Source organism: Mus musculus, chromosome 11 (assembly GCF_000001635.26).
Source record: "Mus musculus strain C57BL/6J chromosome 11, GRCm38.p6 C57BL/6J".
Classification (NCBI taxonomy): Eukaryota; Metazoa; Chordata; class Mammalia; order Rodentia; family Muridae; genus Mus; species Mus musculus.
This window is the reverse complement of record NC_000077.6, coordinates 70,813,393-71,088,984: the sequence shown is the minus strand read 5'-3', so window position 1 is coordinate 71,088,984 and position 275,592 is coordinate 70,813,393. Positions and strand designations below refer to the sequence as shown.

General features: G+C 42.6%; 8 protein-coding genes, 1 non-coding gene and 4 pseudogenes across 31 annotated transcripts; 8 read left to right on the top strand and 5 right to left on the bottom strand.

Moving 5' to 3' along the window:
- Positions 1 to 18,835: 18,835 nt before the first annotated feature.
- Positions 18,836 to 19,499, bottom strand: Gm15377 (annotated as a pseudogene).
- Gm12321 (predicted gene 12321) lies at positions 30,996 to 32,105 on the top strand (annotated as a pseudogene).
- 6330403K07Rik (RIKEN cDNA 6330403K07 gene) lies at positions 55,368 to 57,044 on the top strand. Its single transcript, NM_134022.2, has 2 exons — positions 55,368 to 56,496; positions 56,576 to 57,044. The coding sequence occupies exon 1, from the start codon at positions 55,583 to 55,585 to the stop codon at positions 55,946 to 55,948; it is 366 nt and encodes a 121-aa protein (NP_598783.1). The 5' UTR covers positions 55,368 to 55,582; the 3' UTR covers positions 55,949 to 56,496; positions 56,576 to 57,044.
- A 4,569-nt stretch (positions 57,045 to 61,613) lies between these two features.
- Mis12 (MIS12 kinetochore complex component) lies at positions 61,614 to 69,417 on the bottom strand. 3 transcript variants are annotated; one of them, XM_006533968.3, is made up of 3 exons: positions 69,262 to 69,417; positions 64,274 to 64,435; positions 61,614 to 63,875 (listed from the first exon to the last, which is right to left on the bottom strand). In XM_006533968.3, exon 3 carries the CDS (start codon positions 63,840 to 63,842, stop codon positions 63,222 to 63,224), a length of 621 nt encoding a protein of 206 aa, XP_006534031.1. In that variant the 5' UTR covers positions 63,843 to 63,875; positions 64,274 to 64,435; positions 69,262 to 69,417; the 3' UTR covers positions 61,614 to 63,221. The 3 variants fall into 3 exon arrangements, with proteins under 3 accessions (XP_006534031.1, XP_006534032.1, NP_080269.1); XM_006533969.2 differs by lacking the exon at positions 69,262 to 69,417 and adding an exon at positions 68,440 to 68,789; NM_025993.3 differs by having other exon boundaries at positions 61,624 to 63,875; positions 68,796 to 69,374.
- Positions 69,144 to 81,545, top strand: Derl2 (Der1-like domain family, member 2). 5 transcript variants are annotated; one of them, NM_001291146.1, is made up of 7 exons: positions 69,144 to 69,594; positions 70,608 to 70,673; positions 73,185 to 73,258; positions 74,342 to 74,435; positions 75,347 to 75,542; positions 75,785 to 75,875; positions 78,559 to 81,545. In NM_001291146.1, exons 3-7 carry the CDS (start codon positions 73,248 to 73,250, stop codon positions 78,662 to 78,664), a joined length of 498 nt encoding a protein of 165 aa, NP_001278075.1. In that variant the 5' UTR covers positions 69,144 to 69,594; positions 70,608 to 70,673; positions 73,185 to 73,247; the 3' UTR covers positions 78,665 to 81,545. The 5 variants fall into 5 exon arrangements, with proteins under 5 accessions (NP_001278075.1, XP_017169716.1, NP_001278077.1 ...); NM_001291148.1 differs by lacking the exon at positions 69,144 to 69,594 and adding an exon at positions 69,682 to 69,841 and having other exon boundaries at positions 70,611 to 70,673; NM_033562.4 differs by lacking the exon at positions 69,144 to 69,594 and adding an exon at positions 69,682 to 69,841.
- A 2,906-nt stretch (positions 81,546 to 84,451) lies between these two features.
- Dhx33 (DEAH (Asp-Glu-Ala-His) box polypeptide 33) lies at positions 84,452 to 104,894 on the top strand. 5 transcript variants are annotated; one of them, XR_003949386.1, is made up of 12 exons: positions 84,452 to 84,868; positions 87,306 to 87,466; positions 89,037 to 89,264; positions 89,445 to 89,615; positions 92,912 to 93,097; positions 93,735 to 93,846; positions 94,969 to 95,128; positions 95,287 to 95,375; positions 96,199 to 96,369; positions 96,674 to 96,877; positions 99,832 to 99,918; positions 101,558 to 104,891. XR_003949386.1 is itself a non-coding variant. In XM_011248927.3 (12 exons), the coding sequence occupies exons 3-12, from the start codon at positions 89,267 to 89,269 to the stop codon at positions 101,864 to 101,866; spliced, it is 1,512 nt and encodes a 503-aa protein (XP_011247229.1). In that variant the 5' UTR covers positions 84,532 to 84,868; positions 87,306 to 87,466; positions 89,037 to 89,266; the 3' UTR covers positions 101,867 to 104,794. The 5 variants fall into 5 exon arrangements, 2 of the variants coding, with proteins under 2 accessions (XP_011247229.1, NP_848144.3); XM_011248927.3 differs by having other exon boundaries at positions 84,532 to 84,868; positions 89,037 to 89,332; positions 96,199 to 96,326; positions 101,558 to 104,794; NM_178367.4 differs by having other exon boundaries at positions 84,553 to 84,868; positions 96,199 to 96,326; positions 101,558 to 104,894.
- Gm22297 lies at positions 92,341 to 92,446 on the top strand. The gene has a single exon (XR_003949878.1). It is a non-coding gene; the product is annotated as a U6 spliceosomal RNA (small nuclear RNA).
- Positions 104,895 to 105,958: 1,064 nt separating the features above from the next.
- On the top strand, positions 105,959 to 111,139 carry C1qbp (complement component 1, q subcomponent binding protein). Its single transcript, NM_007573.2, has 6 exons — positions 105,959 to 106,260; positions 106,665 to 106,815; positions 108,882 to 108,975; positions 110,201 to 110,296; positions 110,435 to 110,557; positions 110,741 to 111,139. Exons 1-6 carry the CDS (start codon positions 106,035 to 106,037, stop codon positions 110,888 to 110,890), a joined length of 840 nt encoding a protein of 279 aa, NP_031599.2. The 5' UTR covers positions 105,959 to 106,034; the 3' UTR covers positions 110,891 to 111,139.
- Positions 111,052 to 118,855, bottom strand: Rpain (RPA interacting protein). Of its 6 annotated transcripts, none has more exons than NM_027186.3 (7): positions 118,398 to 118,786; positions 117,051 to 117,221; positions 115,910 to 115,970; positions 115,072 to 115,183; positions 114,853 to 114,916; positions 113,945 to 114,085; positions 111,052 to 111,327 (listed from the first exon to the last, which is right to left on the bottom strand). In NM_027186.3, exons 1-7 carry the CDS (start codon positions 118,476 to 118,478, stop codon positions 111,298 to 111,300), a joined length of 660 nt encoding a protein of 219 aa, NP_081462.1. In that variant the 5' UTR covers positions 118,479 to 118,786; the 3' UTR covers positions 111,052 to 111,297. The 6 variants fall into 6 exon arrangements, 4 of the variants coding, with proteins under 4 accessions (NP_081462.1, NP_001239344.1, NP_001239342.1 ...); NM_001252415.2 differs by having other exon boundaries at positions 113,945 to 113,991; NR_156443.1 differs by lacking the exon at positions 115,072 to 115,183.
- Positions 118,856 to 119,011: 156 nt separating this feature from the next.
- On the top strand, positions 119,012 to 145,927 carry Nup88 (nucleoporin 88). Of its 4 annotated transcripts, none has more exons than NM_172394.3 (17): positions 119,012 to 119,336; positions 120,968 to 121,137; positions 123,153 to 123,278; positions 127,317 to 127,403; positions 130,546 to 130,719; positions 132,663 to 132,849; positions 134,337 to 134,484; positions 137,627 to 137,725; positions 138,749 to 138,839; positions 141,182 to 141,283; positions 143,624 to 143,782; positions 144,015 to 144,140; positions 144,247 to 144,312; positions 144,423 to 144,503; positions 144,747 to 144,873; positions 144,988 to 145,106; positions 145,663 to 145,927. In NM_172394.3, exons 1-17 carry the CDS (start codon positions 119,034 to 119,036, stop codon positions 145,724 to 145,726), a joined length of 2,229 nt encoding a protein of 742 aa, NP_765982.2. In that variant the 5' UTR covers positions 119,012 to 119,033; the 3' UTR covers positions 145,727 to 145,927. The 4 variants fall into 4 exon arrangements, 3 of the variants coding, with proteins under 3 accessions (NP_765982.2, NP_001263335.1, NP_001076800.1); NM_001276406.1 differs by having other exon boundaries at positions 144,000 to 144,140; NM_001083331.2 differs by having other exon boundaries at positions 144,000 to 144,140; positions 144,405 to 144,503.
- Positions 145,880 to 244,261, bottom strand: Rabep1 (rabaptin, RAB GTPase binding effector protein 1). 5 transcript variants are annotated; one of them, NM_001291143.1, is made up of 19 exons: positions 243,977 to 244,224; positions 242,476 to 242,546; positions 214,111 to 214,239; positions 204,017 to 204,220; positions 201,814 to 201,974; positions 195,297 to 195,416; positions 188,378 to 188,513; positions 184,202 to 184,380; positions 180,468 to 180,599; positions 171,203 to 171,670; positions 169,704 to 169,808; positions 168,017 to 168,133; positions 165,744 to 165,842; positions 163,073 to 163,213; positions 154,391 to 154,580; positions 153,803 to 153,858; positions 151,363 to 151,461; positions 148,989 to 149,105; positions 145,880 to 148,603 (listed from the first exon to the last, which is right to left on the bottom strand). In NM_001291143.1, the coding sequence occupies exons 4-19, from the start codon at positions 204,129 to 204,131 to the stop codon at positions 148,502 to 148,504; spliced, it is 2,337 nt and encodes a 778-aa protein (NP_001278072.1). In that variant the 5' UTR covers positions 204,132 to 204,220; positions 214,111 to 214,239; positions 242,476 to 242,546; positions 243,977 to 244,224; the 3' UTR covers positions 145,880 to 148,501. The 5 variants fall into 5 exon arrangements, with proteins under 5 accessions (NP_001278072.1, NP_062273.2, NP_001278071.1 ...); NM_019400.3 differs by lacking the exon at positions 242,476 to 242,546; NM_001291142.1 differs by lacking the exons at positions 195,297 to 195,416; positions 242,476 to 242,546.
- On the top strand, positions 178,394 to 179,761 carry Gm12322 (annotated as a pseudogene).
- On the bottom strand, positions 209,051 to 209,589 carry Rpl23a-ps2 (ribosomal protein L23A, pseudogene 2; annotated as a pseudogene).
- Positions 244,262 to 275,592: the final 31,331 nt, after the last annotated feature.

Genomic DNA, 275,592 nt, shown 5'->3' with positions numbered 1-275,592 from the left:
ATTATTGTAAAGTCATTTTTCTCGAGGAAATTAGTCTGAACAGGTTAGAGGGTGCGCCAGAGAACCGGACAGCTTCTGGGACGGGCGGAAGCACAGAGCCGCTGAGGCAGCACCCTTGGCGGGCCGCAGACAGCTGGCCACCGTCCGGACCAGAGGACAGGTGTCCGCCTGGCTTGGGAGGCGGCCTCAGCCTCAGCAGCAGCGGTCGCCATCTTGGTTCCAGGACTCCCTGGAACTTAGGAATTTAGTCTGCACAGGTGAGAGTCTGCACCACAGAAGCTGACAGCTTCTGGGAACTGCCAAAGCAACACAGCTTCTGAGAGAGGCCCTGTTTTGGGCCTTCTTCTTCGACCAGGAGGAGGTCCAAAAACAAGATATCTGCGCACCTTCCCTGTAAGAGAGCTTGCCAGCAGAGAGTGCTCTGAGCACTGAAACTCAGAGGAGAGAATCTGCCTCCCAGGTCTGCTGAGAGACGGTAACAGAATCACCAGAAGAACAATCTCTAAACAGAGTCAACTATAACTACTAACTCCAGAGATTACCAGATGGCGAAAGGTAAACGTAGGAATCTTACTAACAGGAACCAAGACCACTCACCATCATCAGAACCCAGCACTCCCACTTCGCCCAGTCCAGGGCACCCCAACACACCCGAAAACCTAGACCTAGATTTAAAAGCATATCTCATGATGATGGTAGAGGACATCAAGAAGGACTTTAATAAATCACTTAAAGAAATACAGGAGAACACTGCTAAAGAGTTACAAGTCCTTAAAGAAAAACAGGAAAACACAATCAAACAGGTAGAAGTCCTTACAGAAGAAGAGGAAAAAACATACAAACAGTTGATGGAAATGAACAAAACCATACTAGACCTAAAAAGGGAAGTAGAAACAATAAAGAAAACTCAAAGTGAGGCAACACTGGAGATAGAAACCCTAGGAAAGAAATCTGGAACCATAGATTTGAGCATCAGCAACAGAATACAAGAGATGGAAGAGAGAATCTCAGGTGCAGAAGATTCCATAGAGAACATCGGCACAACAATCAAAGAAAATGGAAAATGCAAAAAGATCCTAACTCAAAATATCCAGGAAATCCAGGACACAATGAGAAGACCAAACCTACGGATAATAGGAGTGGATGAGAATGAAGATTTTCAACTCAAAGGACCAGCAAACATCTTCAACAAAATTGTTGAAGAAAACTTCCCAAATATAAAGAAAGAGATACCTATGAACATACAAGAAGCCTACAGAACTCCAAATAGACTGGACCAGAAAAGAAATTCCTCCCGACACATAATAATCAGAACAACAAATGCACTAAATAAAGAGAGAATACTAAAAGCAGTAAGGGAAAAAGGTCAAGTAACATACAAAGGCAAGCCTATCAGAATTACACCAGATTTTTCACCAGAGACTATGAAAGCCAGAAGAGCCTGGACAGATGTTATACAGACACTAAGAGAACACAAATTCCAGCCCAGGCTACTATACCCGTCCAAACTCTCAATTACCATAGATGGAGAAACCAAAGTATTCCACGACAAAACCAAATTCACACATTATCTCTCCACGAATCCAGCCCTTCAAAGGTTAATAACAGAAAAAAACCAATACAAGAACGGGAACAATGCCCTAGAAAAAACAAGAAGGTAATCCCTCAACAAACCTAAATGAAGACAGCCACAAGAACAGAATGCCAACTTTAACAACAAAAATAACAGGAAGCAACAATTACTTTTCCTTAATATCTCTTAACATCAATGGTCTCAACTCCCCAATAAAAAGACATAGACTAACAAACTGGATACACAAACAAGACCCAACATTTTGCTGTTTACAGGAGACACATCTCAGAGAAAAAGATAGACACTACCTCAGAATAAAAGGCTGGAAAACAATTTTCCAAGCAAATGGTATGAAGAAACAAGCTGGAGTAGCCATCCTAATATCTGATAAAATTGACTTCCAACCCAAAGTCATCAAAAAAAGACAAGGAGGGGCACTTCGTTCTCATCAAAGGTAAAATCCCCCAAGAGGAATTCTCAATTCTGAATATCTATGCTCCAAATACAAGGGCAGCCACATTCATTAAAGAAACTTTAGTAAAGCTCAAAGCACACATTGCACCTCACACAATAATAGTGGGAGACTTCAACACACCACTTTCACCAATGGACAGATCATGGAAACAGAAACTAAACAGGGACACACTGAAACTAACAGAAGTGATGAAACAAATGGATCTGACAGATATCTACAGAACATTTTATCCTAAAACAAAAGGATATACCTTCTTCTCAGCACCTCATGGTACCTTCTCCAAAATTGACCACATAATAGGTCACAAAACAGGCCTCAACAGATTCAAAAATATTGAAATTGTCCCATGTATCCTATCAGATCACCATGCACTAAGGCTGATCTTCAATAACAAAAAAAAAAAAAAAACAGAAAGCCAACACTCACGTGGAAACTGAACAACACTCTTCTCAATGATACCTTGGTCAAGGAAGGAATAAAGAAAGAAATTAAAGACTTTTTAGAGTTTAATGAAAATGAAGCCACAACGTACCCAAACCTTTGGGACACAATGAAAGCATTTCTAAGAGGGAAACTCATAGCTCTGAGTGCCTCCATGAAGAAACGGGAGAGAGCACATACTAGCAGCTTGACAACACATCTAAAAGCTCTAGAAAAAAAGGAAGCAAATTCACCCAAGAGGAGTAGACGGCAGGAAATAATCAAACTCAGGGGTGAAATCAACCAAGTGGAAACAAGAAGAACTATTCAAAGAATTAACCAAACGAGGAGTTGGTTCTTTGAGAAAATCAACAAGATAGATAAACCCTTAGTTAGACTCACTAGAGGGCACAGAGACAAAATCCTAATTAACAAAATCAGAACTGAAAAGGGAGACATAACAACAGATCCTGAAAAAATCCAAAACACCATCAGATCCTTCTACAAAAGGCTGTACTCAACAAAACTGGAAAACCTGGACAAAATGGACAAATTTCTGGACAGATACCAGGTACCAAAGTTGAATCAGGATCAAGTTGACCTTCTAAACAGTCCCATATCCCCTAAAGAAATAGAAGCACTTATAAATAGTCTCCCAGCCAAAAAAAGCCCAGGACCAGACGGGTTTAGTGCAGAGTTCTATCAGACCTTCAAAGAAGATCTAATTCCAGTTCTGCACAAACTTTTTCACAAGATAGAAGTAGAAAGTACTCTACCCAACTCATTTTATGAAGCCACTATTACTCTGATACCTAAACCACAGAAAGATCCAACAAAGATAGAGAACTTCAGACCAATTTCTCTTATGAATATCGATGCAAAAATCCTCAATAAAATTCTCGCTAACCGAATCCAAGAACACATTAAAGCAATCATCCATCCTGACCAAGTAGGTTTTATTCCAGGGATGCAGGGATGATTTAATATACGAAAATCCATCAATGTAATCCACTATATAAACAAACTCAAAGACAAAAACCACATGATCATCTCGTTAGATGCAGAAAAAGCATTTGACAAGATCCAACACCCATTCATGATAAAAGTTCTGGAAAGATCAGGAATTCAAGGCCCATACCTAAACATGATAAAAGCAATCTACAGCAAACTAGGAGCCAACATCAAAGTAAATGGAGAGAAGCTGGAAGCAATCCCACTAAAATCAGGGACTAGACAAGGCTGCCCACTTTCTCCCTACCTTTTCAACATAGTACTTGAAGTATTAGCCAGAGCAATTCGACAACAAAAGGAGATCAAGGGGATACAAATTGGAAAGGAGGAAGTCAAAATATCACTTTTTGCAGATGATATGATAGTATATATAAGTGACCCTAAAAATTCCACCAGAGAACTCCTAAACCTGATAAACAGCTTCGGTGAAGTAGCTGGATATAAAATTAACTCAAACAAGTCAATGGCCTTTCTCTATACAAAGAATAAACAGGCTGAGAAAGAAATTAGGGAAACAACACCCTTCTCAATAGTCACAAATAATATAAAATATCTCGGCGTGACTCTAACTAAGGAAGTGAAAGATCTGTATGATAAAAACTTCAAGTCTCTGAAGAAAGAAATTAAAGAAGATCTCAGAAGATGGAAAGATCTCCCATGCTCATGGATTGGCAGGATCAACATTGTAAAAATGGCTATCTTGCCAAAAGCAATCTACAGATTCAATGCAATCCCCATCAAAATTCCAACTCAATTCTTCAACGAATTAGAAGGAGCAATTTGCAAATTCATCTGGAATAAAAAAAACCTAGGATAGCAAAAACTCTTCTCAAGGATAAAAGAACCTCTGGTGGAATCGCCATGCCTGACCTAAAGCTTTACTACAGAGCAATTGTGGTAAAAACTGCATGGTACTGGTATAGAGACAGACAAGTAGACCAATGGAATAGAATTGAATACCCAGAAATGAACCCACACACCTATGGTCACTTGATCTTCGACAAGGGAGCTAAAACCATCCAGTGGAAGAAAGACAGCATTTTCAACAATTGGTGCTGGCACAACTGGTTGTTATCATGTAGAAGAATTCGAATCGATCCATACTTATCTCCTTGTACTAAGGTCAAATCTAAATGGATCAAAGAACTTCACATAAAACCAGAGACACTGAAACTTATAGAGGAGAAAGTGGGGAAAAGCCTTGAAGATATGGGCACAGGGGAAAAATTCCTGAACAGAACAGCAATGGCTTGTGCTGTAAGATCGAGAATAGACAAATGGGACCTAATGAAACTCCAAAGTTTCTGCAAGGCAAAAGACACCGTCAATAAGACAAAGAGACCACCAACAGATTGGGAAAGGATCTTTACCTATCCTAAATCAGATAGGGGACTAATATCCAACATATATAAAGAACTCAAGAAGGTGGACTTCAGAAAATCAAATAACCCCATTAAAAAATGGGGCTCAGAACTGAACAAAGAATTCTCACCTGAGGAATACCGAATGGCAGAGAAGCACCTGAAAAAATGTTCAACATCCTTAATCATCAGGGAAATGCAAATCAAAACAACCCTGAGATTCCACCTCACACCAGTCAGAATGTCTAAGATCAAAAATTCAGGTGACAGCAGATGCTGGCGAGGAAGTGGAGAAAGAGGAACACTCCTCCATTGTTGGTGGGATTGCAGGCTTGTACAACCACTCTGGAAATTTGTCTGGCGGTTCCTCAGAAAATTGGACATAGTACTACCGGAGTATCCAGCAATACCTCTCCTGGGCATATATCCAGAAGATGCCCCAACTGGTAAGAAGGACACATGCTCCACTATGTTCATAGCAGCCTTATTTATAATAGCCAGAAGCTGGAAAGAACCCAGATGCCCCTCAACAGAGGAATGGATACAGAAAATGTGGTACATCTACACAGTGGAGTACTACTCAGATATTAAAAAGAATGAATTTATGAAATTCCTAGCCAAATGGATGGACCTGGAGGGCATCATCCTGAGTGAGGTAACACATTCACAAAGGAACTCACACAATATGTACTCACTGATAAGTGGATATTAGCCCAAAACCTAGGATACCCAAGATATAAGATACAATTTCCTAAACACATGAAACTCAAGAAAAATGAATACTGAAGTGTGGACACTATACCCCTCCTTAGAAGTGGGAACAAAACACCCTTGGAAGGAGTTACAGAGACAAAGTTTGGAGCTGAGATGAAAGGATGGACCATGTAGAGACTGCCTTATCCAGGGATCCACCCCATAATCAGCATCCAAACGCTGACACCATTGCATACACTAGCAAGATTTTATCGAAAGGACCCAGATGTAGCTGTCTCTTGTGAGACTATGCCGGGGCCTAGCAAACACAGAAGTGGATGCCCACAGTCAGCTAATGGATGGATCACAGGGCTCCCAATGGAGGAGCTAGAGAAAGTACCCAAGGAGCTAAAGGGATCTGCAACCCTATAGGTGGATCAACATTATGAACTAACCAGTACCCCGGAGCTCTTGACTCTAGCTGCATATGTATCAAAGGATGGCCTAGTCGGCCATCACTGGAAAGAGAGGCCCATTGGACACACAAACTTTATATGCCCCAGAACAGGGGAATGCCAGGGCCAAAAAGGGGGAGTGGGCGGGTAGGGGAGTGGGGGTGGGTGGGTATGGGGGACTTTTGGTATAGCATTGGAAATGTAAGTGAGCTAAATACCTAATAAAAAATGGAAAGAAAAAAAAAAGTCATTTTTCTCATCCTCCCAGCCGATCGTTGGCCCATGTGGGCCCAACTAGCTTCTGTGGGGCAGAGTCTTAAGACACAGTTGCCCCTGCTCCAGCACAGATGATCTAGTTGTGTGCTGTAGATGGTGTTTTAAAATGCTGAACAATCAAACCTTAATTTGTCTATTAATAGTCAATGCCATATCTCTGAGCTTGCAATTGCTTAAATTGTTCATCCCTCAGATACTATTAATTCTCAAATTTACAATTGCTTATGCATATTTCTAGTTAATAAATAAATAAATTATGTACATGTGACTCTTAATAACTTTACAAGCCTTCTAGTTACAACTGCTCCTTAAAAAAATTGATTGAAAGTGCAATTAGTCACTGCCCCTTTACAGCCAAGTATTTAAAATATTTTGTCAACTAGTCATTAATTCAAAAGTTTAGGTATTGTAAAATTTTAAAACTTTAACTTCTTAAAAGACAAAAAGAGAGAAATTGTATCCCCGTGCATACTATTTAGTGCATTCCCATGCACACTATTTAAGTCTTACCTTTATTTTCAAAATTTAGTATTTTAATGTCAAAGAGTTTAATAAATGCTTTATAGTATCTTAAAGGGATCTACTTATTGGCTTATAGATTAATCCTAAAACAACTACCTTATTAGAAAAGAAAAAACCAGGTTTTCTCCACAAAACGCTGCAGAAACATATTAATTCGTGTGACGAGCTGGTAGGTAAGTTGACTCATGTCCTGATTAAATTGACTAAAAAATTAAATTCATGTTTTAGATCCATCCTTACTTGCCATTTTTCCAGTTTAGACTAGCTTCTAGCCTTTTAACTTTATGGCAATAGTACATCAGAGACTGTATATTCAGACTTAGTAAAATTAGTCATTTAATAGAGTCATAATAATTTTTCTCTTTTCTTCAGTGTGACCAGTCATTTTTAACTCAATCTTAGACTGGTCTAATATTCAGTCCAATGTTAGAAATTCCTATATTCTAAATTACCTAACAAAGTTAATTCAGAGCACATCCCCCACTCCCCCTAGATCCCTAACCTCAAAAGGATTGCTGGCCTTACAACTAGTGAAAAAAGCTATTAAAGAGCAATTGGTCACTTAATACATTGGTAAAATGGAAGGACCCCCTGACTAATAAATGAAAGGGTCCAGATCCAGTTCTAATTTGGGGTAGGGGCTCAGTTTGTGTTTTTTCACGAGATGAAGATGGAGCGCAGTGGCTGCCAGAGAGATTAATTCGTCAGATGAACACAGATTCTGACTCTTCTGGTAAGTATCATTCTAAAAACTAAAATTCCTTTTGTGCTTAAAATTCAGCTGAGAGCGAAAGCTCCCAAAGCTGTTCTCCAGCTACTCTCTGAGCCGGCTCCCTGACAGGAGGCCGGAGACTAGCCTCAGCTTTACAATTTGCATTTGAATAAAGTACCTGGACTTCCCCCAAAAGAAGTTCTGCTTTCCTACTTTCTCACTGTCGAGATTTTGTCTTTCAAACAGGTAAATCAACATTCTCGAGCCGGACCAGCGGATGTACATCCCTGACCCCCCTTGAGAGCACAGGTGACAGCTGTTATCTCCATTCTCAGGACATTCCAGCACGTGGCCTTCAGTCTGATTTAAAATTTAGGTTTACCAAGAGAGCTAGAAAAGTAGATATTTCTATATTAATAAAGATTGGTTTTTATTTTGATAGACAGGCTTAGTCCCTTAGCTGACCTCTGGCTTTTCACCCTTGCTGTTACTGCAAGGTGTCCTTAGGCTGTAGAAAAAACAGGGATGAGGAAAAACGACTTCCAGCTCCTATTTTAGCCACAAATCGTGGTGTTACTAATAACATAATTATTGCTTAGGCCTTGCTAAATCTGAGGTTGATAATTCTCCTTTAGGAGCTGCACAGCACTCAGAACTGTGCATACTGGTTTGTGATTGTACAAATTCAGTATGGGCATCGCTTGGTGCAGAGAGCACTGCAGGGAAAAGTCCAGCTTGACCATTTCTGAGTTTCCTGTGAGATAAACCCGGTTTGAAAGAGGTTGGTATCAAATTTTGGCTAAAAATAAAAAATATTTTTCGGCTCTGCCTCCCCTCCCCAAAAGATACCGAGAGCCACAGGTGTGGGTCTTAACAGTACCCACGGGAGGAATCGGGTCAATGTCCACCCAAGCCAAGGTTAAAAGCCCACTCATCTACGGATGAAAAAATCATTTGATCACCTCAGTTAAGTGTTGCCTTAGTTGCCTTATTTAACTTAATTAATAGGGGGGAGAGAGATTGGAGACCGTACTGTCTTCACTGCCTCCCACCCCAAAATAAAAAAGCCAATTGGCCTTGTACTACAGAGCCGGTCGAACGCCTTCTCCCTGTTTTCCACCTATTATCCAAAAATGCGGAGGAATATCAACTTAGTGTTATTCTTATTATAGTGTATTTCACATTTGTTCAGTCAAACTTAGCCAGAGTTCCAACGCCCTACTTAAAATTCAACTAGAAAGTTACCTACCAAGTACTAATTAGCATCATAAAGTCAGCCTACAGCTCCAGGCTTTTCAGTTAGTTGTTTACTAAGATAAGAAAGGACAGTCTTAGCCAGATACAGTTTACCATAAGAAAAGTTAAGGAATCCCACAAAAGCAAGTTTTTTCTTTAGCCCTAGATTCCAGGCAGAACTATTGAGCATAGATAATTTTTCCCCCTCAGGCCAGCTTTTTCTTTTTTTTAATTTTGTTAATAAAAGGGAGGAGATGTAGTCTCCCCTCCCCCAGCCTGAAACCTGCTTGCTCAGGGGTGGAGCTTCCTGCTCATTTGTTCTGCCATGCCCACTGCTGGAACCTGAGGAGCCACACACGTGCACCTTTCTACTGGACCAGAGATTATTCGGCGGGAATCAGGTCCCCTCCCCCTTCCTTCATAACTAGTGTCGCAACAATAAAATTTGAGCTTTGATCAGAGTAACTGTCTTGGCTACATCTCTTTCTCTCGCCACCTAGCCCCTCTTCTCTTCCAGGTTTCCAAAATGCCTTTCCAGGCTAGAACCCAGGTTGTGGTCTGCTGGCCGGACACAACACCCATCTACCAGAAGAATTATCTCACCAAAACTCACAGTGAGACTTGAGGCTTGTGAGCTTGTATACTTGTCTCCAGGACAGCACTGCCAGTCTCTTTCCCCAGTTTCCCCAGCTTCCCCTCTGTATCATGCTTCTGTGTCCCTGCCTGCCAGGCCCATGGACAGAGCAGTTAGCCAGCTTCTCAGTGTCCCCCATCTTTCCTCTTGAGTCTGCAGGTGTGCTAGCTCTGTTGTGTGGATCTCTGCACACTGTTTCTCTTTCCCTTTTGGAACATAGTATTCTCCTACTTCTAAATCCTTCCCTTACACTGGGTCACAGGCAAGTAGTTTGGTCCAGACCTATTATCCAAAATCATCAAGGATTTTTAGTGAATAAGAGATAATTCCAAGTTTTGAATTCCCTTTTTGCTATATTGATTTCATCAAGAGTTTAGAAGTAACATAAAACTAAAAAAATAAGATAATTACAGGTCAAGTCAAGGTTCTTAAACATATGTGACAGATATGACACACTGGGCTGTCAATCAATGTTCTTAAATGTGTGTGGTAGATATGACACACTGGGCTGTCAATCAAGTTTCTTAAATGTGTGTGACAGATATGACACAATGGGCTGTCAATCAAGTTTCTTAAATGTGTGTGGCAGAGAATGGAGAGATGGCTCAGTGGTCAAGAGCACTGACTGCTCTTCTGAAGGACCTGAGTTCAAATCCCAGCAACCACATGGTGGCTCACAACCATCTGTAATGAGATCTGATGCCCTCTTCTGGTATGTCTGAAGACAGCTACAGTGTACTAACATATAATGATAAATAAATTTTTTTTAATGTGTGTGGAAGATATGACACACTGAGCTGTCAATCAAGGTTCTTTGTTTTCTTATCTAATTTTAACATATTATTTATATAAATAGAAAAAAGAAAATATACAAAAACATTAAAATCTTTCCTTTTGTTTTTTCTTCTGAGAGTATATTTTGTATTTTAGTCTTTTATGTATTTATGTATTTATCTATTTACACTCCAGATTTTATTCTCCCCACCCACCTTACAACTGTTCCACATCCCATACCTCCTCCTCACCCTCTGTCTCCACAAGTATGTCCCTACCACCCACCACCCACCACCTACCCAACCAGACTTCTAAATTCCCTGGGGCCTCCAGTCTCTTAAGGGTTAGGTGCATCTTCTCTGACTGAACCCAGACCTGGCAGTCTTCTGCTGTATATGTATTGGAGGCATCATATCAGCTGGCACATGCTGCCTGGTTGGTGGTCCAGTATTTGAGAGATCTCAGGGGTCTAGGTTAATTGAGACAGCTGGCCCTCCTACAAGGTCACCCTCTTCCTCAGCTTCTTCAGCCTTTCCCAAATTCAACCACAGGGGTCAGCAGCTTCTGTCCATTAGTTGGGTGCAAATATCTGCATCTGACTCTTTCAGCTGCTTGTTGGGTCTTTCAGAGGGCAATCATGATAAGTCCTTTTTTGTGAGTGCTCCATAGCCTCAGTAATAGTGAATGTCCCCTTGAGCTGGATCCCACTTTGAACCTATTGCTGGACCTTCTTTTCCTCAGGCTCCTTTCCATTTCCATCCCTACAGTTCTTTCAGACAGGAACAATTATAGGTCAGTTTTGACTGTGGTATGGCAACCCCTTCCCTCACTTGATGTCCTGTCTTCCTGCTGGATGTGGGTTCTATAAGTTTCCTCTCCCCACTGTTGTGCATTTCATCTAAGGTCCCTCCCTTTGACTCCTGAGAGTCTCTCACATCCCAGGTCTCTGACACTTTCTCGAGGGTTCCCCCACTTCCTACCTCCCGAGGTTGCTTGTTTCCATTCTTTCTGCTGGCCCTCAGGGCTTCAGATCAATCAAGGTTCTTAAACATATTTGACAGATATGGCACACTTGGCTGTCAATCAAGGTTCTTAAATGTGTGTGACAAATAGGACACACTGAGCTGTCAGTCAAGGTTCTTAAATGTGTGTGACATATAAGACACACTGGGCCAAATATTGAGCTTATTTGTAAATAAGTAAAAGTGCTAAAATATTAAATACAAATTTTATACTCTGAGATTCTTTAAGTCTTTAAAATTTAAGATTCTTTAAGTCTATAAATTTAAAATTTAAAAGTCTATAAATTTAAATTTAAAAGTCTATAAATTTAAAATTTAAAATTTAAGATTCTTTAAGTCTATAAAAAGATAAAAGATTCTTTAAGTCTATAAAAAGGGAATATATTCATGTCTCTTAAATGTGATTTCATGAATTATTGATTTAAAAAACACAGTCACCTCACTTTCTCTTGTCTCCTGCAAGGTGACCGAGTGCTCTGTCTGACCCATGTCTCCATTCAGATTTGGTTAGGATGGGCTGAGACACAAGTCCTGACAGAACAGACTTTCTGTGGCCAACAGCAAAATTGCACTGAAACAGCCTCCATAACCGAGGTTCTCAACGTGGCTTGTCCAGAGGACAAGCAGCATGGACAGCAGTCATGACCGGTGCTTCATTCAGATAGCACATTTGCAGGGAAAGGAGTACTAGTGAAAAGAATATCTCAATATTAGGTTTTCATCCAAGAAATGTTACTATTCCTTCTCTGGGCTCTGTGTCTAAAGATGTGATCTGCAGCCTGCACAGCTGGTGTCCTGGTAATACAAACACATGGTGTGGTGCCAGCAAGAGACACCTGCAACTGCAGGAAGAGTCAGATCCTTTAACAAGTCCAAAGGGACAATAAGCATTTAGAAATGGAGACTTTAAAGTATACATTCATCTAACATAAGCCAGTGATTTGGGAGAAATATACTTTATAAAATAAAAGAGTTTATTGATATGTTTACATTTTTGTGTTAATGATAATTAAACCAAATTATAACAGTAATTTTCTTAAAATTTATCTTTAGGATGATTAAGGGTTCATCATTTTTAAATGTCTTACATAAGGAAAACTTATTAAGGAATATAAAATGGAACTATCTGCTTAAGTAGTACTCTGCTGGGGAAAAGCTTTTTTTTTTTTTTAACTGTAAATGCCCATTTATGGAGACTATTTTGTGCCAAGTTACCAATTGTGGCTTAGGTGTCAATATGTTTATCTGTGTGACCTGATACCACTAGTCACAACAGAGAGCAGAATGATCCAGTTTCTTTGCTGAAGCAGAGGCAGGGGGTGGGGAGTCTCGAGTGAGGGCATATCTGTGTTTTCAAGGCTTGTCCTTCCTTATGGCATTAGAATTTTTTATATAACATTTTTTTGTCTTCCAGGAGAAACATTACAAAATCAAAACCAAAAGCTTTTGACTTCTGACACCTCAAAGGTTTTACTTTTTTAACCAAAATTATCTTTTTGTAGTATACTAAAGAAATTCTTGCTGGGCTTGGTGGCACATGCCTTTAATCCCAGCACTTGGGAGGCAGAGGCAAGTAAATCTCTGAGTTCGAGGCCAGCCTGGTCTACAGAGTGAGTCCCAGGATAACCAAGGCTACACAGAGTGTCGCTACCATCTCCAGCAGAAAAGAAGCGACAAACCCAACGTACTTCTCAAGGCAGTTTATGCTGGAACTTCACAAATGTGTAGGAAAAAGAATGCCCTGACCTCTCCCGGCCATCCCCCTTTATCCCCTCTAGTCCACTCCCCCTCACCCCAGTCCACGTAGGCACAGTTCATTGGCTCAGGACTACATTTGTTACATCATCTGATCTTACATCGTGGTGCATCTGTGCAATGCAGCTCAAGGTACGTGGCTATCTTGAGGGATATAAGGAAGTCAGGTGCCAGTCATAAGACTTTGCCCCTTCTTAGAAATGGGAACAAAACACCCATGGAAGGAGTTACAGAGACAAAATTTGGAGCTGTGACGAAAGGATGGACCATCTAGTGATTGCCATATCCAGGGATCCACCCCATAATAAGCTTCCAAACGCTGACACCATTGCATACACTAGCAAGATTTTACTAAAAGGACCCAGATATAGCTGTCTCTTGTGAGACTATGCCGGGGCCTAGCAAGCACAGAGGTGGATGCTCACAGTCAGCTATTGGATGGATTGTGGGAAGCCGTGAACAATCACCATTACAAGATGACACTGGCTTCCTCAGTGCCTAACTAGTAAACAAGCAATGTGCGAAGGTGCTGGAGCAAATTCGTGCCAAGTCACTGCCCATCCCGGGGTGTAGGAGTGGGGTGATGAGTGAGCAGCTAATCAGGAGCTGACACATCACACGGGGGGGGGGGTATTTAAGCAGCTCCTTTTTCCGGGTTCGGGGTCTTCCTGAGAAGTAAGCAATAAAGCTTTGCCGTAGAAGGATCTGATTGTCCGAGTGTGTTTTGCTGGGCGAAACGTTACAAGGACAATGGATCACAGGGCCCCCAATGGAGGAGCTAGAGAAAGTACCCAAGGAGCTAAAGGGAACTGCAACCCTATAGGTAGAACAACAATATGAACTAACGAGTACCCCGGAGCTCGTGTCTCTAGCTGCATATGTATCAAAAGATGGCCTAGTCAGCCATCACTGGAAAGAGAGGCCCATTGGACTTGCAAACTTTATATGCCCCAGTACAGTGGAACGCCAGGGCCAGGAAGGGGGAGTGGGTGGGTAGGGGAGTGGGGGGGTGGGTATGGGGGACTTTTGGGATAGCATTGGAAATGTAAAAGAGGAAAATACCTAATAAAAAATAAATAAAAAAGACTTGGCAGTAGTCCCGGGCGCCATCTTGGGGCCGCGGCCACACCCGCTCCTCACATCTCCCCCTTATTCTTTAAATTGGCAGAGAGAATGCCTGTCTTAGGTTGCCCCCTGCAACAATGCTCCTTACCTGTCATCAGAAGACAGACAGCAGTGGTCTGATCCCTGTCTTAGGTTGGTAACATGTCCAGGGAGTCTTACCTGTCATTGACTATTTCCCTAGCATGCCAAGCCACACTTGAGGAGACTGTCCCATCTCCACAGCTGCAAAGGCTTGTATCAACAGAGCTTGAGCCCTGCGATGGCAATGTTGCATGCGGCAGATGCACCAAAAGGCCAGGACATTGATGAGCATGCAGCACAGTGCCAATCCACCAATACCGGCCCATTCCTTTAGGTGTGACATAGCGATGGCAATCCAATTTGCAAGTCCTTCAGCCATGGATACCTCCACCCAAGTGGAATTGATATGGACTATCCCAAAATCTCTTCTGGGTCTAAACAAGGTCATAACCGAAGGGGTCTGCATGGGCATTCTGGTCACAATAGCTAAAGAAAACATAGAAGCATTCCAACCAACACCTACTATAAAAACAACTATCCTCCTTACATTCTACAACATCATCAAAATAACTACCATTATAAACTAAAAATACAAAAAGGAGGCCAAACGCATACAGGCGTGGCTTTAAAGCCATAAGCAAATTGAATAACAGAAGACTCAAATAATACAGATCCATTCCAATAAAATCTGGTATTTCCCCACGCCCCACCCATTAACATACTCAAAGGAGAAAGATCTGTATAACTTTCAATTTATCCCACACAACAGCCAAACATTAAAGGGATTGCTTGCCCCTCTCTGGGCTGGATTTTGATACGTCCAATTAAACCCTGAAATTGTTTGATTATGACTGGTACTAATATAAGGGGAAAAGGTAAAATATTTTTTCACGGCCCACGCAGCTTTCCTGGACTGGCAGCCGGCCCATGGGGTAGCGAATCTCGAATACCCCCTACAAAAGGGGGCCCATTGTAGATCTTCAGTCATCACTGCAGGCAGCAGCATCACCCCCAGGAGCAGCTTCATCAGGGCACCTCCGTCCATCTTGAACTACCCTCGTCAATTGCTCTGGAACCCAAGGCAGCTGGCGATGATCCTGTGGAAACACACAAACAGACCCTCTAGCCCAGACCAACACAGGATCGGGCCCATGCCATCGTCCACTCAGAACATCCTTCCACTTGACTGTGCCTTTGTAGGATGCCTCGGGATTGGCAAACTGTTCAGCAGCAGTCAAATTATTTTTATCTTTATTCGAAAAATTCAAGGTAAAGAGAGCAATGGCTAATCTCTCCCTAGCACCAGAGGCTACTCCCCCTTTCTGTTTTATTAGACACTCTGTCAGAGTGCGATGGGCTCTTTCAATGATGCCCTGGCCCTGAGGATTGTAGGGTATACCATGCACCAAGCAGACACCCATCATTTTACAAAAGGAAACAAAAGAAGCTGAAGTATAAGCAGGTCCATTATCAGTCTTAAGCTCTCTGGGCTGACCCCATGCACCCCATGCCTCAAAGCAATGGGCAATGACATGGCGTGCCTTTTCACCAGTATGCAGGGAGGCAAACAACACCCCAAAGGCTGTACTTACAGAAACATGAACAAATCGCAGTTTACCAAATTCTGAAAAATGAGTCACATCCATTTGCCAAATGTGGAGGAGAAGCAGGCCACAAGGGTTTACTCCCACACTCGCCTGAGGCAATAGGGGGACACAGGCTTTGCAAGCCATAACAATATCCCTTGCCTCTGCTCTAGTAATATGAAATCGAGAAGAAAGTGTTTTGGAATTCACATGAAACTGTGAATGAAATTCACGAGCCAGTTCTACAGGTGTTTGAATCAAAAAGGCAGAAGCAGCTCTAGCAGCTTTATCAACCAAATCATTGCCCTCTGCTAAAGGGCCAGGCAAACCTGTATGAGCCCGAATGTGTTGGACAAAAAATGGAGAACCTCTATTTAAAATTAAGGATTGCAATTTATTTAACAAATCCCCTATAGTGGATCGAAAATTCACCTTCCCCACCACTTCCAGCACTACTAACGAATTAACCACATACTGACTATCTGAAATTAAATTAAAAGATTCATAATACAAGTCAAAAACTTTTATAACAATCTGCAACTCAATAACTTGGGGAGAAGGAGGGGGAAACTGTAAAGTTACTGGCGTGGAGCCATGGACCAAATATGCTCTGCAGCCTGTCTTAGACCCATCTGTAAAAATTAAAGGGGCATCAGGCAATGGCACTCAAGAAGTAATTCATGGAAAAACAACTGGATGAGCTTAATCAGCTGCAAAATGGGATCCTTAGGGAAATGATTATCCATCTTTCCCATAAAGCTACATCTCAAAATTGCCCAATCATCAACAGTAGCTGATAATACTTCTATTTGCTTCATATTATATGGAACAATCAATTCCTGAGGGGGATTGCCAAAATATTGAATACATTGTTGTAGGCCAATCAAGCCCAATTGTGCTACCGAGGCAGGGTAATAAGACAAGATTTTTGCGGGTGAAATCTTGGGATGTATCCATAGCAAAGGGGCACCCTGCCAGAGGACACCAGTAGGCTGGGTCTCCGAGGGCAGGATGCACAAAATAATAGGACTGAACAGATCTCTTCTCTTTAATGCTGCTGTTTGAATACCCTTTTCAACCAAACTTAACGCTACTCAGGCAGAATCAGTAAGCGGCCGAGGAGATTTTAATTCTATATCTCCCGGTAAAATATCATATAATGGTTGTAATTGTTTGTTGGTTAGGCCCAAATAGGGACATACCCACTGTATATCCCCGAATAGCTTTTGAAAAATCATTCAATGTCCTAAAATTATCTGTCTGAATCTGAATTTTCTGGGGAGATACTCGACTATCAAAAATTTTTGTTCCTAAATAATTCACCACTTTTTCTTTCTGAACCTTTTCTGGGGCTACAATCAATTGCTTTTCTTTTAATTTTTGGATCGATACACTATATGCGTGTTACAACACCTCCTCTGTGGGTGCAGCAAGAAGTATATCATCCATATCGTGATAACACTTCAACCTATGAAATTGATCTCTTACCCCTTTAAGAGCAGAATCTACATAAAGTTGACACATGGTGGGGCTATTAGCCATGCCTTGAGGCAAAACAACCCATTCAAATATCTCATCAGGCTCAACATGATTAATAGAGGGCACTGTAAAAGCAAATCTGACTGCATCCTGGGGATGCAATGGAATGTAAAAAAAAAAAAAAAAAAAAACAATCCTTAATATCTAAAATAATTAAAGCCCAATTTCTAGGTATGGCAGAAGGAAGGGGTAATCCCCTCTGTACAGGTCCCATAATTACCATTTGTTTATTAATTTCTCTCAAATCATGTAATAACCTCCATTTTCCCGACTTTTTCTTGATAATAAAAATCGGGGTATTCTAGGGGGGGAGTAGAGGGTCTGATATGGCCTGGGTTCAACTGTTCCCTAACCAGCTCTTATGCTGCTATTAATTTCTCTGAGGGTTTTGGCCACTGAGGAACACACACTGGTTCCTCAGTCTTCCAAGTAATGGGTAGAGCTCCCTCAGTGGCCCCTAGGAAAAACCCAAGCCAGCTCGGTCATTCTTCCTTTCAACCGGTATCAGGGATAGTCTACCTTGTAAATAGCGACCCAAACCTTTACCAGGCTTATATCCCGAATGCAACATCATTCGCTGGGCTTGGGTGCTATATGGTCCTTCACTGGTCAGTTTAAAACCCATCTTTGTCATCAAATCAGGCCCCCATAATAAAATAGAAATGGGCAGCACATGCCCTGAATGCCCTATCTCATCACGCCATCTTAGATGGCGGGAACTCATTTCTGGTATCTAAGCATATCCAAGTCCTCTCAGGGTTTGCTCTGATCGCTGACGTGGCCAACCAGAGGGCCAATTCTTGACGCTGATGATACTGCGATCTGCGCCAGTGTCCAACAGCCCAGAAATAGATTTTCCCTCTATGATAAGCTGCAATAAAGGTCTTTCATCTAAATCTAGGGGGAAAAAATGGCAGAAGTGCCAGTAGAGCCAAATCCCTTGTCCCCTCTTTCTTCCTCCTTAGCTGGGAACTGAGAATGACAACTAGGTAATAAAAGCAACTGAGCTATGCGATCTCCAGGGGAGATGGCTACTATGCCCCTTGGTGAAGAGACCATGATCTTGACTTGTCCTGTATAATCTGAATCTATGACTCCAGGATGGACTATCAGGCCCTGCATTGTTACAGAGCTCCTTCCTAAGATCAACCCTACTGTATCTGCTGGTAGAGGGCCTTTGAAATCTGAATCCACCAGCTGGAGCCCCCCCATAGGCGGGGAGGGGTTAGGGTTAGGGTTAGGTCCTTGTTCGTCACATCATCCAATCTTACTTCATGGTGCATCTGCGCAATGCAGCTCAAGGTACGTGGTTATCTTGAAGGATATGAGGAAGTCAGGTGCCAGTCATAAGACTTGGCAGCAGTTCCAGGAGCCATTTTGGGGCCGCAGCCACAACCGTTCCTCACAACAGAGAAACCCTGTCTCGAAAAAAAAAAACAAAACAAAACAAAAAAAAAAAAAACAAAAAAAAACAAAAAAAAACCAAAAACAAAAAACAAAAAACTTATTCCAAATAATCATGATTAGCACAAAATGGGTGTGTGTCTTTGAAGTATTTCATTGTAATGAAAACTTTTGTTTTATATAATCTAAACATTAAAGATTTGAAAAAAGCCAGAATCTAGCAAAAGTCAAGGAAATACAATCATACTCCAAGCCTTTCTCCTCCAGAAACAAGTATTGTTATATTCTTTCCATTTAGCAAATTCAGATCTAATTTTCTATCTTTTTTGTTTCTGGTGTAATTTCAATCTGTGGCATCTTCCAACATCATAGTGACAAAATCAGCAAACCCTAGTGTAAGACCCCAGAAGCTGGGCCTCCGCTCAAGTCCTGGGATGAGCTGGCCGGCCCCCCAATAACTCGAGAGAAAACCACACCTGACGCAAACTGCAAGAGGCTTTATTATCAGCTAGCTGAGGCCGAACTCTTTCTGCCACGCAAGGCAGGGGAGTTTGACCCCCAGCAGCAACAGCAGGGGGCTTTTAAAGGAAAAGTGAGGAATTGGGAGAAGTTGGGAGGAGTCTGGCTACTGCTCTTCTCCAGCGGGGGGTGGGGGGGCGGTAATCCTTGGCACAGCGACTGGCTAGCTCTTTTTACAATTATCGCATCTCTGGTTGTAAGGTTTGGAAAGAAAACGGCTTTTTGCTGGCTATAGAGAACAAAGAGCTTCTTTCTAGCTGTATTTTTAGAGAACAGGGAAAACAAGCTTGGGGGAATGTTTTAGGGGCTTTAACTCCCAGGGAGAAACGATCTAAGTCGGGGTCTCATACTAGCAGTACACCAACAAATTCCTTATCACTCCCCATTACAATGTGAATCCTTAATCTTCTATGCTTGTCCATAAGGTCTAGTGTCAGGAGCTCAACAGGTTTGTGGTTGTGTTTGCCACTATGGCCACTCTGGAAGTCTGGTTTAATTTAGCCGGTGAGCAGTGCTTCCCACAAGGTGTGGCAGCCGTATTTGATCTGGGCTGGTAATCTGCTGGTAAATTAGACCAGACCTCTGAATTCTTCTCACCTCCATTTGTAATTTGGGCTATGGTTGGGGTTCTTGACCTAAAGATGTAAGCAATAGAGCTCTTGCTCTCTTGCTCTCTGGCTCCTGAAGATGTAAGCAATAAAGCTTTGCCGCAGAAGATTCCGGTTTGTTGCGTTCTTCCTGGCCGGTCGCGAGAACGCGGGTAAGAGTTGGTGCTGAGACCCGGGACGAGAAAACCCGGGACGGAAACTACCATCACCGGCGCAAGGAAGATCCCTCATTCCGGAACCAGAACTGCGGGTCATGGTAATGAAGTGTTCCCGTAAAACAGACTGTTGAGAAGGATCCAGCCTGGATTCAGAACTCTTCAGCTGGGGAATGGTGGTAATGAAGTGTTCCCGCAACACAGACTGTTGAGAAGGATTCAACTGCGTGAATTCAGAACTCTTCAGCTGGGGAACAGGGTACCCGTAAGTATAGCTTTACAAGGTAAGTCTGGTCTTGAACTTTCTAACGAAATTCAAGACAGTCTATCAGAAGTAAAGTGGGAAATAGCTTTACAAGGTAAGTCTGGTCTTGAACTTTCTAACGAAATTCAAGACAGTCTATCAGAAGTAAAGTGGGAAATAGCTTTACAAGGTATGTTTGGCCTTGAACTTTCTCTAGTGTTAGGAGCCTTTTTGTTCCTTTTCACATGTTATCAAGCGGTTAAGGCAGGGCTGAAAATTCTGGATGAAATTCAGGGCAATCTATCAGAAGTAAAGCGGGGAGAGAGAGTAGGAGCAAAGAGGAAATATGGTACACAAAATAAGTATACAGGTCTTTCCAAGGGTCTTGAACCCGAGGAAAAGTTTAGGTCAGGTAAGAATACCTGGGGAGAGATTGGAAGGAAGGAGAAGGAAAAAGAAAAGAAAAAAGATCAATCAGCGGAGGTTTCTAGGAGAAGGAGCCTATACTCATCACTAGATGAGCTCAAGGAGCCAGTTCTTAGTAGTTCTGAATCAGATGAAAAGGCTATTAGGGCCTGGAAGGTGCTCTCCCGAGCAGGTGAAGCCACTGGACAACTAACAAAGATTGTCCAGGGACCTCAGGAGTCCTTCTCAGATTTTGTGGCCAGAATGACAGAGGCAGGCTCTTGCAGCCTACAAGGTCTTATTGTCCACCCTGGAGTTGTAGATCAGGATTATAAAGGGGAACTTCAGGTTCTCTGTTCTTGTCCTCAAGTTGTCTTTTCTATATCACAAGGGGACAGAATAGCTCAACTAATAATTTTGCCAAGCCTACATGGCTGTTTTCCTTCCTCTGGTATTCCTTGAGCTGCCAGAGAGATTGGTTCTACTGGAAATGATTCTGATTACTTAATACCTTTAGATTGTTGTCAAATTTAACTACTCCTCATGTAGGGGTAAACCCCCGTGGCATCAGGCCATTACAGGACTGACAAATGGATGTCACGCATATTTCCTCCTTTGGGAGAAATCAATATTTACATGTCTCTATTGACACCTGCTCTGGCATCATGTTTGCCTCTCTGTTAACCGGATAAAAAGCCTCACATGTGATTCAACATTGCCTTGAGGCATGGAGTGCTTGGGGGAAACCCAAACTCCTTAAGACTGATAATGGACCAGCTTATACATCTCAAAAATTCCAGCAGTTCTGCCGTCAGATGGACGTGACCCACCTGACTGGACTTCCATACAACCCTCAAGGACAGGGTATTGTTGAGCGTGCGCATCGCACCCTCAAATCCTATCTAATAAAACAGAAAAGAGGAGTCGAGGAGGCTCTACCCCGAGTACCAATAGTGTCTGTGTCTATGGCACTCTTTACACTCAATTTTTTAAATCTTGATGCTCATGGCCATACTGCGGCTGAACGTCATTGTTCAGAGCCAGATAGGCCCAATGAGATGGTTAAATGGAAAAATGTCCTTGATAATAAATGGTATGGCCCGGATCCTATTTTGATAAGATCCAGGGGAGCGGTTTGTGTTTTTCCACAGAATGAAGACAACCCATTTTGGATACCAGAAAGACTCACCCGAAAAATCCAGACTGACCAAGGGAATACTGATGTCCCTCGTCTTGGTGATGTCCAGGGCGACAATAACAAAGAGAGAGCAGCATTGGGAGATAATGTCGACATTTCCACTCCCAATGCCGGTGATGTATAATGCTCAAGTATTCCCCTGCTTTTTTACCACTAACAAGGAACTGGGTTTGGCCTTGATTCAGACAGTCTTGGCTCTGTCTGGACAGGTCCAGACGACTGACACCATTAACACATTGTCAGCCTCGGTGACCACAGTCATAGATAAACAGGCCTCAGCTAATGTCAAGATACAGGGAGGTCTCATGCTGGTTAATCAACGCATAGATCTTGTCCAGGAACAACTAGATGTATTATGGCAAATAGCTCAGCTGGGATGTGAACAAAGGTTTCCGGGATTATACGTTATTTCCATTCAGTATGAGAAATTTACTAGGGCAGCTAATTTGTCAAAAAGTCTTTCTCAGTATATGTTACAGAATTGGACGGCTGAATTTGAACAGACCCTTTGGGAATTAAGAATTGCCATTATTCAGGTCAACTCCACGCGCTTGGACCTGTCCCTGACCAAAGGATTACCCAATTGGATCTCCTCAGCATTTTCCTTCTTTAAAGAATGGGTGGGATTGATATTATTTGGAGATATACTTTGCTGTGGATTAGTGTTTCTTCTCTGGTTGGTCTGTAAGCTTAAGGCCCAAACTAGGAGAGACAAGGTGGTTATTGCCCAGGCACTTGCAGCTCTAGAACATGGTGCTTCCCCTGATATATGGTTATCTATGCTTAAGCAATAGGTCGCTGGCCATTCAGCTCTTGCACCCCACGAGGCTAGTCTCATTGCACGGGATAGAGTGAGTGTGCTTCAGCAGCCTGAGAGAGTTGCACGGCTAAGCACTGCAGTAGAAGGGCTCTGCGGCATATATGAGCCTATTCTAGGGAGACATGTCATCTTTCAAGAAGGTTGAGTGTCCAAGTGTCCTTCTCCCCAGGAAAAACGACACGGGACCAGACCAGGACCCCTCTGGGTGATGAGCCTGGGAGGAGGTTATGTGTACGGCTCCTTTACCTGCACACTGGGGATTTGACCTCTATCTCCACTCTCATTAATATGGGTGGCCTATTGCTCTTATTAAAAGGAAAGGGGGAGATGTTGGGAGCCGCCCTCACATTCGCCGTTGCAAGATGGCGCTGACATCCTGTGTTCTAAGTGGTAAACAAATAATCTGCGCATGTGCCAAGGGTAGTTCTCCACTCCATGTGCTCTGCCTTCCCTGTGACGACAACTCGGCCGATGGGCTGCAGCCAATCAGGGAGTGACATGTCCTAGGCGGAGGATAATTCTCCTTAAAAAGGGACGGGGTTTCGCCATTCTCTCTCTTGCACTCTTGCTCTCTTTTGCTCTCTTGCGCTCTGGCTCCTAAAGATGTAAGCAATAGAGCTCTTGCTCTCTTGCTCTCTGGCTCCTGAAGATGTAAGCAATAAAGCTTTGCTGCAGAAGATTCTGGTTTGTTGCGTTCTTCCTGGCCGGTCGTGAGAACGCGTGTAAGACATAACTAGCTGTGTGAACCTGGAGTTACCTCTGCTACTTTCACACTGAGTGACACTATGAACTGAAGTTTACATTGATTCTGGGGCATACAGAGCCAAAGAATGGAACTTTGGTTGAAGAGTTCAAACTCTCTTCTGAGCTTCATGTAATCTCTTTACTGTAATTCCCTATAAAATCAAAATAAAATCAAAAAGTAGGTCACATACTTCCAACATCACAAGATTGTACCAGACAGAGTTGAACAGTCTCTGAGGGGGGAGCAAGGAATAAAGATAGGGAAAGCAGAAAGAAGATACAAAAGATATTGGAGGGCTGGAGGTCAATACCATGCCAGCCAGCCTTGAGTTTGTTTTTCTCAGCCTTTTTATACTACAAAGTACCATGGGGAGCAAAGCCACATGCTAACAGAAACAATTGCTGAAGTAGACACATAAGATATTTGTTCTCATCCAGAAGCCTCCCTGTTCCTTCTACCAAGGTCAATAGAATGTTCAGTCCCTCACCTTGAGCCTCAAATGCACCTTCTCTTATTCTTCCATGCCTCAGCAGGCCAGGAAATCTATCAACAGACCCTAACCTGCCTTGACTCTGACTAGCAGGAGACCTCTCTCTCTCTCTCTCTCTCTCTCTCTCTCTCTCTCTCTCTCTCTCTCTCCCCTTCAGAGAAGCAGCAAACTGCTCCTGACCACAGGATAACAGGATATAATTGCCATTCCAAAATGTCATAGTGAGGGAATACTGGACAAAAAGCAAGATAGAAAACCATCTGGGCAAACTCCAATCTCTGCATCTACATGTCTAATGTCAACTCCTTTCTGCTTTGTTAGCTACAATACTCTTCTTTCCCTTGGGCTGTCATCCACTCCATTAGCAGATTTCCTCTGCCCATGTTCTATGGCTCTGGCATTTCTAACATCTTGAGGTCTCCAAGGCAACTACACTTCACAGCTTCTGTTCCATTATCTGAGATCCACACATGATCTTCTGAAATCCTCCAAAGGGCTTTGGTCACTTCTCCAGCTCTGCCCTCTGAAGCACTGTAGACTCTGGCTGATTCTGCTCCACTGCTGCTACTGTTCTTGATAGTCATCCCATGGTACTGGCATCTACAATATGCTAGGGTCTTCCTCTGAAACTGGGCTGCACTTTCACCAATAACCTCTCATAGGCTCTCTTCACGGTGTCAAGCCTCAACTTCTTTGCAAAACTCTTTCAGTCCTGAGCCTTCAACCACCACTAAGTCTGCACCCTCACCAATGGTCTTTCCTAGCCTCTCAGAGTTCCAAGCCTCAGCTACCCTCCATGAACCCTTAAAGCCTTCAAAACCAGTACTACCTGGGTGATTCTTACGCTTTACCAAGTCTGGCTGACAGCATGAGGTCTATCTCTGGAACACAGCTTCTTTATGCTCTAAGAAAACACTTCTAGAAGATTTCACCTCAGTGATGCTGGTCTTTTCTTAATCACCCCTAATTTATTATCTCCAGATAAACAGCATCAACTGTCTCAACAACTCCTTCTATTCTTGACTCTTGAGTCAGAGTCACATGGTCAAAGCTGCCAAGTTCTATGGCTTGCTGGGGCTGGAACATGCCCCCCTTGATCTATTACATCTTCACTGGCTTTCTATTTTCAATGCTTTCCTTCACCATCTAAATTCAGCTGTTCTGGAACTTTCTCTGTAGACTAGGCTGACATTGAACTCAGAGATCTGCATACCTCTTTTTTTTTTTTTAAACCTGGAACTTGCTCTGTACCAGGTTGGCCTTGAACTTGGAGATCTGCCTACCTGTTTCCTGCGATTAAAGGTGTATACCACCATTCCTGGACCTAAGCTTTTCTTTAATACCTCCTCAGAAGATCTTTAGAAGTTCTAGATTGTAGTTCATTCCAGACATAGTCAAGTTGACAACCAAGAATAACCATTACAATCCATCCCTTGTCAATTTGACACACAAGCATATCTCCTTTTTTAAAAAATATTTTTATTACGGATTTTCCTCAATTACATTTCCAATGCTATCCCAAAAGTCCCCAATACCCTCCCCCCATTTCCCTACCCACCCATTCCCACTTTTTGGCCCTGGCGTTTCCCTGTACTGGGGGCATATAAAGTTTGCATGTCCAATGGGCCTCTCTTTCTACTGATAGCCACCTAGGCCATGTTTTGATACATATGCAGCTAGAGTCAAGAGCTCCGGGGTACTGGTTAGTGCATAATGTTGTTCCACCTACAGGGTTGCAGATCTCTTTAGCTCTTTGGATACTTTCTCTAGCTCCTCCATTGGGGGCCCTGTGATCCATCCAATAGCTGACTGTGAGCATCCACTTCTGTGTTTGCTAGGCCCTGGCCTAGTCTCACAAGAGACAGCTATATCAGGGTCCTTTCAGCAAAATCTTGCTAGTGTATGCAATGGTGTCATTGTTTGGAGGCTAATTATGGGATGGATCCCTGGATATGGCAGTCTCTAGATGGTCCATCCTTTTGTCTCAGCTCTAAACATTGTCTCTGTAACTCCTTCCATGGGTGATTGTTTCCAGTTCTAAGAAGGGGCAAAGTGTCCACACTTTGGTCTTCGTTCTTCGGTTTCATGTGTTTTGCAAATTGTATCTTATATCTCTGGTATACTAAATTTCTGGGCTAATATCCACTTATCAGTAAGTACATATCATTTGAATTCTTTTGTGATTGTGTTACCTCACTCAGGATGATGCCCTCCAGGTCCATCCATTTGCCTAGGAATTTCATAAATTCATTCTTTTTAATAGCTGAGTAGTACTCCATTGTGTAAATGTACCACATTTTTTGTATCCATTCCTCTGCTGAGGGGCATCTGGGTTCTTTCCAGCTTCTGGCTATTATAAATAAGGCTGCTATGAACATAGTGGAGCATGTGTCCTTCTTACCGGTTGGGACATCTTCTGGATATATGCCCAGGAGAGACAAGCATATTTCCTTATGTCTAGATGAAAACAACAACCAGGTCATATTAACACCTAACATAACTATACTTTTTTCAACTTTTAACATATAAATAATAAGCTTAGCTGGGTGGGATATTTCCCCACTCCCTTAATTTCATTCAGTTGTCCTGGAAAACTGAATTTAGTTCCTCTCTATTTCCTACTTCCCCTTTAATCTTTGAACCATACATTTTGTATTTTTCGTTTCTCAGTTTGCTACACTTGATCAAAATGTTCTTCATAAGAGTGAAACACAGAACAGGGTCTATGCTAGGCTTTTTTTGAGATTTCCTTGGTCAGTGTGATTAATCTGAATCTCTTCACCTTAACCTTGGGCAGAATATTCAGACAAGGTCAAAAACCAGTCACACACTTCACCAAAATATCACATAACTGATCTCTAGGCAACATACTAAGATTCTTCTTCTTTGAAATGTCTTGATCCAGGCCTCAAAAGTTCAAATCACTCTAAGCACCATTAAGCCCCACTTAAAGCATTCCACTGCTTTATTAATCTGAAATCCCAAAATACATTTCTCCAAACAAAACCATGGTCAGACCTATCCCAGAAATACCCCAGTGCCTGGTACCAATTTCTATCTTGGTTAGGATCTTATTGATGTGCAGAAACACCATTACCAAGACAAAGAATTTCATTGATGCTGGCTTACCATTTCAGAGGGTCAATCCACTATTATCATGGCAAGATGCATAGCAGTGTCCGTGTAGATATAGTGCTGGAGAAGAAACTGAAAGTTCTACATCTTGATCTAAGGATAGCCAAGAGGAGGCTGTCTCCCACAGGCAGCCAGGAGGAATCTCTAATTCCACACTGGAAAGACCGTATGCACAGGAGACCTCAAAGCCCACCTACACAGTGATGCGTTTCCTCTAACAAAGCCACACTTACTCCAGTAAGGCTACACCCCTGATAGTACTACTCCCTATGGATAAGCATTCACCACATGAATCTATGTGTGCCAAACCTATTCAAACCACCTCAATACCCCCCCCCATTACAATGACCTTAGCCCTGAGGTCTTCCCCGATCACCTCAGAATGCCTATAGATATATTTATGTTAGAGTTCTTATTTTTCTCTACAAAGATGATTTCCTTGAACAATGATGCCACAATGGCCTTAGTACTCAGCCTAAAATAGATCCTGTCAACCCCCTAGCTCTAGCAGCATGGTGGATGTTCCTTCCCAGGGTACATGACTCTATGCTGCAGAGGTTACTCAATGCCAGTACTCAGTATCAGTCTCAATCTCAGTCTCCCCTTGTGTTGTTCCATAAACATTCACTAAGCACTGACTTTATGACAAGCCCTACTGATCACAAAACAGAAAATACAGTTGCTGCCCTATGGACCTCACGACTTGGGAGAAAAGATGGTCTTCTACTCTATTTACCACATGGCATAGCACTTGCAATGGTCAACCACATACAAGGTACCATAGAAGAGACTGTTGACACAAGTGGACCAGAAAGGGAAAAATTCTCAGGGAAGAAATGTTTTGTATTTTTTTGTTTAGAGTCTTCTATTTCCCCATTTCCAAGCATTTTTCATGATAGAGCTTACATTTTAACTGAACTTGTTGACAGAGGCTTATCAGACCATTACTCAAAAGGACAAAGCAGGTAAATCAATGGAGTTCAAACTACTTTAAGAATAATCTGAGCGCTTAGCTCCTTGCTGCCTATGTGGCAAGTGGTCCCTGTGATACTGTCCTAGAAACATCTTTTACAAGTCCCTTCCGGTCCATGCCAGCACCGGGGTTCCTTGCTCGCATAGTCTCCGGACACCAGCAAGGTCCCCACAGGACCCTCCACAGGATCTTAAGACCTCTGGTGAGTGGAACACAGCATCTGCTCCAATCCAATAGCACGGGACCTGAGACTGCATTAATTAGGGAAGCAGAAAACCCAGCCTGATCAGGGTCACAAGTCCCTTCCAGGCCACACCAGCACCGGGGTTCCTTGCACGCAGAGTCTGCGGACACCCACAAGGTCCCCCACAGGACCCTCCATGGGATCTTAGGACCTCTGGTGAGTGGATCACAACTTCTTCCAGGAGGCAGGTTCGAACACCAGATATCTGGGCACTTTCCCTGCAAGAGGAGATCCTGCCTGCAGAGAGTACTCTGAACACTGAAACTCAGGAGAGAGCTAGTCTCCCAGGTCGCTGATAGAGGCTAACATAAACACCTGAGGAACAAGATCTAACCAGAGACAACTACAACAACTAACACCAGAGATTACCAGATGACGAAAGGCAAACATAAGAATCTTCCTAACACAAACCAAGACCACTCACCATCATCAGAACTCAGCACTCCCACCCCACCCAATCCTGGGCACCCCCACACACCCGAAAAGATAGCCCCTTATTTAAAAGTGTATCTCATGATGATGGTAGAGGACATCAAGAAGGACTTTAATAACTCACTTAAAGAAATACAGGAGAACACTGCTAAACAGGTAGAAGACCTTAAAGAGGAAGAACAAAAATACCTTTAAGTATGGCAAGAAAAAACGACCAAACAGGTAATGGAATTGAATAAAACCATCCAAGACCTAAAAATGGAAGTAGACACAATTAAGAAAACCCAAAGTGAGGCAATGCTGGAGATAGAAAACCTAGGAAAGAAATCTGGAACCATAGATGCAAGCATCAGCAATAAAATACAAGAGACGGAAGGTGCAGAAGATTCCATAGAGAACATCAGCACAACAATCAAAGAAAATACAAAATGCAAAAAGATCCTAACTCAAAACATCCAGGAAATCCAGGACACAATGAGAAGACCAAACCTAGGGATAATAGGAGTAGATGAGAATGAAGATTTTCAACTTAAAGGACCAGCAAATATCTTCAACAAACTTTTAGAAGAAAACTTCCCAAACCTAAAGAATGACATGCCCATGAACATACAAGAAGCCTACGAAACTCCAAATAGACTGGACCAGAAAAGAAATTCCTCCCGACACAGAATAATCAGAACAACAAATGCACTAAATAAAGATAGAATAATAAAAGCAGTAAGGGAAAAAGGTCAAGTAACATATAAAGGCAGGCCTATCAGAATTACACCAGACTTTTCACCAGAGACTATGAAAGCCAGAAGAGCCTGGACAGATGTTATAAGACCCTAAGAGAACACAAATGCCAGCCCAGGCTACTATACCCAGCCAAACTCTCAATTACTAGATGGAGAAACCAAAGTTTTCCACGACAAAACCAAATTCACACATTATCTTTCCACGAATCCAGCCCTTCAAAGGATAATAACCAAAAAAAAAAAAAATACAAGGACGGAAATCACACCCTAGAAAAAGCAAGAAAGTAATCCTTCAACAAATAAAATTTTCGCTAACCGAATCCAAGAACACATTAAAGCAATCATCCATCCTGACCAAGTAGGTGTTATTCCAGGGATGCAGGGATGGTTTAATATACGGAAATCCATCAACGTAATCCATTATATAAACAAACTCAAAGACAAAAAACCACATGATCATCTCCTTAGACACAAAAAAAAGCATTCGACAAGATCCAACACCCATTCATGATAAAAGTCTTGGAAAGATCATGTATTCAAGGCCCATACATAAACATGATAAAAAGCAATCTACAGCAAACCAATAGCCAACATCAAAGTAAATGGTGAGAAGCTGGAAGCAATCCCACTAAAATCAGGGACTAGACAAGGTTGCCCACTTTCTCCCTACCTATTCAACACTGTACTTGAAGTCCTAGCTAGAGCAATTTGACAACAAAAGGAGAACAAGGGGATACAAACTGAAAAAGATGAAGTCAAAATATCACTTTTTGCAGATGATATGATAGTATATATAAGTGACACTAAAAATTCCACCAGAGAACTCCTAAGCCTGATAAACAGCTTCGGTGAAGTAGCTGGATATAAAATTAACTCAAACAATTCAATGGCCTTTCTCTGCACAAAGAATTAACAGCTGAGAAAGAAATTAGGGAAACAACAACCTTCTCAATAATCACAAATAATATAAAATATCTTGGAGTGACTCTAAGGAAGTGAAAGATCTGTATGATAAGAATTTCAAAGAACGAAGACCAAAGTGTGGACACTTTGCCCCTTCTTAGAATTGGAAACAATCACCCATGAAAGGAGTTACAGAGACAATGTTTAGAGCTGAGATAAAAGGGTTGACCATCTAGAGACTGCCATATCCAGGGATCCATCCCATAATTAGCCTCCAAACAATGACACCATTGCATACACTAGCAAGATTTTGCTGAAAGGACCTTGATATAGCTGTCTCTTGTGAGACTAGGCCGGGGCCTAGCAAACACAGAAGTGGATGCTCACAGTCAGCTATTGGATGGATCACAGGGCCCCCAATGGAGGAGCTAGAGAAAGTAACCAAGGAGCTAAAGAGATCTGCAACCCTGTAGGTGGAACAACAATATGCACTAACCAGTACCCCGGAGCTCTTGACTCTAGCTGCTTATGTATCAAAAGATGGCCTAGTCTGCCATCACTGGAAAGAGAGGCCCATTGGACTTGCAAACTTTATATGCCCCAGTACAGGAAAACGCCAGGGCCAAAAAGTGGGAATGGGTGGGTAGGGGAATGGGGGGAGGGTATGGGGGACTTTTGGGATAGCATTGGAAATGTAATTGAGGAAAATACCTAATAAAAAAATATTTAAAAAAAGAATAATCTGAGCAACAGACAGGAAAAAAAAACCACACCTTTAAAAAATTTAACAGTAGGGACTGGAACTACGCGGAGATGGGGGCACCGTCCGCAGATGCCGACCGCACTCTGTTCGTGGGTAACCTGGAGACGAACGTGACAGAGGAGCTCCTCTTCGAGCTGTTCCACCAGGCTGGGCCAATAATATAAAGGTAAAAATCCCAAAAGATAAAGATGGCAAACTGAAGCAGTTTGCATTCATGAACTTCAAACACGAAGTGTCTGTTCCCTACGCCATGAATCTGCTCAATGGAATCAAACTTTTCAGAAGGCCTATCAAAATTCAGTTTAGATCAGGATGTAGTCACGCCTCTCAGGATGCCAGTATGTCATATCCCCAGCATCGTGTTGGAAATTTAAGCCCAACCTCCACATCTCCTAAAAGCTATGAAAGGACAGTGGGTAACGTGACTCTGACAGCTCAGATGGTCCAGAGGTCCTTTTCTTCTCCAGAAGCTTATCAGCGGCAAGCAATGGTAGATAAACAATGCTTTCAGACAGATGTCATACACTGGGAAATTTGGTACTCCACATGCAGATCAGTTGCGATTTTCACCATCAGCTCAACCACATGGTCATACCTTTAACCAGTCTTCCAGCTCCCAGTGGCGCCAAGATGCACTGCCATCACAGCGTAAAAGACAGAATTCTCACCCCTACCTAGCAGATAGACACTATAGCCGTGAGCAGCATTACTCTGACCATGGGTCTGACTATCATTACAGAGGAGGCCGAGAAGATTTCTACTATGACGACAGGAATCATGATGGCTGGAGCCATGACTATGATAACAAAAGGGACAGTAGTAGAGGTGGGAAGTGGCCCTCATCCTGACACTAACAAGCATTCCAAGGACACTGTTTAGAGGGTCATTTTAGGTCCTTTTAATTAAATTGTTGGAGAAATATTTCTAAAAACTGTATGGAGTAGTCCCACAATTTTCCACCTGTCTTAAAAAAAAATTTTTTTTAACCTAGTAACAGTTTGACAGAACTGAGAACTGTGGCTCCTTGTGCGCTTCTTTAGTTACCTAACCTCCGGGGTTCTGAAGAGGAAGGTTCATACAAAAGAGTGTGTCACCATCCTGGTCATTTCAGAGTCTCAGAAAGATGAATCAGATTGGTTGTTGTATTCTAAAGCAAATATTTAATTATCTCACCTTTTATGTTGCAAGAAATTTCGTGGTAATGAATCAATTTGGTGTATATAATAGGAAACATCTAAGTTGGTAGTCTGAAATTGCTGTCTGCCTTTTAATAAATGAGAAAATAGAAAAAAAATTTAAGTAATAGAGTGGCTGTCTTAGTTTTATTGTTATGTAGAAACATCATGACCATGGCAACTCTTATAAAGGAAAACATTTAATTCGGGCTGGCTTACAGTTTCAGAGGTTTAGTCTGTTATCATCATAGCAGGAATCATAGCAGCATGCAGGCAGACATGGTGCTGAAAAGGTAGCTGAGAGTTCTACATCTTGATCCACAGACAGTAGAAGGAGACTCTGTGTCACACTGGCCAGACTTGAGCATATAAGACCTCAAAGCCTACTCTCACAGTGACACACTTTCTCCAATAAGGCCACACCTCCTAATAGTGCCACTCCCTATGGACCAAGCATTCAAACACTGAATCTATGAGGGCCATTTTCATTCAAACTGCCACGGTGACTATTAGACAACAGAAAAGAGATAAGGAGGAAAAAAGGGGGAATGGGTTAAAGAGAATAAATGCAATCAACGTATGATATAAGGACAGTGAAACAGATAGATAGATAGATAGATAGATAGATAGATAGATAGATAGATAGATAGATGATAAGCATACATAAATACATATACATACGTGCATAAATATATGCATGCATGAAGATGGCTCAATGAAAAGACTCATTTTTATAAGATTATTATGTCTTAGTAAGGGTTTCTTTTGCTGTAATGAAGTAACAAGACCAAAGGCAACTTGGGAAGAAAAGGATTTACTTCAGCTTAAATTTCCACAACATAGTTCATCATGAAGGGAAATCAGTGTAAGAACTTAAGTCAGGAACCTGGAGGCAGGAACTTAGAGGCCATGGAGAAACAAGGTTTACTGGATTCTTCTTCATGACTTGCTCACCCTACTTTCTTGTACAGCACAGTACCAATAGTCCAGAAGTGATACTGCCCACAGTAAGCTGGGCTCTCCTACATCAATCATTAATTAATCAAAAAATGTCCTACAGACTTACCTACAATCTATATGATGGAGGCCTTTTCTTGAGGTTCCTCCTCCCAGATAATTCCAGTTTGTGCCAAAATAATGTTTGATGAGGTGTGTTTCTTGGATGCAGCAGAAAGGTGGATCCTGTTTTCTAATCCAATCTATTAGTCTGTGTCTTTTTATTGAAGAATTAAGACCATAGATACTGAGTGTTATCGCTGTGTAATTTTGTGGTGATTCCCTGAAGGCTCGACAACAGGCAGGAAAAAATGATTCACAAAGATATGTCTATATCTTGAGGTGTCCAAAGACCACTAGAGACATCAGTAGTCTAACTTGTACATAAAAGTAGAGTATTTAAGTTCGAGTTTGGACCTTCTAACCTCTCTAGAACGGTGAAAGGTATGGAAGGTCCTGACCTGGTACAAGCCTTGACTTTTTATCATGGAGTAGGATGAGGGACTTTTCAATTTGGCAGTTATATAATTGGTTGGCATTTGTTTGGTGCACTTTTGTTGGCTAATTATGATTTTAGCTTGGTATGAACAATGGTTGCTAGCTTAATTAATCTACTTTAAGACATTAGGTACTTTTTCCTTAAGTACTAATTGGTTGTTGCTAGGAATGGAGTGGTTATTTGCCTGGGGGTATTGTGATTGTTGTCAAGGTGACATCGTTTTTGGAACAAATTGGTGTTTTTCTATTAGCTGAGTTCATTTAGAGGGCTCATTATTTATAAAATGGAGTCTGAAAGCAAAATAGAATCTGTAAAATAAAGCTGGACTCTTCATTTCAGTTGGGCTCTCTATTCCCCCTTTCACACGCACCTAAAAAGGACATTAGTATCTATGGTCTTAAGTTTTAATGCTTGATATTGAGACTTAAGGACCAAGAGTTGTACAGTATCAACTTGGTCTTTGACAAAATTAACCAGGCTATTAAGGATGTAGGGCCCAAAAGTGAGTAACAGGAGTTACCATGTTTGCCTGGTCTTACCTTACTGAAGTCTATTTCTTAATGGTCTGATTCCTCTTTTTTGAGAACCCCTTTCTTTGTGTTGATGGTCTACATCTGTGAGTTTGTAGGTGAACATTTTAGAGGCAATTTGTTCCACTAAAAACTTTAGGTGAAAAACCTTCAAGTCCACGTGTTGAATAAGATCCTGTTTCCTCGTACCCAGGTGGGCAGTCTGGTGGATATGTTGGAGCAATTTCTTAGTGAGGTCATTAGGCAGGATTAAGTTACCACCTCTAGTGAGCCACCAGTCTTTACACTTGTGACACATAGGCCATTTCTTTTTCATGTAAGCAATGTCCTTAGAATATTTAGGTTTTTCTGGTACAGTGGGTGGCCCAGGATTTGGCAATCTAGGGCCAGGATAGGGTTAAGGGTGGCTGCATCTGCTTTTTGATTGCCTCTGGCCTCCTCATTAGTTGCCTTTTGGTGGCCAGGGAAATGAATTATTGCCAACTTTTTGGGTAATCAGATGGCTGTAATAAGTCTAAAATGTCTTGTTTATTTTTGATAGTCTTTCTCCCTGCCATAAGTAGTCCCCTCTCTTGATAGATGGCCCCCATGAACACGTGTAAAGGCAAAGGCCTATCTGCTATCTGTATAAATATTAACCTGCTTTTCTTTGTCCAAGTTGAGGGCCTTTGTCGGGGCAATCAACTCTGCTCATTGGGCTTAAGTGTAGGCAGGTAAGGCTGAGGCCCAGACAGTCCCAGAATCATACTGTCCCCATATACCTCTGCCCATCAAGCATGTAGCCATATGGAGATGTCTTCTCTAGTGGCCTCAATACTTCAGTGTAGTCTGTATTTATCTTCTAAAGATCAAATGAGGACCGGTATTGGCCGTCCATCTCTACCTGTGATGAAAATCCCCTCAGGGTCAAAAGTCATTTGAGCCCCAATTTTGGTTAGTAAGTCTCTTCCTACTAAGGGGTAGGGACATTTGGCATGGTTTTAAAAGGGTGAGATAATCAGCCTGCTCAGAGGTCTGCAATTTTTTGGGTAATCTATGTGTATTGGTTCATGCCTTTAGCCGCTTGTACCCATGACTTTCTGTTTGACAATTTTCCATGCACCGCTATGAGGACTGAATGTCAAGCTCTTGCACCTATTAGAAACTTGATAGGACCATTTGTTTCATAACTTCAAGAAGAATGAAGACTGAAGTGTGAACACTATGCCCCTCCTTAGAATTGGGAACAAAACACCCATGGAAGGAGTTACAGAGACAAAGTTTGGAGCTGAGATGAAAGGATGGACCATGTAGAGACTGCCATATCCAGGGATCCACCCCATAATCAGCATCCAAACGCTGACACCATTGCATACACTAGCAAGATTTTATTGAAAGGACCCAGATGTAGCTGTCTCTTGTGAGACTATGCCGGGGCCTAGCAAACACAGAAGTGGATGCTCACAGTCACCTAATGGATGGATCACAGGGCTCCCAATGGAGGAGCTAGAGAAAGTACCCAAGGAGCTAAAGGGATCTGCAACCCTATAGGTGGAACAACATTATGAACTAACCAGTACCCCGGAGCTCTTGACTCTAGCTGCATATGTATCAAAAGATGGCCTAGTCGGCCATCACTGGAAAGAGAGGCCCATTGGACACACAAACTTTATATGCCCCAGTACAGGGGAACGCCAGGGCCAAAAAGGGGGAGTGGGTGGGTAGGGGAGTGGGGGTGAGTGGGTATGGGGGACTTTTGGTATAGAATTGGAAATGTAAATGAGCTAAATACCTAATAAAAAGTGGGGAAAAAAAAGAAGCTTGATAGGTTTCCCTTCCCCTTTGATGGTCACCCTGGGTTCGGGAAGGAGGCTGAAAACCCATCTCCCCTAGTCACTTAGTTCTATGTTCAGCACTTTTGCAATCCTTCTATCTTTCTGGAGGGTTCTTAGGGCAATCTTTGACCTAATGTCCTATCTATTACAATATGTAGATTGGTTTTTGTTTGGAAGCTGGGGCATAGCTGTTCTTGATGATCTCTTACCTTTGTCATCCACTAGATGTCACAGTTGTCATTGTTTTTCCACATTCGTGTCAGCTGCAGTGGCCAGGAAGATTTTAGCCTAATCCTGTGTTTGTATGGCATTGGATCAGGCCTGTTTTGTCTTCAGGAGACTCTTGGTTATTATTTACTTTCCAACATTTTTTGTAGGGACTTTTCTTGTATCTTATCTACTCTTTGTGACTTACTCTTTATGTCTGTTACTGTTTGATTGGCAAAGGTTACCATCATTGCTGACTTGTTCTCTGGTGACTCCAGGTCTAGCAGGGTAGGGTTAAAAATCCAGAATGTTGTCACAATTTTCTCTAGAAAAGCTGCATTGGGCTCCCTATCTTCCTACATAACATCTCCTATCTTAGCCAGATTAGTGGGGTTGCAAGCAGCCACTCAAACGACCAATCTCTGAGCACAAAACCTCACCAATTTCTGAACAGGAATACCCACAAATTCCTGACATGTCCAAGCTCAGGACTTGAAATCCCATCAATCCTCAATCTGGAAATCTCTGCCCTGAAAATCGCCCCCTCAGAAACCCTATATAAGCCCTGTCCATTGTCCATTTCCCTGCTGTTCACTCCTGGCCACAGAGGGCAGCCATCCCTGAATTCATCCCTCCACACCCTGGATCCTCCAATAAATCTCTTTAAAATAAGTCTGTGATGTGATTCTCTCATTAGAAGAAGACAAGAAGAAGCAAAGAGGAACAGGGCTGAGGCTCCTGAGCTCCTGAGCTCAGCTGGGGAGACACACCCTGGGAGCTGCAATCCCTCTGCTGAGGATGCTTCCTCTCAGAGCTGTGTGGTTCCTGAGCTCCCATGTCTCAGGAAGCCCTGGGCAGACAGAGAGCCTTAAAGGAGCCTTGAGTGGACCTTGTGATGCTGAAATGAAATAAGCTCCATGCCCTTGATAGGCACGCAAACCAGGAAAGCTTCCCTCATGTGTGCCCTTCTCTACTTCCATGCTTCCAGCTTCTTCTCCCTTCTAGTTCCCCAGCATGAGCCTAGAGGAACAGAGCCCCCCTGCTATGTACTCAGGGAACAACGGAAGGCTCTAGACCCCTGTGTCCAGAGCCCTCCTGGTCTTCCATTTGGCAGAGAGGGTTCAGGAAACCTATGGCTCATGACTTTCCCCACCAGGAAAACCTAAACCTAAACTCTCAAGCCTAAAGGAATAGACAGAGTAGGACATAACAACGAAGAGCCTGAATTTGAACTCACCGATTGTAGAAACGGCCCAGCCCATGACTGTCTCCCACTTGCTGACAAGATTGTCCAGTGCTGGCCTCTGCCACAGGTCTGCTTTCAGGACATATCTCAGTTACTTTTCAAATCTTAGCTGCCTCCTTCCCTCCTAGAGATAGAAACAAGCTTCAGCCTCAAGGGCTCCTCTCCCTCCACAGGGTGGGTAGCCCAAAGGATTAGCAATGGTGACATTGCACAGCCTCACTCAAGTGTAGGATTCTTCTCCTCCCACCTTGTCCTTGCTTCATGGCAGCCTTAGAGGACGTGATAGTAACCCTTGTCATGGACATGGAGGCCCAGGGAAGATGGCCATTTCCTAAATCAATTCTGGGACTTGAAGCCTGTGGGAACGGAATCCAGGGCCTGGGTTGGGACTCAATAGAGAGCATGTGTGTGTGAGAACATAGCCTTCATCTCCAGCATCGAAAAGGGCTGGAAGACATAACCAAGATTCTGTTTTATAAACTCCTAGAACACAGACCTTCTGTGTTCTCTTTAAACAACTGTCCAGAGTCCCTTCAGTGACAAAGCTATGACACCCCACCCCATCACTGAGATGTTGATGGCTGCAAGAATGCTCTCTACTCATAAGAATCACCTCATCTGGACTGGAGAGATGGCTCAGAGGTTAAGAGCATGGCTGCTCTTCCAGAGGTCCTGAGTTCAATTCCCAGAAACCTATAATAAGATCTGGTGCCTTCTTCTGGAATCCAGGTGTACATACAGATAGAACACTCATACATTAAATAAATAAATAAATAAATAAATAAATAAATCATAAAAAAAAAATCCTACCTCATCCACGGTCTCCTTTTTAGGATGGTTCGTATCCAGTGTCTGGTCCATGTAAGGGTATAAAAGAACAACTCTAGATAGTTCCAAAGGCCTCGTCCAGTCTGAACCTGCCTACAACCTGGCCAAGACTTCACTGACACATCACAGCTACATTTCCTTCTCTCCTTGGCTACTGCCCTCCCTCCTCTGTCCTAGTGTTGGCCAAGAGACACATCCCAATAAGCTCCCTCACTGCTTTGTCTCAGAGCCCAATTCTGGGGAACCTAACTGTGACTGAGTCCTTGTTCCTCAGCGTATTCTAGGAAGTGTGGCTTCCCTTGTCTTGGGCCAGAGCCCTCTGAGTGACTAGGTGATGGGGAAGCTGAAGGCTCTAAAGAAAAAGAATCCCAAGATGCTCACAGAGAATGGTAATGGGTGTCCCAAACTGAGATCCTATGGCTGGTCCAGAGCTCAGGGATGGGGAAGATAGTCCTGGGATGGCAGGAGAGACAAATAAAGACATGAAGAAACTAGGAAACCATAGCAACAGGCATGAGATAGGTTGCTTTGGTTTCATTTGTTCTGTTGTTTGTTTGTTTGTTTGTTTGTTGTTTTGTTTTTGTTTTTTTCGAAACACGGTTCCTCTGTATAGCTCTGGCTGTCCTGGAACTCACTTTGCAGACCAGACTGACCTCGAACTCAGAAATCCGCCTGCCTCTGCCTCCCAAGTGCTGGGATTAAAGGCGTGCGCCACCACTGCCTGGCTTCGTTTGTTTTTTAATAGTGAAAATAGAATCAAACAATGTTCCTGCTTAAATCCCTTTGTAGGAAACAGAAGTTTTGTTTTGTTTTGTTTTGTTTTGTTTTGTTCTGTTCTGTTTTATAAATGGTTGTCAAGTCCTCTGGTCACAGCAGATGATAACACACAGCCACCAGTTCCACTGTGAAGCCAGAACACTGGAATAATAAAGAAGTTGCCACCAAAGGCAGAGAAAGATATAGAGGGATGTTTGGTGAAAGCCAGTGTGCTCCCTTACCCATCTTTCCCCACATATACACACAAACACCCTGTGTTAGAAGAGGGACTCCTGTCTGGAGCTAAGACGAAAGGATGGACCATCCAGAGACTACCTCACCCAGGGATCCATCCCATAATCAGGCACCAAACGCAGACACTATTGTAAATGCCAGCAAGATTTTGCTGAAAGGACCCTGATATAGCTGTCTCTTGTGAGACTAGGCCGGGGCCTAGCAAACACAGAAGTGGATGCTCACAGTCAGCTATTGGATGGATCACAGGGCCCCCAATGTAGGAGCTAGAGAAAGTACCCAAGGAGCTGAAGGGGTCTGCAACCCTATAGGTGGAACAACAATATGAACTAACCAGTACCCCCCAGAGCTCGTGTCTCTAGCTGCATATGTATCATAGGATGGCCTGGTCGGCTATCATTGGGAAGAGAGGCCCCTTGGTCTTGCAAACTTTATATGCCCCAGTACAGGGGAACGCCAGGGCCAAGAAGTGGGAGTGGGTGGGTAGGGGAGCAGGGCAGGGGGAGGGTATAGGGGATTTTCGGGATAGCATTTGAAATGTAAATGAAGAAAATATCTAATAAAAAAAAAAGAGGGACTCTTCAGACAGGAATATCAGCTTCTCCACCTAGGGAATGTGTTTAGCTCTATGTTCTCCCAGTTTGACACATTTCAGGTTATGAGTATGAAATCTATCTGTCCCCCAAGTTCCTGTCTGTTATGCCTTACCAGACATGCCTTCCTATAAACATAGGAAACTTATCCATCCATTCACTGAACAAGTATTCAGCAGACATTTGGGAGGGGCTGTCAGGGTGGGTCATTGTCCTAGTTCTTCTTATGCTACTTTACCAATGACTGGATACGTTGAAAAGAGTGAAATCATTTGCTAGATAGAGCTCTAAAGACTAGGAAGTGTAAAGCTGTGGGCTCTGCATCTAGAGTTCTTGTTTTTGACATCCCAGGGCAAAACAGGGAAGGACCAGAGAGTACGATGAGAGGATCAGCTGGCTTTTGTGACGATCCCAGGAATCTGCTCCTGTGGTAATGACACCAACCATTGACTAAGGCAGAGCCCTTAAGTCCTGAATACCTCCTATTTCTCTCCTCCCAGCATGGGTGCATTGGAGATTAACTTTAGAGTGAACCTTGATAGACACATTCAAAACACGTTGATTTTAAAAGGAGTCAAGATGATCTCAGTTGTAACGTGGGTGCCTAAGGAGATGTGGGGATGAGGGAGATCACAGAGACATGGCCAAGAGGAGAACCATGTGGCCTTAGTTCAAGTTCAGATGAGTTAGACTGGAGGCAAGGATATCTTATCAACAGCCCTAGTTTTCCCAGACATCTGAGGGAAAGAACAACTCTGTGTATAGGAAACCACATGTGAAAGTCTCTACTTAAGGTCTGGATAAAGGAGAAATGAATCAACCCATCCTCACTCAAGGAGCACAGACTACAGTCAGGTATGTGAAGGTGACCAACTTGAAGCATCATAATAGGACCATCATTTCTATCCCATCTCTAAGATGGGACAAAGCAGGTTCCCTACTAGAAAGAGCAATGTCCCTTGGGAAATCTTCATGCTTAGAATCTAGGGGAGGGGTACCCTGCTTTCTTCTTTCACAGGATTGGGTTCCAGTGCTATCCTAGAGCGTGCTTCAGACTCTATATCAGGAACTCATGCCCCATTATCAGCTGCTAAGACCTAGAAATCACCTCCCTTCCCCTGCCCATCCATCTTTTAAGCTAGACTCTTCTCTCAACTGGAGAGATGCTGGGAAGAGGAACACTTCTGGACCAGTAGGGGAGAAGAAGGCCGGGGCTTAGTCAGAAGTAGATGCCAGGGTTGTGGTGGTTGGCAGCACTCAGAAGACAAGCAGTAAAAACAAGGAAAAGGAGGAAGGTGAGTGAGGGAAGGAGGGAGGAATGGGGCAACAATCAAAAGAAACAAAGAAATCCCCAATGCAAGGACAGAGATGGCAGACATACTCCTTGTTGTAGCCAGACCTCAGAAAAAGCCTAGCCTCCAGTATAGCAGGAGAGGTCTGGGGAGACATGCCCAGACAATATAGAGTGACCACTGTCCTGCCTATTCCAGGAAGAAACTCTTCCATTCACCTTACTTTTCTCCGGGTTACAAGCCCATGGAGTCTCTGAGGACTAGAGATGTCTTCCAGGGCTGCACAGGACCTGTGGCTACTGAGGTGGTTGACAAAGAAACTTGTACCAGTGAGTGAGCTAGCCTTCTCCATTCTGCTCCCCATAAAGGATTCCAATGACAGCAGCATCCACCCCGATCTCCTGTGTGTCCTCCCTCCTTACAGAGCAGGGCTGGGGAGCAGGGGCAGGACTGAGATGCTGGGTGTGTGCCTTTGATAATGGAAAAGTAAGCTTAGTGATGAATGTTTTCAAACATAGACAAACGTAACGAGTACAAATGCTTCCTCATCCTGTTCCCTAGCTTGGCCAGATTCATTTCAACCACTCTCATTCATCCGTCCTCACTATTATAGCATTTTAAGTCTAGGATGTCTGCTGATTCCTCCAGAAACATTTCGCTAAGAACCCCTCTGAAACTAAAATGAGGCTTTGTCTTCCATAAACAGCATCTAACACTACCATATCTTGGAGGATAAGAAGGTTAATGAATGTAAGTTCTACTTTAGAAGTCTGAAGCTTGGGCTGGAGAGATGGCTCAGCGGTGAAGAGCACTGACTGCTCTTCCAGAGGTCCTGAGTTCAAATCCCAGAAACCACACGGTGGCTCACAACCATCCGTAATGAGATCTGATGCCCTCTTCTGGTGTGTCTGAACACAGCTACAGTGTACTTACATAATAAATAAATAAATCTTTGGGCTGGAATGAGTGGGGCCAGAGCAAGCAGAGGTCCAGAGTTCTATTCCCAGCAACCACATGATGCTCACAACCATCTGTATAGCAACAATGTACTCATATACATAAAATAATAAAAAAAAGAATTTTTAATAAAATAAAATAAAAAGAAGTCTGAAACTTGAACTTCTAGCTAGGTCGACTGATCTGCTTTACAGAACCAGGGGAAGGAGGGGAACCCAAAAGTGCATCCTCCCATTTGGGCATAAAAGAAGCCTCAGGGTCTGCTCAAAGTTTCTGTTAGGAGCAACTAGTTGGGCCTTCAGACCTTGCCCACTTCTGCCACCTGCAAAAGGAAGCCACCACTGCACCCTTAACTCTGAAGGAGGCTAAACGCAGGGTTGTCACTGAGGAGGAACTAGGGTCCAGGAGGGGAGCATGAGCCAAAACGGAGACTAAGAGTAAGGCTTTGTGTTGGGAAGAGTGAGGGTGTCACTGAGAATCAACATCCTCCTAATGACTAATGTCACTCGTAGACACACACACACACACAAACTTAAAGTACCTCCTCCATTTAGGGTACTGGCTGCCATTATGATAACATAAGGCATTTTATAACTTGGTGCCTGCCCAAGAGAAACAAGTGCACATTGTGGAGAGCCGTGAGCAATTGCCATCATGAGCCTCCGCTGTGCCTAACTGGTAAACAAGTAATGTGCGCAGGTGCAAGAGTAAATTCGTACCAAGTCACTGCCCATCCCAGGGAATAGTAGTGGGGTGATGAGTGAGCAGCTAATCAGGAGCTGACACGTCACATGGAGGGGTATATAAGCAGCATCATTTTCCTTGTTCGGGGTTCTTTTTTCGCCTATGCAATCAATGCTCTCCCAATAAACGTGTGCAGAAGGATCCTGTTGCAGCATCGTTCTTCCTGGCCAGTTGAGCGCGTGCAAGAGCACATGTCTATACAAAGACCTATAAACAAATGGCCTAGAAGCTAAAGCTTTAATGGTTAAAATCTAGAAACAAGACTGGAGAGATGATCCAGAGGACCTGAGTTCAATTCCCAGCACCCCACATGGCAGCTCAAAACTGTAAATCACATCTCCGCACAGACATACATGCTGGCAAAACACCAATACACATGAAATAAAAATAAGTGAATTATTTTTTAATTCCAGAAACAACCCAAAACCCACTAACAGATAAATATAAAACCACATTATGGTGATGTACATATGGCAGACTACTACATTAAAATTAAAATTAGCAATTAAAAAAATAAGCCCCTGAGGGTTCAAGGGTGGGAGTGTGGACTGGGAAGCAAGTGTAATTGGGGTGAAACTCCCAAATAATTAATTTTAAGAAGTGTTGGGAAGAAAAAAAAAACTAAACTACTGAAAAATGGCATAAATGGACTAGGGAGACGGCTCAGTGGCTAAGAGCCCTGGCTGCTCTGCCAGAGGACCCGGATTCAATTCCCAGCACCCAGATGGCAGTTCATAACTGTCTATATAATTCAAGTTCCAAGAGAGCTAACACCCTCCCACAGACAAACATGCAGACAAAACACCAAGGCACGTGAAATAAAAATAAATCATTTTTAAAAGCATAACAATTTTGAAAAGGTAATATTAATAATATTAATATTAGGTAAAATGCTAGAAAACATATGAGTGTTCACCCTGTGATTCCAGTTATACAAAATTCTATTCGTAGAATTCTCTGGAGAGGGGTAGCTCTCAGAGTACTGTGTGAGTTCCTGGGAGTGAATCGTTATAGCATCCGGCCTCCTCTGTCACTTCTATGTCTCTCACACTGCTGGCCTTTGGTACAGACTCTCTCCTTCTAATTGGCTTAGCAGAAGCCATTATCAGATAAAGCTACCTAGCTAGCCTCCAGAGCTATATAACAATGCTATATAAAAATATAATAAAGCTGTTTAAAAAAAAAAACACCACAGAAAGGTGGCTACCTTTCCTGGACATTTTAAAACAGGAAACTTGCCATCTCTGAGGCAGCCTATCACATTTCTGTCCAGCTTGGACTCCGAGTGTTCTGCAGTAGCGTCGTATACCCTCCTTCTGTGGGAGTGATTGGGACCACACGTACAATGATATCTCAGTGCCAGCTCATGTTACAGTCCGATTGCCCAGCATTGATGCTGTGTACAACGACTGTTGGGAGCCGCCCCCACATTCGCCGTCACAAGATGGCGCTGACATCCTGTGTTCTAAGTGGTAAACAAATAATCTGCGCATGTGCCAAGGGTATTTTACGACTACTTGTACTCTGCCTTTCCCGTGAACGTCAGCTCGGCCATGGGCTGCAGCCAATCAGGGAGTGATGCGTCCTAAGCGAAGGATAACTCCTCCTTAAAGGGGACGGGGTTTTCCGCCACTCTCTCTCGCTGGCATCTCTCTGGCTCTGCGCGCCCTGCGCTCTCTCGCTGCCTAAAGATGTAAACAATAGAGCGCGCTCTGCGCCTTGGCGCGCCGGAGCTCTGGCTCCTAAAGATATTATAGAAGGGGCTTTCGCTTTTGGGGCTGGGGGTTTGCGCTCCTAGCTCCTGAAGATGTAAGCAATAAAGTTTTGCCGCAGAAGATTCTGGTCTGTTGTGTTCTTCCTGGCCGGGCGTGAGAACGCTATTAAGAATTGGTGCTGAAATCCGGGACGAGAAAAAATCCGGGACGAAAAAATACAAGAAAACTCGGGACCGGCGCAAGGAAGATCCCTCATTCCAGAACCAGAACTGCGGGTCGCGGTAATAAAGGTTCCCGTAAAGCAGACTGTTAAGAAGGATTCAACTGCATGAATTCAGAACTTTTCAGCTGGGGAACGAGAGTACCAGTGAGTACAGCTTTACGAGGTAAGCCTGGCCTTGAACTTTCTAAGGAAATTCAAGACAGTCTATCAGAAGTAAAGTGGAAAATAGCTTTATAAGGTATGTTTGGCCTTGAACTTTTTCTAGTGTTAGAAGCCCTTTTGTTCCTTTTCACATGTTATCAAGTGGTTAAGGCAGGGAGGATTCTAGATGAAATTCAGGACAATCTATCAGAAGTAAAGCGGGGAGAGAGAGTAGGAGCAAAGAGAAAATATGGTACACAAAATAAGCATACAGGCCTTTCCACGGGTCTTGAACCTGAGGAAAAGTTTAGGTCAGGTAAGAATACCTGGGGAGAGATTAGAAGGAAGGAGAAGGAAAAAGAAAAGAAAAAAGATCAATCAGCGGAGGCTTCTAGGAGAAGGAGCCTCTACTCATCACTAGGTGAGCTCAAGGAGCCAGTTCTTAATAGTTCTGAATCAGATGAAAAGGCTATTAGGGCCTGGAAGGCGCTCTCCCGAGCAGGTGAAGCCACTGGACAATAATGACAGAGGCAGGCTCTTGCAGCCTACAAGGTCTTATTGTCTACCCTGGAGTTGTAGATCAAGATTATAAAGGGGAACTTCAGGTTCTCTGTTCTTGTCCTCAAGTTGTCTTTTCTATATCACATGGGGACAGAATAGCTCAACTAATAATTTTGCCAAGCCTACATGGCTGTTTTTTCTTCCTCTGGTATTCCTAGAGCTGCAAGAGGGATTGGTTCTACTAGAAATGATTCTGATTACTTAATAATGCCTTTAGATTGTTGTCAAATTTTATCTACTCACGTAGGGGTAAACCCTCGTGGCGTCAGGCCATTACAGGTCTGACAAATGGATGTCACGCATATTTCCTCCTTTGAGAGAAATCAATATTTATATGTTTAGATAAGAAGAGATCACCTCCATACCTTAAATGATTTTCAAAAGCTGTTGAGAAACAGTAAGAAACCCACTTAAAAATGGGATTGTGGTATATACTGATGGATCAAAAACTGGCATAGGTGCCTATGTGGCTAATGGTAAAGTGGTATCCAAACAATATAATAAAAATTCACCTCAAGTGGTAGAATGTTTAGTGGTTTTAGAAGTTTTAAAAACCTTTTTAGAACCCCTTAATATTGTGTCAGATTCCTGTTATGTGGTTAATGCAGTAAATCTTTTAGAAGTGGCTGGAGTGATTAAGCCTTCCAGTAGAGTTGCCAATATTTTTCAGCAGATACAATTAGTTTTGTTATCTAGAAGATTTCCTGTTTATATTACTCATGTTAGAGCCCATTCAGGCCTACCTGGCCCCATGGCTCTGGGAAATGATTTGGCAGATAAGGCCACTAAAGTGGTGGCTGCTGCCCTATCATCCCCGGTAGAGGCTGCAAAAAATTTTCATAACAATTTTCATGTGACGGCTGAAACATTACGCAGTCGTTTCTCCTTGACAAGAAAAGAAGCCCGTGACATTGTTACTCAATGTCAAAGCTGCTGTGAGTTCTTGCCAGTTCCTCATGTGGGAATTAACCCACGCGGTATTCGACCTCTACAGGTCTGGCAAATGGATGTTACACATGTTTCTTCCTTTGGAAAACTTCAATATCTCCATGTGTCCATTGACACATGTTCTGGCATCATGTTTGCTTCTCCGTTAACCGGAGAAAAAGCCTCACATGTGATTCAACATTGCCTTGAGGCATGGAGTGCTTGGGGGAAACCCAAACTCCTTAAGACTGATAATGGACCAGCTTATACGTCTCAAAAATTTCAGCAGTTCTGCCGTCAGATGGACGTAACCCACCTGACTGGACTTCCATACAACCCTCAAGGACAGGGTATTGTTGAGCGTGCGCATCGCACCCTCAAAGCCTATCTTATAAAACAGAAGAGGGGAACTTTTGAGGAGACTGTACCCCGAGCACCAAGAGTGTCTGTGTCTATGGCACTCTTTACACTCAATTTTTTAAATATTGATGCTCATGGCCATACTGCGGCTGAACGTCATTGTTCAGAGCCAGATAGGCCCAATGAGATGGTTAAATGGAAAAATGTCCTTGATAATAAATGGTATGGCCCGGATCCTATTTTGATAAGATCCAGGGGAGCGGTCTGTGTTTTCCCACAGAATGAAGACAACCCATTTTGGATACCAGAAAGACTCACCCGAAAAATCCAGACTGACCAAGGGAATACTGATGTCCCTCGTCTTGGTGATGTCCAGGGCGTCAATAATAAAGAGAGAGCAGCGTTGGGGGATAATGTCGACATTTCCACTCCCAATGACGGTGATGTATAATGCTCAAGTATTCTCCTGCTTTTTTACCACTAACTAGGAACTGGGTTTAGCCTTGATTCAGACAGCCTTGGCTCTGTCTGGACAGGTCCAGACGACTGACACCATTAACACTTTGTCAGCCTCAGTGACTACAGTCATAGATAAACAGGCCTCAGCTAATGTCAAGATACAGAGAGGTCTCATGCTGGTTAATCAACTCATAGATCTTGTCCAGATACAACTAGATGTATTATGACAAATAACTCAGCTGGGATGTAAACAAAAGTTTCCGGGATTGTGTGTTACTTCCATTCAGTATGTTAAATTTACTAGGGCAGCTAATTTGTCAAAAAGTCTTTTTCAGTATATGTTACAGAATTGGACGGCTGAATTTGAACAGATCCTTCGGGAATTGAGACTTCAGGTCAACTCCACGCGCTTGGACCTGTCCCTGACCAAAGGATTACCCAATTGGATCTCCTCAGCATTTTCCTTCTTTAAAGAATGGGTGGGATTGATATTATTTGGAGATACACTTTGCTGTGGATTAGTGTTGCTTCTTTGATTGGTCTGTAAGCTTAAGGCCCAAACTAGGAGAGACAAGGTAGTTATTGCCCAGGCGCTTGCAGGACTAGAACATGGAGCTTCCCCTGATATATCTATGCTTAGGCAATAGGTCGCTGGCCACTCAGCTCTTATATCCCATGAGGCTAGTCTCATTGCACGGGATAGAGTGAGTGTGCTTCAGCAGCCCGAGAGAGTTGCACGGCTAAGCACTGCAATAGAAGGGCTCTGCGGCATAAAATGAGCCTATTCTAGGGAGACATGTCATCTTTCAAGAAGGTTGAGTGTTCAAGTGTCCTTCCCCCAGGAAAAACAACACGGGACCAGACCAGGACCCCTCTGGGTGATGAGCCTGGGAGGAGGTTATGTGTACGGCTCCTTTACCTACACACTGGGGATTTGACCTCTATCTCCACTCTCATTAATATGGGTGGCCTATTTGCTCTTATTAAAAGAAAAGGGGGAGATGTTGGGAGCCGCCCCCACATTCGCCGTCACAAGATGGCGCTGACATCCTGTGTTCTAAGTGGTAAACAAATAATCTGCGCATGTGCCAAGGGTATTTTACGACTACTTGTACTCTGCCTTTCCCGTGAACGTCAGCTCGGCCATGGGCTGCAGCCAATCAGGGAGTGATGCGTCCTAAGCGAAGGATAACTCCTCCTTAAAGGGGACGGGGTTTTCCGCCACTCTCTCTCGCTGGCATCTCTCTGGCTCTGCGCGCCCTGCGCTCTCTCGCTGCCTAAAGATGTAAACAATAGAGCGCGCTCTGCGCCTTGGCGCGCCGGAGCTCTGGCTCCTAAAGATATTATAGAAGGGGCTTTCGCTTTTGGGGCTGGGGGTTTGCGCTCCTAGCTCCTGAAGATGTAAGCAATAAAGTTTTGCCGCAGAAGATTCTGGTCTGTTGTGTTCTTCCTGGCCGGGCGTGAGAACGCTATTAAGAAACGACGACTCACACATAAGACTCAGCACCACCAAGAAGAGCCTAATTATGCTAGAAGATTTTGTCCTCCCATCAGCTGACCATATTGTCCAGATGCCTGAGACTCACAGTGGCTTTCCCATGGTGACTCAGTCTGTTCTCTGTTGTTATAACAGAATCCCTGAGGCTGGGCACATTAGTTTGGCATGCAGTTCTGGAGGGTAGCTGGGTAGATTTATTTGTTGATGACTTCTGCTAGGCTGGTTACAACACTGCAGAGGGAGTCTGTATGAAAGGCCAGTAGTGTGAAGATAAAAGTGGCTTAAATGCTTTTAGCAGTTCATTCTTGGGAACAAATCTTCTTTTTAAAGATCTAGCCCTCTCTGAAGGAATGAGCATTAATCAATTAATTAATTAATATTAATGAATATGGTTGCCTTCTATAATTATCTGTTATCCCAACCAAAGGGGAAAAAATTAGCCCCAGTGATGAAGACACATTGCAGGAAGACCTTAGGGCAGGGAGCCAATGCATGTGCTCAGAGCACTGAATCACACCAAGGATCCCATTTACAGAGGAGGCTCACTGCTGTTCCCAGGAGGGCCTGTCTAGGGGATTCTATAGCTGCATTTCATGTTAATTTGTCTACTTCTGTTTTCTCTCTCTTTGTGTTATTGTTTTTGTTGTTTGAAACCAGGTCTAGTGTAGCCCAGGCTGATCATGAATGTACTGGGTAGCTGAAGATGATCCTGACCTTCTGGTCTTTCTGCCTCCATTTCCCAAGTGGTGTGATTACAGGCACGTCCTGAACTGAGCAGTCACTGGGGGAGTAAGTGGAGGTTCCAGATGAGCTTCTCTAGACAAAAGTAATGATGGAGTGACGAGGTAGGAGTGGTGGGAAGGAGGCATGCAGAGTACCAAGGGTCATTTCCCACAATCGTGAGAAGCCCATAGGGAAGAAGATTTATAGATCCTGTGACTGTGCTGTGGTGGGCTCTACAGTAGAGGGGATCCATTGGGAGCTATTGGTAGGTTAGCCCCAGGCAGGCAGGAGCCTGGAGGAGGATAATGGGAGAAAGGGACTGAGAAGACAAGAGCATGACACAGCTAGAGAGACGCTGATGGGAAGAGGCAGTCAGAAGCATTGATGCTAGGATGTTATTCAGAAGTCCAGCCTTGTCCCTAGTTGCCTAGAAACTGTTGTTGAGCAAGTGGTTGCTAGACAATATAGGGCCATCTAGACAGTAGGCTAAGGACCTTAAAGTGTGTGGGCTCTGATCAGAACATCAGAACAATGGTATTGTTACTCCTGACAACGGCCATTAGGTCTGTTACTTGTATTTTTCTCACCTCCTAATTGCCTTTGTCACACACAAAAATAGCATGACAATGACGTGCAAGACCTGGAAAATAGAGAATGAGAACACCACGTGATCTTTCCATCCAACAAGATGAAAATTACCATCTTCACCCTTTCCATCCCAGGCTTCCTCTATAGCAACGCATTTCACATTTTTCTTATCATTTTAATACATGTGATCATGTATTAAATCATTTTATTCTGATTTAGATAACCACAAAAACCTGTTAGACTTCACCAGGATATTCCTCTCCGGTAACCCCATCAGCCCACATCCAACACCCTGCAAACACCCTGCCACTGAACTACATGCCTCAAGTCTCAAATACAGCCTCATTTTATTAACTAGGCTCCTCTCATTCTGAAAATGAATTTGCTTCCAATTTCTTGCCCTGATCAAGAGTACTGAAATACATACCCTTCTGCAAAGAGCCTGCCTTGGGGTCAACCCCCAGAGATAAGACAATTGCATCAAAAGACACAAATAATCTATGACTGTCATTCTTCAGCAAATTGCAACCATGGTGTCAGTTTTCTCAGGACTAACAAAGTCGTTGATCTTCCCACACTGGCTATTGTACTGTTACCTCTTCATTTGTTGCCTAGGGAACAGATCATCTGAATAGCACCATAGCCAGCACCAACCCTGCGTTCTAGGATCTAGCCATGATTCTCTGATTTATTATATTATCAAAATAATTCTGCTAATGAGTTCAAAATCTACTGGCTCTTTTTTACCAGTTCACAGGCTATAACACATTTCTTCGTTCACCCATTTTGAAAGTGTGTTTGTGATAAAAGGTAGAACTGTACTTCCAGCCTGATATGGCGACTCACATCTGTAATGTGAGCATGCATTAGGCTGAAGCAAGAGGATCGCCCATGTATTAGATGGCACTCTGGGCTACATAGTGAGTTCCAGGACAGTTGACTCTGGCTGGAAAGATGGCTCAGTGGTTAAGAACATGTATCACTCTGCCAAAGAACTGAGCTTGGTTCCCAGCACCCACATTGAGCACCTCAAGCCTGTAACTCCAGATCCAGAGGACCCAGCTCCCTCATCTGGACTCCCTGGGCATCCCCACATGTGTAGCACTCCCACACTGACACCACACATACATTAAAATAATAAGACTAAAGATGCTGACTTCTGATATTCACAGACACCTGCATGCATGTGTGCATATATATGTACATATATATATGTGTGTGTGTGTGTATGTGCATAAGTAAAATAAAACCATTTTTATTTTAATTAGAAGAAGCTGGAGAGATGTCTCACCAGTTAAGAGCACTCTCTGCTCTTCCTTAGCAACCAGGTCCAAGTCTTAGCACCCAAATGCGTCTCATAACCATCCCTAACTCCAGCCAAGAGGAATCTGACACCCTCTTCTGGCCTCTCCAGGCTACACACACAGAGTACACAAACATAGGTGGAGGCAAAACACCCACACACATAAAATTTTAAAAAGGATTTTTAAGAAGGAAAACGTATAAGGTTATACCACAACTGAGCATTAAACACATTCCTGTTACTAGAAAGTTGCCTGGAGCCTGTTTACAGCTAACATTTTTATTTCTCCCAGAGCCACAGGCAACAAATCTCTTTTCTACCTCTATAAATTTGTCTTTTCTGAACATTTCACATCTATTCTCTCACCTGGCTTTTCGTTTTTGCTTAGCATGCTGTTTAGACCAACCCTAGTCCAACAGGTATCAGTAGCTCACTCTTTTCCATTGTTGGGTAGTATTCCAACTGTATAGCTGAACCACATCCATTCACCATTTGATGGCCATTTGAATTATTCTCAACTCTGGCTATTACCAATAGTGTTGGTGTAGATGTTTAAACATTAGTCTCCATGTAGAGCTGTCATTTTTCTTAGGTAGAATCTAGGAGTGGAATTACTGGGTCCTATCTTTTTTTACTCCTATTTTTCTCTTTGAAATAGATTTTTTTTTTTACAATATATTCTGCTATGGTTTCCCCTCTCCCAACTCTTCCAAAATCACCACCACCACCCCTCCCATCTGAATCCACACTTTCCCTGTTTTTAGTTAGCAAACAACAGGCATCTAAAGAATAACAATGCAATACAACAAAAATGAGCAACCCAGAATAGGACAGACATGCTCATACACACAGAAATCATAAAAACACAAACTGGAAGCCATGATATATACACAAAGAACCTGTAATGAGGGAGGGACACAGAGAAGTCTTGACAAAATATTATGAGGCAAAAAACTTCCAAAGATGCTTTGAGCACTTGTTTTTGGTTGACCATCTACTGCTGGGCATGGGGTCTGCCCTTAAGAGTGGTTTGTTTCAGAGCTGAAGAGATGGCTCAGTGGTTAAGAGCACTGGCTGTGTGCTTCCAGAGGACCTGAGTTCAATTCTCAGCACCTGCATGGCATATCACACCTGTCTGTAACTCCAATTCCAGGGTTTCTGACATGCTTCCACAGACATGCAGGCAAGCAAACGAACATAAAAATGGAAATAACTTTTTTTAAAAAAAAGAGTGGTTTGTTTACTCAGTGAGACTCACTAGGAGAAAACTAATTTTTCATTTGTGAGTAGTAATCAATGGTAGGTAGAGTCTGGGTTAGGAATGGGGGGGGGGTGTCCACTTCTCTCCTGTCCCAGTGCTGGGACTCCATCTGGCACAGACCCATGCCAGCCTGTGCATGCTGTCACAGTCTCTGTGAATGCATATGTGTGTGGGGTCCTGTTGTATTTAGAGGGCCGTGTTTCCTTGGTAACCTCCATCCTCTCTGACTCTTGCAATCTTTCCATCTACTCTTCTACCGGGTTCCCTGAGCCCTGAGGGGAGACTGCTGGAGATATCCCTATTAAGACAGAGTGTTAGAGGTCTCTCACTCTCTGCACATGGTGTAGCTCTGGGTCTCATCTACTGAAGGAGGAAGCATCTAATGATGGCTTTGCAAGGTACTGGTCTGATTCCTCGGCCATCGTGGCCAGCCTGTTTCCAGGGAGTGCCTCCTGGCTTTTGGCAGCTAGGACAAAAGGCTGAGTGGTGGAGGAAGGCTGTAGAAGATCTGTGGTCCTCTGGGAGTGGGAGAGACTATGGAAAGCTGCAGCAGGTGACCTGCCACACATCTGGGGCTAAGACTCGTGTCCTATCTCTTTTTTTTTAACTTTCAAAAAATTTTATGCATATGGATGTTTTCCCTGCATGTATGTCTCTGTGCTATGTGCATGCCTGGTGCCCATGTGGGTCAGAAGAGGGTGTTGGATTTCCTGGAACTGTGCAGTCCCATGCAGGCCACCATTTGGTGCTGGGAATAGAACGTGTATCATCCGAAAGAGCAGCCAGTGCTCTAACTGCTGTGCCGTCTCTCCAGCCCCCAGGGTTATATCTAAGGTATAAGCTTAACTTTTTTTTTTTAACTGTCAGACTATTTTCTAGAGACTCTCCACCCTTTTATACATCACAGCTGAGGTTCTTTGTCCTAAGGGATGCTCTTATCTGCAGCTGCTAAATTCCGAAAATGTAGCCTCTTGCTGACAACAGCCAGTCACTCATTCGACCTATCGCTTTCTCAACAAACATCAGTATGATACCACGACCTAGTGGGATTCACTCCTGCTGCAAGGAGTCCTGAATGCTTTGAGACGGAGACACAACAGTCTGATCACATCAACACCTCCATTCTGGGTTCTGTTGGATGAATTAGAATGACTTGGTGGGCAGGAGTCGATTCTATTGATACTGACAGGCTTGCCAATGGATTCCTCCAACTCCAGGGCCCAGTGAATCATGTGATTGCTCTCCCCAAATCCTACAAGGGACTGACAACCAGCCTTGGAATTTCAGACACAACAGAGGTGCCAGGAGATAGTGGTACTCAACAAGTACTGAAAGAACCAGTGGTACCCATCAAGTACTGAAGGTACCAAAGAGTCTGACTGGGAAGAAAAGTGAGAAATGGGCTCCTTTTTATTCCTATTTTTTTCTTTGGAGTAGTTTTTTTTTTTTCTTTTTTTTTTCCTTTCTGAAATTGATTCTTTTTCCTGTTTTATTCAACACTTTAAAAAATACTCAGTGTGTACACGTATGTTTAATGTATAATATGTGAGCACATGCACATCGCAGAGCATAGGAGAGAAGTTCAGGGGGTAATTTGTAGACATCAGTTCTCTCCTCCTATCATGTGACTCTCAGGCATCAAATTCAGGCTCTCGGGCTTGGAGGCAAGCGCCTTTAACCTACTGAGCCACCTTGCTGCTCCCTGAGATTGGTTTCCAATCACGTGTGAGATGCACTGAAGACTAGGAGCAGATGAGGAGTGTGGAAATGTGCGATATAGATAGCAGTGAGAGGAGAGAGGCAGAGGGAGGGAAAGGGAAGTCTGCCTCTGTTACTTCCGGACCCTGGGTTGGTGAGAGTTTTGTTGTGATGTTCTGAGGGGTTTTTTGTTTTGTTTTTTTGTTTGGTTTGTGTGGTTTGGTTTGGTTTTTCTTTGAGGCAGGGTTTCTCTGTGTATCCCTGGCTGTCCTGGAACTCACTGTAGACCAGGCTGGCCTCGAACTCAGAAATCCGCCTGCCTCTGCCTCCCAAGTGCTGGGATTAAAGACATGCGTCACCACGCCCAGAGTGATGTTGTTTTTGTTAGATTGTTTTGTTTGGTTTTGTCTTTTGAGTCAGAGCCTCATTAGACATCCAGGCTGGATGGAAACTACTGATCTTCTACCTCAGTCTCCTAAGCTCGTACATAGCTAAGTTTCCTGTGTCAGTTGTTGTTGTTGTTGTTGTTGTTGTTGTTGTTGTTTTCTACAAGACTGTTAGTTTTTTCATGCATTACACAAACATACATGCTGGAGCCAGAAAGGGATCAGGAGTTAGTGAGGGAAAGACAATAATTATCGAGTAAGTGGCTAACAGTTTGTCAGTTGGCCTTTCTTCGCTGATTTTCATGTACGAGGCTTTCAGACAGCAATGCAATGTCCTTCGGTTATAAAACTGCGCATTTGTGCGCCATCTCATTAAATGTGTTTGTATGCCCATCAAATTTTAAGCTCTTACATTATTCATGTCTTTAAAACTAGAAACAAAACCCTGGGGGAAGCTCTGCACACAGCTTGGAGCTTTGCCCCCTGCATTTCTGCTTCCAGACTGCCAAGTCCCCCTTACTAGCTGAGAGATCCCAATGTCTCTCGCCTCCTTCTCCCCTCCCCCCCCCCCCCCCCGCAAGACAGTCTCGTTGCTATGGAGATAGACTTTGCTGCGCCAAGACTTGCAAGGTGCTAGAAACTGGCTGGCCAACCTCTGCAACAGGCTGTGGGCGGAAAGGAGGAGCCAGAGAAAGAGTGTTCTGGGCAGAGAGGCCCCGGACCCGGTAGAGGCCCCCTGCTCTGCTGGCTCCGCCCCTATCACCCCCACCCACCCAGGGTATAGAAATACTGCTGCAGTCCGGGCCACCGCCCACTGCACTGCGACCCAGCAGGGACTTCGCCTCTTAGTCTCAGCAGCTTATCTGCCCGTGCTCTGCGCCCATGGCTAAAGGTCCCTTTTCGCGCAAGCCCTGGGGTCCAGAGCAGATGTATTTCGATTCTGACCCTGAGTACGAGGGCCTGTTCGATAAGCCTCCCCTGGAGGAGGGCCACACTGCGCGTGCACCTAAGTCTGCATCCTCGGCTGGCAGGAAATCTGGTCGGCGTTTGAGTGGGAGGGCTCCGGGGACCCGCGCTGGGCTGTCCCGAAAGGCCGCCGTGCGTCCAGAGCCCAAGGAAGAAGAGCCTCCAGTGGAAGAGGGCTGCTACCTTGACCACTTCCCGCACCTCTCCATCTTCATCTACGCGGCCATCGCCTTCTCCATCACCTCCTGCATCTTCACCTATATCCATTTGCAGCTTGCCTAAGTGGCCAGGGCCCCGACGGGGTGGGCGCAGAGTCGAGGGGAGGGGAGGGGAGAGGAATGAGAAGCGTAGCCTTTTGTTTCGGAAACGCGCTGCACCCCCTTCATCTAGCATTCGATGCTTCTTTTCTTTGTTGTCGCTTTGTCTAACTGTTCATCAGACGGTCCAGAGTCGCTGCAGGCAATGAAATAGCTGTGCTGCTTGCACCCGTACATTGAGTGCAATTAGTATAATCCTGGATTGAATTGAACCCAGTTTGTAATTAGGATGTCTCTGTATCCTACCACTTTGTGACGTGAGGGCCTAGCATTTTGGTGTTTGTAGAGCAGAGTCCAGCCTTCTGTTGTTTAAAGGATGAACCAGACCCGAGTCTGCGGCCTCCCTGAGAAGGTACCGCAAGGAGAATCAGCACCCTGGCTCGGAGTGCTGGAGCCTCATGATGCTGCGTCACACCGGGATGAGCCAGTTGTGCCTAGTTCTTTTGGTTAGGACTCTGAGCACCAAGCTGGCGGACCTGGGAGAGCAGCGGATATGGCTGGCTGCTGGAGGAGGTGAGTGGCGTTTTGTCAAGATGATTCTGACCCACCAGGAGTTGGGGCTGACGCGGGCTGTGTATTTTTGCCATTTCAGGTTTTGTGGTTACCAGAACTGACCACCAGAGAGTCAACGCTCAAGATGGGTTTTTGGACTGTGTGGAAAAGTAGACCACAAGTCTTCAGAGATGGAGGCCTAGATAGAATTCGTGTGTTCCATGAGATGAGACTGAGGGCTTTCCTTTGCTGCGGCCCATAGGAGGACTGTGCTAGAGAATTCTATGGTGACTTCATTTCAGCCTGGAGGCCTTCTAAAGCTGTGATACCAAGATGAAGAGGCTGGGACTAAGGACTGTCAGTAACAGAGTTCCTGCTGAAATCTGTCATCTCAGACTCAAAAAAGTGAATACCAGAACTCGCGTTTGCAGGTTATTCACCTACCCACTGTTTGTTTATTCATGTCAGCTGTTCAAATGCAAAACTTTTTGACACTGCTATACTCTGTGGAAATGTCTATAATTGCAGCATGTCTGATGGAATAAATCATATTCTCAGTGTCCTCTGTATTCGTTTGTCCACCAGCTTCCAGCTGTATGATGGCCCTTGACAGATTTCCTGTTCTGCTCTAGCTTTCACTCCCTTCTCTTTAAAACCTGCCCACTCTCCCTGGAAAGCTGACTTGGTTACACGGCATTTCTAGGTACAGAATCTCTCCACACCAAATAGCTATACGGGCCCCTCTGTGGCATCTGCCACTATGTCCAGATTCCTAGTTCCACAGTCCCCTAACAGCAGTCTGACTTCGCCACATGGTGCCATTCCCCATTGCTCAGTGTAAGAATCCCACTCAATCCCTATCAAGAGGCTTCTGGCTCAGCTAAGCTCTGGATTGACCCAGCTTGAGTTTTTTATCAATTGTTTTCCAATAGAAGGGCCTCCCTTCACTGTTCTGGTCTTCCCTGATTCCGTACCACCATGTCATTTGGTATTTTTGCTTCTTTGCACTTTAAGTGCCACAAGTCTGACACCCACTGGTCCCTGACGACAGCCTGTTTACAGTAATTCCCTCTAACCATCATCAACGGCACTGTTCCCCCAAATCACATCTCCAAGGTACCAAAAGAGTAATGTCAGTTTCCGGTTGTACCCGTGGATACTGGATCTAGTGCTGACGTTTAGCATTGCTCCCCACTGGATGGATCCCTGTTTATGGGCTAATGCTTTCCAAGCACACAGTCCCCATTGTCTCTCACTTACAGTCTGAGGTGTGACTGTATCATCTGATCCCGGCAGTAATTCCTTCCTCTAGTCCCCAAACCAAATTACCCACTTCTCAACATTTGTTATTTATTCTATGTTACTATAAGACTTTCCGGATATCTAAGTTCCATTTCCTACCCTAAATTCAAGCATCTAATTCCACCAACTACACCACGGTTAGCCCTATTACCTCTAAAATCTTAACATTGGCTTCAATGTCCTGAATGGAGATGGCTCAGCCAGTTAGAATGAATGCTTGTTGCATGGGAAGAGTCGATTAGGGAGCTCATCCCTGGGAACACTGGACACTCATATTCTCTCGGCATCCCTTAGTTCCCTGTGACTGTCTATGGGTGGGGCCAATGAGGTCACCCCACCCCCACCCCTCTGCAGCTTCAGGTTAGCATGTGCATTGTTGCTGTCCATGTTCAGATCTTGTTTAGGCAGCCATATTGTTGAGGTATCTCGGGTGAAGCTTATACATACAAACAACACTAAACAGACTCAACAGGCTGTCTTTGTGTGTGTGTGTGTGTGTGTGTGTGTGTGTGTGTGTGTGTAAAACAGTAACAATTTAACAAAAGGATCATGAATTTTAAAAGAGGGACATGGTAAAGAGAGGGAGGAAAGGGAAATTATGACTATATTTTAACTTTAAAAGCTGGATGTGCAAGTCAGAGAGAGAAAGTAGCACCTTTCAGTGGTCTCTGCTTCAGTTTCCGATTCCTGGCTTGAGACTGCCCTGACTTCCCTCAGTAATGGATGTTACCTTAAAATATAAGAGAAAATAACACCCACCCATCCGCCCCACCTCCCACCCCAAACCAAACCAACCAATCAGGTAACAAAAGAATGCTTACAGCTCTTCCAGAGGACCGGAGCAAGGTTCCTAGTACCTAGGCTGGTCACCCATTAACCCCAGCTCCAAGGGCTCTGATGCCCGCTCCTGGCCTTCACAAGCACTAGCAGACATATGGCATACACAAAGACAAAAAAAACTTAAATTCTCAAGTACCCAGCCCCAGTTGGGGCGTAGTTCAATATTATGAACCCTAGGTTCCAAACCCAGTACAGCAAAAACAAATAACCTATATTGTTCCTAATTTCAGAATGCATTGCTATCCCACAAATATTGTCTCCCCACTGTTGTACTCCAGCCTTTAGCATCCACCTACCATACATCAAGGCCACCCATACCCAAGATTCAATTACTTTTCTTCCCATACAGCTGCTTATTCCTCTGTGACCAGGCTGGCCTTGAACTCTGAGACCCTCCTGCCTCTGTCTCCCAAGTGCTGGGTGGCCTGTATCTTCTAACCTCTGTTCTCCCATCATCCACTTGTTGCCTCAGCATCATCATACGTCTGGCCCACCTTCCTGTTAGGTTTTCCCACGGTGACCATGCATCTCTCCACTATTTTGTAGGTGACTCCTTTCCTATACTGATTCTCAACAATATACTAATTTTGAGGTTGCCTTGTCCAAATTCTCAGGCCTTTTCCTGCCTAATAATAGCCTTATCAGGGTTTCACCATAAAAAAAATTACCTGTGAGCTGGGGAAAGGACACTCACAGTTCTTAGAGGACAGGGTTTGGGCTTCCCTGACTCCAGTTCTAAAGATCCAACGCCCTCTTCTGGCCTCTGCCAGGACACCATGCACATAGAAACAAAACATGCATACCCATAAAATAAAAATCAAACATACCCATCCTTTTGTTTTATGTTGCACAAATTCCAGGAATACAGGAGTATAGTTTAGTGGTATATCTTAGTGTGAACACTATAGCTAGGTTCAGCCCCTCATAACAAAAACATGCATTTTAAAAATTCTATATCCTTATTGACCTAGCTGGGATCACATATTTACTTTTGGCCAAAAGGGACAAAACAGACATGAAAATAACTTCTCAAATAAAAACTGAAGTGTTATGGATGTTGTGGGCAGGTAAAATATCAGGTATCTACTTCCAGTAGATCAAAATTGACCCAGTGCCAATTGTTTGGGGCAAGTGTCCTGTTCTAAGTTTCAGTGATGGGCAGAAGTCATCACACATGACGCCATTTCCGATTATGAAACATTATGCTTGAAAGAGAAAACAGAACTTTGCTATCTGGGACAAGAGGTCTCAGATTTTACTTTCCTAAGAGGTATCCTACAGCCTTATCAGTTATCTTACTCTGATCTCACTAGGCCCACAGCTGCTATTAAAAAAAAAAAAAAAAAAAAAAAAACCTCAGGGACCTAGAACACCAAAAATGTAGTCACAGCTGTGGAAAACCAGAAATCTACAATGTGTCCACAGAGCCACTACTGGGTGCTCTAAAAATCTGTGCCCTGCCTCTTCCACCTTGTGGCTGCATTACTCCAAACTGTCTAGGTCACAAAACAACATGTCTTTCATCTCAAACCTTTCATTTGCAGGTATATTTATCATCACTGGATTAGGGCCCACCAAGATAGTTCAAAATGATCTCTTCATACTTAATTATATTTACAAAGATGCTCTTTAAGACAACACTTAAGTCCCGGAAATTAGAATACAAATGTATCTTTGAGTGATCCTCATTCAACTACATTATTTTTCCAATGTGCTAAATTGAAATAAATGTGATAATTTTTATCTAAGTAAAAAGCCACAGTAAGCCAGGTGTAGTAAACCTAGCATTGTGGAGGGAGAGGCCAATACGATCACGTGAAACCTTGCCTCAACAAAACAAAACAGAAACCAACCAAACAACAACAAAAGCCAGAGGGCACTGGCTTCTTTCCAAGGTCTCTTGAACTCCAGGGCTGCTAACTGCTTACCACCACCAGGCTCTTGCTCTTGCAAAGGATCTGTTCTGGGAATAAAACAGTTCTTCTGTACCAAAGCAGAGATGTCTTTTTGCTACTTCCTTATCCCAATCAATTAGCAAGTTCCCCGTGCAAGCTGTTACTAATAAAAGTGCAGTACTGGCTGGGCCATGATGGATGACTGTGGTTGGGCATCTCCCTTCACTGCTGGGGTGTCAGAACTACACCAGTGTGAAACACAGGGCACTCGGCTACATTCCATTCTCCCTCTTGGGATACCAGAATCTTCCTGTTGTGCCCTTAAGGAGAGATGGGCCCCTGTCCACGTTTCTCTGATTACAAAATGGCAGGGGCTGGAACAGAAGCTGTGGTTCTCAAACTCCTGGGCACCCAGAAGATGCTGGGAATCACAAGGAGGAAGTGGGCCTGAAATGAGCCCAGGGCCTTAGCTCAGGGTGCCAGGAGGGAGGGAGGGGCCTTCTGCAGGAAATTTAGGCACTGCTCGGTATGAGGAAGGCTTCCCTCACAGTGGTCCTTAGGAAGGAAATAGTCCTTGCTTTTCCAAACTATTATTCATGGTGAAAAAGGATGCATGACTTACTCAGGATGGACCAGAGATTAAATACCTTTTGCAGGAAGGAATGGCCAGGAAGGGAAGCTTATTGGCTAAGCTCTCCGGGGCCCATTTAGACACCTCATTAGTTCTCATTAGAGAACTCCAGGTGTCTATGCTACACAACCAGTTGTCACAGTCCTATTAGTGGGGTGTCGTGGTCATGTACAGTACCAGGTCGGGAGCAGATTCGAATGCCTACCATTCTCAGTTACTGCTGGGGTTATTTAATATGCTTGACTTACCAGTGTTTCTTCTGGTGACACAGTTCCATTTGCCCCAGAGATGACTTGTCGAGTGTTTAATCCTCTCACATTGTCTTCAGTCAGTCAAAAGGACTGAGTTCACAAAGGGCTCATGACCAAAGTAGAAGTATCTTTAGCTATGGCATCATTCTTTAAGCATTCCCCCACAAAAGCTAGTGTTGAATTAAATCTCTTCCTATATATTAAGCAATAATACATAAATACTGAAGTATTTATTTATTACAGGTATAGAGATTATTTATTGTATGTATAGAATCCAAAGTTACATGCCTTCCTGCTGTCTCAGGTGTTACAGGGTGAGATCATGCCAGAGCAGAAGGACCTGAGTCCATCCTTTATTGGGAATCTATTCCCTAAGGAACACTCCTGTTCCCACAGTACTGACATTAATCAAAGTATAAACCTCTACAGTGTACCACTAAGAAGTCAAGAGTTTTAACATATGAATTTTATGGGATACATTCAAACCCCTTATACCGACCCTTTTAGTAATTTTCCATCCAATGATACTTGCTTTGTCCCAACAAGTCCCATTCTGTCCCTTAGTTGCACATTCCCAAACATCTTTTTACTTCTTATATTCAGAATCTAATCTCTCAATGCAAAATCCTTCTGCAATGGTCCCAGTATCTAACTTAAGGGTCCTGAATAAAGTCTGCTTTACCAATCTAACAAGTGCCATCAATCACATTTGGGTTTTTTGTTTTCTGAGATGGGGTCTCTTTAGTCCTGGCTGCCCTGAACTCTTTATGTAAACCAGGCTAAATTCACAAGAGGTCCACCTGCCTCTGCCTCCTGAGTACTGGGATCAACGGCATGAAATCCAGCTAGGAGTTAGTTTTTAATAGCACATACTCACACATACACAGAGGTTTTGCTTGTCTCTTAAGAGAGACTGTGTGTGTACACACAATGTGGGGGATGAGAGTGTACATGCCACAGTGTACCTTAAGACAACTTTGTGGAGTCAATTCTTTCCATCTTTAAGTAGGTTTTGGGGATCCTACTCAGGTCACCAGGCTTGTATTACAAGTATTTTACCTGCCGACCCATCTCATCAGACTTACAAAAAGTAGACTGGAATGTGACAGGCGTATCCCATTTCCTAAATTGGCCATATCTGTTCCAGCTGTGTGAATTCCATATGTTCTACCTTATGGGTTTTCTGCTATTTTCTTTGCCTAGAGTGATCTCTTAGGTGAGAGGCTAACACCTTCTAAGCTTGACTTGAATCTTACATTATCAATGGGACATGCCCCTTTAATATATTGCACTATATGTCATCCCATACCCTGATCCCCTCTACTGTGCCCTGCTGCCCTTTGATTTCCTTCTCCTCCTTCCCACTCCTCTTTCTGCTTCTCTCCATGTTAAATCCTAAGTATGTTGAGCATACTCTACCACTGAGCTATGTCCTCAGCCCGGCTCTATTAGTCCCTGATGTACCTCATGGTTATACTCAATGAATACAGACCTGCTTTATACAGCAAAAATGAGCAGAAACATCCAGTTCCATGAGGATTCTATTCCCTCCTGAAATCATACTAAACATACCTAACAGCAAAATGAGTGCAATCCCAAAAGAACTGGAGGCTTTACCAGATGTGAGCCAAGTTTGAGAGAGAAAAGCAAATGGACACAAGCTCTGCTTCTGAGGTCTCCACTGCAGCCTGCGATTTAGAAGGTCTGCTGATTTGCTTTGTGTAACCCAGGACAGGAGGGGAGCGTGGCCCCAAAAGACCTAAACATAAGAGTAAATAAACAAAGAAAAGCTATCTATTTCTATGCTCTCTTTTCATTACTGAGAAATCACTGTGTTTCCAGTCTCCTGCTTTCTTTTTCTACATTGTCTCTAATGCTCTGAAGTTTTCTGCAGCTCTGGACCAGGGATGCCAAACTCTCCCTAAAGTTACTAGTTCCTTGATATCTGCCGATGTTTTCAAGCTCATCAAAGAAAGTCAAGGTCTCTCTGAGTTTGGCCTTAACAGTTTTCTGCTCCTCTAATTCTGCAAGAAGGGCCTGCTCAGTGCACAACTCAACCTTGTATTTCTCCTGTAACTCTTTGATTTCCTGTTGGAGAAGCTCGAGTTTCTCTTCACTGAAAGGATTCGTCTCCTGACACTTGTCTTCAGGAAGCAGGATGTTTGGAGGAATACACAAAATCGACTGCAAAATCAGCTGCTCCATTTTGCCAAAAAGGTTATCGAAGCGTCCTTTCATGAAGCAAAGAAACTTCTCTGTGCATTTCCGAGTCTGGACAGGGGTGATCTCACAGTTTGGAATGTCCTCCAGCTTCTTTAGGATAACCTGTTCAACAGCCTGCATCACTTCAAACAGGTGGTCTTGAAATGCTACGTAGATCCTCAGCAGGCAAGTCTGTGGTGTGAAGCCAAAGAACTGGGCCTCATAGGCCATCGGATCCACAGACATCCTGCTTTATTTTGCACTCTCAGCTGTGAAAATCTGCAAGTAAAAAAAGAGAGAAAATGTTCATTTGGACATTTCCACAGCAGAAATTAACAAACCTCATTACTGATAAGCAAATAAACAAAGAAAGCAAATAAAATCTAAGGAGTGTTCCTTTGATACCTTAAGTCTCTTCCAGCCTTAACTGTCCACAGAAAGACAGAATCTGAGTCAAATATAGGAAAGCCATAGCCTCTTTATTATTCATCTCCTTTAATTATTATTACTCAAAACTTAGGCAAAAGCCCAACCTCAATTCTGTTATCTTGGGCAACTTCAAAAGTTTAAATACACAGCCTCAATGCCCTAGAGACCTGGTCTCCTGAGCTTCCATGATCTACATGTGGCTCTTCCCTACCCACCCTATCCCACCCTCCACCCCCCCATATACCAACCTCTGAAGACAATTTCTTGCTGTGTCGCCTATGGGTTGGCCTCAAACTCTTTCATTTGTGCCAGGGTCTCATGTAGCTGAAGATGGCCTCAAACTTGGAATGTAGCTTAGGATGGTCTTGAATTTTTGATCCTTCTGCTTCTACCACCAGAATGCTGGAATCCTAGGAGTATAACAAGCCCAACTTTTTATGTGGTACTGGGTTTAGAACCCATTGTCCAGATAAGCACTCTATTGACTTAGTTACATCCTCAACAGTTCCCGTGCTAGTCTAGTTGTCATTCACATTGCATCTCCTTCAATCTTCCTCTATCCCTTCCCCCAACTTTTGCTTTCTTGCTCCCAGTTCTTCCACTTAACTTACTCCCCTATTCCTTTTGGGCCCCATGATCTACCATTTTAATTACCTCATTATAAATGTCCTCAGTTCCGCTATCTTCTACCCCAGCCATCTGATAATAATTCAATGAAATGACCAAGCCTATACCCTCACTTGTTTCAAGGCCCTGAGTGGCATTCCTTTCCAGTGTAAGCATCTACAACCATGTCATCCATTTCCTATGGCCATGGGAGCATTCCTTAGCATTCCCAGGTAAGGGCACTTAATGTAATTTATAAGCTGCTACTTCAACTACCAGATGAATGTTTTAAAGAAGTAACTGAGGGGGAAAAAAAGTATAGCTAGTGATGTGGACAACTTATGAGAAGTCAGAATACAATCACCCTTGAAAATTTATATATATATTGGTTTTAAAACAGAGGTAATAACTATATGGCTACATAAATAAATTTGTTTCTGTAGTGTTGTTCATAGATCATCTCTGGACTGGAAAGAGTTTTACTTCCTGAACACCTCTCACAGATTATGTTCCTACTAAGATTTTGTTTTGTTGACACAGAGCATCACTATGTTACTTAGGCTAGCCTCAAATTTTCAATTTTTCTACCTGAGCCTCCCAAGGAGCAGGATGCTAGAACTATAGTCTTAAATTTTGTGTTGTTGTTTTTAGTCAAGCAGGTATGGCTGACCTAGAACTCACTTTTTATGTGTATGTGCATACATCCATCTGTGTATGGACACATACACATACACGAAGATGTCCACAACAAGCAGAAGGTGTTAGGTCCGCTGGAGTTACAGACAGATGTGAACTGCCAGGTGTAAGTCCTAGGAATCCCACTCAGGTCCTCTGTAAAGGCAGCAAGAGCCCTTAAAACTACAGAGCCACCTCTCCAGCCCCTGCAAACAGTCTAATATACACATGTTACATTTTTATGTCCTTGTCATTCCATATTATTGCGCTCATTTACTTGAATGACTCTGACCACAGTAGTAGAGCAGTTCTATCATATTCACAAATCCCACATAGAGTGCTCATGCTCTTTGTGACAAACACCTCATTGAGTTCTAATACTTTTTTTTTTTATGTTGGAATCTGGATCTGGGCATCATACATGTTAGGTAAAATCCTATCCACCAGCTACATAAATCCCTGACCCTGGTTCAAGCATCTTACTACCAGAAATGTTTAAAAAAAAAAAAATGCTTCTTCTAAGGGATTCAGCCACTCATCTCTCCTCCCTCTCAGCCCACAGCCCACATCTATGCCCTAGCCAACCTTTGGCCAATTTAGTAAGAAGATGCTGTTCCAAAAAGGACAAGAGAAAGGGTGGCACAAAGTCAACCATCCATGTAAAGAAACCCATTCCTCTTCATCAAGAAACCTGGTCAGACTTGTGAGCATACATCAAGGTAATGAGGAGCAGGGCTAAAGCATGGCTCAGCATGAAGTCTACTTGCTGCTCTTGCAGAGGGCCCAGATTTGGTTTCCAGAATCCATCCATAACTCCAGATCTAGGGGATCTAATGTCCTGTTCTAATCTCTTTAGGAGACCAGGCATACTACATGTACATGTAGTGCATATACATACATATAAACAAAACACTCATACACATAAACATATATTTCAAAAATTAAAATTATTAAACAACAAACAACAACATTAGTGGAGATGGAAAAATGACTCAGTAGTTAAGAACTCCAGCTGTTCTTGTATAAGGCCCAGGTTCAGTTCCCAGCACCCACATGGTGGCTCACAACTATCTATACTTCCAGTCCCAGGGAATCCAATCTCTTCTCTGGCCACCAAGGAAATCAGGCACACACATGGTGAGTATATTTACATGCATGCAAAGATAAAAGAAGAGGAAAAAATATATAATAAATAAATAAATAGTGAGGAACCAGATAAAAGCCAGACTATGACACTGAAATAGATTCATGATTTCTTTATGATTTTGTCCTTGATACTCCAATATAAGATTCTGCAGGCTCAGCTAAAGATATGTTTCACTGGCAAGCCACAAGGATAAAATTAATGACAGTTCATATCAAGGCACAATATTCTTTGGCAATCCACTCTCCTACCTTCAAACCACCTAGGGCTACATTTGCAGAAGCTCTCAAATAGTAACAATAATGGTAACGACTGATCTCCTACTCTTAACTATTTCTACATTACTTCATCCTCTTGTGGATCTGTTTTGTGATACAAGTTTGCATGATCCTTTAACGCCAAACATTGCACAGATCTATAAATCAGGGATACATTTAAGAGACTTTGTTGGGAACAAAGTCAGAAACATGTCATATGATATGACCTTAAAGTCAGAAGAGTCTGCATTATAATTGGAATAAACTTTTAAAATTCTTATTTGGCAGTTCCTTTATCAGACCTCATCCATTTAATTTTGTCTTTTGTTTACTCCTCTCTATTCAGTCAGTAGGTCATCTGAAAATATTCAAGTCTTTCAGTTTTATACAATAATTTTTTGGTTTGTTTGTTTTTCGAGACAGGGTTTCTCTGTATAGCCCGGGCTGTCCTGGAACTCACTTTGTAGACCAGGCTGGCCTCCAACTCAGAAATCTGCCTGCCTCTGCCTCCCAAGTGCTGGGATTAAAGGCGTGCACCACCACACCCGGCTATACAATAATTTTTGAAAGAGTTGATTTTATTGTTTATGTGTATATGCCTTTATATGCACATGCCACATGCATGTATGTGCCCCTGGAGGCCAGAAGTGGGTGTCAGACAGGCTGGAGCCAGGGTTATACTGAACATGCGCTGTAATGCAAACTCAGGTCTTCTGGAGAAGCAGTCTGGGCTTTTTACTGTTGAGCCATGACCACCTACACACAAGAACCACCTTTTAGACACTGTGTTATAAGAGAACAGCTACTCAAGACTACAAAATTTAAGTGGAACGTGTATTCTGTGTCCATGTCTTCACTCACCTTGGTTATGAGACTAATTCATTCCTCACTACTCTAACACAATGACAAAGTCATCTAAGTAGGGCGATGTGGTTATTTAGTTATCCCACCAAAGGACGCAACCTTAGCATCATCTGTTCTTGTATAATCAACGTTACAAGTTTGAGTTTATAAGGATATTTTTTTTGCTCCTAACTGATGGGTTAGAAAACTGGTTTTGCATATGTAGAACTATGCAAGAAAAACATCCTTTATATTTCAAACTAGGGTCTCAAAACAGGTCTTCATTTTCACTTTAACTGCTAGGAGCCTTGGAGGTATTAATTGATCTTCTAATCATAACAGATGGATGATGGAGATTTTTCTATACTAACTTCTGGGGGACTTGTTACTTTATTTGCATGTATAATGTCACTAAAGATTGCCAAAACATTCTCAGAATATCTAAGCTGTTTTACACTCACTTGGAGTAGACCAGAACTTCTTGTATCTACCAATACTCTAACTTTTGTGAATTTGGTAGTCATAAACTTGTTTTTCTTCCCTATAGAGCTAAGAGTATTCCCAGGGCCTTTGTACATACCAGTACGCACTCTAGCACGAGATTCCCAGACCCACACTGTATTTTGAAGACTAAGACCATATGGCTTCGCATACTGTTTGGACACTGAAACTACCTCCACCTTCCACCTTCACATATGTTGTTTCTATTGAGATGACTTTCCTAAAGACTGTATTTTCATTATCTGAATAGATTGGTCATCTGTTACAAATTACCCAATCAACTGACCACTTGCACCCTATAATTCTCTTAAGTTTGCACTCTAACTTTGCCTCCAAGTTTTCACCATTCCTGGATTGATGCGCCATGATTACATAACCAAATACCTACATCCAAACTTCCAGTTTTGAGAAAAGTTCCAATGTTGCCTTTTCTCTGTTGGACACTGCCAATGCTATAATGAGGCAGTAGCTATAAAGATGCAGTTTTACCAACAAGTTGCTAAGACCACTCCCCAGTGTTTGCTCCCATTCTACGTTGTCCACACTGGCCTAGAACTTCAGGATGGAACAAATCCTCTGGCTTCAGCCTTCAGAGTGGCTAGGAGCCACAGGTCGGTTCAACTACTTTCAGCTTTCTAGTCTTCCTTCTAAATGCCATTCTCTCCAACTTTTTACTTGGTTCCTACCAGTCTTGACGGTCGCATTTTTTTGTCCCACAATTTTTAAAGCTTCTTTATAACTTACTGAACACGTCTGCCACGGTCAGGATAGTCTTTGCTCCAGCCCAATCTAATTCTATTTTCTTTCCTTCAAGTAAGCATGCAGTAGGCGCAGATTCCAGAGCCAGTTCGAATACACATCCCTGAAGAACCGCCTCCGCTTTCCCTTCATCTACCGTCTCTTCTCTGCTAGATTAGAGTTCCTGCGGCTGAAGATAAACATGAGAGGTCCTCACACCGTCTCGACGAATGTAATGGACTTCAGAGCCTACGACCGCCACAGACAAGGCCCAGAAACCGCAGAACGGGAAGCGCTTCCTTCAGCTCCAGCTCCCGTACTACCCCGCGGCCGCGATGCATGCCGGGAACTCTAGGTCTCCGTACCCAGGCCGGCCAGACCGGAGGGATTCCCTACAGAACGCTCCGCCGCCCCGACGCCACTCCTCGGTCCCGCCCTTTCCGCTCCTCCTCGGAGAGCACACAGCCCCTACCGAAGCGATCCCGGGAGTGATGGATTCCGCCCCACACCGGCTTCCCGCCACTTCCTTCAAGCTACACTCAGCGGCTGGAAGAAGGCGGTAACACCGGCTCCTCCGAATCGACTGAGACCTGCCTCTGCGAACGAACGCCAAGGCGGGCTGGATCGCACTCCTGATTGGCTAGCCGTGGGTCAAAAGGAGCCACTGCGATTGGTAAAAGGAAGGCGACAAGGAGGGAAAGCTAGCTGTGGCCGGCAGGGATTGGCGGACGGAACTGGTCCTTCTCTCTGCGTTGGTAGGCGGAGAAGTAAGGATGGACCGACGCAGAGGCGCAACTCTTGATTGGTGGGTGAGCGGCCCCAAGGCGCCAGCGATTGGTGGCTGTCCGAGTACGCAGCGCTGATTGGACAGGAGTGGGTAGGCTGAAGGCCAGCTTTGAGTCCGCCCCGCCGCCTGGCATACTGGCGGAAGGGGAAGGGGGGCAGGCGCGGTGGGAAAGATGGCGTACCAGAGCCTCCGGCTGGAGTACCTGCAGATCCCGCCGGTCAGCCGCGCCTATACTACCGCCTGCGTCCTCACCACCGCGGCCGTGGTGAGCAGCTGTGGCGCCACATCCTCTTTTTCCAGGCTAGCTATGACTGCGTCTTCAGAAAACGGGTTTGGGCCGCGGAGAAGCCCAGTGGGTCTGGTCCCAGGGGTGGGTGGAGACATCCGGAGCTGACTCTAGGGTTTGGGATATTCCCAAGGGTGCCAAGCCAGTGACCTGAGAAGGGTGTGCCCCTTCGTGAAGGGCCAGGTCAGTTTCAGACAAATGAAATCCAGACCTGTAGTGAATCAGAAGTGCGGGAGCCGCCCACCCAAAAATGTGTCTGAGAGGTCCAGGTGACTAGTGGGAGTGAGGTCCGCTAGGTTCACAGACTATTATATTGAGTATAGAAATCTCGAGCTATCTGGAAACATCTTTCAAAAGACGGCCTATGGATATAAGTGTCTGGCCGCTTGTACCTATCCCTAATGGTAGCAGGGTCTTAGTTAAACCCCTTATTCCGAGTTGTCTCACCTAGCTGAGGTGGTGACCACGTGACGCACAGATTTGTAAAAGATGCTGTTGGCTTGTCTCTAAAATATGCTCACCCGCCTGCCTTATAGCATCCTCAAATATTGCAACATCAAACTGACATTGTGTGTTTATACAAAACGGTTGTGCAAATTCTAAAGAATCTCTTACCAGCTGTCACAAGCAAGACAGAAATGTATTCCAAGGGACAGAAATGATTAGATCTACTCATCCTTCGTGGTTCATGATGAAATTTTGTTTTGCGGTTGATCGGCTTCAAGAAGCTCTTTTTCCATTTCAGCAGTTGGAATTGATCACACCTTTTCAGTTATACTTCAATCCTGAATTAATTTTTAAACATTTTCAAGTAAGTGGTCTATATAGCAACTGTGATTAATGTTTTCATTATCTTTTTTTTTTTCGTATCGTTTAGTAAGTAGTAAATCCTGTGAAATAGAGTCTCAAAAAAAATAACCCAGTAGGGGAATCTCTGATTACAGGTCTTTTTGAGATGTAAAGAGGGCATTCCACAGCCTGGTTGGACTCTAGAATGGTTTGAGAGCTGCTAAGTATTTGGGAACTCCTTATATACCAAACTAGAGTTGCCAGGGGGGAGCCAGGTGCAGACAGAGCAAGCAGGAGGATGGCAGGTGCTGGATAAGCTTGAGCTAGAGAGAGAGAGAGACTGTCTTAAGAACATAATTTTTAGTGTGTCTTTGATGTGTTGAGATTTTATATTTGACTACAACTAGTTAAGAACTAATGTGGCCATAGTCCCAGCAGTCAGGAACCTGAGCCCACCTTGAACTACATACCAAGGAATTGTCTCAACACACAAACAACAGGAACAACAACCAACAACGACAACAACAGTAATAATAATGTGATCTGAGAATAGACTGATGAGCTGGCTGCCCAGGGAGTTTCACAGGATAGCCAGCCTTATTTTGTGTTTTTTCCACCCAGACACACCTACCTACCACTGTTGTTAGTCCTCTTGGGCCAGCTCATAAACTCAGTTCTGGTACAACTTTAACATTGATCTGTCTTCTAGAAGTCAGATTATCCTAACAAAAGTCTTATACCATTATCTAAAAGAGAATGTGACTTTCCAGATTATAGTTTGAAGAAGTCTTTTTTCCAGTAATTAAAATGCTAAAGAGATGTGTGTTTTCGTGCCAGGATGGTCATTTACACTCTAGGTGAAGTGGCTGTAATTCTGCTTTGTTGATGCTTTCCCCTGTCCCAGATGTGTTACACTCCCCTTGTACCGTTGAACTCTAGCTTGCCTTTCAAGATTCAGCTTTTGTGTAACCTCAGATACTTTATCTGTTAGAGCCTCTCTCACCTGTCAGTGTCCTCACTAGGATGAGAATTCTATAAACTCTGGATTGTTTGCATGTGAATAGAATGCTGGCTCCTTTTCACACTGCTGTGACAATATCTGACAAAGCAAACTTAAGAAAAAAAAAGGGTTTATTTTGGCTTAACAGTTTGTTGGTAAAGTCCACTGTGGTTGAGAAATTGTGGCATCCAGAGCTGCAGGCAGTTGGTCCCATTGCAGCCAAAGCTCTAAGTAGAGGTGCTCAATTCACTTCCTTCTGTTTAGTTGTCCTAGGACCCCAGCCCATGGAATGGTGCTCATCGGTGTTGTCCTTTCCACCTTGAGTGACTGAGTCTAGAAACTCCCCCACAGACATGCCCTGAGTTTGTCTTGAATGACTAGATCTGTCAGTATGAATTATCACAAGTAAATTACCAGTGATGAGGGTTTCAGGGTGTATAAAGCAGTCGGTCCTCTGATACCTTGACATTGTCACATCAGGATGCTTGTGGCCTTTGCTAGGACTGCTTCCTTCTGCTTTGTTTGGCTTAACTGCCTAGGGTCAGGTTCTTTGTTTTGTTTTTGTCTATTTTTCTAGATCGTTTATCTTGTAGCTATGGCTGGCATGACCCTCATGGTGTCCTCCTGCCTCAGCCTCTTGGTGTGCATCATTGTGCTTTTTTTTTTAAAAAACAGAGTCTCTTATGTAGCCTGGCAACTCTTGAGCTTAATGGCTCTCCTGTGTTCTTCCTGCCTGGACTCCTTAGTGCAAGGATTATAGACATAAGCAGCCATCCCTAGCTAAGGTCAAATTCTTGCATTAAGTTTGGAACTAGGAGTCTTCACCTATCTGCATGTCCTTGGGCAAGCTATAAGTTTTAAAATTCCTTCTATGTGAAGTGAGGATGGTCACCCCACCTTGCTTGCTTATCTCACATATGATAGTAAATTTTGTAAAGCTTTGTGAGTAGTTGTATGTTGAGTAGGTGAGATTGCCCCTGCATCTTTCCTTGTCTCTTAGAGCAGTAATTCTGTCTTGTACGGAAGTTGACTTGAAACCAGAACCTGGCTATTTATCCTAGAATCTTTCTACCAGTATGTTGTGGCTAATACAAAAACATTTCTTGGCAGCTTTACATACTGAATCCCTGAAATTTTTAGTACCTATAAACTCCTCATTTAGCACTCTGTTCTGCACACTAACCTACCTTTTACTCAGTAGCATAGTGTGGATTTTTGTGTTGTTAAATAGAAGATAATCATGATTTTGAGGTCTTTTTGTCCTATTGTCCATATTAATTTCACAGTCAAATTAGTATCTTGCGCGCGCGCGCACACGCACACACACACACACACACACACACACACACACACGCAGCACAGAACAAATCCAGAATCATCAGACTGGGTGTCCCATTTGAATGTGCCCACCTAGGACTTTGGAGCGTCAGAGTCAAAGGATGTTGTTTTTATCTTAGATAGAAATGTTTCCTGGTCATGTGTTTTACTTAATGTGTCTTTCTCTTGATTCCCTCCACCCGACTCCCCCTGCAGATCTGGAGGCTAATCACCAATTTCTTATTTTTTGGTCCAGTTGGATTCAATTTTTTGTTTAACATGATTTTTCTGTATCCTTTATTAAATAGAGTCAACATCAAAACTTTAGGTTATATAGTATGTATATAATTATATTAATACATATAAGACTTAGTATATACTATAAGTTGAAACTATTACTCTTGTTTATTTTTATAACATTTTAGTTATGGCTCCTGGGCCTGTAGTTTGTAATCACATCATAATGTTTTGAAACTGTTTGTAACTCCTTGTTTATACAGGAGGTTCCAGCTGTGAAAAGATATTAGTGTCCTTAAGTTGTGATTTATTATAGGCATATTTGTAAAATAACATCAGCACCAGCTGGCACAGTAGTGAAGCAGCGTGAAAGATCGGTAACTCAGCAGACTTTCCCCAGGTTTCAGAATGGCTTTCTGAGAGTGGGGGTTTTGATTGCAAGGCTAAAAGGACAGTGTCAGAATATCTGCTGGCTTGACACGTTTAGGTTTGGTTAAAGATAGGAAAAGCCGTGGTAGTTGAAGAGTGAAATGGCAGTTGGGTGTGCTGAGCTAGTCATTCCTCTTAGACCTGGTACTCCTGCTCGGCTGTGGGAGGCAGAGAGCCGTTAGGGATGGTGGGACTTAGGTCCTAAAATGGTTTCTTGTGTTTCCTGCAAAGAATATCATTCTGATAAGTTTCTAATGTGAGGCTTCCCATTATAGTTTTTATTTACTAGGAAATGGAGATGCTTAGCCTGCCTGGCCTGGAAAGGTGGTTTTCACACAAGGCTTCTTTGCAGGGAGTTCTTCCCAATTAGCAAACCAAGTATGGTGCAAATTAACATGTATCTGAGTGTGGGAAAGAGCACCACGAATCGGAAGAGATGTGAGAGTGACTGGAACGGTGTTCATGCAGTACTTGAGTGAGTTAGCATCCCAGTGAGACAGGCTTTGGAAAATATAGTGCTAGTTCTGACATTGCCTAAAATGCTTGATGGAAAAAAAACAGAAACCAGACTACTCTTCAAACATTCTTAGAGAAAAGCAGCTTGATTATTTACAAATTGTATAAAGCCCAAGTATGTTTCAGTGGTTCATTACATTTTATCTTCTTTATATGTGTATTCCTAATATTTCCTTAACTTGAAACTTAAGATACCGTTATTGTCGAATGCTAGAAGAAGGCTCTTTCCGAGGTCGGACAGCAGACTTTGTATTTATGTTCCTTTTTGGTGGATTTTTAATGACTGTATCCTTCAACAAATAGCATACAGGAAAATATTGAAGAACAGACTGTCATCTGTTCTTCAAGCTTTTCATCTGTCTCCCATGATTCACTAGATATTTTGAACAAACACAAACATAGACCTCCAGATTGTAGCCTCGGGAGCTACCATTTATTTCACAGCCCCCATGACAGCCCAGAGGTTGGACAGGAAGCTCCACTGGGCGAGAAGTTTCAACCCAGGTGGATTATCTTGAAGCATCTCAGTAAGTTCACAGTTGACTTCGTTTTTAAACTAGGTTGGTAAGAAGACGTTTATTAAGTCACTGTCAAGACTGATACAAATGTTTTTAAAAAGAAGAGAATTCGTTCTGTGTGTCACTTAGGTGTAGTGCCGAGTGCCAAGAAGGCTTTCTTCCAGCCTGCATGCTTCAGCACCTGTAAAGGTGGTGGTGGTGAAGGAGCCTCACTGTACGTACTGTCAAAGGAATTAATGTTTCCCCAAAAGGCAAGAGCATCACGAAACAGAATTCTAGGGCTGGAGAAATGGCTCAGCGGTTAAGAGCACTGACTGCTCTTCCGGAAGTCCTGAGTTCAATTCCCAGCAACCACATGGTGGCTCACAACCATCTGTGATCTGATGTCCTCTTCTGGTGCGCATAAAGACAGTGCACTCATATACATAAAATGGGTGAATTCTTTCTTTAGAGCAGAATTTTAGTTTGTAGTAGCTATAATCCGGATAATTCAGCCCAAGCCAGTTTCTGCCTAGATGCCTTGGGTAATTAATTTCAGGCTTTTTTTAATTTTAGTTTAAAAATGTCACTACTCAGCTTTTGTAACTCAGAGCTTAGCTAAAGGGCAGCCTTAGCTCTTTGCTTTAGCCTTGCCTACCAAGCTTTCCTGCTGATATTTCCCTTAATGCCCTTTGCTAGCTCTTTGGTTTGTTTGTGAGCTTAGTTTTTTTAGGCCAGGCCTTTACAATAATGCTGGTCTACGTGTGGAGCCGAAGGAACCCGTATGTCCGCATGAACTTCTTTGGTCTTCTAAACTTCCAGGCCCCCTTCCTGCCCTGGGTGCTCATGGGGTTTTCCCTGTTGCTGGGGAACTCAATTATAGTGGACCTTTTGGGTAAGTGTCTTATCACTACTTTTTCTACTATTTTACCTGATCATGTATTCTGTCACTGTCTTTCATGTTTATTATGTTTATATATAGATAGCTATTAATATGATTGTTTAATAATTATATCTGAAAGCTATTAACTCATTGATATTTTTTAAATAATTATCCTAAGTAAAGTATACGATGATAGGGAACTTAAACTTGAAATTTGACTCTTCCTTTTATCCTTTATTTCTGGTTGATTATAGGTATTGCAGTTGGGCACATATATTTTTTCTTGGAAGATATATTTCCCAATCAGCCTGGTGGAATAAGAATTCTGAAAACACCATCTATTTTGTGAGTATTTAACTCTGTGTTCCATGGTTCATGCAGACAAACCATGATCGCGATTTATTTTGGGCCCTCTCAGTGCCTGGTTCGTATCAGTAAGTGTTTGCAGATTGAGCAACATGTCTGCAGTGGGGAGCTCTTGGATTGGCCAGAAACAGATTGGGCCAGGGTTGTGATTACTGAGCTCTTGACATCATGGGGTGACTTGCAGGTACTGTCCTGAATGACCACTAGGACTCGTGTCCCAGAGAGGAGCTTGCAGGTTTGTGAAAGCTGCTGTCTAAGTAGAGAGACGTGAACAGCAGCATGAGCAGCACAGTCCAGAGGACAAGCTGATAGCGTTCTGATCAGCGAAGGGGGTGCTGGAGAGATGCAGGGAAACAGAAGGGAAAGGCTTTGGACCTGAAGCTATACTGGCTGGCTGGTCTACCAATTTGAAACACATTTTTTTTTTTTTTTTTTTTTTGGACAGGGTTTCTCCGTATAGTCCTGGCTGTCCTGGACCTCACATTGTAGATCAGACTGGCCTCAAACTCAGAAATCCGCCTGCCTCTGCCTCCCAAGTGATGGGATTAAAGGCGTGCGCCACCACCTCCTGGCTCATCTCTTCACTTTTATACTGCAGTTCCTAGAGCTATAGTTTTAATTTATAAGACCTTTTTCTGCTCTAGAATGTTGTGTTCTTGGGAATTATTACATGGAAGATGGGCTCTATTGAGGCAACAAAATGATTTGATATAAGCTCTGCGTTGTGGAATAGTTAAGCAAAAAGGAATGAACATGGTTCAGTGGTAACAGGACCAGCTGCTTCCCCCAGAAGACCCAGGTTCAATTCCTAGCACCCACTGGATGCTAACAACTGTCTATAGCTATAGTCCCATGGATTTGATACCCTCTTTTGGTGTACAGATATACATGCAGACAAAATACCCGTATACATAAAATACACAAGTAAATAAACCTTTAAAAAAAAAACTAAAATGGAAAATAAATCTCAAAAAGAAAAAGAATGAGCTGGTGAGGTATGCTAGTGTATACCTGTTGCCCCATCTACTCTGAAGGCTGAGGCTGATCAATTCAAAGTTTGACGCCAACCTAGCTACCATACCAAGAGGCCATCTTACGGGAATTTTTGTTTGCTTGTTTTGGGGGGTTTTTTTTGTTTTGTTTTTCGAGACAGGGTTTCTCTGTGTAGCCCTGGCTGTCCTGGAACTCACTCTGTAAACCAGGCTGGCCTCCAACTCAGAAATCCACCTGCCTCTGCCTCCCGAGTGCTAGGATCAAAGGCGTGCGCCACAACAACAACATCAAGAAAAAAAATAGAAGGAAGTAAATCCTCTGTGATTCTTCTTACGCATAGCAGTTTCTCTGTCGGATAAGCAGTCTTGTGTCTTTCACTCTCTAGATACTTTTTTGGTAATTTCCTATATAATTACTGTATTTGCATCATGTCTGCTTCTCCCTGTCTCCCCTTCAACTCCTTCTGTGTCTCCCCCACTCCTCTTCAAGTCATGACCTCCTCTTTAATTATTATACAGACATACCCAAAATCTATTCACCTATTTAGTCCATCTAGTGTTGCTTGTATGCAGATGTGTTTAGGGCTGACCACTTGGGACTGGGTGATTGTATACACTTTTTTAATAGCTATATAATTTTAATTTTTCAAAGATTTATTTCATAAATGTGTTTGCGACACTGTATGCCTACATTTTATGTGCACAGTATGCATGGATGCATATGCCCACAAAGGCCAGAGGACAGTGTATCCCCTGAAACTAGAGTTACAGGTGGTTGTAATTCCCCAATGTGGGTGCTGGAAACCAAACCTGGGTCCTCTGCAAGCTTAGTCAGTGCTCCTCACTGCTGAGCTGTCTCTCCAGCCCCTGTCTATATATTTTCTTAAAATGTCATTTCTTAATGTGCAATAATTACTTTTCATAGCTGGGTGTGGTGGTGCACACCTTTAATTCCAGAACTCGAGAGGCAGAGGCAGGTGGATTTCTGAGTTTGATGCCATCTTGGTTTATAGATCCAGTTCCAGGAAAGCCAGGGCTACACAGAGGAAACCATCTTGAAAAAGAAGAAAAGAAAAAAGAAATTACTTTTCCTTTATAAATGGCCTACGGGATTTTGGTGGCTGCATGCTAGTCCGGGGTTCCTATGACATAACATAAGTATACGCCTCCCTTGCTAATAGACATCGGCCTCAGTTACTGCTTCTCCTTCTCTACTTGGAGTGTTGGATGTCCTTGTAACTGAGTCCACACGCTCCAACATGGAAGTCACCGTCGTAGCCGTTGTAAAGTGAACAATTCAGTGGTGGTTCGTGAGTTTGTGTTGTGCTGCTATGGCCGTTTCCTTAGAAGGTTTTATCTTATAATCCTAAAACTCTGCCCATGATGTAATTCCCTATTTCTGTCATCCAGCAACCACCTTTCTTTTTATGTGCCTGTGAATTTGACTATCCAGGTACTCCATCAGCATTTATTGCTTCCATAGTAACAATTATTAATAAGGTAAATATTAATGCAAGTGTTAAATAAGTATAGCGCCTTTAAGGTATAGTACCTCTGTAGTTGGCAGGCAGGGACAATACTTACCTGTTTGTGGAAGCCCTATGGGTGCTGCTTTATCGTACGTCCAATCTAAGGGGGCTCTGGCACTGAATGGTCTCTGTGTGTTTTAGGAGGACTATTTTTGATACGCCAGATGAGGATCCCAATTACAACCCACTACCTGAAGAGCGGCCGGGAGGCTTCGCCTGGGGTGAGGGCCAGCGCCTTGGTGGGTAAAGCAGCGGTGCCAATTACGAGACCCATCTGAGAAAGACTCAGTGACATGTCCATGGGGGTCTTTTATCCCTTGTTGCAAAAGCGTGGACAGTTTTGACAGCTTGACAGATTTTTAACTCCAGAAGCACTTTACGGGATGGTACACTGACTAACATAGAAGACATTTCCAGGAGTTTGCCAGGGGTTCCTCACTATGCTGGTACTAAAAGTATAACCTCTTGGAGCCAAAAACTGGAGACCCAGGCACCCTGCCTGTGCCGTGAGCAAGTCCATGGGTACTTGAGCTCAGTGGCACAGGCGGGTGCTCCTCCTCCTCTTTGATAGACAAGGCCGTGGTGTAAATGGAAGTTACGGAGAGGACAAAATAAAACTGAATTCCATCTCTCTCACACTGTATTTAAGCTTTCGTGTGATCTTTTAAATCATGGTAGTGTGTTCTAGCTCTCCTGCGTATGTTTGAACACAGCAGTTTCCGTGCCTGCCCTCATGTCTCCACGGCTTTCAACTGGATTTCATTTCAAGATTGGAAATACACAGCTGCTATGTACATCTGACTAATTCTAGTTCAGAGTCTTAGCCTCTGGAGAGGGAAGATTGGTTTCTGCCATTCAGATAGTTCTCCATCTGAATACCATGAAGCTTCAAGTTTAGACCACAGGAGGAGGGAGAAGGGAGGGTAATTTCTTGTAGCCAAGGAATCTGACTGTAGAGAAGCCAGCTATAAACCAAAAGCAACTGTGATATCTCTTTGAGTTGGAGTTCCTCTACTAAGAAATACCCAGATTAGTAATGGCCACCCGTTGTCAAAGCACAGGAATAAGAATGGGCAGCATTGGGCATGTGTTCCTCTTGTCATTCATTTCAAGAAAAGCTCAAGACCCTTCCAGGGCCAAGGGCCTGGTTCACCTTCCCAGTCGGGCAGAAATCAGGGTCTTTGGAAGCAGCCACACTGATGGTTCAGAGTACTTATCAAAGATGGCACATCTTGTCTGACTCAACAGTTTTCCATTCATGCTGCTTTATCAGAGCTCAGAAAGATGGCCTCAGACAGTTTTCATAAATGTCAAAGAGGCACAGGACTTCCCAGGCTGGGTCATCCTGTTTAGGCTGAGTTGCTTTTCAGATGAGATTTTCTCAGAGGTTAGCATAGGCTTAAGTAAGCTCTAGTAAACATTCTAGGTGGAAAGTTTCAGATACATTTGAGGTAGAAAGTATTTTAATGACTAAGTGGAACTCGATAAGGAATGGAATGAGTACGGTACTAGTAAATCACTGAAGACCATTGTAACTCTATGGGACGTGGGCCAATGGGACTGCTTTTGTCTTGTTTAAAAATTTTTAACGTTTAATGACAATCTTAGATTGTATGATCCTTATGGGATTCTTAAGTTTGATAATTGTTTTTGTTCAAGAAGGCCTTGTCAGTAACTTTTAGGAATTTATTTTTATTATTATTGCTTGCTTTTAAGCCAGAAATGGGTTTCTTTAAGGTTTTATTTATTTTCCCTAAGTTAATTTTAGATTTAGCTAGTTCATGGAGTTATTGTGACCGATCTTTAATTCTAAAATCTCTCCACCAGCTATTTTCATTTTAAACAGTGAATACCTATACATATTAGTGACTGAAAACAGAAAATATATTTTGGATTATTGTTAGGGTGTGAATTCCTAGTGGTAGAACACCATGCTGTGTGACACACTGTCTCCTGGCAGTGCTGATTTCAGTCACTTGGCCTCTTAGTAGTTTGGCAGGTCCCTGGCCCTGTGTTGTTTGGCAAGATCCCTGTGCTCACTGGGACACAAGGGAAAGTCCTCACTTCCCCAGCCAACCTCTCAATTCCAATTCTTCCAAAACACACTTCCTTTTTGCGATATGAGTCAGCAGAAAAGTGAGATTGCATTATGGGATTCTGTGACCGCTTAAACTTACATGAATACAGTTTGAGCCATTTCCTGGATTGATTGTATCAGAAATATCCGAAAAGCACACCTAAAGCATAGGGCATTTTGTTTCGTTGTTACAGGAATACAGTATATGTTCATTTAAAAATGAATGGACATGCCAATTGCATCTCCATAGGAGATAGATTTTATATACTTTGGTGTGTTTTTTTCACTATGAATTTTTACTTGTTTCTTCCACTTCTTTTTCTGTCCCTCTGTGTCCTCCTGTCTTTTATATTTCTTTTGTACTTGCGTGAGGCAAAGCGTCCACATCCTGGATCTTGAAATGGAACCATAACACTGTCTCTAGAGTCCTCTGGGAGGAATTAGGAAACATTGGAGCTATTGGCATGTTGGCATAACATGCTTCCTAGAATTGTCATGCCTTCGGCCACTGTTTATTTTGTGGCTATAATTTCCTTTCTCGGGTGAGTTCTATCTGTGTTAGCTAAGATCCTGCCCTTCCATCCTCTCGGGATGACTAAACTACTTACTGTTTTGAGTTTGATTCAAGTTCTTGAACCTTGCTTGTCTCGTTCAGCCGCTCTGTTCCGAAGTCTGCAATCACGTCTTAGCCCTTATCAAATGCATATTTTGTGTCTTTTCTCTGAACCTTGCTCCTACTTCTCCCTTGCAGGAACGTCGATTTAAGTTTCTTCAAGACCTTGACACTAAACTCTTAAAACTAAGGCCTATTTCACTGTCTTCTTTAAATCCTTATGAAGCTTCAAATCTGTGCTAAAATTCCTATACCAAATCATATATTGTCTTGTACTGTTCTTAGCTGCTACATGTATGTTAGTTTTGTTCCCCTCATGAGAATGTAAGCTCCTTAAGGGCAGGGACTATGTCTTAATTTTTGTATCCACCACAGTGCCTAGCACTGTGCTTGGCACATGGGTGCTGAATAAATACTTTGTTTATTGATCAGCAAACTATTATCTTGTATTTTTAATTATGAAAGAATCGATGTGTATGTATCCAAACTTGGACCTGATTGCTAAGGTTTAATATTCTTTCTGGAAACAGGATGGAACAAAACTGACCTTGATTGAGGAGCAATGATTTGGTGGCCTTGCAATCGGAGGAGACCGTGAGCTGGTAGGGTCATGGTCGGACCAGGGAGTTACTTCGACAGACTTGGCCACCTCAGATAAGAGTGAAATGTGTCTGACAGATCATCTTTTGGAGGAATAATCAGAATATTCTTTTGAATGCTTAGTATGTGAGCTTCTCAATATGAAAGCCACTGAGCCACAAGAGAGTTTTTTGGAGGGGCAACAGATTTCAGACCGCCACTGAAGGGCAAGTGAGCAACATGCAGGGAAAGATTTAAGTTTCCAACTCTGATCATTTTACTGCTGAGTAAATGGGTTACCAGGAATGAGTTCCTTACAAAAGTGTTAGGTTTTATCTCCACCTTAAAAAAAAAAAACAAACAAACTCTGAGCCAATACTTTAAAAACACCAAAATTTTTGTTTTTCTTTTCTTGTTCTTAAAAAAAAAATGCTTGCATGATAACTGTTGCATATGATTAGTGAGTGCTTCTAGATAAGTGGACTTTGCGGGGGGGCGGGGGGGGGTGTCCGATGCCTCCAGAGGTAATAACACCACCAAGCCTAAAGACCAGATTTCAATCCCTAGGCCACCACATAGCAGGAGAGAAGCAACTGCCATGATTTGTTCTCTGACCTTCCCCCCGCTTCTCTCTTTCACTCACACACACACAATGTATGTTTTTTTAAAGAGGTGTTTTACTTACCAAGAGGTGATTTCACTCACTCAGATGGCCTATTTGGACTCCTGTAATTTATAATACTCCCACGTTGGGTTGCTTCGAATGTGCAGCTACCTATTATTTTGTTTACTCAAGGCCCATAACTTGACATAAGTTATTTTTCTTTTAAGGGTTTGCTTGCCTTCCTAAATCAACATGGGGGTGGGGGGAGGCGCGTGGAAAACATGTCAACTTATTCTTTGTAAGATTTGTTTTTACTATTTAAAATTACATGTACTTATATGTGTCTTTATATAGGTATGTGCACATAAGTTTGGGTTACCTTGAGGTTAGAGGTACGGGATCTTCTAGGGCAGGGGTTTCAGGAGATGGTGAGCTGCCTGGCATGGGTGTGAGGGAACAAATTTGAGTTCTCTCAACAGTGAGCATTCTTAACCCCAAGCCCTGTCTCCATTCCCAAGTCAGTACATTCTTCGTGTACATCCTAAACACACACATTTTTTAGTAACCCCTAGTGTACTGTCAGAAGCTAAATAAAAACTATAACTGGGATTTGGGGGTGTTTGTTTGCTTGTTTTTTTGCTTCTTAGATACATTTATTAAGGTCATATTGTAAATGTTATTTAGATAACTATACAGAGATGTTCCGTGTTCTCATCTAACAGTGTAAGTTTAGCTGACATGATTCATCTTGAATGGGCTGACTTAGTAAAAGATGAGAGTCATTAATCCCATTCCTACCCAAATTTCCTGGTAAACCTGCGTGTAGTAAAGTTTCACGGGGGACCCAGATATTCTTTAAAAGGCTTTAAAGCATCTCAACAGGACCAAAGCCACAGGCCATACCGGATTCCACAACAGACAGATTCACATCTGGGTTTTTTTTTTTTTTTTTTTTTACAAAACAAACAAAAAAAAAACAGGTCTGCATACCAAATTTGATGGATAGCCTTCACATGAGTTGAGAATTATAGAACGCCACATTCTGTATAAGAAACACAATCCGGGGGCTGGTGAGATGGCTCAGTGGGTAAGAGCACCCGACTGCTCTTCCAAAGGTTGGAAGTTCAAATCCCAGCAACCACATGGTGGCTCACAACCATCCAACCAATAAGATCTGACTCCCTCTTCTGGAGTGTCTGAGGACAGCTACAGTGTACTTACATATAATAAATAAATAAATAAATCTTTAAAAAAAAAAAAAAAAGAAACACAATCGGGGACAGCGAGGGCACTGAGAACCCTACGGGTTCCAAACACATGGAGGCTCAACTGGCTGTAACTCCAATTCCAGGGAATCCAACACCCTCTTCTGACCTCCATGTGAGCATTGCAAGCAAGTAGTGCAGGAACATACTCCCAAACAAAACGCCCACACCCTCCAAAGATGAAAAAGCAAAGGTAACCACCCATTCACTCTGTGCCTGTCTTTCTGTGTTGAATTAGCAAAGCATCTAAGAGCTTGTAATTGAACAGGAAGGAAGAACTGGTTATGTACAAGTTTTCTGCAGGAGTAGTGAATACTCGCACTGATTAAGGTGTATACAATAGGGCTGAAAAGCTGTGTAAAGATTGAAAATCTAGTAGGAATGACTGGGAGGTGAGTTAAGGCAATTTTAGTTCCACTCATTTTCTTTTTTATTTCTGCTTGTATTTTTTGAGCCTATCACTTTGTGGGGAAATTACATGATATCAGAATCATAGAATTCACCTTTCCGTAACTGAAGATACTCACTAGTAGCATTTTCAAAATTCTTTGCAGCATCCGAAATGACTTTAGTCTCAGAAAATTTCACTTTCTACATTTATAAATCGGAGCTACCAGTGGGTACCTTAAAACGTACATTGTTTAGAAGAGTAAATGTTTGTGTTCCTCGTTAGATTTACAGAAATAAGTAATTGCCTTAAAACGTGACTATTGTTGGAGCCCGAGATGGGACAGTCATTTTTATTGGATAGAAATGAGAGTTTAGGACAACGTCATTACGCAACAAGACCCTAGGGAACCACACAGCTATCGTCCCCTGTTGTTACTCGGGCCGTTTTTTCGGTCGCACCTCCGACCTTGCTCTCACAGGATGTAAATGCACAGCGCATGCTGGGAATTGCAGTTCCTTTCCTCAAGGCAGGAGGCGGCTGTGAGGTCATCGGTGGTCGCCCAGCACGCCTGCACGTGGCGAGAAAGGGGCGGTGCGCGCTTGCTGTCCCCAGCCGAGCGGAACTGTCTGCGTCCCTGCCTCCGGCCGCGGTCCTCCCGACATGCCGGAGGAGGCGAGCCTCCCGCCCGCTAAGAGATTCCGGCCGGGCTCCTGCCCTCCCGGGAGACGAGTAGTGATGCTGTTGACGGCTGGCGGCGGCGGCGGAGCTGGAGGAGGCCGGAGGCAGACGCCGCCGCTGGCCCAGCCTTCGGCCAGTCCCTACCGCGAGGCCCTGGAGCTGCAGCGCCGGAGTCTGCCCATCTTCCGGGCGCGGGGGCAGCTATTGGCTCAGCTCCGAAACCTGGACAACGCGGTCCTCATCGGTGAGTGGCGGCTTTGGTGGATCTTCCTTGCTCTAGATCCCTGGCTCTGTGCACGAGGGCGGGGTTTCTTAGGGGCTTCTCACTTTCTTTGCGTTGGTTTCTTCCACAAACTTGAAAGGGTTTCAGTGCCCGGTGTGGACAGGGACCTCTGGAAAGAGGCGGACAGAGTTACCCTGCCGGCGCTGACCGCGCTCTGTGAGTTTGAGGATATTCGCCTTCCGTGACGAGGCGTGGGGAGCATATCGGAGGCTCTCAGAGAGCTTTGCAGGATGGGCCTCACCAAGGCTTTTGAGGAGGCAGCTGCGGAGCGGGTCCCTGGGGACCGGCATTCTAAGCGAGGACGGAGAGACTGGCGCCAGAAAGAATTCAGTTGGCGAGAACCAATTTCTTGTGTACGAGAAGAACTTGGCAGTGTTCGAAGGCAGGGACTGACTTCTAGTGGCTTTGCTACAGTATTGACGATAGAGGAGTTCCCGAAGGAATGTCATAAGCGAGAAAGAGACTGGAGTACTGGCAGTCAGTGGAATAGAGTGCTAAGGAGGGAAGTTCCATAACAATATGTAGACATGGTGGGGCGTGGGAGTGCACGTTGGATATGTAGTATTGATTGCAACTCCCACTAAGAATTTTTTCAAAATAACTTTAAGAACAGATCTGGCGTTGGACTGAGGAGTAATTAGGAGGTGAAAGAATGAAGGCAGTGGAAACAGGTTTCTGCTTTGGCCAACCAAGGGAAGCTGAGGCACTTGTAAATAGTCACAGATTTTGGCGAACTGAGCAGAGAGGACACTGAAGATAGATAGAACTAATGGATCAAAGTTTAGGAAATTTCAGAGATGGGGGCGCAGTGCCGGGCATCAGGAGTTATGGAGAGCCCACCTGGCACAGGAGAAAGGCTGTCTCTTTTGAAGTCACATTTGAGAAGATCCAAGAGTTCTGAGGAAAACAAAAGTTCCAGAGCCTCAAGTAGGCTTTTGGGGAGATGGAGACGGAAGACAGGCTGCAAAAACAGGAACAAGATGGACTGTAAAGCTGATGCCCAGGTGAATTTTGTCCCTCTGTTTGTATGGCTGGCATATTCTATTTTAGCAATAGTCAGTTGCCCTGGAATAGGAGTGGGAAAGATGCACAAGAGGCATTGATCTATGTCTGAGGTTGTGTGGAGGGTTCAGTAGGAAAATGCAGGATAATCAGATTCTTGGTCTGAGAGCCTTGGCTAAGTCTGGAAAGGTGAGTGGTCAGAAGCAGGCCGGGAGCTGGAAGAAAATGTAAGACTCATGGACCTGTTAAAGAGGATAAGCCATGGCAAAGAAGGGTGTGCAAGTTTCCTGAGTTGTTCTAATCAGGTGCTTTTAGAGGTACCAACAGACATACACAGGAAACAGCCTTCATTGAGTGCTTGCTCTGTGCAGTGTTTAAGCCTATGAAGAGAGCGTCTGCCCTCTGGAATTAGGGCAGAAACATTTAAGTACTTCTGTACTGTTTGAACCAGGCGTGGTGGTGTACGCCTTTAATCCCAGCACTTGGGAGGCAGAGGCAGGGGGATTTCTGAGTTCGAGGCCAGCCTGGTCTACAGAGTGAGTTCCAGGACAGCAAGGACTATACAGAGAAACCCTGTCTTGAAAAACAAACAAAGAAAAAATACTTCTGTACTGTTTGGAATAATCAGTGCTAGGAGAGAGATGAAGCAGGCACTAAGGATCCTAGAGATGAGGCCCCCTGGTACAGCCCAGAGGGTGAGAGCTTGCAGGCTGACTCATCCTTGAACTTGCCAGTTAGTGAGGCAGGTAGGTATTGTACCCACAGTAGGGTATACAGAGGCAGAAGGTTTGACGAGAGCAGCAAGCAGCAGCCAGAGCAAAGGGCGAGCAGTCTATGAATGGACATCTCGTCGTATCAGTTTTTATCAAGCTATATGACTGTCGTATCTCATCTGTTGTAACTACACCAGTTACCTACCATTATACATGTTTCCAGTTTTGATTGGGGTTTTTGTTTTGTTTTTCATTTTGTTTTTGCTATCATGGGGCAAATTAAATTAAAACATGTTTGTTTTCTTAGACTCAATTTCGGCAAGTGGAATTTGGAGCCAAAGTATATGAACAGTTTGTTTGACAGTCTGTCTATTATGTAGCTCTGGCTGTCCTGGAACTGACTGTGTAGACCAAGCTGACCTAGAACTCAAAAAGATCCTCCTATCTCTGTCTGCTGTGATTAAGCGCACTTGTCACCATGTCCAGCCCATTCTAAAAGTGTTTGAAATGTGATTGGGCCTCCGGGGAAAGAGTGACAGTGACTGTTCGCCAGCCACCTCCCAGGTGCCCATTTGCCTGAGGCTTAGCAACTCAGTGTTTCCTTTTAAGATTTTGTTTTTCCTGACTGTGAGCTGTTGGTTTCCCTTAGTCTCATTTGAATAAGAGTTTCTCTTCTCTCCTAGGGGAAACTGGCTCTGGGAAAACAACTCAGATCCCACAGTACCTCTATGAAGGGGGAATTAGCCGCCAGGGCATCATCGCTGTGACCCAGCCCCGTCGAGTGGCTGCCATCTCTCTTGCCACCAGAGTCTCAGATGAGAAGAGGACAGAACTCGGGAAGCTGGTACCTCATTGTGTTACTTGCTATGAGTACTGTTTAAGTAGCCAGCACCCACTGTGCTCCAGCCTTTTATTTTTCCGAACAAGTTCTTTCTCTGCCTCCCCCTCCCACCCACATCGTTATGTTGACTCAGTATGTAGCACAAACTGGCCTGGTACCCTGAGTTCTCAGTCCTTCTGCCTTAGCCTTCTGCATGCTGCGATTGCAGGGTGTGCCACAATACCTAGTTGAGCAGCTTGCTTCTTTTAAGTAAATAAATAGCCACTGCTATTTAGGTTATGTATTAGTCAGGGTTCTCTAGAGTCACAGAACTTATGGACAGTCTCTAGATAGTAAAGGAATTTATTGATGACTTACAGTCGGCAGCCCAATTCCCAACAATGGTTCAGTCGCAGCTGTGAATGGAAGTCCAAGGATCTAGCAGTTACTCGGTCTCATGCAGCAAGCAGGCGAAGGAGCAAGAGCAAGAGCTAGACTCCCTTCTTCCAATGTCCTTATATTGTCTCCAGCAGAAGGTGTAGCCCAGATTAAAGGTGTGTTCCTTAAACTCGGAGATTCAATCTTCTGGAATCCATAGCCACTATGGCTCAAGATCTTCAAACCAAGATCCAGATAAGGATCTCCAAGCCTCCAGATAAGGGTCACTGGTGAGCCTTCCAATTCTGGATTGTAGTTCATTCCAAATATAGTCAAGTTGACAACCAGGAATAGCCACTACAGGTTAATCTCAGCATTTTCGAGAGATCAGTGACTCTTGGTACTATCAGCTTTGCTTTCATAGGTATTGGCAAGTTCGGTAAATTCGATTTGGATTCTGTAGGTTAGATGTACGTGAAAGCACTTGCATGGAACTTGCTGGAGATTGAACTCAGGTCATCGCACATGCGTGGCAAGTACCCTGCTAATAAGCTGGACGCTTTACCCCTAATTTATGTGTTTAAGACTTCAGGCATGTAATTTTTTTGTTTGTTGGTTGTTTTGTTTGTTGGAGTTTTTTTTGAGACAGCGTCTCACTTGCATCGCTAGCCAGCATGGGACTTAATATATAGACTATAGACTAGAGTCCTCCTGCCTCTGCCTACAGAGTGCTAGGAGTACAGGCATGCAGTTATCATGTCTGTCGTGAAACCTCTTTTAAGTCTACTATATATTCATACGTATGTAAATTTCTGTAAAAATTTATAACTTTCTTACTATAGGTATCTAGAATGAGTCTTGGAGCTATGTTGGAGTCAGATTCATATTTTTATTATATATGGGTGTGTCACCTATGAAGGTCAGAGGACAATTTGGGAGTTGGATCTCTCATCTCTCTGGGCTCCGGAGATTGAACTTATATTGTCAGGCCTTCAAGGACAGTGCTTTTACCCCGTGTTCCATAGTGCTTACCCTAGATTTTAGTTCTTTGTGATGTTTCATTACAGTGTTTCTCTGCAGATACACTACACTCCTGAGGGAGCAGCCAGAGTGCTGTAGGTCTCAGTTTACTGCATTGCTGAGGACAGGGTTGGATATACAGTCAACGGGTATTCAGTGAATGTTTAATGAATAAAGGAGTCATATTTTCTCACAGGTTGGCTATACAGTGCGCTTTGAGGATGTCACCTCAGAAGACACCAGGATCAAGTTCCTGACAGATGGCATGCTTCTGCGTGAAGCAATTTCAGACTCCTTGCTTCGGAAGTACAGCTGTGTCATTTTGGACGAGGCCCATGAGCGGACTATTCACACAGATGTGCTCTTTGGAGTGGTGAAGACTGCACAGAAGAGGCGAAAGGAGCTAGGGAAACTGCCTCTCAAAGTATGTGCGCAGTGTTTAAGGACCAGGCCTTTCTTCCCAGGGTGTGTCTCCTGCCCATTCTGCTTCAGGCACGTGGGAGAAAGTTCACCCTGGTGGGAGCAGCATTGGTCTCCGCCATGTTTTGAGCATTTATAGACGGGCTGGCCCATGCTTACTTCCCATCCTCCTCATTTTCTGTAGGTGATTGTGATGTCAGCTACCATGGATGTCGACCTGTTTTCTCAGTACTTCAATAGAGCCCCTGTCCTTTACCTTGAGGGTCGGCAGCATCCAATCCAGATCTTCTATACCAAACAGCCTCAGCAGGATTACCTGCATGCAGCCCTTGTCTCAGTCTTCCAGATCCACCAGGTATGGAGAGGGGTGAAAATCCCTGGCAAATTCTGTTTCCCCTTACAGTTGGTAGTGAGAATAGTTAGTCTCTGAAAGAAAAGCCACGGAACCTGACAGCTTTGTGACTTGTATCTTCTAGAATAGGCTCGTTTGAGGGCCAGGGAGATGTCTAGCAGGGAAGGCGCTTGGTGCTGAGCCTGTGACCTGATTTCAATCCCAGGGATCCACATGGCCAAAAGAGGTGACACGCAATTTTCCTCTGACCTCCACACATAAATAAATAAATAAATAAATAAATAAGATGATCCTTTTAAAAAGGTTCATTTGCTACATCTGGTTTTTTTTCCTCTTTCAATGATATTTCTCACTTTCTCTGAAAAAACAAATTAATAAATAACTCAGCTCTAATCAGCAGCCATCCTCCTCTGAGCCAGAAAGCTCTCCTATGCTAGAAGAGTGGTTCATGTGCTTTCTTTCTATGGGAACCTGTCAAGGAAAGTACAGTTTATGTTGCAACCTAGTATGCTATACAAGTGTATTTTGTCATGTAACCCAGGCTGGCTTCCAACTTGCTGGCTTCCTGCCTAGGTTTCCTGAGTGCTGGAACTACAGGTATATACCACCACACACGTCCTGAGGTGTTCAAAAACTTTTAGATATTGCGAAATACCTTTTTTTAAATTAAAAATTTACATTTTTATTAAAAATTACAGCAAATGATCAAAGGCTGGGAAATGGTTCAGTGGGTAAAGGGCTTGCCGAAGAAGTGTGAAGGAAGACCTGAGTTTAGATCTCCAACACTCATGTATAAAACCATGTGTGTCAACGTGCAATTGTGACAACTGGCCTAGACAGTCTGTGAGCTCTAGATTCAGTGAGAACTCCTGTCTAAAAAGTAAGATGGGAGTGGTAGGTAAAGATTGGGTGCCTGGCCTCTATGCATGGTACATATATGTGCATAAACATATGTATACAAAAAAGATTGTGAGTGATTAAATCCTATTGTTTTAGTTTTGTATAGGCTTTTTAATTTTTATATTAATTTCCTGAGACAATTTAGAGGTAAACAATTTTTTTAAAGATTTATTTATTATTATACATAAGTACACTGTAGCTGTCTTCAGACATTCCAGAAGAGGGTGTCAGATCTCATTACGGATGGTTTTGAGCCACCATGTGGTTGCTGGGATTTGAACTCAGGACCTTTGGAAGAGTAGTCAGTACTTACCCACTAAGCCATCTCACCAGCCCAAGGCAAACAATTTTTATCTTAACCTAAGTATTGCTTACATAGTTGAAAGTTTTAGAAACCAGCAGTTGGATTGGGAATGTAGCTCAGTCTGTAGAAGGATGGCCCATCATGCTTGAAGCCCTGAGTTTGATCCCCAGCACTGCATAAAGCTGGTATGGCAGCACTGATGGAAAGTGAAGGCGGGAAGATGGAGAATCCAGGGCCATCCTAGCCTGCATAGTGAGCTTGAGTTCAGTCGTGGCTGTTTGAGAACTAGACTCAAGAAAACAAGGGGTTTAGTTTAACAATCTCAGTTTAAAGCAGCAGTTGAGTCTGGCGGTGGTGGCGCATGCCTTTAATCCCAGCACTTGGGAGCAAAGGCAGGTAGATCTCCAAGTGTGAGGCTAGCCTGGTCTATATAATGAGTTCTAGCTGGGAATAAATCCTAAATAGATTCAACAGTTGCTGTAAAAGTTGCTTTTGAATTTTAAAATACTCTGTGTATGTTAATGTTTCTTAATTTATCGTCATTCACCATTATATGCCTATTTCATAAAGTAATAGGCCAGGAGTAATGTATATTCTTTCCCAATCCTCCTGTGTTCACCATCCTTCCAACATAGCTCTATCATAATGGCCTTTAAATCCAGCATCAGTAATTACTCTATAAGGAGGATACAGTGTTAGCAGCCCTCTGTCCCTCTCCTGGACTGACAGTTTGGGCAAGCCTTCAGTGTGACACATGATGCACTGTCTCTTATATGGCAGTCATGAAGTGTGTTGTGTGCAGTTTGTCTCTCAAGTCATTTGTGTTTCCATCCACATGGAACAGTTGCTTTGCTGTTGTACACTTTTCCCATGCTAAACCAGTGCTCTACACTGAGCCACAGCCTCCATTCACATTTCTTGTCACTATTCTCCTTAGCAGCTGTCCCCTAACCCCTGTCTTCCACCTTTCAAAAATGAGCTGAACCCACTTGTCTCTCATCTTTGTCAATTTAGGTCAGTGATTTTTTTTTTCTTCTACGGGATGGAAACAGTTATTTTTACTGTCAACTTGGTAATGCTTGAAAGAGAAATAAAAGCCAGTCTGCCTCTTTGAACTGCCAAGAACAACTTCAGAAGAGAATTATTTTTTTAGAATTTTATTTTAAAAATGTATTGTCTATCCTCAGAGGAGAATATCTGCTGTGTATGCACATGTGTGCAATGTGTTAGAGGAAGGGCAGAGTACACATGTAGAGTTCAAAAGACAACGTTATAGAGTTGGTTTTCTATTTCCACATCTACATGAGTCCTTGAGCTCAAATTTAGGTGATCAGCAAGTACCTTTACCCCTGTGCCAGAGTAAGCTTCCAGTTCAGTGAGATCCTGCCTCAGGCAGACAGGTGAAGGAAGTCACCTGGTATCTTCTGGCCACACATGAGCACAGGCACAGGCACACACACTCCATGTGCACACCACATTCACAAGAAAAAGAAGGGAAAGAAGCTCTTAAAAATTATTGTTTGTGTGCTTGCTTCAGCAACACATAGACTAAGATTAGAACGATACAGAGAAGATTAGCATGGCCCCTGCACAAGGATGACACACAAATTCATGAACATTCCATATTTTTAAGCTGTGAACTGAAAAATAATTATTTTTTGCACTCATTTATTCATTGTGTATATGGTAGGGTGCAGTACTCAAGTCACAGTGCCTGTGTGGAGGTCAGAGACAACCTGAGAGAGTTTCCTTCCCTCTACCATATGGGTCCTGGGAACAGGCTCAGGCCAGCATCGTTGGCAGCAAGTATCTTTCTTTTCCCCCTGAGCCATCTCACCAACCTTTTATACAGAATTTCTTCACCTCTGATTGGGCTTTCACTGTACTAGCTTACAGAAGCAGTTTCCCTTCAAAAGTTCCTTACTTGGTTTCCAGTCGTAGTTGTCTGGCTCTCATGTTAGCAGCTCTGTGCACCATTGATAAGGATCTTTTCCCAGAGCGGTACCACTCACACTTGCTTCATCTTCATAATTAAAAAATGAAACAGAAAACAAAAACCCTGGAATTACCACCATCATAAATGCTCTCTCTCTAGGAAGCTCCTGCTTCTCAAGACATCCTGGTGTTCCTCACTGGTCAGGAGGAGATCGAAGCAATGAGCAAGACCTGCAGAGACATCGCAAGGCACCTCCCAGATGGCTGCCCTTCAATGCTCGTCCTTCCTCTGTACGCCTCCCTGCCCTATTCGCAGCAGCTTCGAGTCTTTCAAGGGGCCCCAAAGGTGAGCCTGCCACCTTCTGCCAGCCACATCACTGGGCATCACGTCAGATCTGTCCATGTACCATCATCCAGAGACGTGGAAGGAGGAGACTCGGGTACCAGGTCAGCTGAGAGAGAGAGCTGGCCTGTGAGGAGGGGAATGGCTGTCAGGATGACAGAAGGCATAAGGTATAGAGGTTGAAAGGAGAATGAGTGGATCCTCTAAGCTCTGGTCTAAACTCATTGCCCATAAACCATTTGTTTTGTGCCAGACACAGTGCTGACACTCACACAGGCCACTTGTCATCCTCATGGAGTGCCATAAGGGACGCTGAGGCCCCCAAGAAGAGAGGTGGGATTTCCTTAAGGCACACAGTAGGGCCAGGATTCCAACTCCTATCTATCTACTCGCCTTTAGCTTGATCCAGTACACCTCATTGCCTCAAATTAACATTCAGGACCTCAGAGAAGGGACCAGTGTCCTCCCTGTCCCTCTGTCCCTTACCAAGTGTGAGAACTGAAATTGGTATGACTACTATTAACAATGAAGTCACCTTTTCTTGATCATAAGCAAGTTGTGGAAATGCATGGTGAGAATGTTTTCAACTTCTGAATCATGTGTGTGTCATATGGCTTTTTGGTTCTCTTCCTCCTTTTAGGGCTATCGCAAAGTGATCATTTCAACCAACATCGCTGAAACCTCCATAACCATTACAGGAATAAAATATGTAGTTGACACGGGCATGGTTAAAGCAAAGAAGTATAACCCTGGTGAGAAAACTGGAGCTCATGAGTGTCTCCTGTACACTACATAGCGAGCAGCGGGTAGAGCTGTAACCCCACCATTTCCTCCCCAGTAAACATTTCATGTCTGTGAGGAGCTGAGATTTGAATGACAGGAACAGTTCCCACCCATGTCCATAAAGGAGACCTAATAAGGCAGGAGGTCTAGAGAAGGAGGAACTCAGTTCTAGAGAACCTGAGGAGAACAAATCAGGGCTGTACTGAGATCTGAAAACCTACTGGAAGCTGGCTGAGAACGGTGGGAGAAGCCCAGGCACAGCCTGGCACCAGGCACAGACTCTTCAAGGGCCACTGGACTGTGGCTGCTGTGGACTTCAGATTTCCCAGGAAGGAGACAGGCGCGCTGGGCTGGAGTAGCAAGCATGCAGGGGAAGCACTGGCTGTCTCTTGCAAGGGTCAAGCTGGCTTGAAGTCAGCTTTACACATTTCTGATTCATACCTTGTTTTAGTCTACAGAGGAGTTGGGGCTGCTGCAATTATTATAGCTACCCAATATTTAATTGGCATCTTCTACTAAACACTGAAGGGGTCAACTTTCACACATGTCCTGGTGACAAAGTGTAGATCTCTAGTTCTGACACAACATATTCCTGTTCTTGAGAGAATTGATGTCTTTTACTTCCAGGAAGTAAATGTCGCATGATCTGTTTTTATAGAACTGGGAGGGATGATAAAGAGCCCTGTCGTCATTGGTTGATGTATGACCAGCCTTTTTGTTTAGCTAGAACCTGTCTCAGCACCAAAATCCCCAAGGAACCCTCGGTGCCAAGCAGCAGGGACAGTTGGCCATCCTATGATGGAAGCCCAAACTTCTAAAGCCATTCTTCTGTTCCCTTGCTTGCAGGGAGTGTTGTGATGGGTTCCTTAACATTTCACACATGACTCGTTGCTGAGTTCAACTTCACCATGAGGTTTAAAGTGGCTGAGCAACCTGGGTTTGTGCTTTCTTGCTTAGCCTCAAGTTTTCCCTTGACCCCTGTGTTGCAGAAACACTCAATGGTACTCAGCATCATTTCTTCCTGCCAGCATTCTAGAAACAGTTTGCTTCTGTGATAAAGCCAGGCACTCATGGCCCTTTCTTCCCTGCAGACAGTGGTCTTGAGGTACTAGCTGTACAGAGAGTATCAAAGACCCAGGCCTGGCAGCGCACAGGCAGGGCTGGGCGAGAGGACAGTGGCATCTGCTACCGACTCTACACTGAGGACGAGTTTGAGAAGTTCGAGAAGATGACGGTGCCAGAGATCCAGAGGTAGGTCCAGGTCACCTGCACTGTCATGCATCCTGCTCTCTCCTCCCGCCTGCTCCTGTTCTTGGGCTTCCAAGAGCTTTCACTAATGCTTTCTGGGGAACAGTTTTGACTCAGTGGAGTCAGGGACAGACGAATGACCCCCATTTCTTCCCTCACAGGTGTAACCTGGCCAGTGTAATACTTCAGCTCCTAGCAATGAAAGTCCCAAATGTGCTCACCTTTGACTTCATGTCCAAACCTTCTCCAGGTAAACTGGCAGGCAGGGAGGCAAGCAGGCAGACAGACAGACAGACAATGCAAAGGAGGTCTTACCCCAAGAAAAGTACCTTGGTGTGGAGGGACAAAACATTTTGGTCCTGTTCTTTTGCTGATTTGATTCCATGTTATAGTGCTTTGTGCAGGGACCAGGAAGCATCATCAGGCATCCATGGATGCTCCTGAAGCCCAGCGAAAGGGCAAAGAGATCAGATCTCTGCATTAAACTGAGATTTGACTGGTCTCTGCCCTTTTGCACCTGGACCTTGATCACGGTGCCGTTTCCCTCTTCTTTACGGAAATGCAGTTGTTAATCGAGAGGATAAATTGTCAATAGGTGCCCCTGGTCGCACTCTGAACTTCAGCCCAATTCTTCTCTCAAAGAGACATTTTCTGGCTCTTTTCCACACAAAAGTCTGTGCATGTGGGGATGTGTAAATCTTCGAGAACACAAACTGAACATAGGATACACTGTTCTATGCTGTATTTTTTTTTCCATTTTGAAATTCCTAGAAAGGAATAATAAATATAAAGTATAATGGTAAGATAGCCAACATCTGTGTGATGCTACCCACACCATGGAAGCCAAGCCCCTGGACCTCTGCCTAACCATTTGCCACCCCACCCCACGCCCCATGTAACTGCTCTCTCATGTACATCTTTTGCTACTTAGTGTGTCACTCGGCTTAGAACAGTGTGAGGACAGTGGGTGGTCCTGGTGTTTGTAGAGTCAGCAGCACCCAGACACACTCAACTAGCTGCATCTTCTCCCTGTTTTGGACTTCTGGCTCCTTTTTATGTCTCTGTTTCTGTAGATCACATTGAGGCGGCCATTGCCCAGCTGGACCTGTTAGGTGCTCTTGAACATAAGGATGACCAGCTTACCCTGACTCCAATTGGAAGAAAGATGGCAGCATTCCCTTTAGAGCCCAGATTTGCCAAAGTAAATGACCCCTCCTCCTCATTGCTCTTTCTCTGCCTTACAGGTTAGGACATGCCCAGTGCTTCTGAACTAACCTCTCTTAAAAACTGCACATCACCCCTCCTCTGCATACAGTGCTGACTTAATGTTGTGTGTGAGACTCAGATGTCAGTCACAATCCTACCCACAAAGATTGGAGTCCTGTGGGGACGTCATCTTTCTGTTTTACAAAGATGTGAATGGCATTGACACAGCATTATGGTCTTAAAGCCACTGTACTACTTCAAGGGAAGCTGCAAGAGAGTACACAGAAACACTATTCAGAAGATAGGAAGCTTGACTCATGCATTTTAAATTTTACTTTCCAGACTATCCTCCTGTCCTCCAAATTCCACTGTACCGAAGAGATTCTGACCATAGTCTCCCTGCTATCTGTGGACAGTGTCCTTTACAACCCTCCTGCCCGGAGAGATGAGGTGCAGAGTGTCCGGAAGAAATTCATATCCAGTGAGGGGGATCACATCACCCTGCTCAATATCTATCGGACCTTCAAAAACATCGGTGGGAATAAGGTGAGCCTTCCTCATGCTTTAAGGCATGTGCTTTTAAGAATGTTGCTTTTTTGGCCACATCATCTTAAAGAGTCTCTCTGTCTGGCTGTCTCTCTCTGTCTCTGTATCTCTCTCACATACACACAATACACACACAGATGTGTAAATACTGGGATATCCCTAAAAATGTTATTTCAGGTGTTTGTTCTGCTTGTGTTTAGTAGACTCTGTGGACAGGTTAGTTGAGTAATTAAAGACTATCTTAGCCACTAGAATTATCCCATTTTTTTGGAGGAGGGGGTAAGGGTACAAGGGCTCTCTGCGCCCCTGGCTGACCTGGAGGCTCGCCTTGAATGAATAGATACCCACCTGCCCCTGCCTCCTCAGTACTTCGATTGAAGGCAGGTGCCAAATCAAAAAAAAAAAAAAAAAAAATGCCAGGCAGTGGTGGCATGCCTTTAATCCCAGCACTTGGGAGGCAGAGGCAGGTGGATTTCTGAGTTCGAGGCCAGCCTGTTCTACAGAGTGAGTTCCAGGACAGCCAGAGCTACACAGAGAAACCCTGTCTCAAAAAAACAAAAACAAACAAAAAAGATTTGTCTCACGTTCTAGACTGGTAAGACTTAGAGGTCTTCTCTGATGCTTCAAGATAGAACAGCATCGCACAGCTAGAGAAAGGCAGCGTGTGTATCTGTGTGTCTGGGCTCTTCCTCTTCTGCTAATTAGGGACCAATGGGGATTCAGTCATGGGGCTCTATCTTTTGGCCTTTAAACCGAGTCATTTTCCAGATGTCATTTTAAAATTGGTGTGTGTGTCTGTGTCTGTGTGTTTGCCTTTTTGAGTATCTAGGCACCACATGCTTGCTGGTTTTTTGGAGGCTGGAATTAGGTGTCAGATTCCCGGGGATGGTTTTAAGCTACTATGTGAGTGCTAGAAACTGGGCCTGGTCCTCTGGAAGATGGGCAGAGTTAACCCTTGACCTGTCTCTCCAGCCCCTAAGTTTTTAAATTTTGTTTTGTTTTTGATACAGGTTCTCACTACGTAACTCCAAGGCATGGAATTTTCTATATAGGCTGAATTTCCAATGTATGCCTGCTTATTCCTATCAACTGCTAGGATTAAAGGCCTGTACTACTATGCCTAGCTTTTTATTTTAAGGGAAGTTGGTTTGGTTTGGTTTGGTTTGGTTTGGTTTGGTGAGACAGGGTTTCTCTGTGTAGCCCTGGCTGTCTTCTTTGTAAACCAAGCTGGCCTCAAACTCATAGAGATCTACCATCCAGCTTGGCTCTGGCTGTCCTGATTTCACTATGTAGACCAAGCTGGCCTCAAACTCAGAGATCTGCCTGAAGTGCTAAGATTAAAGCTCTGGGGGAGGAGGGGCATATATATGGAGGTCAGGGGACAGTTTCCCTTCTTGCTTTCCACTGTGTGTGTTCCAGGGCTTGACCTTGGGTCATCAGGCTTGGTGGCAAGCACCTTATTCACAAAACCATCTTACTGGCCCACAAGTATCATAATTGAATAAGTTTCCACTTAAATGTTTTGCGGTAGGGATTCACTGCAGCTTTGGAGAATATTCAAGCCATACAGGATGGTTTTCTTGCCTACCTGCTCAAATTTTATACTGGTTTTTGATAAGTCATTTCAGTTCCTTATACTAAAATAGAAAATGGGAATATATTCTCTCTGTGTTAATAAATCTATAATTGTGCCTTAGTGTGCATTTTTTAAAAACAAAAATGGTACCCCACGGTTTTAGCATTTAGCATTTGTTAACTCTGCTATATTTACCTTTGTTTGTTTATTTATATTTGCACTCTGTGACTCTGTGTGTGTGTGTGTTGAAGTGCGCATGGCTGTGTGCACACACACATACAGATGCACTTGTGGCACCTGTTGAGATCAGAGGACAACTTGTAGGAGTTGGCTCTGTCCTTCCGTGGAATGGGCGCATGGGGTTTGAATTCAGGTATTCGGATTTGGCAGCAAGCATCTTTACCAGCTGAGCCATCTTGCTGGCCCTCAATTTATATTTAAATGAATAAAAAAGGTGCCGAGGATGCAGTAAAAAGCTCAGAGTCCTTCCTTACTGAACTGTTCTGCCTTTGGTGTGTGTGCTCCATCAACAGGATGCCCTCCGTTTGTCTTTAAAGCAGAGTCTTGCTTATGTATGTAACCCAGGTTGACCACAGACAGCGATGTGGCACACACCCAGCACTAAGGACATGCTTGCAACAGGGCTTGGTTGGCTCCAGTTGGTCGACTACATTACGTAGTAAAACTGTCTCAAAACAAACAGAAAAGGAACCATTAGCTTCGCCTGCTTCCACAGTCTGCCCTTTCAGCTGCATCTGTTTCCATCACCACGGTGTCTCCTGCTCAGCTCTATTTGTGCCCCAGAGAGAATATTCTGCGGTGCCAGCATGTGAGCATAAACTTGTTGGTCTGTGCTCTGTGGCTCAACTTCACCTAGCTAGCACACATTTACTAGACCTTCAGTCCCTCCTGGTGTGGGGGAGAATTGCAGTCTCTACCATCTCTCCAGATGTAGGTTGAAATCACTTCTGTAATCTGTAATCTGTAATATTGTTCTAAACATTGCCTCCATCCCATACAAAACAAGCATCTTTACATAAATGTATTGGGCATTACTGTGTCTTTTGCCCATTTTTCTCCAGTTTCCTGGTCTTTTTCTCACTAGTCTTTAATAATGTTCTAGAGGTGCGTGTCCTTATGAGATGGTGGTGCATGCATAGCTTTTTCGTGATGACCCTAGGACAGGAATCTTTGTTTTACTTTAGTTTAAATAATTCATATTTCTCCTAGCTCATACTTCTCAATATAAAGGTGTATTCCTATATTCCTTTGACACCTGTAGTGTCAAAATTGAGCTGTGCCATCCAGGCCTTGGTCTGTGCATATTTCCTCTGCATAGAAATGAGAGGATTAAGGTATCTCCTTTTCTTCTATTCAGGACTGGTGCAAAGAGAATTTTGTCAACAGCAAGAATATGCTGCTAGTAGCTGAAGTCAGAGCACAGCTGAGAGAAATCTGCTTAAAGGTAGTACCCCCTTTCATGGAAAAGTTTTTGTTCTATTGTGGGGATCTTGAATTGCTTGTCACCAGTGGTATGAAAAACATTCTAGTTGTAGAAAAACTTTTAAATAAACAAGAATATAAAAGTTACTCATAATTCTATTTTTTCTCCCTCACAATTATGGTTTATTCATAGAAGTCCATGGTGGTTTGGGTTTTTTTTTTCCCCTCCCCCTCCTCAATTCCCATCCCACCCTAGTACTGTTGATTGAACCCACTAGGCAATGCTCTTCTGCTGAGCCAATTAGCTTGTCTTTCACATAGTTTACATTGTACAGTGTACTTACATTTCTTTTGTGGGGTTGGTGCTGGGCATGGAACCCTGGACCTCATGTATAACTTTTAGAAACTATAACTATTCTCTGATTTAAAAGAAGAGAAAAAAAAAAAAAAAGCTTGCTGGGGTAACAGTTAACAGTGCACATCTTTAATCCCAGCATTTGGGAAGCAGAGGCAGGCAGATCTCTGAGTTCTAGGCCATCCAGGGCTACCCAAAGAAACCTTGTCTGTAAAAAGCAAGGGGAGGGGTAGAGAAGAAAGACAGACTACTAAAAGGTAAAATGAACAGTTGGAAAACACCAGGGGAACATTTTTTAAACCAAGGTCTTCCGTATGTAATAACTTCACGTATGTAATAACTTCACGGTATACTTGAAACTTGGAGGCTGCCCAGTGTGTGGGGTGAGGAAGAAGGAACTTCTGCCCCTGTCTTTCCTGTGGTTCACGCCTGTGGCAAGCATGATTGAACACATGTCCCATGTCTGCTGAAGCTGTCGCCACGTTAGTGGCTCCCCTTTTTTTGTGTTCCAGATGCCCCTGCCAGCTGCACTCAATTTTGCAGTGTCCGGGCCCAGCAGCTTCTCCACCCTGCAGGGACTCCCTAATTCATACACCCAGAATTGCTGCTTTTCTAGCTAGGGAACTTGTCTGTAGTGAGGAGGGGTAGGCAGCCTTTGCTCTCTAGACTCCCTGGTTCATACGCCCAAGGATGGCTGCCTTTCTGTTGAGGGGTCTTGTCTGGAGTGTGTTGTGAGGAGGGGGAAGGCAGCCTCTGCACTGTGATTTTCAGGAGACTCAGTCTCTATGCTTTTGAATCCCACCAAGTCTTCCCTTGCTTGGGGGAAGGCTGCCGCTGTGTGTGTGACAGAGACAGTCAGAGTCTCTATCAGTGAGCCTCATGGCAGGTGAGTGGCTCCTCAGGTTGATCTCCCAGTAGCCTCAGCTGGGTGGTTTTGTCTCAGAGGAAGTTGCTACTCGGCACACCCAGCCTTTATCTATCTGTCTGTCTGTCTATCTATCTATCTACCTATCCATCAATCCATCCATCCATAGTGTGCAGCCTATATGGATGTCTCTCTCCCGTTCCCACCTTTCCTAGGCTGGTGTTTTCCTTTTTCGTTTAGTTTAGTTTTCATCTCAGTCTCTCCTCCCTTATCCATGTCCTTCCTCACCCTTTACCCTTTACCCAAGCTGCTGCCTAAGGCATTGGAAGTGACTCCTTTGGATGCCAATCGAAATTTCACTTTGTGTTGGCTGCAGTGTGCAATGTGTGTGCAGTGCTGGGGAGAATTAATGCTTGAGGTCTTTTCTGTCTTCTAAAACAGATGTCAATGCCAATCATGTCATCTCGAGGGGACATGGAGAGTGTCCGCCGTTGCATGGCTCACAGCCTCTTTATGAATACTGCTGAACTCCAGACAGATGGCACCTATGCCACCACGGACACACATCAGCCAGTGGCCATCCACCCATCATCTGTCCTCTTCCACTGCAAGCCTGCCTGCGTGGTCTACACTTCACTGCTCTACACCAACAAATGCTACATGCGTGACCTCTGTGTGGTGGATGCCGAGTGGCTCTACGAGGCTGCCCCTGACTACTTCAGGAGGAAGCTGAGAACGGCCAGAAACTGAACCGTTCCAGGATGCTGCCAGCATGGCTGGGCCTGGAGCTTAGATCACAGCTGTCTTCCAAACATAAGTTTGCAGCCAGACTTCCAGACTCCAAGAGCTTAAAAGAATTGCTGAAGCTTCTCAGACTCACCCGTGCAGAATGATCCTACGTAGAGCATGAGAAGCTGAGCTTGTGCCTCGGGTCTCACCAGGCAGTTTTGGAGACTGAATTAACTTCTGAGCCTCAGATTCCTCATATGCCGGAGTCGGATAAGACTTACACGTTCAGAGTAATGAAGTTTAGAGAAAATGAACAGAATGTGACAGAGACTTGCCTGGTGCAAGATAAGACAATCTGTGACTTGTGAGCCATTGTGCTTTGTGATACTAATTAGGTACAGCACAGCCCCTTGAGCTCTCATGACTGGGGGAGGAGCCATAGGAGACTACAGATCCAATTTGTTGAAATGTTTCTCCCCCCTTCTTACTCCCTCTCCCGTGGATCCCAGAGCCTCATGCATGCTATGCAAAACACTTTGCCACTGAGCCAATCCCCAGCCCTCACTTCTACTTTAATGTCTACCTGTGTGTATTTTAGATAGAAAATTAAAAAATTGACTCCCACAGACAGTTCCAGAGTAAGGTATATTCTGACCTGTTGACCCTTATGGCTCAGGGTGTAGCACATTGTCTTGTCTGTCTCCAAGCAGAGGCCAGCAAGTAGTTCCTTGGTTGGTCCCCAGTGCCTCTGTGGCTGCATGTCCCCAACAGTGCTTTCAGGAAACCAGCAGGTTTCCTGGAACTAGGAAGCCAACTTTTCAGTGTGGTGGCCTTCTGAAGCCCCGTGGTAGTTTTCTCTTTAACTGAGCACCTACAAATGTGTGCCTGTGAGGGAAGAGAGTTCAAGTCAGAGCTGCTACATGGGGAAGAGGAAGGAGGTACCTGACGGCTCGGAAGCCAGAGGATCAGTTTGTCCTTTCTCCTACACCTAGTCTTAGTTTGGGTTGTTTGTTAGTTTGTTCATTTCTTAAGGGGTAAACCACTTGAGACAGGGTTTCTCTGTGTAGCCCTGCCTGTCCTGAAACTCGCTCTATAGACCACACTGGCCTCAAACCCAGAGATCAGCCTGCCTTTCCCTCCCAAGTGCTGGGATTGAAGGTGTGCACCACCACCTGGCCAGTCTTTGTATTTTTGATGCTATTAATTTTCAGTGGTCTGCCTTTGCGGAAACCTGGGGACAATTAGCTTTGCTGCTTCCTAACCAGTCGCCATCTGAAACCTTCGTCGTCTGCACTTGTTAGAGGGAACTAGAGAAGCCTCGGCATCCTTTTCCCAGTTGGAAAAGAGTCATCTTTGCTGATGACTAGGAGCAAACATTCCCCAGTTTGGTACTACTTACCTATAATCACTCCCCGCTGAGAAGGGAGGGCTGCGAGTCCTAGGCCAGCCTGGGCTAGGCCTTGTATCTAAGTGAAGGAAGGGGAAGGAACACACTTTCACAGAGAATGTTTGAAGGGGGGGGGAGTTTTAGCCCTTTTATTGTGCTTAATCGGTCCAAACACATCTGTACTACTGGGATTTTCTCATTTATACAGTGAATTGTATTTATAAGCAACAAATGGGCCAAACTGCCTTCAAGGCACTTCGAAGACAGTGGGCAGTTTCTTTGAGTCCAGCAAGCTCTTTCCAGAGAGCCTAGCCTGGCTGGGCACTTCCATTGCCAGGATCTCATTGGTTCACAGCTGTGTCTGTTGAGTCTGGTCTAGGCTTTATCTAACCCTAGCCGTGGGCAAAGCTTTTAGTCAGTGCTTAGGGCTGTCTGAGTACTCGTGACTACTTGGATAGAAATGGTCACGTTATCAACCTTCTGAAAGGCTCTCCGGAATGTGCTTTCTTTTTCAGTGTATTTTTTGTATTTATGCAAGGTTTATTTAGCCTTGCTTGGTAAGAGGAACTTTTGTATTTTGAAAAGAACATTCATCGTGCTAGTTAAAGAAAACAAGGAGGCAATATATTCCCCAGCAATTAACAGTTTCTGTTCCACTGTAAACTAACAGTAAACTATCGAGGTCTTTTCTGGGTCATGGGAACAGTAGCTTGCAGTGACTGGCTCCAGGGTGAGGCCTAGGACCTTACCCTGGAGGGACTGCTGCAGAGGACTGGGACCTCCCAGAAAAGGGAGTGATGGATACAGTTTCTAAGGACCCAATGTTTCTGTATAGAAATATGTTTATCATTCTAACATTGTGGGGGGATTTTAATAGAATATTTAGTTTTTTATTAAGCTTTTTTAAAAATTACTATTCAACACAGCTGCTCAGGGATTACATGAGGTGGGAGCCCCATTCTGACTCCACAGATCACTACGAAGAAATTAATGCTTATCTTCAGCCAAAGGGACAGCTCTCTTCAAGCTTTCTTAAGAAAGTGAAATGTTTTGTGGTTTTGCTGCAGTACAACCTGAGCTACTTTTCAAGTTGGCAAACTCTCCAACCTGAAGACTCCAGCCTGGACAGAATAGCCTCCAACAGACAGATGAACTTCCACAACAGCCCTGCGTGCTGCAGGGGTTTATCTTCTTGGTAACCGTGGCCTGCGACACCCGGGGCACCAGTTCCATTACCAGGATCCCTGTGAGAACATTTGCATCTCTTATAACAGGATTCCAAAACAGCAAAGTATTTACTGTGGCACAAATCCTTGTGCTCCAGCTACCAGGGTCTGTTTGGAACTGTGGCCGCGCATCTAAGATGCCATTCCTTGAGCACATAAACTAGACTATACCGGTGGGGAAACAATTCTCTATAGACTGCTGTAGTGTAGAAAACTGACAAGCGGATTTGGACATGTGCTCTGTTCTCTCTGGTCTCAAACATAAAAGAACAGTTCTAGTATATAATGCTCGAAATTTGCTTTTGACTATCAAATCCATAAAAACTGAATCTTGTATAATGATCTGTGTGGCCTCTTTTGTTGGGCCTCCTTTCCCTTATTTAAAGAATGCTGTTTAGAATATTAAACATTATTCTTACTGCCATTCATTCGATAAGTCTTGGTATCCAGCATTTACTTTTGTTTTTTTTTTTTTTTGAGAAGTCTTTTTCATGTGACCCTGACTGTTCTGGAACCTGCTGTGTAGACCAGGCAGGTCTCAAACTCAGTTGTTTGCCTACCTCCCTGATGCTGGGACTATAATGCATGAGCAGGGCTTTTGTTGTTTGTTTTGGGGTGTGTGTGAGTGATTTGGTTGGTTTTTGTTTTGTTTTGTTTTGTTTGGGGAGGGGAGTGGTTTTGTTGATTGGTTGATTGATTGATTTTTTTTTAAATACCTTTGAGTGTTTTGGTATCTGCTGCCCTGGAACTGAAGTTAGATAGTTGTGAGCAGGCATGTGGATGCTGGAACTAGAACTCTAGTCTTCTGCAAGAGCAACAATGCTCTTAATCACTGAGCCATATCTCCAGCCTCTTATCCTTGATTCTTTTTTTTTAATAGATATTTCAAATGCTATCCCCTTTCCTAGTTTCCTCTCCAAAAATCCCCTAAACCCTCCTCCTCCCCCTGCTCCCCAACCCACCCACTCCCGATTCCTGGCCCTGGCATTCCCCTGTACTGGGGCATATAATCTTCGCAAGACCAAGGGCCTCGCCTATGATGTAAGCCATATATTCCTGCTCCCAGGAAACCGATGGTCCATTAAAACTGGCCCATGAATTGTTAGGGCGTGCAAAGGTTTCCAACATAAATCCTTCATCCTGTTCTTGGGATTCTGGATCTAATGTCTAATGAGGCCAGGATGTCCACTCCACAGCAACTGCGTGCAGGTCAGCCTGGGCTTTCCAGAATTAGTCGGTTTCAGAAGATCGTTAAGTGATCTTTGAATATACGGTTTTGCGCGAGTTGGGGTGAACCTGAACGCATTCCGCGGTAACAAAGCTTGGTGTGGATTGAGAAAAGCAGGTGAATTGGGGAGAGTGGGCAGCAAGGGAGACATGGTGGTCAAGGTAGCTGAGTCAAGGCCTCCCCGACTGCACTGGCGGCTCCCAGCAGAGGGCGCGGTCCGGCCCGGATGACTGCAGTCCTCTGGGGTGGAAAGCGCTTCCCCGGGCGAGGGCGGGGCTTCCGGCAGCGCGCGAGGTCACACGGTGCCTTGGCCCGGTCGTCCTTCCCTCTGCACGTGTCCGCCCCGCGATGCTCCCTCTGCTGCGTTGCGTGCCCCGCGCCCTCGGCGCCGCCGCCTCCGGCCTCCGAACCGCCATCCCGGCCCAGCCGCTTCGGCATCTCCTGCAGCCCGCGCCCCGGCCATGCCTCCGGCCCTTCGGTTTGCTCAGCGTACGGGCCGGCTCGGCTCGGCGCTCTGGCCTCCTGCAGCCCCCGGTTCCCTGCGCGTGCGGCTGTGGCGCTCTGCACACGGAAGGTAAGGTTCACGCACCCTAGTCGGAGTGCGGCCACCCAGCTTGGAACAGACCCTCGTGATCGAAAGCTTCCCCCCCCTTCTCGCGTCTTGGAAATGTGGCTTAGCAAAGTCCGTAGGGTCGTGGTTTCAAAGTGTGGTTGTTGGTTATGTCTTTTGGAACCAGAAAGAGGATAATTGGGAATTCTTTTGTTTAATATGGGAAGTAATAGTAGTGAGTCCATGATAAGAAATAACCATCTCATGATAAATATCAGTTCAGCTCAGTAAGTATATCCTGCTCTTTTTATAGAGTGAGAAACGGACGTTTTAAGGAGTGATTTGGGCTAGTGTCGTAAGAATGGATACAGTCCGGTCTATCGGTAACCGGCTTTTCTCCCTTTGGGTCATCTTGGCTTTTCTTTTAGGAGACAAGGCCTTCGTTGAATTCTTGACTGATGAAATTAAGGAAGAAAAGAAGATCCAGAAACACAAGTCCCTTCCCAAGATGTCTGGAGATTGGGAGCTGGAGGTGAACGGCACGGAGGCTAAATTATTGCGCAAAGTTGCCGGAGAAAAGTAAGTGGCCCAGGGCTTGTATTCTGGGTTCTCAAGTCGGGAATCCCTGACTACAGCACCCTGTCCTGGCCATCCCCAGGAGAGCCTCAGCTTAGGCCCAGTACTTTGATAAAATGGCTTTTCTTTTTTGGGTTTGTTTGTTTTTTTTTTTTTTCCGAGGAAGGGTTTCTCTGTGTAGCCCTGGCTATCTTGGAACTCACTCTGTAGACCAGGCTGGCCTCGAACTCAGAAATCCGCCTGCCTCTGCCTCCCGAGTGCTGGGATTAAAGGTGTGCGCCACCACAGCTGGCCAATAAAATGGCTTTTAAGAAAGCATTTACTTGGAAAAGTTCTTAGGTTCCAGGGAGTGCATTCTCTGAATGAATACAGACTTCTGGGCTTGGTTATTAAGGAGGCCTGAAGCAGCTCCAGGGTGTGTAGAGGGGAGTCTGGGAGCCACAAGCGCAGTCACTGGCTTACTAATGAGGGATGCTGTGCCCAGTCTGGACCTAAGGGCTGGGACTTTTTTTTTTTTTAATGTTTAATAGTACTGATAAATTCATTTGTTTAGAACTCCCATCTGGCTTGTGTTTGTAGTAGTTAAAAATGCAAGGTATGTAACTTTTAAGGAAGAAGTTAGAGTGTAGAAAGGCCATCAGACAAAGGTAGAAGGTTCTTAGCCAAGCTTAGCTCTCGCTTTCCTAAACCGATCATTTCTGAGACAGGGTCTCTGTGTTGCTGCTGTAGAGCACAGACCAGCCTCTGACTCTTGGTCCTTCAGACACCTGTGTGCTGAGGTTGTAGGCACGTGCTACCACACACCCTTAAGACCGTTAAGCCCTTGTTTGTGCTGTTCTGTGTTACACAGTCGCCCACGGCCTTCCTTAGAGAAGTCTACTTGGACTCTTGAGTGCTTCTCTAGCATGCGTGAGGCCCCAGGATCCATCCCTGGTGCTTTAGGAACACAGTGTACAAGAAAGCAGTTTTATCCAGTGGGGCCTATAAGCCTAGTGGTAGGTGTGTGTGTGTGTAGATTAGAAAGTTCAAGGCTAGCCGGGCGTGGTGGCGCACGCCTTTAATCCCAGCCAGGCAGAGGCAGGCAGATTTCTGAGTTCAAGGCCAGCCTGGTCTACAAAGTGAGTTCCAAGACAGCCAGGGCTATTCAGAGAAACCCTGTCTTGAAAAGCCAAAAAAGAAAGAAAGTTCAAGGCCAGGCTGAGCAGTGGAGGGAGGGGCTCGCCTATAATGCTATCACCCTGGGAGGCCGGAGTAGGTGGATTTCTGTGAGTTCAAACCAGCCTGGTCTATGAGCAAGTACCAGAACAGCCAAGGCTACACAAAGAAACTCTCTCTTGAAAAGCCAAGAGAGGGAGACTGACTGACCCGGCTCAGCTTAGTCTGGGCTGTCACAGGTTGTACATGCTTTCTGGTTTCATCTTGCCATTCTTTTTTTGGTGGCAAAGTGGCAGCAAGGCATTGCCCAGATGAACTCCGGGAAGCAGCACCCAGTACCCTCTTGCTTGGGTTAGTTGGCCCTGCTGAATCAGTGTAGCCCTGGAACTTCTGCTTGCAGGTGTGGAGGCAAAGGAATTTTATCTGATTTCAGAACATGTGCTGTCACATAAGAATTCTGACCATCTCACATGGGCCAGGGTGCAGCCGTGAACTTCGGCCAGGCACGCACAGAGTACTTGTTTGAGCTCCAGAATCCCCCAGAAGGGGGAAGAGCCACTAGGTGTTTCAGTTCCTAGTTTGTGACTATGCAAAGTGAATCTGCTCTGCAGCACGTGTGAGGCTTCCTGGAGCAGATGGCTTCCCTGGAAAGACCCCCGGGACACCAGCCTGGCAGCTACATCCACAGCTGTAGTCATTTAATTTGTAGCACTTTGTATGAACACTTCAGAAGGTGTTTAATGGCCGTGTTGGTTTAGGCACCCAGGCTGGTTTTAAGTTCTGTTTAAGTCCTGGTGCAGCTCGCTAGGATGGAGACATTGTTTTAGCGTGCCTTCGCACCTGCCCTACCGCAGCAGGCCTCCCTCTTCCTGTGCTAATAGTGTACCTTAGTGTGCTTCTACTTGCCGTTCTAGGATCACGGTCACTTTCAACATCAACAACAGCATCCCTCCAACATTTGATGGTGAGGAGGAGCCCTCACAGGGGCAGAAGGCTGAAGAACAGGAGGTAAGCTAGTAACACTCCAGCCAGCCAGTCTTTCTGTCCGAGAAGGAGGAACTTTTTAGGTAGATTGTGCATGGACCATGTTCTCAGAGTGTGTGGCCCCCTGTAGAGCTTAGGCTTCATTATTGGCCTGTGTCCTCTTAATACAAAGGAGCTATGACCGCCCACCCCTGCCTGTGTGGGGTATGGGAGGACTTAGTCTACAGATAACTCTCATTGGGAGTGTTTTCAGTGTGAAAGATGACAAGTGGATGGTCAACACTCGTCGTGTGACCAAGATAGGAAGGCTGGGGTGGTGGGGCTTAGAGACTTTAAATTATGTTTATTTGTATGTTTGACGCTAATGTGTGGGCTCGTAGGAAGCAGTTGCATCCTTCTTACCATGTGGGGCCCGGGGTTGAACGGAGGCCTTCAGGCTTCAGCAGCAAACTCCTTTACTGGGTGAACCGTCACTCCAGCTCAACCTTATTTATTTTATTTTGGTTTTTGAGACAGGGTTTCTCTGTGTAGCCCTGGCTGTCCTGGAACTCACTTTGTAGACCAGGCTGGCCTCGAACTCAGAAATCCGCCTGCCTCTGCCTCCCGAGTGCTGGGATTAAAGGCGTGCGCCACCACTGGCCGGCCTTACATATTTTTAACATTTGACCAGTTGAAATGTTTTCCTTAAGTTGCTGCCCTCATGGCTGGATCTAGATACCCCACTGAGGGCCACAGGATCCCCAGGCTATCTAACTAAGCAGATATCAGTCTTGTGTATGAAGAGCTGAGTCCCCTGCTGTGCTTCTGTGTCCTAGCCTGTACCCAACTCCTTAGGCCTGCCCCTTGGGTCACAGTAAAAGGAAGTTGCTGCTATTTCTGGTTAAGATGGCCACTTAGCTAGAGCCCATATGTTCCAGGCCTCCATCGTGCACCAAAACAGTCAGAGGGGAAGGAGGTCCAGGTCTGTGCTGCAGCCTTGTGTGCTCTGCAGTGTATGGGAGCAGAAACAGCCCTGAAGAATAAATAGCTAGCTGTGCCTGACGGCAGATATCATTCTGGACCCATGTGATTGATAAACTGTTTAGTGCTCTGTTGGAAGATTTGAGTGCCTTATCCACAGCCTAAGACTAAAAAATGGCTAATAGTAACCTAATGGCTATGGCTGTCAGACATTCTGAGCTTCCTATTGGTCCAGGTGTGTGCACCCTCCCAGCACTGGTGTATGCTGACTTAATTCCTGTCTCTCCAGCCAGAACTGACATCAACTCCCAACTTTGTGGTTGAAGTTACCAAGACTGATGGCAAGAAGACCCTTGTACTGGACTGTCACTATCCTGAGGATGAGGTGGGTAGGGTGGAGTCTTCTGACCTTCATGTAGCATACACAGGAAAGATCTGTTAATCTATTAGATGGAGGGGGTGGGAACAGGGTTAGAACTACAGAGCCTCTTTGCACTTCCCTTACCTCTGCTGTATCTCTCAGATTGGACACGAAGATGAGGCCGAGAGTGATATTTTCTCTATCAAGGAAGTTAGCTTTCAGGCCACTGGTGACTCTGAGTGGAGGGATACAAACTATACACTCAACACAGATTCCCTGGACTGGGTGAGTGTTGGCTGAGGGGGTGCTGGGCGTTTGCAGAGAAGTGTCCTCTTTCAAGCATTACAAGAGGGGAAATAAATGTGTCTGCGTGGGTGTGCTGAACCACACGGGAAGGTCAGCCCACAGACCTTGCCAGACCACTTTTGGGTTTTGTTTTTCAAGCTAGTAAATGTATTTTCTCCCCAGGCCTTGTATGACCACCTAATGGATTTCCTTGCGGACCGAGGGGTGGATAACACTTTTGCGGATGAGTTGGTGGAGCTCAGCACAGCCCTGGAGCACCAGGAATATATCACCTTTCTTGAGGACCTCAAAAGCTTTGTCAAGAACCAGTAGAACTCAGAGACTGCGGGCCTTAATTTAAATGGCAAGCTTTGGCCAGTGAACAAAAGCTCCCTTGGCATCAGAATTATGCTTCAAAAATGGCTGTCATCCTAATATATCGGGGGGAAGCAAGTTTAAATTACTGCTGTTACACCTCCATTCGCTATTCCTTTGGGCTTTTTTTCTCTGTACAAATTTATTATTTGTAGATTTTTGTATAACATGATGATGGACAATAAATCTGACTCCAATAAATCTCCAGGAAAGTTGAGGTTCTTTCGCCCACATCAGAACACCAAGAGCAGAGATGTCTGAAGTTTTAATATAAAATCCGTTATATACAAAAGGCTTGTGCATACAGGGCCCTCTCAGGAAATGAGTTGTTCTCAGCTCAGTAGTGAAGTGTGAGGTCGGGATGGCTAGAGGATCACAGCCCAGGTGTCACAAGTCTGGATTAAACAGAAAACAAGATAGTGTAACATCAACAGTTAGATCTTACATGGCTAAAAGTTGTCATCAGTCGTGACATGTGTACTACAAGTAGAACCACTATGAGTTAATTCACTGGAATTCAAAGAAGCCACTGCGTTCATGGACCTGTTCTACTAAACAGAAGCCATCAGCAATGTAGCTTATAAGCCTAGGCACCCTCAGAAAGCAAAACCCGACAGCTTGGGGCTTGTGGAGCCTGACAGCGAGCCTCTTTGGATTTACCAAGTATTCTAAGTCTGCTTCACAGTAGCCTCTTAAGTGATCCACACCTATACTCGCCTCATCCTTGGTATCTGAATCTTACCGTTTGCCTTGATGTGCCTTTGAGACCTAGTGACACTGAAATTTTCAAATGCCTCCATACTTCTCAGGGCTGAACTTGGAGCCTGCTCAATGGTTTTTTTCTCTTGCAGTTTCTCATCTGTGGTGACACCCCTTACTCAACAATAGTCTCTCTAGCCTGGCCAGTGCTGGTCTGAAAGCACGGCTTCTGACAGCATTGGTCGCACTGCCGTTCACTTGGCTACACTGCTGTTGTGCATTTCAGGGTACTGAAGGACAAGCTCTGCTTGTCGGTTAGGCTGAGCAGGAATAATTAGGCAGTCATCTGCTGCTTTGAGGTTAGGGTCTGGCTATTTTGCTCAGGCTGGTCTTGAACTACTGGGCTCAAATTATGCTACTTCGGCCTCCCTAGTTAGAATTATTGGCATACATAGCCATGCCTGCCTGCTTGCTCTTGAACCTCTCTTCCCATCTCCAGTACTTGGTTTGGAACTGAACTTTTTTTTTTAAGATTTATTAATGTCCACGAGTACTCTGTAACAGCAAACAGAGCCCTTAACCACCTACTTGAAACTGACATTTAAAAGAACTTGATGCCAGGCAGTGGTGGCACACGTCTTTAATCCCAGCACTTGGGAGGCAGAGGTAGGCGGATTTCTGGTTCGAGGCCAGCCTGGTTTACAGAGTGAGTTCCAGGACTGTCTCAAAAGAACTTGGTACATGCCTTTAATCCTCAGCACTGGAGGGGCAGAGGCAGGTACATCTCTGACCAGCCTTTGAGACCAGCCTGATACAATGTAGCAAGTCCCAGGGCAGCCAGGACTATGTAGACCTTATTTCAAAAGCAGATTTTAACATTAGCTACTATTTGAAGTTGTACATGGCTGGTGTGCTTATGTGTGTGTTTGTGTGCGCTCACACACGCACGTGCATGAGTATGTAGGCCTCAGGTTGGCGTGTGTCTTTCCTCAAATTGCTCTACATTGACACAAGGACTGTAGCTGAACCTGGAGTCCCTTGTCTGGCTAGTCCATAACCAGCTTTTCTCAGGCATCTCTCTGCCCCTAGCCTCATGAATTCGGGGAGTATAGGTGGCCACCATGTCTACATGGCTTTTTATATGGTTCTGGGCATCCAGACTCGGGCCTGCAAGGCATTTATCACAGAGCCATCTCAGCACTGCACGCATTTTCCAGGAAGTTAGAGGCTGAGGCCATTTGGCCTGCACCTCTTCAACTCTCCTTCCGTTTCAGTGCATTCACAAAAACACATTACGTATCTACTCACTGGTGAAAGAAGTCAATATACAGTGGAGGTCAAAATAAATAAACAAGTGGGAGAAAAATTGCCCTTGCCCTTAGAAACAAAGACGTGAACAGGTAAGAAAAACATGGAGTCAGGTACAGTTGAAGCCCAAAAATACTGGACAATTTCATGTAAGGGGTCAGGTTATCAGTACGTATCTGGCATATTACAGTAGTCTATGATGCCTTAGTTCCCCTGCTTGGGACCTGTGAGCCATGAGAATATGTCATATATATTAGTACTGTTTCCCACAGCAAACTCTGTTTCTTAGTCAGGTGGCTCCTGTGTGTTCCTCACACCTGAGCTACCATTTGGCCAGGCTTAGACCTCTATGCAAGCTTACTGAAAGACAAAACTAGTGTTGCTCAAATGTGCTTTGAGTCCTGTGTGTCTATCTGGAAAAAGCAGTGCCACTCGTGACCATGACCTGATGGCACAGAAGAGCAGCTATTGCTCCTGATCTAGCAAAAGCATGCAGTTCAGTCAGGCTCCAATTTCCAGACAATGCTGGCACAATTCTAAGCCTACTCCTCCCTTCTCTTACCAGGCTGTTTGACTGAAGTTACTCATTTCCTATGATTTAACTCTAGTGTGTGGATGCACAAGCACACCATATGTTGTGGGAGACAACAGACAACTTGGAGGAATCAGTTCTCTGCTTCTGCCACGTGAGACCCAAGGGTTGAGCTCAGGCTTGGCAGCAAGTGCTCTCTACCCACTGAGCCATCCTGCCTGGCCAACATCTGTTTCTGACACAGGTTCTCACTATGTACACTAGCCTGGCCTTAATCTCTTCCTGCCTGGGCTTCGATAGTACTGGGATTACAGACAAGTGCCACCACACCCAGCTGATTCTTTCTGTGAAGTAAATGCCTCAAAAAAAAAAAGGCATTAAACATCTCCCTATTTCTAAGCCATTACCTCCACCAAGAGGAGAACAGAACCGACTTGCTGATGGGCTCTTGCCTGGGCCCCACGCAGGCTTACCAGGCAGTTCATCAGAAGACTGGGCTTCTCTTCTGTTCCACCGGTGACTGAGAACACAGGGGTGTGGGGACAGTGTACACTGTGCTCATTCACATTTTCTTCCAAACAGGCTCGAAGCTTCTGCTCTGTCAGGTCTGTTGACTAAGAAAGTGCAGCCACAACCAAGCTTAACTACTGTATAACCAGCAGGCTGAAAGCTGAAGCCTCATACCAGTCAACTGACAGCTTGATTCTTGGGAGCTTTAGACTGCTGGGCCCTGGGGACTGAGCTCAGGTGTAGAGTGCCTAACAAGCGTGAGGCACTGTGCTCCATTCCCAGCGCAGTCTAAAGCCCAGAGGGAGTGGTGCAAGCCTATAAGCCCAGCACCTGGAAGGTGAGGTCAGAAGGATCAGAAGTTGAGCTACAAATAAGTCTGAGGTCAGCCGGGGCTACTACTAGACTCAACCTCAAAACAAAAGAGTGGACCTGGAGAGCTGACTACGCAGTGGTTAAGAGCACTTGCTGTTCTTGCAGAGGGCCCTGGATGACAGCACCCACATGGCAGCTCACAACCACCTGTAACTCCAGGTCCATGGGATATGACACACTCTTCTTACATCCAGGCTTTCCAGACACACGCATAATGCACAGACATACATGCAGACAAAACACATAAGGTCTTTCTGGTGGACATAGGCTACTAGGAACAGGTCTTGTTTCCTATTAGCCAAGATACTGAGTCCTGGCTTTCACCTCCATGGAGTCCTCTGCCATGTTTTCTCTGCCATGACGGACTGTCCCCTCTCCTCTGCTGGCTTTCTTATCAAGTGACAAGAAAGGTAACTGCTACACATGTGTACTGCCCTCAACCACCCACCAGAGGGCCTTTAATACAGTCTGTATGTGGGGAATTGGTGTGGGCACTTACGTGAACAGGGATGTGCAGGCCACATGGACACGTGACCACACTGTTCATTATTCTCAGGTTGTACCTAGAGATAGAATTAGGATTCCCAGATCATTAGAGTAATAAGACCTGGCCCCTCTACCTTCCGGTCAATAAACTGGGTGTGGGGGTGGGGTCACACACACTTTGAAGTAGGGGATGAGAACTGATAATGCTAAAAAAAAGATTTTAAATTCTCACTTTATACACACAGGACAGATGAGGGAGTTTGCTTCCCACTCAGCCAACATTCTCCTGAGACAACTTTCATCAAACTCTAAGTCCTCTTCATACTCGCTTATGATGGACTTTTCTGCAAGGCAAAAAGCCCGAGGTTGTCTTGTATCCAGGGCAGGTCTATTATTTCTATTTTACACATAAATGTGAACCAATTCAAGATAAAGCTATGTGGACTAAGTCACCGTGACATAAGATGCAGAACTGGCCGGGCAGTGGTGGCACACGCCTTTAATCCCAGCACTCGGGAGGCAGAGGCAGGCGGATTTCTGAGTTCGAGACCAGCCTGGTCTACAGAGTGAGTTCCAGGACAGCCAGGGCTATACAGAGAAAACCTGTCTTGAAAAAAACAAAAAACAAAAAAACAAAACAGAACAAAAAATGAGATGCAGAACTGTACTCTACACAGAGCTATGAAAACCTCAAGAAGCAGATGCTCACAAGATTTCAGGCAATCAATAAAGGATGGATAAATCTATGTAAAGATCTGCCCATGGACGCAAAGTGACAAGTTTACTGTAAACTTTTTTTCTCAGAGAGGCAGGTTTCTCTGTGCTACCCTGGCTAGCCAGAAACTACGGGGCTCAGGCATCTTCCTGAAAGGCCACCTTCCTACACTAAGTCACAAGTAGCTTCTACTACAGGCACAAGCCACAGTGTTCAGCTTAACATGGCAGCAAGAGGCAGGAGCTTTAATCCCTAACACGGAAACAACCTAAAACAGCAAACCTAATCCTGAGCCAGGCAAAGGCCAGCATTAGGGTCGGTCTCATAGGTAGGGAAGACTCTGCCCTGGGATTACCTTCATTACACAGCTCCTGCTCGATGTCCTGCAGCACAGCTAGGTCCAGTGGCAATTCCAACTACAAGAAAGCAGAGGGCAGGGGTGTGGCTCAGTAGAGCAGCACTTGCCTAGCATGCAAGAGCCTGGGTTTAATCCCTGAGCAAGACATAAACAGAGACAGAGCAGAGAGAAAGTGGTGTTTTCCCACTCCACATGAAGTATTAACTGGCCACATGTCTCATGAGGATTTGTAACTCAAAGATCACAGATTTACTGGATAAAATTGGCCTGGTCCACATGCTGAATTTGCTGACAGTTTGGTAATTTGGCCAAGCTGAACTAACAACAAATGATCAAAGTACAACAGTACCAAATTTAAGGGAGACAAAATCAGGCAGCAGTTAAGTAAATGACCTTCTAAGGCTGGCCGTGTGATAAAGTCTGGTCTTTGAAAAGCTGTTTTAGCTTTTGTAAAGCTGGATTAAGCCTGACCTGAGAGGCCTACTCTAAGTACTACCTGTGGTGATGTTAGGCTAACCAATTAGCATAGTGTAGGACACATAACGCTATGGGAAATGAATCATTATTATACAGAGCTTTGATGGCTTCAGAGGTTTTCATGTTTTGTTACTCAATTCTCATAATGCTTGTGCGAGCTTCTCTATTTTATGTCAATGTAAAAACTAAGGCTCACAGGAACAGTAATATTTGTGAGTCAGTAAAACTAAACTTAGAATTCCTAAATCCTGATGCCAACCCATAACCTTTCCTGATACACTGTAAAGGGTTTTCTACCGACACACAGCTCCACATTCTGATCAACTAGAGTCAGAATGTAGACGTCCTTTTTAAAGAGAGGTCCCTAGCCCATTCTTAGCAAGTCAAAATTTCCGATGGAAAAAGCAATAATGAAATTTTCTTTCCCTTTAGTTTCCTAAGTTACTATATTGCAAGGTTGCTTCATGCCTACTATGCATGTAGTATGGCAGAACCATGGATATATTTCTAATGAAGGTAAAAACCCTGAGCCAAATGACGGTGAGAATCATGCTTGGGGAAGTGAGCAGACTGAAAGGACCAAAACAAACAGATGCAAAGAGGTCACCAGACGCTCCTCATGGAGTCAGTGGTCTCCTAGCTACAGAGATCCTTGACTGACCTGAAGCAAGGCCTCCGGACAATTCTCCACAGACTGCAAAGAAGCCCACTCTTCCTCCATTACTTCTTGCACAAGAAGTCTGTCTGAGGCTGTCCCCGGCGTGCTACCTGCAGCCTGGCGATATTTGTTCAGGAGCCTGTGCCTGCTGTTTCTCATTCTCTCCAGACATCCCTGGGGAGGTAAGGGAGGGCAGTATTGGTTAAGAAGAAAAACATCAATTCCACTAAAAAGAAAACCCTCCAATTAGTCAGTAAAAATATAAGAAAATTCAAGATGCAAAATTTCATAGCCTCAAGTCCTCCACACACAGATGGGTTACATTACACACATTCCTATATTTCATATTTTATCTTATAAGAAGACAGTTGGATACACAGGAACTGTATCCACAGACTAACTTCAGACATTTATATGGCTTCTAAATTCCTGGAATTGTACAAATGGCTATAGTAATGGTCTTCTTGTAAAATAGTACTTTACAACCCTGGTATGGGTTTTTAATTTTTTTTCCTGTGTCTATGTGTGTGCCTGTATGAGTTTATGTGCACCACACCAGTGCTGATGCACACCAGGGCCAGAAGATGGCAATAGACCACTTGGAACTGGAGTTACAGCCATCGGGTCTGCTACTGAAACATAAGGACTCTTGAGCCATCTCTCCACCCCCAACTCGGGACAGTTTTTGTTCCCAAGTGGTTGTCACAGCTCTGCTTGAAGAACTGCTACTGACTGGTGCCATTTAGTAGGTGGAGAGACCAAGGCTGCTGCATCTAAGTGTTCTACATTGTACAGAACCACCTCCCATAATAGAACGTTCTCCTTCGAAACGTCAGCACTCACTGTTGAGAAACACTACTCCACACAACATGTTCAGCATGAAGATTGTTTTTCTGGGTGGTTCTTCTGGAATACACCCACCCTTTTGAGACTGCTGAACAGGGAGATAAGCTGCTTCTTAGAAGGAACTACTTGAGTTCGGAAGAAGGCGGAGCTTAAGTTCAACTCTCCTAACCGTGTCTGATGTTCTTCAGGAGAGAAATAACTTCTATCTCACGTGACGTATACATACGGAGTGCTTCCCTCTGTAACCGAACGTTAGGTGGTGGTGTTGCTACTGCTGTCATGACTCTTAAAATATGAAACAAAGTCGAATCCTAGGATAGCATAACACCTACGCCGGCCAACAGCCCGGGCGGCGGCCGGGACCCAATCCTATAGCAAGAGATCCACCTCGCTGGCCAGGCACACCGGGCACCTGCTCCACAACCAGTGCTGAAGCGAGCACACCGAGGACAGAGGTCCTTGGGAAGATTAGGGAAGTGATGACAACCCAAACTTCACACTCACCTGCCTGAAAGTTTCTTTCCAGTGGGGCGAGCCCACCTGCTTGTACAACAAGCGGTGCGGAGACCCCGAGGACTCTGCCATCTCCTCCCTTAGCGGGAAACAGCGCCCAAATCACCGCCCCTTAGCCGCGCGCAAAGGATTCTGGAAGTTGTAGTCTCGGCGCAGTCTGTCTGTACTTCAGGCCGCCGGGCTTTCTTGGAATTGTATCTAGTTTCTATCCCCTCACAGTGACAGATTTAGGGGAATCCGAGGATAGATGAAGCAGTGACAGTTGAGAAGTAAACACCACCCGGGCTGAGGGAGGTGAATCTTGAGAGAAAGTTCTGGGTTTACCCAGAGGAAGTTGTCCAGTAGACAATCAGACACACATCTCTCATCCTTAACGCTACCCCCTCACTGGCCCAGCAGCAGCCCCAAAGCGATCCTTACACTCCACTCCGCCCCGCCCCGCCCCGCCCACCTTGGCTTCAACCCGCGGCCCTGTCTATCCTCTAGCGATTCTTTCTTATTGGGCCAACTTCTCGAGATTCCTACACTTTGATAGGCTGAAGCTGTGAAGTGCTGGCCGCGGATTGGCTACGCACAGCAGCGGGCTTCGTTTCCTCCCGCCCCTCAATCCTGAGCTGTTAGTTCAAGATGGCGGCTGCCGTGGGGCCCTTGGGCGATGGGGAGCTGTGGCAGAGCTGGCTTCCTAACCACGTCGTGTTCTTGCGGCTCCGCGAGGGCGTAAGAAACCAGAGTCCAGCCGAAGCGGAGAAGCCAGCGGCTTCGACTTCACCCTCGTGCCCGTCTCTGCCGCCGCATTTGCCGACGAGAAACCTGGTCTTCGGCCTCGGAGGGGAACTGTTTCTGTGGGACGCAGAAGGCAGCGCCTTCTTGGTGGTTCGCCTTCGAGGCCCCAGCGGTGGTGGCGTGGAGCCTCCTCTCTCCCAGTATCAGGTGCGCCGGTCCATCGTGAAAGCAATCAGCCTTTTGGTTCGTTGGCGGACCTGGGCTGGCGTCTTTTGGGAACGCCCCACTTCGAGTGGAATGACCCCGCTTTGTAGCTCAATCTGGTCTGGAATCACTATGTAGCCCAGGCTAGCCAGGAACTCCTGCCCCAGTCTCTGAGTGTTGAGATTACGGGTCTAAGTCATTTATAAACACCAAAACAGAGGCTAGGCCTGTGTGTGTGTCCAGCACCTGACATAAACCTAGAGCATGCACAAGCTCCGTAATATCTGTGATTTGCTTCGGTGGGGGTGGAGGGGTTTGTTGAGACAGGGTTAACAGCCCTGGTTGTTCTGGAACGCACTCTGTAGAGCAGGCTGACCTCATTAACAGAGATCTGGAGGATCCTGATCAGAGCTAGGATTAAGCCATGTGCTGCCACTGCCCAGTTCTACAACAGGCATTTAAAGACATGGGCCTACAGATTTAAAAGCAATTAGAAATATTATTATATTCAAAAGAAATCCTTATTTAAAAGGATTTTTGGCTTAGTATAATTCTCCATACTAAGGTAAATAATATATTGATGGTCTCATCATTATTTACGAATAATAAAAAGAAATTAGAAATCTAAAATGGTCATGAGAAAAGAAATAGGAAGTACCAGGGTGAGAGTATTTTTGAGGCTATATGATGCTATGACAAATTATTGAAACTCCCTTAAACTATCACTCTTTTATATTAAGTCCACGTAGATGAAGCAGTACTGCTTGCTGCAAGGCGCTTGAAGGTAATCTAGGGCCTTACCTGTGACCTTGGGTGACCTGGAGCTCAAACAGAGCCACCTGCACCTTATCTGGTGCTGGGAATAAAGGCGTGAACCTTTACACTTGGCCTGAAGCTCTTCCTTTCTCTACAGTACAGTTATAAGATGGTAATCTGTTGATACTTCCGAGTTTATGTATTTACTGGGTATCAAGAGTCTGCTTGAGGCCAGGAACACAGAAGAAAAATCTCAAGTAGCGCCTACTGGGTTATGTCAGGGAAAGTTTAGAATGTTTAAGACCTGTGGTATTACCCAGAGCTGTGGTGTGGAACTACAGAAAACATGCCTTTGTTCCCTGGCCGCAAGATCAGGGGTAATTTCTCCCTTTTTTTTTTTTTTTTTTTAAGTTTTTGTTTTTAAATTTTCTGGGTATGTATGTTTTCCTGCAAATGAGTGCTGCATATAACATCTATGTGCCTGGTGCACACAGATGCTACAGAGCCACCGTGCGGGGGCTGGGAATTGAACCCAGGTCCTCTGGAAGAGTAGCCCTGTGGTTTTTATTTTCAGTTTGTGTGTGTGTTTGGTGAGAGAGAGAGAGAGAGAGAATATGAATATGAATGAGCCCCAAGAATATGGGTGCTGGGAACCAAACTCAGGTCTTTTGCAAGGGCAGCAAGTGCTTTTAGGTGTTGTCATCTATCAAGAACCTAGAGATTATTTCTTGGGGAATAATCAGCTAATGACACAGTTAGTACATGCTCAGAATGCTATTTATAACTTTAGAAATTTAAAACGTGATTATGGTTTCAAGCAACTCTGAAATAAATTTATATTAAAATTAACTATTTTTACTAAATGGTTTTACTTTCAGAGATTACTCTGCATTAATCCACCCTTGTTTGAAATCCATCAAGTCTTGTTGAGTCCAACCCAACATCATGTAGCACTTATCGGAAGTAAAGGACTTATGGCATTAGAATTACCTCAGAGGTGGGGGAAGGACTCTGAATTTGAAGGTGGAAAAGCAACTGTGAATTGTAGGTAAGTTGTATTTTCATTTAGTATTTATCTGTGTAAGTTGCTAAGACCCAAAATGGTTGAAATGTATTTAGGGGCCACTATTGAAACATTTGAGCATTTGTATGGTCCTGCACACTGACTTCCTGTGGTACTATTGTTGTCCGTTCTTTTTTAAACATGTATGAGTGGTTTGCCTTCATTTAGTAAGTGCAGTGCTTGTGTGCCTGGACAGCAAGAAGAGAGTGTCAAATCTCCTAAACTGGAGTTAGAGTTTAGCTGCTACGAGGTTGCTAGGAGCCAATGTTGGATCCTCTGCAAAAGCGGCAGGTGCTCTAAACTCCTGAGCCACCTTCCCAGTCCCTGCTGTTATTTTTGAAGAATACTGTGTTAATTTTTTTTTTGGATTTTAAATTTTTTTTAATTAGGTATTTTCCTCAATTACATTTCCGATGCTATCCCAAAAGTCCCCCATACCCTCCCCCCCAACTCCCCTACCCACCCATTCCCACTTTTTGGCCCTGGTGTTCCCCTGTACTGGGGCATATAAAGTTTGCATGTCCAATGGGCCTCTCTTTCCAGTGATGGCCGACTAGGCCATCTTTTGATACATATGCAGCTAGAGTCAAGAGCTCCGGGGTACTTGTTAGTTCATAATGTTGTTCCACCTATAGGGTTGCAGATCCCTTTAGCTCCTTGGGTATTTTCTCTAGCTCCTCCATTGGGGGCCCTGTGATCCATCCAATAGCTGACTGTGAGCATCCACTTCTGTGTTTGCTAGGCCCCGGCCTAGTCTCACAAGAGACAGCTATATCAGGGTCCTTTCAGCAAACTCTTGCTAGTGTATGCAATGGTGTCATCGTTTGGAGGCTGATTATGGGATGGATCCCTGGATATGGCAGTCTCTAGATGGTCCAACCTTTTGTCTCAGCTCCAAACTTTGTCTCTGTAACTCCTGAATATTTTTAATTAAGAGAAACAATCTCACTCTCTTATTTTTACAAAAATAGCTGCAAGTTTGGAGTTAGGTTCACAAGCTTAAGAACTATGCACAAAATGAACCAAAACACATGGATTAATGGTATTGTCTACTGGTTAACAAGACACCATTTATATATGTTGGGCCATTTTCTGGTCATTGCAATTTGTGCTATGATATCATAAATGTACCATGAACTACTCATGCCCTCAAAGGTATAGATAGCAGTTGGACAGACTTCCAGGTATTCAATCACAGAAAGAAGACAAATAACTACATTAATACTTATGCTACTTCAAAGTTTAAAAAAAACAATGTGTGGGACTTAATACTTAGTGTAACAAAGTGTGCCAGTTACATCCCTTCCCTGCTTCCTCCAGCACAGGAGTGAACCTGTGACTTGCAGGCTGAAAGTGCTGAGACTGCAGAAGTGTGTCCATAGCCCAGCTTTCAGTCTTATTTTTATGCACACATACACATATTAAAAAGTAAATAAAATCCAGGCAGGTGGGAATCGAGACAGTCTACTGCAAAGGATAGAGGGTAGGAGCCCAGACCCCACCTTACCTCTGTATCTTACAGAGAGTCCGCTTAAATTGCTTACTACTATTCAGATCACTGTTTCTATTTTCAGAATAATCATCATAGCATCTGCCCTTATAGTTGCCTTACTTCATTAATTAGTAAAAGGACCAAACAAGAGGCAATATCAAAATACATCTGTAATTGTATAAACTGGGTGTGGTAATACACAAATGTAATCTCAGCCCTCAGGATGCTGAGCCGGAAGGCTGTGAGTTCAAGGCTGGCCTCTGCTACATTGTGAGGGCCAGGCCTCAGCTAGGCTGTATACCAAGATACTGTCTGAACCAGCAAAACCAAAATGTATAAAATATATTACTATAGTATAGAAAATATTTGCACTTTGATTCCTTGGATAGGTTCTTAGAATGCTCTCAGAATGTCTTAAGAGAAGGAACGAAACAGTGTTAAAGTAGGTTTGAACATGTTTTAACCAAGCTCTACAAACAAATGTTCTTAAAGATTGTCTTTATTTTAGCACCATCCCGATTGCTGAGAGATTTTTCACCAGCTCTACCTCTCTGACTCTGAAGCATGCTGCATGGTATCCAAGTGAGATGCTGGATCCCCACATAGTGCTGTTGACATCAGACAACGTGATAAGGTAACCTTTCCCTTGCCTAGTTACACCTTGTGAATGGAAAGGCTTATTTACTGAGTCATTGCTCAGGATAACACAATTAAGTCACTGAATGTTGTGATGTCTTTATCTCAGTGCCTATTATAAACCATTCTTTCCCTACCCTCCTTGAGATATTGTCTCACTGTGTGCACAAGGCTGGCCTTCACTTATAGAGATCCCTGCCTCTGCTTACCTAGTGCTGGCATCACAGCTTTTAATAGCACTTCTCTCCCTGCTGAATGATGAAGGCTGATTGTAGAACTTTTAATGGCATCTTAAAGAGATTTCATAGCTTTCAGCTTACTCTTAGTTATTAAAACTAGTGTTAAAAGCCAGTGTGGCGGCACACGCCTTTAATCCCAGCACTCTGGAGGCAGAGGCAGGTGGATTTCTGAGTTTGAGGCCAGCCTGGTCTACAAAGTGAGTTCCAGGACAGCCAGGGCTATACAGAGAAACCCTGTCTTGAAAAACCAAAACCAAAAAAACTAGTGTTGTTGATGGGCGGCAGTGGTGGCACATGCCTGAGGCAGGTGGATTTCCGAGAGTTCTCCACTAGCCTGGGCTACATAATGAGACCCTATCTCAAACAAAGCAAAAAAAATAAGTGTATCCAGCTTAGAACTCTGATCTGAAAATATTTTTAAAATTATATATATGACCGTTTCATGGTCAAAACTGGGTCTTAAGGAAACTGGAGAGTGGAGAGGCAAGCTGAGTTTTTCCTCTTTTTCAACACTGTAAGTACTGTACTGCACATTAATGTACAGTACAGTACATTCTGAGGCGCATAGTAAAGTGTAAGGACTGGGGCTGCTCTCTTCCTCTTAGCTCCTTCCAGATGAGCAGGGATAACAGGCAAGTGAGGCACAAAGACCCTACCTGTTAGCAGTGAGTACAATATCTGACCTTGGTTTAACCCAGTTCCATGCATTGCTAATGATCTCTGAATGTGGTGTCTGTGCACAGATGGTGTGTGTTAGGGCACATTGTTTAACTTCCCAACTCCCTCGTCATTGAGGACATCTGTACCCCACTGTTTTCTTTGTTGTCAGTCATCTAGACTCAAGGTGGAAGATTCCCAGACTTACTATATCCTGTGTCCTTTTTTTTTAAAATTGCATTTAAAAATAAGGGCATGTGTATGTGTGTGCACACACATGCTCACATGTGCGCTTGCATGCACATCTACGGCCCACATATGAAGGTCAAAGGACAACTTGCTTACAGAACTTGATTCTATCCTTTCACCATGTGGGTCTTAAGGATTGAACTCAGGTTGCCATGGTGACAGGAGCCTTTATCTGCTGAGTCATTCTGACAGTCCTTTTATCCTTTTAACCTAAGTTTTATGAGTTTTCATATGGACCCATACCAGTGCCCTGTTTTCCTCCAAGAGCTGCAGAAAATAGATGTAGTCCTTTCAAGCTTTCTTCCTAGTTTCCCTTTTATCTTTTTTTTTAAAAGATATATTTATTTTATGTATATGAGTACACTACAGCTGTCTTGAGACACAGCAGAAGAGGGCATCAGATTCCCTTATGGTTGTGAGCCACTATGTGGGTGCTGGGAATTGAACTCAGGACCTCTGGAAGAGCAGTTATTTGTTTGTAGCCATCATCTCTCCAGCCCCCTTTCAAGCTTTAGTATATCCCTTTTAGAATTTCTAGAAGAGTAGACACCTTAAGCCCTCAGCTCTGACATATCAGGTTCACCTAAGAATTTCTTTGATGGCTGATAGGTTTCTCCTGCTTATTTAGCTAGAACTTAAATACCAGGTTTTCTTATGACAGGTACTGCTGCATCTTCTCGCTCTTCCTTCTAGAACCTTTTCCTGTCACCTACTTAGCTTTGTAATTGGAGTTAACAAAGAGGAAACAAAATTATCCCATGTCAGACCTTACTCTGTACTACCAAGGACCCCTTGATAATCTATTATTTTAGCATCTTTTGTATATGCTAGAAAAGGAAGTGGGGGATGTAGCCTAAAGCTATAAAGGTGTCTGGCAACAAATAGCAAGGGTTTTGTGTAAAATATGGGTCTTAATCCTCTCATTCTGAGCCTTGGGCCTTGCCGGCATTGGTTGCTTAGCTGCACTTATGTCCCTTAGTATTTGCCAACACGGTGTTTATGTGTCAACAGTATTTGCATGTGCCTAAAGAGACCACGGTGAATATATTTATTTAGATCAAATTATTATTAAGAGCACGTGCTAAAGAAATATTTATGTGACTTTTGGGTTGTTTTTGTTTATGTGAGACAGGGTTTCACTATTTTTAGCCTTGGCTGTCCTGTAACTCACTGTATAGACCAGGCTGGCCCCTAACTCACTGAGATTGACCTGCCTCTGCCTCTTGACTTCTGGGGTTAAAAGCATGGGCCATCATGCCTGGCCATGAAAGTAAAATTTTACTGATAATGGAATAAAAGTTTAAACATTATTAGTGGAAAGAGACAAGTGGCTGACTTAGGTAAAACTTAGTGATGAGTGATGGACATCGGATTTTCTAGTAATGACAGTGCTAGTATTTATTTTGAATATTCTTTCATCTTTAACAAGAGCAATATATGCTATGAAATAAAAGATGTTTTAGGAGATGGAGGATTGGCTTAGTGGTTCTAAGAGCGTGCTTATTTCTCAGCACCCATATTGAGCAGCTCACACTGCCTGAAGCTCCAGCTCCAGGAAATCAGATTCCCCTAGCTTCCAAGAGCACATACCTGTACGTAATTTAAAATAAGTTGTTTTAAATTAAAATTATTTTGGTAAAACAGTTCACTCTCTTTTGGGAGCATGGGGGCGGGTATTGAAACAGGGTTTCTCTGTGCAGTTTTGGCTGTCCTTGAACTTGTTCTGTAGACCAAGCTGGCCTAGAACTGAGGACTGCCTGCTTCTGCCAGGCTAACAGTTCACGCTTATGCTGCTCTTTGAGAAAACAGGGATGACACAATATTGAGTCTTTTTGTAATAAGCATCTTATAGATTTCAGGTTAAATACCACTCAGTCTTCTGAATATTTGATATATAAATACATTTTAACCACTTCTGGTCTTAGCAAGATATGGTTGCTGCTTTGTGTGGTTTTGTGTCTAGCAGACAAAGACACATGGTATGATTAAAGGGAAGCTGGCCAGCCAGGAGCCACAGTGAGATGACTACACAAAGCTCTCCAGACAGAAAGGGTAGAGGTGCAGTCACATGCAGTAGCTGCCATAGAATTGTGATAAATGTGGGAAATGTAGTTCAGTGGTCAAATACCTATGGTTGAGGCCTTGGGTTCCACCCCTAACACTATTACCTCTCTTCCTCCCCCTTCCCCCAAAATATGTTGTTATAGATAGCATTTCTTCAGCTCATAAACCTCCCTCTTATGTAGTTAAGCAGAGGAAATAGGCAGTATTGCCAGGAATAGCAAGATGTTTGACAAAGAGCTGATTTAAGAACTGGTGATTTGCTGGGTGTGGTGGCGCACGCCTTTAATCCCAGCACTCAGGAGGCAGAGGCAGGCGGATTTCTGTCTCGAAAAACAGAAAAACCAAACAAACAAAAAAAAAAAGAACTGGTGATTTGAGATTTTAAAAATTCTCTTAAAATTTACTTTAGGTTTATTTTATGTGTGTGGGTGTCTTGCCAGCCTGTGTGTATGTATACTGTATCTATGTCTGATACCCAAGGATGTCAGAAGAGGAGGGATCCTCTTTACCTGGAGTTACAAACGATGTGTGCCTCCATGGAGGTGATAGGGACCAAACCCAGTTCCTCTGCAAGAGCATCAAGCGCCCTTAACTGCTGATGGTAGGAAAATCCTTAAGAACTGAGTATGTGGGGGAAGGGGCTCCTTTTCTTGGAAATGAAAGAAAACTTGTATTTTGTTGAAACAGTATCTTACTCTGTAACCCATGCTGCTCTGTAACCGGTGTAGCTTGTAACTTGGTGTCCTCTTGCCTCAGTGTCCCAAATGATAGAATTTTAGTGTGAGCTACTCTTGCCTGGCTTCAAAGAGAACTTTTTTTTTTCCTAGAATTTATTCTCTCCGTGAGCCCCAGACACCCACTAAGGTGATTGTACTTTCAGAAGCAGAAGAGGAAAGTTTAATACTCAATAAAGGGTAAGTTTTTATTTGTGTCACAAAATACTGAGTTTATAGAGACTATAAATGCAGTTTTACCAGAACTACAAAGAATTTCCAGAGTTAAGTTTTAGAATACTTGTGGTATTATAACAAGAAGTCACAAGTCTGAATGTCACTGTAACTAACAGCATGATCTCTTTTTGAGATAATTCTAAAATACAGTTGGCAGGAACAATGCATAATAAAATTTGAACAGTTCTAAAAATGGCACAGTGTTGGGCTGGAGACTTAAGCAGTGTGCTCTGTGTGGGTGAAGCTCACTGCTGAACTCCCAGCTCTGTGACAGAATAGACTCAGTCATTCTGATTAACAGGTGTTTTGTCTTTTGTTTTCTTTTCTCTTCTTTTCTTTTGTTGAGACAGAGTCTCTCTACATAGCCTTGGCTGTCCTGAAACTCGCCTTGTAGACCAGGCTAGCCTCAAACTCACAGAGATCCACCTGCCTCTGCCCCCCAAGTGCTGGGATTAAGGGTGTGTACCTCTACGCCTGACTTTTTTTTGGTTATCTTGTGCTCCTGGCTTCTTTCTTTTTTTTTTTTTCTTATCTACTACACAACCTGGCTTAAGCTTACCACAAATGGAATCACCCTGTGAACTTCCAAACCAAACCCTCTGGCCTCCCGATGAGTCTTTGTGATTCGCACAGCACATGGTCACGTGGACTACACATGCTTAGAATGAAAACTAGTGCCAAGATTTCTGGATTTTTCATTTAGTTATCTTCATGTTTAGTCTTTGTTCTAAACATAGTCTTGAGTATTTTGTGCATCTTTATCCTGTTTTTGATCATTTCAGTACTGGCAGTCCTCGTGGGATGGCGCTGATATACTTAAATCTGTGTTGGTTTCTTCCTGTCCTGCAGTCTTGCTTTTCTCATTGTTGATGATCGCTTACTGTAAACTTACATTTACTTGCTCTTCAAGTGTGTGGATATTGAGAGCCTGAGTGGGATATAATGCATTTATCTCTTCTACTGCTGGGAGCCAGGGGTTGCTATAGCCTGGAACTGTTTACTCCCTGGCTGTCCCAGCACTGAAAGTTTACTTAAATGATATGAAGAAATAGGGCACCAGCTTAAATTCCAATGCATCATTTCCATAACAGGGCAGGACCTAGCTCAGAGGTCATCCTATTCTAGAGTCAAGGCATTTTCTGTTCTGTGGTATATTTCTGGGGCTAACCTAGTTGGGTGGTAGGTGGGTTTTGTTTGTTTTTGATAGGCACAGTATGTATATAAGAGGCAGTAGAGCAAATATAGTGATAAGAACTCTGCTCTAAAAAAAAAAACTCTGCTCTAGCTGGGTGGTAATGGTGCCTTTGTTCCCAGCATTCTGAGGGAGAGATGGGTGGATCTCTGAGGACAGCCTGGTCTACAGAGCAAGTCCAGGACAGCCAGGGCTCTGTTACACAGAGAAACACTGTCTCAAAAAACAAACAAACAAACAAACAAACAAAACCAGATCTCTGCTCTGGTATCAGTCACCCAACCTGGTTGCAATCAAGCCTCAACCACTTGCCTACTTTGGCATCTGGAAAAGTTTTCTAGTTGTACTAAGCTTAATTTCTGTAACTATATTCCATGAATATAAAAAATTGGCAGAGCTCATTTCTTAGGATTATTTCACAGAGTGAAATGAATCATTCATTAGAAAGTGCTCAGCAGGGGCTGGAAAAATGGCTCAGCAGTTAAGAGCACTGACTGCTCTTCCAGAGATCCTGAGTTCAATTCCCAGCAACCACATGGTGGCTCACAGCCATCTGTAATGGGATCTGATGCCCTCTTCTGGTGTGTCTGAAGACAGCTGCAGTATACTTAACTTATATAAATAAAATAAATAAATCTTTAAACAAAAGAAACTGTCCAGCAACCTTGAATATAGCTTAATATATATAGTTATAGACTATATTTAGGTAGAGTACTTACCTAAAGGGCACTAGGCCCTGGGTATGTGATTGTATCAACCATTTCTATGCCCACAGATCCCCAGATAATGACACGGAGGCTTATATTTACTAATGAATGCCTAGGCCTTATGCCAGGCTCGTTTCCCACTAGCTTGTGACTCAATTATCCCCTTTATACTAATCTAAGTTCTGCCATTTGGCTGGTTTGTTACCTCTCCTCAGTTTCATTCATCTGACTTCTGAGTCCATGTGACTTCTCTCTGACCAGAAGTCCCACCTTACTATTCTGCCTTTTGCTATAGGCTGTAGGCTTTTTATTTTAACCAGTCAGAAAGTGCCATAGGCAGGCAAGGAAGGACAGGGACACATCTTCACACAGGGTACAAAAACGTCACTCCAACACTCGTACCAGGAAAAGGAGATTGCTTAGTATGTTGTAAGCCAGAGTAAGCATTCATACCTAATTTCCAGTCAGTCGGTCTGTCTGTCTCTTTATGTTTGTTTGTTTATTGTGTGTGTACATAAATAAGCTCATGTTGCATACATGTGTGTGTTCATCCCTCCTTCAAGAAGTCAGTTCTCAACCTCTGCCATGAGTATCACAAGGATCCAACAGACTGTCAGTCTTGGAGTCAAGTACCTTTCCCCACTGAGTTCCTGCTCTGATTTTTGAGACAGGTTCTCACAGTAGCTCCTCTGGAGACACTCGGATTACTTTAAATAGTGCTCCCACCAACACCCTTCGGCCCTCCTTTCTCTAACACCACGTTCTTTCAGGAAAAATGACACAGGTCTATAATGTTAGCACTCGGAAGGCCAAGGCAGAAAGATTGTTACAGGTTAAGTCAGTCTGTAAGAGTGTGTGACCTGTCTCAATGAAACCAAAAATAGCAACAACAACAAAAAAATCATTTTCTGAACTATTATTTTTTATCTTCACTCAAGAGCAGAGCCTTTCTTTAATTTGCTGATATATTTTATGAACCTAGAACAGTACATAGCACATAGTAAATGGTAAGTGTTTATGGAATGAATAAATTTGTATTTATCAGGTTTTCATGTTTTCTTCCATTTCTTATACTTCTATATATGTGTTGTTTGTATCTCCATGTTTAAACTATTTCAAAATTAAAAATTTTCACAAATTTTATAAGAATTTGTTTATTCATAATAATTTTTGTTTTCAACATTTTTTTTTTCAACTCTGTTTGCAGAAGAGCATATACAGCGTCTCTAGGAGAGACTGCAGTGGCGTTTGACTTCGGGCCCCTGGTAACCGTCTCAAAGAATATATTTGAACAGAAAGACAGAGATGTGGTGGCGTATCCACTGTACATCCTGTATGAGAATGGGGAGACCTTCCTTACCTACGTGAGCCTGTTACACAGGTAAGGAAGGCAGCAGCCACTGTTGCTGTCTGCATCGCCACTCTGCTGAAGGAAGATCCACATCTCTGTATCTGAGGGATAGATGAGAAATGGCACACTTTATTTGATTACCTACTTCCTTGTTTATTTAAGGAAGTTGTAAGGTTAGGATGAACTGAAAAGGCATTGCTTCTCTTATGTAAACAAGCATCGTGAGTGGGTATGATTAGATGTAATCTGACATTGAACTCCTGGAGAAACAGGCATGTATACTCACAGACATAGGATTCACTCCCCAGTAGTGGGATGCAGTAAGTGCTCAAAGGAAGGAGACATTACAGACATTATTTTGAGTATAGGAGCTAGGGGGATTTTTGTAGTATGGGACTTAACAAGTCTCAAGCAGGCATAAATGAAACATCAAGGAACAGTTAGAGCAGTTTAGTCACAAAGGTATCCTAGAGTAGAGCATGCAAAAGCACAGATGCCAGTCAAGGTTTCAGTGACTCGACATCTTGATCTCAAGCAGTGAATTCAGGTAAAAAACAACAAATATTGAAGTTGCCGTGCAGGTAAAAATTGATGGAGTTACTGCCTCAGTAAGGAAGATGCTGAGGTCTGTTCTAAAAGAGCAGAGTGGTTTCTGAGCAGAGTAGAAGGCTGGTGAGGGACTCGAGTGGCGAATGTTTATACCTGGGACACCTGAGGGATTTTAGCATTGTTTTTGTGGTGGTGGTGGTGGTGGTGGTGGTGGTGGTGGTGGTGGTGGTGTTTAAATATGAGTTTTGCTTTTTTGGTGTTGGGGTTTCTTTTTTGGTTTTGGTGTTTTATTTTTTGGCTTGGTCTTAGGTTTATTCATTGAGCCCAGAAAACAAGAGAAAAAAATGAGACAGCACTCTGCAAGGACGTGATGAAAGAGGCAGAGAGCACATCAGAAACAAAATTGTCGGGAGCATTAACAGGGTTAGGCAGCTGCATATGGGGTCATGTGTTTTTCATTCCAGCACTTAGGAGGCAGAGACAGGTAGGTAGATTTCTTGTGACTTTGAATCTAGCCTAGTCTATACAGGTTATAGAGCAAGTTGCAGGATAGCCAAGGCTATGTAGAGAGACCCTGTCTAAAAAAAAGAATATCAGACAACAACAGTTAACCAGTGGTGATACAGCAGGTCAGGTTAAACCTTTGGATTCAGCAACTAGAATCATAGGTGATCTTTGCTAGAGTACTACCAGTGGAGTGTTGCAAATGGGAACCAGACTGCATGTGCTGGTACATGCCAGTAATTCCATCCCACCAAAGGCTGACACAGCAGTCCTGAGTTTAAGGCTAGCCTGGACTGTGTAATGGCAACTTGTCTTTTTTTATTTTTTTTAATTTATCTATATTTGATGTATATGTGTGTTTTGCCTAAATGTATGTATGTGTATGCAGTGCTGGCAGAGGCCAGAAGTAGACATCAGATCCCCTGGAACTGGAGCTACAAACATTTATGAGCCACATGTGGGTGTTAGGAGTGGAACCCAGGTCCTCAAGAGTAGCCAGTGCTCTTAACCACTGGGCCGTCTATGCAGCCCTCTGTCCCTCTGTTTTGTCTGGTGGTGTAGTAATTACAGGGATGGAACCTCCAGTCTTACCACTAACAATAGATACCAGTCTTGCCCCGAGCCTCACAGACAATCTAGTGTCTTCTAAGGCATAATGGATTCTCTTGGAATCCTAGCTCTGGAAGCTGTAACGGGGGTCAGGAATTAAGGCAACCTAGACTACTTTGTACTTTGTCTGGAAGGAAAAAAGAAACTAAACAAAACAAAAACCTGGAATCTCTTCAGGCACTGCAGTTTTCCTTTCAAGGAGATGATCTCAGACCAAGAGTCACCACCGTTGGAATGTGATTGGGAAAGGAGAGTAGGGACAGTCTCCTTCTGTGAGCATTTTCCTGATAGTGCTTTTATTCTTCCTTTAGCCCAGGGAATATTGGGAAGCTGTTGGGCCCACTGCCTATGCATCCTGCAGCTGAAGATAACTACGGTTACGATGCCTGTGCTATACTCTGTTTGCCCTGTGTTCCAAATATCTTAGTAATTGCGACTGAGTCAGGAATGCTGTACCACTGTGTTGTACTAGAGGGAGAAGAAGAAGATGACCAAACGGTAAGTAACAGGCTAGTGTTGCTATATTTCATATCTAATAGCAGGTATAGTTCATGGGCCACTTTGACTGCTTAATCATGAGAAATTCTAGCTTACATATGGTACTTTTGATATTTTGGTAATTATATGTTTTATATAAGAATAATTGAGAGTCCAAGTAGAAAGAAGAAATTTGCCTAATTTAGAGTCCATGAAACTGTATTTGTTTCTGACCTTTGTATTAAGGGTTTATACCTTGCACCAGTAAGTTGACTCCTCTAAACATAAGATTGCTCTTGGGGCTGGAGAGGGGGCTCAGGAGATAAGAACACTGGCCACTCTCTTAAGACCCAGGTTCAATTCCTAACACCTACAGCTCAGCTGTTTGTAATCCCAGTACCAGGATATCTTAACACACTCTTCTGGCCTCTGTGGGTACCAGGTATGGGAGTGGTACACAGACATACTTGCAGATAAAGCACATGGGTAGGTTATTGTGTATATGGATACATGATAAATAAAAGGTTAGACCATGCTTGTTTGTAAGCTTTCAAGGTTTTTTTATTTTGTTTTGTTTTTTTAATTTATCAGAAAAAGGGCATCTCTGCTGGAACTGGAGTTAGTTGTCATGTGGGTGCTGGGAACTGAAAGTGGCTGGTCTACAAGAGCAGACAGTGCACTTTGCCTCTGAGCCATCATTTCTCTTACACCTGTTCTTTGACTTTTTTTTTTTAAGATTTATTTATTTATTATATGTAAGTACATTATAGCTGTCTTCAGACACTCCAGAAGAGGGCATCAGATTTCGTTACCGATGGTTGTGAGCCACCTTGTGGTTGCTGGGATTTGAACTCAGGACCTTGAGAAAAGCAGTTGGCTCCCTTAACCACTGAGCCATCTAGCCAGCCCTGTTCTTTGACTTTTGAGACAGAGTTTCACTAAGTGTCTAATGCTGGCCTTAAGCTTGCTGTACAGACCAAGGTGGTCTGTGACTGAAACCCTCCTGCTTTAATGTTCCCACTTAGTGCTGAGGTTACAGTGTTTAACACCACTGTCGATGGTGATTCTGGGCCTCTATAGTCTTATTTAAATTTTGGTTTCTTGAGATAGGGTCTCTCTATGTAGCCCTGTCCGTTTTGGAACTTGCTACGTAGACCAAGCTGGCCTGGACCTCACAGAGATCAGTCAGCCTCTGCCTCCTGTGTATTAAAGGCATGCACCACACCCAGCTTGATTTCTATAGTCTAGTCCTTGGTAACAAAGGTTTTGACCTTTGGGCCAAATCTTTGGACCACTAGGCCAGCTTTTCCCCAGGCTCCTGATGTTTTTGTTATTGCTGTCTAAGGTTAACAGGGGAGAGAGATGTTTAAGGATAGGGTACGACTATCTGATCAAACTTTTGAAAGGACTATGTGACCTGTCTTTTTTTGTTTCTGTGTTTGTGTACATTTTCAAATTCATGAGAGGTCTAAATTTCGGTCTTTGTTTCCCCTTTGTGTTTTTAACAGTTAGAAAAGTCCTGGGATCCCAGGGCTGACTTCATCCCTTCTCTGTACGTGTTTGAGTGTGTTGAGTTAGAGCTTGCCCTGAAGCTGGCATCTGGAGAGGACGATCCCTTTGCCTCTGACTTTTCCTGCCCAATTAAACTGCACAGAGGTAAGGTGTTCACCCGGTGTACTTACACTAACTCAGCACTGTGGTTACTTACTCTATGGTTATTCCTGTGCTCTCAAATTTTGAAAAGTTAATTGGATTCTTTTTGGACTTTTAGTTACTATACAGTACAGTCTTTCCTAGGCAAACTCATTTTAACACTCGTTGTGGCTCCACACACATAATTAATTTTATTTATTACTCTGTGTGTGTGTGTGTGTGTGTGTGTGTGTGTGTGTGTGTGTGTGTGTGTGTGAAGTTTGGGTACCAGAGGACAGCTCTTTGATTCTTTCCATTTTACATGGATTCTGAGGATCAGGCCTGGATGGTGGGCACTTTACCCACTGGTGCCACCCATTTGTTTGATGATGACTTTTTCCTGATCCTAACATAGTTGGCATAGTGGTCATATCTTTAATCTCAACAGAAGGCCAAATCAGAAGGTTCAAGGCCCTCTCGGATAATATATCAGAGCAATATTCCTTATATAATACAACTGCAAAGAGAAATCACTAAGCATCTCTACAAAATCAAAATGTTTAATCTCTTTGAAAATTTTTTAATTAGATTTAGCCATTTTATTTACGTGTTTGGGTGTTTTGCTTGCATGTGTGTCTGTGCACCACATACATGGAGACCTGAAGAGGGTGTCAGATCCCTTTGAAACATCATGTGGGTGCTGAGAATTGAACGAGGGCCTGTGAAAGAGCAGCTGCTGCTCAGCCTCTGAGCCACGTCTCCAGCTCCTTTTAAAGTCTTAGCTTTGCTGAAGATGTGGCTAAGGACAAGTATTGCTAACACTGACAAGGCTTAGAAAGGGCTCAATCCCCAGCACCACCGCATGTCTGTAATCCCAGCACTTGGGGTCAGAAGTTAAAGGCCATTTTCAGCTAAGTTTGTGGCCAGCATGGGCTACATGAGACCCTGTCTCAAAAAGAAAAGAGGAGGGCTGCAAAGTGGCTGAGAGGATTGGGGTGCTTGTCACCAAGCCTGGCAACCTGAGTTAGATCCCCCGCACCCATATAGTGAAGCAAGAAACGGCTGTCTGAAAGGTGTTCTCCACATGCATGCCCTGTTACTCTCTCTCTCTCACACGTACACACACACACACACACACCTGGATGCATACACTATAAATATAATTTTCAAAGAGATCTTAACCATAGAGATAAATCTTTATAAGTAGCATTAGAAATTCAAGAGAGGTGAACATGGTAGTATAGTCATAGTCACAGCCCCTTGAGGCTAAAGTAACCTAGGTTCTAGCTGTAAAGGACGTGATATCTTATTTCACACCTGCTTATTGTTTGATGGTGGGACTGTGTGCTGAGCACTGTGCTGATGTCTTCTGCGTTACCTGTCCTACATGTACTACACTCGTTACATGTACTACACTCGTTATGTGCCAGTGGGTGTGTGCAAGCTACCCTTTTGTTTGTTTTTTTGTTTTGTTTTGTTTTTGTGGTGTTTTTTTTTTTTTCAAGACAGAGTTTCTTTGAGTATCCCTGGCTGTCCTGGACCTCACTTTGTAGACCAGGCTGGCCTTGAATTCACAGAGATCTGCCTGCCTCTGCCTCCAAAAAGGCATATGCCACCACTGTCCAGCTTTTGTTTTGTTTTGTTTTAAACAAATGAAAACTCCTTTAGTAATAACATGTAATGGTTCTGGCTGATGTACAAGTGGGAACTGGCCCCAAACAGAAAATTCCCCTCAACTTTCATAGATCCACAACAGCAAATTACACTTGGAACAGTTAAACGTGTTTTGCAGAAACAGAAATTCCAAGATTTGGTTTTGGACAAATGACGAGCTCTACAACATAAAATACTGTCAAAAGTTCTCCCCACGAAGACCAGGCCCACTCTGCTCAGCAGCTGTTAACCAAGGCTGTCTTCTCTAAACTGCCTAGCAGAGGCAGTAAGCTTTACTTTTGTGTGACTTAATGTCTTCTAAGTAAGTTTATTGGTAAATCCTTTCTAAGGTCAGTTCACGGCTTCCATTTTCTTTATAGGGTGCTGGTGTAACAGGCTTGCACCACCACACACAGCCCTCTTGTATGTTCTCCACTTGCACTTAGACACTTCTCTGTTGTATTTCTACCTTTTTACAAAACCACTGGCATATCCATTCTTGCACCTTGGGGAGTTTTCCTAACTTGAACTTGGCCAGACAGGGTGGACAAGGGATTTGCTGGCTGATGTTTTCTTGGGACATTGCTCCACCTTTTCTTGCTCTGCTTGGTTCTTTGGTATCTCCTTTGGTTTCTTTCTGTCCTCTTTCCTCTACCTCTGTTCTTCCTTTGCTCCATCTTTATGATGATTTCTATAGGACTCTTCTGGGTATTGTTCCCAATGTATAACTAGTTTCTTTTAACAAAATTCCAAGTTTATGATTTTTGTAAAGTTGTCATCAGCATACAGCTTTTGGTTCTGAGAAGGTCTCATTCTCAGAGATTAAAACAAAAATCTTTAGCCATACAGGATTATATCCAAGAAAGTCAATCCCAGACGTCAGAGGACCCCAGTGGGATAATGGCCCTCTTTCTACTAAGTCCCGAGCTGTAGAATCTTAATACGATGTGTAGGGTCCCGTTCTTTTTTTGATTTTTTTTTTAAGATTTATTTATTATATGTAAGTACACTGTAGCTGGCTTCAGACACCCTGGAAGAGGGCACTAGATCTCATTAGAGATGGTTAGGAGCCACCATGTGGTTGCTGGGAATTGAACTTAAAACCTTCAGAAGAGCAGCCAGTGCTCTTAACCTCTGAGACATCTCTCCAGACCATGTCTGTTGTTTTTAATTTGAAAATGGAATTCAAGCCAGGTACTGATGGCACACACCTTTAATCCCAGCACTTGGGAGGCAGAGGCAGGCAGATTTCTGAGTTCGAGGCCAGCCTGGTCTACAAAGTGAGTTCCAGGACAGCCAGGGCTACACAGAGAAACCCTTTCTCGGAAAACCAAGAGAGGAAGAGAGAATGAATGGAATTCAGATTAAAAACTTTCAAGTCCCTGACAACAGTGCACAACTGTGAAAATCCTGTAGACAGTGGGTTTCATCACCATGTGTTTGTAAGCCACTGGGGTAAATTCTTCTTGTTTCCTAGTTGCTATCTTTGTATCTTTGATGGTCTCACTTGCAGATCCCAAGTGTCCTTCGAGATACCACTGCAGCCATGAAGCTGGCGTGCACAGTGTGGGGCTGACTTGGATTCACAAACTGCACAAATTTCTTGGATCGGGTGAGTTACTAAGTTTCTGTATTTCCCAGTAAGTTTCAGAGATTCTGACAAAGTGTAGTTTGGAGAAGCAAACATTAGAATCAGTGAACCTAAGCGTTCTTTAGAAGGCTCATTTTCAGAGCTGATGAACCTTTAGCCAGACAGACCAAATACTAGAACAAAAAAACCCTAAAATTACTATAGTCAGAAAACATAGGCAGATTACTATTAAGCCTATAGAAATTAGGAGGCCTAGGTAAAATGGATGGACTTCAGAACTGACTGGAATGCCCTAAACCAAGTGACTTTACATTTAAAATGTTGATTCTCCATGAGCTTCTCCCAAAAAAACAGTACTGTTAACCTCAACCTGTGATACCAAAGCCAAGCAAAATAATCAAACTATAGTCAGTGTTAAGAACAATCAAAGAGCCTGAATATGGCTCAATGGTAGGTCATTCGCCTACATGAAGACTGACTGATCCTCCACACTACGTAAAACAACAAAATCAACAAACTAGTTTTAGAAAGGAATTTTGTCAGGCAAATAAAGAGCACTTATGCAAACCTGACAGCGAACACCTGAATGGCAGGCTGAAATGTTTTCCGTTTTGAATATATTTATTTTTTGAGACTCGTCCATGCAGGTGTATTTTGATCATATCCACTCCCTCACACACACGGTTTCCTTAACTCTTCTCAGATCCATTTCTCAAGCCCTAAGCCCCCTCCCAACTGTCTTTTTTTTTTTTTTTTTTTTTTAATGGCCTAAGTTCACATTGTGCTGCCTGTATTCTCATGTATATGGTACCATGCATAGGGCATGCTCATCTCCCGGGAGCCACACACTATGAAAACTGGCTCACCCTCTCCCAGTAACCAGCAGCTCTCAATAACTGTTCAGCTGGGCTTTGTCTGAGAAGGGCGCCCTCTGTGAAAAGTAGTGACTTGAGACAAGAACTTAAATACATTTAACAAATGACAAGTGCTTGAACTTGGAGCTTTGTCTAAGTACATTAATTTCTATAATGCATTCTTTTGTAGATGAAGAAGATAAGGATAGTTTACAAGAACTCACTGCTGAGCAGAAATGCTTTGTGGAGCACATTCTTTGTACAAAGCCATTGCCGTGCAGGTGAGGAAGAACCTTCTTTACTTGTAGGAGCATCATGGTTACCAGGTGTTTGTTTATCTAAAGCCTTCGTGTGCTTCACAGCTACCTCACCACGTCCTGTGTGCCCAACTACAGCTTGCCATCTTCTCTTAGATAATTTTTATTTTCTTGTCTTAAATTACTTCTTCAGAGAAGGGTCCCTTAATTCTCCAGGCTAATTTGGGGCTTTCTTTGTAGCATATCCCCTCACACACACACCACACCCCACCCCCTTCTCATGTGTGGGTGTGCACTACAAAGGCAGTCTCTTACTTTTTATGAGGATTCTGTTGGCTTTGTGCCTTCATACTCAGAATGTAAGAGTGCCTAGTGGATATTCAGTTACTGTGACGAGTAAAGAAAGGTGCATGGAATGGTCCCCAGGTCCCTTGTCTGTGTGAATGAACAGATGTTCATTCCCCTTTGGGGGGGAAAAAAAAGATGCAGAAGAGCAGATTTGGGAAGATGTCCCTCTAGAATGTTTAAAGTAGAAGAGCCTAATACACATTTATGTGTATGGGTCTAAAGTTTGTAAATTGCCTGGAAATAATAAAAATGTCAGCATTGAACCTGTGATTCTGACAGATGTTGACTAAGAAAAGATCTGGAGTCAGAAAAAGAGACTTGAGATAAACAAGCAACACATAATTAATTGTGAGCACTGAGTGGAGCAGAAGAGCCAGGAAGGCAAGGGGTTCAGAGAACGGAGGAGAACCCAGAGCGGGGCTGTGATGAACGCCAAGGAGCGACTATTGACAAGAAGACGAAGTAGTATTGGATAAGCACTGCCAGGCCGGAGAGTAGAGACTCCCCACTCTACTGGAAGGATTGAGGAATGACAGCAAAATGTGCCAGGTTAAAAAGTGGACAGGGAACTATAGCCATATTTGGCTAGAGAGATGGCTTTGCAGTTAAGAGCACCCAGCTTCATTTCCAACCACAGCTCACACCCACCATGCAAGAAAAACACCCATGCACATGAATAACTACATAAAATGAAAGTGAGGCAACCGCGACACGGCAGTGTGAGATGGGGCTAGTGGTTTACCTTTATGAAGGATGGACATGTAGGCTTCGATGGCTGCGACTGCTGCCTCCTCCCCTTTTGTCTTCAAGGTACTAAAATCGAACCTTGGACCTTGCTAGGCAGGCATTCTATCACTAAGCTGTAGCCTTGGTTTTCTTTTTAGTACTGGTTACATGTTGTATATGCACATTTTTATATATGGATTACATACTGACAACTGTATGACAAAGTTTATTGAGAAGTATAGACTTTGGTTAATTTTAGTGTGTGATGTTTATTTGCAAGGTTTTTTTTTTTTCTTTCTTCTTAAAGTTTATTTTAAAAAGAGAAAAAAGAGATGGGGAGGTGTGTCTGTGGATAACAGCACTTGCTGAGCAAGCTTTAAGATCTGAGCTCAAACTTCTAAATAGATTAAAAAAAAGCTAGGTATGGCCAAGTACTGGTTCCCCGTCTCCAGTAGGGACAGAAACAGGATGATAACTGGGACTTGCTGGTTGCCAGCCTGGCTCAGTGAAACCCTGGCTCAAGGGACCAAACTGAAGCTGTGCCTACACACAGGTGTGCCAATAGGCACTTGTATATACACTGTATACTCATACATGGTTGCTGTTACAAAATAAAGAACAAGTCAAAGGAAGCCAGACTGGGCACAATGAAGCTTCCCGTCAAGCCACAGTGGGGAATGTCTCATGAACAAAACTAAACACAAGCTTGTCTATAAGCATGTCTAACATGCATAATGGGACACTTTGAAACTATGCAGTTGATGGCACAAGGTGCAGAAATGTGGTTAGGCACAAGTAGGACAGGCATGTAGACATAAAGCACATTGGTGGGGACAGCAATTCCCATTTGAGACCCTTGTTTTCTCCCCACCTCTGGTGAAAGAAGTAGGAAGGAAACAAAGGAAACAATGTTGTGCACACTAAATGAAGTGAATTCTTGTGGCAGGTATTGGGTCACTGGGTATGTAAGATTCCAAAGCTCTCTTCATTTAGGTCTCTGAGCAGCTTGTAGACACTGAACTAGGCTCACTGAGATAGATGGGCCTTAGATGTTACTGGGGAGAAAAACATATAAGCTGTGTATCCCTAGATAATTGGTAAATAGCTTGTAGATTGCTACTAAGTGGGAGCTTTGTTTAAACTGATCAAGGTATGTTTCCAAATAACCATGTTTGGGGTGGTTACTGCATTGACAGTCAGGATGTCACAGGCCCCAAAAGGCCTGGACCAGTCATATAGTTGCTATTGGTTCTGGTTAACTGCTGCTTTGTAACTTTGTAACCTCTTTGCAGGCAGCCAGCTCCAATTCGAGGATTCTGGATCGTCCCAGACATCCTGGGGCCCACAATGATCTGCATCACCAGTACCTATGAATGTCTCATACGGCCTTTATTGTAAGTCCCATTCTGTATCTGCCACATAACTCTCTAATTCTGCCAAATCAACGCTGGAGAGAATGCCCTTAGTAACTAGTTTGAGGCTGTGTGGTTTAAGTTTTGGCTTCTGAATTCAGTCAATATTTCTGTTTTCTTTACTATCTCTGAAAAAGTTTCATTTTAGACATCATGGGATTTTTTTTGGCTCGTAATTGAGAATCATAGCTTTTCTGTTCTGTTTTGAGATAGGGTCTCAGCCTGCAGTCCTGCTGGCCTAGAACAGGCTTTACCTCATCTGAGATTACTACTGTGATTTTCTACACCCAGCTAGAGATTTTCTCCCAAGTACAGAGGATTGAGACACTGGACTACATTGTTGTGATTGGATTTAGTTGACTGTTGCATGTCAGGCTCAGGTATAAGATATTCTCCTGTATGTCCTCCTGGACACATTAGAGAAGCCCCAAGGAATCTTCTAATCTCCATGTAATAGAAAAAGGCTTAAACAAGTCAAGGGTTGCACATACATATAGCTCTGGTGCACATGAGGGTCTGCGTGGTCCCTCTCTCTGCCAGCCTCAGAGGGACATTGCACTATGTAAACTCTGAGGAAACAGTATAAAGCTGAGTTTATGTATTAAGTTGTAATCACCAGTTCCCTTGGAAGGTCTTATAAACGTAGAAATAGACATGCAAACCAAGTCACTGGGGTGTTAAAACATGAGACTTTGCGATCTCTTGGTGTCCATTCAGAACAGGTACTTCTGACAGAAGTGTGACAGAAGTGTGAAGGGTTTGCATTCAGTTACTATCCTTACATGCCTTTGGTTTTGGTTTTGGTTTTGGTTTTTTGAGACAGGGTTTCTCTGTGTAGCCCTGGCTGTCCTGGAACTCACTTTGTAGACCAGGCTGGCCTCGAATTCAGAAATCCACCTGCCTCTGCTTCCTGAGTGCTGGGATTAAAGGCGTGCCCACCACACACCTGGCTTCCTTACATGCTTTTTAAAGATTGACCAGTTACACTGCTTGATAAGAAAAAAAAAAAATTACAAGTATAAATTTTATGTTGCTTTATATAAAAAAGACATTAAAATTCTAACAACTTTAAACAAAAGAAATACTAGGAAAATATTTGCCTGAGAGCTGCCTCAGCAGGTTAAGAGTGCTTGTCACTGACTCTGACAACCTGAGTTGAATTCCCAGAACCATGTGACATAGAGAAACTCTCCTTTATACTATCCTCTGACCTTGTACGTGTGCTGTGCCATGCTGTGCACATGCACATGAAGCAAATAATAGGTAAAAATAAAACAAATCTTCCAGGGATTAATTTTTTTAATCCATTATATACCTACCTTTTTTTTTTCCAATTTGTTATTAGATATTTTCTTCATTTACATTTCAAATGCTATCCCGAAAGTCCCCTATACGCTCCCCCTGCCCTGCTCCCCAAACCACCTGCTTCCTGGCCCTGGCATTCCCCTGTACTGGGGCATATAATCTTTGCAAGACCAAGGGCCTCTCCTCCCAGTGATGGCCGACTAGGTCATCTTCTGCTACATATGCAACTAGAGACACAGCTCTGGGGGTACTGGTCAGTTCATATTGTTGTTCCTCCTATAGGGTTGCAGACCCCTTCAGCTCCTTGGGTGCTTTCTCTAGCTTCTCCATTGGGGGCCCTGTGTTCCATCTTATAGATGACTGTGAGCATCCACTTCTGTATTTGCCAGTGTTTTTTTAAAAAGCCAGTCATGCTATTTGGATAATAAAAACATCAATCCCAAAGTGAAACCTTTTTATCTGGGTAATTTTTAATCATATTTCTACCAACTGCCTGAAATACCAGTTGTCTACTAACTGGTATAGTAACACTGTTACTTATAAAGCCCCTCCAACTAGGAATTGAATTGGTGCCTTCAAAGTAAGTTACTTACATGCTGCCAAAGACCACAGACCTTTGAGCTTTCTTGGAAATTGTCTTTGGAAATGTTTGCTCTTGGATGTAATTTTTAGAAAGCAAATTCTGAGGAAGTAAATTCTGTACACAGCAGTCATCTGGTCCCACAGCCAGCTTTCCTCAAATCTCAACTATGCCCGAAAAAGGAGTGGTTAGCATTGTGCTGCTGACTCAAGTCCTTTGCAAGAAAAGGGATGTGTGAGTTGCCTTGATCTTTTCAAAAAGAATTTTCAGTCTAAAATGCATTTTGAGTCAAAATGTTCAAATAACAAGATCAGAGTTCCCCAAGATGACCTTTCAGGCCAGAACACACATTCTTGTCATATTCCTCTTTTAGGTTCTTAGGTTTTGGGTAGTGTGGCTAATAACTCCATAGTGGACCTGACTTGTTTATTTTGCAGAAGTACAGTCCACCCAGCATCTCCTCCCCTGCTCTGTACCCAAGAAGATGCTGAAGTTGCAGAGTCTCCACTGCGCATTCTGGCTGAAACTCCAGACTCCTTTGAGAAGCATATTAAAAGAATCTTGCAGCGTAGTGCTGCCAACCCAGCATTTCTCAAGTAGGAAATTTAGGGCATATGAATTTTAAGATGGGCTTTTTGGTTAAAATGGGGATTGAACTTATGGCTTTGTGCTTACTAGCAAGTGTTTATTGTTGCTTTTGGTCCTTTTTCTGTCCTTACTGTGGTGCAGTGGGAGGGGACTTGGCACATCTCTTCAGCTAGTCTAGGACTTGTCTATTTGGTTGTTTTATTTGACTAATGAGAATAATGACAGAAACTGTTCTGCAAGATCATCTGAAAAGGATTTGGCTCCCCCTCCCGAGGAGTGTCTTCAGCTTATCAGCAGAGCCACCCAGGTGTTCCGAGAACAGTACATTCTCAAGCAGGACCTGGCCAAGGAGGAGATTCAGCGGAGGTAGAGTCCTGTGATGAACAGCCACTAGTCCTTGCTAGGGGTTGCTCAATAACTGTCTATGGAAGCCTGGCCTTCCTTTTAACTTTACTACTGCTTCTTTTTGAAGGGTCAAATTATTATGTGACCAAAAGAGGAAACAACTCGAAGATCTCAATTACTGTCGAGAGGAAAGGTAGGTATCAAACCCAGAGGGGAGAGAACAATGGTGAGTAGTGGACTGCATTCTCACTTAGGATGCTGTGCCACATCATACGGACCCCCAAGGGTTTCTCATCTCTTCAGGAAAAGTCTCCGGGAAATGGCTGAGCGCTTAGCTGACAAATATGAGGAAGCCAAAGAAAAACAAGAAGATATCATGAACAGGTCAGGGGCCATGAAGCATCCAGTTTCCTGCCCACACAGGGTTAATGATGCCACAAGTATTTGGGTACTGCCAGTGTTCACACACCTATAGAGTAAAATGGATCCCCCAACCCTTTGAAGTACTATGAAAGAGGACACTGTCCCCTGACCCCTTCTCTATTGTCTCCTCACCAAATTCTTGAGCTACAAACTTTGTTTCTCTTGTAATTAGCACTTTACTCACATTTCCTTCCTTTTCTTAAGGATGAAAAAAGTGCTTCACAGTTTTCATGCTCAGCTCCCAGTTCTCTCTGACAGTGAGAGAGACATGAAGAAAGAGTTACAGCTGATACCTGATCAACTGCGACATCTAGGCAACGCCATCAAACAGGTAAGAATGGGTGCAGTAATCTAGGGAATAGTTTTATAAAGTGTGAACAGTAAAATACTGTAAAAATGTGTGCAAACCATAGTCAAAATATCTGTGTTCTGTTTGGTACTTGAGGTTACTATGAAAAAAGATTATCAACAGCGGAAGATGGAAAAAGTGCTGAGTCCTCAGAAACCCACCATTACTCTCAGTGCCTACCAGCGAAAGTGCATTCAGTCCATCCTGAAAGAAGAGTACGTTTACTGTTGTGCGACAGGTTTCCCTTGGCGGTATACCAAAAGCTGCCGGTCTGCCTGGATAAGAATCCGGAGTCCAGGCATTTGCTTGCAGAATGGGGCACAAAAGACAGAGTATATGGTGGAATGGAAAGTAGTGGCTTCCTATAATATAATTTTGTTGAATAATCAAAAGAACATCCCAGTTATGGTTGGCAATGTTCCTGGGCTGGGGCTCAGTGGCTGATGTCCTGGGTTTAGACCCCAGCACTACACAGAAAACCACTGCTGTCCAACTGAAACCTTTTGAGGTTATTCAGTCTTAGCAAAGCCATTCTTAGGTCTATTGCAACACTTAAGAGTTTGAAGTCTTACAACTCACTGGGCATGGTGGAGCACACCTTTAATCCCAGCATTCGGAATTAGCATGTGGATCTCCGAGTTCAAGGCCAGCCTGGTCTACAGAGCAAGTTCCAGGACAGCCAGGGCTACACAGAGAGACCCTGTCTAGGATGGTGGGAGTCCTTACAACTCAGCAATGACAGCTCATCTTATTCATTTGATGATTTTGCAGGGGTGAACACATAAGGGAAATGGTGAAGCAAATCAATGACATCCGAAATCATGTCACCTTCTGACACCACCTGGAATGAACATAACTTGAAGGCTGTAAAACAAACAGGGAGCACTGTTTAATTTATAAAGGAGCATTTTGGATAAGATTTGGTGTGGTTATTCTTTTGTTATTCCTTTTTGTTATTATTTCTGTTAAATAAATTTATTTATTCAAATAAAGTTTGAATAAATTTTTATTCAAAAATTTGACTTTGCTTTACAATTAAAGTCTATGGGTTGGTTGGTTTGTTTTAATTCTGGACACAGGCTCCTGCTGAACACTGCCAGGTCCATCTTCATCTTAAGTAGCAGTACCAAAACTGTGCCTCTGAAGGGAACCAGAACCCTGGGATGCAAAGGAAAAGGCCACACACTCTACTCAGCAGCAGCTCTTTTAATTTGAACACTTTCTTAAGGGCATGCCTCAGTACAGTCAACACAGATACTCAGTCTGCTCAGAGCAGAGCTGAAGGTCTACAGCTGCAGCGTCCTCTGCTGGCTCATTTCCTCACAGGCACCAATACCTTCCAGAGTTGAGTCTGGCTATGTCTGTCTCCTTGGTGGGTAGGAGGTGCAAATTCTAGCACCTTAAAAGAAAAGGAACATTGTGGTCTGTTGCATACAGTTTGTCCTTGGCTTTAGGTCATCTTTTCATATCTGCCTACTTAAGTTCTGAAAGGTAAATATGCCTAGAAATGACCAAGTGACTGCCAATTAAAAGCCACAGAATAAGGTATGTTACAGTTTAGAGTTAAGCCAGGTCAGACATGCAAGAGAACAGGTCTACACAGACTGAATGCAGTACAGGAAGGTGTGTGAAACTAGACCAACCTTTCCTCTCCTGGTGACGTCAGCTCCTACACCAAACCTTCTCTCATGCAGAAAACTGACTTGACTTTAAAGAACTGCTGCTTACCTGGTGGTGCAGCATTACTTTATTTCATTCAACCCAGCATTTCAGTTTCTCTTCCCCTAGGATGTTTCTCAATTGAGTGGATCCCAGCAGTTTACATTTGCCACAAGTTACAGACTCTAAACAGTACCCTAGTCATGATGCTTTTACTGCACAATCCCCAGCTTCAGGAGAAAAGATCTGTAAGATACTTGGTTTCAGCAAAACAGTTCACTGGGAGTGACACAGTTCAGTATGATTATGAATTATCCATTCAACTGTAGCCAATGGTGATCCAAACAAATCAGCTTGGGGTCCAGGGACTAGTCTTAAATCTAATTTAATCCCATTATAATTAATAATCCTTTTAATTCAATGAGGATATTATATTCCTTTTAAACCAAGTAGCACTATACAAGGGACTTTAAGCCAATTAATTTTTCCATGCATTGGCAAGCTTTTAGCACGTTTCCATAATTCATATTTACTTTTAAATTCATGATTATAAAAGTAACCTATTTATGGGGTAAGTAGGCCTTATCTGTTTTATTAAAAGAAGAAAGTAACAAACATCTTGAGGGCAAATTCATAATGACTCATTACTAACAAAGTCCATTTACGCTATGAATTGATGGTAGTTAAACCAGAAAAGTCTAGTTAACTCACTCCCATAATGTTCCTTTGGGTACCAGCTGTAAGCCAACACCACTCACAAAAATTACTTGAAAACATTTTTTACTTTGAAACTGCACAAGTTAAATAGCATGGTTAGGTGGCCACTGGCTGCTCTCGGGTAGCCTGCAGCCAGTACATGAGCTCACTCCTGATTCTGCACTGCTTCATAAAGCTGTCTGTGCTCAACAGCCTGTTCCAAAGGAATCTCAACTCTCGGAAAAGCGTGAAGCAGATTCTAAACCAGTAAGTTTCCCAGCTTCACTGTAAGCAGTTGCTTACACTTTAGGTCTAAACTGTAAAACAAAAATATGAAGATCTGTAAACCATCACCATTCTAAATGTGACACTGAAAAAAATAAATAGTATGCCTCTGCGGCAGGCTGAAAATAAGCAGATTTATACATGTGTACTAGATGTCAGAGATAGCTTGTTTTATTAATATTATTCTCACCACTGATCCAGTAACTAAACACTTGGAAAGGGTAGATGGTGCCAGTTATTTGCCCTGGTACCTTTGGGCCCAGGAAGTTCATCACGGTGTGCAAAGTGCTTCCAAGGTTGTTTGTGCTTTTTTCCATAAATTCAACTTCCAATATATGGCCTCAGCCAAATATTCAGATTCTAATTTTGTTTAATTGTTTTTGCTTGCCATGGTCCTATAGTTCTCAGGCAAGTTTCAGTAGCATTTAAGGTCTTCCAATAGAAGATAAAATGGTAAAAAGGAAACAAAATGCACTGAGCAAGGGAAATACAATCAACAGCCAATGGCCTGCTCTCACACTTCATATTTTAATATAAAATACTCATATAGCACACTACACCTCTCTGCTAGCTGAACACTGCTACTGATGAAGCCTTAGACAACTGAAAAAAGAAACTTCTCTCTCCCGGTTTGTATGAACAGAAAACGTAATTCCAAACACTATTGGGAAGTTGCTTTCATGTCAGGAAATATGTTCCAAAATCCATGTTGGAGAAAGCAGGCAGGAAACAGCAACTTTTCTGGCACCTCATCTGATCCCACACCTGTTGGAATCGAGTCCAGTGTCTTATTAGTGTTCCCTTTGAAAGGTGTTGGCTGTCCCTGCACACAGCAGCCTTCTCCCTCCAGATTTGCATTTCTTCAGTCTTCCTTTGCTGTGACTTCTTCCGTTAAGAGTTAAATAATAATAAATATTCTAAAGATGAGTTAAAAACCCAAAATGCAGGTTAGAATCCTGCTATCAGGGTGTCATGTCTCAGGGAGCTGGTTAATGTCTGTCAGTTTGGTATCATTCAGAATAGCCCGGATCCTCTCCAAGGAGTCTGCTTGCCGGATCCTCTCCAACTGCACCTGGAGAAACAATGAAGAGCTGAGTACGGGGAGATGACGCCCTACCTACCTATGTGCCCTCTACTTGGGCTATTTAGTTGACATGCAGCAGATCAATTCACCAGATACAGCTCTTCGAAGAAAAAAGAAAAAATACTTTAAAAATTCACCAAATTAATCTATATTACAGACTGGTATCCCTCAGCCCCTCCAGTATCACTCAACCTGATGATACGTTGAAGGTAGAAGGGAAAGGAGAAGGGGCCCAAGTCTATAGAAAAGACCAAGTTTCTGGCTTTAGTGATCATGCAAAGATCTGAGGTAGAGATAGAGGCGATCCAAGTCCTCCAGCTACATTGGTGCCCCCTCCCACAGAAGGGCCATGGTGGTTCCCCAAACACCTCACCTGAAGAGTCTGAGAAAGTTTTACAAAATCTCTCTGTACTTGTTCACTGACATCTAATTCTGTCTGCAACCTCTGAGCTTTGTTCTTCTCTTCAAACATGAGCTGTTCAACAGTAGCCTAAAAAATACAAGTTTTAAGTGAAGAGTGATGATTCTCAAGAGCCACTACACTGCTCTGCTACCTTTCTTAGGAGCTTTGATCACTCACTATATGGAAGTTCTAAGTTTTTTCTTTATTTTTTGTACTAAGGACTGAAACCAGGACCATAGCTTTGTGGTAGGCAAGCACTCTACACTACCAAGCATATCCCCAACTCTTTCTACTACTAGAGCAGAGACCTGAATGATACCTCCATATTCCATTAATCTTTAACCTTATTTTTCTACTGATGTTGGTGGAAAGGTGCATGCTAGAACATACAAGTGGCAGCCACAGGACAAGTTGTAGGAGTCAACTCTCCTACCACATGGACCCTAGAGATTGAACTTGGCAGCAAGCATGTCTAGCTCACTGGTTCCCATCTTTGTTTTTTGTTTGTTTGTTTGTTTGTGTTTTTAAGGCAGGGTCTCCCATAGCCCAAACAAGCCCTGAACTTACTCTATTGTAGCTAAGATGACCTTGATTTTCTGCCCCACCTGCTTCCCTTCTAGGATTACAGCTTGTGCCAGCACACAGAGCTGGACATCAAACCCCTGAGACAGCTACATGCTAGGTGAACACTCTACTAGCTCAGCTTGATCCCCACTCCCATCATCTTTTATATCTATTGTGTGTGGAGAGGGAAGCACTCACAGGGGGTCATCAGGAGGACAACCATAGGGGGTTGGTTCTCTCCTTCCATTATGTGAGCCCCACAGATCAAGCTCCAGTAAGCAAGCTTGGCAGTAAGCACCCTTTACCTGCCGATCCATACCCCCCACCCATTTGGGTGGGTTACCTGCTCTAAGTATGAAAGCCAAGATAAGAAATGTATTTAAAGTACTCTGTCCTTGAGCCCAAGATAACATCTGTCACATCAACACAATGTTTAAATAGGAATTTCCTTTGACATTAATTAACACCCCAGTAATATGGGCCAAGCAGCCACAGCTATCTCCAGCCTTCCTACTGAAAATTATAGGAAGCTTTTTCTAAAAACAAGAATCTACTGACTACCACTAACTCAACTCATTAAGATCATGTCTAGGCAATGTCCCCCATAGTCATTCACATGTTTTATTCTATCCAGACTCATCAAGATAATCTGTAAGTCTGCTTCAATGCAATCTTATCATTTGATACAGGGGTGGAATGGGGTAGTGCTTTCAAAGCATCCCCTGTTCCTTCAATCCCGGGGATCGAACCTAGGGCCTCATGCACGCTATGCATGCAGTCTACCACTGAACTATATATCCCAGCCCCCACCCCACCTTTTCAAATAAAATTTTGTTTTTACTTTTTGAGACAGGGTTCAACTAAGTTGCCAAAGCTGGTGTTAAGCTACCTGATAGTCTCTTCAAGACCTTTGAACTAGCACTCTTCCTGCCTTGGCCTCTAGTAACAGGAACGGCAGGCAGGCCTGCATCACCCAGCACAACTCAGCAATATTTCCAACAGCACTGTCCAAGTTAGGTTCAATCCTATGTTATTGTGTATGTATAAGTGATTATTTGCATATGTGTGTGTGCACAATGTGTGTGACTGAAAAGTATGCCAAATCTGGAACTGGAGTTACATATGCATGCTAGAAACTAAACACAAGCTCAGTGCTTGTAACTACTGAGCTATCTCTATAGCTCTGGGCTGAAATTTCTAATCAACTACTAATTGAAACCATTAAAGCCTAGGACCCAAGCCTGCAAAATTGGCAGAGGGAAGACTTAACCCAACTCTAGGTACATTAAATCCATTTTCTTTTTACAAGTTGTTAGTAAAACCAGCGTTCAGAATATAAATACAAACAGCAAAGTTTTGGGTTTTTTCTGAATAGATATGCTGAATTCCTGCATTCTTTTTTTTTTTTAATTTTTAAAAAATATGGTATTTTGAATATACATAGGTCTGTGTACAATATACCTACAATGCCCATGGAGGCCAGAAGGCACAGGATCTCCCTGTGACTAGAGCTAAAAATAAAAAGATGGTTGTAATACAACATGTTTATGCGAGGAACTGAACCCAAGTCCTCCAAGAGTGAGCAGTGACCTTAACCATTCAGCCAGCTCTCTAGCCCCCTTGTTTATTCGCTTGAGAAGCTCTCACTACATAGACCAGGCTGGCCTTGAACTCACAAAGATCTATCTGCCTCTGCCTCACCAGTGCTGGCATTAACTAGGTGTATGCTGCCACGCCTCAGCCTCATTTTGTAAACTAAACGACCTACAAACATAATTACCTTAGCAGCAGTTTCTTTCTTTAACTGTTCCTCTAAATTAACTTTCATTTCTTGGAGACTCTCAAGTTGTTGCGACTTCTCTCTTAATGTAGATTCCAACTGTGAAATCAAAAGGGAAAACTGAAACTCATAGCAAAGTTGAAGGCCACACAGCACTATCTAGAGGGATCTGTAACCCAGAGTACCCTGCCCAAAGTCAAGCTTGCTCTTGGCCTTGCCTGGAATGTTCTTCTCAAGCTTCAGAATGTAGACTTTTCTTGTCCTCCCAGACCTGGCCGTTACCTATATCTCAGGTACCTACCATAATCTAATTCTAAGGCCTGAAACTGAGAAGTCAGGACAAGCAGACATGGAAATAATGAATGCACATCGACATAAAGGCAGCAGCATTTAATTGAGGGAGAAGCACTGGACAATCCTTTCTAGAAGACATGATGACTGACGTGCTTTTACTACTGTGGACTGAACCCAGGGTCCTGGGCTAGCAAGCATTCACCCGTCACGATCTCCACTCCCTACTCCTGTGAAAACACTGTTTTGCTTTTCGTTCAAGCAGGTTCTGAACTGGTTTTGAGCTCGATGGCCTAAGCAGGCCTTGAACCTGTGGTTCTCCTGTCTCTTTCTTTGTAGCACCAGCATGAATTAACATTTTCTCAGGGGAAGGAAAGGGTGACAAGGTAAAGAAAGCAAAGAGATGTTCCAAACAAAAACAGAATGTCTGCCCTGCCCGAGGACAGTGACTACCTGCAGCAGTTTGGGGCTGTGGAGTCTTGAGAAGCCTGAGGTGAGAGATCTCTGCACTAAGACCATAGACTTGTCCTCCTAGTTGAAGTGCTGAAGACATCAAAAAGATTGAGACAGCCTGGCTTCAATACAGAAATGAGCTGGAGCATGCTCCGCTTCTTAGGCTTCTTAGGAAGCAAGTCAAGATGTGAGAACAGGCCAATGAGAAGTGACATCTCAGAGCTGGGGTGCAGCACAATGAGACAGTACAGTACTTGCCTAGCACACACATGAATTCAATTCCCAAAACCACCAAAACAAAGTAAAAAGTGAAGTCTGAATGCAGACTGACAGTACCAGTGCTGGGTAGAGTATGGTGTATCTGAGCCTGGCATTTTCTTTTCAGTGCTAGGAAAGCACTCTTTCACTGAGCTACACCTTCCAGGCCGAGTGTGGGTCATCTTTGTAGTGTGATCTAAAGAGAGCTCTACAAAGTAGAGGGGAGACCTAGGCTGCCTATGGCAGAAAAGTGCCTGGGAGGTCAGGTGGAAAGCAGCACTCTTTCAAGAACCTTGGAAAACTAATGATTTCCTAGAGAAGTATAGTGCGAGGAGAAACTCTGTTGTTTTGATTTCATTTGGAAAGGCAGTCTTCCTATGTGCTCAGGCTGGCCCCAGACTTGAATACTCAGCTCCTTGAGTGCTAGGATTACAGATGGGTCACCACACCCGTCTCACTTCTTCCCTCTTAAAGGGAAAGAGCTGGGCAACTTTTTACACAGTGAAACAAAAGATCAATCAAGAGGTGTCAAAAGCCAGAGAACACTGAGATGGGGCCAGTCAAGGCACTGCCAATGTTACACCATGGAGAGAGACAGACCATTTTATCTCAAAGACAAGACTGATAATAAAGCAGGAGAACATGTGCCTGGGGAACCTGGGACTCCAAGTGGCCTGTGAAATGACTGAGCAGTGAGGGTACGGAGATGACAGTGACTGAAAGCCATTGTGAAGAATGAAAGACAAATCTTAGGACAAATGAAAGACTGTCTAGGAGTACTGGAGCCCATGACAGCAACGGCATGAGATGCCACCAATTCTGGAAGCATTGGCTTCTTCAAATAACAGGCCTAATCCAGAACTGGGCAATAGCTGAGTGAGGGCAGCAAGAGGAGAGTACGAGCTGGAAGGCAACAGAGGAGCTCAGCAAGCCATAGAAGGAGCAGCCTGGGAGAGAAGAAGGCAAAGCTGGGAAGCTGTCACTCCAAGTTTAGGAGCGGGAGAGGCACGCAGTGAGACAGAAGACACTTGAGTCACAGAATGAACTGAGAAGCATGGTAGCCCTTGTGAGGAGCAGGGCAGCACTGGAGGAAAGGTCTTTTGGGTCAAGGACACTGAAGCCCAGAAGCAGCACAGGCTCATCTCCCACACTGTTGAGGCTAATTAGGAAACAGCACGCCCTGTGGGCAACAGTGGATGCACACTTGGAGTGCAGCAGTCATGAACTGACTATGCCAGGCTGAGGCGCCCGTCCCCACACGGACCAGCACACAGCAGGTTCTCCATACACGGTCTCTTTCACTGTCCCCTGTGTTCCCAGCAGGAAGACATTTCTAAAAGCAGGGATTAGGGTTCAGCTACCTTCATCTCTCTGTTCTAGCACAGGACGTAGGTAACCACTGAGTGTTAATAGAATGAATGTTAAACTTGTGACTCACCTGTCCCTTTTCAACCTTTATTCTTTCTAATTCAGCTTTTAGACTAGAAATGGAAGCTAGGACAAAAGGGAGAAATATTAGAGTTATTTATTTTTTCCATAAAATTCCCCCAAAGAGTCAGAGATACACTATGGGAAAAAGTGCTCTCTCTCAAACTATCCCAGAGAACTCGAGGAAAAGCCAAGTACACGACACTGTGTTCCAACCTAAACTAAACCACATCTAGCTGTAGGACAGCAATGCTGTTAGCAATAAAGTTCTGTAAAGAAATGCTGCCGTTCTGGCCCTGCTACCCGTGGCCTCTGGCTCCGTTACCATCAAAGCTCATGGAAGAACAGAGGACTCAGGGCTTTCACAGTGACTGCACATCTGGGCACCGAGGACAGCTGTTCTTTTATACTTCAGTTTTCTACATCCATGATCATGCATTAGTCTCAAACAGTGTTATTTACTAGTGCTTCACTCTTGCTCGTCAGTTCCCTTTTTGAGACAGGTCTCCTGGAGTCCTGGCCTCTGATCCTCCTGCTCCCTCCATTCCGCGTGAGCAGGACACCAGCAGACAACACCCCAACCCCAAACAGCACTCACCTATTTCCTCCTTGCAGTTTTCTATTTCCAGCTGTAGTGTCTCTTCCAGGTTTTCTTTTAAACACTGTTCCGCTTGAATTTGCTCTTTTAGGAAAAGTATTTCCGCCTTCAGCTTCTCTTCCATGTGGTCTGCTGCTGTGCGCACATGAACAATGTTCTCACGATATTTTAAAACCAGTTCCCGGAGCACCTGGATTCCGTAAACACAAGGTTACTGGATTTGTGGAGGTGGGGGAAACTGAAGACTTATGCTTCAAATGATTCAGTTACTTAGACTGTCTGAAAGCGCACGCCCTCGCACACCAACATTCAACACTCAAGATGGCCAAAAGCTGTGTTGTGAGCTACATTGTCCTCTCAAAGCTGGTTTGGTTTTTTGTTTTTGTTTTTCGAGACAGGGTTTCTCTGTGTAGCCCTGGCTATCCTCGAACTCAGAAATCCGCCTGCCTCTGCCTCCCGAGTGCTGGGACTAAAGGCGTGCGCCACCACGCCTGGCTTCAAAGCTGTTTTATGAGCAAGAAAAATAAAATGTTATGTAATTTCCTCAGGAAATCTACTAGGAAGAATATCTTCATGAAGATCAAAAAGATAAAAAACACAGGAACAAGTATAAACTCAAGATAAAATACATTTAACTTACCTATCCACAAATTCAAGTGTTCACTGAAAATCTCTTTAGGCAAAGCACTATGTCAAGTAAGTAATGAACACACACACACCCTAAAAAGAAAGCTTTTTTTTTTCTTTTTTTCCCTTCATTTTTGTTTTGTTGAGAAAGGCTGGCCTCAAACTCACAGAGATCCACCTGCTTCTGCCTTCCAAATGCTGGGATTACAGTCACATGCCATCATATCTGGCATTTTCCTCCCAAATTTCAATCGTTTAGAAAACATAATCACAGCCTACAGAAAACCAGCCCAAACTGGCATTCCCAAACAGCTAGCCAGCTAGTTAGCTAGCTAGCTTGCTTCTCTCTCTCTCTCTCTCTCTCTCTCTTGTTTGTTTTTTTGGTTTTTTTTTTTTGAGGCAGGGTTAAAGGCATGCGCCACCTCTGCCCAGCCCAAACAGCTTTCTAGGTGAATATATTTACCTAGTGTTTTGGGATGGGGCTTACCTATGTTGCCCAGGCTGGCCTGGAACTCCTTACACATTCCATCTGGCTTTAAATTCATGACCCTCTTAGCTCAGTCTCTAGAGTGTTGGGAGTGCAGGCAAGCAGCACCATGCTCATCTTAGATAGCTTTTAAATCTAGGAATAAAAATTCTCTAGAGAACAGAACAAAGAACTATTTCCAGCCAAAAAGGAAAGTTTTATCAGATGTGAAGGTGGTGGTGAAGTTATTTAAAGATCATGGCAAAGGCACAAGTTTCCCAAACCTTCTGTGTCAACAATTACCAGTAAAGAAAGGGGCAAGAGCTTTCCTAAGAGGCCAGGTCTGGGCTAGACCACAGCAGTGGGCATAATAAACAACTGTGTATTTAAAAGTAAAACAACAACAAAAACCACTACTAGTAATGCTAATATGTACTGAGAGGTACACTGGGTAGGATTGTAAGAAACTTACTTGTAAAAAGATAAATTTATGTTATATTTGATGTTTTCATTTGAGACAAGAGTCTCACTATGTAGGGCAGGCTGGCCTAGAGCTTCCTAGGTAGAACTGGCTGGCCTCAAACATATAGCAATCCTCCTGCCTCAGCTGCCCCAGGTGTTGGGATTACAGGCCAAGCCACTATAGCCAGCTCATATTTAATCTTTAAATTATTTGAAGCAATAACAATTTTCATTCACTATTTTATTTCTGCACACGTGAGTGAGTGACAGGCCCTGGCATATGGCGAGGATGGTCTCCTTCCAGGAAACGAGTCCTAGGGACTAACTCTGTGGGCAGACTCTGCAGCAGGCACCCTTTACCTATGAAACATCCCACCACCCCTGATTTTCTTTCTAAAAAACAAAGGAAAGGGGCCTCACAAATAAAATTCCCTTATTTTTGTTTTGAAAATTGGTCTAAGAAATCTCATTTCTATTTAGGCAAAATTGAGTTTGAGGGTCATAAACCTAAAAAGGCATTTTCTTTTAGTATTTAAAGGTTTAGAATTACATACATACATTACATTATGACATTTGGATAGAGTTGAGAGAGTAATTTCCCTACCCAAGCGGAGCACAAGTGGCAAAACCAGTCTCACCCTTACACTCAGAATTGGGTGAGTGTGACGTAACTCTAAATGCTGCCTACAAAAGCAAGCAGCACAACAATCACCCTGGGGTAGAGCATATGGCTTATTCTAGCTACATCTGGTCCTACAACAACACCATACTACTTGATTTTGGCAATGGAGTCCAATACCAAAAGCACAAATAACAGAAAAAGATGAATGAATGAATGAATGAATGAATGAGAGAGAAAGAGAGAGAGGGAGAGAGAGAGAGAGAGAGAGAGAAGGAAAGAGAGAGAGAGAGAGAGAAAGGTAGATAGATGGATGAGCTGGACTTCATCAAAAAAAATTTTTTAAAAGTGCCTCAAAAAAAAACTCACTTAGAAAAAAATATGGCCGGGTGGTGGTGGCGCACACCTTAAATCCCAGCACTAGGGAGGCAGAGGCAGGTGGATTTCTGAGTTCGAGGCCAGCCTGGTCTACAGAGTGAGTTCCAGGACAGCCAAGGCTACACAGAGAAACCCTGTCTCGAAAAAGAAAAAAGAAAAAAAAGAAGAAGAAGAACACTTACATGTCAGTAAGCAAACAATCAATCCAACTTTAAAATGAGCAAAGGGTCTGGGAATTTCTCCAAGCCAGATACAGAAATCACACGTAAGTCATGAAAAGATGCTTAATGCCCTCAGTCATTAGGGGAATGCAAATTGAAACCACAATGTCACTCCATGCCCATTGGGATGATGATAATCCAAAAGTGAAATAACCCAAGACCGCAAGGATGCGGAGATTTAGCCAGACGCCCTGCTACTAGGGGGAGAAAATGGGTGTGGTTTAGAAAAGTTTGATTTATGTTTTTGGAGACAAGACTCTCACTGTGTGACCCTGGCTGGCCTCAAATTCACAAAAATCCACCTCTTCTGCCTCTGCCTCCAGCGTTCTAGGGGAACAAAAAAAGCAGTTTAATTGTTCTTCTAGTGTAAACTGGTGAAACAGAATCTTCCTCCATTCAGCTGGGGGGAAGAGAAGGCTAACACGCAACAGGCCATGTTCCAAAACAAAGAGGAAAGGCATTCCTGGTGGCTCACAACCATCTGTAATGGGATCTGACGCCCTCTTCTGGTGTGTCTGAAGACAGTGGCAGTACTCATATAAATAAGTAAATAAATAAATAAATAAAGGGGGACAGGACAGTGAGAAAGCCAAAGCAGAGACAAGAAACAGTCCACAGCCAAGTCAGGCCTTTTAAGAGGGAAGGGCGACTTACAAAGGCAAACCTACCAAAGTAACAGCTGTCATCTCAACAGAAACCACAAAGGCCAGGAGAGCATGGCTGATATATTTCAAAAAACTTCCAACCAAGATTACAAACCCAGCCAGGCATGGTGGCGCACGCCTTTAATCCCAGCATTCGGGAGGCAGAGGCAAGCGGATTTCTGAGTTCGAGGCCAGCCTGGTCCTCAAAGTGAGTTCCAGGACAGCCAGGGCTACACAGAGAAACCTCTCTTTTGTTCTTTTGGGACAGGGTCATTTACTGTACCTGGAGTTTATCAGTTTGCCTAGAATGGTCGACAGTGAGCCTCAGGACCCTCCTGTATTTGCTTCCCTAGCACTAGAATACAAACCGTCCCCAGCAAAGTTGCCTTTTAGCTGAGTTCTGGGATGGAAATGCTGTGTAGCATGTGCCTTACTACCTGGGCTGTCTTTCCAACCCTGCTTTCTAGTTTATATACAAGGGGTGTGTTGTGAAAGGATGCTGAATGTTGTTAAACACCCTTTCTGCATCTATTGAGACAGTCTTTAGTTCTCTTTATGTGCTATAGTATATCTAATTGATTTGCATATATTGTTGAATAATCTTTTCCAGTTTTGTTTAATTTTATTTATGTGTGTGTTGTGTGTGTGTGTGTGTGTGTTGCTTGTATGTTTTTGTACCATGGAGGCTTCAAAAAAGTGTTAGAGTCCCCGAGACTAGAATTATAGACAGTTTTAAACCACCATGTGGGTGCTGGGAATCAAACCTGTGTCCTCTAGAAGAACAGCCATTGCTCTTACTGCTGATCCACCTCTCCAGCCCCTAAAAGGAACTCTCTTATTTACTTTTATTATTTAGTGTATATGAGTATTTCACCTGCGTGTATGTGTATGTACCACATACATGTTTGGTATCTTCAGAGGTCAGAAGAGGGAGTCAGAATCCCTGGACTGGAGTTATTAGGGTTGTGAACCACGACACAGGTTAGGGATCAAAGCCTGGTCCTTTACAAGAGCAACAGGTGCTCTTAACCACTGAGCCATCTCTCTAGCCCTTTGTATTTTATTGAGGATTTTTACATTTGTGTATCAGAATAATTGATCTGTAGTTCCTTCCTTCTTTCTTCTTTCCCTCCCTCCTTCTTTCTTTTCTTTACCTGGTTTTAGTATCAGGGTAATACTGATTTTATAAACCATGTTGGAAGTTCCTTCCTCTCTGTTGTATAGTTTGTGGAGGAGCATTGATATTTTTCTTGTGGGTCTGGTAGAGTTCTGCAATGACTGTCTGTCTCATCCTGGCCTTTATTTTGGGAGGTTTTTTTCTTTCTTTTTAACTTTTTTTGTTTGTTTGTTTTCTAATATAGGGTTTCACTATGTAGCCCTGGCTGTCCTGGAACTTACAGTGTAGACCAGGCTGGGCTAATAACCCAGAGATCCATCTGCTTCTGCCTCCCATGTGCTGGGATTAAAGGCATGCACCACTACATCTGGCTCTTCATTAATTGATTTTTAAAGATTTTAATTTTGTGTGCCTGCCATGTTTGTGGCTTCCAAGGAAGCCAGGAGAGGGCATTGGGTTGACTGGAACTAGAGTTACAGGCGTTCAAGATGTGGGCAGGATCTACCTCTGGCCTCCACATGTGCACACATTTACATATAAATATGTCTACTCAAACAGAATGATCATACTTCACCATACCATTTTATGATGACCCATAAGCCAAGCCATACTAAATGGAAAGACAACCGAAAGCATTCATGATAACGTCAGGATGAGACAAGGGTATCTACTCTACTTGCACTCAGCCTAGTGCTTAATGCTTAGCCAGCAATAAAGCAAGATAGATAAAAAGAAGTCAAATTACCCCTATTTGCAGATGATAAGTCTATACTTGAAAACCCTAAAGACACCACCAATACACTCTTTCAATGACAGCAGAAAGTAAAAACTTGGGCTGGAGAGATGGCTCAGCAGGTAAGAGCACTGACTGCTCTTCAGAAGGTCCTGAGTTCAATTCCCAGCAACCACATGGTGGCTCACAAGCACCCATAATGAAATCTTCTGGTGTGTCTGAAGTAAGCTGAAGTGTGCTTATGTATAATAATAAATAAATCTTTGGGCTGGAGCAGGGACTGAGCGAGCAGGGCCAACTGTAGTGAGCAGGACAAGCAGAAGTCCTATATTCAATTCCCAGCAACCACATGACGGCTCACAATCATCTGTACAGCTGCAGTGTACTCATATACATTAAATAAATAAATAAATCTTTTTAAAAAGTAAAAACACAGGAAAATCAGTAGTTCTATATTGTATATATTAATTACCAGCAATCTTAGACAGAGATAAGGAAAACATTTCCATTCATATTGGTATAAAAACAACAAACAGGATCAACCTAACAGAGAAGTCTGAGTCCTCTAAAATGAAATCTAGAAGGAAAGCAGAGAAAATAAACTGAACATTAGAAAACTGAAAACTATTTGATGGCTTAGTAGAACTAGTGTTTTGAAAATTGACATGTTATTAAAATTTACTAAAGGTTCAATGCAATCCCCATAGAGGTTCCATTCTTCATAGAGGGAAAGTGGGATTCTAAATGAATCTGGAAGCACTGCAGATAGGGAAGCAAAAGTAATCCTGAGCAGAAGTGCAAGGCTTAAAACAACATCAGCAAAGCTTTCTGAATGTGGCTCCAAAGACAAAGAAAATAAGAACTGACAATGGGAAATGGGTGTCAAACTAAAGGGATATAAAATATTTCCTCACTGTCAGGATGTGCTGTGAATGTGAAGTGTCTCGCACAGGCTTGTGTGTTTGAATACTTAAGTCACTAACATGGAACTAAATGGATACTTGGGTTTAAGTCTTGATGTTGCTAGAGCAGAGGCACTTCCTGTCCTCTCTGCTTCCTGACAGGGGACACTCTGACCAGCTGCCTCATGCTCCTGCTGTCCTTGGCCATGATAGACTGCAGGTGAAATGAACTTGTCCTCCCATAAGTTGCTGTTGTTAGGCATTTTCTCCTAGCAATGAAAAAACTAACTATTGCATGATTAATATACAAAGGCAAAGAATACACACACAAAAACAATCACACTTTAAAAAAAATAATTGAATCAACAAATTGAACAAACTATTCTCTAAAGAAGTAAAAATGGGAAGCAAATACAAAAAAAAAAAAAAACAAACCAAAACAAATGTTCAACACCCTTAGCCATCAAGAAAATACAGAACAAAACTACACTGAGATTTTATCTCCCCTCAATCAGAAGGGTTACCATAAAAAACATTAAAAAAAAATCAAGATCAATAAAGCCACCACAGTAAATGTAGACATAGATATAAGGGGAAAAAAAACCTTATAACAATATTGGTAAGAATATAAATGATTTTAACCACTATAAACATTATAGTACAGAAAGGCTCTTCAAAAGTAAAACTTAGGGGCTGGAGAGATGGCTCAGCAGTTAAGAGCACTGACTGCTCTTACAGAGGTCCTGAGTTCAATTCCCAGCAACTACATGATGGCTCACAACCATCTGTAATGGGAATCCCTCTTCTGGTGTGTCTGAAGACAGCAACAGTACACTCACATATATTTAAAAAAAAAAAAAAAAAATGTAGCTGGGCAGTGTTGGCCCACGCCTTTAATCCCAGCACTTGGGAGGCAGAAGCAGGTGGATTTGTGAGTTCGAGGCCAGCCTGGTCTACAGAATGAGTTCCAGGACAGCCAGGGCTACACAGAGAAACCTGTCATGAAAAAAAAAAAAAAGTAAAACTTAGGTTAGGCATAGTGACACAGGCCTTAACTCAGAAGGCAGAGGCAAGAGGATCTCTTGTGAGTTCGAGGCCAGCCTGGTCTATATAATGAGTTCCAGGACAGCCAGGGCTACACAGTAAGACCTCGTCTTAAAAAAAACATCAAAACCAGAACTTCCAAACAGGCCAGTTGTGCTGCTTCTGGGTGTGCCCTGAGGAATCAAATCCAGCAAACACTAGAAAAACCCTGTTTACTGCAACATTATTATTCTTGCCAAGCTTTTATGTAGGCATTCAACAAAAAATAGAAAATGTGGCACTGTACACAAAGAAAAGTGAAATTGTGTTATTTAAAGGAAAGCTGATAAAGCTGGAGACCATCATATTACAGAAAGTAAGCTAGACTCAGACAAACAAACGCTGAATGCTGTCTCTCACATAGCAGAATCCAGACCTTTTTAAAGACTATTTTGGAAGAAAGACCAGTGGAGATGGGGGTAAAAGATGAAACAGGACAAAACAGATTGATATACATTATATGCATGGATGAAAATGTCACAATGAAACCCATTGTTGTGTAATTAATATATGCAATTTAATAAATAAAACAATTAAGTAGTTCCACACCCACACATATCACCAAAATTATCCATGTTCTCATATGACATAGCAACTCTATACTATTGGGTTTATATTTAAGAGACATGAAAACATGTCTTACTAGATCCTGTGACCTAAATGCCCACCAAAAGATGAATAGATAAAACATCCATACAGTACAGTATTATAATTCAGCTATAAAAAGCAATTAAAGTTGATATTTGCTACAACATGGATGAATCGTGAAAACATGCTAAGTAAAAACCGCCAAGGCAGATAGAAAAGAGCATAAGGAAATAGTTACAGACAGAAGCAGATCATTAGTTCTTTAGATTGAGAAGAGAGGGAATAGAAGGAGTCACTACAGGGTAAGGAGGGGTTTTTATTTATTGGGTTGATTGGTTTGGATTTCTTTTATGTGTATGGGGTTTTGCTCACATGTCTATCAGCACACACATAAGTGGTACCTGCGGAGGCCAGATCTGTCTGATCCCCTGGGACTGGATGGATAGAAAAGTCAAACCCAGGTCCTCTGGAAAAGCAGCCAATGCTCTTAATCACTAAACCATTTTTCCAACCCCGAAGGTTTCTTTCCACAGTGAAGGAAATGTTCTAAAATGGGGGAGTGTGGCAGCACACACCAGTAATACCAGCACTAGGGAGACAGAGGCAGGATCGAGTCTGAGACTTGATCACAACATACCCACACAATATTTCAAGACAAAAGACAAAGACTAAACAAAGTTTTAAAATTTACATTTATCCATCAATATGCTAAAAGATGAATTACATCTTTAAAAGTAGAATTGTTTGGCATATAAAATTAATAAAGATTTTTCTAAAGAAACTTAAAACCATTTTAAAAAGTACACTTGCTTGTGTTTTTGATGTTATGGCAAACACATTACCTCCACAGTGTCTGGAAGAATGAAGTCTTCTGCTAGCTGTAATGACACATGCAAGCTGTGCTTCCCCTGGAGGCTGTCGTTGTCTTTCTGTAACCTCACCAACTCTTCTGAAACCTGTTCACGTGACTGCATCAGCACCGCCTAAAACAAAAACAGATGCTAGGAATGCAAATCCAGTTTAGTAACAACCACATCAGTGAAAAACAAGGCCAAACAAAATGACATTTGAAGATGGAGCATGTATCTATACAAAACTTCTAAAAAATGTACACAGAGCTCATAACTTACACTTTCTATACTTATTGTGGTGTGGACAAGTGTGTGCCACAGCATATGTGTGTAGACCAGAGGACATGGTTGTGGGATCCATTCTTTGCTTCTGTGTTTACAGAGGTCCCAGGTATCATATCCAGGTCAAGCACCTTCCCCTGCAAAGCCATCTTATACCCAACAGCCCCACCTCAGTTTTTATTTGCAGACTATTTATGCAGCAAGGAGTGAGGCAATGAGACAAACATGGGAGCTCATTCTCTACTGCTCCTACCAGCAATTCAAAAATATTGTTTCTTGTCTCCCAGAACACAGAGGAACAGATTCTTTGACTCAGGAGAACTAGCTGACAGTATCCCAACCAAAGAATGTGAAAGGCAGCCGGGCGTGGTGGCACACGCCTTTAATCCCAGCACTCGAGAGGCAGAGGCAGGCGGATTTCTGAGTTCGAGGCCAGCCTGGTCTACAAAGTGAGTTCCAGGACAGCCAAGACTATACAGAGAAACCCTGTCTCGAAAAAAAAAACCACAAAAAAAAAAAAAAAAAGAATTAAAATATCAAGTACTAATTTGTATCAATATGAAAGTTATTCCAACAAATGTAAGTTTAAACTAAAGTTGTACAAAAGTCCCTTGTCTCTGCTAATCTTTTTTTTTCATCTTTTTTTTTTTTTGAGAAAAAGTTTCACTATGTTGGCTTAACTTGGAACTCAGTATGATTAAAGGAGTGTGCCACCATGTCCAATTTTCTGCTAAATTTTAGTATTAAGTTATTAAGTCATTTGTTTTAAATTTATATACCCACAAATACTCAAGCCTCCTTTATTTGTCACCCACTACAAGAAAAGTTGGCATTTTTCTGTTTGTCAAGAATACTCTGACAGTGCTGGAGAAATAGCTTAGCAGTTAAAAGCACAAAGTCCTTCCTCTTCCAAAGGACCCAGGTTCAAATTTTAGCACCCACACAGCAGCTTACAATTGTCCGTAACTCCAAAATACATGCTGAAATATTTAGGAGAGTCATAGTGTCTACACTTTAATTCCCAATAGTTCATCACAAGCCAGATATAGAATATGCACATAATATAATCTATATACAGTGAGATCACAAGAGACTAGTGTTAGCAACTGCTGAACTACACTGACAGTCGTAAACAACACTGTTATCTGTCTGATGGTCTGAGTGTACACATGTGTCACAGCATGTGTATGCAGGTCAGAGGACAACACTGCGAGTTGGCTCTCTCCTTCCACTGAGTAAGATGTCAGGCCTACACTGCAAGCTCTTTCAGCAAACTTCTCTGCAAGTGTGAATCGTCTCCAAACACAAAGGGGAAAATGTTAAGATGACCAACGCTCTCACAGGCACTCTGCAGGACCTAAGACACTGAGTTTCTCTTTAGCAGCATAAGAACCATTTGTGGTAATTTTGAGAAAATTAAATGTTCAAAGGACTTCAACCTGAATTCCACCAATTCTCCAATGTCACCTAATATACACTGCTTTTAATGGAATCAACTTGCATATCACCTTCAGAGGGGAAGGAACTTTAAAAGATAAAGACAAGGAAAGGAGTGAGAAACAACCCCATGGACCTTTGCCAGAACTGAACAATTATAAAGCTGCCTTCTCTACTTAGAGAAAACGTGAACTTCCCAATTCATAAATAGGATCTGAGAATTCCCACAGACCAGATATAGGGTTCGAGGACAACTCAGTTGCCATTTAGACACTGGCTGAATGCTCGTCAAAGATAAATTATGGCCATCCTACCTGTAGCCTTCTCATACTCAGAACTATGGTCCCTTTGACAGTGCTAGGTCCATGGAAGCTTTGCAGTCATCCCAGAAAGAACAACTCTGCCATAACTGACCCCAGCCATTAGATACAGGCTCCACAAGACAAACACAGCCAGAGTAGTAAGGACGGAGTCCAAGCCTCAATTATTCCACAAAGCTTCCCAGTAGCCACTGCTCAGGAAGCACTGCTTCTGCCCCTCACAACTGATGGCCTCTGGAAGACCTCCAGAGCTATCGCAAATATATTAATTCTGGGAAATTAATAATGTTATTCTAAATAAATAAAAGTTTCAAAATCTGTGTGAGCTGGAGATGGCAGTTATCTCTATTCTTTTAGCTCGTATTTTAAACTGAAAGTTAAGTACTGGTCTATCATAGTTTACTCTGTTTAGGTTTCCCAAGTGAGAAAGGAGCAGGGTGAGGAGCTCTGCAGTATAGAGCAGCGTCTGGACAGTATTCACCATCATAAATCCTCTGGAGGCCCTGGAGTGTAGCCACTCCAGCAGAAGTCACGTTCAGCAGGGTGATATATTAAAGATAATGTTGAGAAAGCAATCCAGGAATAAAGGTAGCATGTGACATGTATTTCAAACAGTGACTTACCATCTGCTCCTGAACGTCCCTCTTTGCTTGGGAAAAGCTCTGTTGTAACTCTTCAAGTAAGACCTCAGAGGCTTGGGCTCTTAAAACAAGTGCAGATATCTGAACAGAAGATGCACATGTGACATACAGTTAAAACTGGCTCTCTGAAGCTAACCCTGCATCCCATTACTCCACACAAGTCCATGGGAACCACTCATCTTCCATTCAACCAATGTGTACATTTGCTATATGGCAAGACTTTCCAGTACACCAGGGCATTAGCAAAGCTCAAGTCACGTGCTGACATATATTAACAACCAGTAGTAATTGGTCCTTAGAATGACAGAAACCCACATGACCTAGTTATGGATATGTTTTTAAGAGGCAAAAAGAAAGAAAAAGGAAAAAAAAAAAAAGGAAGGAAAGAAAGAAAGAAAGAAAGCAATTAAAAACTAGGAGCCTGGGGCTGGAGAAAAGGCACAGAAGGTAAAAGCACTTGCTGCTAAGCCTGAGCTTGGCCCTCAGAACCCAGAATCCTTATGGTGGAAGGAGAGAACCGACTCCTGCAAGCTGTCCTCTGATCTCTGCACACGTGCTATGGCCACATATTTTACACATGCATGATGAATGCATGTGTGCACACAAACAAATAGATATATTTCTTTAAAATGGGAGAAAGGAGAGAAAGAGAGGAGACCGCACACCTTTAAAGGATAAATGAAGTCCTTTGAGTTGGTTACAACCTTCTAAGCTAGGTAGTGAAGAGCAATTAGTACCATTTAACTCTTGACTATTTGAATTACTGTTAATATTCCTGGGGAGGGAATTATTTGAAAACTGATCATTCACACACAAAAACTAATAGAAATAATTTTGCCTATGCATTTAAAAAATGATTGCTAGAATTTTGTTTCTAGCTGGGCTGTGTGGTGGCACAAACCTTTAATCTCAGCACTCAAGAGGCAGAGGCAGTCAGAACTATGAGTTCAAGGCCAGCCTGGACTACAAAGTGAGTTCTAGGACAGTAGGGTAACACAGCAAAACCCTGCCTCAAAATAAAATAAAATAAAATAAAATAAAATAAAAATAAAAATAAAAAGTAACTACTGACAATAAGAAAGGCTGTATAAAAATATAAAATGTACCTTTTCAAAAGATTTTAGTTGTATTTTTAATTATGTATATATGTATATATTGAGTTTGGTTTGTGCATGTGAGTGCAGATCCAGGTGGATCTCTGTGAGTTCAAGGCCAGCCTGGTTTACTTAATGAGTTCCAGGACAGACAGGGCTGTGTAGAGACCCTTTCTCAATAATGATGAGGATGGCAATGGTAACGATGACGATGATCATGATGATGGTGGTGATGGTGATGATGAAGACAAGGAAGAGGAGGTGGTGGAGGGAGGAAAGAGGAGGAAGAAGGGAGAAGGGAGTGTAAGGAGAAGGAAGAAGGAAGGTGAGAGGGGGAAAGGGGGAGGGGGAACCAGGGACCAAACTCAGGCTTAGTCGTAAGCACTTTACCCTCTGAGCCATCTTGCTAGCCCTTGTTTGGTTTTCGAGACAAGGTCTCAAATAGCCAGACAGGCCTCCAGTTCTGTAACTAAAGATGGCCTTGAACTTCTAACCTTTTTGTCCCTACCTCTCAAGAAATGAGATATCAGGTATGTACCTCCACCCCCAGTTTATATGGTGCTTGGGACCAAAGCAAGTGCTTAATGCACCCTAGATAAGCACTCTATCAACTGAGCTACATTTCAGGCCAGTAAGTCCTATCTTTCTTGTTAGTGAGGTTCTTGTGTACCAGGAAGAACCCAGTAAACACACACCACACACACACACACACACACACGGAAATCCAGAGCCGTCGGAGACATTAGAAATGCATTAAGTTTGTTAACTTATTATTTCAAAAGGAATAGATAACAAGATGCTGGAGAGACAGCTCAGCAGTTAAGAAACTTGTTGTTCTTGAAAAGGACCAGAATTTTGTTCCCAGAATACACATGATGGCTCACAACTATCTATAATTCCACTTGCAGGGGATCTGACCCTCTTCTGACCTTCCAGGGGACTAAGAATACATGTGGTACACATACATGCAAGTAAAACACATATACATATTTAAAATATAAATAAATTCTTAGAAAAATAGCATGGAACAATCAGAAAACACTTTTTATCTCAGAGAAAATAAAACTACTAAATCTTCAAAGCAGAAGGAATAAAGCAACCATACTTTTTGAAGCTGTAAGTGTAATTTAACAAGCAGGTCCTCTCTCGTGCACCGCTCACCTGGTGGCTTGAGTCCTCCGCACTCTGCTTGAGGAAGTCCTCCAGCTCCTGCTTCTCTTTCATCGTCTTCTCAAGCTGGTCATTAGCTTGCCTGAGCATTAACTGCAGTTTTTTCACCTATATAATTTAAAAAGTCAACCAGAAGGAAGTGGTTGTATCTCTGCTGTTAACCCAGGGCCTCATGCATGCGAGGCAAGGGCTCTACCGCTGTGCTACACCCTCAACCCACAATTCTTTTGTGAGTTAAAAAAATTTTTTGACTTGTCAATCCAGAAAGAAATGAATGACCTCTAGCATTATGTTGAGCTTTACAGTTAGCAACAGCTTTTCACATACATAATCTCGTTTGAAAACCTCTTCTCTGCTAGGTCCCTAGGATTCAGAAGAACCTTATCCATTTTATAAAAGTGAAATTATAATACTTTTCCTATTTAAAAGAATTATGCCTCCAAGACGCTGGCTCAATGTAATTCCTCTGATTGTCTCCTCTCCCCACTGTCTCACCATGGCCTTCCTCTGCAGCTCCTTCTCAGACTAGCTTATAAGCTCACACGCCAGCCATGTGTCCTAGAACATACCATTCTCTTTCATGACTCTGAACATTTCCCGCCTTGAGTATATTTTCTCCTTCCCTAGTTCTTCTCCTAATGTGAAAGCAGACTCTAAAGCACACAGCCCAAGTGTTGCCTTACCTGAAACTACAGCTAAGCCACACAGCCTCCTCTAAACTAGACATCATCTCTAGGAACAAGACAGACTGAACTTATGCTTGGGTTTGTAATGCTGAAAGCTCCTTATGGGCCAAAACCATCTTTCAACTGTATCTGAATTGCTGAAACCCAGTAAAACACCAGGCAAGCAAGAGGCATCTATAGAAGCCTACAGAAATAACTAAGGAATCCAAGACAGCCCTTTCCCATGTCAGGCTATCAGAAGCCAACCATTTTATCTTAGTTTAAGTAGCTTTAGAAATCCACCTGTAAGCTATCAATAAAAAAAAAGACTACAGATGAGGAACTGAGTATCAGTGACACCTGAAAATACCAGATCTTTAATCTCACCTCCTTCAGCTCTGATGGCAAAGGCAACAACAGATCCTCATAACAAAGAAAAATATTCCTTTCCTGACACACTATCACAAGACTACTCTTGTTAAACTCTACACTGTTACCAGTGTCACACTCTTCTACTCTGTATTTGGAAATGAACTTTACCCTCAAGTAGTTCAAGTAGTCCAAGCCCGCGGGAGCTTAACTTCTGTGCCCTGTGAATCACCATTAATCAAGTCAACAAATTTACAGCAAACAGGCAGTAAGCAACAAATCCAAACTCTGGTCACCATGACACCCGGCTAGCTTTTATGAGTCCACAGTAAATGTTACCTCCCTCATATCTGTACGATTAAGTTCACTGTGAGGCTGAGATCAAGCCAGCATCAGGTTTAGGTGTTTGGGTGATGGAGTGCAGAGAAAGGTGCTAAGGTTTGCTGGCACCTCTGAGGGCTGAGCTAGCTGATATAGTGTTAGCATGCTAATGAAAAATGGATACCCATTCCTACTGGGCTCTCATTGGAAATCAGCTGCCACTGTTGCCGCTGTGTGTGCTAGATTATTCCATAACCAGATAGATACACTTCATATAGCAGACGGAAAAAAAAATGCAACTCTGTGGCTCTAATGAAACTCACCTGGTCTCTTGTTTCAGCTTCCTGAATCTGAATTCCTTGTAACTGTTTTTCATAATTGGAACACATATCACAACGTCTACCAAGCTTATTTCCAGCATTATGTACCTGAAGGGCACCAAAATTACCACTTATCAGCCAAAACAAAATAATTCTGTCTCATACTCAAGGAACAAACACACGTTCTTACCAATGTTACTCAATGCATAGCACAGAGTAAATGCTTCAGAGATTTACAGGAAAAAGTTAAAATATAGTGTCAGATTCTAGAAGTTGTAATTTCTAGTACAAGTATGATAGAAAAACAATGGACACAACTTAGCACCAAGGGCCACAAAACACCACATTTGAAGAACACACAGAGCAAGCAAGAGGTGCTACACCATACACTCAACACTACCTAACAAAAGGAGGAAGGAAAGACAGGCAGCAGCGAGTCCCCCATCATGAGCTCCGGAAGCAGCATGGTCTTGACATGTCCGGCATGGCTCAAGGACAATGTACTTAGGTTTAGCAGGCTGCTCCATTTACTGCGTGCTTCTCCAAAGAGAAGGAGCCCTGAGAAGGGAAAGCACTACGGCCAGAACTCCTAGAGTCTAACACAGGCTCTGCTCGATCTTTCTGAGCCAGTTTCTTCATCTGTAACTGGGCACAGTTGTGACCTGACTGCCTCATTTATGATCAGAAAGCTCAAAGAGATGAGGTATGTGAAAGGGCTTGAGATCTGTAAAGCAGTGTGCAAATACAACTTACATTCCTTTTTGGTTTTATTTTTCCAGACAGGGTTTCTCTGTATAACAGCCCTGGCTGTCCTAGACTCATTTTGTAGACCAGGCTGGCTTCAAACTCATAAAGACCCGCCTGCCTCTGCCTCCTGAGTGCTGGGATTAAAGCTGTGTGTCACCACACCCAACACAACTTAGATTCTTAATACTTAATCTTTACATTTAAAAATATTTTGAGAAAAATTACTTTTCATCAAGGGTGCCTTTTTTCCCTCTCCCATGTTTCCCAATCCTCCTTAAACCCACGCTCTATATCAGGTGCTTGACCACTTCTACATTTTAAAAGGAAAGAAAAAAATAAGTGAGTGAGTCATAGCATTCACTCAGCTCGAATAAACTGAAAACTCAAATTCAGGCTGTTCTAACTGTGATGCTTGTTAACACCACTGGCTAGCCAGCTTCCTGTGACAGGCAGACTTGACAGTGGGTGGGTATGTGCCAACACATTCTTGCTGGCAGCACAGGCCTGTGCTGACTCCAGGAACTATCTCCTGAATCAACAATGAATATCAGTTACCTATTCCCTCCAGAGAGAGAAGAGAGCAAGCTGTGGTGGTGCACTCAGGGTTGGCAAGGTGCAGGCAGGAGGATAAAGATACATCCTCTGAGTTTCAAGGTCATCTTCACTATATAGTAAGTTGAAGGCTAGCTTGGGCTATATGAAACTGTGTCTCAAAACAAAAAGAGAACAAAAGAAACAAGGTCAGAATATCTCACCTCTTTCTGCAGGAGATTCCATTCCGTCTCACTCACTAAGCGGTAACCACTGGGAGATACATATGCACTCTCCATACCCTGGGTGACACTGGAGAGGAGGGATGCTGTCTCCTCCTGCTCAGGTGTCATTGCCTTAATTGCTCTTTCTTGATCTTTGGTTAACATAAATCCACTTGGCATCTGCAGTGACCCAAGGGACACAGTATCAAAGTTCTCAGACACAGAATCTGCTCCAACCAGTGGTCCAAAATCCGACTCATCCAAATTTCCAGCAGATTTCGCTTTGTAGTTATAGCCTAAAGCTTTGGATTGCAATGAGCTTGAGGTTCCCAAGCTGTCTGTAGACTGAGCTCTCCTGAGTCCATCTTTAAACATGTCATTGTCCGATTTACTAAATGGATCTCCAGATGGTAACATCAAGTCTGCATCCAAGGAATGGACTGACCCATGGGTGCTGTCTAAATGCTCCTGAAATGTGAAAATACATTATTTTCAAGTTAGATAATTCTCTGAACCACCATGTAATACATACATACATACATACATGCATACACACATATACACATACACACGCACACACACACACATATATATATAACACCACATATTAAACATACTCAATTTTCTGCCTTCATATAATCACTTAGCCATTTATCAAGTAAATCTCTTCTGTTTGTTAGGTAATATTCAGGCACAGGTTAGACATGTGAACAAAATACAACCTTTTGTTGTTGTTGTTGTTGTTTTCAAGACAGGGTCTCTCTTTGTAGCCCTGGATGACAGGGTCTCTCTTTGTAGCCCTGGATGTCCTGAAACTCACTCTATAGACCAGGATGGCCTCAAACTCAGAAATCTACCTGCCTCTGCCTCTGCCTCCCAAGTGCTGAGATTAAAGGCGTGCACCGCCACCGCCCGGACAAAATACAACTTCTAATTTTAAGATGTGTACAGTTTCTTGAGTGTTTAAGCAAGTAAACAGGCTCTTATAATACTGTACAGGCCCATACAAGATAGAGGTCAACTCATGTTCTGGGACTCGAGGAGAAACAGCTGGTTGAGAAATGAGTTGTCAAACATCACATGCAACTCAGTATTAGGTACATTAAGTGTGAAGTGCCTGTTAAAGACCCAAGTACAGACATTCACCAGACAGATAGACGGAAAAGTCTTTGGACAGACAATTGGAAATAACCATTGTACAAAGATAACTAAATGCAACTGCAATCCCAGCATTTAGGAGGGATCAGTACACAGATCTCTGTGAGTGCCAAGCCAGCCTGGTCTACATACTGAGTTACAAAACAGCCAGGACTATGTAGAAACATTGTCTCAAAAAAAAAAAGCAACTAAAGGTACAATGGCAAATCCTACAAAGAAAGTAACAGATGGTGGTCAAGGGCAATGTGAATAAGAAATACCACTGTTTGGGAGAAGAACAAAGGAAGGCATAGCCAGAACAGGAATAAAAGCAGAGGATCATACTGTGAAGCCAAGTTTCAAGCAAGACGTAAGATTAAACACAGAGCAATGGGAAGAAGCCAAAAATACAGTGAAAATCACATAACTCCCGTCTACGGGAAATGTCCAGAACACAGAGATATAGCAGACTAATTAAAAGAGTCTGGGGAAGAGGTATAGAATGTCTGGGAGGTGTTGTGTGTGTGTGTGTGTGTGTGGAGAGAGAGACAGAGAGAGAGAGAGAGAGAGAGAGAGAGAGAGAGAGAAATGTTTTCAAACTATACAAAGGTAGTAACTACACAGCATTGAACATATTAACTGCCTAGGAATTGCACACTTGAAATTGCTAATTCTATGCTGCATATGCACATTTTATGCATTTACTTATATTAACTATTAAAAACTGTACAAGAGGTAAATGCAGAGTACTGCTACTGTACAATGCAATTACACAGTGAGGGGTAACAATGAGAAGCCAGGCGGTGCTGGCACACAACTTTAATTCCAGCACTCTAGAGGCAGAGTCAGGAGGATCACCGAGTTCAAGGCCAGCCTAGGCTGGTCTATAAAATGAGTTCCAGGCCAGCCAAGGTTCATAAAGATGCTGTCTCAGGAGAAAAAAAAAAAAAAAACAAAACAAAACAAGGAGGGTCACGGTTCTGCAGATAAAGGGGCTTGCTGCAATCAGATAATCTCAGATAATCTGAGCTTGATCCCCAGGACACTCAGGAAGGACAGAACCAACTCAGAAAGAGGTCCTCTAATTACCAGATGCACTCACACACACGCTCGCATGCACACAAGCTAAATGTCAAAATGAAATAATAAAAATGAAAGGTAACAAGTTTTTTTGAAATTGTATTCAATTTAAATTACTACTCTTGGGCAGGAGAGGTGAGCCAGTGGTTAAAGGACTGGCTACTCTTGCCCAGGACCCAGGTTTGGTTCCCATCACCTATGTGGTGGCTCACAACCACTTGCAGCTCTAGTTCCAGGGGATGCAATGTGCTCTTCTGACCTCTGCAGGTACCTGCATACATGGAGTACATATGCATACATTTAGGCACACACACATAAAACAAATAAATCCCTTTTTAAAAAGATTAAAATTATTTATTTAAACTTTATGTGCACTGGTGTTTTACTTGCATGTATGTATGAGGGTGTCAGATCTCTGAAGCTGCAGCTGCATGCACAGTTGTGAGCCACCTTGTGAGTGCTAGGACTTGAGCCTGGGTCCTCTTGAAGAGCAGTGAGTGCTCTCAACTGCTAAGCCTCCTCTTTAGCCCCAACAACTCCTTAAGATAATGTTAACCTCTATAGACAGGGTCTCATCATGTAGCTTTGGCTGACTTAGAACTCACAAAGATCTGTCTGTCCCTGCCTTCCAAGTGCTGACATTAAAGGTATTGTGTCAACATGTTGGACCTATTTTTTGTTTGAAATACCGTTTTATGGACCAACTAGAAAAAAATGGAGGGGCTGGAGAGAGGGCTCAGCAGTTAAGAGCGCCAACTGCTCTTCTGAAGGTCGTGAGTTCAAATCCCAGCAACCACATGGTGGCTCACAACCATCAGTAATGAGATCTGATGCCCTCTTCTGGGGTGGCTAAAGACAGCTACAGTGTACTTACATATAATAAATAAATATTAAAAAAGAAAAAAAAAGAAAAAGAAAAAAGAAAAAATGGAGAATACACCAGTTGATGTTCTTGTTTTTTATTTTCAAGTGTTTTAAAACTCTTGCCTGGTATAATAAAAAGTTGATTATTGTTAATTTCTCTATTTCTTTTCTTTCAAATATTTTTACTCATTTGAAATTCAAAATTGCTGGGAAAACAAAACTAGTTTAAGCTATTGATGGCAATTGTCCCAAATTTAAAAAAAAAAAAAAAAAGGAGACTAAAAACCCATTCTGTAAACTTTCAAAATGAAAATAAATTAAAAAACCCCAGCAATCAGGGCTGGAGAGATGACTCAGTTGTTTAAGCACAGACTGCTCTTCCAGATGACCCAGGTTTGGTTTCCAGCACCCACATGTTGGCTAACAAACGTATTTAAACTTCAGTTCCAAAGGAATACAACACTGCACACACATGGTGTACAGACAGGTATGCAGGCAAAATATGCACATACACAAAATAATATAATAAAATAAATTTAATTAAAAAATACTATGATCACACATGTTGTAGTGACACAAAATCAATGGAGAATAGAAAGAACAATTTTAATGGCCACTTAAAGAATTCTAGTTGGGGCTGGAGAGATGGCTCTGTGGTTAAGAGGATTGGCTGCTCCTCCAGAGGTCCTGAGGTTCAGTTTCCATCAACCACATGGTGGCTCACAACCATCTATAATGGGATCTGACGCCCTCTTCTGATGTGTCTGAAGACAGTGTACAGGAAGGAAGGAAGGAAGGAAGGAAGGGAGGGAGGGAGGGAGGGAGGGAGGGAGGGAGGGAGGAAGGAAGGAAGGAAGGACTCCACAGACATGCCATGACACAGAAAAATAATAAATAGAAAAACAAAAGGCTATTCTGTAGTCTTTCTAATATATACTTCTAAAGTACTTTATCTTAAAAATGTTAATGCCTTTAAACTTAGCTGTTCTTTTCCTAAGAACTTGAACAATAAGACACGTTACAATGATTTTTTTGTACAAGAGAAATTATATGTAATAACATTATAGTGTTATTTAATGAAAACATTTATATCAACAAAAATAATAACCAATTTGATAAGGAGTATGTTAACCATGTTTATTCTATAGGTCGTGTTTGGGCATCTTGGAGTCCTTACTTGGCAGAGACTATGTACCCTAGCATTACCTACCTAGGGTCACTCACCACATGTAAACCGAATAGTCTAAGATTTATAACCCCAACCACCTCCTTTATCCAATTTCACCAAGCCATTACTTCTCCTGCTCCAAATCACCCAGGAACAGGTAGGTCCCAAACAATTAAAGCAATTCCTATGCCCCAAAGGCTTCCAGAATTATTCACACTAGCCAGCCCCAAGTTTCTCTCTGAGCCTGCACAGCATGTCATGGCTCTCAATGCTGGGGAAAGCATGTGATGGCGATGCACAGCAGTGAGTGGCATAATACGTGTTCAACACATACTGGGCTTGAGAGAAAAAACACAGAAAAATATAACAGCAAACTGTTCCAAAGATACTGACCTCCTCATGCTGTCAGCCACCTGATAAATTAAAGCCTCGTCACAAGGTAGCAGGGAAATGGTCAACAGATTATGGTACATTTATATTAAAAGACTATTAAATGGGTTAAAAATTTAAGGGTGACAAAACCTTAAAGTAGATTTAAGCAAGTAGGAACACTCATAAACATGCAGTAACAATATAGAGTATATTTGTAAAGTACAAATATACAGTCAGGCATGATGACATATACCTGTAATCCCAGCACATGCAAAATAGAAACAGAAAGCTCAGAAGCTCAAGGCTAGCCTGGGTTACATAAAAGTTTGTCTCAAAAAAATAAAGCAAAACAAACAAGCAAAATAAGTGGGAACATACTTATATTATCCTGGGAATGAATACAGAAATAGGAGATTGACAAAACACTAGAGACAGTTGTCTCTGGGTGGTCTAAACAACTATTTTTATTTGTAAAGCCCTTCCTGCACTTCACAAATGTTCCATATTTTCCTATTCCTTTCTTAGTGAAAAAGCATATCCTAGGTCCAAAAATAAAGATGATGTAATATTGTTTAAAAATATTAAATGTCCTTAGCAATAAATCTAAGTCTGCAAAGTATTTCATATTGATTTTAATTTACCAGCCAAATCAAATTATCATGAATCTGAATATAAAACAATTATATTCAACACTGAAAATGCAAAGTATCAAGTCTGAAAGTAGAAGTAGAATCAATCAATCTCTCTCTGTCTCTGTCTGTCTGTCTGTCTGTCTGTCTCTAACTCGTGGGGGTGAAGGTTGCAGAGAACTGAACCTAGAACCTCATACACGCTGGCAAAGCACTCTACCACTGAGTGCATCCCCCAGCAGAAAGTCTAAAATATATTTTAAAGGCTTGGAAATAATATGTATGGTAGGAGAAAGCTATTAAAAACAGAACCAAAAATAAGAAAAATACTTCTTTATAAATCACACATTCTCCTTTCCTGTTTTCTAAACATTACTGGATGGATTACTGCATGATGCAAATGCCATGCAATATCTGGCTGAACACAAAGATACAGACATTCTCCTGGGACTCTAAGTATTAAAAATGCAGAACAAAATCAGCCAAGCAGCCTTTGGTGTATGTTCCAGAACAACGACAAAAATGTACAAAACAGTGGCACCATACTTCCTAGTGTCTGACAGAATTCTTAAAAAATAAAAATAAAAATAAATTTTTTAGGGTCAAGCTGTCAATAAAGATGAAAATACAAGCCATCTGAAACTGTACTGCACATGGCTCAGAGTAAATCTATAAACTAAACAGAACAAGATACCTGTTAGGCAAATATGGTCAACTGAACTGCAACTTCACAAGCTGGGAAAGGAGGTGAAAGTGAGGGAGGTGTGTATGATGGAAATCTCCACCTTTCCAATGCTGGATATCAGACACAGGGCCTTACACATGTAAGCAATAACTACTAAGCTCTAGCTATGGTCCTTAGGAGGATGAAATTATCAGCAACAGGGATGACACAAACAGGACTTACAAGAATGAATCACAAGCAGCCAGGCCTAACTGTCGTGAAGTTAAGAACAAGGGGTAAAGCTAGAAGGGCCACTCAACTGGGAAAGGAGGACCGTTGGGTTTTACCCCAGAGGCACCAGGCATACAAGTTATTTCCTTTACTAAAGAGGAAGCAGCAGCATGAGCTGTGAAGGATGGACAGGAGAACTTTCATAACCAGAAAGAGCAGGGCAAGCATCCCACATGAAGGAACCAACAAGTGATGGGGACATCTTGGCACAAGACAATGGCGAATATGGCTACTAGGAGATTCTTTCTGGTCCAAAGAAAAAGGTCAATGGTAAAAGTACTTGCCACTAAACCCAAAGACCTAAGTCCCATCTCCAGGTCCCATAAAATGAAAGGAAAAAACCAGGCCTCTGACCTTCACATGTATGCTGAGGTGTCTTCAGACCCTCCCAAACATATTAAAATAAATGTTTGTTTTTAAAAAAACCTTCTTGGGGCTGGAAAAATAGCCCAATGGTTAAAAGTACTTGCTGCTCTTACAGAGGACCTGAGTTTGGTTCCCAAAATCCATGTCAGATAGCGCAAACCACTTTTTTTTTTTTTTTTTTAAGATTTATTTATTTATTTATTTATTTATTTATTTATTTATTATATGTAAGTACACTGTAGCTGTCTTCAGATGCACCAGAAGAGGGCATCAGATCTCATTACAGATGGTTGTGAGCCACCATGTGGTTGCTGGGATTTGAACTTCGGACCTTCGGAAGAGCAGTCGGGTGCTCTTACCCAGTGAGCCATCTCACCAGCCCCAAGCGCAAACCACTTTTAACTCCAGCTCCAAAGGATCTGCTGTCTTCTAGATAGTGTGGGTATGTGTACACATACACACAAACTCACACCCACACATAAGTGTGCCCACACACCCAATTTAAAAAATTAAAAAGAGAGAAAATTCTTTCAAATGGTTTCAACAGTCTACACAAATTTCTACTAAGTGACGTAGGTTACAGTAGTCAGTGGTGGTTTGTGTTTGAGAGCGACCTGACCATGACCACACTTAAGGAAGAGATGAGAACAGGACAGCAATGCTGCAGAGTATGGAAAGTTAAAGTAGGACACTCAACACAGAGGCCCTTGCTACATAGTAGGTGTTAAGATGCCTCTCTGTTCTTCCCCTTCCCAGCACCTGCACCCTTCCTTGAAACTTCAATGTATCCTGCCGAAGTTAACCTTCTACCCTCAGAACTTATGCCCTACACTGGAACTGAACAAGTGGCAAGCTTCTATAATCAACCCAAACGTTCAGGAAGCTGAGGAAGGAATAACCTTGAAAGCAAGAGCAAGGTCAGCCTGAACTACATAGCAAGATCCTGTCATTCCCCCCACCAGAAAAGCAAGTGTTTAGCAATATTTATAATTCACATTAAAAACAGACACCAAGGCTGGAGATGTGGTTCCCCAAAGAGCACTCTTCCATATGTGTTTGATTCCCAGCACCCACTGGGATCTCCCAAACATCTGTAATTCCAATTCCAGGGAATCTAATGCCCTCTTTTGGCCTCTGTGAGCACTGCATGCACATGGTATATAGACAAATATGCAGGTAAAACACCTACATTTAAATATGTATCTGTATATATGTGTGTGTATGAGTGTGTGGGTATATGTACATGTGTGTATGTGTGTGTATAAAGTAATATATATATAGCATATATATGTAAAGGGACATCAGGCAACTCTTGAAAAGTTTACATTTAAATGTGTCTTATCCTTCCCCCTGACCCCTGCTATTAACTCTGTGCTTAAATACGTAATTTTAAAAAAAAATTCAATAATCCTCCAATTCTACTTCAAAACAAAACCAAAAAACATATCGTTTAGAAACCTGTTCTGGCTTTTCATCAAGATAGCGCCAAAAGCGAAGAAGGAAGCTCCTGCCCCTCCCAAAGCCAAAGCCAAAGCCAAAGCGAAGGCCTTGAAAGCTAAGAAGGCGGTGCTGAAAAGCGTCCACAGCCACAAAAAGAAGAAGATCTGAACGTCACCCACCTTCCAGCAGCCCAAGACCCTGCGGCTCCTGAGGCAGCCAAAATATCCTCGGAAGAGTGCGCCCAGGAGAAACAAGCTTGACCACTATGCTATCATCAAATTCCCACTGACCACTGAGCCAGCCATGAAGAAAATAGAGGACAACAACACTCTTGTGTTTATTGTGGATGTCAAGGCCAACAGCATCAGATCAAACAGGCTGTCAAGAAACTCTATGACATTGATGTGGGCAAAGTCAATACCCTGATAAGGCCCGACGGAGAGAAGAAGGCGGATGTTCGCTTGGCTCCTGATTATAATGCCCTAGGTGTTGCCAACAAGATTGGGATCCTCTAAACTGAGTCCAGAGACTAATTCTAAATATACACTTTTTTTTCACCATAACAGAAAAAAAAACAAAAAACCTGTTCTGGTGTATGACATTTGAAAAAGAGCAGTAAAGAAATATCTAGTAATTTTAAATGATGAATGAAACAGCATGTTTCAAATAGTGTTAAAATGCTGTAAGAGCAACTGCAACAATGGAACAACGAACATTTATCTCATTTTCATCTACCTACTTTCCACACAAACAAGGTGCCCTGGTCAGTATTTTATCAAGTCGACACAAGCTAGAGTCATTTGGGAAGAGGAAGTCAAGTCAAAAAAGATGCTCCCACTGGAGCATTTGCCTGTGGGCAAGCTTGTAGGACATTTTTTAATTAATTGAGGTACAAGGGCCCACTCCATTGTGAGCTATGTCAACTTGGGCAGGTAGTTCTGGTTGTGTAAGAAAGCAGGCAGAGTAAGCCATGAGGAACAAGCCAGAGCCACATTCCTCCATGGCCTCTGCATGAGTTCCTGACACCCCAGTTCCTGCCCTAGTTTCTGCTCTGACACATGATGGAGTGTGACCTGAAATTTGGTCTTGGTGTTTAATCACAGCAATCGATACCCTCACTAGTCTACAAGGTAACTGACTGCTGTAGAAATACACTAAAAATTATGAATTTGTGTATAAAAGTTTTTTGAGGTCCCTTGAGTCTTGGGCTCCTACCCAGCACATAGAGTAACTGTAGTCATGGATTCACTTCACCTCTTCATTTGATAATGGGGTTGAAGATTCTTCTTGAGTTAAAGCACACACTACTGGTATTTTTACTTCTTCTTCGGTATCTGTTTTCTTGTTATCTTTTCTCTTATTGACCCTTTGTTGTTCATCCTCCTCCTAAAAGTTAAGAAGAAAAAGCACCATTTAGTTACCCGGGTAATCTATATGTAAGCATTATATAGTTCTTCCACCACTCAAAACAAGAGCAGAGATCTTTATGAGAACCGAAAACTGGACACGAGATAATTTGTTCTGTATTCAGTAGAAGGGACCTCTGGTCATGACAAACATTTTACTACTATAAGCACAAAGGAAGCAAATCAAAAAGCAACATTTAAGAAAGCACACTGTATGAAAGTAAGACAAACAAAAGAAAAGCAACTCCCTGGTCCAGATAACCCAAAACAGGAAAACTACATAAAATAAATCTTATCTCACCACGGAAAACAGAAAAAGCTATCCTGACATCATACTCCCATTGAAAACACGTACAAACTCTGGTACTACCAATGGGAGCTGTAATCCCAGCGGCCCAGAGGCTGAGTCAGTAGGCACAAACTCAAGTCAAGTTGTGAGACACAGTGAGACTCTATCTCATAAAACTGAAAGACAAAGAGGGAAGCGAGGGGAGGGAAAAAATAGGATGTGAGAGGCATACATAAAACACAAAAGGATGCTCAAAGTCCAAGTAACAACCAGCTCAACAAAGATAAATCTACCTTTTCTGCATAGTGAGGGGGAACAAACATAATTATACAGAGAAGTACATGAAGAATTCTGCAGGAGGAAAAAAATACAAACTGGCTTTTGTTTCATTTAAGAGAGCCAGCAGGGGCTGGTGAGATGGCTCAGCAGGTAAGAGCACCCGACTGCTCTTCCGAAGGTCCGGAGTTCAAATCCCAGCAACCACATGGTGGCTCACAACCATCCGTAATGAGATCTGACTCCCTCTTCTGGAGTGTCTGAAGACAGCTACAGTGTACTTACATATAATAAATAATTTTAAAAAAAACTTAAAAAAAAAAAAGAGAGAGAGCCAGCAGGGGGCTGGAGAGGTGGCTCAGCGGTTAAGAGCATGGACTGCTCTTCTAGAGGTCCTGAGTTCAAATCCCAGCAACCACATGGTGGCTCACAACCATCTATAATGAGATCTGATACCCTCTTCTGGTGTGTCTGAAGACAGCTACAGTGTACTTAAAATATAACAAATAAATAAATCTTAAGAAAGAAAGAAAGAAAGAAAGAAAGAAAGAAAGAAAGAAAGAAAGAAAGAAAGAAAGAAAGAAGAGAAGAGAAGAGAAGAGAAGAGAAGAGAAGAGAAGAGAAGAGAAGAGAAGAGAAGAGAAGAGAAGAGAAGAGGAGAGGGCATAGGCTGGGCATGTTGGCATACACTTTAAAAAAAAGAGAGAGCCACCAAAGGGAACCCAAAGTACATAACTTCTAGAGCTGAATATCAAAAGACAAGAAGAGGAACTTGCTCACTGAATGAGAAGGTCACTAGGGCTCCAGGGAGAAAGGAAGCACTTGTAAGACAGAGGCCTAGAAGACTAGACCTGTGGTGGACGAGCAAAGGGCTCACCAGATCGACATATGTGCAGGAGCATGGAAAGTAAGGGACCAAAAGCAAGTAAACTAACCTCCAGATTGAATGACTCAAGCGTGGGCACTGCCATCACCTTCCTTGGCCTGCTTCCTAATCTACAACAGGAAAGGCTATGTAATGCTTGCCTCACAGACTTTTTGTTTGCTGAGAAATTCTTTATTAAGCTTCAGCACAATGCTAGCTAACACAAGTATTAATGAAGGGCTTCAACAATCATCTTAAAAGTAAAAGACTGTTTTAATGAGATAAAAAATCTACACTTTAAGCAAGAATTTAAAAACAAAATTAAAATAAAAACTAAGAAACAAAATCTAACCTAAGTCATATATAGCATTTTAAAATATTTTAATACCTAAAAGAGCAGAGAACACTTTTAACAGCTAATCTAAGGAAATACTTGTACACATATACACTACACCAGAGAATACTGGTTGTGACACTCTCTGAGAAGGAATGGGGGTAGCTCTAGATGTCCACTATAGAGAAGGTAAAGTCAATTATGGTTGCTCTGCTACCAGTGAATAAGAGTGAGACAGAACTGGAATATAAACAAACCCAAGATAATGCTTATGGCAACGCAAAGTATAAAATAATACTCAAGTGTATGTACAAGTTATATGAGCCGGGCCATGGTAGCCTTTAATCCCAGCACTTGGGAGGCAGAGGCAGGCAAATTTCTGAGGCCAGCCTGGTCTAGAAAGTGAGTTCTAGGACAGCCAGGGCTATACAGAGAAACCCTGTCTTGGAAAAAACCAAAACCAAAAAAAAAAAAAAAAAAAAAACCCAAGTTATATGGGGAAGGCAATAATCTAGAAGACACTACCAAATTGATAGATGAAGTCACTGGTAGGAGTAGTGTGCTTGAGCACTTGACATTATTTCATTTGTATTTTAAAATATGTTCATAGACTTATTTATGTGTGTTGTCTACATGTATATATGTGTGTCATATGAGTGCTGGTGTTCTCATAGGTCCAAAGAGGACATCAGAACAGGGCATCTGATTCCCTGGAACAAGGGTGGATGGTTGTGAACTACCATGTGAGTGCTGGGAATTGAATCTAGACCTCTGCAAAAGCAACAAGTGCTCTTAGCCAAGGAGCCATCTCTTAAGTACCTCACTTTGTATTTAAAACAAGACCTTTTTCTATGAGAAAGTGTTAGTGTTTCATTACTCATTATTCAGTGGGGTTGGTTATGTGACAGGATCTCACTACCTAACCTAGGCTGCCCTTGAAATCATGATTCTCCTTTCTCTGCCTCCTAAATACTGGGATGTCAGGTGTAGGCCACTACTCCCAACCTCTACCCTATCATATTTTAATCAGACTTTTAAAGCAAGGTCACCACAAATTTGGCCTACTCTGAAAACTCAGAAATCCTAAGAGAACTACATTACTACTGAGAAGATGTTCTCAGAGATACATACAGCTACGTCCTTCGGTCTCCAAGGGTTATTTCTAAGTCACTTTCTTCCCACAAAAGATAATGTATAAAGCCAACAAAGTCCTCCCAATGGCTTGCTTGGGTTTGAACAGAATTTGCTGCCCTCACAGCCATCACTCTCCAATCGCACACCCAAGGGCTGGAACTATAAGAACGTGGATTGTAAGAACGTGCCACCACACCTGGACTGTAAGAACGTGCCACCACACCTGGGCTGTAAGTGTATGCCATCACATTTGGGTAGCTACTATGTTTTTTCAAAGTAACATTAAAAATAAAATCACTAAGAGTTAGAGATTTTGCACAGTGGGGAAGCATCTGCCCAGCATGAGCAAGACCCCTCAGTATGATCCCCAGAATCACAAATAAATGATAATAAAGTGTCACAAAGCATCTTGCTCCAGCTTAGTCAGCCTCCCACATACGCACTGTGATATGAACAGGAGCATGATCACTAACCATGATGCCTAAGAAACAACTGTCTGGGCTGGAGGGATAGCTTAGCTCTTGCTCTTGCAGAGCACCCACATCAGGAAATTCACAACTGACTGTGCCTCCAGCTTCAATGTGCACTAAACACCCCTTCCAAAAAACACACAGACACAAATACACAGAATAAAAAATAAAATCAATCTTTCAAACAAAGAAAAAAAAAAAAAAGCCCAATCACCTGGTCTTTCTTCTTTAGTTCTTCAACTTGTCGGAGCTGTTCCGAAGTTAACACAATCTCCATTCTCTGCATGTCTCTCATCAGCAAACGCTGAGATTCCAGAAACTGGTCGTTGGCCTTCTGCCATGTATGCTTTAACTGGTTGTGTTGTTGTCGTTCTTGTTCCAAGAGATGGCAAACTGTTTAGGAGCCCCCCCAATCAAAAACACTTCATTTTGATAGTGGGCAATTTCTTTAGCATAGGTCTACTACAGGTCTGGCCAGCATTCTATTCTGTGAGTTTGCCTTATGACTGACGCCAATGATCAATCTACAAGTGAACATGACAACTATTCCCACACTACCCCTTGAAACCAAAGTCACCCCAATTATGCCCTTAGGAACATTCAAACAACTTCTGTGCTTCATAATTTTTAGAAAACCTGAATAAACTTAAAAAAATGTTAATAGTTGCTTTACTGCAGGACTTGGAGCTGTTATTATAGTTATGGTAATTATCGCTAATGTTCTCTTGGGACACAACACATGATTACCATCCACAAACTTAATATTGAGAAAATATATTGTTTTAAAAGCCTTCAAAGGCTCATTCACAACCCATATGATAAAAGCACGGCCTCTGTAGAATTGTGTCTCTATGGCCTGCCCCAGGTCCACTACTCCAGTACCACAGTTTGTTTATTGTCTGTTGCACACTGAGTTGCTGAACTAGCTGGGAGGGTGGGGACAAGGGATGGTGGGCTGATTCACTGTGCAGCCTAGGAACCTCTCTGGGGTGTGCCACCACACCTGCTGAACCTCTTTGCTACATCCCCTTAGCTGTAGCCAGAGGTCTGTTCCAGGCTTCACAAAATACTTAAAATTTGACTTCAGAAAACAACAATAAAAATATTAAAAATAAATGTTAAAAGCATCATGTGACCATGACTTCTTTCAGCTGGGTATAATGACCTAAGTCTGCAGTCCCAGCTAATAAGGATCTTGAGAGCTCAAGAACAGTACCAGCAACTCCTGCCTCCAAAACCTCTTTTAAAGATTTATTTATTTTGTTTATATCCGTACACTATAGCTGTCTTCACACACACCAGAGGAGGGCATCAGATCCCATTACGGATGGTTGTGAGCCACCATGTGGTTGCTGGGATTTGAACTCAGGACCTCTGGAAGAGCAGTCAGTGCTCTTAACCACTGAGCCATCTCTAGTATTTCTTTAAGTACCCCCTTCCCTTTTTTCAATATACTGTATTTGTTTTGTGTTTTGGTTTTTCTAGACAGGGTTTCTCTGTGTAGCCTGGCTGTCCTGAAACTCAGTCTGTAGACCAGGCTGGCCTCGAACTTAGATCCGTCTGCCTCTGCCTCCCAAGTGCTGGATTAAAGGCAGGTGCCAGCAACATCTTTTGGTTTTTGGTTTTTATTTTTTAAAGAAACCTATCTACAGAACAAGAAGAACTGACCCCTCTGTTAGTGATCATGCCCCATCTCAATCCATTTCCCAGCAGGGCAGCTGTATGGTGCTCTATCCCACAGCTGCTGGGTCTGACTGCTAGACAGACCTAGGCTCCAAGTGAGTCTGTAACCTGTTGTTAGACTATTACACTGCTTCTCAATTTTTACTTCTTTTCTTCTCTTTTCAAGACACGCTTGGGCTGGAGAGGTGGCTCACAACCATCTGTAATAGGATCTGATGCCCTCTTCTGGTATGTCTGAAGACAGCTACTGTGTACTCATATAAATAAAATAAATACGTCTTTAAAAAAAAAAAAGGACATTCTTATTTTCCTGTATTTCTTATCCATATTTTAATTAGTTATTTTGTGTGTGTGGTAGGTTATGTGTATGTGGAGGTCAGAGGACAAACTGTAGAAGTCATTTTCTCCTCCTACCATATGGATCCTCAGGTCACCAGGCTTGGCCACTGTACCATCTTACTCACTCCAAGATACTTTTTTGATGTGCTATGTATCTGTAAAGAAATTACTGGAGTTTTTTATTTTTTATTTTTTTAAAGATTTATTTATTTATTCCATGTATATGAGTACACTGTAGCTGTCTTCAGACACACCAGAAGAGGGCATCAGATCTCATTGCAGATGGTTGTGAGCCACCATGTGGTTGCTGGGATTTGAACTCAGGACCTCTGGAAGAGCAGTCAGTGCTCTTAACCGCTGAGCCATCTCTCCAGCACCGAGGTTTTTATTTTAATTGCTTGTTTTTTCAGACCCAATCCAGGGCATTGTGCTTCCTAGGCAAGTGCTTTACCACCAACTAAGACCCCAACCACCAAAAATTACTTCTTTTACTTCCTCATTTTAATGATCGTTTGATTCCGTTCTTATATATATTAAGAAGGTTTTTTTTTAAAGATTTATTAATTTATTATATGTAAGTACACTGTAGCTGTCTTCAGACACTCCAGAAGAGGGCGTCAGATCTTGTTATAGATGGTTGTGAGCCACCATGTGGTTGCTGGGATTTGAACTCCGGACCTTCGGAAGAGCAGTCGGGTGCTCTTACCCACTGAGCCATCTCACCAGCCCTAAGAAGGTTTTATAATCTCAAAGATTATTTTAGAAAGGTTATGACACAAATTTTAAATTTATCTTAATCAAATTGAAACTTCTTTCTTTTGGACCCCACTGACAGTGTAGGTGTCTGATGCCAATAGCACATGTAAAAGACTGTTTCCTGGGAGTCAAAACCCTACTCAAAGATTGGGATACTTCCACATTTTATGTAGCAGTTCCTTAGGGATATATTATTTCAGTTTTCAACTATTTAGAGGGAAAGCTGGCTCATAGACAATCCTAAATTGTTCACGTCTCTATTTTCCACAGTGCTGAGGAAGCAGCAGTTATTACTGTGTATCTCAAGTGTTTGATTTTGTAGTTTTTTTCTTTTGATTTGTTTTGGGGGAGTTCTATTTGTTTGTTTGTTTAAAAAAAAAAAAAAAAGAGGAGTGCCTCAGAATTTGAATGAGGGCTCATTTACAGGGGAAAACGAGAAAAATTAAGCAATTATATTATGATCTTAAAAAGTATAAAATAGGGGGCTGGTGAGATGGCTCAGCGAGTAAGAACATTGACTGCTCTTCCAAAGGTCCTGAGTTCAAATCCCAGCAACCACATGGTAGCTCACAACCACCCATAATGAGATTTGACGCCCCCTTCTGGTGCAAATGAAGACAACTACAGTGTACTTTTGGATAGTAATAAAATCTTTTAAAAAAAAAAAGTAAAAGAAATATTGTTTCAAAGTATTGTGCTTTTAATTTTCAATTATGTATATATAAGTGGGTATGATTATATACACACAAGTGCAGGTGCATGCAGAGGTCTGAAGAGGAGGCTGGAAACCCTGGAGCAGGAGTTATAGGCAAGATGTTCTCTGTAAGGATAGTAGTGCTCTTAACTGTTGACCCATCTCTCCAACCCATGTTTGTTTGTGTTTTTAAGACTGAGTCAGCTGGGCGTGGTGGCGCACGCCTTTAATCCCAGCACTTGGGAGGCAGAGGCAGGCGGATTTCTGAGTTCGAGGCCAGCCTGGTGTACAGAGTGAGTTCCAGGACAGCCAGGGCTATATAGAGAAACCCTGTCTCGAAAAACAAAAAAAAAAAAAAAAAAAAAAAAAACAAAAAAAAGATTGAGTCGTAACCCAAGCTGATCTCAAACTAATGATTGCTCTACTTCAGTTTCTCAAGTGTTAAGATTATAGGTGTGAAGCACCACACCCAAGCCTCGTTGCTTCTATATTTTTTAAACTGTGGAAATACAGAGTTCACTTGCACATTGCATTACACATCTTCGTTAGTGAAATCAACCCCCCCCCCCTTAGACTGCTGTACTACATGAGGTGCTCTCTACCCCGCTCTCATTTTTGCTAATCCACTTCCCTCTGAATACCAAGCAGACTAAAGCACTTTAAACATCATTGTGTTCTACGCAGAGCTCATGCCTTGTAAAGTTATTGCTGACGCAGTGGTGGAAGGAGAGGCTACTTAGCAATGCAAACTCCTTTACATTAACTTTCACAACGGCTTTCAAACTGACTATAAAGCTTAAAATGAATCACTGGCATGCTGCACTGATGCTTTAGGATCTGATGCTGTTGTTCATCAATATGTATTTTACTTACATGGTTGGAATAAAGTAAAAGTATACACAACATATATCTACCTACCTTCATGCAGTTCTTTCCTCAATTTCTCAGCATCTTCCTGTAGCACAGATTTCTGAGTGTTCAAAACAGCTACGTACATCTCCAGGTCAGTCCTGCAAGACTTCTCGGCCTCCAGATAATGATTCAGCTCCTTAACCTGAAAGTGTAAAGCTAAGCCTTACAACCCCGGTAGGAATGGCAAATGAGGTAAAGCTAGATGGCTGTATTTTAAATAAGAAAGTAGAATAGAAATTTAGAAAATGACAGAATTGGCAGATGCTAGCCATAAGTCTTTAGGTTAAATCTATATGTAAAATCGTATGTAACTATTTTATACCATGCATTTCAAAAAGATAATTCAAATTTGTGCTTACAGAGCAATGCGTGCATATGCTTGGCTGTTCTCCTTTGCAGCAACAAAATCAGGATTTGCCTGTGTGTGTGCGTGCACACAAGCGCATTTGTATTACATTGCACATATATGTGTAGGTGCACGAAGTACATATGTATGTAAATCAGACAACTACAGGTGCCATCCCTTAGGTACAGCTACATGGGGGCTTTACTTTATTCTGTTTTTAGATAGTCTGTCACTAACACTGGAACTAACCTAGTGTGTAGGGTGGCTACACATTGGGCTCTGAGTATCTGCCTATCTCTTTCTTCCCGGGTCTTTTTCCCTCCTATAGGTTCCAGGGATTGAAGTCCAGCCCTAACTATATCTTCTCAGTCCCGCTCTCCTTTTAGGTAAGATAAAAATGGCACTATATTCTTACAACCTTTCTTTGATTTCTGGGGAGGTAATTCCAAATCCTTTACATTTATAAAATGGACTCACTTGGATCAATACGTATAGAAGTTAAAGAAGTTAAGGTGAGACGGCTCAGCAGGTAAAAGGTGCTTACCCCCAAGACTGATGGCCTGAGACTCATCCAGAGAACCCACATGGTAAGAGGAAGAGCCAACTGCCTACAGTTAGCCTCTGACCTCCATATGTACATCACAGCAGCTAAGGTTTTTTTCAAAAGAGAAGTCAAGAGGCAAAGGTAACTGGTCTTATAATAATCATATAAATTTGAAGGCAAGTGCTGAAAAATTTCAAATCCTATCTTTTCATAATATATTTCCTGTTTTAATATTCAGACTGGTAACAACACAGCCTACATAACTAAAATAGACACAGCCAAAATAAAATGCAGTATTACTCAAAAAAAAAAAAAAGGAAGAGTGAAAATATTACTTGTCTTATTCTGTCATGTAAACTGTCTATCCTAAACTCATCGGGTATGAGTAACTTTCTGGGTTTTGGAGATTTTTTTTCTTTTAAGATTTATTACTGTATATGAGTACACTGTAGCTGTACAGATGGTTATGAGCCTTCATGTGGTTGGGAATTGAATTTAGGACCTCTGCTCATTCCGGTCGCCCCCACTCACTCTGGTCAACTTTGCTCGCTTAGGCCCAAAGATTTATTTATTATATGTAAGTACACTGTAGCTGTCTTCAGACACCCAGAAGAGGGCGTCAGATCTCATTACAGGTGGTTGTGAGCCACCATGTGGTTGCTGGGACCTTCGGAAGAGCAGTCAGTGCTCTTACCCGCTGAGCCATCTCACCAGCCCGTTTTTTTGTTTGTTTGTTTTGTTTTGATTGTTTGTTTCAAAATGCTTATACCTAGTTTCAATTTCAACATCTTTTCCATGAACCATCTCTTTCCAGTTTAAAACAGCTTGTGATCAGAAACTCTAAGTCAGAAACTGAAATGATCATTTACTGCAGCTTAGTGCTTTGCTAGAAGCTGACAATCAGCCAGCATGACAGAGAGGTCAACACTGTAAGGCAGTCTCTTCAACACCTGTTACCAGCTGAAAGTAACATAGCTAATACAGCAGCCAATATAAGGATGACTTATAACCATGGAGTCCACTATGTCATATTACTTCTTAGAATGCACTCTTCTTTGAATTTCTTTTTTTGTTGTTGTTGTTTGTTTGTTTGTTTGTTTTTCGAGATAGGGTTTCTCTGTATAGCCCTGGCTGTCCTGGAACTCAATTTGTAGACCAGGCTGGCCTCGAACTCAGAAATCTGCCTGCCTCTGCCTCCCGAGTGCTGGAATTAAAGGTGTGTGCCACCACGCCCGGCTTCTTTGAATTTCTAGCATTTGAAAGTTATTACTAACTCCAGGAAGGTGCTGAAGTAGCAGCATAGCACGTGAGTATCCTTGAATTACACAACATTCCCTAACAACCCAAATCAAAACCATACAGAAGGCTTTAATTCCAGCACTCTTGAAAGCAAAGAAAGGCATGTGGCCAGTCTGGTCTACATAGCAAGTTCCAGGATAGCCAGAGCTACACAGTGAGTGAGTGAGTGAGTGAGTGAGTGAGTGAGTGAGTGAGTGAGTGAAACAGAGAGGGCATGGGGGGGCACAGAGGGGAGAGGGGGGAAGAGAGAGAGAAGAGAGAGAGAGAAAGCGAGCACACTTATTCATGTCCATAATCCTAGCACTTAGGAGGCTTAGACAGGACTGCTACAAATTCCAGGCTAGCCTGGACTATATGTTGTAAGACACACACACACACCCCTGCCTCAAAAATAAAAATAAAAAATAAATAAGAAAAAAAGGTTACACAAGTAGACAATTATAACATTCTAGGCAACAAAGACAGGGTGAGGTCAAACTGCAAAGGGTACCTTCCCAAAAACGCAGATGGTGTTAGAAGAGGAAGTGAGCAACAAGAGCTGTAAGAACCCTACAATAGTCAGCAAATGTCCAACGCAAAGAGAGCTGCCGGACCTGTTTCTGCAAGTGCTTCAACAAGTCTCTTCTGTAGACTTTAGAGCCTTTTTAGACTAAAATACAAACCCTCTTTCATTCTCATTTCCCTGACTCCTTATGTGGCTGAACAGTTTGTTTTGTTTCCCTATGTGACCCTAGCTATCCTACAATTCACAATGACTCTGCCTCCCTAGTGTACATACACCGCACAAACCCATAACAAGCATACATATGCCACACACCAAAAGATTTTTGGGTCCTAATTCTGTAATAATTATTATTTTAGCTTTCCTATTTTAAATTGAGGAAAAGTGTATAACCCTTCTAATAACTTGTGTAGTCTTGTTTTACAAAAACATCTTACTAGTTCAGTCTGGTCTTGACAGTATGATCCTATTATCACTGCTTCTTTTTACTAGAATTTTTAAAATCTTTTTTCAAATGTACTAGTGTGACATTTACATGTCTACTATTTTTATATCAGGAATCATGCCCCATTTCTGATTTTTTTTTATCAATTTCCTGATTTTTTTTTTCTATACAAACTTCTGTTTTGTTATATTGACATTCGCCACAGGTTTTATTTTCCTATCTCACTAATTTCTACTATTCTGTATTTCCTTCCATTTATTTTCACTTTTTACTGTTTTTCTCTTCTAAGTGTACTGTTAAGTATTTGTCATTGCTGTTGCTGCCTATCAGAACTAGATGTCAAGATCCCACTTGAAGACAACACCTGCTTTGGTTGTAGATTTATAAAGAAATCAATATAGGATGAAGATGGAAGCTTCCATCCTGTTGGCTATCTTCCAGAATACTAAAAGCTGCTATGTAGACTGCTGGAAGAAGACTGTCACTCAGTTGTAGACCCCAGGTGCCACACAACCAACCAGGCGATCAAAATGTACCCATGGCTGTGGAGGTCATAGGCCCTAATGGGAAAACTACTACTGTTCTTGCTAAGTGGACATGATGTAATTGTCAAATTGCCCTCTAAATATTTATGTTTACTCCCTTAGAATAATGCTCCTTCTAGGTTCTTTTTCTGGGAGGTTGAGACTCACACCTGGGCAAAGTACTGAGCTAAAGTGAATGTTGAATGCAAACTCCTACAAGGTACATCTCTCTCTCCCTTCCACTGCCTCTTGTAGAAGAGGGGATAGAAAGAATGTAAGAGCCAGAGGAAGTGGAGGAGTACTGTGAAAATGTCTTTAGGGCAGGAAATGGCTGCTGCAGAAGCAACAGTGACTGCCTACATAGGATTAACCTATCACCATTCTGTCATGAAGGGTCCCTGTCCTCCCTGAGGGTTTATAGCAGTCAGTGGTTCCTAGAAGAGGAAAAGACATTTTCTTTAGTGGTACAGCCACTACCAAATCACCCCTGTTCCTGGAAGCAACCCTAATATAACTCACTGGCTCACAACAGCAAAAGAGCACATGTAATATTTACACCATCATAAGTATTTTGTGATTTTCCCCCACATCTTTAGATATTTTTTAAAGATTTATTTATTATATTTATATAAGTACACTGTAGCTGTTTTCAGAAACACACCAGAAGAGGGCATCAGATCCTATTACAGATGGTTGTGAGCCACCATGCAGTTGCTGGGATTTGAACTCAGGACCTTTGGAAAAGCAGTCAGTGCTCTTAACCCCTGAACCATCTCTCCAGCCCATCTTTTTTAGATATTTTATTATAAATAACCTGTAATCAGAGTATTGGGCCCATATAACATGAATTCTTTGGAATTTGATACTTTATGACCATAATTTTAAAAGATACAGAAGGAAAAGATAACTAAAGGATAGTAAAAATAAGAGATCTGTCCAAGTCATCCAGGTTACTAAGTGCTGAGTTTCTGACTACTGATCACTTATTATCTCTTTATTTCTAATCTTTTTTGTTGTCGAAACTTTTTTTTCCTGTGTATGTGTGTGCCTGCATAAATTCATTTATACCATGTGTGTGCTAGTGCCCAGAGACCAGAAGATGGCACCAGATCCCTAGGAAGTAGAGTTACAGATGGTTGTGAGCTGCCATTAGGTGCTGGGAACCAAACCTGGTTTCATCTCTCTAGCACTTCTCTCTTATTTTCCCATCTTAACCTATTTTATCTTATACTTGCTTACATCAGTTTTCATTTGGTTAAATTTACACAGCGTATTGTTATGTATCCCTTTCTTCTCTACTTTTCTATTTATTGAGACAAGATCTCACTCTGTTGCTTAAGCTAGCCTCAAACTCATAGCAATTTTCCTACCTCAGCCTCCTGAGTGTGAGCCACCAGGCCTGGTGTATTTCTTTATGATCAATCTTACCTTGTGTTCAGTTATATGTCATATAAATGTACACTTTGCACTTTGATCTCATCTGCTCCATTGCCCTCCCTTGTCCCACTCCAGCCTTGTTGACCCTTCTCCCCATAAAGCCCTTCTTCTACTTTCATGTCTTTTTTTCTTCCTGTGACTGAGTAAGTTGTTCATAGGAGCCTGAGTGAGAGTTTGATTGTGAGAGCATGGGCTCCCACTGGTTATAAAGAAAATTCTCTTCCTCGTCCACCAACCGTTAATGCCATATAAATCCTCATGGAGGAAAGAACACAGTGCACCACTTTCCTTCTATAACAGGGTTTGTTAGCAATCCAATCTTGCACAGGAATCATGCCTACTATAGGTTCAAGAATTATACAGACATTGACATGTCTGCAAGTCAGGACTCCACCTGCCCCTTCTTTTACTCATTTCTTACAATCTCTTACACTCTTCTTCTAAGATTTATTTTCAAACACGTCTATTCAAAGTTGGGGGACAGAGTTGGGGCAGATGCAGATGAAAAGACAACTTCTAGGGATCAGTTCTCCTTTTCATCATATGGACAGCAGAGATCAAACACAGGTCATCAGGCTCGAAGACAAGCAACTGTATCTGTCATGTCATCTTGCTGACCCCATTTTCTTTTAGTACTTTTAGTATTAAAGATCAAACCCAGATCCTCGTGTACTAGACAAGTGTCAACACTTAACTGCACCTCTAATCTCTTATTTTCTTTCATTACTAAAGAATTTCCGCAGTGGTAGAGCACTTGCTTAACATACTTCAGTGAGGCTCTAGGTTCAATCTCCAGCACTAAAAACTGACATAAAAATTTTAATACCCTATTAATATTTCCACTTCACTTTTTGTTTGGTTTGGCTTTTTAAAGGCAGCATCCCATGTAATCCAGGATGGATATAAACTCACAATAGAGCTGAAGACGACCTTAGCTTCAGGTCCTCTTGCTTCGACATCCTATTATAAGACATCAGTCACCATGCTCAGCTTATGCAGTGCTGAGGATAAATCTCTTGGCCTTGAGCATGCTAGAGAGGCACTGTACCAAGGAGCCACATCCTTGAGCATGCTAGAGAGGCACTGTACCAAGGAGCCACATCCCAGCCATGCTGTGGATATAGCCAATAGGAAGTGCACCCTCTCTAAAAGATCTCTAGAACTAGAACGAGGAAATAGTCAACTATAAACTGATTTTTTTTCCTCTGTAAGAAAACTATGGCGAGGAATGTAGTTCAGTTGTCAGAGTTCTCAGCCTAAAGCCCTGAGAGAGCCATGTAAAACAGGTATTGAATACACGGCAAGTTCAAGGTCAGCCTGGGCTACATGAAACCCTGTCTTACAAGAATAAACCAAAAAAGATAACTTGTTAAAAGAAAAAGGAGGGCCAGGCAGTGGTAGTGCACACCTTTAATCCCAACACTCAGGAGGCAGAGGTGGGCACATCTCTTGAGTTCAAGACCAGCCTGGTGTACAAAGCGAGTTCCAGGACAGACAGGGCTACACAGACCAACTCTGTTTCAGTAAACCAAGAAGGGGTGGTTCGGGGGGGGGAAAGAATAAGAGAAAATTGAGGTTGAGTCTCACTTGGATAAAATAAGCCACTGAACAGCAGTCTTCATTCATGAATAAGCATCATCACTGAGAGTTTAAATAACCAAAGGCCAGATTATGATAGAGGGGGTTTGCTTTCATTTTGCTTTTCTGAATTTAAAACAAAAAATAAGATTCTTAAGACACAAGGCTAAATGACTTCCCAGCACCGCTTCTTAAGTGATCCTAATTTTGTTCCCGGCATTGGAGCAGATGGGTAAGAGCATCTCACAACCTTTGAGGCCTCCAGCTCTTTAATCTTGTCTTCAGCTTCTGTCAGTTTATCTTTCAGAGCTGCAATTTCCTTCTCCATGGGCATCACGACAGAACGAAGCTTTTCAGCATCCTCTTGGGCCTATGATTACAAAGAATTAAACGCAACAATTTACTAATTTATGGCTTTTCTAAGAAACCCTGGTCTACCTATTTGCTAAAATTAGTATAACAACTATAGTACACACTTTATTAGCATTCATGAGATTGAGTATCAATCCTTTTCTTCAGGGTTTTTTCTTTGAATTTTTATTAACATGCATTTGTTATATTTACAAAATAATGGCCTTCAAAACTCCATTTCTTTCCGGTCCATCAGGTACTTGACTGCATTAGCACCAGCCGTCGCCCTCATTTCACTCTCCTCACTCTTCCTTTACCCACCTGTCTTCTCTCTCTCTCTCTCTCGCTCTCTCTCTCTCTCTCTCTCTCTCTCATACACAGACACAGACACACACACACAAACACCCTAGATTCCATATACGAGATGAGACAGTACAATAGTTGTCTTTTCGAATATAGATTATTGATATCTGATAATATTTGGCCCTAGGTTCTGGCAAATGACATGCATGTTCTTCAGAACAAAGCTTCACTGTGCTAGGGACATGGCTCTGCACTAAGAACATGCACTGTGCTTCCACTGAACCTAGTTCAGTTCCTAGCACAACATCAGTGTCTGACAACTGCCTCTACCTCCAGCTCCCAGGGCCAATTCCATTTTTAAGTAGTTTATTACCATGAATGTCAATTATGGTTTTCGCAAATATTTCACTCAGAATTTAACAGTAAATAGAAAAATAGATTCACTGTAACACAGCTGATTTCTTTACCGAGTAACTCAGTTATAAACCTCTCATTTATGAGAGGCAGATTCAAGAGCTGGGTGTACCCTCAGAAGGCAGAGGCAAGAGGACACACTCAAGTGGAGCCTACTCACGTCTACATGTAAAGTCTAGTCAGGCAGAGCCACAGAGTGTGATTCTGCCTCAAAAAGCAAAAACAAACACATTCAGTCCAGTGCTCAAGAGGCAGAGGTAGGTGGATCTCTGCAAGTTTGAAGCCAGTCTGGTCAAGATAGCAAGTTTCAGGCTGTCTATATTGTGAGGGACAAAATAAATAAACATTAAGTAAACAAAAAGTATAAAGATTTAAAAAGGTGGAACTCCTGCTACTAATGAAAATTAGCTTTATTTACCTAATGTAAACAAGCTCAGACTTACTTAAATTGTTCAGAATAAAAAAAAATGCATACATTGACTAATGTGAGGAATATTACCCCCCCACCCACACACACACAAACACAAAAAATAAAGAGAGCTTCAGAGTCACTTTGTTCCCTGATCCTTACAAAGATCTATTTATTTTATATTGAACTAAATTCTATTTGGAAGACATGTTAGCTTAAATGTCTTCACAGTCAAGGCTTGTTTGGGCTTACAGAGGTTTCCCGACAAAATCAACAGGCAAGGGAGAGAGAGAAGCCATGTATCGTATATACTAATGCAGAAGACCTCATAACTTCCATGCTGGGTGTCATGTGAACAAACTTTTATGGAGCCCACTAACAGTGCACCAAGTGTAGCCAATGTGATAGTCCCGTGGGTAACAATACCAGCTGTGCGTGCCTGAACTCAAACCCCAGAATCCAGTGGAGAAGACTGACTCCCTAAAGTGGCTCTCTGACCCCCCACATGCATGTCTGAACACATACATGAACAGCATACACACAGATAATAATAATAATAAAGAAGCAGAAAGGTCATTAAAATCAAAAGAAAACTTGAGAAGCTGCTACAGCTAAGCCACACCTACAACCATGTGACTGCATGACCAAATGCCCTGTGGTTTCCTGGATGGAAGGCTCAAACAGGAAGGGAGAAAAAAGAGGGGGGAACATTGGGTAAAAACTAACACAATCTGAACACAAAGAATAACCTTTGTTAGTAATGACAACAATACTATATGGTACAATGTTAAGAAAACTGGGCATGGAGTATATTGAAATGGTACAATATCATACATTTTTATATTTAAAAAAAACTCCTAAAAATAAAATTTTGGGCTGAAGATATGGCTCAGAGATTAAGAGCATGTACTGTTCTTGTAGAGGACCAAAGTTTGATTTCCAGCACCTATATCAGGAGGCTCACACTATCTGTAACTGTGGCTCCAAGAGATCCAATATCTCAGGTCTTTATAAGCACCTACATTCATATATATGTACCCTACACAGATACATATACAAACAATTTTAAAAAAAAAAACTAAAATAAAATGTGTAGAGGCCTAGGAGCTGACTCAATCAGTACAGGGCTCACCACACAAGAAGCATGAGGTCTGAGTTCGGACCCATGTAGAAAGTCAAGTGTTCCCGTTCATACTTGTAATGCCAGCACTGGGAAGCAGAGCAAGATTCTAGAAGTCACTGGCTAGTCAATCTAGCCCAAGTAGTGAGCTTCAGGTTCAGTGAGAAACCTTGTCTCAAAAAGTAAAGTACCCAATGTGGTGGCACTGAAAAGACAATATAAAGCCCCATTTGTCCCCATTTAAGGACTCCATTTGCTCCGTTTTGAGGACTAGGCCTGATTTCAAAAAAGGCCTTAATGCACCAGCCTCGGGAATAGACCATAAGTCCCAGAAACTAGGTCATAAGACACCAGCTCTAAGAATAGACCATAAAATCCAGAACAAGATCATAAAATCCCCTCCCAAAGAACAGCCTGGGGATAACCACAAAAATGGGGAAATATCTTATCTCAGAATGGGCATCTGTGCTGGTCAATCCTATCTCATCACATGGTTGAATGCTCATGACACAGGAATGAAGACCACTGATCACCTGACACCCCCTAGTACCACCAATGAAATTTTAAGTTCCTAATCCTTCTAGAGTTCCTCAGTTCCCTACAAGAAGGCCTGCATGCCTTTATCTGGGATCGCCATTTCAAAGAATGGTAGACCCCCACATGCTGGTTGTTTCTGCAGAATAAAAGCTTTTTGTTTTTGCATACTGAGTCTGGATCTTTCTTTAGTGATTTCGGTCTCTTACAGCACATGCTTTTAATCTCAGCATTTGGAAGCCAGATCTCAAACCAGCCTGGTCTACATAGAAAGTTCCAGACCAGCCAGGGATGCAGAGACCCTGTCTCAAAAAAGAAAGAGAAAGACAAAACAGAAAATAAGGTAGATGGAGAAAGGGATGGGAACTAGGAATTTTAAATAAGTATGACCAAGATACATTGTTTGCATGTATGAAACTGTAAAAGACAAAACAAAGATAAATCTTAAATAATAATAAATGTCATACATTTATATAATGGAACAATACTGGAATACTATTCAGCTATGAAAAATAAAGACATCATGAACAGGCAAATGGATGGATCTTACACTCCACAGACCCAAGGAGGTTGGACAGGAAGGAGGGTACAAGCAAAAATGCTTGAGCCTCACTTAGAAGAGGGAATGAAATGGTCATGGAAGGTGGATGGAGGGAGAGAACTGGATGGGAGACGGGACCAGGAGAGTATGAAGGATCAAAATTGGGTGTGGGGAAGGCCAGGAGGTATGGATGTGGCCTGGACCTAGACCTCGAAGCAGATGTTCAGCTTGGTCTTTGTGGGTCCCAAACAACTGGTCTTTTGGCTTTCCCAAAAGCTGTTGTCTGTATGTAGGATATGTTCTATTAGCTGGGCTGCCTTGTCTGACCTCAGTAGGAGAGGAAGCACCTAGCCTTGCAGAGACTTGAAGTGCCAGGATTGGGGGCATACCCAAGGTGCACCCACCCGCTCAGAGGAGAAGGAGAGAGGGTAACAAGGAGGGGGACAGTGAACAGGATGTAAAGTGAGTAAGTAAAAGATAAATAGAGAGACAGACAGACAGACAGAAGAGTGATCTGTCTGCAAGATATACTGGTGCAACAGTGGTACAAATTATATAAAAGTAACCACCCACCCCAACCCCTGCCCCAACAGAATTTAAAGCTTGTACCATTTTTTTGGGGGGGGGGGGTTCCGAGATAGGGTTTCTCTGTGTAGCCCTGGCTGTCCTGGAACTCACTTTGTAGACCAGGCTGGCCTTGAACTCAGAAATCCGCCTGCCTCTGCCTCCCTAGTACTGGGATCAAAGGCGTGCGGCACCATGCCCAGCTGCTTGTACCATTTTAGACAGAACCCATACCTGACACTGCTGAAGTAGCCAAGAACCTGGAACTAAATAGGTCACTGGCCTAGGGGAAAGCATACTACTATTTCTGCTAAAGGAACACAGCCATAAAATGACCCTTAATAACATATTGCTATACCCACAGAACAGTGCATCATTCAACCCTCTTCAGAAAAGCTGCTTCTTTCAGATAAGAATTATTAACACAGAGAACCACGATGGACAATGTGCAGAAAGTGAGAAATTTGGAGCACTCAGCCCTAAATAGGATGTCTTCATCAAATCCCACCCCTGAAGACTCAAGTAACTATGCAGAAGAAAGAGCAAGATGTAGTAGTTAACACTAAGAAAACAGCATCTTCTAGACACAACAGGGCTGGTGCACATATGAATGAATGCACAGAGACTATGACAATACACATAAGATCTGTACAATTTCAAATAAGACAAAATCCCAGCAGGGAGAAGAAATGGATACAAAATCCCACCCCTAACCAAAATGCTCTTTGCAATTGATACCTGCTGGCAAAAGGATATCAGCTTTTTCCTATGGAGTACCATTGGGTATATCAACCATACTTTAAGGCAGGTCTTATGCCCAGGAGTAAGTCAACACAAAACAGACTCTGTGTTCTTTCTTTTGTGTCCTTTTGGTTTGTTTGGTTTGGTATTTTGGTATTTTGGGTCTTCCTGCGTTTTTGTTTGATTTTCATTTGGGAGAAGGGAGATTGTTTTGGTTTTGAAAAGTAGAGAAAAAAATATGAAGCTGGGTGGGGAGGGATGGGAGGAGGATCTAGAAAGAGTTGGGGAACACAAAAATATAATTAAAACATGGCACAAAAATGTAACTAAAAAGAATTGATAGAGAAGACTCCCGACATTTACCTTTAGCATCGGGCGTGCACACGCACACACACACAAAATAAATTTTATAAAAATAAAAGCTAGCTTAAAAATTAAAACTTTTTTAAAGTGGCAAAGAATATGACTATGGAGGTAATAATTACACATCTATATAAAGAATAGAGCAAGGATTACTAGCCAAAGACCATCATTAACCATTTTTAAAATTTTAACTTTTGTTTGTTTGTTTTGTTTCGAGACAGGGTTTCTCTGTGTAGCCCTGGCTGTCCTGGAACTCACTCTGTAGACCAGGCTGGCCTTGAACTCAGAAATCCACCTGCCTCTCCTTCCCAAGTGCTGGGATTAAAGGCGTGCACCACCACGCCCGGCTAAAATTTTAATTTTTAATTATTCTATGTTCTTAAAAACACATATGCGCTGGGCGATGGTGGCACACGCCTTTAATTCCAGCACTTGGGAGGCAGGGGCAGGTGGATTTCTGAGTTCGAGGCCAGCCTGGTCTACAGAGTGAGTTCCAGGACAGCCAGGGCTACACAGAGAAACCCTGTCTCGAAAAACCAAAACAAAACAAAAATCCACATATGCACTATAAATTCACAAAATAATTTCTGTAATCAAACTATTTAAAGGCTGTTTAAAATGTTCTCAATGAGGGTCAAGCAGCTGGCTCAATATTGTCTCCTCCCATTGAGTCTGATGACCTGAGTCTGGACCTACATGGTGGAAGAAGATAATCAACTCCTAAAAGCTGATTTGAAACTGACCTCCACACACTTGCGATGGCACACATGTGCTCACATATCCACACACAAATATTTTTAATGTTCTCAATGTCAAAAGTCTCTGTCATTTAGTTGCCTGTGTTAAGGTACTGTATGGTATTGTTCAGGCATAACACATGTAGCATTTGTCATGGAAACCAAGGTATGCTGAAAAAAAATTAACTAGTGTTCTATAATATTGTTTAGACACAGTAACAAGCAACATCTCTCAACCAACATGAATTCCCTGAGCATCTATGTGCTAGATACCATCCTACCCACTTAATATACAGATAGACTACATCCTCACGGAGCTCACATTCTACCAAACAGAAACAAAAAGAAGTGAACGAACACAATAAAAGGTGAACTCCACATTATGTGCAAAGAAAAACTGAAGCAGGGTACAGAGAATCAGGAGAGTCCTGGAAGCTGCAATCTTAAATAGAGGTAAGGAAAGCCTTGTGAAGAGACGGCATCCCATCAAGGATCTGAAGACAGTAAGGCCGTCAGTCAGTCACTTTACTGTGGAGGGGAGGGGAAAGTGCTGTCTAGTGCACAAGGAACTCACTCCTTCAACAGAAGAAAGCACAGCATCCAACTTTCAGTTCGCGGCAATGCTTTTAAACACTTTGCTTTTAGACTCAAGCAATTCTAATTCTGTAAGTGAATTATATTCCTGCATACCTTTTTCATTTCATTTTCTAAATTTTCTTCCTCTTGACCTTCAGACAACCTTCTTCTTAAGTCAGCTATTTCCCGCTCTGCAGATTCTCGATACTGTGCCCACTGTGCTCGCTCCTGCTCCAGCCTCAGGTGAAACTGATGCTCATAGTCACGGACTGTCTCTACAAAACATCACATAGTCCATGTCTAACGTTACGGGGCAAATACCTTGTACACTACAGTTCTTAAATTATGTTAAGAGCTTGAGACAATAAAAACATTCTAGTTCTTATTATGAGTGAAAATGAGGGCTTCATTACTTCATCACCAATCTTCACAACAGACTGCCATATGCTTTTTGACAAGAAAACCCAGAGAAGGTTCAAAGTGAAGCTTTCAAATCACATCTACCACCCTCTCCCAAATCCATGTTCTTTGACTCTACACTGTGGCTCCCCAAACAAATACAACATTTCATTATAACTGTGAACATGTAAGGAAGTATTTTTTCTGGAATATTTTACTATAAAACCTGAGATTCTAAAATGAAACAAAGTCTATAAAGTTTTTACAAAATAGCTTTCTCTTTAATACAGTCTTGAAACATCACCTGACAAGCACTGGTGGCCCATTAAATTCTCTCTCTTTTTTTAAAGATTTATCTTTATTTTACATATATGTTTAAGTGTCACCTGCATGTATATATTGCACTATGTGCATACCTTTTGCCTGCAGAGGTCAGAAGAGTGTGCCAGAACCTACTGTAGTTATAGGCGGTCGGGAACCATCCTCTGGGTACTGAGTACTGAACCCAAGTCCTCTACAAAAGCAACATGTGCTCTTAACCACTGAGCCATCTCTCCAGCCCTTATTTTACTCCTCCTTCATTACTAACAAGACCAAACTTCGGAATTTATGCTGTTCAATATAAATGCTACACGTTCAAGCTGAGTACAGTAGCTTAGTGAGATCACCTACCTCACAGCACAAGACTAAATACAGAGGCTCAAAATTACGTTTCAATATCCTTATAGTAAAAGGTAACCCACATACTTTATCAACAAAGTTTGAGGAAGATATAGCATGGAGAGTTCTAGAATTTTTTTCCTTTTCTAATGTAGACTGAAGGAGGTATAAGTATTTTTCAGCCACAAGGCAAAGATGAAATTTTAAAGAACATGTTAACTATATAAACACAGATAGCCAGAAAAGTCTAGGGTAACAGAACTGTTACAACCACCCCCAGCTTACCTACAGATGGATTTGATTCCAATGAGGAAAATTAACTCCTGAACAGATAAACCAATACAGTCAGAATTACATGAGACTAGAGTAACCCTTGGTGAGAGCTAGTCTCAGAAACAGAGGTAGCCCTAATAGCTTCCTCTCAAGAAATACTATGTAAAAAATGGAACACAAATGCAAAGACCATCTGAGATACGGCAGTCACATTACTACACACTGTAAATGTTAACTAACTTCAAGATCCCAAAGATTAAGATAACACCTTATTTCATTGTGTCATTATTCTCAAAAATGAAGGAAGTAACGAAAAGCATTGTGCTGGAGGAGAGAAGCTACACACACTATTACACTTCCTTCAGACCAAGACTCACAAGTTCAGCATTCCATAAAGTCTATTTTAGCCTTAAGGACATTCTTGCCCATCAAACAAATATTTCACATACAAATATATATTACACTTAAAAATCTAAACAAATAAAAATCCAGGTTTAAAGCCTGCTTTAAATCTTACGAGTAACTACAACCCTCATTTACTACATCATCTCTCTAAGTCTCCACTATTAGATCTGTTAAAGACAGCAGTAATGTGCCCATTCACTACCACACCTCTGGCTTCCCTCTCACCTGACATCTTGAAGATGACAGCACATAAAGCCAAATATAAACAGAAAATGCTTTGGGGGTTTTTTTGTTTGTTTTTTGTTTTTGAGGGGCCGTTTCAAGACAGGGTTTCTCTGGTGTAGCCCTTGCTGTCCTGGAATTCACACTGTAGACCAGACTGGCCTCGAACTCACAGAGATCCACCTGCTTCTGCTCCTGCTCCTGCTTCCCGAGTGCTGGAATTAAAGGTGTACACCACCACTACCAAGTGCATTAACATGCACTGTTACCACAAACACATTTTAAGACCATGAGAACAGTTATCAAGATCAACAAATGCTGATGCTTAGGAAGTCTAAAACCTGATCTTTGTCTTTACCTTTCATTATAGCCTGAAGTGAAGCAACTTCTTCTCTCCATTGCCTTTTAACTTCATCTATAGCTTCTTGCTTAGTATTCTCAGAGACTGTGGCAATTGCCTTAATGTTCTCCATCTCTGCCTGAGCCTCCCACAGCTGTGTCCGAAGGTGACCCAAATCGTCCTGTGCAGCTTGCAATACTGCATTTTGCCTCTTCAGATCCTCTGGGGAGAAAGTAAAAGATTTTCCATTAATGTGTAGTTCACTTTATCAGACCCAAAAAAATGAAGAAATTGAATTTTTAAATGTTAATATAGATTATGAAGCCATCTTAACAGAAATATAAAGCATGCTGGGTTTCAAAAACAAAGTATTTAAACTATCTAGTAACACGCTGGGGACGGTCACAATTTTGGTGCTATATTTAGGCTTTTATTTCTCACTAAATGAACACAATTAAATTTTTATTTTTTATGTGTATGCATGGTTTAACTACACATATCTGTGCACCACATGTTTGTTTGGTGCCTTTCAATGCCAGGAGAGTGCATCAAATTCCCAAGACTGTAGTTACACAGTTGTGTGTGGCATGTAGGTGCTGGAAATTGAACCTGGGTCCTCTGGAAGAACAGTCAGTACTCTTAACCACTGTGGAATCTCTCCTGCCCCAATAATCAAATTATTTAACTACTCAGGCATAAGTATCCACTTTACAGGACTGTTGCAATGATAAAATGATGTGCTATAAATGTCTGTAACTTTCCAGAGTAAACCTTCAGGACATAGTTAATGGAAGAAAGCCATACTCCATAGAAATTAGAGTTGATAAAGCTAAGATTACCTTCTTAGCCACTCTTTAAAATCTCTTAAATATTAAGTTGATATCACATGTACACTACATGACTTAAGCCTCGATAGAACATATACTTGGTCATGACTTCCAAAAACTATAGAGGTGTAGAGTCAGGAATGCAGTTCAGCAGTTGAGCACTAACATGGACAAAGCCCTAGGTTTGGTCCCTAACACTGAAAAACAAACAAATAAACAAAAAAATAAGCCTATTATTCCTATATAGGGATATATCTATTTTCTCTTACTGCCAACTCTCCATTTAAAAAATCATGACTGGGGCTGGAGAGATGTCTCAGTGGTTAAGAGCACTGACTGCTCTTCCAAAGGCCCTAAGTTCAAATCCCAGAAACCACATGGTGGTTCACAACCATCTGTAATGGAGTCTGATGTCCTCTTCAGGAGTGTCTGAAGACAGCTACAGTGTACTTAGATTTTAAATAAATCTTTGGACCAGAGCAAGCGGGTTCGACTGGAACGAACAGAGCGGTTCTGAGTTCCAATTCCCAACAACCACATGATGGCTCACAACCATCTGTACAAGCTACAGTGTATTCATATACATAAAATAAATAAATCGTAAAATAAACAAATACTTCTAAAAAAATCATGACTATCATGAACACAAAATGTTCAGTTCTTAAGTCTATACTTCCTTATTTGTAGGGAGTTTGACTATCTTTTCATACGTTGATCAGTGACCAGAATTTCCTTAGATTTTCCTCACTCCCTTCTTCAGAGTCTCTCCCTATGTAACATAAGCTGGCTCCAAGCTCTCAATCTTTTTAGTAACAGGATTTCAGGTGTGCATCACCATATTCTGTTTCTGATTTAGCAAGAGCACTGTGGTGGTTATCTTCACTACTGACCAGATAATGAATCATCCAGAAGGAAATCCTGTGGTCATGTATGACTGGTGTTTCCAGAGAGGTTTAACGAGGCCCATCTTGAATGTGGGTTGTTAACACCCTATAAGATGGGGTCCTGGACTAGATTTTAAAAAGTAGGTAAGGCACGAGTCAGCATTTTTTTCATGACAGCAGATCCAATGTAACTAGCCACCCACTTCACATGCCTCCTGTCATGACTCCCCTGACTTAAGTCTACTGTATCTCCTCTATGTCAGGTATTTTTCCATAATAACAAGAAAACTAATACAGACTAACTGTAGTGAAAGTGGACACGCTGCTATGATAAGCCTGACTACATGGTTAACAGGCATTTGAAAATGGCTCATGGCAGGAATACAGAAGAAATTTTGAGTTATAGAACAGAGAACCCTCAGAATACTATAGAGTTAGGTGGTTCATTCTGATGGGAGTGTAGAAAACCAGAATCCAATAGAAAGGCAGACAGTAAAGATAGTACTCATGAGGTTTAGAAAGGAATAACAACTCATGCTTGGATTAAGAACCATTTATAAGAGGGTAATAATTGAATCCAGCCCCTGTGCAGGATGCATCTCTGTATGAGCCTCTCTCTCTCCCAAATACTAAATGGCACCCTTACTGAGACACTGACTCCCTAGCTTACAGACTTCCAGGTGCCAAGACTTCTCAACTGGGAAAGTGAGTTTATATCAAAGCAGGTGTTGGTAGCCACATGCCCTATTCATCACCCTATTCCCTAACTCCTGGCTTGCTTGAGAATAATAGAAATGAGAATAATAGGCTGCGAGCTAATACTGTAAACACCCCCAACCCCCAAATACTCATAAAGGCACAAGAGACTGCCAGTTTTGCCACAAGTACATATGACTCCTCTCTTCAAAGACCCTGCAATGTTGTATGTCTCTAAACTCTCCTGGAAGCCCTGTATGTGTCAATAACTTGTCTAATTCTTTACTTCTCAATGATCCATCTTGGTGCCCCTTTTGACATTCTCCCAAATTTTTCCATTATTTATATTTTATCCTAGTAAAAGGTCTCACCCCAAAAAAAAGGTCTCATCCTAACCCTAACCATATCCCTTCAAAGCTCTTCTACCAGAAATAGACCCTGTTCTGCTATGTGACTTTATATAGTTTCTGCATTAAAAAAAGTATACACTCTCTTTGACTTTTTATCCACCCTTATCACTCTCTTAAACGCCTTCCTCCACTGAGACTTCTCTCACAGTCCCTTTCTACTGTCATGCCATATGTGTGTCACATAAACACACACACACACACACACACACACACACACACACACACACACCCCCATGAGAGACAAGCTGATGCATACCCATTTTGTAAATGTCCTTTGTCAAGTTGGCAAATTTCCTTTCTGTTTCTAGTTTAGTGTTTTTAATCATGAATAAGTATACAGTCTTACAAATTATGTTTCCTTTATCAACTAAGAAGTTTGAGTGCTTTGGTTTTTATCTTTTGTTTTGTTTTGTGAAACCAGTCTCCTCTATTATATAAGCTCTGGATGCCCTGGAATTCTCTATGCAGACCAGGCTATCCTCAAATTCACGGGAACTCGACTGCCCCTGCCTCCAGGGTGCTGGATTAAAGATGTGCACCACTATGCCCAGCCTAGTTTCTATGCTACTGACATATTATTACAATGAGTATGTGCTTGACCAACGTTGCAGTTCTAGGATGAGGTCCAATTGGTCACAATCTAATTCTTTTTTGTTGTTTGATTTTCAAGCATTTAATGAGGATTTAGACATCCATACTTCAAAGAAATGCATGCATAAAGTTCTTGCGATGTCTTGTTACATCTTTTCTAAGTTTTGTCTTGGTCTGGATACTACTACCCATATAATGTCCCTTGCAGTTTATTTTTTACAAAAATTTGAAAATATTAATAGTAATTCTTCCTTCACATTGGAAAACATGGATCATAATCAATATTAAATATCACATATTTTAATATATGTCAAATAATGAGCAATTCTTTAAACAAAGTTTTTCAAAAAGGGAAATTTTTCCTTAATTTTTAATTTTGTAATTAATTTCTTTTTATTTTGTTATATTATCTATAAAGAACTCTGGCAAATAATAAAGTACTGATGACAGAACACAGAAGTTCCTCAAAAAAACTAATAGTGGGGCTGGAGAGATGGCTCAGAGAGATGGTTAAGAGCACTGACTGCTCTTCCAGAGGTCCTGAGTTCAATTCCCAGCATCCACATGATGGCTCACAACCATCTGTAATGGGATATGATGACCTCTTCTGGTGTGTCTGAAGACAGCTACAGTGTATTCATATACATAAAATAAATATATAATTCTTTTTTAAAAAAACCTAAAAGTAGAACTATTACATACCAGTCCTTCTGCGTGAGCCTCCCAGATACTTGGCTGGTTTTTGCTTAATTTTCCCATGTTTTTATTAGCAAGTAAATTATGCAAGCATTGTACATAATGAGCTTCATGATATCCTTACACATGTATATCATTGTGATCATATTCCTCCCTCATTTTCTTCCCCTCCTACTCCTGGTAACTTTCCTCTTCCTGGCCACTCATTTCTGCTTTTGTCTTTATTTCTCTTTCTTTGTTTTGGCGATCCAATAACTGTAATTAACCTTCATTTTTATTAGTTTCTTCTAGAAGACTTTTTTTTAGTATTATTTTATTTTACATATATGAATACATTTTGCCTTAATGTACATATGCACACTGGGTATATGCCTGGTGCTAGCAGAAGCCAGAAGAGAGCATCAGATCTGCTCTAGCCAGAGTTAAAAGACAGTTGTGAGCACATACTAGGAACCAAGTCTGGATCCTCCACTAGAACATACTAACTGGGCAACCTCAGCCCAAAAGACATTTCTTTTCCTTTTTCTTTTTTATTATTGTTATTATTTGTAATTTATTTTATGTATATAGGTGGTCTGCCTGAAGAGGTCAGAAGAAAGCATTTCATCATCTGCAACTGGAGTTACAGACAGTTGGAGATGGCTGTGAGATGCCATGTGGGTGCTGGGAATTGAACCCAGGTCCTCTGGAAGGGCAGTAAGTGTAACCACTGAGCCATCTCCCAGTCCCACCTGAAAGGCATTTCTTAAAGCTTTTAAAAACTTTTGTATATGCGAACTGGAATGTTTTTTGGAGTGTTTTAAGTTTCTCAGCTTTGTCCCAACCATTCCCCATTTAGCTCTCTTCTTGTAAACTCAGGCCCTACCAGTTACTTTGGTGCCCAAGCAAGAACTCAGCTAAATATTAAACTTTAAATTGACAAACATTTTTCTTTTTCTTTTCCTTCTCAGTGTATATTTAGAATTAGCCTCTGGACTCAGTTTAGAGGATCCCAATCTTGTTGGCAACACCTAGGGCATCATAATCAGGAGCCAAGCGAACATCCGCCTTCTTCTCTCCGTCGGGCCTTATCAGGGTATTGACTTTGCCCACATCAATGTCATAGAGTTTCTTGACAGCCTGTTTGATCTGATGCTGTTGGCCTTGACATCCACAATAAACACAAGAGTGTTGTTTTTCTCTATTTTCTTCATGGCTGACTCAGTGGTCAGTGGGAATTTGATGACAGCATAGTGGTCAAGCTTATTTCTCCTGGGCGCACTCTTCTGAGGATATTTTGGCTGCCTCAGGAGCCGCAGGGTCTTGGGCCACCGGAAGGTGGGTGACGTTCAGATCTTTTTTTTTGTGACTGTGGACGCTTTTCAGCACCGCCTTCTTAGCTTTCAAGGCCTTCGCTTTGGCTTTGGCTTTGGCTTTGGGAGGGGCAGGAGCTTCTTTCTTCGCTTTCGGCGCCATCTCGGTGAAAAGGATGGCCCAGCCTAATTCCCGACAATCATTTTTCTTACGAACTCTGATGATGTTATTCCATTGTCTTCTGTCATCTAACGAGCTAATACAGTATTTCCTGGGGTCAGCTGATGTTGGTGCAGCCGTTGTTCAGATAGGCTCTTGTTATCAATTCCTAGGCTACTCTCAGATTTAAGGTCCTTCTAACTCTACCTCCCAAATGCTGGGCTCACACACAGATGCCACTATGCATGGATTATTCTCTATTTTTGTATTTTGTATACAAGTTTTCTAATTGTTTTTATCTTTTTTCCTTAATAGTTTTAATTTTAATATTTAAAATATTCCTTGTTTCATATCCATACCTAAGTAAACATATGTCAAACCAAGCTTTTCATAATTGAAAGTCTAAAAGCATCAGAACACTATGTAAATTGTGGTCATATGTAAAATCCTTTTGGACACCACTAGAAAACTCCACCTCCATTTCTATCATTTTCTTGCTCAGCCTTTCTTCTGCGCCTCCAGAGAGTAGGGTCCTGCTAACACTCTGGACTAACTGCTGCAGTATGAAGTGCTGGATTGACGCTGTTTAAAGGGAAAAGGTGCAATAAAAATACCTTAAAGTTGAACAGAAAATTAACACAACTTTTTTAAATGTTATATTCCCAACTGATGTCAGCTTGAAGAGAATGTACACTAAGACAAAAACAGGCAGTGAGAAGTCAAACAGCGGACATGTCACCTTTTACTAGTAGTCCTCATTACTGTTTGCATTTACAACTCAGTGACATGCTCAATAAAAGCAAGATCAGTAACTACAGAAACCAAAACGGATCCTTCCAGGGAAAAAGCAGTGTTTGGGTTTATGAGTCACCTTGCCCTATTTTGCTGAAAGACAAACACTGCTGAGCACACTATTATACACTGTTTATGCCTGCAATGATCATCAAGTCTGGCTTCCACCTTCATAGCAGGTACAATAAAAAACTGCTGCTTGAGGAGAAAGTTTTAAGTTTGAGTTTCACTACAATACAGGCAAGTAGTGTCCAAGATAAAAAATAACCAACACTGACGTTTTATATACCATATACACTGCCTTTAGAAAGGCCACTATGAAGTCTCAGAAAGGATCACAGAACTCCTTCTGTCACTTTGTAAAAAGCTACCTCAACAATCTCTATGGCCAGCTTAAATTTGTTAACAATTTCAAATAATACAGTTAACTGAAGTAATTTTACCATAGCAAGCTGTTTAATTCAGAGATATAAAACTGATAATATATGCCAAAACTAAGAAGCCATGGGTGAGATGGCTCAGTGGGTATAAATAAGTTCCTGCTGTTCATGTCTAGTAACCCAAGCTTGATCCCAAAAACCTAAAGAAGGTAGAAACAAAAACCTAATTCTAAAGTCGTCCTCTGACCGCCACACGCATGCTCTAGCACAAACACCTACTCCCACACACATAATAAAAAAAGAAAAGAAAAGCTCACCCCTAGCCTGAGCCTCATGGGAGTGTGGCCTAGCACCTTGCCTGGGCAGCACAGTAGAGCTGACCCTGGTAGTGCGAGCACAGGTGAGTCAGCCCCACAAACTCAGCTACCGCCCAGGCCCAGACCCAGGGCTGTGAGTTGGCCCACCTATGAACGGCTAGAACACATGAAGGGGCTGGTTCTCCAGAACCAAAACTGCAGGATCTCCATGACACGGGCAACAACAGGATGATGGGAAGAGTCCCAGTGAGGATCCAGAATTGATAATGTGGCAGAGGCCAGAATCCTTAAATCAGATCAACAACTCAGTGCAATGAAAATTCGCAAAAAAAAGCTGTTTGGGCAAAGGGGTGTAGCGTGTGACAACGATGACACATCGACGTTTCCGAGGTAAGTTGTTGTTTTGTTGTCTTGCTTTGTTTGTTTTCTTTTGGGGAAGAAGGTTCCAAGGGTAGAGGGGCAGGGAGAAGAGCGACATTGAGGGACATAATATGAAATTCATAAAGAATCAAAAAGCTAAAAAAAAAAGAAAAGAGAGAGAAGGGAGGGGTGGAGGGAGGGAAGGAAGGAAGGAGGGAGGGAAGGAAGGAAGGAGGGAGGGAAAGGAAGAAGCTCTTAATTTTTTAAAAAGTTTTTACAGAAAATAACTTCAAGGAAAAAGGGAAAAGCTTAAATTTTAATTTGGGAACAGAGGAAAATGGAAAACAAATCAAACAAGCTTTCAAGCTTAACTACAATTTATTGAAGAAAGAAAAGCTAGGACACAGGTTCAGTTTCCAGGACCCACATGATAGCTCACAACTGTCTGTTAGTTCTAGTCCCTGGGGTCCTATGTCCTCTTCTAGCCTCCATGGTCATGAGATACACATGGTGCACAGACAGACATGCAGGCAAAACACTCACACACATAAAAATAAATAATTTTTAAGTTTTAAAAAAAGAAACTTGAAGAGGCTACACAAGATGACTAATAAATTTGTGTGAGAAGTAACCGAAGGAAAACCATAGCATAAACATGACCAACCGTAGTGAGTGTGAACTTAATGTCAGAGGAGATACTAGAAGGACCTTAGATACCTGCATTAAACATATTAGGAGGTCATCTCGACACCATATCGCTGCTCAGAGTTTAAGGTGGTACATCTTGTCAATTGAAGGCAGAAATAAACTTAAGAAAAAGAAGACTGAGGTACAGCAAACAAAAGGGAGGAGAGGGTGCTTAACAAATCTGAAAGAGCACATATCAAAGAACCAGGGGCTAGGAATGCGAGAATGTTTGCTTGACATGTACGAGGCCCTGGGATCAATCCCCAGCACCACTTAACTAAGCATGGTATTACAAATCTGAAATCCCAGTACTTGTGAGATAAAGGAAAGAGGAATAGGAATAGTCCAAGGTCAGCCTGAACTACATGAAATCCTATCTGAAGCAAAGGATGGAGAAGGAGAAGGGAAAGGAAGAAGGAAAGGGAAGAAAGGAAAGGGAGAAGAGGGGAAGTGGAGGGAAAATGAGAGGGGAGGAGGAGGCGGGAAGAGTCATGCTGGATTAAAGGTGTGCTGTCATGCCCAGTTACATCATAGTTTTGTTACAGAACATTAACAGGATTATTTTTAAAAAGACTTTCAAGCCCAGGATGTTACTTTAGGAGTTCAAGATAGGAGCCTAGCATGCATGAAGCCTGGGTTTAAACTGGAGTATCAAACTAATGACCTAGCATTCGAAAGGTAAAGGTAGGAGGATCAGAACTTCAGCGTTACCCTCAACTATGTAACCAGTTCAAGGCCAGTCTGGGATTCATTGAATTCTATCTCAATAAAATTTTCAGGGTTGGAGAGATAGCACTGGCTGCTCTTCTAGAGGACTCGGGTTCAATTCCCAGCATCTACATGACAGCTCACAACTGTTAAATCCTGTATACCCTCACACAGACATGCAGTCAAATTACCAATGTATATAAAATTAAACAGTTAAAATAAAAAAAAGTTTTTCAAAAAAGATTTTTTTCAATTAAAAAATACAAAAGCAGCCGGGCGTGGTGGCGCATGCCTTTAATCCCAGCACTCGGGAGGCACAGGCAGGCGGATTTCTGAGTTCGAGGCCAGTCTGGTCTACAAAGTGAGTTCCAGGACAGTCAGGACTACACAGAGAAGCCCTGTCTCAAAAACACCAAAAAAATAAAATAAAATAATAAAATAAGATAAAATACAAAAGCTACTGACTTAGGCTACTGATTTTCAAAGTGTGCTACCTAAATCCTTAACAACAGTATCACCTAGTAACTTGCTAAAAATGCTAACTGTGGAGTCCCAGAGTCCTGGTAAAGCAGAAACTCTGTGGCTGAATTGCTATGGAAACTTGTTAAAAGACCAACCATTGGACCACCAGATCCTCATCCCAGTTCTTGACTCAGGAAATGTGGACTACACCCAAATATGTACATTTCTAAGGAGTTTCCCAGGTAAGCCTGATGCTGCTGCAGCTGTTCCACAATAGCACCAAGGAAGCCATATCTATACTGCTTCTAAGCCAACACCTAGAATGCAAACACCTTCCCTGCCTGCCCCTCCTAACTAGATACCCCACCAGATTTAAACACTCATCCTTAACAATTAATAGCACAATGGCTCTACATCTGTTTTCCTCACCTTCAGTTCAATCAACCTTAAGGGCCACATTACTCTGCTCACATTTTGTGTCTAGCACCTAAATAAAATGTAGCCCACAGAGTAGGTACCTAACAGTATATACTGAGAAAATAACTGAATACTTAGTAAATTCCATAACATGTCGGTTTCTATACAACAGAGCCAGGGACTGTACCTCAAATGTTAAGAACAGCCAACTACAATGAAATAGATTACAGTCAGAAAACAGACAAACCTTAATGATGCTTTTTCAACTTGCTCCCCAACTCCACTGAGAACCCTAGTTCTAAAAAGCATTATTTTTCTCACACACACATACACACACATCATGGTTTATTCAATAACAAATATTGTACTACCAGTAACTTAACATTTAAGACAGTTTTGGCAGGAAAGTTGGGGAAGAGACTAGCAAACTTACCCTCTTTAGCCAAATAGAGCTCCTTAAATTTTGCTCTCTTTTGATTAAATTCTTGCTCAAGCTGCTGCTGTGCACGTAAAAATTCTGCATTAATTTTTTCCAATTCTGCTACCCGTTGCTGAAGAGAAACTGAAAAAAGAAATACTAGTTAACAGGTAATAAATTTGTTTATAAGGTTCAAGAATAGCCATCCAGCTACATACTGCTACACATCAAACTAGTAGAAAAACTGAAATCCGTTAATATTCTAGTAAATTTTAATTTTTTAAAAAGAGCCAGACACTTCTATTAGACTTTCATACATATGCTGTGAATGAGTCATATATAATGAAACAGAATCACAGAGAACAAAGCCAATTTCATTACAAGAGCTCCTAATACTGACAGAATGTTAGTCTGTGGCTGGAATAGTTAAATATTGACTTAGTTAAGCTTTTTATCCCACAGCTAACCCCACTGTCAATGTTGCTACTTCCGGTTTCTTTATTATGGACACCCACAGCAACAGGAACTAATCTTCCAGTCCCAAAAGACCCATTCCATTATATGGAAATTATTACACATGGAAAAGACACAAACCCATGGTTCTGTGTCACAGCTCCAATGCTGGCAGATCATCTGTTTTCAGATAAGTCCTGACCACAGTCTGACAATAAGTGGACACATAACTCACTTAGGGGCTCAAGATCTGAAGCTCACTGCCTGTCTATTCTGGTCTAGGCCAGGGACTGTTTTGGTCAAAACACCAACCCTTGGCTCAGCCATAAGGCTATCAACATAATCCCTTTAGGAGGTATTTATCAGCACTAGCCAACCACTGTCTAGTTACCTCAGCTGGCTGAGGTCCCTTTTCTCTACTATATAGCACTGGAAATGAAGGTAATCTGTCAGCTTTATAACCAGGCTTATCTTTAAAGGTCATCCCCTACACTCAAGCCACAGCTCAATTCACAACTGATTTTATAAAATATGTTTAAAAGGCTAGAAGTATACTAATTGTTAGAACTATGACTCATTAATTTTCCTTTCAAAGTTCTCTGCAATAGGATATATTTCTCTAACAAATTCTTTTTTTTTTTTTTTTTTTTGGTTTTTCGAGACCAGGTTTCTCTATAGCCCTGGCTGTCCTGGAACTCACTTTGTAGACCAGGCTGGCCTCGAACTCAGAAATCCACCTGCCTCTGCCTCCCAAGTGCTGGGATTAAAGGCGTGCGCCACGCCTGGCTTCTCTAACAAATTCTAAACCAAACCTTGTATTTGTTCATTCCCATATCCATAAGCTAGCTTCACTACAGAGTTGAAAGCATTAGTATAACTCACAGCTGGAAGAGAGAAAGATTGCTGCTGTGAGCTCCATGTCATTAAAGGGAAAGTTATTCTGAGATACCTCTATAGTCAGACAATGACACCTAACTATTTGAAACCTTGATTATTTTTTTGTTTGTTTGTAAAAAAAAAAAAAAAAAAGGAGAGGAGAAAATATAACAGAACGCAGCCATGTAGAAGAATATATGGAAAGATAACCACTGGAAGGAGGTTTACTATTTAAAATCATGAAGGGAATTTAGTTTAATCTCTTAGCTCCTTATTTCTGCTGGTAGTTACTGTTATATGCCAACAATTAAGTTACTAGCTTCCCCAGAGAACACTAAAATTACTGACACATACTGACTACTACAAAAATAAACAAGGCCTCTGACAAATGAAGGAAACCATTCCACAATGTAAATGCCCTTCAAAATATTATGTGCATGTTAAAAAATACTATGTAACCTAGTAATTTAAAATAAAAATTTTAAAGGCCTTTTGTTCATACTTTTCCCTACACCCTACATCATCCATACCTTCCACTAAACCACACACATATCCATAGGCACATGTCATTCATCATTATACTTATATTTAAGTCAAAAGACAAATGAATCAGCAAAACCCAAAAATGTAGCTTTTAAAATTACAGCCAAAGCCTGGCATGGTAGTTTGTTATTTGTAAGCCCTGCACTTGCCTGAGGCAGGAGGATTATCATGAGTTTAACGTTAGCCTGGACTGGAGTAGTCAGTCCCAAGCAAACCTGGGCTACAGAGTTAAACATTCATATAAATTGTTTTATTTTTTTTTTCAGACAAACATTGTGTTTCCACTCCTCCCTACTGCATCCTGGCTCTGACCCACACTGTTCAAACCCAAGTCCACACCCACAGCTGGCTCTCTCCAATTTATAAAACAGATTAAAATTCCAGAAATCATGATCCATTTGAGGGTTTACCAAGATCCTCCCTTATTTTCATTCTGTTTTGATGTAACTTTTGAAACAATCTATCTCAAGTACTACAGGCATATCACACTTCTACAAAACAGAATGGTCAAAATAACTGCTTTTTACACGCATGTGTTTAATGTCACACGTACAAAAGTCAATTTACGCCAAATAGAAGTTTAGAAATAGGTATATCATAATGCAATCAGAAATCAAACTGAAAACAGTTCTTCAAATGCAAGTGCTATACTATGTGCTAACATGGTGACTCAATAGGTCAGTAATTAGCACAGAGCTCAAAAAGTGCTTAACATGGAATGTAGGAAAAAAATGATAAATGTAAGCGGTCACTTTAAGAGTAGTTACTGCATAAAGAAATACAAAGATCAAATCCCTTTGTAGCCACAAAAGACACTCCTGCCCTCAGGATTCTCACCAAGTTCCATGCTTACTGATTTCCAGGACATACCCCGCCCTGCTACACACAATTTAACTAGCCTCCTCATCAGCTTTCAACAATATTTAACAGCATGGAGTTTTAGTCCATCAGCCTTCACAAACACGGTCCACATATCATTACTTTGTTGAAGTACTAAGGGGGAAATCATCTGATGCTAAGGCTAATTTATTAATTTATTTATCAAGGACAGGAAGAGCAAAAGGGACAAGGTCTCCCTGGCCAAGGCCAGAATGACATTTGTTAAATTGCCAGGGTTGGCCTGGAACTCACAGTGATCCAGCTGCTACAAGCTGCCAATTCTTTGGATTAAAGGAGCTTGCCACACCACCATGTCAAGCCTCTGTGGTTTCATTTATTTTATTTGGTTGCTTGGTTTTGTTTTTCAAGACTGTGGCTACTTTTAATGCTTACTATCCAAAAAGAAAAAGTCACTTACTCAAAATATCTGAATTAAGCACTACCAATATTAAAAGAAGAAAAAGTAAAATCATAAATAAGGAAAAGATCCAATAATTCTTACATATTTGACTTTTCCTAGTTTTACTATTGTTTATTGAGACAATCTCAACTCTCAGTCATCTTTCTTTGTCTCCCAAGTGTTAGACTGAAAGATTGGACCACATCACATTGTCTAGCTTAATTTTCCCTAATTTTTATATGAAAGAATGTACAATAACTTAAAACCATTTTCAAGCCCTCAGCTGTGTCCTACTATATACCTTCAAAAAAAGGAAACACTTTACTAAGTTTAATAACACAAAGCTAGAAAAAGGAAAAGAGAAGTTTGGGTCTTATCTTACTATAACCAGAAACTTTTACTTGAAGATTTTACTCAAGATCCATAAAGACACCCATTTCAAACCACAGAATATCAGTGCAGGGGAAAGAAAAAAGTTCCTGAAACCCTTTGCACTGTCACCAAATTCTAAACTGAAACTACTGCTGGGCACAGGGTAGGTGCTCACAATTCAGCTATTCAGGCGGCTAAGGAGTTCAAGCCCAGCTGGGAAACAGTGAGACCTTGTAAGAAAGAAAGGAGGAGAGAGGAGGATGGAGGGAAAGGAAGGAAGAAAAGCAGAAAATTAAATTATTAGCTATTGTAGGTATACCCATTTAATAAGATGCCAAAGAAAATATAAATGAAAAGAACAAAATACAAAATTACAGATAGCACGATATGAACCATGTAAAAGTACAATAAAAACAGACTGGAGCCGGGCAGTGGTGGTGCATGCCTTTAATCCCAGCACTTGGGAGGCAGAGGCAGGTGGATTTCTGAGTTCGAGGCCAGCCTGGTCTACAGAGTGAGTTCCAGGACAGTCAGGGCTCTACAGAGAAACCCTGTCTCGAAAAACAAAAACAAAAAAACAAAAACAAAAACAAACAAACAACCCAAGAAAAAAAGAAAAAAGAAAAAGAAAAGAAAAGAAAAAATATGCCAGGCCAGAACAGTGGACAAAGCAGGCAAGCCACATATCTGCCACACCTAACTGGGAAAAGAAGCTGTCTGCCAACATCAGCCTAAGCCATGGCATGCTGCCATTAGGAGTTGGCAGAGCAGAAATTCTCTAGGCAACTTGGAAGGGAAACTCATATGGCCAAGGACATCCTAGGGAAGCAAGGCTGCACTCTGATGAGCTAAACCAGGTACCAGGGTACCAGAGCTGAACCAGAAGATACTCAGCAGACCACAGAGCTCAAGGAAAAAAATCGCACAAAATAAAGAACCCTAAACTAAATCATATTCTCTCTCTCTCTCTCTCTCTCTCTCTCTCTCTCTCTCACACACACACACACACACACACACACACACACACTCAAAAGTAAAGCTTAGGGCTGGAGAGATGGCTCAGGGATGGAGGGCGTGAGAGCACTGCAGCTCTTGTGGAGGACTTCAATTCAGTTCTCAGCATCCCCTCTGTAACTACAGACTCAGGGGATCTAATGCTTGGGTCAGGCACACACTCGGTGTACATACATACATGCAAGCAGAAAACTCAAACACATAAAATAGAAAATTAAGATACACATATATTGAGTTAAGGGTGTAGCTCCATTAGCAGAGCACTTGTCTAACATGCACATGCCCCTGGAGTTGATCCCCAACACCCTATAAACTGAGTGTGGTGGCATGAGCCTGCAACTCCAGCCTTGAGAAGTGAAGGCAGAAGTACAAGATTAATGCCAGTCTAGCTTCACATCAAGTTCAAGGCCAGCATGAATGATAAGAAAGAGACTGTGTTCCAGAAAAAAAGTAAAAGGGAAGAGCCTCCTGTTAGCTGATCACGGTAACTCTAATACTCAGAAGGCTGAAGAGAGCTCAAGAATCCCAGACCAGCCTGAGCTACATTAAAAAAAACAAAAACAAAAAAACAACAACAGAAAAAAACACCAAAAAAACAAAACCCAAAAACATGAGTAGGAAGATGGCTCGGCAGTAAAGGTACTTGCTACACAAGCACGGGGACCTGAGCTCAAATTCCTGGTGCAAAAAGAAAAAAAAAAAAAAAAAACCTTTAAAACTTGAAGACAAAACAACACTATGTTTTTCAGCCATAGCTAAACCTGTATCTTCTGCACCGGGACCCTGGCATGGATATTTTCAAAATGGTCGTGAATTCCTGACTGGGAGACTTGGTAAAGAGGCTCTCTTCCAAAGGTCAGGTGGCTGGAGATCCTGGAGACTGCATCATAGATGGCCTTGGCAAAGCTGCCCAGAGTGGCAGTGAGCATAAATCCAACATAGTCTTGCTTTAACCCACTCATAGCGGTTGTCAATTCTAGGCATCAATGTCTCCTTGGACACAGGAGTTTGAATGATGCCAGTGCCTCTAGAGACAGAGATGCAATACAGAGCTGCACCTGCCTTTTTGTTACCTTTGCACAGGAGGAGAGTACAAGACACAGGTCACATCCTCCAGAGCCTCCCTTCATAAAGACAAAGGCTAGTCTCAAGCCAAGATAGCCCCTCAGACTGTGGTAAGCTATCTTTGAAGCACTGACAACCAAGACCAATTTGGCCATTGCTGTCCATAATGGTGACGGATGCCTGAACCTTATCTGCTTGCCAGCTTGGTCTGCTTCTACACTAGAATGATCTCAGAACCTCACTCTTTCAGACTCAATGGGCAGAAATACACCTCCAAGAGCTCACACCTCTCTCAGATGAGATGGCCCAACTTAGTAGCAACCCTCCAGACTCCCACACTGCATTCTACAAGTATTCTACCTAGCAAACTATATTTTCAGGCTGAGGGAACAGCTCAGTGAGTAGAGTGCTTGCCTTTCAACCCTCAGAACCCATGTAAAAAGCCAAACACAGAAGTGTACTTTGTAATCCCAAAGCTGGGGAGGCAAAGACAGGAGAATCCTGGGACTCACTAGCTAACCAAGCTGGTAAGCTCTAAGCTAATGGGAGACCCTGTATCAAAGGAAGCAGGCGGCATTCCAGTGGATGATACTCACATATGCATGCACACATATTCAGAAATTAAAAGTAAAAATAATAATCTAGGACAGGGCTGAGAGATGGCTCGAGGGATTAAAAGTTCTTACCACACAAGCCTGACAACTTAAGCCTGACCCCTGGGACCCACAAAAACCAAATGTGGTTATTTGTATCCATAATCCCATCACTCCAACTCTGAGATATGGTAGCAGGAAAATGGACTGGAAGCACACTAACTTGCCAGATAGCCTGAGTAGACAGAGCAGCACAAACAAGAGAGGCCCTGCCTCAGCAGGATGTAGTAAAAGCACCAACTCCCACAAGTTGTCTTCTGACCCTACGATGTGTCCCCATGGTACACACACCATCATCACCATCATCTCCATCACCATCATCTGAAGAAGAAAAATTAGTGGTGGTGGTGATATTGGTGGTAGTGGTGGTGGTAGTATATTTAAAATACAGAATATTTAAAATACAAGAAAGGAGATAAAGAGTTATCAATGAAACTCTTAGACATTAGTAATCATGACTTGTGGAAGGCAGTACATGCTAATTTTTTTGTTGTTGCTGTTGTTGGTTTGGTTTAGCTATGGCATAGTGTCTCAACCACGTAACCTAAGCTGGCCTGGAATTCATAGAGCTATGCCTGTTTCTGCCTCAGCCTTCTGAGTGCTGGGATTAAATGCCTGAGTTTAAGGCTATTTTTATGATTCAGTATTTTGGCATGAGGGATTTAAGTTTAAATCAGCTGAAAACAATGTACTCATATAATATTTCTCTATCATTCTAGGTAAACAATTGCTAATAAAAACCACAAATCTCATCAACACCTTTAATATAAAATAATTGGTTTAGGATAGCCTAAAGCCTTTATCGTTTACAAGAACAAAGCTTGATGCAACATAAACTGTCCGTTAGGATCATGTTTGATTAAGTTGTAAGACAAATCAAATTTCCCCTGTACAGTTAACACAGAAAATGTAAACTGACATACTTCTTCATTCTCTCTACATTTGTGCTATAGCAACACTATAGTATCAAATCTACATTAGGGATTACTTATTAAATGTTTATTATAAATTAGTAATAACATAAAGGTTATATTTTACTTACAAGGAAATTGAATAAATTACATATGAAATTTTCAGATCAAGGTCATAGGTAGGGAAGTATTAGAATTTTGATAAATAGCTATCAGCCTACCTATATGTAGGTAAAGATTATATCTAAGGATAGAAACATGAAAACTACAGAAATTTCAAAGAAAGAATACAGATGCTAATATTTTCTAGGTAAGAAAACACTCAAAGTTACCCAAAAAATGGTGAATTATAACAGGAATTAACAGTTCAGAATCACATTTTCTGGAATGGTGGCATATGCCTTTATCCCAGCACTCTGGAGGCGGAAGCAGGCAGATAGATCTCTGAGTTCAGAACTAGCCTTGTCTACATAGTTTCAGGCCATGAGACTCTAAACTAAACAAACAAACAGCCCAGTACTGACTAGTACTTCACAATCTGTGTGGTAAAACAGTTGAAGAAACAAGCTCTGGAATAGAACACGGTTCTAAGAGTCAGTTCTACCTCTGACAAGCTGGCCCTTTTACTCCATCTTTGAAAATGAGAACTAGTGTTAATCTGACCTACAATTCCAGGTACACTTCAAGGCAAATGGCTATGATGGTAATCAGTAACAAAAGCCTTAAATTTTTATATAACGTTTACATAGGCAATTTCCTTACTAGAAATTTGTCTTTGAGAAGATATCATGGAAATATGTGTAAAGATTTCATTCCAGAAGTATTAATGACTGCAGAACAGTTGAAACTCTAAAACATCAGTGAATTATGACTAAGGTATTCCCCCTCTCTGTCTATAGTCTCACTTACCATAGTTTCCAATACCAGTGGTCAAAGTATAACAGTTAAAATACCAGAAATAATTCATAAGTTTTAAAGTGTACATTTTGAGCAGCATAAAGAATTCACATCCTCCCACCCCAGCCTATACAGGATATGAATCATCTTTGTCCCCCCTATTCACACAATATATGCTACTCACTGGTAACTTGCTAGCTACTGTCACATGCTTCTGCTCATGGAACCTTTAATTTACTTAATAATTGTGTTAAAGCATAAAGTAGTAATGCTAACAATTTATGGAAGTGAAAGGGAAGCAGTAGAATGCTTCTTTTAGACAAAAGATTAAAGTACAAAGAGATATTCTGAGAGCTAGAGACTACATTCGCCCCAACTATTACATTTATCCAATTATTACAAAACATAATTATAGTGTTTTATAATATTATTGACCTCATACTGTGCCTAATTTGTATTTTATCATAGGTACATATGCATATGGAAAAAGCATAAAATATGTGGGGCTCAGTATTACCCATGGTTTCAGATCCATCTGGGGTCTTGGAATGTGTCACCCATAGATAAGGATCTGCAGTGCCTAACAACAGAAAATCCACAAAATACACTACCTACCTTAATTCAAGATGAAACCTGAATGTGAACACAACAAATTCTACCAATCAAAAAGAAATAAGTATTTCCTATACTAAACTGTCAAGAATAGAATAAATTCCAATTTGTGTTTCCAAATTAGTATAGCCATGGTAACAAAGTCTAATAAAATATCAAAATAAAAAACTATGCCAATCTCAAGAGCATAACTGCAAAGATTTGCAAATCAAATGTAGCTACATACTAGAATATCAAACCAACAAAATTATCTAGAGTTTATCTCATATATGCTAGAGCTATATAGCATTAGAAAATCCATTAGTATAATTCATTTTGTTGAACAGTTCAAACATATGTGAGATAGCACCACAAATTACAAAGGGAAGTGAAGCCATTAAGGAAATTTCTTTTAAAAAACAGAATTACCAAACAGGATGATTCACATGCCTGACGTTGGCAAATGTAATGAAGTAAACAGCAAAAGATCAAAAAGAACAAATATACCCCCAAATCAAAGCTGTTTTCTTTTTCCTACAGGAGAGAGGAAAAAAACAAACAAACATAGCAGTAACCAGGTCCCCAGAAGAAAGTAGAAAATAGGAGTGTGGGTCACTGACATGTCTGAGAAGACAAATAGCATTTCTTGAGGTGTACACACAAAAACCGAACCCTTTACATTTTAAACCACTAGAAATTGTTTTTCCAATTAATCTCAGATGAAAGTAGTCATAACTGGCAACAAAAGAAGGCTTGGGCTGAGGCAGGAGAATCAGCAGTTCCATAACAAACCACCACAGCTGAAAAAGTAAAAGTACAGTAACAGCTGGGATTGTAGAGCGATAGCAGGCTTGCCCAGCATGTGTGAGACCCTTGGTTTTAATGCCAGAACTGCAAAACAAACAAAACAACTAATAGACATACACATGCCTGCATATAGTTACATATATATATAAAAGTTCATTTCTACATTTTGTTTTCTATGGGCAATAAGAATTTTATCTAAAATTATTAAATATTGTTAAGAAAGAAAAATAACTTGATATATATTCTAACTTAATAAACAGCTCACAGATGCTGGAGAGATGGCTCAGTGGTTAAGAGCACTGACTGATCTTCCGAAGGTCCTGAGTTCAAATCCCAGCAACCACCCATAATGAGATCTGACCATCTCTTCTGAAGACAGCTACAGTGTACTTACATATAACAATAAATAAATCTTAAAAAACAGCTCACAAAGAAACAATAAGGTTGGATATGGTAGCATACACCTTTAATCCCAGTACTTGGGAGGGAATTTTGTTTGTTTGTTTTGATTTTGTTTTTCAAGATGGAGTTCCTTGTATACATAGCCTTGGCTGTCCTGGAACTAGCTCTGTAGACCAGGCTGTCCTTGAACTCAAAGATCCAACTGCCCCTGCCTCCCAAATGCTGGGATTAAAGACCAACACTACCAAGCCCAGCTTCTACTCAACTTTCATTTACTCAACTTAGAAGCAGAAATGAAACTACCTTTAAAAAGATTAAAAGGATTACTTTTTTTGTTGTTGTTGTTGTTTTTCAAGAAAGGGTTTCTCTGTGTAGCCCTGGCTGTCCTAGAACTCACTCTGTAGACCAGGCTAGCCTCGAACTCAGAAATCCACCTGCCTCTGCCTCCCAAGTGCTGGGATTAAAGGCATGCGATACCACTGCCAGGCTAAAAGGATTACCTAATATAAGTAATATATTTAACTTGATACAGTAAAGGTAAAGAGCTAGAAAGCTGGCTCAATGAGAGAGCACACTGCTCTTGCAGATAGGAGCTCAATTCTTAGTACCCAGTTCTGGTGGCTCACAACCTCCTATAACTCCAGCTCCCTGGAGCCAATGCCCTCTTCTGGCCTTCACAGGTGCCTACACTTAGAAGTGTACATACACAGATTCACTAAGATTTTTAAAAAAAAAGATCCAAACTTGAACAAAGAAAAAAACCCTGGTTTGTCTTTCTTAGTTTATAATTCAATGAAAACACTTTACCTTCTTATACACATTAACTGGGAGTCAAACCTGGACCCCTACCTAGTACATGGTATTTTTAAGTGTTGTATTGCACAAGAAAGATAAAGTGGAAAAAAACATATGTGTTCGTACTGAATTTTATCTGAATGAGTAAATACTCAAAAATAGCCAAGAAAATTTTCAAATGATTGATGAAGGACATCTGGCTCTTTAAATACTAAAACATTACAGAAAAAAATAATAAATAAAACTATGGAGTACAACTATAGAATTGTCAGCTGAATAACAACACTAATACTGGACTAATCACTGCAGAATGCAAAAACAATAGCCAGCCATTTATCTGATTCCTTACATCAAAATAAAAACCTCACTGTAATCAAATATTTAAAAGTAAACACTAGAAAATAGCAGGCAGAACATAAACCTCAATGCCCCAAAGAAAAACCCTGGTAACTGAGTCACATAAAACTGAAAATGCTTCTACTCCCATTTTCAGATCCTGGATGGTTTTGTTCAATTCCTTCACCTGTTTGGTTGTGTTTTCCTGTAGTTCTTTAAGGGATTTTTGTTTTTCTTTTTTAAGGGCTTCTACCTGTTTACCTGTGTTCTCCTGTATTTCTTTAAGGGGGTTATTAATGTCCTTCTTAAAACCCTCTACCAGCATCATGAGATATGATTTTAAATCCAAATCTTGCTTTTCTGATGTTAGGGTATCCAAGACTCTCTGTGTTGGGAGTACTGGGTTCTGATGATGCCAAGTAGTCTTGGTTTCTGTTGGTAAGATTCTTATCACCTTTCACCATCTGGTAATCTCTGGTGTTCCGTGTTCTAGCTATCTCTGGCTGGAACTTGTTCCTTCTGTCATAGGTAGATATTAGCCCAGAAGCTCAGAATACCCAAGATAAAATTTGCAAAACACATGAAACTCAAGAAGAAGGAACCTCAAAGTGTGAACACGAAGTTCAGAGCAGGGACTGAAGGAATGACCATCCAGAGACTGCCCCACCTGGGGATCCATCCTATAAACAACCACCAAAACCAGACACTATTGTGGATGCCAACAAGAGCTTGCTGACAGGACCCAGATATAGCTGTCTCCTGAGAGGCTCTGCCAGTGCCTGACAAATACAGAGTTGGATGCTCTCAGCCATCCATTGGATGGAACACAGGGTCCCCAATGAAGGAGCTAGAGAAAGTACCCAAGGAGCTGAAGGGGTTTGCAGCCCCCTAGGAAGAACAACAATATAAACTAACAAGTACCCCCAGAGTTCCTTGGGACTAAACCACCAATCAAAGAAAACACATGGTGGGACTCATAGCTCTAGCTACATATGTAGCAGAGGATGGCCTAGTCAGTCCTGTGAAGGTTCTATGCCCCAGTATAGGGGAATGCCAGGGCCAGGAAATGGGAGTGGTCGAGTTGAGGTGCAGGGGGAGGGGAAGAGGGGATAGGGGACTTTTGGAGGGGTAACTAGGAAAGGAAATAACATTTGAAATGTAAATAAAGAAAATATCTTATTTTAAAAAACAAAAATTAAAATTAAAAAAACTGAAAATGCTTCCATATGCAAAAACACTAAGTTTTTTAAAAATGATATAATACTCTACTGTACTTATTACATACGACAATGGTCAATTTCTCCATACAAAAAAATTTAAGTTCACTGACATACAGGGCTATAAGCATTGTCACATACTGCCAGACCTCCCTGGGAATGAAGTCGGTGCTTAACATTAAAATGTTTAAGTGTGTACATTCTGACACAGAAATGCCATTCAAAGACATTGTCCCAACAAAGACATGCGTAAGGATGTTCACTGATAAGCAACATACAAGGATACTCACTACAGAATTGTGATGACAATAATTCACCATTAAAGAGCTTTTTAAATCACAGTGTATCTACATCAATAAATATGAATGGTTTGTTTTTAAACACAGTATACTAGGGCTGGAGAGATGGCTCGGCGGTTAAGAGCACTGACTGACTGCTCTTCCGAAGGTCCTGAGTTCAAATCCCAGCAACCACATGGTGGCTCACAACCATCTGTAATGGGGTCTGGTGCCCTCTTCTAGTGTGTCTGAAGAGAGTGACAGTATATTCATACATACATACATACATACATACATACAGTGTGCCCAAGACTCATTCATTTAAAAAAAAAAAAAGTATAATACTAGCAAGTACCCAACACATGGTAGGTTAAGGCAAAATAATCATTTGTCTCCTGTACTTTGAAACCAGCCTAGACAAAATAGTTAGGCCAAGTTTTAACAAACAAACAAATGATGAAAATAATGACATAATAATTACATTTTTTAAGCTTTTTTTTTTTTTTTTACTGTATATGTGTTTTGCCGCACCACATGAATGCCTGGTATCCACAGAACCTGAAGAGGGCCTGAGAGCCTCTGGAACTGGAGCTACAGACACTTGTGAGCCACCACGTAGGTGCTTAGAACAGAACCCAGTGTTCTACAAGTGCATCCAGTGCTCCTAACTGCTGAGCCATCTCTCCAACTCTGACATAGTAACCTATAAAAATCTATGTACCTCACTCAGCAGTCTGGCTGGGCTGGAACTTGCTAATTAGCCCACAATGATCTTGAATTCAGAGAAATTCTGCTTCAGCCTCCTTACTGCTGGAATTGTAAGTGTGCACCATTATGCTCAAGAAAATACTGGGTTTGATGTTAAAAATATTTTTAAAATTAAAAAATATATAAAGTAAAAGAATAAGGGCTGGTGAGATGGCTCAGTGGGTAAGAGCACCCGACTGCTCTTCCAAAGGTCCAGAGTTCAAATCCCAGCAACCACATGGTGGCTCACAACCATCCGTAACAGTGTCTGAAGACAGCTACAGTGTACTTACATATAATAAATAAATAAATCTTAAAAAAAAAAAAAGAATAAACAAGTACATCACTATAACAAAACAAAATGTACCATAAATATGTTTACACGAATACTACTAACCTTACTGGCAAAAAACCAAAGGCAGCACAACTGGAGAAAAAAAACAAAACTTTTTAAACAAACTCTAGTAAGACATCTATATGTTGAACTGCAAAACAATGAACTTAGACATAAACTCTGTATTTATCACAAAAATAAACTCAAAATAAATCACAGACAAATGTAAATGTAAAAAACAAAAGTATAACACTCTTAGAATGATAAATAGAAAAATCTAGATGACCTTGATCTTGGAAACTACTTTTTAAATACAACAAAAATAAGTCATGAAAAAAATTAATGGATTAGTTGGAGTTCAATAAAATTTAAAATTGCTACGCCAAAGATACTGCCAAAGAATGAAAAAATAGCCGGGTGTGGTGGCGCACGCCTTTAATCCCAGCACTCAGGAGGCAGAGGCAGGCGGATTTCTGAGCTCGAGGCCAGCCTGGTCTACAAAGTAAGGTCCAGGACAGCCGGGGCATTACAGAGAAACCCTGTCTCGAAAAAAACAAAAACAAAAACAAACAAAAAATGAAAAAATAAACCACAAAAAATAAAAAGAAAAATGGGAAGGGAAATGAAGCTGTAAATCAATTCCAGAGCCCTTGCCTAGTTAGTATGCACAAGGCAATGAGTTTGTCCTCAGTGCTGCAAAAGAGTCTAAGAAAGGCCAGGCACAGCGGCACAAACATGCAACTCTAGCAGCTGAGGAGACAGCTGAGGAGGACTAGTGAGGCTCAAGGCATCCTGGGAACAAAGTTCAGAGCAGTTTGGGCTACAGACAGAGAATGTGTCTTTAAAAACAAAAATCAAGCCAGGTGATGGATGATGGTGCCCACCTTTAATTCCAGCAGGAGAAGAGACAGGCAAATCTCTATGAATTCCAGGCCAGTCAAGAATACCCAGAGAAATCCTGTCTCAAAATTAAAGGAAAGAAATGTAACAACTTAATGGAATAAATGGTTAAAAGATCTGGCTGGACTCCGCAAAGATGCCCAGACAGCAAGTCAACTTGTGAAAAAGGTGTTTAATATTACATGTCATTAAGGAACTGCTATTTTTACTATTATGAACATGATACAGTAGATTAACAAAATTGGGAGAATTTCGCCTTTACTAAAAGAGTTACAGATCCTGCTCAAAAAGGACATTTTGGTGTGCAATGCATATCACATGTCATGTCCACAGCATTTTATTCAATTACAGTACATTACTGTATAATGAGCACCAGCAAACTCTCCAGTACTGAAGCATCTGCTTAGCCTGACAGAGGAAACCATGCAAAACAGGGAGGGTCAGTTCACCCTCACAGAAGAGAACCCCAACATGACAGAAAGCTCCTTGATACCTGAAAATGTTTTGCCCAAAAAGAAAATACTCCAGCTCCAATTGGGGTTGTTTGTTTGTTTGTCTGTTTGTTTGTTTTAAAGATTTATTTATTGTATGTCAGTCTCTTCAGACACACCAGAAAAGGGCATCAGATCCCATTACAGATGGCTGTGAGTCACCATGTGGTTGCTGGGAATTGAACTCAAGACCTCTGGAAGAGCAGTCAGTGCTCTTAACTGCTGAACCATCTCTCCAGGCCTAGTTCCAATTGTTTAAGGGAAAGAAGAGAAATAATTTGGGTTCAAAATCAAAAATCCACTTAATTCTCTACCAACCTTTCACATTTATGTCCATGGGAAACTTAAAATTCTAATGCCTGTTGTATCAGTGTAAATGGACTGGCTTCTCTCCTACATAACTAAATTATCTTTGGAACAACTCAGGTGGGGTGGGGGAAAATCAAAGTGCTTCCTTCTTTGGTTAAGATAACCCAGAAGAACCAAAAAAAGAACAAAAATAATTGACTATAATTGAGGTCTCAGAACTGTAACCTGAGTAGAGGTAGCTGGTCTATTTATTCACAGAAATCCAATCATATGTAGCTGAAAAAAAAATTAATGACAGACTACATGCTACATACATTTAGTGAATCCCCTCTTCCACCTCAGTTGCCTGTCTTACTCACCCTTTCCTTTCCTTCCCTTCCCTCCCCCAAACCCACCCACCTGAGACAGGGTTTTGGATTCTCTGTGTAGCCTTGGATGTCTTGGAACTTGCACTGTAGAACAGCTAGCAGAGCTCCACCTGCCTCTGCCTCCCGACTGCTGAGATTAAAGGTGTGTACGTCCCATCACACCTGGCCATCCTTTCCTTTCTTTAAGAGTAAATCCCTGTATCTCTTATTGATATTCAAGCTCTTGATCCATCTCATTGCCTCTCAAAAGCTGAAATCTAGCCCACTTCTTTTATAAGTTTAACCTCTTCTTTACCTCTAGCAGTTTCTCCAGCATCCAAATTTAAATCTTTTATATATATACACACACACACACACACACACACACACACACACACAAATGCATGTGCACAGGCACAGACATATATATCCTTGCCACAACCTTACTATTGCCCCAAGTGGCATAACATCTGTTTATCTCCAAAGTTTTACGTTGCAATCTATACCTGCTACTTCTCTGTGCTTCTTCCTCACCCCCCCCCCCCCCGCTTTCTGAGAATCTACACCTGCTGATTTCAATGACATCTGTTTTCATCTGACTTCTCTGTAGTACTTGTATTAGTGACCATCCTCCTCTCCCTTCAAGTTCCCCCTAATTACAGTTTCTACTTATCAGCCCCTCTCTCCTCACCTTAAAAAAACAAGGTCACTGTTTTCCTCTTCATCTTCCAACTCAAGTTTTGTCTGTGACCTTCTTCACTGACTATATTCTCCCCAAATACTGTTTGTCCTTGGTGATTTCTAAACATTTTACTTCCTCTTTCTTCCTCAAACTCCCCAAACATTTACTGGATATGTCTACATGGCTATTCTATCAATAATCCAGATTAACATATCTGACACCAAAATTAGTACTCTGTTAAATGTGCCCTTCTCCAGGTGGCCCAGATTGGTAGATTATCGATATTCTTATGATCCTCTTCAACCTCTCCCTGTTTGAATCATATACCAAAAGTTCCAGCCAAGTTATTAATCTTTCCCCAGTCCAGCATCTGTTTTCACCTCTCATTCCCACTGACTTTAGGCCAATCATCCCTCCCCACATTACCTAGAAAATTCAAAGCTCCAGCTGGGCAGTGGTGGCATACAACTAATTCACAGCACTTGGGAGGCAGAAGCAGGCAGATCTCTGAGTTCGAGGCCAGCCTGGTCTACAGAGTGGGTTCCAGGACAGCCAGGGCTACACAGAGAAACCCTGTCTCAAAAAAAAAAAAAAAAAAAAACCAAAAAAAAAAAAGATCAACAGATAAAAATTATGTACAACATAATTGTGTGTCTCCATATGAAGATTGTGTGTGTGTGTGTGTGTGTGTGTGTGTGTGTGTGTGTGTGAATCCTGTGAAATGGCTAGACCTGGGCTTCAAAATTCATGACCTCATAAATTTATCACTTTAGTAATGGGCACACCACAAGCATTTGTATTTTTTAGACATGGTCTCATGTAGCTGAGGCTTTGAGTGAGATCACATGTCTGCATTTCACTTACCATAATGCTAACTTGGTTTTTGTCATCACAAATGGCATAATTTCCTTTTAAAGGCTCAATAGTCTTTTTTCAATATACACACAGATTGTGTGAGGTGTTACAAAAGACAAGGTAATGTAACTTAACTCTCTTTCATATACTGATCACATGTACTTTGGATACCTATACCTCAGAGTTATAACGTGGTGCTTCTTTTTTAACTTTGTGGGGACCCTCTATGCTGTTTTGCCACAATAGCTATTATTTACATTCTCACTAACAGGGAATAGGCACTTTCTTTTCTTCATTGCCTATCATGCTTACAACGGTATGTCTTTCTGAGAACTGTGTTCTAACTAGAGTGACATATTATCTCACTGTGGTTTCTTTGCATTCCTTGATGATTAGTGAGACTGGGAATTTTTTATGTGGCTTTTTGTTTGTTTGTTTGTTTTTAAGGTTTATTTATTATTATATCTAAGCACACTGTAGCTGTCTTCAGGTGCACCAGAAGAGGGCATCAGATCTCATGGTTGTGAGCCACCATGTGGTTGTTGGGATTTGAACTCAGAACATTCGGAAGAGCAGTCGGCGCTCTTAACCACTGAGCCATCTCTCCAGCCGGTATGTGTTCTTTTAAGAAAAATCTGTTCATTTCCTGGCACTGATAGTCACACCTTTAATTCCAGCATCCAGGAGGCATAGGCAGGTGGATCTCTAAGTTGGAGGCCAGACTAGTCTACAGAGTGAGTCCCAGGACAGCCATGGCTACACAAAGAAAGCCTGTCTCTGGGAGAAAAAATAAAATAAAGCTCTTCAGATATCTTGTCCCCTTTTTAATTGGGTTATTTTCTTACTACTAAGTTCCTTATATTTGGAGAGTTTTTTGGTTTGTTGCCCACCCCCACCCCACCAGGGTTTCTCTGTGTAGCCCTGGCTGTCCCGGAACTCACTCTATAGACCAGGCAGGCATTGAACTCAGAGATCTGCCTACCTCTGCTTCCCCAGAGCTGGAATTAAAAGCATGCTACTGCACCTGCACTACTGCCACCACACTACTGTCTATGTTTTTTTAGTGTGGACATTTTTAACAATGTTAATCCTTCCAACCCATGAACACTGGATACTTTCATTTATTTGTATCCTCTTTCAACAATGTTTCATAATTTTTAGCTTCCAGATAGATCATTTCCTTTGCCATTATCTTCTGTAGCTATTTTAAGTGGAACTTATTTTTTCTAAGGTAGAGGGAAGTTAATACATAAAAACACTAGAGTTTTTTAGGGTACAAAGTTATTTTATTTTCCTTATTTACTGGTTTATTTTTGCAATACTAGAGATTGAATTACAACTGAGCAAACTCCCCCCCCCCACTTCTATCACCCTGATATCTTGCACCTGAATTTGTTCTGTGTGTATGTGTGTTTGGATGTGTCATCATCAGAGTTTTTTACCTTTTTAAAATCTATCTATTACCTGCATGCATGTACGTGTGTGAGGGTGTCAAACTCCTGAACTGGAGTTACAGACAGTTGTGAACTTCCCTGTGGGTACTGGTAATTAAACAGGTCCTCTGAAAGAGCAGTCAGTACTCTAAACCACTGAACAATCTCTCAGCCACATCTTCGGAGTTTTCTAAATAGAAGTGTGTTAAGTTTCTGCCAATGTAACTACTACCTGAGAGGAACAATTTATAGACTGATTTGGGCTCAGTTTCAGGTTTCAGGCCATGTTGCTATGGCAGAATCATGGCACAAGGCATGAAGAGCTGAATGTTTCACTGCAACCAGGAAGGGAGATAACAAATGGAAATCCTGAGACACGATACAACCTCCAAAGGCCTGTTCCCAGTAACCTACTTGCTCTGATAGACCTCATCTCCTAGTTCTTCCACCTCTCAATAATACCATGAATTATGAAGATATCAGTAGAATAACTGATAAAGGCAAAGCCCTATGATCCAACCGTTTCCTCCAAAACTCCACCTCTGAATATTGCTATTTTGAGAACCAAACACTCTGGTGGCAGTCTATTTTTGAGCCTGCAGTTTAACCTCTTTCTTTTCAATTTGGATGCCTTTTATTGCTTTCTCATACCTATTGCTCTGAATAGAACTTGCCATTTTATGTCAAATACAAGTAATAAAATGGCCATCTGTGTCTTTTTCCAGTGTCAACACTTTTCCATTCAGAATGTTAGCTATGTCAAAATTGGTGGTTCTTATGTTGTGAATTCTACACCTTGAGTTGAGTTTTTGCCAAGGGGTATTGACTTTTGGCAAATGCTTTTTCATCTATCTATTAAAATAATCACTCTATGGCTTTTGTCCTTTATTTCTCGTGATGGGGTCACCTATATTTGTGTGAACCATTCTTGCACCTCTGAATGAATCCCACTTAGCAGGTGAATAATCTTTGTTAATATGCCACTGAATTTTGCTCTGTATTAGCTTCCTGATGATTTCTGCATCTGTGTTCAAGAGTAATAGTTTAGCTTTTGTCTTGTTTTTTGAGACAGGATCTCACTATATTGCCCTTGTACTTTCAGGGCTCCACCTACTTGTGCCTAGATGCTGGGATTACTGGCATTTAGCACCATGCCAGGCTTTTTTCTTGTGTCCAAGTCTGGTTTAGACAATAGAGTAATGAGAGTATTACAGAGAGAACTTAAAAAAGAAGTCTTTTCCAAATTTTAAAGGAGTTTTAGCAAAACTGTATTAGTCCTGCAAAACTGTATTAGTCCTTTTGATACTTGATGGAAGGCATCAGTGGAGTTGTCAGACCCTGGGCTTTTATACTATGATAGACTTACTGATTCAATCTTCTTACTGGACTATTCACATTTTCTATTTCTCCTTAATTCAATCTTGATAAATTTCATGCATCCATGAACTTACTTCCCTCATTTGTCAAAAATTCTTCATAATTAATTCACTGACTCTTTATATTCCATAAGAAGCATTCTGTAGCCAGGCGTGGTGGCGCACACCTTTAATCCCAGCACTTGGGAGACAGAGGCAGGCGGATTTTTGAGTTTGAGGCCAGCCTGGTCTACAAAGTGAGTTCCAAGATAGCCAGGGCTATACAGAGAAACCCTGTCTTGAAAAACCAAAAGAAGAAGAAGAAGCAGCAGCAGCAGCAGCAACATTCTGTAACATCCTAACATCCACTATCTATAAATCCCTTGTTTAAAAAATGAAAGCACTGGGTTGGGTTAGGTGGTCTTGCCTTTAACCCGAGCACTAGTAAGGCGGAAATAGGTCAATCTTTTTTGAGTTCCAGGCTAGCTCGATCTACAGAGATTCAGGACAACCAGGATTAGAGAGAGAAATCCTGCAGCATGGAGCTAATTATATCAAGACACTCTAGTGTGTTCTGACTGTAATTAGCCTCTCTCAATTTAATGATTCTTTTCAGGAAACATTAGAATGAGGCTTCTAAAGAAAGTATTCTATATCAAAGAAGCAATACTTTGAAGAAAAGTGACAGCTCAACTTGTAAGTTCTAACACTTACTGTCAGAATACAAGTGACTTCATCTCTCTTCTTTTCAATTTACTTATTTTTATTTTATATACATTGGTGTTTCTTAACTGCATGTATGTGTCTGTGTGAGGGTGTCAGATCCCCTGGAAGAGGAGTTACAGACAGTTGTGAACTGCCATGTGGGTGCTGAGAATTGAACCTGGGTCCTCTGGAAGAGCAACCAAGTATTCTTAACTGCTGAGCCACCACTCCAAGCCATGACTTCATCTTTAGGCCTTATATTCATTTATAAAATGAGAAAGTTGACCACTCTCTAGGGCTCCTTTTGTAAATAGTTATATGACTTCCTACTACTTCTCATAGGTTAAGTTTATCTAAAGAACACCATATTTCAAATTGCACTAAAAATTACTAACAATTGGAATCTGCCTGAAAAGAATCTAAAGAATGGCAGCCGGACGTGGTGGCACACCCCTTTAATCCCAGCGCTCGGGAGGCAGAGACAGGTGGATTTCTGAGTTTGAGGCTAGCCTGGTCTACAAAGTGAGTTCCAGGACAGCCAGGGCTACACAGAGAAACCCTGTCTTGGGGGGAAAAAAAAAAAAAAAGAATGGCAAGTAGATTATAGTCATGTAATGGAAGCAATAACCAAATATTTAGAAAGAACATACATTACCATCAAACTGCCTCAGAATGACATGCAAAAGAATGCTTGGGATTTCTTCTGGGTGGTCCTAACCAACAAAACTAAAGCTAGTTATATTAGAGCAAACCACACTTAAATTAAAAGAAAAATAAAACACAAATCCAGTTAAAATAAAGAGGCAACAAGCTTTCCTCTCCAGGAGGAACAGAATTTATACTACCAATTAGACTACCACTATCTATCTTACTGGGCATTTTCTCAGTCCAAGGGTATTGCTTCACTAAATCAAAATGTCTAGGAAGGCAGGCTGTGTAGCATTCATTTTTATATTCCCCAAACATACCATTACCTGGCACAATTGTCCTACACAAAAATAAACAATAAAAATTTACAGATACTCTTATAAAGATTAAACTCAATTTAATGACTATACATGAAGAGTCTGGAGAAACGGCTCTGGAGCAACGAGTGCATAGTGCTCTTGCGTAGGAACCGAATTGGATTCCTTTCTTAGATCTGTGACCTCAGCCCTGGAAGCAGAAACTGTTCACGTCTAGTACTGCTATAGTATTATCTTCTTTAAGGTTTTCTTTTCTCCTCTAGGTGACCTATTAACTCTTTATATTAAACTTTCCCTTTCAAATTTTAAAATAAAGCTGGGCAGGGTTGACATGCCTTTAATGCCAACACCCAGAAGGGAGAAGCAAGTCAGGCAGGTGGATCTCTTGAGTTCAAAGCCAGCCTGGTCTACAGAGTGAGCTCCAGGACAGCCAGGCTACACAGAGAAACCCTGTGGGGGATGTGGATAGAAGTAGATCCAGGTAGATTAAAGTTCTAAACAAAAAATTACTATAAAAGCACTGGGAATAGGAATTTTTTTTGACCTGATAGATGGGGGTTGGGGGGAGTCCTTCTAAGCCAGAAACCTTGTGACCATAAACTTAAAAAAGGTCAGACCACAAAATTGCTTTCTGCACAATAAACAAAACAAAACAATAGATAAGTACCAACCTAGGAGAACAAAATATCTAATACATAGCAAAAAGCTACTACAATTTTCAGAGAGCTCATCTAAATTAACAAGAAAGGGAAGCTGAGGAGATGGCTCAGTTAAAAATATTTACCACACAAGCAGAAAGACCCAAGTTCAGCTCCCTGTCATCCCCACAAAAAGCAAGTCAAAGACTCAAATCTATAACCCAACTCTTGGGAGGAAAAGACAGGAAGATGTCTGGGGCTTACTGACCAGCAAGTTAAGCCAACCAGCAAGTGCCAGGTTCAGTGAGAGACTCCGTCTCATAAAATAAAGTGGAGAAAGTTATAACAGTCAATCTGCACAAGGAACTTAACCAATTAGGGCCAGCAAGATAGTTCAATGAATGAAGTAGCTAGCCACACAAGCCTAGCTGAGTTTGATCCCTGGAACTGGTACAGAGGTAGAAAGAGAAAACCATCTCTCACAAATTGTCCTTTGACCTCCATAGAAGCCCTATGGTATGCATAAGACGCATCCCCCAAACCACTGAATATTTTTTTAATTAAGTAATAAAGCATGCCAAACCTGAAAAACTATATAATCAGCTAAGGTTCAGCGATAGAACACTTGCCTGGTATACAGAAAGAGCCTGGGTTCACTCCACAGCTCTGTGGAAATGAACAAGTGAATCAATACACTTTCTTAAGCTACCAGGTCATCTACCTGCTTCAAACCCTTCAACAATATCTCTTTCGCCTCTAAGGATAAAAACTACCCAGGTCACTAACACCCCGTACCTTCTCATTCAGCCTAGTGCTTCAAGAAAGGGACTCCTGATCATCATCAGACAGCAACACCAGGACTACCTCCTCTAAATGGCCCAACACCTCAAAAGCGCTGTGTTGCCTCCTTGAGACTCCTTGACTCCTCTATCAGCTGCCAAACATCCAATTCATCAGCAAACCCCACAGGCTATCAATCATCTTAAACCAGACTCCATCACCTTTCCTAGACTCAGGCCCTAAAGCCCTACTGCCAGTCCAGCAATCCCAAGACTTGGGATTTTTTTTATTTTGTTTGTTTCTTTTTAGAGGGAGTTTCTTACTCTGTAGCCCAGGTTGGCCTCAAACCTTGTAGTGGGCCTTCTACTTCAGCCTCCTAGTACTAGAATTAGAAGCTCGAAGCTCGAGCCATCATGGCCAGGACTCAGCACCTTTTTTGCTTTGTCCCATAATATCACTCTTTTGCTTAAAGCATTTTCTTTTTTTCTTTTTTTTTAAATGTTGATTTATTTATATTATTTATATGAGTACATCATAGCTGTCTTCAGAGAGAGGGCATCAGATCCCATTATAGACGGTTGTGAGCCACCAAGTGGATGCTGGGAATTGAACTCAGAACCTTTGAAAGAGCAATCAGTGCTCTTAACCACTGAGCCATCTCTCCAGCCTGCTGAAAGCCTTTTCAAGTTGCCCATAGTGAAATGGATTGATTCACTCACTACTCTTTACCCACAGAGAAAGGCAATCTTTAAAATGTGTCTAGGGCCCCATGGCCCTCACCCCATTATCTCTGTGATCTCACATCCTACTACTATCACCCCTCACTCTCCTAACATCCCAATCACAATGGCCTCTTCAAATATGTCAGACACACTCCCTCAAAGCTTTTGCAAAATTGGATCTCTTTATAACACTTCTCTTCCTCCAGATATCTTCCTGGCTAATTCTACTATGTCCTTCAAGTCTCTGCAAAGATTTCGTCTGTATCAGAGTATCACTACTCTGATCATTTCATTTAAAACCAACCCCAGGGCAAGAGAGAAGGCTTAGCAGATCATTTGCAGAGGACCCAAGATCAGCTCCTAGCATCCACATCAGGTAGTACAAATTGTCTGTAACTATAGCTCTTGGAAATCTAACACCCTCTTTCTGGCTTCCGTGGGCACCTATGTACATATAAACCTATTCTCATAACCTCATAAACACATAAACATATAAGTAATAAAAATAAATAAAACTAGTCCATTGCTTCCTTGGACTATGATCTCTTGCTTTTTTGCAGAACACTTATTATTAATGTAACTTGTGTATGTCTAGTATTTTTCTTTCATTAGGACAGGACTATTTATTACCTCTCATGTCCACTGATGGATTATAATTATGGAGAATTGTGCCTGGCAAGTAATTCACATTTGTAAGAATTGAATAAATGCTTTTACACCTGGCTGTGAAATAGTCTAATTAATGACTAAATGACTGCCTAGGAACAGAGCCTAAGTCTGGGGTTTGTCTTATCTCTGTATATCTTAGTGACTAACAGAGGGGTTGGCATACTCTAGGCACCAGAGTGTTAATTAAAGAATACCTCAGGCATAATGGGCATGCCTGTAATCCCAGCATTTAGGAGATGAGGCGGGACTAGTGGCAGTTTGAGGTGAACAAGAGCTACATAGAAGAATTCAAGACTAACTTAAGCTACTTAACAAGAGTGTTAAGAGTCAGAGAGGGGTTGGGTAGAGGACACACAGAGAGACAAGAGTTAGACAAACAGACTGATAGGTAGAAACAAAATAGACTCTTTTTAATCTATCAGAAGACAAATTTAAAACAATAGTCATCCAGAGCCTTTAAGGGAGAAATCTACCTTCTCATATACCCTGGCAGGTATGCAAACTGATATTTTTTTTTTTTTAGCCTATCTTAACCTAGCAGCAGCTTTAACATTTAAATCACTCTGAATATGTCCTTTAACTCAGTAGTTTCACAAATATAAAAGCAAGAATACTGGCTTGCAGGCCTGCAACTCCAACTACTAAGGAGGCTGAGGCAGGAGGATCTTAAATTCAAAGCCTGCCTGTGCTAGAGTGAGGCCTTGTCTCAAAACTAAACATACAGCTCAGTGTAATGCTTGTTTAGCATGTCTGAGGTCCCATCAATGGAAGCACAGCCAGGCAGGGCGTCTAATGCCTGTAACCCAATATTCCAGAGGATAAAACAGGAAGTCATCATAAATTGGGGGCCAGCTGGACTAGAGTGGGACCCTGTCTCAATAATAAAAATAAAAACAGGAACTGGGGGCTAGTGAGATGGCTCAGTGGATAAGAGCACCCGACTGCTCTTCCGAAGGTCCGAAGTTCAAATCCCAGCAACCACATGGTGGCTCAAAACCACCCGTAATGAGATCTGACTCCCTCTTCCGGAGTATCTGAAGACAACTACAGTGTACTTATATATAATAAATAAATAAATAAATCTTTTTAAAAAAAAAAACAGGAACTGGAAAGATAGCTTTGCGGTTAAGAGCACTGATTGCTCTTGCACAGAACAGGATTCAATCCCTAGCACTCACAAGGTAACACATAACCATCTGTAATTCCAATCCCAGGGATTCAATCCCTTCTGGCCTCTGTGGGTAAAAGGGACTGACATATGTAGGCAAAATATGCATACACAAATAGTAAAAAAATGATTAAAATAATGAAAAACAAACAAATATCCCATGCATGCTACACACCTGATGGAACAGTAAGAATGAGGCAGAGATATATATAATACAAAAACAGACAGTATCTGTCTGATCTGGTAAACAAACCTGAGGGCCCTGGCATCAGAAGTTGTGTGTTTAACTCCTGACTCTCTAACTTACATGTTCAATTTCTCTGTGCTTCAGTTTCTTCATCTAGGAGCACTAAGTTACAATAACACCCACCTCACTAATGTGAAGATTTCTTGAGACAGTACTTGCAACAGTTATGGCATACCACACAGCCATATGACCATTTACACACATACATAATAATGATTAATAAAGTTTAAGTGAGATAAGAAAGTTGTAGGTCTGTGTATGTAATATGTATCTATTTCAGGGATTAAAAGTAACACGTCTGGGTAACTATGAATAAAAAGCAGAACAGAAATCTCAACTCTGAGAAATGGGGAGAATACACTTCTACTTTTTTTTTTTTTTTTTTTTTTTTTTTTGGTTTTTCAAGACAGGGTTTCTCTGTATAGCCCTGGCTGTCCTGGAACTCACTCTGTAGACCAGGCTGGCCTCAAATTCAGAAATCTGCCTGCCTCTACCACCCAAGTGCTGGGATTAAATTCATGCGCCACCATGCCCGGCCACACTTCTTCTTCTTCTTCTTTTTTTTTTTTTTTAAGATTTATTTATTATTATATCTAAGTACACTGTAGCTGTCTCCAGATGCACCAGAAGAGGGTGTCAGATCTCATTACGGATGGTTGTGAGCCACCATGTGGTTGCTGGGATTTGAACTCAGGACCTTTGGAAAAGCAGTCAGTGCTCTTAACCACTGAGCCATCTCTCCAGCCCCACACTTCTACTTCTTAAAATACCTTTTGTTCTACTATATTAAAGCATCAATGAAGTGCTGGAGAGATGGCTCAGCTGATAAAAGCACTGGCTGCTCTTCCAGAGGACACTCCCGTTCAATTCCCAGCCACAACCATCTGTAACTCTAGTCCCAGGGGAAGCAGATGCCCTCTTCTGGCTTCCAAGAGGACCAGACATGCACATGCTACACACACATATAAGCAAAAACATTCATGTACATAAAAATAAAGTAAAAGCATCAATAGGGGTGCTCTGCAATGTTTTGAAACTAGCATATATGATGAAATGTATAAATGAAGTTAAATATAGCTATACCATCAAATATTTATCATTTTCTTTATGGGAAAACATTCAAAATCCTTTTTTCGAACATAAAACTTTTGTTTAATTATTTATTTATGTATATTGCATGTTCTGTCTTCTTGTATGTCTGCATGACAGAGAGGGCATCACACCTAATTACAGAAGGTTGTGAACCACCATGTGGTTGCTGGGAATTGAACTAATGTCCTCTGGAAGAAGAGCCATTGCTCTTAACCACTGAACCATCTCTCCAGCCCCACATTCAATTTCTTATGGTGGGATTATACAAAAACAAAAGAAAAGGCCAGTGGCATCACTCAGCATGTAAACATGAGTGCTATTAAGCCCAATGAGTTCAATTCCCAGCGCCCACATGATGAAGCGAGAGGACCAACTCCCAAAGGTTGTCCTCTGACAGCCACACACATGCTCAAGGCATGTACACAAGCACACACAAATAAATGTCATTTTTAAAATTTTAATTTTAATGAAGTAAAATCAGGACAAATGCTTCTAAAATGTAGTTTAGCTTAAACTGAAATCTGAGAGTTTTTATACTTGTCTTTGAATTCTCAATGGAAAATAACTTAATTGGCATCCATCAAAGTGCTCCATTAAAACTAAAACCTTCAAAAATTATGAAATAAGAAAAAAAGGTTACATCTTGTCTTGCCAATTATACACAAAGCTCCTTTTTTTTTTTTTTTTTTTTTGATTTTTCAAGACAGGGTTTCTCTGTAGAGCCCTGGCTGTCCTGGAACTCACTTTGTAGACCAGGCTGGCCTCGAACTCAGAAATCCACCTGCCTCTGCCTCCCAAGTGCTGGGATTAAAGGCATGCGCCACCACTGCCCAACAAATCTACTCTTAATATGCCTTAATATCCTCATGAAAAAAACAAAGAAAATATGTCAAAAAGAAAAAAGATTCGGCACTGCTTCTGAAATGACGGGAAAGCGGACGAAGCAGTTATGTTTTACTGTTGGTCTGGTGCAAAGGAATTTTCCAATAATTTTGTTTTTTAACTCAGCAGGTCTAAAAAATTCAAGTGCGCTTCTAATTAAAGTTGTCAATATGAACTCAACTAAAGAGAACAATTAATTCCGCAAGATGAACTTGTAAGCAGACATTGGCACAAAGAACTCAAACATACCAAATTCTCTCCCCTTTCATGAACTGATAGATACCTTTGTCCATTTACATTAACGTATACTTAAAAATTTTACTTAATCTCATTCCATAGTCTTAAATTTTGAAAAATAGGAAGTAAACCTGCACTGAGAATAGCAAGAACATGAGATTCCTCAAAGCTAATGTTTTCCTCGCTTCTGCGAAGTGCTTAGTCACTTCTGCCTATTTGCAGGGAAGACCATTTCATATATTGAAAGAGGCAGGAAATTAAGAGTCCAGACTCATGTCACCTGAGTTGTCCATGGAAAGCAAAGGAAGGCAGCAGCCAGTTAAGCATACCTACCAGAAGTCAGAGCTTTCTCTGTATTCTGCCTCTGTCTGCAGTAACAAGGAGGGTTTGTAAAGTTTTCCTCCCTGACACCAAATACAAAAGGTGAGAGTTAAAAGAAGGTCCAAAAAACATCCCTGTTTCCTGACAGCCCACCAGAAACACCTCCCTTCTCTTTATTGGAATAGAAACATCGAGCAAGTTAAAGTCTAGGCTGGACATTACCCCTTAGGCAACTAACAAAACCCAAAACTAGAGGCTAACAATCTTTAGAGAACACTTCCCAGAGAGCAGCAAGAGTCTCAAAATCTGATAACATTGTTTCCAGTTCCCCTACCGCAAGAACAAACAGAGGTTTTCACAAAAGATCATTTCAAGAGACTACTCTTGGAAAAGGCCAAGAACCTCCTGAGCCAACCACCACATCCCAACATTCTACTTACAGGTAAAGATGCTAAGCACAAAAGCCAATTAGAAAAGTACACCTGAAAGAACTTTCCCAACTAGATACAGTAAGATCTTGCCAAGGACGGAGCACATTCTTTCCAAACATAACTCCCGGTTGACGACAACAACACCTGAAACAATGTGGTCAAAACTCTGGGGCAGAGCTCAGTCGGTTTAAAGGTCATAAAGGGTTCTAATAACCATCATGGCTTATTTAGAACAAGGCCCTTTTTTTCTTCCAATATGAGCATTATTAAGACAGTCTGTCCTGCACGTCTAAGTCTTGGCTACTCAGGAAACTGAGGCAGGATAGCTCAGGAGTTTCAGGTCATCATGGTCCACAAAGTGAGACCCCATCGCTTGAACGGTAGAGACGGAATGGAGAAGACGATTGACTCCTCGATTTCGGCCCACTCGAGCACCTTTTCATCCCTAACACTCTCGAAATAATACTAAACTATCCTTTTACAGATGAACGTTGCCATCTTTATCGCCTGGCCCAAGACTTGCCCATCTTTCTCGATAAAGAGACATGAATCAAGCGCTCTTCGTTCGTCAGAAACTGAGGCCCTAAGAGACTAAGATATGAGCCCGGCCTTACCATGAAGCAACACAACCACTCAAAAGAATGCTACCCAATGCTTAGGATCACAGTTACTTTTACAAGTCCGGTGCAAAGAGCGCTGGAGCGTGGCCTGAGGAGGCGGGAGCGGAGGTGGGGCGAGAGGGCACACGGCCACTACCAAGGCGAGGGCTCGCGTTTTCTTTAAGGAATATAGCACATGCTCTCCATTTCCATCCTCCCCACCCGAGGAACCCACGTGCTGATCCCACCGCACCTTCCTCTCCGCCGGCTCCCTCCCTGCAGCCTCCCCACGCCCTTCCCCGCGGCCGCCCGCGCGCGCCTCCCTCTCCCTCCCCAGCCCGGCTGCCCCAGCACGCGTCGCCCGCGCGCCCCCGCCTCCAGTCCGTGGGTCACCCCCGGGCCCGCGCGCGTGCCCTTCCTGCCCCCAAGGGCCCCCACGACGCTGCGCCGGGCAGGCCGCGCCCGCCATGGTGGGCGCCTCACCGTCAGGCTGGGGAGCCGGGCCCGGCTGCGCCATGGCCAGTGGGCGGCCTCGGAGAACGGGGATGGGCGGGGAAGCGGCGTCCCGGGATGCCGCGGGCTCAGCTGGCGGAGGAGGCGTCGACCGAGCCGCGGCCACCGCCGCCCAGGGAGGAACCGCTAAGGCTGGAGCCGCCGGCGCCGCCACAGCCTCGGGCAGAGACGGACCGGAGCGCCGACCTCCGCCTCCTCATCCTGACAGCGGGAAATAAGCAGTGCGCAGGCGCGGGGGGATGGGACGGCACGTGACGCTGGCCTAAGGGAGGGGCGGGGCCTCAGGAGGGAGGGAGACCAGGGAGGAGGGGTCCGGGGCCTGGGAGCCAGAGGGAGGCTGATGAGAGAGCTATGGGTGTTGGAGACTGGCGGCTGCAAAGACGAAGACTGTGCAAGCTCTTGGCTCCCAGGACACAGACAAAAATATCAAGCTGAGTGAGGAGACCCTGGGTGCACGCGAACCCAGCCGCTACTTTGCCTAGTTGTGTGTCCTTGAGAAAGTCCCTTAACCTCATAACCTTGAAAAGTAGAGCGGCTAAGAAAAGTTTAAATGAGGATATAAAGTAGGAAGAATTGTTATGGCCAGAACTTGGTCTGGTCCCCAGATGTGCAAGCCAATGCACTTTTTCCATTAAGCGACTATGTTTGACTTTAACGTGATCAGCCCAGAGAAGCTGTTGGAGATACAGCCAGACGCAGTGCTTGCATTCTTGACAGGAGAAAGTGCCACCCTTCTGCCTGGGCAAGAGAGCCATACGGAGACTCCAGACTTTCCTTTCCAGCCTCATTCAGACCTTGCTGCCTTCCTAGGGCAAGGGGTCTACACAGTCTGGCACTTCAGGACCAAGTCCACCTGCCTTCCTATGAGCCCAGAATTCCCTCCCTGGGTAGCTGAAGCTGTAGTCTCTCATTTTTCTATAAGACAGGGTGTAAACGTTTCTCAACGTGCCAGAGGGCAGCTGCATTTGGAGGAGGTGGCACAGCACTTACACATTTGAGCTGCTCTGTGTGTTCACAGATCCTTCGTGGTGCAAGACAGGTGAGGAAAGAAGGAAGACAAGCAACAGACCAGGAGCCCAGCCAGGGCTTACGCTCCTCTCACCAGCTTATTCAAGTGCACATACCCCCAAAGGCCAGGGATCTATGCTAGTCTTTTTTTCTCCCTCCTGCAGTCCTGGGGATTTAACCTTAAGCATAGTAGGCAAGCACTCCACTACTCAGCTATAGCAATAGTTCTTGTTCTGTTTTTTTAATTTTGAAACACCCTCTCCCTAAATGGCCCAGGTTAGCCTTGAGTCTGCAATCCTGCTTCATCCTCCTGAGAAGCTGAGATTTCAGGGTTGGACCACTACTAGGTCCTACTTTTTCTTTTTCTTTCTTTCTTTCTTTCTTTCTTTCTTTCTTTTTCTTCTTCATTTATTCTGATTCTAAAAGTTCTAAGCTCAAGTCTGCTCCAGAGTCACTGCAGATGCCTACATTCAAACCATAATAGTCATTAATGGTTTGACTTTAGTCAAAGTAGAAGACTAGGCTCTAGTAAGGTTCACAGTTCTTTGGAATGGTTTATAATTTTAAATAGGTAGTCATCTGTTTGTACTTTTGCCTGAGGTCCCACTAAGATGAAGGGGGGTTATATTTAGACTTTTAAGCAATTAACATCTCCTGGTATGCCTTTGACAGAACAAATGAAGCCTGTTTCCACCCTCCCCCTGGTTTCTAACCTTCCTGAGTGAGCAAATCCTCGCTCAGCAGGGAGACCTTTGGCCCCAGTAGGGCCACTCAGTAATCATCTGTCCTGTTGCAATGACTGAATAGGAAGCAGGAGCCATAAAGATAGCAGATGGCGATGTCCTCCACAGATGGGACTCCTTCCACTGACTGTATACCGTACTTATTGCCATTGGTAATCAGGATTGCAACCCGGTCCTCAAGACCAAGGTCACTCAGAAATGATCACACATCTGGTAGGGACTCTCAGAGGCCCCTATGTCAAAAGTTGGAAAGGCCATTTTGAAATAAGCAAAGAGTACCAGAATTATATACATTTTCATATTCATTTAATTTTTTTTTTTAAGACAGGTTCTCATGTAGCCCAAGCTAACTTTGAATTCCTGATTCTCCTACCTCCCAAATGCTAGGATTACAAATCCAGAACTTTGTGCCTTCTAGGCAAGTGCTCTACCAACTGAGCTATACCCCAGTCCCATTTCATATTTTTTATGTAAACCCTAAGACCCAACAACCAGATGCCATTCCTAGATATGTACTAGAGAAAACTAACGTATGCTCAAAGCCTTCATTAGCTACAGAAGTTGTAATTCTCATTCTGAAGGAAATCAAGAAATAAAACATGAAATAATTACTTGTCAATTAGATTGTATGTGAAAGATAAGACATACACAAGAATATTTACAGCAGTATATTTCATTATACAGCAAATAAATGGCCCACATATTCATCAACAGAGATGATTTTGTTTTGTCTTGTTTGGTTTTAGTTTTGAGACAGCAAAACTGTAGCCCAGGCTGGCCCCAAACTCTCACCCTCCTGAGTATGGTGAGTACAGGTATACACGACTACATCTGACATTTAAATTTGTGTGATGTGTGATATATTTGTGTATATTTGTTCACACGTTTTCGGATACATGTGTGTACTTGTGAAGGTCAGAAGTCTACCTCAAGTACCTTTCTCAGTTTCTCTCCACCTAATTTGTAATAGGGTATCTCTTATTCTATGACAATATCATAGCTGTAAACAATGTATCTTGGTCATATACACCCCACCTCCCCCTTTCCACTCAACCCAGGCACTCCTTTAGGGCTCCCTCCCCACTTTATATCATTTCTCTTCTTTCTTTCTTTCCTTTTTAGTTTACTTTATATGCATAAATGTGCACCAAATGGGTGCCTGGAAGTTAAAGATGGTTGTGAGTTATCATATGGGTGCTGGAAATTGAACCTAGCTCCCCTGAAGAGCAACAAGTATTCTTAACCACTAAGCCTTATCTCTAGCCCCTATGTTGGCTTCTCTTGTTGGCTTGACCCTGTGCAGGTGAGTTCACGAGTGCAATGGCCGTGGTCCACAGCACTGAGGATGGCATTTCACAGCACTTCTGCTCATCCTCTGCCTCTTACACTCTATCTGCCCCCTCTTCCTAGATGTTTCTTTAGCCTTGTAGGGGTCAGAGGATGACAGTCTGAGACAGATGTCCGATTGAGCTGAGCACTCAATGATCACTTATTTATTCTTAGCACATCGGCCAGCTATGAGTCTCTGCATTAATTGCTGCCCATTGCAGAGAGCTTCCCTGGTCAGCGTTGACTGTAACAATCAATAGTCTCTATGTAGAAACATAAGTATTTAGGAGGCAGTTCGACCACAGGTCCACTTAACAAGACAACAGTATGACTTTTGACACCCTAAGCTATGGGCTTTTGACCAGTTTACAAAACCAGGCATGAATTGTCTCCTGTGGAACAGGCCTCCAATCCAATCCTAGCTAGGAGGAAGGGCGTTTTCAAGTCAGCTCCAGATTGATTTCTGTAATCAAAGTCCAACCTTATTTTTTGAGACAAGTTCTCTCACTGGTTCTGAAGTTCTTTAACACGAGATGACTAGCTATCCAACAAACTCCAGGGAGATGCCTATCCCCACCTCCCCAGCACTGGGATCAGAGCTATGCATTTTACATGGGTTCTGCATGGGTTTTACATGGGTTCTGAGATCGGTTCCTCATGCTTATATGGCAAAAACTTCAATGACTGAACCATCTTCCTGATGGTGGTGGTGTGTGTGTACATGTACATGTACAGGTATGTTTGCCATGTATATGTGAAGGCCGGAGGCCATCAAGCACCTTCCTCTCTCACTTGCTGCCTTATTCCCTCAAGACAGAGTCTCTCAGTGAACCTGGAGCTCCCCACTGTTGACCTGCACCGGCAGCCGCGGAGCTCAGTGATCCTCCTGTCTCCCACAACTCCTCAGCACTGGAGTTAAAGGCACGCATGGCCACCATGCCCAGCTTTTACACAGCTGTGGAGATCTGGGCTCAGGTCCTCATGCTTGTATAGAAAATGCTCTTACCTCTGGACCCCAATTATTTCAGTTAAGTAAGCATACAGTCATGTAATCAATGCAAATGATTTCACAAACAACAGAGTCCCACCACATAGCACAAGAAGGCCTTGAATTCACTGTGCAACCCAGGCTTTCCTCAAATGCTCCAGATCAGCCTTCCAAGATCACTGGCATGTGCCTGCCACAGCACCTAGTTCCTCACAAACATAATTTTGAGAGAAAAATTATTAAAATCCTCCAATTTGGGGCTGGAGAGATGGCTCAGTGGTTAAGAGCACTGACTGCTCTTCCAGAGGTCCTGGGTTCAATTCCCAGCAACCATATGGTGGCTCACAACCATCTGTAATGGGATCTGATGTCCTCTTCTGGTGCTACAGTGTATTCATATAAATAAAATAAATGAATCTTAAAAAAAAAAATCCTAGCCAGGCAGTGGTGGCAGACGCCTTTAATCCCAGCACAAGGGAGGCAGAGGCAGGCAGGCGGATTTCTGAGTTCAAGGCCAGCCTGGTCTACAGAGTGAGTTCCAGGACAGCCAGGGCCACACAGAGAAACCCTGTCTCAAAAAAAAAAAGTCCTCCAATTCAAATTATGTAAAATTCCAAAACAGGAAAAAGTAAAGTTTGTGAATAAACAGTAAAAGACAGGAAGAGTCAGTATCGAAGAATAATGACAATCACAAAAATGGTTAGCTGTATGCCATTTGGAAGGGCTTTTTTTTTTTTTTTTTTTTTTTTCCGAGACAGGGTTTCTCTGTGTAGCCCTGACTGTCCTGGAACTCACTTTGTAGACCTGGCTGGCCCCAAACTCAGAAATCCACCTGCCTCTGCTTCCCTTAAAAGCCTGTCTTTCTAGGTTTCTGGATGTCTGTTCAGCTGGCAATGTCACAGTTAGCATCCTGATCCTCCACGTAACTGATCCTCTGTAGCCATGGGTTCTTCTTCTAAAGTTCAACCAACTTCTTATCAAAAATATTTGAAGACAAGCTCATCTGTTTTGAATGTGTACAGACTTTCATGTCATTATTCTCTAAACAATATAACAACTACCTTAGAGTCTTTATATTGTGTCCAGAACTGCAAGTAGTTTAGAGATGACTTAGAACTGTGATCCTCAACCTTCCAACTGTGGAGACCCTTTAATGCAGTTCCTCAAGTTGTGCTGACCCCCAGCATAGAATTCTTCTGTTGCTATATCATAACTATAATTTTGCTAGTTATGGATCATAATGTAAGTATCTGACATGTGACCCCTGTGAAAGGGTCATTCGACCATCAGAGGGACTGTGACCTACATGCTGAGAACCACTGACTTAGATTATATTCAAGAGTTGGGTGTGGTGGCTCCTGCCTCAACTCCAGGGCTGGAAAACCTGAAGCAGTTTTTTTACCAGGAGTCTGAGGCCATCCTGGGCAGATAATGAGTTCCAGGCTGACCTGAGAAATATTGTGAGCCTATTTATTTTAATCCTAGATAACCATGTAGGTGATATACAAATACTATGCGTGTTATTCTTCATTCTGACAAATAGCCGAGAGAAACGATTAAAAGAAGGAAATGTTTTTTTGTTTTTTTTTTCTTTTTGTTTTTGTTTTTTTTTTTTTTTTTTTTTTTTTTTTTTTGGTTTTTTGAGACAGGGTTTCTCTGTATAGCCCTGGCTGTCCTGGAACTCACTCTGTAGACCAGGCTGGCCTCAAACTCAGAAATCCACCTGCCTCTGCCTCCTGAGTGCTGAGATTAAAGGCGTGCGCCACCACGCCCGGCCTGACACAAGTTTTTATGTAGCTCAGATAAGAAAGACAGTGTGGCAGTGTGAGAAAGCCAGAGGCTTAGCTGTTTGAACACTTGGTCCTAAGTCAATGGAGCAATTTGGGGAGGTTATAGGACATTTGGGAAATGTAACCTTGCTGTAGGAAGTATGTTGTTGTGGGTAGGACTGGAGGACTTCTGTTTGCTCTCTCTGCTCTCTGTGTGTGGGTGGAGATGTGATCTCTCAGTTTTCATCTCCAGTCACCTGCTGCCAGACCTCCCCGACACTGTAAAGCCCACCTCTGGGACTGCAAGCCAAAGTAAACAGCACTCCATTGTAAAGCCCACCTCTGGGACCATAAGCCAAAATAAACACTCTTCCACAAATCCCCTTTGGTCACGGTTCTTTAGCACAGAAATGAAAAGAAATTGATATGGACAGGGATCTTTGCCAGTTACAGGCTTAAGATGAGGTCACTTGAGCTGGCCTAGTAGCATGTGCCTATCATCCCAGGTACTCTAGATCTGAGGCAAAAGGATCTCGCAGATATTCTGGAAGCTGGTTTCATAATTTCTCAAAATGTTAGGCATGGAGTTACCGAATGATGCAACAATTGTAATACACATATTTTTTTTTCTAGGAATATACCAAGTGAAATGAAAATATATACCAGGGCCAGGAGAGATGGCTCTATAGTTAAAAGCACTTGTTGCTCTTACAAAGGGCCCAGGTAGTGGCTTCCCCTTATTCCATCACTTCAGTGCCAGAGAATATAATCCTCTCTTCTACACTCCATGACCACTGCATACAAGTGGCATTCATACCTGCAGGTAAAACACTCATACATAGAAAATACAAATACATTTCATAAAGGAAAGCATATTGCTGATAAAAGCTTGTATACCAACCTTCACAGCTGTGCACAAGGAAATGTCCCTAATGCTCCTCAACTGTTTTTCAGTCTTTTGTCCTGGTGACAAGAGATGTGAGAAACTTCTTAAAGGAGGAGAGATTTGCTTTGGTTTACAGTTTGAGGACATCCAACCCACGGGCAGCTTTTTCCACCGAGGACTGATTCCAGGCCCTGTCCCCACAAAGCCAGTGCTCTACCACTGAGTCACACTCCCAGCACTGCAGAACCAAAGTTTTTAACTTGATAAAGTCCAATGTATTGTCTTAGTTACATTTCTATGGCTGAGATAAAACACCAAGATCAGATGTTGGGGGGTGGGGGGATTGTGGCACATGCAGGCAGATCTCTGTAAGTTGGAGGCCAGCCTGGTCTACAGAGCTACTTCCAGGACAGCCAGAGCTGTTACACAGGGAAACCCTGAAACCTTGTCTCAGAAAACAAACAAAACAAGACAAAACAAAAGGTCATCATGACCGAGGCAACTTTAAAAACTTATTTTGGGCTTATATTTTCTGAGGGTTAGCATCCACGAGAATGGAGCAACCGCTGAGAGACAACAGCTAAAGCAGCAGGAACCAACAAGTGCAGTTGGGATGATGGGAGACTTCTGAAACCCTGTGGCTGCCTCTGTGACACACCTCCTCTAACAAGGCCACCCCTCCTAATCCTTCTCAAACAATCCCACCCATGAGGACCAAGTATTCATATGCCCAAGACTTAAGGGGAGCATCTCAATCAAGTAGGTTTTCTTCTGTCACTTACAATATTAATGTCACATCTAAGAAGACATTGGCTGGAGTGGATATGGTAAGGTAATGCATTCCTGTAATCCCAGCCCTTGGGAGGCTGAGTCAAGAGGACTGAATTCAAAGATAGTTTGAGGAGAGAGAGAGAGAGAGAGAGAGAGAGCTGACTTATTCAAGCTTGTGCCTCTCTCATCTATGAGTTCAATAGTTTCTTTAGTCTTTGACCCCATTTTTAGTAACTTTTTTCCTTGATGTGAGTTAAAAGTCCAATTTTATTCTGCAACACAAACATATTGATTTTCGTAACACCATTTGTTAAAGAGACAGTGCCTTTCCCTAAAGAACTGTATTGATATTCATATTAAAAATCAATTGTTGGCCAGGCAATGGTGGCTCAGCCTATGCGCTGGAAAGTCCGGGTTGAGGGCAGGGCACACTGGATAGGGACTGAAGGATGCTGGGAGAACCTGAAGGCCAGGTCTGCTTTGATGTGTAAAATGTGCACCTCAGTCCCACATCCCAGGGTCCAAAACCAAACACCTTCTGAAAGAATATTCTGAAAGGCCATGGCCACAGAATATTCATATTAACCACTGTATGGTATGGATTTTATTAAATTAAAACAGAGCTACAAATAGTTCTGTAAACCAAGAAGTCAGACCATCCACTTTACTTCATAGTCCTCCGTCATACTCCCAAGTCATTAAAATACATGTTGCAAACCTGGGCTACAGGAGAGCCTGTCTCTCTCTCTTTTTTTTTTTTTTTCGAGACAGGGTTTCTCTGTGTAGCCCTGGTTGTCCTGGAACTCGCTCTGTAGACCAGGCTGGCCTCGAACTCAGAAATTCACCTGCCTCTGCCTCCCTAGTGCTGGGATTAAAGGCGTGTGCCACCACCGCTCAGCGAGCCTGTCTCAAAAACCCAGACTAAAAATATTAAATAACAAAATAAATAATAAAACTCTTAATAAGTCCAATTCCTTAAAGACACATTTTATTGATTTTGTGTGTGAATCTTATATTTTGGGAGTTTTGTGTGTGTATTTCATTTTGGGGTTTTATTTATTTACTTGTTTGTTTGTTTGTTTGTTTGTTTGTTTTTGAGACAGGGCTTTTCTGTGTATCCCTGCCTGTTCTGAAAATTTGTAAATTTATAGATTGGGCTGCCTTCAAACTTCCAAGATTCTCCTGCCTCTGCCTCCCAAGTGCTAGGAATTAAGGCTTCTACTACTATACCGGGCAGAAACTATTTTAACTAATAAAACGTGGAAACTCTGGAAATCAAATTCCTCTATCCTCTTCCCAGTACCGGTCCCTGTTTCATTTTACGGTTGCTGCCTTTGCAGTTCGATGAGTCTCCTGGACTAAGTCTGTGATATGCCCACTCAAATAACTTAGTGACCAGCTAATGTCATGATATCCTTAACCTTGAACCAACAAGCCTAACCGTCTTGACTAAGGGCCACACCAGGGTCAGCTGGAAGTGACCCACTGAGGCTTCCTCAGGTGTTTTAGGCATGCGCACCAAAGGACGTGTGTCCTTCTAGAATCCCAAATGTAAATCAGAGATTATCAAACCCCTCCACAAATATCTCCTTCACCTGCTCTTCAAGTCCATACTGGATAACCTAATGAAAAACAAACAAATGCTGCCCATCCTCTGCATGTCCTGGGGGTAGGGCCATTCATATTGTGGTGAGCACTGAGCCAGTTCAAATAAAGAAAAAACCGTAGGAGTGGTAGCTGCCAGACAGATGAAACTGGGGCAAGTCTGTGCAGCCGGTTTCAAACTTAACATGGAGAGGACTGGGGGGAGGGGTGCAATTCAGACCTCTCCTGTCCCCTCGAACAACTGCCGATCCTCACAGGTTCTGTGGAGTTTCAAGACCTATACAGTAGAACTAGTTAGCGAGGGGGATAGGATGAGGCTGTGGTCCCTCCACGCAAAGCCAGTCTTTGTAAGGTGGAGGCAGGTTAGAGAGACAACAGAGGAATTGCTGACTCATTAGGTCACCTCAGATTTCTTCTTTTATGTAAGGATTTGAGAGGGAATTTGGTTGTCATGCCAACTGAAACTAGTCTATTTGGAAAATACTGCTAGTATCTCTGGAGTCCTAAGGTTTTTGGAAGATCAGATATCTCAGTTGTTAGCTTGTTCCAAAACAATGGTCCCTGCAATTTTTCCCCTTTTGCATTAGGGTAGATTTAGGGCTTTGAGCTTACATTTTGAGTTCTCACTGTTCTAAGCAAAGAGAAACCATTAAATATTACTATTATGGTCTAGAGAGATGACTCAGCAGTTAAGAGCACTGTCTGCTCTTCCAGAGGTCCTGAGTTCAATCCCCAGCAACCACATGGTAGCTCACAGCCATCTGTAATGGGATCCGATGCCCTCTTTCTATCATGGCACAAAGCTGTACATGCAGGTAGGGTAATCACATAAATAGAATAAATCTTTAAAAATATTACTATTATTGGTTTTTGTTTTGGGTTTTGTTGTTGTTGTTGCTGCTTTTGTAATTTTATCTTTCTGTTAGTTGGTTGGTTGGTTTTTGCTTTTGCTGGAATTAAGGACCAAACCCAGGGCAAGTGCTCTACCATTGAGCTAAATCTCCCAAAGCTCATTTAATGTAAACTTATAATATTCTGGTCTGAGTAATGCTTTGTAGGATTCTCCTTCACTCTGTAGAATTCTTAACAGCATCTTTGGCCTCTTCCCACCAGGTACAGGTACCACTTCCCCAGCTATGACAGCTGAGAAACATCTTCAGACATTGCCATGTTCCTTAGGGGGCAAAACTGCCCAGGTCAAATGTTACAGATCTCTACAGACCCTCCAGGAGCAGCATGAGTTGGTTTTCTATTGCTGTACTAAAATACCATGACCAAGGCTACTTATAAACAACACGTTCAAGTTGACTTACAATTTCAGAGGGTTAGACAGACTCCATGAGGTCAGAGTGAAAAAGCAGCTGAGAGTTCACACACATCTTGGTATATAACCTATATAACCAAGAAAAAGGGAGGGAGAGAGGAAGGGGTAGGGAGGGAGCAAGGGAGGGAGGGAGGGAAGAGAGAGAGAGAGAGAGAGAGAGAGAGAGAGAGAGACTGACTTGCTGTTGTTGTTTTCCAAGACAGGGGTTTTGTTTTGTTTTGTTTGCTTTTTTTTTTTTTCTGGGTAGTGTTGGCTAGTCTGCAACTCACCATATAGACAGGTTAGCCTTGAACTCAGAGATCCACCTGACTCTGCCTTCTGAATTCTGGAATTAAAAGCATGTATCACCACACTAGTTAGGAGAGTCATTTTCAGTCCTCAAAGCCTCACTCCCAGTAAAACACCCACAAGGCCACACCTCCTAATCCTTCCCAAACAGTTCCACCAACTGAGGACGAAGTATTCAATTATATGAGACTATGGGAGCCATTCTCATTCAAATCGCCACAAGAAGACTCTTCAAAAAGGACAAGGACAATGTTTCAAAAGAAAAACAAAGGTTCACTGTGTGGGAGCGGTAGGGAGGGGAGCATGGCTTTTTAGTCTACAGTAAAAGGATAGGGACCAAGTACTATGGGGAAATCTTAGTTGAATCCTGGGTTTAAAGGGGGAAAAAAAAGATTTTAGGCTGAAGTTAGCTTTTCCCCTGTTATCAGATGCAAAAGAAATGTTGAACTTTGAACTTTTAAACTGTGCTGTGTTGAGACTGTGATAGACTATGGGGACTTTTGAAGTTGGACTGAATGCATTTTTACATAATGATATGGCTACAAGCCTATGGGGGTCAGGCAGTAGAATGTGATTATTTGAATAAGAATGGTCCCTATAGGTTCCTGTATTTGTGTAATTGAATGCTTTAGCCACCAGGGAGTGGTGCTACTTGAGAAGGATTAAGAGGTGTGGCTTTGTGGGAGTAAGTATGGGTTTGTTAGAGAAAGTGTGTCATTGTGGGCAGGCTTTGAGCTTTAGGGTTTCAAAAGTCCAAGCCATCCCCAGTGTGTCTGTCTGTCTGTCTGTCTGTCTCTGTCTCTGTCTCTGTCTCTGTCTCTCTCTCTCTCTCTCTCTCTCTCTTCCTTCTGCCTGTGGATCTGGATATAAAACTCTCAACTACTTCTTCAGCGCAATGTCTGCCTGCATGCTGCCATGATCCCCACCATGATAATGGACTACATTTCTGAAACTGTAAGACAGCCTCAACTAAATGCTTTCAAGAGTTGTTGTGGTCATGGTGTCTCTTCACAGCAATAGAACAGTGACTAAAACAGCCCCTAACAATAGCAACATTATTATGTGTGTCTGTGTGTGACAGAGAGAGAGAGAGAGAGAGAGAGAGAGAGAGATCTGAGAATCAAATTCATTGGGGTTATATGGCAAACACTTTTTTTTTAAAGATTTATTTATTATTTATTATATGTAAGTACACTGTAGCTGTCTTCAGACCCTCCAGAAGGGGGAGTCAGATCTCATTACGGATGGTTGTGAGCCACCATGTGGTTGCTGGGATTTGAACTCCGGACCTTCAGAAGAGCAGTCGGGTGCTCTTACCTGCTGAGCCATCTCACCAGCCCCGGCAAACACTTTTTACCCACTGAACCATCTTGCTAATCCAACTACTAACCTAAAGAAGGAAATATATATATATATATATATATATATATATATATATATATATATATATATATATCCCAACTACTTCTTCAGCACTTTACCTTAAAGGATTTCAACTGAGCTCTTATTTCTTTATTCAATCAAGGTCATTAGCAACCAACATCTTGCCAAAGTCAAGGTTGGTTTGTTGTTTTGTTGGCATCTTACTGACCTTCTTAGCATTTGAGACTGCTGAGTGTTTAGTCCATTCAGAATATTTAAAAATATATGTTAAGCATATATATTTAATAAATAATATATTCATCATATAACACACTATTTTGGAAATTTTGATTGTTTGTTTGTTTGGTTGGTTGTTTTGTTGACACTCTACATAGCCCTGCTGTCCTGGAACTCACTACATGGACTAGGTTGGTTTCAAACTCAGAGAGAGTCCCTGCCTCTGCCTCCTGAGTCCAGGGATTAAAGGCATGTGTCATTACACCCAGTTGAGAAATTGAAAATTTTTAACATGGACTGGATATTAAATGTTGCTAATCCTTTTTTTTGTTGTTGTTGTTGTTGTTTCTTTTCTTTCATTTTGTTCCCTTTGTTGTAGTCTTAGGTACCAAACCTGAGGTTCTTGCATGCTAAGCAAACACACTACTGCTGATTTACTCCTCAACCTTATCCTCTAGTTTCTCAGATGTAATATAATATTTAAGAGAATCCTTTTACTCCAGTTTTGGAATATTCAAGCGAAAATTAAGTGTATAGGACCGAGGAGAGAAGAGGGCTGGAGGAAGGGAAGGTGTAGATGCACAAACCTTGGGGAGATATTAGCAATTCATGAGCTTTGCTGGAGTGTGTATGGGTTCTTCAGTACTACTGTTCTTCCAGTTTGGGGTAAGTTTGAAATTTTTCAAAGTAAGTTGAAAGTAAATAGGATAAAATTTGCAGAGTAAAAAAGGAGGGACCATAAATCACCTAGACAGAATATAAATATAGGAGAGAAGTGATTGGATAGAGTTCTCAGGAAAAAAGAAGAGAGAAAGGAATACATGAGTGTGTGTGGGTGTGGGTGTGAGTGTGCATGCGCATGCGTGTGTGAGTGCATGTGTGCACATGTGCGCGCATGTATGCATGTGCGTGTGTGCCTGTGTGGCCGTGAGATCCTAAAACCTGTTTCACAATAAGCAAAGCACTCCGCAGTCTCAAATGCTAAGAAGTTCAGTAAGATGCCAACAAAACAAACAAACTGACCTTGGCTTTGGTGAGATGTAGGTCGTTAGCGATCTTGATGGAATAGAGAAATAAGGGCTCAGTTGAAATTCTTTAAGGCCAAGTTGGAGATGGAGAATGAGAGTTGAATAGATTGCCTGAATGGCCAAGTTTGCTGGGAAAGGGAACAGAGTCTGAAGGTGGAAGAGGACACAGGCTCAAAGCAAGCTTTTGTTTCGTTTGTGGTTTGTCATGAGATATATTAAGAGATGTGTTAATTCCACTAGAATGATCAAGAACAGTATGAAAGGGGAGATTACAGGCACAGCCGAGTAGGGGAGAGGGGATGAGATACAGAGGATGAATGGAAGGGTTGTACTGGGGGAAAGAGGAACATTCAACAGACCCCATTGATTTCGTCTGCTTTCTCTGGGTACTAAACCACCATTTGGATGAAGGAGAGATGTGAGTGATTTGAAGAGAGAGAAAAACAAAATGCTAACTCAGAAAATAAGAGAACTTCTTACTAGGACAGTAGATAAACTAGTCTGCAAATTCATTTGATTTATTTGTTTATTTATCTATTTATTCCTTCAAGACAGGGTTTCTCTGTGTATCCCTGGCTGTCCTGAAACTCACTCTGTAGACCAGGCTGGCCTCCAACTCACAGAGATCTACTGGCCTCTGCTTCCCAAGTGCTGGGATTAAAGATATATGCCACCACTGCCAGCTGCAACTGGGGGCTGAGAGTGGGTCCAGTGAGATGCTGAGGCCATGTTTGCTTGCAACCTTCACCTTTTAGGGCACAGGTATAAGCAAAGAATATAGTTGGAGTTAACAAGATATAAGGGATTTTATGTTCTTACCCCTAACATTGACCTACTTTCCAAACCTGACATCATTTTATTAGCTACTCCTATTTGGAAACTCTTCTGCACTGGAGCTGCTTTATGGTGTTCCCTACATCTGAGACCCCATTCTAATATTCCTAGTGAATAGTACAATCCTCCCCCTCACATAAATCTAAAAGTGTGTGGGTGGGGCTTCAGCAGTTAGGAGCACAGCTCTTCCAGAAGACCACAGGTCAGTTCCCAGCACCCACACTGAGTGACTCACAACAACTCCAGGAGATCTGTGGGTATATGTGTGCATGCATGCACATGCACACTAAAAATTAAATAAAAATCTAAAATGGTTAGGTATTTACTTCCCCAGACTCCTTTGCACTTAGGACATGCTCACTACTCTTCTTCTTTCTTCTTCTTCTTCTTCTTCTTCTTCTTCTTCTTCTTCTTCTTCTTCTTCTTCTTCTTCTTCTTCTCCTTCTCCTTCTCCTTCTCCTTCTCCTTCTCCTTCTCCTTCTCCTTCTCCTTCTCCTTCTCCTTCTCCTTCTCCTTCTCCTTCTCTTCCTTCTCCTCCTCCTTCTCCTCCTTTTTCTCCTCTTCCTCCTCCTCCTCCTCCTCATCCTCCTCCTTCTTCTTCTCCTCCTCCTCTTTCTCCTCTTTCTCCTTTTTCTTTTGTGACTTGTTCTTTGAGACAGGGTTTCTCTTTGTATCCCTGTCTGTCCTGGAACTCTCCTGTAGAATAAGGTTGGCCTCAAACTCATAGAAATCCACCTGCCCCTGCCTCCGAAGTGCTGGGATTAAAGGCATGCACCAGCATCACCCAGCTATCACCACCCTTCTTAGACACTGTTCTATTGTTTTGAACAGACACCACAACCAAGGCAACTCCTATGAAAGAAAGCATTTAACTGGGGACTTGCTTGTAGTTTCAGAGGTTTAATCCACTTCACACCATGGAGGTGGGGAGCATGGTGGAATGCAGACAGGTGCTGACACAGTAGTTGAGAGCTACATCCTGATCCATAGGCAAAGAAAAAGACTGGGGCTGTCTGGCTTGGGCTTTTGAAACTTCAAAGCCCACCTCCAGTGACACACTTCCTCCAATAAGGCCACACCTCCTGATCCTTATAATCCTCTCAAATAGTGCCTCTCTCTAAGTATTTAAATATATGAGCCTAAGGGGGCCATTCTTATTCAAACCACCACACCACCAATTGGGTGTACTGTCCCTCATTTGGGATCTGAAGCTTAGAAGCAAGCAGAGGTAGTGGAGCATCTGATGGCAGAAGTGGTGTTGGGGGACACAACAGGATCAGTGGAGGCCTCCAGTTTCCATTTTCAGCAGCACATCAAAACCCCCTCTCTGCCCCAACAGAAGGCAGCAGAGATGTGGTCACAAGGGCAGCCGTAAGCCACGAGGTTAGCTGTGGTTCTTACTTCAAAACCTCAGGGCTGGCTCTCTAGGTCTCCCAGCAGTTCTTTGATTGTCATTGCTTGAGAAATACTTCATTATAAAATAATGCCATAATTGTCACCAAAAACCGCTGCGCTCCTTTCAGATCATGTGGGCGAGTCCAGAGGACTCCAACAAGCATATTTTGTAGTCTAACTAGACACATACAATTTGTCACAATCGATATGTTTTACAAATTTTCTGGCTATCCCAAACTTGTGGTTAAAGGTTACATTCCTCCGAGGTTACGCAACAAAAGGCCTCTTGTGCTCTCCCAGATGAGTATCTCAGGAACCTCAGCACTTCCTTCTCCTTGGATGGTAGGGACAGCGAGAGGATCAGGGAGGCGAGCCAGCGTAACTGGTAACACCTGGCTGGCCTCCTACAATGTAACCTTTCCTTCCTTCTTCAAGCATAGTATTAAACAGAACAATATCATTTACACACCATTTTGGCAAAATGAATCTTCTTCTCAGTTTCTCACAAAACAAAAAAAGCATGACCAATAATTGTTCATTATTTTAACCAAGGCTGGATTTCATTCTTATACTTTTGAGTTTAAATCTCTCTCTCTCTCTCTGTGTGTGGGTGTTCATGTTTGTGCACTTGCATGTGGAGGCCAGAGATCAACCTTGGGTTTTGTTATCAGGATTTGTGTATCTGTTTTTGTTTTACTTTTTTCGTTTTGTTTTGTTTTTTGTTTTTTGTTTTTTGTTTGTTTGTTTGTTTGTTTGTTTTTTTGAGACAGGGTTTCTCTGTGTAGTCCTGGCTGTCCTGGAACTCACTCTGTAGACCAGGCTGGCCTCAAATTCAGAAATCCACCTGCCTCTGCCTCCCGAGTGCTGGGATTAAAGGCATGTACCACCAATGCCCAGCTTTTGTTTTACTTTTAAATTTATTTTTAAATGTTTTATTTGTTTGCTTTCCTCTCGCATCGTCTCTCTTTTTCACTTGATTCACTGTGTAAACCTGACTAGACTGGAATTCAAAGAACCCCAACTATCTCCGAGAGCTGCCATCATAGCCATCTGCCACCATGCCTGTTTCTCACCTTGCATTTTTTTTGAGACAGGGTCTCTCACTGGGGCTTGGGGCTTGCCAGATGGGCTAAACTGGCCTGTCAACAAGCCCTGGGGATCCTCAGCACCAAGATTACACATGTGCACCACCACACCAGGCTTTTCTTTTCTTTTGTTTTTTTCTGAGATGGTTTCTCTGCATAGCCTTGGCTGTTCTGGTAGACCAGCTGGCCTCAAACTTATAGAAATCTACCTAACTCTGTATCCCCAGCGATTGGATTAAAAGCATGCACCACAAGCCAGGCTTTTCTTCTTAAACATAGGCTCATGGAATGGAAAATTCCTTGGGTCCAGTGCTTGCAAGCTCTTTACCAACACAGCCATTTCCCCAGCCCATTGTGGCCATGTTTTTAGCAGCCATACTGCCTCCTCTCCCAATCTCATTGCATTGCCTGTGACCTTCTTGTTGTGGAAATCATTTAATCTCATCCTGGGGTGGGTTTCTACCCCACCTGAGACCATTTAGTTCCCAGATAAAACACACACACAACCTTTATATTTACAATTAGCCTTAAATAGCACAAGAACTGGGCAGATATCTACCCTCTATGCTATTAGAATCCACTTTCCTATCGATAACCCCAAATAAATACTTACTGTAAGTGTCCATGATTCACCCAAGAATGATACCCCAGACTCAAATACTATGTAAATGCAAAGAGTGTTTTATTCTGCAAAAGTCCAATATGCTTGGGTCTCCCATTACCAAGATAGAGAGACACCCAAGTGAGATGCAGGCCTGATTTAGAGTACATTAAAGGATTCTGGGGTAGGTGACCTATATCTTGCTCCATCTCTTGGGACATTCTATTACCAGGGAGTGGGGACTAGAAACTGTTGCTGGGGAGGTCTGGAAACTGTTGCTGGGGAAGTCTAGAAACTGCTGCTAACCCATTGTCCTTGCCTCGGGCCAGATTATGGGGCAGTTTCTGAAAGCAGGAATGTTAGCCATTGAGGTTTCTGAGAGCAGGGATGTTAACCATTGAGCCTTCTCTCCAATTTGAACACTTTAAATATTTTCTATCTGTGGGGCCTTTGGAGCTAGAGAATGAACTGCATAGACATACTAACTTGCATACATGCACACATCTATAAATGTTTCTAATACAAAATTATCTTAAGCCAAATGCAGGTTCCTACTGATGCTCCAATTCTAATGTATTTCCACGGACTCTTCCCCTTATGACTTTGTAAATTTCTGCACCAAGAGTGAGAACCCTGTCTTTCAAACAGACAGAAGAGTATGCGTACAGACATAGTCAGGCTTGGGGTCTTTTTCCTAGGCTAGCATCCTCCAGGTTGGCCTCATATCTGCCCCAGAGCCCTGTGATTGTCCATGCTGGAATCTGAGGACCAAGATACATAGGTGCACGGAAAAAAAACAGGAGACTAAGGTAAGCCTCAGATATGTCCTTACCAGAAAGAGTGTCTTGACCAAGCTATTGTGCTCCAAGAATATTGTTACTCCCATGCATGAATGTATTCATCCAGTTCATTTATAGAGTGGTTTTTTTTGTTTTGATTGTTTTTCTTTTCTTTTCTTTTTCTTTTTTTTTCTTTTTTTTTTTTTTTTTTTGAGACAGGGTTTCTCTGTGTAGCCCTGGCTGTCCTGGAACTCACTCTGTAGATCAGGCTGCCCCCAAACTCAGAAATCCGCCTGCCTGTGCCTCCCAAGTGCTGGGATTAAAGGTGTACACCACCATTGTCCGGCTGTTTGTTTTTCAAGACAGGGTTTCTCTGTATAGCCTTGGCTATCCTACAACTCACTCTATAGACCAGGCTGGCCTTGAACTCAAAGATCTGCCTCTGCCTCCTTGAGTACTGATAGTAAAGGCATGTGCCACCGCCACCTGCATATATATATATATATAAAGTTCTGCCTGCAAGTATACCTGCAGGCCAGAAGAGGGCACCAACTCTTATTGTAGAAGGTTATGAGCTACCATGTGGCATGACCTCTGGAAGATCAGCCAGTGCTCTTAACCCATGAGCCATCTCTTCAGACCTGATTTCTATTTTATTTTATTTTATTTTTAATGATTATTTATTATTTTATGTATGTGAGTATACTGCAGCTGTCCTCAGACACACTAGAAAAGGGCATCAGATCCCATTACAGACGGTTGTGAGCCACCATGTGGTTGCTGGGAATTGAACTCAGGACCTCTGGAAGAACAGTCAGTGGTCTCGACCACTGAGTCATCCCTCCAGACCCCCTGGTTTCTATTTTCTAACACTGCTTTAGGCACTGGGGACAGCTTGATGACAAATATCATCATGCTTTCATATAGAGATATAACATGTAGACGATGGAAATAAAAGACAGTTTTAGTGGGGCTGGAGAGATGCTTCAGTGGTTAAGAGCACTGGCTGCTCTTCCAGAGGTCCTGGTTTGATTTTTAGAATCCTCCTAGCAGCTCCTGACCATCTGCTACTCCAGTCCCAGGGAATCTGACACCTTCTTCTGACATCCACAGGCACCAGGCATACACACGGTGCACTGACATACAAACAGGCAAAACACCATACACATAAAAATAAATAATTTTTAAGTCACAGTTTTCTGGTTTAAAACAAAAATCAGGGCTGAGGCCATGGCTCAGTTGGTCAAGTCCTTACCTAGCATGGTTTGCTCCTTGGCACGACACAAACTAGGTATTGTGGTGCCTGCCTGTAATCATAGTACTAGAAAGATGGAGGCAGAAGGAGTAGAACTCTGAGGTCACTCATGGCTACTGTGGTGGCTAGTCTTATGTCAGTTTGATACAAGCTGGAATCATCTGAATAAAGGAAACCTCAACTGAGAAAATATCTCCATAAAACCCAGCTGTAGGGATTTTTCTCAATTAGGAATTGATTGGGGAGGACCCAGCCCACTATGGGTGGGACCATTCCCTGGGCTGGTGGTCCTGGGTTCTATAAGAAAACAGGCTGAGCAAGCCAGTAAGCAGCACTCCTCTATGGTCTCTGCATCAGCTCCTGCCTCCAGGTTCTTGCCCTGTTTAAGTTCCTGTCCTGACATCCTTCAATTATGGTCTATGATGTGGCATGTAAGCCAAAATGAATAAACCCTTTCCTCCCCAAACTGCTTTGGTTAGGGTGTTTCATCACAGCAATAGAAACTAGCTGCCTAGTGAGTTCAAGCATAAAGGTAGTGTCTGGGCATAGTGGCACACACCTTTAATTCTAATCCTTGTGAGGTAGAGGTGGGTGGATTTACACACTGAGTTCCAGGCAAGCCAGGGCTACATACTTAGACCTATTCTGAGGTAGAATCTTTATATTGTTGAACTCCTGGCTTCAAGTGATCCTCCTGCCTCAGCTTCTCAAGTAGTTTAGATGATGAGCTTGTGACATCTTACCCAGTTCACCACTATAACTTTTGATTGGCCATGTTGTGATGTATTATACTTTATAGGGGTCCAGTTAAACAGATTTTTCTGAGTCAAGCAGTGATGACACATACCTTTAATCCCAGCACTCAGGAGGCAGGCAGATCTCTGAGTTCAAGACCAGCCTGGTCTACAAAGTGAGTTCCAGGACAGCTAGGACTACACAGAGAAACCCTATCTTGAAAAACCAAAACCAACTAGCCAAACAAACAAACAAACAAACAAGGCTTTCTGGTTATAATATCTAATCATCACTGCCAAAACCTTCAAGAAATTGGACATGTCACAGTGATGCACAGATGGAAGATAAATGAATAAAGGCAGAGTAAGTGACAGACAAGGAAATGTCAGGCCTCGTGTTCAGTTAATCCCTGGTGGAAGTCATTTGTCAGCCATGCCATGAGGCCAAGATGAGTGAAGAGAGATTATTAGAAGGACATTTGAGGCAGGTATCTACACCCACCGTCATTGATGTGCACAGTCTGTTTGAAAGAAAGGATGATTGTAACAGGATCCATACAACAGCTATGAACAAACACTGGCATGGGTGTGGCCTGGCCTCAATTCCGATCTCCAAATGGGAGGGAGGTTATTAGTAGAATCACTTAAGTCTAGAAATCATTCCATCGGTCCAACGACTGCAAATGTCTCAACAAATCTCAAGCCCTTCTTAATTTCCGTAGTACAATGGCTGGCCCAGAGTAGGCATCCAGTACATATTTAGCAAGCTTGTGGAAAGAATTGATGAATGAAGGTCTTCGTGATTGGGAAGTGCCAACCTGCCTCACCCCAAATCTATCTCACCCTAAGTGACCAATACCCATTCCTTAAGGAGACCTCCAGCCCTCTACCAACCCTCACACGCCAGTCTCCACTTATTCCCACTAACCTTTCAGGACCTCCTGAAAGTGAGTTCTCCTCCTGAAAACCTTCCCTCATCCACCCTTTCCCAGATTGGGGTAAGATTCCCCTTACAGCCTTTCCATCTGTGAGCTTTTCTCACAGTCTCCTGAGTCTCCTGAAGGCAGGGTATATAAGTCGGCACCCAGGGTTTCTGTAGCTATGTGTTTGTGTGAATGAATAAAAGGATAAAGAAATAAATTACTTGGCTTCCCACTGTATTTAGATTCCAGTTAGTTACTGTGATGTCAGTCAAAGGTCCATTGCAGGTTCCATATTAAACTGTAGCTGCAAATTAGCTATACTGCTTGGTGCTCCTGTAAGGGTTTCACTCCCAGACACCTGCCAGAGCCCTCTGGATTTGTGAATGAAAGACACACACACACACACACACACACACACACACACACACCAGCTAATTTTAAATGCCTTGACTAGCTCAAAGACTGAGCAGTTCTAATCCTTCCTGCGGCTCTAATTCTATATTTTATCTTTGTTGCCCTGGCTCCTTCTGGGTAGCTCCTTAGCCTTTGTTGTCCAAGATGCTTCCGGGCAGCCCTTCCAGGGACTGCATTCCTTCTGACCTACATTTCGGATGACTTTCCTTCTGCAGCTCTGAATCTGACCCATCTCCCTCCAAATCATGGTAATTCTCCACCTTCCTCTCTTCCAGTTCCTGGCCCTCACAAATCTGAAGGTCCTGCCTCAGTCTACCCACCTAGCCATTGGCTGTTGGCTCTTCATTGATCCATCAAAAAACAATTGGGGACAAGCACCTTCAGTGTTTGGACATGCAGATTCCCAATTTAATTCAAAGCATTAGAACATATTCCCAACATTAAATAGAACAAGCTTTAGAGGAATGGTCTCAACCTTCCTAGTGCTGTAACCCTTTAGTACAGTTCCTCATGTTGTGGTGACCCCCCCAACCATAAAATTATTTTTATTGCTACTTCATAACTGTAATTCTGCTACTCTTATGACTCAGAATGTAAATATCTGTGTTTTCCCGGGGTCTTAAGCAACCCCTATGAAAGGGTTGTTCCCCAACCCCCAGCCCCCCACCAAAAAAGGCTAACAAGTCACGGGTTGAGAATCGCTGCTTAGAGGGATCCATGGCCTAGGAATCCCCACCCCCACCCCAAGACAGGGTTTCTCTGTGTAGCCCTGGCTGTCCTGGAACTCAAAGAGATCCACCTGCCTCTGCCTTCCAAGAGCTGAGTTTAAAGGTGTGTGACACCGCTGCCCTGCTGGCTTATAGATGTTAGGTCACCTCATGAGATACTTAATTTTGCCTCTGGTTTAGATCTCACTCTTCAGTGTCCCCTTTCTCCTCTCTCTTCTGTCTTTGATACCCCCACCCCCACCCCACCTACGCACTCTCACGTTATATTGTGAACTTGTACTCTGAGGGCCCCTCCAGTCAGTGAGTATCTGGATTTGCAAGACAGGCAAGAGGACAAGTCCTGGTCTCTTGCCCTAACACACAGGCAATCAGCCAGTCAGCCAGCCAGAGCTATATTTAGATTTCTGTCATCTGATGGGGTTATAGATTAATGAGGGCAGCGTGGCAGCTGCAACCCTTAGGGAGTAGCCGGCAGTGGGATGAGATGTGAGGAAGTGGGCAGGACACTGACCCCAGGCTTATTAATTGAGTCCTGAGGGAGGGTCACAGTCTGTGGCTTGCATTACATCCAGAGTTGAGAGCAGACTTGACTCTAGACACTGGACTCCAGCTCCTAGATTGCCAAGGTAACAGAGGCCTCGCTGGCATTAGCAGGAAGAGCTCTTGGTCCCTCGGGACGCTTGCTGTCTTGAAGACCGAATAGGTGTAGGGGCAGCCTCCCAAGCTCCTCCTGGTTAGGTGAGCTGGAGCTGAGCGGCTCTTACGCAGGTGTTAACACCCTGCTGCCGTCAGCATCCGCGGAAGGAGCTCGGGTCACAGGACACCACTCCAAAGAGAAACCAGAGAGAAGCAGAAATGCACATTTTTTTTTTCCAAGCCCCAAAGGATTTTCCTTGCCCCAGATCTATCAAATGACTACGCTGAGGACTGGGGGGGAGGAGCCTAGATTGCTATAGTTTTTATTGCTCCCTTTCCTCTAAGGCCCAGACTCAGTATAGTAACCACTAGCCTGTGGCCTGTTGCTACAGATTAATTTACATTTATTGTTGCTTTATTATCTACATACGTATCAGGCTGGCCCAATTTACTCGGCAACTATGTGGCTGAGTGTCCATAACTCCTTTCTTAGCCGGGCAGTAGTGGCACACGCCTTTAATCCCAGCACTTGAGAATCAGAGGCAGGCGGATTTCTGAGTTCAAGGACAGCCTGGTCTACAGAGTGAGTTCCAGGACAGCCAGGGCTACACAGAGAAACCCTGTCTTGAAAATAATAATGATAATATTTTTTAATTAAAAAAAAAAAGAAAAACACCCATGGGATTTATGAAATCTGTGATCACAGCCAGGTGTAATCTCTTTTCCAGAGATTAGTAAGTCGCTAAGGCTCTGACCTAGTAAATAGTTTCATCCATTGTTGATGCACTCAAAACCTGAAGAGATGTTTGAGACTCTGCCTGACTGGAGGAAGGAGATACTGGGTTGTAACCTGGGGCTACTCTGCACTTCCATATTCCTTCGAGCTGCTGCTTTTCCTGCCTCCTGTCTACCCTGAGGTGAAGACCTGACTCCCCTCCATTTTGTCACTTAGTGGGCCTGAGCCAAACCCTCTGAAATTGTGAGCCAAATTAATATTTTTCCTTTGAGTTATTTATGTCAGGTATTCTATTACAGTATCATTAGAGCAAAGCAGAAGTAGGGATCTTGTTGAAATGTTAGTTCTCATTCCCCTAGTGACATACAATCTTGAACATCTTTCTCTTACGAGTGTTCGTTATTTGTATGTCTTTGTTGGTAAAGTATATGCTTAAATATCACGTTGTACATCTTTTTGAACTATTGAGGCAGGGTCTTATATATCCCAGACTGCGCTAGAACTCCTGATCCTCCTGCCTCTTCGTCCCAAATGCTGGAATCACAGGTATGCAGCCACCATGCCTCGCTAGAATTTTTATCATTTCTTTTTAAAAAGATTTATTTATTTATTATATATAAGTACACTGTAGCTGTCTTCAGACACTTTAGAAGAGGGCATCCAATCTCATTGCAGGTAGCTGTGAGTTACCATGTGGTTGCTGGGATTTGAACTCAGGACCTCTGAAAGAGCAGTTAGTGCTCTTAATCACTGAGCCATCTCTCCCGCCCCCAAGTTTTATAATTTCAACTTGTACTTTTAGCATGTAACTCTATGATCCATTTTGAGTCTGGTTTTGTTGTTGTTTTGTATTTTATGTCTACCCTGTGGTTTCAGTACTAGTTGCTAAAACAAACAAACAAGACTTTTCTTTTTGCACTAAATTATCTCCATATCTTTATCGAGTTAATTGACTGTATACGTGTAGGTCTAGCTTTGGTATCTCTATTCTGTTCTATTGCACTGTTTAAAAGAACAGAAAAACTGTTCTTACTCTAGCAAATTGCCTTTAATCTTTTGCTGACAGTCGGTATGTGTGCAGGTCTTTTGGACTCTTTGCTCTCTTCCACTGATATATTTGGCTCTATTCACACCAATTAACAGCGTTTTTATGGCTACAGCTTTATGAGTGTCTCGAGTCAGGTTGTGTTAATAGGCCTCTGACATTGCCTTCTTCAGTGCTGTGCTGGCCGTTCTGACTCCTTCACACACCCATGTGGCTGTCAAGATCATTCTACTCGATCACTCGATCACTTCCGGCTTCAGTTGGAGCCGTATTAACTTTGTGGATCAGTTTGAGCAAGGTTGCCATCCTACTGCTGTTGAATTTTTTGAAATGCATTAGGAAAAGCAAAGGGCCTTTCTCCCTTTATTATATCACACCACAAACAACAGAGAAGACTTCTAACACCAGATGTGGATTCTAACCACTGGCATGCAACGCTTAGCTGTACACTTAATGTAATCCAACTCAGACACCATGAGCCTCAGACTATGTCAGGTCCCTTAGTCTGAGGACTGCCCTCCTCACCAAGTAGATGCCACTCTGACCAATCAGACACAAACCCCTTCTTGAGTAAAATCAATTTGCTTGAGGCACAAGTAATCAAGGTGAAATACTGGTAATCAGAGTTTCTGTGACCTGCCTTAGGGAAGAGAATTTCAAGGTTTTATAGCCAGCCTTGGGGAGAGAGCTATAAAATAGAAACTGTGGAAGAAAACAAGCTTCATGATATCACCTGATCTGTGAATATACATTAGTGCTCCATTTGTGGAATTTTTATTTATTTTTAATTTTTCTTAGCAAAACTGTATAGTTTTCAGTGTGAAAGATGTCCACATTTTAAAGGTATGTACTTTTGAGTGTGTGCATGTGTGTGATGTACTGGAAGTTGCCCACTGGAACCAAAAGAAGGTGCTGAATATCCTAGGGCTGGAGCCACAGGCCTTTGAGAATCACTTGATGTGGGAATTGAACCTGGGTCCTCTGGAGAACATTAACTGATCTTGACTGCTTGAGCATCTATCTCTTCAGCTCCTGGAATAGTGTTTTTGACTTCAGGGTCTGATGGATCATTGCTTATATGCAGAAAAATAATTTCACTGTATAACCCACAGCATCATTAAACACACGCATTGGTTCTTACATCTTTTCATTTTAGTTCACAGTTTTTCAATTTCAGTAAATGGATGTTCCTCTCCTTTGATCTGGAGCCTGTACTGGCTAGTGTATGTCTACTTGACACAAACTGGAGTCATTGGAGAGGAAGGAGCCTCAATTGAGAAATTGTCTTCATATGATCAGGCTGTAAGCAAGCCTTAATTAGTGACTGACTGGAGAAAGTTCAGCTTATTGTGTGTGGAGCCACCCCATAGCAGGCTGAGCAAGCCATGAAGAGAAAGCCAGTAAGCAGCAATCATCCATGGCCTCTGCATCAGCTCCTGCCTTCAGGTTCCTGCCTTGCTTGAGTTTCTGTCCTGACTTCCTTTGATGATGAACTGTGATGTGTAAGCCAAACAAACTCTTTTCTCCCCAATTTCCTTTCGGTCATGGTGTTTCATCGCAGCACTAGACAGAACCTGAGAATAATGGAGGAAGTTTCTAAGCTGCTAACCAACTTTATGGCAACTGAGAAGGAGAAGGGGGGGAGAGAGAGAAAGAGAGAGAGAGAGAGAGAGAGAGAGAGAGAGAGAGAGAGAGAGAGAGAAAGAATGAATTTGGGGCTGGCGAGATGGCTTAGTGGATAAGAGCACTGACTTTTTTTTTAAAGAGACACCAATTTGACCAAATCAATTTGGCCCTGTATCTACAATTCACCTTCTTACATCTGGGATGGTGACAGTGGATACGTGGACACAGGGGAAGGTCTGCAATCATGGGTGGCTTAAGGACAACTGCCCCATTACAGATGGTTGTGAGCCACCATGTGGTTGCCAGGAATTGAACTCAGGACCTCTGGAAGAGCAGTCAGTGTTCTTTTTTTTTTTTTTTTTTTTTTTCTTTTCTTTTTTCTTTTTTTTTTTTTTTCCATTTTTTATTAGGTATTTAGCTCATTTACATTTCCAATGCTATACCAAAAGTCCCCCATACCCACCCACCCCCACTCCCCTACCTGCCCACTCCCCCTTTTTGGCCCTGGCGTTCCCCTGTTCTGGGGCATATAAAGTTTGTGTGTCCAATGGGCCTCTCTTTCCAGTGATGGCCGACTAGGCCATCTTTTGATACATATGCAGCTAGAGTCAAGAGCTCCGGGGTACTGGTTAGTTCATAATGTTGATCCACCTATAGGGTTGCAGATCCCTTTAGCTCCTTGGGTACTTTCTCTAGCTCCTCCATTGGGAGCCCTGTGATCCATCCATTAGCTGACTGTGGGCATCCACTTCTGTGTGCAGTCAGTGTTCTTAACTGCTGAGCCCTCTCTCCAGCCCCTGAGTTTCTTACCTTTATTGGTGATGTGTAATCATTTCATATTATTGCCAATAAATTTGTTTCTTCTATGATTTTCCTATTCATAACTTTTACCCAGTTTTCTATAAAAAATAGTTATTCCTTTTTGGTTTGAAAAGGGTATTTTTAAGTTAGGAACTTAAATCAGGAAAGAAAACATTAATAGATTTCAGGCTATTTTAGTAGGTGGCTTCAGCTATCAAGCTGACACTCACCTAGAGTCGCCTGGGAAAAGGGTTTCTCCGCTGAGGAACTGTCCGCGTGCAATTGGCACGTGGCCATGTTTTCCTAGTTGCTAACTGATGCAGGAGGGCCCAGCCCACTGTGGGTAGCTCTCTCTCTAGGCAGGTGGGCCAAGTAGCTACTACTCCCACTCAGTTATCTAGCTTTCCCCCCACGTAGCTGGTTCGCTCATTCTTCAAATGCTTTTGAAAATGATATCCTGTCTTGCTTTCCTTCCACTGCTGTGATAAATATTATGACTGTGGTGGTTTGAATGAGAATGGCTTCAACGGGCTCATATGTGCAAGTGTTTAGTTCCTGACTGGTGAAACTGTTTGAGAAGGATTAGGAGGTGTGTCACTGGAGGTGGGCTTTAATGTTTCAAAGCTCTTCTTCAGTCTCTCTCTCTCTCTCTCTTTCTCTCTCCCTGTCTTCTGGTTGTTGTCTCACCATGTTAGTGCTCAGTTACTGGTTAAGCACCATGTCTGCTTGACTGCTACCATGCTCCCCACCTTATATACTGGTCATGGACTAACCCTTTGACTATAAGCAAACCTCCAATTAAATGCTTTCTTTTAGAACTTGCCTTGATCATGGCACTTTGTCACAGCAGTAGAAAATTAACTAAGATAATAAACAAAAGCAACTTGGGAAAGGAAGTCTGCTCTTAAGGGAAGCCAGGGCAGGACCTCAAGGAGGAACTTAGAGGCTGGAGCTGAAGCAGAGGCTATGGAGGAATGATGCTGACCAGCTTGCTTTCTCTGCCTTGCCCGGCAACTTTTCTTATCTAACCCATGCCCACCTGCCTAGAGAGAGCGCTACCCACAGTGGGCTGGGCCCTCCTGCATCAGTTAGCAACTAAGAAAACATGGCCACGTGCCAATTGCACTTGGACAGTTCCTCAGTGGAGAATCCCTTTTCCCAGGCGACTCTAGGTGTGTGTCAGCCTGATAGCTGAAGCCACCTACTAAAATAGCCTGAAATCTATTAGTGTTTTCTTTCCTGTTTTTTTTTTTTTTTTTGTAGCAAACTCTGACATCCTTCCCTTCTCTTGGTTATTTTAAAAAGAAAATGACACATGTTTTCTTCTATCCTTTTCTTTTCATTTGCATCTGTATCTGTGCATATATGTGAGCATGGGTGTGCATGCACTCGGGGAGCACACTCGAGGAAGCTCACGGGTGGAGAGGTCACACTCAAGTGTTGTTCCCCAGTAGCCACCACCTCTTTATAAAACCAGATATCTCATTGCAACCTGAGGCTCATCGATTGTCTAGGATGGCAGACTAGCAAGTTCCAGAGGTCCTAAGTCCCAGGAATCCTCCTGTCTCCACATCCTCAGTGCTGGGATTACAAACGTGTACCACCACACCTGACTTCTCACAGGGCTTCTGGAATTGAACATGGGTCCTCATCCTTACATACTCAGTACATACCTGAGTGAGCCACCTCCCCCAACTCCCTGTAATTTTATATGTTAAAGTCAAATCTTTCATTTACATGGAATGAGTATTTCTGTGAGAAGTTGTCCTACTATGTACTATGGTTCAAAGTAGCAAAGCACATTGTATGAAACTTTCAAGTCTCCACCCTCCAGGGAGTACTACCTCCAAAGGCATCAGCTGCCACCAAGAGGACTTCAATCCATACAGCACACCACAAGCAAAGACGTCGGCGCCAGCAGTCTCATGATCAGAAGGCATACAACCGTGGAATGAGGGATGGACTAGAATCCTTCTGGGTGTCATCTAATCAGACAAGCAGTCTCTCGCTCCTAGCTTTACATGTTTGTGTTTAGGTATTTCCATGGGAGATGACAGAGGGCTACGGCTTCTTAAATAGAAGTACCACATATGACCACCAGAGTGCGCACTTCATCTCTCCATTCTCAGTGAGTTAATCTAAAGCCCTTCAGGCATCCTTTAGCCACAGAGAGCTGCAGGTGGCAGGTGGCATTTCAGAAGTGCAAAAAGAAGACTAAGTATGGCTACCCTAAATTCCTGCCCTCTTTCTCTGGCCCTTTCTCTTCCTCCTGTGACCCAGAAGTCTCACATTTACCCTTTGCCCAGCAATTGGTTTCTGCCTTCTTTATCAAGAACCAATTAGGGAAACATCACCTCCCCCTACAGGCCATTACCACACCTCTAGGCTACATCCTCAGACCCCAGTGACTCTCGATGGTGGATTTTTCGTCTGATTCTTTTCTCTAATCCTTGTACTGTCCAGCAACAGACTGATGAAGTAAATCCTCACACTTCACATATTAAAAGTGTGGCTTTCGTATGTGCTAGAGGATTCTCAAGGCTTGCCTGGATTCACAAAGAGTTCAAAAACAGTCTGGACAAGTTTATTGACAAACCTGTCTCAAAATAAAAAGTAAACCGATATAGCTCAGTGGTAGAATATCTGCCTGGCAAGAGCAATGCCCTCACTCAGTTCAAACTCCAACACTAAAAAAATAAAAATAAAAGGTTTGGGAGCCGTCTGTACAACTCGAAATTCAGAGAGCCTGCCTTAAGTTTCCTCACACAGAGAATGAGGAGGGAGCTGCGGGGAGGGCTCAGCAGTTAGGAACGCCTGCTGCTCTTGCAAAGAACCCAGATTCGGTTCCGGCACCCACATCAGGTTGCTCAGAGCCAATTATAACGCCACTCTGGAGAAGCTAATCCCTCTGCTGACCTCTAGGGACATCTGCACATATGTGGCATAGTCACATAGATATACATACACTACAAAATGTTTAAAAATAAGTCCTAGCCAGGCATGGTGGCGCATGCCTTTAATCCCAGCACTTGGGAGGCAGAGGCAGGCAGATTTCTGAGTTCGAGGCCAGCCTGGTCTACAGAGTGAGTTCCAGGACAGCCAGGGCTATACAGAGAAACCCTGTCTCAGAAAATAAATAAATAAATCCTAAGCCGGACAGTGGTGGCACTTGCCTTTGATCACAGCACTTGGGAGGCAGAGGCAGACAGATTTCTGAGTTCAAGGCCAACCTAGTGTACAGAATGAGTTCCAGGACAGCCAGGGCTACACAGAGAAACCCTGTCTCAAAAAAACAAAAAACCAACAAACAAAAAAATCCTAATTTAATTTTTTTAAACTATGTCAAAGTGGTGTATTTGTTAATCAGCTTGGGCGGGGTCATCATTCCACAGAACAGATGCATCAAGTCATGTGCTACATTGTGTACCTTAAATTTATGCCATTTTTTATTTATCAAAAAGTGAAGGAGAGGAACAGAAGAAAGATCTCATAGCAGAATCCTGAGAGCAACTTTATGTTCATCTGGTGAAAACTGATTTCACAGGCAACAACAGACCACAGCAGAAGGGAAGGGTTTACTCAGAAAGTTGCTCGACAAATTGGGCTGGGAATTTTGATCTTCTGCCTCCTAGGGCTTGAACTTTCTTCAGATTGTTGAACATGGTATATTTATCAAGTTTGCAATGTCACAGCTGAATTTGGGACCCCCAGAGAAAGCAAAGCAACTGGATAAATTGAGCACAAGCCAAGGACCATAGCTCTGCTAGCCTAGGCTATGCTATTCCCATAGGAGCTCTGGCTAACTTTTCTTCTCCTTCTCCTTTTTTCCTTCTCCATTTCTCCTTCTTCTCCTTCTTCTTTTCCAAGACAGGGTTTCTCTGTGTAGCCTTGGCTATCCTGGGTTTTGTTTTGTTTTGTTTTGTTTTGTTTTGTTTTTTCGAGACAGGGTTTCTCTGTAGCCCTGGCTGTCCTGGAACACACTCTATAGACCAGGCTGGCCTCAAACTCAGAAATCCTCCTGCCTCTGCCTCCCAAGTGCTGGGATTAAAGGCATGTGCCACCACTGCCCGGCTCTGGCTAACTTCTCAGAAGGTAATTTTAAATTTGCTATTTGAAAGGTAGGGCTTCTGTTTGTTTTGAGACAGGCTTTCACAACATAGCCGTACTGACACTGAACTAGCAGCAATCCTCCTGCTTCTGCCTCCCCAGTGCTGGGATCACAGGTATGCACCACCATGCCTAGCTTAGGACAATTTTTGAGCAATTAAGTTTCAGCTAAGTGAGTAGGGAAGAGCACCAGCTTTGCCTTTGGTGTGGACAGATCTGAGTTGAAGGTCACCATGAAAAACTGGTTCCATGGCAGAACCTCCACACGCTTCAGTATTCTAAGAAACAAAGGAAATAATCGAATTAAGTGAAGGTCTATTGAGACCAGGAAAGTGAAACCCTGGTAGAGTCCTAGCCCCCAGCAGTACTCAACAGTGGCTCCTAACAATACAATGCAGTTGGCCCAGAAGGCTTGGGAGAGAGAGCAGCCTTGTGCACTTTCCTCCCAATTCCAAGTTCCTGGATGCCATGTTGATATTTTGAAATTGACCATGGTAGGAATATTTACACCGTAAACACCAGTGAATGCTACCTGTGGGTATCTTCTGG

What these genes read in the sequence shown, in the direction of transcription:
- Derl2 (NM_033562.4), top strand. Translation starts at nt 69,749, where the DNA reads ATGGCGTACCAGAGCCTCCGGCTGGAGTACCTGCAGATCCCGCCGGTC. An exon ending in TCCTCACCACCGCGGCCGTG is followed by an intron (nt 69,842 to 70,607) that starts GTGAGCAGCTGT and finishes TTTCCATTTCAG; the next exon opens with CAGTTGGAATTGATCACACC. An exon ending in TTGTTTAACATGATTTTTCT is followed by an intron (nt 73,259 to 74,341) that starts GTATCCTTTATT and finishes TTGAAACTTAAG; the next exon opens with ATACCGTTATTGTCGAATGC.
- Nup88 (NM_001083331.2), top strand. Translation starts at nt 119,034, where the DNA reads ATGGCGGCTGCCGTGGGGCCCTTGGGCGATGGGGAGCTGTGGCAGAGC. An exon ending in ACATCAGACAACGTGATAAG is followed by an intron (nt 123,279 to 127,316) that starts GTAACCTTTCCC and finishes TTTTTTTCCTAG; the next exon opens with AATTTATTCTCTCCGTGAGC. An exon ending in AGTTTAATACTCAATAAAGG is followed by an intron (nt 127,404 to 130,545) that starts GTAAGTTTTTAT and finishes CTCTGTTTGCAG; the next exon opens with AAGAGCATATACAGCGTCTC.
- Rpain (NM_027186.3), bottom strand. Translation starts at nt 118,478, where the DNA reads ATGGCAGAGTCCTCGGGGTCTCCGCACCGCTTGTTGTACAAGCAGGTG. An exon ending in GTCCGGAGGCCTTGCTTCAG is followed by an intron (nt 115,971 to 117,050) that starts GTCAGTCAAGGA and finishes GCTTTCTTGTAG; the next exon opens with TTGGAATTGCCACTGGACCT. An exon ending in ATCTGTCCTGTGTGTATAAA is followed by an intron (nt 114,917 to 115,071) that starts GTGAGAATTTAA and finishes TTCTATCTCTAG; the next exon opens with GTACAACCTGAGAATAATGA.
- C1qbp (NM_007573.2), top strand. Translation starts at nt 106,035, where the DNA reads ATGCTCCCTCTGCTGCGTTGCGTGCCCCGCGCCCTCGGCGCCGCCGCC. An exon ending in TGGCGCTCTGCACACGGAAG is followed by an intron (nt 106,261 to 106,664) that starts GTAAGGTTCACG and finishes CTTTTCTTTTAG; the next exon opens with GAGACAAGGCCTTCGTTGAA. An exon ending in AGAAGGCTGAAGAACAGGAG is followed by an intron (nt 108,976 to 110,200) that starts GTAAGCTAGTAA and finishes CTGTCTCTCCAG; the next exon opens with CCAGAACTGACATCAACTCC.
- 6330403K07Rik (NM_134022.2), top strand. Translation starts at nt 55,583, where the DNA reads ATGGCTAAAGGTCCCTTTTCGCGCAAGCCCTGGGGTCCAGAGCAGATG.
- Rabep1 (NM_019400.3), bottom strand. Translation starts at nt 244,010, where the DNA reads ATGGCGCAGCCGGGCCCGGCTCCCCAGCCTGACG. An exon ending in GCTCTATTTGGCTAAAGAGG is followed by an intron (nt 204,221 to 214,110) that starts GTAAGTTTGCTA and finishes CTTTCTCCCCAG; the next exon opens with AGGATCTGAAGAGGCAAAAT. An exon ending in AACTAAAGAAGAAAGACCAG is followed by an intron (nt 180,600 to 184,201) that starts GTGATTGGGCTT and finishes CTTAACTTTTAG; the next exon opens with GAGGAGGATGAACAACAAAG.
- Dhx33 (NM_178367.4), top strand. Translation starts at nt 84,607, where the DNA reads ATGCCGGAGGAGGCGAGCCTCCCGCCCGCTAAGAGATTCCGGCCGGGC. An exon ending in TAGGGAAACTGCCTCTCAAA is followed by an intron (nt 89,265 to 89,444) that starts GTATGTGCGCAG and finishes CATTTTCTGTAG; the next exon opens with GTGATTGTGATGTCAGCTAC. An exon ending in AGCAAAGAAGTATAACCCTG is followed by an intron (nt 93,847 to 94,968) that starts GTGAGAAAACTG and finishes TCTTCCCTGCAG; the next exon opens with ACAGTGGTCTTGAGGTACTA.
- Mis12 (XM_006533968.3), bottom strand. Translation starts at nt 63,842, where the DNA reads ATGTCTGTGGATCCGATGGCCTATGAGGCCCAGTTCTTTGGCTTCACA.